General features: G+C 40.3%; 1 protein-coding gene, 1 long non-coding RNA gene and 1 pseudogene across 2 annotated transcripts; 2 read left to right on the forward strand and 1 right to left on the reverse strand.

Moving 5' to 3' along the window:
* Nucleotides 1-46200: 46200 nt before the first annotated feature.
* LOC129734901 (guanine nucleotide-binding protein G(q) subunit alpha-like) lies at nucleotides 46201-181215 on the reverse strand. The gene is made up of 7 exons (XM_055700271.1): nucleotides 179672-181215; nucleotides 145788-145972; nucleotides 100248-100402; nucleotides 75406-75534; nucleotides 74308-74437; nucleotides 57345-57498; nucleotides 46201-50991 (listed from the first exon to the last, which is right to left on the reverse strand). The coding sequence occupies exons 1-7, from the start codon at nucleotides 180078-180080 to the stop codon at nucleotides 50801-50803; spliced, it is 1353 nt and encodes a 450-aa protein (XP_055556246.1). The 5' UTR covers nucleotides 180081-181215; the 3' UTR covers nucleotides 46201-50800.
* Nucleotides 63904-87578, forward strand: LOC129734902 (uncharacterized). The gene is made up of 4 exons (XR_008730433.1): nucleotides 63904-64471; nucleotides 76245-76335; nucleotides 78882-79030; nucleotides 81583-87578. It is a non-coding gene; the product is annotated as an uncharacterized LOC129734902 (long non-coding RNA).
* Nucleotides 181216-217057: 35842 nt separating the features above from the next.
* On the forward strand, nucleotides 217058-243484 carry LOC129734960 (uncharacterized; annotated as a pseudogene).
* Nucleotides 243485-274136: the final 30652 nt, after the last annotated feature.

Raw genomic sequence — 274136 nt, forward strand, 5'->3', positions numbered from 1 at the left:
TGCCCTCAGTGAGGAATGTTGCTTCTATGCTGACCATACTGGGGTAGTAAGAGATTCGTTAGCGAAGCTGAGAGTAGGATTAGAGAAAAGAAAAAGAGAACGGGAGGCTCAATCCTCCTGGTATGAATCTTGGTTTAATCAGTCACCCTGGCTGACTACTTTAATTTAGATGGGGGCCATCTATGTGTCCATCCCAGCTAGGAGCTGACGGGTTGCATCCTCTGGGTCCCCATATTATATTTAAAAATCTATCTTTAATGGCTACTTTCCAGTTTGAAGCTATGGTTTCACATCCCCAATATGCACAGTAATATAAAGCCTACATAACATGTCCCACTCCAATTACTTGGTAATTTTCGATATGCATAATGACCACAAATCCAATAGTGACCTTTTAATCTTAGAGTACTTTAAAGAGCCAAGAATGCTTCCCTCCCTTCTGGTCTGCTTCAAAGCATGGAGCTGAAGTCAGAGTTTCTCTGTCTTCCCACTTGCAGCTGGTTTACTTCTTGTCTGTCCTCACATAGCTAGGAATGGATTTTATAGACTTCAGTCCAGTTAACTGATTCTTTAAACAAATCTTTCAGCTATTTAAATCCTGCCACTCTCCACTGCTTCGTTGCCAGGTCTTTGCAGATTGGCCACCCTATTTGCCATACTCATCTTATCTAGGTAGGCCTCCTCAAATGCAAGGAAGTCAAGCACCTAGCCCAGAAAATAATTCATTTTTAATACACACATGTGCGCGCACACACATATACATCCATGTGTCTACTTGCGTCTCTTTTTATGTGACTGTATCCAGAAAGAAACTAACCATCATATTAGGTCAGATAAAAAGCAGTATTAGTGGAAACGGGTACAGTGACTCACAGTGACTCACACCGACAATTCGTACAAATAACATAGAAGTTTCCCACATTCTGAATTTACTTGGAAGAATACTATTGCAAATAACCCTGTACTGTTAACATTATCATCTGCTGCAGAATTTTCAGAATTCTTTCAGTAGAAGCGATGATCAGTAATAATTTTGTTAGAAATGCTGCATGGCGTGTAACTCCTTGCTTGCCAAAAAAATCTGTACGGTTTGATGGCATAAATTAGCGAGTTGTGTTTCTGGGTGAAGTTTCACTAATGGATATTAGGCCTATGGAATTAGTAATTTTCCTCTCTCCCTTCCCAATCCATGACTACTTATTCTTACCCTTGCTTTGACTTCGGTTCATTTTTTTTTGTTCAATGAATCAGAGTCTGTATCTGGCTGAAAAAAATAACCATTTTTTCTGGGTTATTCTTCAACCAGGTTGATACTCTATGCCACAGCATAAACGTTTTATGCCAACACAGCAAAGTCAGGGACAGGAGGGCAAGGGCAGGCTGAGTAGCTCTAGCTACTGTCAACAAACATCTACCAATTCTTCCAGAATTTTGATCTGATGTACAACGTAAGACAAAGATGCCCATTTATATATCTGTTGTTTTTCTGTTCTCATAATTTGGATTACCATCTATAGCGATCCTGACTAGAAGACCATTGTACATCAAGGAATTAGTGATGCACGTAACAGAACCTGAGTAGGCCCAGGCCTGTGCTGTGATGCACACATAGCATGGCCTTCAGACCTGCGTTACGCTGCACAAATCCCTTGGCCACAGGATAAACTCAGCCAGTTCATTGTAACAGAGGAGCTTGCAGCCAGCTCCCGCTGGGTACCGGCGATTACGCTACCTGCGCGGTCTCGCCTTTATCTAGAACTGCAACAAGAAGTTCTCGTGAGAATATTGCTTCTGTTTGACTGTAGAAATGATAACCGGAGCGGTTTCCTTGTTATAAAATCCTATAATACCTTGCATGACCGAGAGGGGAGAATGTCTTCTATGGGTGGGATCTGCCCAGCATGCTGTGTATGGAGGATCAGAGGCCCATTCGATGCTCCACTACCCAGGGTTCCCAGCATCTAAAGGGACATATGATTATCTGTGCTGTTCTCTTCTTATAGCGATAGCTCTAATAAATAGCATTGTGAATGATGCCTTACAGAGTCTGAGTGCCTTTCTTACTGGGATCGTAACAGACCAGCATCTGCTGGTGCAAAATACCCTCTTAATAAGAGGAGGGGAAACATGGATTTAGGAAAGTTCGATATGCAGTGAAAGTTCAAAACTTTAGGAAAGTTCAAAACTGCAATGTGCAGTTCTCCACATAGTGCCGATGCAGAGAACAAGAGTTTCACATAAGTGTTGTGGCCTGCCTATACAGTGAAGCTTTTGGGATCTAGAACCTTATGTAAGTTATGTTAGTGCTGTAAAATGTACATATGAAGAGTTCTATTATTATTGTTATCCTCATCCTTTTAATTGCTGCTGCTCTTGCCAATATTCAGCTATCCTAATAAAGAGTAGATACCGGATTTACATCTTCTAGTGGTGGTAAAACACGTATTTGTATGTATACTCTATACGTAATAAACTATTTTTTTGTGTATTTTAAAAGAAAATGTCAAAACTACACTTTCATAAAAATGTACAAATACTTTTTGAATGGCAACCAATAAAGTATCATTTATTTTAATAATGTATACTTCATAGTTTATTTTCTACATTTTTAATCAATTTACCTAGGAAATCTTATACACAAATTCAGAAACAATTAAAATTCCCAGTCTTGCATTTGGGTTAAGAAACCTCAATAAACTTTTGCTCCTGTCGAAATCAGTAAGGAAACTAGCATAGTCAGAACTCCACATACAGTTTGTAAAGCTACTTTATAAACTGTACCTAGGAAAACATGGTATAAACAGAAGGGGGGGGGGGGAAGTCAACAAAAATAGAACAAAAATAGACACCTTATTACAAAGTAGAAAAGAGAACAACTGAATTATTAAATTGTGGCTCTTGACCTCAGGTATGGCTTGGGACAATGGAAAGCGCTTACGTAGCATACTTGCGCTGCTTGCACAGCTGCATGGACCAACTCACACAAAGAAACCTGTGATCAACCGTGTATAACTATTTGTGGACCTCTTTGAGACACGTCCAGCTTTGCATGTAAAGGACATATGTCTATGTCAACCTGGTACTATGTCAACCTGGTAATCATATGATTCAACAGAGGAGGCACAATCCCACAAACAAGGCGCCCCAATGTTAACTCGGGGTACCTCTTGTTGGCTGGTCCGGGGGTGCTGCCCAGCGAAGGAGACGTGCTTACATCCTGACAGAGAACATGAGAGGTCAACAATTTCCCCAACTGTTGCTCATCAGTGGGTAAGATCAATCATTGACGGTGGTGTACCTTGCCTACATGGCAAGTGAGCTTTCCCTTTTTCCCTTGCGCTCACGCTTAGATTGCTTGCGTTCTGCTCTGTTGACGCAGAAGGCTCGGACACAACTTATATGACCAATGTGATCAAGTTAGTGCCACTTTATTAAGGGATACACAGCAATTTATACTCTACAGGTGCTATTAATAGACCCACACCAATTTCTACCCCCAGCTAAAAATACACACTCTACGCAGGCTTTGGTATGGAAAAGGTGATAGGTTAAAACGACTCGTTCACACGCTTCCACCTCCCCTAGGATTGGTCCTGGTGTGGTGCCCACACGCTGCTCCCCCCTTGTGCAGGCATCCTGTTTTTTCTCATCTTTCTGTCCAACTCTCTTATCTCTCTGTGAATACACAGTCTCTTTGTCTCCCTTGGCCTTGCATATGTCCTTCACAACACCTGCAGCTTGTTACAGCTGCGGCCTGCCTGGCCTGCTATTACAACAAAGTTACTTGGTCTGGATTGCTCATAATATGTCCGTTGTCTTCCAGCCACTCCACACTGCTCAGGCTTAATTATGTTGAATGTCAACTTATATTATTATAATAAAGTTGATCAGACTTGGTCCTTAGACCGTTGCCATTTTATCGTCCGATATCCAAAGAACCGTTGTCATGTGCCATAAATTTGTCTCATGAATTAAATCAAAAAGATGTAAGCTTGACTGACAAATAATTGACTGGTACCCCAACAATAAGCAGCCAGCAAAAAGAATCCTTGCATAATTTGTCAGTGAACTAGGCTGGTGTTTACTTCCCCCTCCAAGTCTTGAATTTTTGGAATTGTTTAAAATCAAAAATTCTACCTTGAACATATTAAACATTTGCCTCTGTTTCAGAAGTGGATTTTGTTATTAGCACCAGCAAATTTTAAAAAGTTGAGTTTTAATTGCCGCCTTGCCTTCTGGCTTCTGAGTTTCATGATGGTATATGACCGACAGCTTTCATGTGTTCATGCACAAGAGATCCTCATTCTCAGCCCTCATTCATACAGTTACAGCAGGGCATATATGCCCAGAAGAACTGTCATTTCCATCAGTGTGAGTGCATCACAGGACCAGAGAGAAGGTTATGGGTCTGTTAATAACTTACACAATACCGTACGGTTTGTCACCCGTGTGATAGCTTATGGAAATGGAAGAAAACAAAACTGGGAAATATTTCTTTGGGAAGCAGAACCGCTGTCTAATGCGATGCTTCAGCTGGAACATGGGTCCTGGTGCAATGGACTGGCAATAGCTTACGGCCCCTCACGGCTGCGACTATGCAAGCAATTTTTCCTGCAGTCACTCAAGAGGAACATTGGCCTGAAGCAGTTCTGCTGAGGTCCTTGTATTCCACTATGGTTAGTTTAGGGAAGTTGTTCAGATTTAAATATGTTGCTTTGTGTAAAACACTCACTTTAGCTTCACTATAAATTGTTTGTGTAGCAACTTGAGTGGGACAAAAGAGAAGAAGAAACAGTAAAAAAACCCCAACAAAACAAAACAAAAACCACAAACCACACACACACAAGGAAAAAACTGAACAGCAAAAAATTCATAGGAATTAGCTCAGGTGGCAGTAAGAAAAGTGTTGTTTTTTAAACCAGTAATGGAAGTGGTACAGGATCCATAGGTATTGTTGGAAAGGGGAAAATATCCTCCCCCCATACGAGTAGAACAGAGAACGAGGAAGAAAGCTTACAAAGGACTATTGCGGCGAATGAAGAGACGGGACGCAGCTTGATGCAAGCAAATGTCAATTTATTGCACAGAAGCACGAGGTTATATACACTTTCAGAAGCTGCGCGTTTGAAACAGATTGGTTCTTGAAGCTAAGCCTTGCATCCTAGGCAATCCCCGATTGGTGGTTAACTACCAGCAATTAACCACAAGGTGTTACCTTTCCTTGGCGCCATCCGTCCCCCACTCCCCTGTGCTCTGTAAACACGTCTCATCATGTTAATTGTTGTCTAGACAAGCTCGAGCACCTTCCCCTCAGCTAACTGATTGCCACGCATGGTCCTAGTTTCCAGCCCGCTCCTGCAGACTATGGCAGGTGCAGGCAGTCCACACAGACACGGCTGAGTTGTAGGTTGTACTTAGAAAACACAGCTCTATTACATTGCTGCTACTTTTCTTTCTCACTTCAGGGGTTAGTATAGAGAAAGGAAGAATTTACTATAAAAATCTGGGTTTTTGAAAAGCAGGTCGTATGCTACAAAGCTGATTTAGTGCTGGTTTGCAGGTTTTAATGTGCTTCTCTGTCTGATCCTGCCTTGAAAGAGCTTTAGTGTTGTGTTCAGATTTGTGTATTATCTCAGATCCATCTTTGGCTTGTTTTTCAACACTGTTGATGGCTTGTTTTGTTTTGTTATTGCAAGGGGAAGGCTATAGTCTTTGGCTACAGGCCTTGGAGGGTGGGTTTTTTTTTTCTTTTCCCCTCTTTCCCTTTCATTTTGCACAGGACAGCAACTCCATGTTAGTTTTATAGAAGCTCAGGTCTGACCCGAACACCCAATATGGAAAAAAAAAAAATAAAAATCGAAGTGATATGAGCCCAATCCATGTTTATTTCCTGCAAAAAGAGGTATATAGTCACAGCTCTTTAATTACACTGATGGTAACTTCAGCTCCTTTGACTATTTCTATCAGCCACGTATATCTCCCTTGAAATAGCACAGTAGCATGTAAATGAGCATTGTGCATAGGTATATCAGAGAGAGCATGCACGAGCGCAGAATATAGAATATGATATATTAAGTATGCACAAAAAATAAATATCAATATTATTAAGAATATTTTCTTTAAATGGCTACATGCTGTTATAGTTGAATTTAAACAAATAGAGTCCGAAATGGATTCACTAAATATTTATTAAGGTAGGAAAGCAAAAGCAGCGCTGGGCGGCCAGGGAGTCGCAGCTCCACCAAGGGCTCGCAAATTCAAGCAAGCTGAGGAGCTCCTTTTATCTTCCCCAAGGTCGCTTCTGACACCTTCAGTACGCCCCTCTGCTGCTTCTGTTATCGTGGCTTCTTGTCAGACAGGACGTTCCCATGTTTGGTGCAGCAAGATAACATTGTGGACATGTCTCTTCTTGTTAAATAGGAAGTTCTTAAGACCACCACAATGGGTTCCTTCCTCTTGCTTAACTTGTTTGATCAGCAAATTACCCTTAGTTACTTATTACAATTCCCCCCTTCTTTTATTTCTAAGTGATTTGCTGATCAAACCTAGACAATACCTCACAAGCTGCATCTAATTCAGGATTTTTGTTCAGTATAATTTTCATTTTCAGTTCTGATTGCTTCATCACCATTAGTTGCACTTTTCATCGACCTAAGGTCCAATTGAAGGGTTGATGTTCATTTTCTAAAGTTGTGGTAATCAATACCATTAATAGGATAGTAGCTTTCATTTCCCCACTGTTCAGTACCTCTCTGCTTTCCTCGTCTACTGTTTTGCAGAGAGCAACGGGATATCAATATCTTCTCGGCAGCAGCAGGTAGTCTTCAGGGGAATTTTGCTGTTATCCTGTCAATAATTTCCAAGGTCTAAAGAGTTAGTTATCTCTCAAATATATTTCCACCTGTTTGCTTGTTGTGCCCGTTTCCAGGCGGATCTTATAGTACGCTGTCTTAAAACTCTGTACCAGTCTGTTTCATATACTTCCCAAAGTTCAGGTACTGACAGTTCCCATCCACAAAATAATTTACGAATTTCCACTTGATCCTCTGGTCCCCTGGTACGTATCAAATCATTGTGACATTTCATACAGTAAGGTTGTCTCTTAAATGAAACACAGGACCAATCCCTATCACAATTTAGACATTGGCAAACAACCTAACATAAATGTCCGGAAGTAGGGTGTTTTAAGCAGGGTATTCCCCGGAGATCTCCTATTCTGGGTGATTCGGGTATCTCCGTCTCTGTGTTGTTTTGCGGTCAGCCAGCAATGGTGAGACAGATAGCGATGTCCCAATAACGTCCTTCACACCGCCCCGTGGCTCAACATTGCTGCTCCGTGGGTGGCATAGATAGAGATAGAGAAAAGATTCTGCCAACTATACAAACGAGGTTAACAATCTTTATCTAAGCATTAAACCCATTTACCATTATCAATAAACAATAACAGGCAATAACTACAAATGACTAACAATAACTATAAATCCCTAACAAACGTTAGCTAACAATTCAAAACTCAAACATGTCATAAGCTAATTTCAAAACATTATCATAACAGGATTACATAACAAAACAAAATAAAACATTTCTTAGCATATATAAGGTTTGTTTGTGGGGGTTAAGAATCAAGAGCCAAGAGGTGGGCATTTAAAAGGGTAAATTTTCATGCCTCTTTAAGGCTGGGTCCAAATCGTGGCTGCGCATGCGTTTTCATTGTGCAGTTTTGGTCAGGGCATTAGCCTGAATCTTGACCAGGAGGGTCACGGACCAATTTGTTTGTCTCGCCACAAACAATCCTTATCATTTTGGAAAAGATGGGAGCAGGAGACGACACACTCTGTATGGTTTTGCTGTTCAGCCTTGGTCTCATCGTGACTACAGTAACCATCAGTATGTGCTTTTGTGAGTGTTTTTGGTCACGCCGGTACAGAAGAGTGCGATCTCTTCCTCGCAGTCCGCCCCAAGTAGTGGAACCCATGGGATACCAAAGCAGAGTGCGAGAGACTGTTATATAAACAAAAGAAACCTGTTGATCTCCAGCAAAGTTACCATGTGACTTGTCATTGGTTTCTGTTCATCTTAGTTACTTCGTGAAGAAAAATACCAAGGACCAGGCACGGACTATCAGGGAGGGAACAGATGGAGTTACCACCCCGACATTATTCAGGACTGTGCTGGACTCACGAGTGAAGAAGCCTGTTTTCCATGTTACATGAGACTTTTCTGGACTGTTATTCTGTTATTCAACTTCCAATTCATGTTTGTTAATAAATTGTTATTTGTTGTTTACTGGTTGTCAAATGATTCATTGAATTTACTTTGCGTCCAACACACGGTTTTCAAAATAAATCAAAAGGGTTGGGTAATACTTATATTAATAACCTACAAAAACCAAAACCTAAAACAATACTTATACCTATACGTTTCACTTAGGTAATAATAAAATTCAATATTATTTAAATGAACTGTAAACACTATAGTTTCTTAACACATTCCCCCCCTTTTTTTTTTTTTCCATTTGTCACTATCATGGCTAGACTATAGGGATTTCTCATGTGCGGTCTTTCCAGATTTTTCCAACACATTCCGTGGGACTTTAAAATTGCGCATGTGCATGTTCAAAGGAATACACGGATCATTCGTGTGATAAAAGATGGCTGCTGAGTGTCCAGATGAAGTCCCAGACCCACTTCCCGAGCATACCACTCTGGTAAGTCTGTTAATAGTAACATTTATGGCACTATGGCCAAATGACAGGTCCTTGCTTTCAATGTATGATGTTTTCTCACCATCAGACCGCCATGTCACCTGCCAGGGAGGAAGGGTCTGGAGTGAACATTTCCCCCTCTGAACATCCCGTAAGGTGAGTGTTTTTTTAAACGTCTAACCTGTATGGTTCATTATAAAGGGGAATCAAAAACCTTTTTTTTTGTTGTTGTTGTTTAGGCAGAGGGTGCGTTTTTCTACTGTCACACGTCAAGAACTTATGGCGGAGGTGGAAAAATATAAAAGACGTTACCACATCCTCGTCTATGCGTTCCTGGCAGTTGTTTTCTTTGCTATTCTATTTTTATTTTTACTCAGCCTACATTGCTATATGAATTGTTAATAGTCAATTGTTCCCAGATTCTTGTTTGCTATTAAATTGTTATTGTGTTAACTATAAAATCTGTATAGTCAACTTTACATTTCGGCGTACCACTCAAATTTGTTTAACGCCATCGGGTGAAACCATAGTAGCAAATTGCATGTTAGTTATAACGTGTTGAATTAATCTTATAAAACATGGAACAGCACATGGCAAAAACAATAAGGTGGCTAATCCACATAACAAATAAAATAGGATTCGTTTTACCCAGGAGCTCCCGAGAAGCCAGGAAAACAAGTCAATATTCCAGTCTTTCCAAGTTCGGATGGGAACATGGGCTAACTTCCCTATCTCTGATGTGATTTGTTTAACTACCTCACCATTGCCATCAATTTTCAAACAACAACTGGAAACATTTAATTTACCACAAACACCTCCTTCTTCGGCTAGCAGGTAATCGAGAGCCATCCTGTGTTGATAAATTGCATTTCACATTTGAGTTGCTTGGTCTGCCAGTAAGTCAAGAGCTTTAGCTGTTTGGTTAGTAATAATTTCCAAGACAGCCTGTAGCCGAATGATACGATTCAGATTGTAGATAGATTCTTGAGCACCGCTAATGAGTTCATTGGGATTCCAAGTTGCAGGTCCATAATACTGTATAATACGTTGGGGTGTCCAATCATTTCCCCCAGGATTGGCTACTTCCCTTGTCATAGAAGTATCAATGGACCGTCAATGTCGATTTAGGTCATCATATACCTTAACTCCCAAATTGTTTTCCTTTTGGTCTGGTAATAAAAAAAAAAAAAGAAGGGGTGTATAAAGCCTACATAACATGTCCCACTCCAATTACTTGGTAATTTTCGATATGCATAATGACCACAAATCCAATAGTGACCTTTTAAAGCCCAAATTCCATTTGCAAATGGTCCTTTCCCTTTCTGTCTTAGGTTGGAATTACAAAGAGTCTCAAAATAGGTGGTGTTTTTCAAACCCAAAGGGTGTTTAATGTGACTGTTTGATTTTAGTGATTAGGGAAATTGCAATAACTTTTCCCTGGATTCGAACTGGGGCAGAGATAAAATGGTTTTATTGCTCTTTCTCGTCGACCGGGTGGGACTATTTCATAAAAGACTAAATTTTCCAATTTAACTTGGAATTCTGGGGGTCCGACTGTCACGTTATACCGAACTTCTATTGAATCTTCCCATCGACCTAAGGTTCAATTGAAGGGTTGATGTTCATTTTCTAAAATTGTGGTAATTAATATTATTATCAGGATAACAGCCTTCATTTCCCCACTGTTAGTACCTCTCTGCCTTTCCTCGTCTACTCTTTTGCAGAGAGCAACGGGATATCAATATCTTCTCGGCAGCAGCAGGTCGTCTTCAGGGGAATTTTGCTGTTATCCTGTCAATAATTTCAAGGTTTAAAGATTTAGTTATCTCTCAAATATATTTCCACCTGTTTGGTTGTTGTGCCCATTTCCAGGGGAATTTTATAGTACACTGTCCTAAAACTCTATACCAGTCTGTTTCATATACTTCCCAAAGTTCAGGTACTGACAGTTCCCATCCACAAAATAATTTACAAATTTCTGCTTGAGCCCGTTGTTCCCTGGTAGGTGTCAGATTATTGTGACATTTCATACAATAAGGTTGTCTCTTAATTGAAACACAAGACCACTTTTTATCACAATTTAAACATTGGCAAACAACCCAGCATAAGTGTCCGGCAGTAGGGTGTTTTAAATAGGGTATTCCACAGATGTCTCCTATACCGGGTGATTAGGGTATATCTGTCTCTGTCTCACAGCAAAAGGGAAAAATCTGAGGAGTTCCTGTCAGTTTGTATAATCCAGCTCCCCCCCATTTGGTCAGGTATTTGTTCTTCACTCCAGGGTGCAAAATATACCTTTCGTAGGGTAATTCCAGGTGGTATTTGGAACCATTGATATAAACTATTTCTTACTTCCCTTCTGGAGTGGTTCATTTACCGGCCTCGTTTTTCCTTATCTTCATTCGGAGGTCCCCTGGTTCCGACGTCACAGTCCACGTCTCTGGGAAGATAGGTCCCTTAATTCTGCTGGCGTGAGTCCATCCTATTTCCGCTGTCCGTACAGCTGTATCTGTGGTAAGTAAAACAACAAAGGGTCCTTCCCAACGGGGTGTTAGGGAGGTTTCTTTCCAGGTTTTGATTAATACCTGGTCTCCAGGCTGAATTTGGTATATGGAAATGTCCAAGGGAGGTCTTTGTACTACCAAACCCTTCTTTCTTAATTCCTGTCTCCTTTTTGTAAGTTCCAAAATATATTCTGTTAAAATTTTATCCTCGACCTTCGGGTGCTCCAAAGTCATAAGGCATCCCATACAACATTTCAAAGGGGGATATACCAGTATCTGTCCTAGGTTGAGTCCTAATGTAGAGCAAGGCCAGCGGTAGACATTTCACCCAGTTCATTTTTGTTTCCACCATAAGTTTGGTTAGGTGTTTCTTTATTTCCCCATTCATTCTTTCTACTTTCCCGGAACTTTGTGGGTGCCAGGGAGTATGGTATTCCCATTTTGTACCGAGCAATTCAGTTGTCTCTTTAATTATTTTGAATGTAAAATGTGGGCCTCAGTCCGAATCAATTACCGTAATATTTCCATACCTCGGAATGATTTCTTCTAAGAGAATTTTAATAACTGTCTTTGCAGTAGCCCTTACCACTGGAAAGGCTTCTACAAAGTGCGTGAGGTGATCAACCAAGACTAATAAATACTGATATCTCCCCACCTTTGGCAATTCAGTAAAATCCACTTGTATTTTCTCGAAGGGTCTTTTAGCCAATTCACGACCCCCTTGAACATTTTCCCTAAGTTGTCGTTTATTCACTTTGTGACAGGTTAAACATCCCTCTAAAATCCTTTTAGCTAGACCGTATATTCCGACACAGGCATAATTTGTTTCAAACTGATCCACTAAAGCCTGAGTTCCCCAATGGGTTTTGTGATGTAATTTATTTAGTATTCCCCTAGCTAGTCCCTTTGGAAGAATTTCCCTGCCGTCTGGTAACATCCATTTATCACCACCTCTTTTCGCTCCAATTTGTTTCAGTTTATCTAATTCTTGGAGAGTGAAAGCCTTATCTAATCTTATCCTTTCAGGTTCCTCTCTCAAGGTCTGAACCGTTAATAATGCAGCCCGTTTTGCCTCTGCGTCAGCTAGATTGTTTCCTCTTACAGTATGGGTTAGTCCCTTCTGATGTCCTTTTACATGGACTATGGCTATCTTTAGTGGACCTCTTAATGCCTTTAAAACCTCCAGGATTAGTTTTTCATGGACTAATCCTTTCCCCTGGGTGTTAATTAAGCCTCTCTCTTCCCAAATTTTTCCAAAAGTATGTGACTGTTTGATTTTACTCCATTAATCCAAAGATTACATTTCCATGCCCCTATTTGACTGATATAGATGCATTTAATGGTGACTGTTTGGCCAACTATACCACTTATGGCACAAGTTACAAAATTAGCTTCCCCCAATTTCACGATCCCTGTGAGATTGGTTCTAGACCAAAAGCTATCAAATTGGTTTTTATGCCCAGTTTCATTGACCCGTGCCCACCTTGATTGTCAAGGGATGAGATTTTCGTCATTGGTGTTATAATACAAACACCATAACATGTCCCCTTTGACAGAATGGGAGGAGGAACGATCATAAGTTGAACAATTAATGGGTCGACACCCAGGGATGATACAGTGATCCCCATATTTAAATGTCCAATTGCATATACTGTGACCCACAAAAGCTCTATTGCTATCATTACGATTAAGACAATACTCTCCTTTTCCCAGAAACTGGATTTTCCATGGTTCCATTTCTTCATTCCAATATAGCGAATTATTGCTGTGGATAACTGGCTAGCTGAAAAGGGTCACATAGACATAGTCCAGCTGGCTGGACAAAAATGCACATCGCTCTCAGCTTATCTGAAGTAAAGCAAAATACACTGTCCTTGGCTGTTCTTGTTACACAATAACAGGAAGATCGCGGTGGGAAAAGAATGTTGCAGGTGGGAACAGATAACTACAGAAGAGAAACTAGGGGCGGGCGTGGTATTTAGGCAACTAACCAATAATGAGCTTAACTTTTGTAATATGTATGAGCTAATTGTAACAAGGCATAAAAGGTGACTGTAAGAGACAATAAACGAAGTCTGCTGATCACTCATATTGAGTGACTGTGTCTTCCCTCCGTCGTGACATATTGCCAATCGTGTATCACTTAGATCACTTACAAGCCATCTTGGGAATATCGGTTTTGACATCCATGGCCAGTCCCTGAATCCTAAAGGACTCCCAAATACCCAACAGTTTGTCAAATTAAAAGCATTGGCCACTTGTTCGCCTAACGTTATAAATCCATTTTGCCACCTCTGTTTGAGGAGGGGGGTACAGGAGTTTCCTTTAGTATTAAGGGCGGCGATAACGGTCAACCAAAACACTGTCTGCGATAGTATGTCACACATCCTATAAATATTAGCAAAGCAATCACCACAAAAATTAATTAAGCCTCTCTCTTCCCAAATTTTTCCAAAAGTATGTACCACCCCAAAGGCATACTTTGAATCTGTATAAATAGTTCCAATTTTATTTTTTTAAGAGTTTTAATGCTCTCAACATAGCATATAACTCACACGCTTGTGCGGACCAAGCTTTACTTAATGGTCCTGATTCTTTTATCTTAAAAGTATACCCATCCACAATAGCATATCCTGATTTTCGTTGTCCTTCAACCACTCGTGAGGAGCCGTCCACAAAGAATTTTTCTCCTTTGTCTAATTCATCTTCTTCTAAGTCCTCCCTTATTTTAGTCTGCAAATTTATTAGTTGGAGGCACTCATGTGTCAAATCTTCTTTAGGTTCTCCGTATAAAAATTGGGCAGGATTCTGAATAGAAGTGGTTTCCATTTCTAGCCTAGGGGAGTTAATTAAAATTCCCTCATATTTTAGTAATCGACTGTCTGTAAGCCACTTATCAGCCCGTTGTTGTAATACTCCTCGAATGTTATGGGGGGTGTATACTTTTAGTTCACCTCCCAGGGTGACTTTTCCCACTTCTTCTACCATTAATGGAGTGGCCACTATTGCTTGCAAGCAGGTGGGCCACCTGCGGCTTACAGGATCCAGTATTTTAGAATAATATCCTACAGGCTTTCTCTGTCCTGCCCATCCTTGGGTCAGAACCCCATAAGCTGTCCCGTTATCCACATTGATAAAAAGTTGAAAGGGTTTACGGATATCGGGTAAACTGAGTACGGGTGCTTCTACCAGATCTCTTTTTATATTTTCCCAACAATTCTCATCTTCAAGGGATCTTTTTACCAACCCGTCTTTAGTTAATTTTGCGTACAAGAATTTTACTTTACTGCTGTGATTTTCTATCCACTGTCGACAATACCCTAATAATCCCAATAACTGTATTATCTGTCTTTTATTAGTGGGCGCTGTTAGAGACAAAATTCCTTTTACTCTTTCGGGATCTAATTTCTTGTGTCCCTTTGTGAGCCAATGTCCCAAATATTTTACCTCTTCCTCAGTAAACTGTAATTTGGATTTAGAAACCTTTAATCCCTTGAGGCCTAAAAAGTTCAATAATTTAATAGTCTTTTCTTGAGTTTTTCCAGCGATCAATAAATCATCCACGTATTGTATTAGAATTAGTCCCTGACTTAATTCTTAAGATTCCAGTAACTGTTCCAGTGCAGGAGCGGGCTGGAAACTAGGACCATGCATGGCAATCAGTTAGCTGAGGGGAATGTGCTCGAGCTTGTCTAGACAACAATTAACATGATGAGACGTGTTTACAGAGCACAGGGGAGTGGGGGACGGATGGCGCCAAGGAAAGGTAACACCTTGCGGTTAATTGCTGGTAGTTAACCACCAATCGGGGATTGCCTAGGATGCAAGGCTTAGCTTCAAGAACCAATCTGTTTCAAACGCGCAGCTTCTGAAAGTGTATAAAACCTCGTGCTTCTGTACAATAAATTGACATTTGCTTGCATCAAGCTGCGTCCCGTCTCTTCATTCGCTGCAAATTGGTGACCCCGACGTGATCCGTTTAAGGATCTAACGTGAAGGGCTCTCGAATGGCCTATCTGAGCGACACGCAGCGAATCCCACAGAACTTTGAATGATCTGCTGAAAGGAAGCAGGAGCCGGCCAGAAATCCCTCCGGAGTTGAGAGGTGAGCTGTGGGAAATCCGTAATGGGGAATCAGGCTTCGTCCCCAGAAAGAGACGTATATGGACTCATGAAGGGTCTTCTAGTCAGATCAGGGAGTCCGTGCCTCAGTCTCCTCAAATGGTGACCCCTATGGTGGTGTTCCGAAGCCTTGGAAGAATAAGGACGGAACTGGTCGATAAAAAAGACAGCTCGTGGAAGAGGGCTGCGTTCCGGAGGAGACGGCTTGGCTGAACGATCGTCTTGCTGTCTGGACCAGGCGAACAACCTAAACCCCGAGGATAACACCTGTATTCATCGAGACAGGTGAGCAGCCAAGAAACCTTAGAGACTTTGAAAGAATGAAAGTGTGTACAGACAGCAGCCAATTGTATGATGCTGCCGCGGAGGGGAACTCCGTGTCGGGAATGCATTTAGCACCTTGGTGGCAAATTCTGACTACTCTTTGCCAAGTGTGGACTAATTCTACTAACGGTGCTAAACCAGAGGAAGCTGTAAATTCCACCGACAGCGCGACTCTTCTCAAGACACCGTCAGTGATGGCGATTCTGTCCACACCTCCTCTGCCCCCAAAGCTTCTGTCACTGACTGCAGCGACCCTCACAACACAGGACCAAGCACGGGAACAGGACAACTCGGACAATGATTTTATTGACACTGATAAACCTTTTGATCCAGGTCCTATAGATCTAGAAAAGGAGCTAGACCTTTCCCCCATCCCCTTGTCTCTCCTGATGCATTGATTGTATTTTTTGGGAGGGTGAAAGGAAATCTGAGGGATTGGTGACAGGAATGCAAGTGGGAAACACTTCAGTGATGGGTTTTGGGAGTCGCTAGGGCATGTTCAGTATTTTGTCAGACAAATCAACCTGCAGAGTGGCAGCCTGTGCAATACGAGGCTGTTACAGAGTTAAGCAAAGCAGTGCGGGAAGGGAGGATTCATAATCCATTTGCTATGTCCCTTCTTGAAGTGATGGCAGAGCCTTATACACTCACACTGCATGACTGGAAGTTATTGCTTTGTATGGTACTAACTGATACAGTATATGATGTGGTTATCTGATTTTTGTGAGCTATGTGTAGTGGCCTCGACTGAAAACCTTAATCAGGGAATTGCTGTTAACTATGAGCAGTTGGCTGGAGCAATTAACTGTGCCGATTCTGTGACTCGGGCAAGGTATCCCACGGACAACTATTTGCAAATGAAGGAGATGGCTGTTTAGGCAGTCAGGATGCGGGAGTCTCGCCACAGTCTTGCAGGGTCCTAGAGAGTCACTAACTTTAATACTAACTTGATTGATTGGCTTCAGAATATTTTGCAACAAGTCGAACATCAGGAAGCTCAAGGGTTGCTTTTAAAACAACTAGCTGTGATAATGCCAATGAAAATTGTAAACGGGCAACTTTCACAATCGCAACCCCAACATGTGTCAAATGATTGTAACGCAGAACTCACAGCAGACTGTAATTCTCAGGCTGAGTTCTGGAATGCAGCATAACACATTTTTCCTTCTCTAATCTCTTCTGTAAGAATAGTACATGCTTTTAACTTGCTTAGTAAATTAGGCTGCTAGCTTGCTAAACAAAGTAATACTACAAATACTGTTCTTTTTTTTCTGGCTTATTAACAGATGTTGATTCTGTCCATCATATGTTGCTACAGAACCGAGTTGCTATTGATTTTTATTATTAGCACAGGGACACAAGCGTGAAGGCTTTGATAGGATGTGTTACGTGAATCTGAGTGACCACTGTGAATTAATTTACAAAAGTATACAAAACTCAAAAGCCTTAAAACAAAGATCTGCAACAGAGCCAGGGGCGGGATGCCTTTGGTCTCTTCTCACGGCTGGGAAACTTTGGGCCATGACTCAAAAGTATTACAGGATTTATTATAACTATCTTTAACCACCTTATTGATGTTTGCCTTATGTCTCCCATGCCTTTTTTTCCCTGTATTCAGTGTTTAGTTGATTGTAAAATAAAGCAGGTCATGGTCACCCAGCTACACACCCCCTTTGCCTTGTCGCAATTAACAAGCAAAAAAGGGGAGGATAGAGAATGTCTGAAGAGAGATACAGGAGAGGAAGCTGGAGAATTATTTGACCTAACAAGAGATGAGAGAACAGCTAGGTATTGTGAAGGAGACTAGGAAAGATAAACATGGTTATCTAGTGTTTAATAGGTGTCTGCATACTTGTAGTGATATATAGCTATGTAACTGCATGAATGATTTCTGCCCTGAGCCTGGTGGAGCATACAGCTGCGGTTTGTGTCCGGGCTCAGAGATGTAAATAGGGGCTTCTCTGTTATGGTAAAAGTGTTTCTCTTTGCATAAAAAAGAGAGGGAATGAAGGGAATGACCCCAGAGGTATGTTCAGAGAAGGCATGCGATGTTTTGAACTTTTTGACTGAACCAGTTCTTGTTTGGTGTGCCCTTCCACCTATGTATAATGTTAATCCAAAAGAAGCTGATATTGTTTACACTTTGAATGTCGATAATTGTCTTTCTGTAGATGCTAATGTAGTAGGAGGCTATGATGGGAACGTGTCGCAGCGGTCCTTCTCTTATCCAGAGTAACAGCAGGGAAAGCATTAAAGAGTTAAATCACCTTGTTTGGTAGGCAGTTAAGCATGTGAGTCAAAATTGCCACTGCTTTTTGTTGTTGGCTCAAGGACATGGCTGTGAGGATTTGGATGGTATGTGCTGCGTGGATTTTAGGCGCCTCACTGCAGCAACATGTTATCAAAATCTGAGAAAATTTCAGCCTTTTTGGCATCCATTCACTCAATCGGCAGTATTGTTTGTTTGCTGTTACCTTGGTTGCCGTCATGTTTGCAAGGGCCCTGCAGAACATGGCAAGCCTGGTACTAGCTGTTCAAAAACAAAAAGGGGAAATTGTAAAATTGTACGGAACAGAGACAGTGGGTTATTTTGACACTGATAATATGTCTCAGTTGGTTTTTTATTTGTTCTATTACTTATACCTTGTTTTTACTCGTTCGGTTTCAAAGGTTCTTTTTGTGCAACAGGAAGGGGGAGATGCAGGAGCGGGCTGGAAACTAGGACCATGCGTGGCAATCAGTTAGCTGAGGGGAATGTGCTCGAGCTTGTCTAGACAACAATTAACATGATGAGACGTGTTTACAGAGCACAGGGGAGTGGGGGACGGATGGCGCCAAGGAAAGGTAACACCTTGCGGTTAATTGCTGGTAGTTAACCACCAATCGGGGATTGCCTAGGATGCAAGGCTTAGCTTCAAGAACCAATCTGTTTCAAACGCGCAGCTTCTGAAAGTGTATAAAAACTCGTGCTTCTGTACAATAAATTGACATTTGCTTGCATCAGTCTGCGTCCCGTCTCTTCATTCGCCGCATTCCACATTCCAGAGCTTGTCCAAACTAGTTCGGAGACTCTGTGAATCCCTGGGGCAAAACGGTCCACCGTAATTGTTGTTTTCTATGGGTTTTTGGGGTTCTCCCACTCGAAAGCAAAATAGTCCCTACATTTTTCTTCTAAGGGACAAGCCCCAAAAGCATCTTTTAGATCTAGAACACTATACCATTTATAATCTGGACTTAACTGATTAAGTATAGTGTGCGGGTTAGCCACCACAGGGAACCGGGTAATGGTTCGTTCATTTACAGCTCTCAGATCTTGTACTAAATGATAAGACCCATCCGGCTTCTTTACAGGCAATATGGGAGTATTGTGGGGGACATACAGGGTTCCAAAAGCCCTTGGGCTAAAAGTCTCTCAATTACTGGCTGCAATCCTTCTCTCCCTTCTCTAGAGATGGGATACTGTTTTATCCTAATTGGCTGGTCTGGGTCTTTTATGGAGACCGTGATCGGTTTGATATTTAATTTTCCCACCGACCCTGGTCTATACCAAGTTTCTGGATTAATCTTGGCTTCATCTTCCATGGTTAATAAGCGTAATCTTACTTTTAATTTTGCTTGACCTACTTCCAAATTAATTCCTAATTCCACCATCAGGTCTCGTCCCAGAAGGTTATACTCAGCTTCTGGGACCAATAAAAATGTTCCCACTCCATATTTATTTGGAGCTTCTATTGTTACATTCCTTATTAGGGGCACTTTGAAAGGTTCTCCCTTAGCACCGATTACTTGAAGTTTATCTTTTGATTCAACACATCCAGCTGGTAACTTTTGGACTGTTGATCTTTCAGCGCCCGAATCCATGAGGAACTCAAACACTTCATGCTGAGGACCCAACTTCAGTTTTATCAAGGGCTCGGTAACCTTAGGTGTCCCCAGCAAATAGAGCCCCTGACCCCCTTAAAAACTTTCTCATCCATCATCCTTTTCTAGACAATTTCTCTGCAGATGTACCCTCTTGCAACAATAAAAACGCTCTGTCCTGTGAGACAACTCTCTTTCCTTTAGGGTCTTCTGGGCCCTTCCGGGGTTTTTCTCCTCTCCTGCCCTGACTTTGTCCTTCCCTTACAGCTGCCACCAAGATTCTGGCCTGTTTCTTCTGACTCTCTTCTTCCCTTCTCACATACACTTTTTGGGCTTCTCGTAGTAATTCATGTAATCCTTTTTCCTGCCAATCTTCTACTTTCTTTAACTTTTTCCTTATATCTATCCAAGATTTAGCCACAAATTGAGTTTTCAGCAGGGCTTGACCCACTTGACTGTCGGGGTCTAGTCTTTCTCAACCTTTCCAGCCATTCGGTAGGGGTTTCATCCTTTTTCTGTTGTTCATTAAAGGCTTTATTAATATTTTGCCCTCTGGGTACAGAATCCCTGATTCCCTGAATTATCATATCCCAGAGATCAACCATGTTATTTCTATGTGCGGGGTTTTGATTGTCCCAATTGGGCCATTGTAAGGGCCCTTTTACATCTCCGGCGGGACCATGCTGATGCCTCTGATCCCAATGCCTCATGCCTGCCATTCTGATCATTCCTCGTTCTTCGTTTGTGAAGAAGATCTTTAAAATAGATCCCATCTCGTCCCAAGTATAAATGTTAGGCCCGAGGAATTGATCAAAACGTTCTGCTACCCCTAATGCGTTCTCTAACAAGTGTCCCATTTCTTTCTTAAATTCCCTCACATCCCTGGATCTGAGGGGGTACAGATACATATCCAACTCTGGGTTGTGGTCCCCCCATAGCAGTGTCCCTTAATGGATATAATAGATTTTCCTCCCTCCTTTCTCTAGTTTGACTTCTAGACATTCTTCGATTAGGAGGGGCCTCTTCCTCAGATTGGGGGGGTGCTGTTGGAAGAAGATCATGCTCAGGACCTTGTGGTAGCGGAGGAGGGGGAATATAGGGTGGGGGAGACGCTGGAGGTTCGTCTACATCCCGCCTTTTCTTTCTATCCTTTTTCTTTTATTTTAATGGGAACAAATTAGCGGTCTGGGCTGTGCCCAGGATCCATAAAAAGGCATACTTGCTCTCCTCCTTATTAAATGGTCATTTGTTGTTAACATATATGTTTAGTTGTTGACATATCCAATCCTCAAAAGATCCATAAATTGGCCAATATAAATCTTTTCTTATTTGTTTTTCTCCCCATGCTTCCATACAATAATGGACCATTTTCTCCTTGGACTTCCCCTTTTGAGAAGGGGAAGTACCCCAATATTGGATCATTAGGCCTAACAGGCTATCCTGGGGTATATCGGGGAGCCCACACCCACCCCATATCTCCTGCATGGAACCAGAAGCCTTACTCTTCTTCTGGCCCATCTTCCAAGAGTGCCTTCTTTCACTCAAAATTCACTCGCTTCCCTCCGTTCATTCCGTTCATGGCCCACACCCTCACGGACAATGGAAACTGCACTATTAGGAGGTCCACACTCACTTCGCCTGGTGGACTACTAAGCCCAGTGGACGTCTCACTCACTCGCACTCCGGGTACCCAATCCCCGACCGAACGGAACCGCAATATATTCACTCACTCCCGAGTCTTCGTCCGGCTCTTCGTGCACAAAAATTATGGGGAACTGCAGTATCTCCTTTCTCTTTCTTTTTGCTTTCCTATCTCAGTTCGGAAAATCCAGGTGAGCTAAGTCGGAATCTCCTCTGGGACCATCCGAAGATGGGGCGCCCTCCCAGAGTTGAATTCAGAGTCGGCTGTCTGGATCCGAGTCACGTCACCAAATTTGTTATAGTTGAATTTAAACAAATAGAGTCCAAAATGGATTCACTAAATATTTATTAAGGTAGGAAAGCAAAAGCAGCGCTGGGCGGCCGGGGAGTCGCAGCTCCACCAACGGCGTGCAAATTCAAGCAAGCTGAGCAGCTCTTTTTATCTTCACCGAGGTCGCTTCTGACATCTTCAGTACGCCCCTCTGCTGCTTCTGTTATCATGGTTTCTTGTCAAACAGGACGTTTCCATGTTTGGTGTAGCAAGATAACATTGTGGACATGTCTCTTCTTGTTAAACAGGAAGTTCTTAAAACCACCACAAGGGGTTCCTTCCTCTTGCTTAACTTGGTTGATCAGCAAATTACCCTTAGTTACTTATTACACATGCCTTCTTAAGGTTAGCTCATAATGCTTTTTTGCTTGTCATGTTATTTTGCTTGTCTGTAATGACATCATCTGAGGACGTCTCACATAAATAAAGCTGGATTAGGTCTGATTAACACATGGATATGGTATTTCTGGTACATATGTAGCTCACGCAAAGAAAGGTGGCATTTTCCCTTCTCACTTAACCAATTAAGTGAATATATTTCCCAGCAGGATATTAGAAACCATTGCACTATTGAAACTATGTCTTTTTATGCAAGGAATTGACCATCTGTGATATTAAAGATTCTGCAAGACATTTTGCCAAAACAGAGTATTAAACCTTGTGTATTTATCAGAGTACACTGTGAAGAATAGTCTCCTATTTACCTGAAAGTTTTATGGTGACATGCTGAATTAAACTCTATAACTCAGGATAGGTTATAAAGCAGGTATTTTTAATTCACCGGCGGGCATCAGGGTGGATAATTCCAAAAGCACCTGCTGCCCTGACTGCTTTGTGCACATGTGATTTAAAGTATACATTCATACATATTCAATAGATGCCCGAGAATATGTTGGGTTAGGATAATTAGTCTACTGAGAAGTCATTAACATAAGTTTCCCCCCATTTGCGCTTGCGCGCTGTCTCCTGGTTGCGGTCTCGGGGGTCGTTGAGGATGAAGGCTTAGTAGTCTCCCTCACTCTGAACTTTTCACCTTCACTCTTCGCGCAGACTCAGTCGTGTCTTGAGTTTCTTCCAAACCATAAAACAGGACAGATCCAGTTTTCCTATCTCAAGGCACAGATGTTCACATACCGGTGTCTTCTTATTGACACACAGAGCATCCCAGGTCCACCTTATCAGTACAAAGGGCCCCAGGACCGGGCCTAATCTGCAAAGTCATATTGTGAAGCTCCTCTTTGTACATACAATGAGAGTTTTAATTATTCTAAGCTTTCCATATCCTATTAATCTAGTTATTTCTAAGCTTTCTATCTATGGTGCATCGTAGTAATATGAATTATTTAGGGGATATTGTACAGAGGGAAGTCAATTATGATGGTGTAGGAGGGGTGACCCCAGCCAGCAGCCTACCCTGCTGCCAAACCAAAACCCTGCCTTTCACTCACTCCCCTCTCCTGTGGGGTGGGGAAGAAAAAAGAAGGCAGGCAAAAAGACTGGTGGATTGAGATAATGACAGTTGTGAAGCTAAAGCTGCATGCACAGGCAAAGCAAAAAGAATTCATCCTCTGCTTCCTATTGGCAGGCAGATGTTTAACCACTTCCTGGAAATCAGGGCCTCAGCACCATAATGGTTGTTTGGGAAGACAAACACCATAGCCACGAACGTTGTCCCCTCCTTCTCCTTTCTCTTAGCTTTTATTGCTGAGCATGATGTCATATGGTATGGAATATCCCTCTGGTCAGTTTGGGTCAGCTGTCCCAGCTATGTCCCCTCCCAACTTCTCGTCCACACCCCAGCCTACCGGCAGGGGAGGAGAAGACAGACAGCCTTGATGCTGTGTAAACACTGTTCAGCAATAGCCAAAACATCAGTGTGTTATCAACACTGTTTTAGGCACAAACGCAAAGCACAGCACCATATGGGCTGCAACAAATGTTGTTTAACCCAGAATGGTCTCTTAAAAGAATAGAGTTACAAATACAAGTCAATGTTTCTGATGCTAAGCCATCCTGTTCCCCCTTCTTACGAACCTCTTATGAGGGATGGACAACTTGGTTAAGAAAAAGGGGAAATATTTATCGAAACAGAATAGTGAGAGATGTAACTGGAATGTTGGGAACGGGACTCGGAGTATTAAATTCCATAGACTCAGAGGTGATAATGAATAAACTAGCCGCCACCACGGCCGATCTATCAAAACTACAACAACCACTAAAATCTTCATTATTGGCATTAGGGGCACACCAATGGTTGATATCGAAGGTACTCCCCAGGTGGGAACAAATAAACATGGAAGATCATCAACTCATCACTAAGGCATTAGGCAGTTTACAGGATGACGTCGCCCCGGCTCTAAGTTGCATCCAAGCCCAAATGTGGATGCAATCAATAGCTGCATCCATAATAAGAGAAGGAGAGGAAGGCATATTTCCTACGGAAATTCGAAAGATGGTTTGGGACAATGCTACGGAGGTAGAAAGAAAACTCCAATCATGGTGGAATATGGTGAACTTTACCTACGACCCCAACACACACACCATCACAGCTTTTGTGTTAACCATACGTAATGCAGTAATAATTACCATACACCCCATTGTAGCCCTTGGAATTAACCATAATGGGGTGCTCCTATACCCTTTTGAACATAGAACATGGGCCAGAAAGACAGGCGACAAGTGGCAAACAGTAGATTTAGAATCTTGTATTATGCGAGAACAGCAGGGCTTCCTCTGTGAAAGCAATACTATAATGGCTCGGGATACTTGTTTAGATACAGATCAGAAAATATGTCATTTCGAGGCCCGACCAAATGCAAACTTGAAAACAGTAATTATATATGCAGGGAAGGGATGTGCGTGTTTGAGAACTAAGTGTAACACAATAACCATGGATGGGGAGGTAAAGGAGACTGCACAGTATTCAAATTATTGTATTTGTAATTTTACTACTATCACAGGATGCGATTTTAGTTACTCAGCCGCAGTAGTGTCTCATCAATTCTTAAAATCCAACTTTACCCTATCACAGATAATAATTCCTACCCCCATAGGACTATAATATAAGCAGTATAAAAGAACTATTAAAACATGCAGATTTACAACGTATACTGGAAGAAACCAAAGAAAAGGGACATGAAACTCTTCTTATGATCCATCATGATGTAGAGGGGATCAAGAAAGTTTTTAAAAGGTAGAACAGGATGGAAACCATAATTGGTGGGATACTCTCTTTGGCTGGTCACCTTCTGCAACAGGAATTCTTAACACTCTGGTACACCCCATTGTGATCTTATTGATCAGTTTAGGAATTTCCTTAATACTAACCATTGTGTTATATTTGTGGGTTTGGAGAATGTTTAAAAGGGTAACACTTATGTATGATGCTTTATATCATTCGGGAAGGCTGCTTAAGTAAAAGAATTTACTTAATAGAAAAGGGGGGATTGATATGGAGAAATAGTGTGAAATGGGGACAATGGACATCGATTGTGATTGTATGTGTCTGCTCAGGAATGTGGGTATGGTGACTAGTCATGGGTGCGGTGTCTGGTCACATAGGCACACAGCTCTGAGGAGACAACTACAGTTTTGAGGAGACGCCTGCCCCTCCTCCTCTAACAAAGGGGAGACACCTGCCCTTCTTTCTCTAACAAAGGGACTATTTAAAAGAGAATGAGAAAAAGATAAGAGACATTCCAATGCTATCTAGAGGGAGGGAGTGCTAAGTCTCCTTGCTGGAAAAGATTGGATGGTCACAAGGACATGAATCACCTGAAGAAGATCGGATGGTCACAAGAACATGAATCACCTACAAACCTGCAAGACCACCACATTCCAGGCAAAGGACTGATAAGCTAATTAACATACGAAGCGGGGTTTAGGTAATGAATATGTATAGGCGTTAATTGAATATTCATTTGTTTTATTGTATAAATGTGAGATGGTTCGTCACTTCGGGCATGCACGCTTGTGGAGGAGCGATCCCCCGTGCATCTGCGCGCAATAAACATACCTACTTTATAACTTTCGAGTTATAGAGTCTAATTCCGTACGTCACTACTAAAAATAATTGTAATGGAAAGGGAGATAACAAAGAGTGTGAGAGAAAGAAAACTCAAGGGGGGGGGGGGGAAACCCAAACAAAAACCAGGTGATGCACAATACAATTGCTCACCACTTGCTGACCAATGCCCAGCCAGTCTCGGAGCAGCAATCTCACCCCCCTGGCTAACTCCCCCAAGTTTATATACCAAGAATGACATAGAATATCCCTTCGGCCAGTTCGAGTCAACTGTCCTGGCAGTGTCCTCTCACAACTTCTTGTGCCCCTCCAGCCTTCTCAGTATCAGGGCGTGAGAAGCTGAAAAGTTATTGATTTAGTATAAACACTACTTAGCAACAACTAGAAACGGCAGTGTGTTATCAAGTTATTCTCATACTAAATCCAAAACACAGCACTGTACCAGCTACTAGTGATGCAATAACTATTTACCTTAAAGAAAAATATAAATATCTATAATGAAGAACAAGAGGTCAAAAGAATTTAAAACAAAGGATGTTAATCAACCCCTAGGAACAGTCAACAAGGCATGGCCTTAGGAGAAAGAACAGGATGACACCACAAATAAGTCGAGCTAGGAAATAACAAGATAAGCTTAAGGAGATATTAACCAAATGGTTAATAAGGCCAAACAGAAAACTACGTGTGAACTACCCTAATTAACATATTAAAAGACCCACCCTCGGGCAGAGAAAGCTCCCTACTAACAAAGCCCCTTCCCCTTAGAACACGGCCAGTGAAAAGAGAAAATACGGCACCATTACGTGGAGACCAGGCTCACAAGAACCAACGAGAATAAGGGCAACTAAACGTAATTGTAAAATAATTGATAACAGTTGCTCGAAGCGTATAAAATGTTTTACCATGAGTTAAGAGGTGTGCTAGCGTTGTGGCTTTACTACCTAGCACCCATCTCTGCGTAGACGTGCGTGCAATAGGTAAATATCTCGATTCTGTGTGTGGATCGGCTCTTGCACACCGGGTGCGTGTGTGTGAAGAACCCAGATTTGGGATAACACTAGGAAGAAAATTACCTCTGTCCCAGCTGAAGCCAGGACACTGCGATAGAGGCCCCCTATTGACCATGCTGGAGATTACTGCCCTGCTGTGGGAAAGATCAAAGCACAGTGGTAAACTACGCCTGCATGAATCCTTGAAGTACAGGCGAAAACAGCAGGTTCGGCGATCCTATAGCAAGGACCGAGCTCCGCGGTGCCTGCGTCCCTGCTTGTGTGCCTCTGCCCGGGTGCTGCTTTGGGGATCCTCTGGCTGGTGAGGTAATGAAAATAAATTTACTCTTTACATTTCATCCGTGCTTCTGTGGTTGCTCCTGCGTCCTGCCTGTGCTGGCTTATGCAATTACACAAGGTGGCAGTCTCTCACATCCATCCCTTAAAAAAAAAAAAAAAAAAAAAAGGGGAGGGGGAGAAAAAAAAGTTCATTTTTACCTTGGATCCACTTTACTAGCAGACCTAGCACAGCTGTAGCAATACAGCTCGGGGGTTATGCTTATGATGGGGAGGAACCTGGAAAGGGTTAGAAAGACTGGGGTGGGAGACAATGGTAGCAGGACTAAGGGGAGAACGAGAGGCAGTATGCAGAGATATAGGAAAGAAAAGACAGATTGAATGTCTTGCTTACGTGTTGTTGGAAACATCCAAAGACATCTTAGAATGCTTTGACAATACAGGAGAAGCAACTCTATCCTAATTTTAATTGGAATTTATGCCTATTACAGTTTTGTTAATTACTTCCTGGAGCTGGATTTGGACCTGCTGCCTATAGGGTAAAGATTTCTACCTTTTGCAGTCCCAAGAACTACAAAAAGCTAGATTTTCAAATGTTCAATTTTCCCAGTTTAAGGGCAGATTTTTCAAAAGAGACCAGCTCCCAATCAGACACCAAAATGAGCACCATGTTTCAAGCATTCAGGAATTCAGCAGCTACCACTGCTCTCTTCTTTTGTAACAGCTGCTGTCAGAACTCAGCATCCATCAAATGCCATGGTAACATTTCTAGATACAGTGAACTAGTGTCAGAAAATCAGTCCTTCTGCTCTGAGAAGCTTTTATCTTCTAGCTTTCCCTCTGCCTCTCTTTCACTGGGCTGATGACCCTACTATTTTTACTGTCCGCTGTGCTAATAGGGTAAATAAGTATCCTAATTTTTTCAAGCAGTTTGGAGCTCTCTGAATGCAAACCTGTAACATCTATGAATCAGCTGATGCATGTACAGAACAGTCAAATTGATATAAGAATTGTGCGCGTTCATGTTCTCATCCTGTATTTAAATGAACCAGCTGAATGAACACATCGGGGAGAAATCCAGGTTTGACTATCTAGCTTTCTTGTCACCCCATTAGACACCCCTCATATATATGTATATCAAGCAAGAGTAAAGCAAATATGTATTTTACAAGTTATTACAGAATTTCAACTAGTGAAGTAAGTATACTCTTGTGAACTTGTGCATGCACCTATAAATTAATTATCGTGTGAGGGCTCCATCACGCGTAACAGTTATTTTGGAAGACAAACACCATCGCTCCAAATGTCCCCTCTTTCCTTCTTCCCTCAGCTTCATATTGCTGAGCATGTTGTCATATGGTATGGAATATCCCTTTGGTCAGTTGGGGTCAGCTGTTCCAACTCTGTCCAGTTTCAATAGTTTGTGCACCTCCAACCTACTTACTGGTGGGGTGGCATGAGGAGCAGAAAAGGCCTTGACTCTGTGTAAGCACTGCTCAGCAATGAGAACATCCCTGTATTATCAACAGTGTTTTCGGCACAAATCTAAAACATAGCCCCATACAGGCTACTATGAAGAAAATTAACTCTACCCCAGCCCAAACCAGCACAATCAAGAAGCGGATGCAACAGATTCTGTGAGAAACACCATTGTCACAAAAGGTGCATATAGTCTGTTAAGCTGCTTTTGTAAAAGACAGCGTGTATATTCTTTAGTTCTGTTATCTGTTTTTGGAATACTTGTGTGCTTTAAGGTGTTCTGAAATCATTTAAGGTATGTTTTGCAGGGGGAAATGTATATGTGCAAATATTTGCTATCTAATTGGAACTACTTTATATATTCACAGATATGTGAGGTGGAAGAACATTTAAACAGAAAAATGCAGTGTGGTCTTTTTTGAAGGATATATTTTAAATATTTTTCTTCCTTATACTCTTTTTTTTTTTTTCTCCTAAATCTTTTCTGCTCACATTTTTATGTATTGCCTGCTATGCTAGCACAGGCACCTCCTGAATCAGCATCAGATTTGCCAGAACATATGCAGGAAACCAGATAGAAGGGCATGCTTCAACGTACCAAGTATAACCACTTCAGGAACAATTTGGTGACATCAGTTGATCCTATTTGCAATTTTTCCATGAACAGCAAGGTCACATCAGTTGCTATGACTTCAACAGCACCTTCACTCCTGGCCTTGCCAGAGGTTGTCCATGAGGACCAAGAAGGTGGGCCTGCCATGCTGTGTACCCTCATCCATAGAAGTGTCCCACTTGAAACTCTTTAACACAGGCAGCCTTTTGGGTATCAAAAACCTCCCCTCTGCAGTAAAGGAGCTTGCTGTCTCCAAGTTGCAGGAAAACTTGGGTGCTTCTAGTTCAGCAGCAGGGGCTTCAGAAAAGACATGTAACCTTGTCTCTGCCACTTAGTGTTCTCAGCAGGATGTGAGCAAAATGAGCAGGGGGGAAAAAAATGGTCAGAGGAAATGCACCTGGGAGGTGAAGACTGGAATCAAAGTAGCAACTCTGTCAATAAACTCGCTTGAGGATGGCTGTGCTTGAGTGAGAAGATCCTGAGACCATGAGGCATGGTGTACATTAGGAAGGTTGGTCTGATTTCCTGAATTCTCTGTTTTTACATCATGGCAGTCAGGCAAAGTCCCCAGTGACTGGAAAAAAGGAAACATCACACCCATTTTTAAAAATGGTAAAAAGGAGGAGCCTGGGAACTACCACTCAGTCAGCCTCACTTCTGTGCCTGGTAAGATCATGGAACAGATCTTCCTGGAAGATATGTCAAAACATATGTAAGACAGGGAGATGATTAGAGAGAGCCAACACAGCTTCACCAAGGGCAAATTGTGCCTGACTAATAGTGACCTCCTATGATGGAGTGACTGCATCAGTGGACAAGGGAAGAGCAACTGATGCCATCTACTTGGACTTCTGTAAGGCCTTTGATATGGTCCCCCACAACATCCTTCTCTCTAAATTGGAAAGATATGGGTGTTGTGGTTTAACCCCGGCTGGCAACCAAGCACCACACAGCTGCTTGCTCACTCCCTCCACAGTGGGATGGGGGAGAGTTTCAGAAGAGTAAAAATGAGAAAACTCACAGGTTGAGATAAAGACGGTTTAATAGGGAAAGCAAAAGCCATGCACGCAAGCAAAGCAAACCAAGGAATTTGCTGCTTCCCATTTGCAGGCAGGTGTTTGGCCATCTCCAGGAAAGCAGGGCTCCATCACATGTAACAGTTACTCAGGAAGACAAACACCATACTGCTGAATGTCCCCCCACTCCTTCTTCTTCCCCCAGTTTATATACTCAGCATGATGTCATATAGCATGGAATAACTCTTTGGTCAGTTGGGGTCAACTGTTCTGGCTATGTCCCCTCCTGAGATCTTGCCCACCCCCAGCCTACTGGTGAGGAGGGAGGAATGTTGGTGCGACAGCCTTGATGCTGTGTGAGCACTGCTCAGCAGTAGCCAAGACACTGGTACATTATCACCACCTTTCTAGCTACCAGTTCAAGCACAGCAATGTGAGGGCTGCTATGGGGCTCAGCCAGACCCAATACACTCACTGCCTTACATGGAAATTCCTTCTCTCTGTATGTACTTAGGAATAGAATTGCATAATTCTGTAAGTCACATCAAGGAGCAGTTTATTCACAAGGCAACTAGAGAGACTGTAAATTCCTGACAGAGAAGACATTGCAAATATCCTGCGTAGTTATTTTAAGATAAAACATAAGAAATCAGTATCACCAAAATATATGTCACAAAGTAGACCGAGGTATTGAATAAATTGCAGTATTCAGCATATATCAGAGACTTGCCTCAAGGCTCAGTAATTGCTACAGTCTGCTATGTAAGAAGGATGGAAATGAAACAGGTAGGCCAGATGGGTAAGACAAGCTCCATTCCTACAAAGAAATTACACTCTTGCATAAAACCAGGGCTCTGCGGAAGATCTGTGTATATCACAGAAAGAAAGAACCAAGTAACCCTTCCATGTATATAATTACAGTTGTGATAATACATATGTCCTGCTTTTGGCTGGGATAGAGTTAATTTTCTTCTCAGTAGCTGGTACATTGCTGCATTTTGGATTTAGTATGAGAATACTATTGATAACACATTAATGTTTTTAGTTGCTGCTAAGTAACATTTATAGTAAGTCAAGGACTTTCTGTTTCTTAGGCTCTGCCAACAAGAAGGCTGGAGTGGCACAAGAAATTGGGAGGGGACACAGCCAGGACATCTGACCCAAACTAGTGAAAGGGATATTCTGTACTGTAGAACATCATGCTGAATATATATACTGGGGAGAGTTGGCTGGAGCCTGTGGATCACTGCTCAAGGACTGGGCACACATAAGTCAGTGGGGTGGTGAGCAACTGTGTTGTGCATCACTTGGGTTTTTTCCCTTTTGGATTTCTTTTCTTCCTCTCCTTCTCATTGCAATTGTTGTTATAATTATTATTTATTATTATTTTATTTTAATTATTAAAATGTTATCTCAGTGCAAGAGTTTTACCTTTTCCCTGATTCTCCTCCCCATCCCACTGGGGGGGGGAGTGAGTGAGCAGCTGTGTGGTACTTGGTTGCCAGATGGGGTTAAACTACGACAGTCCTTTTTGGCATCCAACATAGGGCATGAAGGGCTGAGATATCTACAGATCTGACTAGAGTGTGTTAAAACAAAATTGTTATAAGTATTCATTGCATTGGTTTAATAATCACTGCCCACAATGTTTGCTCTTAAATTTGCAGCCCATGATCTCAGTGTTGCGTTATATATTTTACTTTATGTATTTTACTTGCAGTATGTGTTCCCTGTTGCGCTGTTTATTGCTCGTGGGGCCTGGGCTGAAGTTAGCATCGTGTTGTACTATATAGTGCTGGCTTCTGATATAATGGACTCGCTGGTCATGAAACTAATCTGGTCTGTCTACTCATACTGTCGCCTCTGTACTTCGGGTGCTCTCTAGCGGGAAATACTAGCAATTGTACCATCCGCTTTTCCTTTTCGGAGAGCAAACCTATGGGTGGGGCCTACACCTTCCCCTTCTCCCCCGGGCTAATTACAGAAATATTTAAGACTTTTGAAAATTTTTTAATAACCTTGGGATGTTGGAAACAGCATAGCGTTGGCCCTGATTCTATTTCTAGGAATGCTGAATGAGGGTTTGATGTTTTGGATATGTTTGAGATTTAAGCAATTAGATGTGGCTACTCCAGTTCCTGTGACAAGCACTGCGGCTATTACAGCCCCCAATACAAGTGATGCAGAGGACCAATCCATGTCGGTACTGGTCACTCTTATACAGAAGGAATGGACATGGAAAAGAGCTCGTTAGTAAAGGATGACAAAGCAGGGCCATCACAGGAACAGGAGGAAGAGGCAGAACAAGAGGTAACCACTCGATCTCTGTCCCTGAATGAGCTGTGGGATATGCAAAAAGATTTTAGCCGTCATCCAGGTGAGTACATTGACAGCTGGCTGCTTCAGTGCTGGGATAATGGGGCTAACAGTGTAGAATTAGAGGGTAGGGAAGCCAAGCACCAGGGATCACTTTCTAGAGAAGAGGGCGTTGATGAGGCAATTGGAAGAGGGACACAAGTCCTCAGCCTCTGGAGACGACTCCTGTCAAGTGTGAAGGAAAGGTATCCCTTCAAGGAATAAGTTATATGTCACCCAGATAAGTGGACCACCATGGGGAGAGGTATCCAGTACCCGAGGGAATTAGCCGTGAAAGAAATGATTTATTATGACTAAGACAATGTGCAGATATCCCAATGAAGTCCAATGCACACAATCCATGTGGTGGAAATTTGTGGAGTGCACCATCATCGTATGCCAACTCATTGGCAGTAATGAGCTGGAGAGATGAAGCACCACCAACAGTGAAGTGGCTTGCCAACTCCAGGAATATGAAGATAACATCTCTACCACCTTCATCTTGGCTGTGAAGAAATTAGTCCAGTGAATTAATGAGTATAGATCCTACTCCTCACCTGTATGGACCCACATCTCAGCTATTAACAGAAAGTGTCCTTTTGCTTAAGAGAGAGAATATAGGAGGTACACACCATGGGGCACCCTGTGGTTTTACTTGTGGGACTGTGGATAACTGGCTAGCTGAAAAGGGTCACATAGACATAGTCCAGCTGGCTGGACAAAAATGCACATCGCTCTCAGCTTATCTGAAGTAAAGCAAAATACACTGTCTTTGGCTGTTCTTGTTACTAATAACAGGAAGATCGTGGTGGGAAAAGAATGTTGCAGGTGGGAACAGAAAACTACAGAAGAGAAACTAGGGGCGGGCTTGGTATTTAGGCAACTAACCAATAATGAGCTTAACTTTTGTAATATGTATGAGCTAATTATAACAAGGCATAAAAGGTGACTGTAAGACAGAATAAACAAAGTCTGCTGATCACTCATATTGAGTGACTGTGTCTTCCCTCTGTCGCGACAAATGGCGCCCGAACAGGGACCCTAGAGAGGGCTGAACCTGCGAGCCACGGTTCGACGGAGATTCGGGTACCGGTCCTGAAAGCAGCGCGGGAGGCGGAAGGGCACAGTCCCCGCGCCCGGGAGCACCTACAGAGGGTCCCGCCGGCCACGCGTCGCCGAAGTCTCGCAAAGGCTGCAACAGCGCTGACGACGGTACGGAGAGACAAGCGACGTACGATTCGCTCATATGCTTTTTAGAAAAGCGGAGCGTTCGGGACATAGACTGTAAAAAGGCATTACCCGGGTTATTAGCGTATGGGGTAGCATCCGGGTCCCCCGCGGCAGCGGCGAGCGGCGGCGCAGCCCGGCAGGCCCCGTCCCGGCCGCGGTTTCTCTCCGAGGCGGCACCCCCCCCCTCCGATCGGCGCCATGGCGATGCAAGCGGCCAAGCGAGCTGACATCCGGCTGCCCCCAGAGGTCAGTCGGGTCCTTTATATTCGGAACCTGCCGTATGAAATCACAGCGGAGGAAATGTAGGATATCTTTGGGAAATACGGACCTAGTCGACAAATCAGAGTTGGAAACACTCCTGAAACAAGAGGAACAGCTTAAGCTTCTCAAGGAAAAATACGGAATTGATTACAAACCCACCAAAAAAAGTGCTTCAGATGTCCCCTACAAGAAATGGGTTTCTGCCTTGACCTAGCAAACATCTCTGTGCTTAAAGAGAAGCCTTTTTGCCTTGATGGAGATAATTTATTCTGCATTCTATATTTATGCTGTATTCTGAATGTGGAAATTGGTTGGGACTAGGAGGCTGGCTTAAAGGCATTTTGCAAACGGGATTATTATTTATGATCATTATTGTAATAATAGTTTTTTGATCAAAACCAGCCAAAATTATTTGTAAGCATTAGGCATATCTGAAGAGAATGCCTTTATTTGAATCAGCAGTTAAGGTGTAGTTTAGTCTGAGGCTGTGGTTTTATCTGCTTCTGGTGAATTTTTGAAGTGATGAAATCAGAGATACAAGGTATACTAAGAGTTATGAGGTAATAAGGTAATAATCTAAGTAAGGCTGCTGTCTTTTATATCTACAAGTGCAATATGCTTTTATGTAGCAGAGAGAAACTTTGACAATACTGTTGCTTGAGCGAGATGTGCATGTGACAACTTGGGAAAAGGGATATCACAACTGGAGTGCAACAGTGTTTCTACGTCTGGCAGAGTGAAATCTTTCAAGACCTGAGTTTAGACAGTCTAAAATAAATTGTTAGCATTCAGAAAACCCATCTTAGGCCTCTTTTGCTTACATAGTGTTATGGAAGTCAACTGCTATTGTAGAGAATTAATGATTTTTTAATACATATTAACGAATACTACTATTTTAACTTGAGGCAGTTGAGTGAGAAATACTCACGTGTAGCATTTGAGGGAATGTCAGCATAAATCGCACTTACAGTAAGACTGCATTTTTAATTACTGTACTCGTTAAGATTCGATGATGCCATAAGGCTAAGGCCTTTTATCACAGATCGGTTCTGAACTAAAAGGTGTGTGCACATGTAGATATGCACATTTGTGTTATTTTCCTTAATTGGCTACAAAATAATATAATTAGGTTGGGGACTAGATCTTGGGAATTTGTCTATTATACTTCTGTTTGTTAAGGAACGTGCATAACACACAGCACCCATGTAGGCTTGGCTTGTGGCACAGTTGTCAAATTTAGCATAGACATTCAGACAGATAAGCAACGTACTCTTCTTGTGTGTATCACCTACAAGCCATTATGGCTTAGTGTGTAAATCTGTATGTAACTATTGAAAAATCCCCTTATGAATGTATATAGCTTAGAACTAATTTTTTCCCTTTGTTAATTCTTTGATATCAATGAGGAATTCTTCAGAAACTGTATGGACTGGTTGGTTGCATAAGGGCAGTTGTTATTTGGACAGAAAATTGTTAATGGTCAGGGATTTTCCACTAAAATATTTGCAAATATTCCTAGTCAAACATCAGTTTGGTTTCTTTTGGGGTTTTGAGCTTGCATTAGTCCATGTTCAGAACTGTAAAATTACCTTTGAATTTTTTAAACTTTTTATATCACTGGAACAGAAAGAGCATCTAAATTAAAGCGTCAAGCTAACTTTATTTTTCAAGTATTTCAGGAATTATACTTCTGAACTGAGATTTTATAAGTTGGCTGTGTATTTTCCTGTGTTAAAACGCTGTTATTGAAAATGGTCAACCAAGCCTATGTCGCCCAAAATAAAAACGGGGGAATTGTGGATAACTGGCTAGCTGAAAAGGGTCACATAGACATAGTCCAGCTGGCTGGACAAAAATGCACATCGCTCTCAGCTTATCTGAAGTAAAGCAAAATACACTGTCCTTGGCTGTCCTTGTTACACAGTAACAGGAAGATCGTGGTGGGAAAAGAATGTTGCAGGTGGGAACAGAAAACTACAGAAGAGAAACTAGGGGCGGGCTTGGTATTTAGGCAACTAACCAATAATGAGCTTAACTTTTGTAATATGTATGAGCTAATTATAACAAGGCATAAAAGGTGACTGTAAGGGACAATAAACGAAGTCTGCTGATCACTCATATTGAGTGACTGTGTCTTCCCTCCGTCGCGACATGGGACCACGGAGAGGACATGAGGAGGTAGGATGGAAAAATGACCTTGACCTTAGAGGCGTGGGTACGTGAATTGCAAGGAAAAATAATCACAATTAAGGGTTCTTTCAGGAAGGTTGCTGCTTCAGTCTCCAGTGGGCAGTTTCCCAGACAGGGTGATAGGGCTGATTTTACTCCCAATCCTGTGGAAAGGAATTCTAATCCATTCTGGCAAGACATAGGTAGGCAGAACTGCTCCACGCGACATCCTCTCTGCACCACTTGCTGCCCTGGTGGAGAATCCTATGACCAGAATTAGAGGGACCCTGCCTCCAGCACGGTGGAGGACAGGGATAACTGGGTTTTCTGAACTGTGTGGATCCAATGGCTAGCACATCGGACCCACAGGAATATAAAGCTCTAACAGATACTGGTACACAGTGTATCCTAATGCCATCAAGTTATGAAGGGGAAGAACCAATCAATGTTTCTGGAGTGACAGGGGGATCCCAACAGCTAACTGTATTGAGCCTGAAATAAGCCTGACTGGGAATGAGTGGCAGAAACATCCCATTGTGACTGGCCCAGAAGCTCCATGTATCCTTGGCATAGACTATCTTAGGAAAGGGTATTTCAAGGATCCAAAAGGGTATCAGTGGGCTTTCAGTATAGCTGCCCTGGAAACAGAGGAAATTAAGCAGCTGTCTACCTTGCCTGGTCTTTCAGAAGACCTATTAGTGGTGAGGTTACTGAAAGTTGAGGAACAGCAGGTGCTGATCGCTACTACCACGGTGCACCGGTGGCAATACACCACCAACCAAGACTCCCTGATTCCCATCCAGGAGCTGATTTGCCAACTAGAGAACCAAGGAGTGATCAGCAGGCCCCACTCACCCTTTAATAGCCCCATATGTCCAGAACAAAAGTCTAATGGAGAGTGGAGACTAACAGTGGACTATCGTGGCCTGAATGAAGTCACGGCACCATTGAGTGCTGCCTTACCAGACATGCTAGAACTTCAATATGAACTGGAATCCAAGGCAGCCAAGTGGTATGCCACTGCTGATGTTGCAAATGCTTTTTTCTCAATCCCTTTGGCTGTGGAGTGCAGGCCACGGTTTGCCTTCACTTGGAGAGGTGTCCAATACACCTGGAATTGACTGTCCCAGAGGTGGAAACACAGCCCTGCCATCTGCCATGGACTGATCCAGGCCACACTAGAACAGGATGGAGCTCCAGAACATCTGCAATACATTGATGACATCATCATATGGGGCGATACAGTAGAAGAAGTTTTTGAGAAAGGAGAGAAAATCATCCAAATTCTCCTGAAAGCCGGTTTTGCGATAAATCATAGTAAAGTTAAGGGACCCACACAGGAGATCCAGTTTTTGGGAATAAAATGGCAAGATGGACTTCATGAAATCCCAATGGATGTGATCAACAAAATAGCAGCGATGTCTCCACCAACTAATAAGAAAGAGACTCAGGCTTTCTTAGGTGTCATCTGTTTTTGGAGAATGCGCATTCCAAATTACAGTATGATTGTAAATCCTCTCTATCATGTGACCCAAAAGAAGAATGATTTTAAATGGGGTTCTGAGCAACTACAAGCCTTTGAACAAATTAAACGAGAGATAGATCAAGCAGTAGGTCTTGGGCCAGTTCGGACTGGGCAAGATGTAAAGAATGTGCTCTACACCACAGCCAGGGAGAATGGCCCTACCTGGATCCTCCGGCAGAAAGCACCAGGGGAAACTTGAGGACGACCTTTGGGTTTTTGGAGTCGGGGATATAGAGGATCAGAGGCCCGCTATACTCCAACTGAAAAAGAGATATTGGCAGCTTATGAGGGAGTTCAAGCCGCTTTGGAAGTGATTGGTACTGAAGCGCAGCTCCTATTGGTGCCCCAGTTACCAGTGCTGGGCTGGGTATTTAAAGGGAGGATTTCTTCTACACATCACGCAACTGATGCTACATGGTGTAAGTGGATTGCGCTGATTACACAATGAGCTCGGATAGGAAATCCCAATCGCCAAGGAATTTTGGAAATTATTATGGATTGGCCAGAAGGTGAAGATTTTGGGATTTCATCAGAGGAAGAGGTGACACGTGCTGAAGAAGCCCCTTTGTATAGTGAACTGCCAGAACATGAGAAGCAATATGCCTTGTTTACTGATGGGTCCTGTCGTATTGTAGGAAAGCATCGGAGGTGGAAGGCAGCTGTATGGAGTCCCCTACGACAAGTTGCAGAAACTGCTGAAGGAGAAGGTGAATCAAACCAGTTTACAGAAGTGAAAGCTATCCAGCTGGCTTTAGATGTTGCTGAACGAGAAAAGTGGCCAATACTTTACCTCTGTACTGACTCATGGATGGTGGGAAATGCTCTGTGGGGGTGGTTACAGCAGTGGAATCAGAGCAAATGGCAACACAGAGGTAAACCCATCTGGGCTGCTGCATTATGGCAAGATATTGCTGCTTGGCTGGAGAACTCAGTTGTAAAAGTATGTCACGTAGATGCTCATGTACCCAAGAGTCGGGCCACTGAAGAACATTTAAACAACCAGCAGGTAGATCAAGCAGCCAAGATTGAAGTGGCTCAAGTAGATTTGGATTGGCAACATAAAGGTGAATTATTTATAGCTTGGTGGGCTCATGACACTTCAGGTCATCAAGGATGAGATGCAACATATAGATGGGCCCGAGATCGAGGGGTGGACTTGACCATGGACACTATTGCACAGGTAATCCATGAATGTGAAACATGCGCTGCAATTAAGCAAACCAAGCGGTTAAAGCCTCTGTGGCATGGAGGCCGATGGTTGAAATATTAATATGGGGAGGCTTGGCAAATTGACTATATCACACTCCCACAGACCTGCCAAGGCAAGTGCCATGTGCTTCCAATGGTGGAAGCAACCACTGGAAGGCTGGAAACATACCCTGTGCCCCACGCAACTGCTCAGAACACTCTCCTGGGCCTTGAAAGAAAGGTCTTGTGGCGACATGGCACCCCAGAAAGAATAGAATCAGACATTTCAGCTCATTTCAGAAACAGTCTCATAGACACTTGGGCCAAAGGACAAGGTATTGAGTGGGTATATCACATTCCTTATCATGCACCGGCCTCTGGGAAAACTGAACGATGTAGCGGACTGTTAAAGACTACACTGAAAGCAATGAGTGGTGGAACTTTCAAACATTGGGATAAACATTTAGCAAAGGCTACCTGGTTGGTTAATACCAGAGGATCTGCTACCTGAGCTGGTCCTGCCCAAAGTTTTTGCGTGCTGTAGAGGGGGATAAAGGTCCTGTAGTGGAGCTTAAAACTATGCTTGGGAAAACAGTCTGGGTCATTCCTACCTCAGGCAAAGGCAAACCCATTTGTGGGATCGTTTTTGCTCAAGGGCCTGGGAGCACTTGGTGGGTAATTCAGGAAGATGAGGAAATTCAATGTGTGCCTCAAAGACATTTGATTTTGGGTGAAAATAGCTGATGAATTAAATTCTGTGATTTTAATTGTTATTCAACACTATATTGTCACTACTCTGGCGGCTTCCTGCCTGTCCTGGTTTTGGTCAGCATAGAGTTAATTTTCTTCTCATTAGCTGCTACAATATTATGTTTTGGGTCTAGTATAAGAATAATGTTGATAACACACTGCTGTTTCTAGTTGTTGCTAGGTAATGTTTATACTAAGTCAAAGACTTTTCAGTTTCTCAGGCCCTGCCAACTAGAAGGCTGGAGAGGCACAAGAAATTGAGAGTGGAATCTGCCAGGACAGCTGACCCAAACTAGCCAAAGAGATACTTCACACCATAGAATGTCATGCTTGGTATATAAACTAGGGGGCTTGGCCAGGGGCGGCTGATCACTGCTCAGGGACTGGCTGGGCATCAGTCAATGGGTGGTGAGCAATTGTATTGTGCATCACTTTACTTGGTTTTTTCCCTTGGGTTTTATTCCTCTCACTCACTCTCTACTTCATTGTAATTATTATTGTCGTTGTTGTTGGAATTATTACTTTCATTTAATATCAGTTATTAAACTGTTCTTATTTCAAACCATGGGTTTTACCTTTTTCTGATTCTCCTCCCCATCACACTGGGGGGGGTGTTGTGGTGTAAGGGGAGTGAGTGAGCGGCTGCATGGTACTTAGTTGTTGGCTGGGGTTAAATCACGACAGGTTGAGATAAAAAAGTTTAATAATAATAATAATTAAAAAAATAAAATTGTAAGGAAAAAAAACCAAGCCAACCAACAAAGAGAGAAGAAAATAAAACACAAGAAAAACAAGTGATTCAAAGACAAACAATTGCTCACCATTACATTATATGGTATGGAATATCCCTTTGGCCAGTTGGGGTCAGCTGTCCCGGTTGTGTCCCATCCCAACTTCTTGTGCATCCCCTGCCTATTGACTAGCAGGGCAGTCCGAGGAACAGAAAAGGCCTTGACACTTTAAGCTCTGCTCAGTAATAACTAAACATCATTGTGTTATCAGCACTCTTTTCAGCACAAATCCAAAACATAGCCCTGTGCAAGCTACTATGAATTAAATTAACTCTGTCACAGTCAAAACCAGTATGAAATGAACTCTTTGGTCAACTAGAGAGAGGAAAGAATTATAACTATAGACTTTGCACTTAATTTAAGCCTGCATTGGGTCTGGCATCGGTCTGGTCTGTTGTCTTTTGTAGAGAAGCTCTTGCAGAGAAGCTCATTTTGGGTAGGTAGCGAGTTACTTTTTATACCTTTTTGGTGTAGATGAATAAGTAGGTGTAGGACATCAGTTCCTGAAATAGTTGTTGCTGACTCCTGTTTTCCTGGAAGGTCAGTTTGTTATGAGTTTCTTTGCCTTGCTCCCATCAGGGTTTCTTTGTTCTGCTAACTACTCCCCATCGAGGAGGTTTTGACTGAGTTTATCAGTGATGTCTTGGGACTTGGATGCAGGCTGAGATATTTTTTGTCAGTATGTTTACTGGGTGGTCTTTGTGGCAGCTCCCATCAAGGAGTAAAGAATAATTATCTGAGGTGCAGGCTGTTGTTTGGAAAAAACAAAATAGAAGTGGTGTACTGAAGAAAGGAAACCGACACTGAAGCCATAAGAGAGGAGCAGGACTGGGTGTAGTGTGAGTTAGTTTCTCCTTTCTGAGGCCCTCGATCCCTACTGTGCATGTGTGATAACAGTGCCTCACACCCCCCATCTCAAAGGGAACAAAGCCCAAATGATAAAAAATGATAAGGGGGAGCACACATCCAGTTTTGTCTAAACTGATAAAAAAGGCTTGCTTAGCTGAAGTTATCCATATGAAAAGCCTATGTGACTGCAAGGGTATAAAATCTCAACTCAAGGAGTGCTTGATGGAGCTCCCCATCAGCCAGCCTGAGAATCCCTATCAACTTCATGCTGCACTTTCCCTCTGAGCAGGTTGTATGTCTATTTAATTTATTTTGCCTTGCAGCTTACTATAATGTTTTAATCAGTTCTATAGTCTATTTTTTTACCTTTCTGTGTGTTGCTCATTATAATATCAAGGGTGATCAACATATGATCACTGCCTCCATTATATTAATAGGGATATGACTTGCAGAAACAAACTTCACAACCTATGGAAGATTATAAAGCAGGTATGTTTATTGCAGCGCTGGGTGCAAGGGGGATTGTTCCTGTTAACTTGCACACTTAGCTCAACTCGCAGTGCACTTTTATACAGTGAAATTGGTTAGTTCCACCTAAAGTCTACGTCTCTTAACTAATTATTGGTTAGTTTATTTCCCGCTTCGATTTAAAGGTAACCGCTCCTTTTTAATTCACTACACATGCTCCCCCAGTGGAGGATCTGCCTCCTTCGAGGGGGGCCATTTGAGTAGGCAGTCGCGGATCTCCCACTTCCACTATTACCTTTACCCTACTTTTGATCAGATTTCTAGTGTCCATGAGTCTTATCTCTTCAATAGTTTCTTTTCACAGTTAGCACGTCTTTGTCAGAAGGCTCCTTATCTGTTGGGGAGAAGGGTTCGCCCGAGTCAAGAAAACACTCAATATGAGTTATGCATCTTGCTCAACTTTATTAGTTTCTAACACTACTTATATAGAACCGATACACATGCACATTCGTAAAGCAGAAATATAATTGGTTAGTAGTCTCTAAGTGCGCGCGGTTCTCACACCCCTAATTATCATGACTAAAATAAGCATTCTATCCATGTAGCTAATTGTGCTGCTGTGCTTCAGCCTTGTAGTTTGTTACTCCCTATTTTCCCATGCTGCTCCCTATCTTTCTTGGCCCTGCACCTGCTTTCCCAGCAGCTGTAGCTTGTTACAGCCACGGCCTGTTGGCACAACATAATTACTTGGTCTCAGGATTCGAGAATAGCCCAAGGCTACCTTTCTTGTTAACTTCAGCACAGCAACTTCAGTACAATTCTGATTACAGGCCTATTCTAATACCAGGCCTGGATTGTGCAGATCTTCAGAGATTCTAAGGCCACGCTTCTGCAGCCATTCTTCTACACTTGGGTCATAGGGACCCATGTATCTGTGGTGCCAGCAACTGGAGTGAGTGTGGGTCTGGGTGCCAGCAGTTGGACTGGGACCATAGGCCAGAAGGCTCATGTGCCTGGGTGCTGATGACTGGAAACATTGGAGTGCACGAAACCAAGTGCCAGCCACTGTATGGGGACCAGGGATCAGAGGCCCATGTGTTTGTGGTGCCAGCAACTGGGGCAAGTTTGGGTGTGTGAGTGAGTGTGTGAGTGCTAGTGAAGATCAAGCTGGACTAGCCGGTAAGTAGTTGAAGTGGCCTGGGAGCTGAGGGGATGGTTTCTCTAAGGGTGAGACCATGGGAGGAGCTGGCTCCTGGAGGGACCAGAGTCATCCCAGCCAGCTGCTGAAGACACCATAGGGTCTGGGGGTCTCTAGGGGCAAGACCCACATATGTGTGTCTCTAAAGATGAGATCATGGAGGAGTTAGCTACTGGGGACCCGGGAGTCCCATCCAGCTCTGCCTGTGTGTGTCTCTGTGATGGGTTAGTTTTGTCTAGCAGCCAAACTCCCATCCAGCTGCTTACCCCCCACCCCAAGTGAGATGGGGGGGGGGATTAGGAAGAATGGGGAAAAGAAACCTCGGGGGTCAAGATACACACAGGGAGATCAGCTATCAATTACCGTCACGGACAAAACAGACTTGACTTGGGAAAATTTAATTTACTGCCAATTAAAATAAATATTTTCAGGTAGTGAGGAAAACAAAACCCACCGCCTTTAAAACAATATCTTACCTCCCCCTTTCCCAGAATCAACTTCATTCCTTCACTCCAGACTCCTCTCCTTCCCCCTTTGTTAGCACCTGTAGGAGACCAACTGGAAAAACAATCTAACACCAAGGAAAGCTCAGAAGGCTGCAAACAACAGCAGGAGATGAAACTCATTAAGGGAAAAGGGGGTGGAGATACCCTGAGTGAAAGATATAGAAAAATAATCAGAGGAAAATGGGAGAAGGAAGATGACAGAAGACTAAGCAAGAAGCTCTGGTATTCTTCAACTGTACTACACTTCATCATTTGTTCAGTTTTAGAAGACCAATTTGCCCTTAATTAAGAAGGATCAGAAAGTATTCCACACAGTACATACATAGAGCAGTACTGTAAAATATTTTCCTTACATGCAGGAAGCAATTAATCAGTGTGATAGACAAGTGTGAAGGGAGAAGGAAGGAGTGTTTTGGCCAAGGAGATAGTAAAACTTGAATGTCACGCATAGTGACAAGAACTCATTTTTTTTCCTGTGAGACGAATGAAAGCCCAATTCTTATACTTTTCTATTCCTAAAACCAAGCATGACTTTTTGGCTTCAGTCTGTATACAGTTGATTTTAGTCCATATTTACACAAACTTGTTATTCTTACAGGGGAGCAGAAAAGATGTTTTCTTGTCCTACCATTTTCTTTAAAGGCTTTTTTTTTCTGAATAAAAATTAAATCAAGACCTTTTAAAGTGAAAAGGGCAATTCTCCCAAGCCAGAATACCTAGTAGCCCATGAAGTTCTTAAAATGAGGGGCTTAGATAATATTCACTCTTTGTGGAAATTTCAGGATTAGGTTTTAAGGTCTTATTCCTTGTTTTCTAATTTATAAGCCTTTCTTTTGGCCACACACTTCTGCCTCTTCCCTTTAGTCAGGCTGGCACTTATCTGAACCACTGATTAGCCAAACTGGCTCAGAAAATGGAAAATTAGACTACTAAACTAGCCAAGGAAGAAGAGCGGAAATGAGTGGGGTTGCTTTCACCCAGTTTACTGGTTTACCAAGTACCAAAGGTGGACACAAGGGAGGAGGGTAATACTCAGGAACTGAGGAGGAATTAGAGGGTGGTTCATTTTGGAAGCAATGAGCTATGAAATTGGGTCAACTGCTTTGTGAAACTTCACTGTCATTGATACCAGAAGTGTTCATGAGGAGCAGGCAACTGCATATTTTGTGGCAGATGAAGCTTTCTTTGTTTACTCTGAAACTCCTAAGTGTTTGGAACAGTACAGTACAAAATGGTTTGTCGATGAGGTCATATGATCATAGTATGTGATGTAAGTTTATGTCACAACTATGCAAAATTTATCACATACAGTTTCTACATCTATTTCACATATCTAAATATCACAACTTGCACTTGTATTGTTGTTATTCTCTGGTGGTTTGACTTTGGCTGAACACCAGGTGCCCACCAAAGCAGCTCTCACTACTCTCCTCAACTGGACAGGGGAGAGAAAATATAATGAAAAGCTTGTAGGTTGATGTAAGGACAGGGAGATCACTCAGCAATTACCATCACAGGCAAAACAGACTTAACTTGGGGAAAGTAGTTTAATTTATTACCAATCAAATCAGAGTAGGATAATGAGAAATAAACCCAGGTCTTTGGAACACCTTCCCCCTCCCACCCCTCCCTTTTTCCCAGGCTTAACTTCACTCCTGATTTCTTTACCTCCTCCCCCCTGAGTGATGCAGGGGGACTGGAAATGAGTGTTGCAGTCAGTTCATTGCACGTTGTCTCTGCCACTCCTTCCTCCTCAGGGGGAGAACTCCTCACACTCTTCTGCTCCAGCATGAGGTCCCTCCTAGGGGAGACAGTTCTCCATGAACTTCTCTGACGTCCTTCCAACAGGGTGCAGTCCTTCAGGAACAGACTGCTCCAGCGTGGGTCCCCCACAGGCTCCCAAGTCCTGCCAGAAAACCTGCTCCAGCATGGACTCCTCTCTCCATGGCTCCACAGGTCCTGCCAGGAGCCTGCTCCAGCATGGGCTTCCCACAAGTTCAGAGCCTCCTTTGGACATCCACCTGCTCTGGCATGGGGTCCTCCACTGGCTGCAAGTGGACAGCTTCCCTCACCATGGTCTTCACCATGGGCTGCAGGGGAATCTCTGCTCTGGCTCCTGGAGCACTTCCTCCTCCTCCTTCTGCACTGACCTTAGTGTCTGCAGATTTTTTCTCGCATATTCTCACTCCTCTGTCTGTCTGCAATTTGTTGCACAGGTATTTTCTTTCCCCCTTCTTAAATATGTTATCACAGAGGCACTACCACTGTTGATGATTGGCTTGGCCTTGGCCAGCGGTTGGTCCATCTTGGAGCCGGCTAGCATTGGCTCCATTGGACATGGGGGAAGCTTCTACCAGCTTCTCACAGAAGCCACCCCTGTAGCCGCCCTGCTACCAAAACCTTGCCACGCAAACCCAATACATAGTCTCACTGAGACATAGAGGTGAAAAATAAATCCTTCCTCACTGATCCCTCTCCTTTACATTCTGCAACAGGAAAGAAAAATAAATAGCAATTCACTGAAGTCCTTAGGCAAATTATTTGCATTTCAATAATCTTAATTAAACTGTTGTAATGACATAGTAGAGAACAAAGTAATTTTTGCAAGTGGCCGAAATTCTGTTCTTCAGTGGTAAAGATCCGAGATCCAATGATTGTATGAAGTATGAGACAGAATCCCAAAAAGCAACATGTAGGCATCTTTCTGTTATTCTTATCGTCACTTAGGTAAACAAAAAGATCAAAGAAACAGTCTGCTTTTCCAGTACTACTGCAATCATGCAAAACACTTAAGAAATTCACTAAACAGCCTACAAATTCTGAAAGTTTTCTGTTAATAAAGACATAATTATTTCTTTTCCCCCATACTTCTGAGTTTATGTTCTACACAAGCCAAAAAATCTTTAGTAATAATGTAAAATAACTGTATTCACTGTACTGAACTTTAAATGTTTTGAACTTTCTGGCTATAATAAAGATATTCAGGAAATGTTAATATATGGACAATGAGGACAGAGCATGTATAATTTAAAAAGTAATCACTGGAATAATACATCTATACAATATTTATCATAAGAAACATTTTGGGAGAACTAGAAGCTCAAATATATTTCAGAAAAGTTAAATGTCAAGGAATGAAGATACTATAGTACAAATTTATGGCCAAAAATACTGATTTTTTAACCCAGCAAGTTTTTTGAGGAGCATTATTTATGCATTAGCTTTTTCAACAAAAAAGCACAACCTATTTTTTTCCCCCAAACAATAGACAATACATGCATTTAAATAACACTTTAAGAATAGCAAATATGATCTTTATTTTTTTAAACACTGCAAATTAAAAAATGTATCTGACCCCCCCCCCCCCCAATATATCGGTCAAGTAAGGATTTCCTGCAGCATGATAAATAAGGAATCCAGCAATAGACTTCAGCTTAGACCATCTTTTGAGAGAAAAAAAACCCAACCAGCCACAAAAACAGCTTTAGAATAAGATTGATCTGGTTGAATTCTCTTGCATTTTTGATACTATCTTCAACATCAGCTTTGCCCAAACAATTCTCCTATTCTTTTTTTCCTGCAGCATGGCTACTCTGAAAAAGCTTGAGTGAAAGTTACAGTAAAATCCCTCTAACTAGATAATGACCCTCAATGGATTACTGATTACATGGAAATGCTTGTTATGATTGATACACTCAAAATATTATGGGAAAAAACCAGAAATAAAAAAAAAAGAGATATCAGTGGTTCTTATCAAACCAAAACACATTGTTTTTCAAGATCTCTACTAAACTAACAAATTGGACAGGGACATATGACCTTAGTTGTTTATGTCCAAAGAGGGACTGTATCTACAAAAGTGTGGATATCTAAAATAGACATTAAATATCTACAACAAGCCATTTTAATTTCATAACTTGTGACAGTCTCTCCAAAACGTATTCACTTTATTGGTTTCTTAATTAGAGGTAGGTAATTTGAAGGCCTTATTAAAATACTGTGCACACTTCATTAGTTTACTAATGTAATTCAGGATAACCATGCACAGAGCTCCAAGAACAGCAGCACATATAATAAATTATTTGGGCTTTTTTTTTCCCATGTGGTTTAACATGTCTTTGTTTTCTCCTATTATTTCATTATTTTGCGAAGACTGCATAAGAAGGAGCACTAGGTTGAGTAATCTGAAAGTCTTTTTCATCTTACAACCAAAAGCTTGCAGTCCAGCAATGTCTTCATATGCAGTCCTTTTACCCCCTTTTAAAGTTTTTGCAAATCATGCCGTCAGTTCTGACTGACAACCAGCATAAAGTCTGTTCTCCACTTTCAAACTAAAAAAAGTGTTTCACAATCATGTGGCATTATGATTAAAAATTACAGTTCATACACATTGAAAAGCAAAAATCTGAATTATAAAAAGTAAGCTGCCCTTATAGCTTCATCAAGCTATATATGTCAGGACAGTGCCAGTTAGTGAAAAAAGCTAGTTTAAGGTTTCTGTAAAACACATATTACAGCTTTCTTGTACTAGTTAACACCTAGAATACACAGGTTCCCAATGTTTTCCTTCCCTCCTCTCCCATTTATGACATTCAATGAAATCACATAATTTTGGCAAAGTTAAAAGGGTTTCTGTCTTGTTTTTGCCTTCAGCTTCATGTTAGAGGGACATACTTCTGGACTCAAGTACTATAATGCATAGTGGAAATCACCAATTAAAACAGCAACAGCAATGGAATATATTGCAAGTGGGAACAGCTATGTAATTTAAAAAGGAAATGTTTTTGTAAACACTGTCACACTGCAATGCTGTGTTAGGTGACTCATGTAAGGCTTGCATTAGCATGCTGAATATATATTTTTTCAGAATATGCTCAAATGATCCAAACATTGACACAGGTTCAACTCAAAATATACCAGAAGCACACACTCTTGAATTTTGCAATCACAATATATCTATAAAGCATGAGTAAACTTTTGTTTTGTTTTTATACAAAATTTAAAACCCCATTCCTCCCCCCAATATCCCATAACAAACCAAACCAAACCCCAAACCTTCGTTAGACACCGCTGGCTTTTTTTTTTCTTTTTTTTTTCTTTTTTTTTTTTTTGCTACAGTTCTATTTATATCACTAAATCCAAGGTGGTCAATGTATTCCCAGGTTAAAAGAAGGAATATTATCATGCACTAGCAACTTTTTTGTTGTTAGATCTAAGGTTTCTGTAATTTCTGAAATAATATAACTGATCTGATGTTCTGTATTTTTTCATGATATTTTTAGGGAAATAGCATATACCCATTAGTACTTATGTTCAATAGTTTGAAATGTCTCTAAATTCACTGTTCTAATAAAGTTAAAATTATCTGAAGTTGAATCTGCCAAATACAAATTCATATTTAAGAGCTTATGTTCCAATCCTAGATATAATGGCATAAATTCTTCCAACAAAAATGGTTTCTACATCTGTATAAAACCCTGACAAGATTTAAGCATTACTTTGTGAATGTCCTCTGCGTGTCTCTGATTTACTCAGGAATGTACAAATGATTTTATACAGCATGATGCTAGTACCACTCTGTACTATAATAAGCTTTTTTTGCTTTTTAAATAAAAACAAAAAAATCCCTAGTCAGAAATAAACTGACAAAATTTACATTCTTCTCTTAAAAAAGTAAATAAAATAACATTATTTAAAATGTGAATTAGCTGTAAGACATTGAATACAATTACATAGATATATATCAAAACAGCACATTCAATTTGCCAAAAATTAATGATTGCAAAGCCAGTGTGGGTGCTGCCATATATATATAGACATGTATGTACAATGATTATAGCATTCATAATTGCACTATACCTACAGTCAGTTTTCAATTATAAGGTGTTTTATGAGGGAACAAAAAATAGCAACTGTTCTTATTATTGTTGTTTTGGAGTTGGGAGGGTTAAGGATAAAACCATCTCATTAGTATTTATTGTTAACTTTGTTAGTCAACTAATAAGTCATTCTTTTCCCACCTCTCCTCTGCTGCTGAGGCACAATTTCTGTGCTAAGTGCAGTCTAGTGCTACTTGGCATTGTAGATAATCAATCCAATTACATTTGACCTCTGAGCTCTCTGTAGCTTGCTAGCAATCATGCACCTAGTCAAAAAAACACCTTTCAACCTAAGCTGCTCATCAATGTGTGCTACATTTTTGTTATTAAAAATTTGCATGTTTAAATGTCAAGAGTGATTTTCTCATTGTTTTATTTACATTAATAAATCTTTCTAAAGAACATCAAGAGAGGCTATTTTGTATGAAGCCTATCAAATGTCTGTGAATCAGTTAAGAGGCAACCTTATCAAGAAAGGTTCCTGAATGTGATCATTCATCAATAATTTCATGCTGTACAAAGGTGCTTTGATATTATTATAGAAAACATTGTATGCAATGTCATGCCATCTCTGACATAAGGAGACAGTTAAACTGTCTTCTATACATGTATACCTAGTAGCATATTCACTCACATTGTTGGTTTTGGCATTAAAAATTTGAACATTTTCTAACAAAGGGAACATATGAGCTGAAATTATGGTGGTTTATCATTTGGCAGTTGGCTCAGTCAGGTCAGTTCCCAATCTGGTATTTCAATCTGTATCTTATGTTTCAAAAGTACTGGTTTTATAAAAAGCCAGATTTGGCAAGATTTTACATAGCAAAAATATTTTTTCTACTGTGGAAAAGCACACTTTAAAAAAGCTCTAACTTAAGAAAAAATGCATGAAACTGGATAAAAAAAGCTTCCAGGCTGTTTCAGGCTGTAGCCACTGGGGAAAATGTAGTGTCCATGACATTTCTGTTTGGCATTTGTGAATAAAGAAAAGAGAAAATAATGGCACATGGCAATTAAAAAGAGATTCTGTGATATTCCATGAACATCCCAGGTTTGTGTCTTTAATTATTTCATTACTGCCTACTATGCATCTATCTGAACTGTGAAAGTATGGTTAAACTCTAAATATATACTATATTGCAATCCCAATATTCTAGCCTCAAAAGTAAAGACAGAATGAAAACACTCATGTAAAGAATTTAAAACTCACACTATCAATACTTTTGATCCTTCAGAGAAAGTACATTCTGTAAAATTTGAATGACTGATAACTTCAGTTCTGATGATAGCATTTTTCCTGACCAAATCGCTCAGAAAATATTTTACCAAGGAATGCAACTGGGAAAATGGCCACTGTACCTTTAAAAACATAAGGAGGGGAGGAAGGAGGGAGAGAGAAAGGGTCAGGGAAAGAGGAAACCAGTTTGATTTTGCTTCAGTAGCAAAAAACTGTTATCCGTTGTGAGTGTACGACTGAGAATTTAAAACACATTGAGTCACAAGGTTTTGCCTAAAAAATAAGGAAATGTACTGTGAATACATCTTTTGTTTTTCCTCCATACAGTTTAAATAAAATCATAATATTAAATAAAAACTCTGTGGACATTCAACAGAGTCCAGGCTGGCAATAAATTAGTATTATGCAATTTGTTTTCACAGATAATACAGTCCCTCTTGTGTATCTTCAATCACCCAGAGATGGTCTTGGAGGGCCTCCTAAGCACAGTTAGACCAGGTTGTACTCCTTCAGATTTAACTGTAGGATTGTGTCCTTGACAGCAGCAAAGACGAAGCGTATATTCTCTGTGTCTGTAGCACATGTGAAGTGGGAGTAGATAATTTTGTCACTGTCTGGATTCAGGTCTACAAACATTTTCAAGATGAACTCTCGTGCTGCTTGTGCATCCCGTTGTGGTCCTGATAATTAAGAAGGAAAAAGTCAGTTTTTCCTAAAGTCAATTAAATATTTGAGCTTCTTTAAGAGGGGAACCTTAGAAGCAGAAAACAGAAGAAAGACTCAGTCTGTGATCCTCGTATAAGAGAAGGGGAAATTTTTAATAATAAATACTACCATACACTGTCTTTTCCCAGTAGGAATCATTAAAAAATAAAAATGGAAGGAAATTCCAGAAGTTGATCATGTAGAAGCTTTTCTTTTCCTGCTGACTATCCTCTTTCTTCCATAAGACGTTTAAAATGGAGAAGTGAAATTGATAACCTATAACCACACAAAATGAACAACAGAAGAAATAGTTGCTTTATACTAATAAATATTTTTAAAAATAATAGAATTGGCCCATTTTCAGTCTGTATCTACTATATTTAAAGTATACTTAAGTACAGAATCACAGAAAGGTCAGGGTTGGAAGGGACCTCTGCAGATCATCTAGTTCAATCCCCCTGCTAAAGCAGGTTCGCCTAGAGCAGGTTGCACAGAGTTGCATCCAGGTGGGTTTTTAATGTCTCCAGAGAAGGAGACTCCACAACCTCTCTGGGCAGCCTGTTCCAGTGGTCTGTCACCCTCAAGGTAAAGAAGTTCTTCCTTGTATTCAGATGGAACTTCCTGTGTTGCAGTTTGTGCCCATTGCCCCTTGTCCTGTTGCTGGGCACCACTAAAAGGAGTGTGGCCCCATCCTCTTGACACTCACCCTGAAGATATTTGTAGACATTGATAAGATCCCCTCTCAGTCTTCTCCAGGCTAAACAGGCCCATCTCTCTCAGCCTTGCCTCATAAGGGAGATGCTCCAGTCCCCTCATCATCTTGGTAGCCCTCTGCTAGGCCCTGTCCAGTAGTTCCCTGTCTCTCTTGAACTGGGGAGCCCAGAACTGGGCACAGAACTCCAGATGCTGCCTCACCAGGGCAGAGTAGAGGGGGAGGATAACCTCCTTTGTCCTACTGGCCACGCTCCTCCTAATGTACCCCAGGATCCCATTGGCCTTCTTGGCCACGAGGGCACACTGCTGGCTCATGGTCAACTTGCCTGTCCACCAGAACTCCCAGGTCTTTCTCCACAGAGCTGCCTTCCAGCAGGTCAGCCCCAGCCTGTACTGGTGCAGGGGGTTGTTCCTCCCTAGGTGCAGGACCTTATATTTGCCTTTATTGAACTTCACTAGGTTCCTCTCTGCCCAACTCTCTAGTCTGTCCAGGTCTCACTGAATGGCAGCACAGCCTTCTGGTGTATTAGCTACTCCTCCCAGTTTTGTATCATCCGCAAACTTGCTGAGGGTACATCCTATCCCTTCATCTAGGTCACTGATTAATAAGTACGTTCTTTTAAAATGTAGCAAAATCAAGTTACATCCTAGACTGACACTGTCTCCAATAGAATTTAATTTACTTTAGTGATAATAAAATATAAATGCTTGCTAGCTGAAGCTGTTAAATTGCAAAAAGTTAATGTTCTAACAAATCATTTATCTAAATTATATATTTAAATTTCTAATTTATAATATATGTATAGTCCTATTAAGTCTAAATTAAGTTTGTAATTTTCAGAACACCACAAAGGCTATATATAAATGTTTTGCTTTACACAAGACAGAAGGCAAAATAATGATTTCCAGTTTAGAACAGTGAGGATTTGTTCATGTTTACAGCCAAAAAAGCAGCAAAGAAGCAGAAACATGAGCCACAAGCTATTATTTTCCTATACTGCTATTCTGTACCAATGCAGTTTTCATAGGCCATTATTCCCATGCCCTCCTTTTTCTTCAATGTGGGTTTCTACAGAACATGTATGTTTGCTGTGCCTCCTCCTCCTATCTCCTCGTTAGTCCTGGTCTTGTTACATGAAAATATAAATACCAGTGATCAGCTGTTAAATAGTTCTGTCCTTCAGTGGTTATGAAATCTGTACTTAGGGGGTTAGTGTGTGCCCACATAACTTTCAGTAACTGCACAATAAAACTTAGTTTTAATACTTAAATACAATTGCAAACATTTCTAATTTGGATAACTGCAAAAATTAGATAGCAAAGGAAGCACAGAAGAGAAATCATATGCTTTCTGATATCTATTGGTTGCAAAACCTTGTGGAAGGAGAACATGATTCTGCAACAATATCTTGGTGTATGCACATGAATATATATGTGTATATATGTATAGACACATACACAAACTACACATTTGCTGAGATGTACAGAAGAACATGTAAACAGATAAGTTCTCTGAGGTAGGACAGAGAGGACTGTTCAAAAATTTTAAAAAAGTTTCTCAACAGATTCTATCCTTTAGCTTCAGCACACATTTTATAGAAACCGCAGCAACAATAAATTTCACTACAATTCTTTTTTACTCTTAATGAGTTTAAATATTTTTAAAGGAGACTCCAAGACTTTCAAAGACAATGATTTCTTCAAAATAAGCCATTTATTGTTTTAATCAACTTCCTAGAATTTTGTTAGTTTTACAATAGGTAGACACAGGCAGGGTTGTCCCTCTCAAAATCTACTGCACTATTCAAAGCCTGTATACAAATTTTGCTTACCTAAAATGTCTGCTGATTAATATGTAATTTAAAATTTTTTTTGACTGGAGTTCAAGCACAGAAAAGTGAGGTTAAAAAGAAACTTTGCCACATCAGGAATTTAGAAAAACGGGAATGAGCCTATGTTAGATTTACAATGCTAAGTGGTTATGATCTAAATAATCTTGGAAAATAATTATAATACAAATAAATAGGTTTCTTGTCCATTGCTCCCTATTTAGCAGTCTTCAAAGGATCTCTCAATATGTTAGTCAAGTCCTATATAAAAAATACTACAATCTGGCTTGGCTACATTAGCTTAGTGAGTGTAATAATTTTTCTTTGAAGACTCTGGAGGGGAGTGTGCTCCTGTGGATAGACATTTTTCTCTTCTTTCCTTCCCAAGTGTATTGGGTCTGGCTGAGCCCCATAACAGCCCTCATAGTGCTGTGGTTTGTATTGGTAGCTAGAAAGGTGGTGGTGATACACCAGTGTTTTGGCTACTACTGAGCAGTGATCGTGCAGCAATCAAGGCTGTCTCTCCAGCATTCCCCCCTCCTCACCAGTAGGCTGGAGGTGGGCAAGATCTTGGGAGGGGACAGAACCAGGACAGCTGACCCAAACAGACCAAAAGGATATTCCATACCATATGATGTCTGCTCAGATATAAAAGCTAGGAGAAAGGAGGAGGAAGGGGAGGCATTCGTTATTTACAAAGTTTGTCTTCTGGAGCAACTGCTACATGCACTGAAGCCCTGCTTCCTGGGAAGTGGCTGAACATCGCCTGCTGATGAGAAGTAGAGAATAACAACTTTTGTTTTCCTTTGCTTCTGCGTGCATGACTTTTGCTATTGCTTCATTAAACTGCCTTTATCTTGACCCACAAGTTTTTAGTCCAGTCTGTGAGTCAGTCTTTTTGTATTAGCTGTGAATGCATACCTTCATGTGATACTCTGACCCTTGACCATGTCTCAGTCTCTCATCCAATGTTGTTATGACATACTGTGCAGTACAACTGCTTAGTTTAATCAGTCCAATTTGCCATCCTGGTTAGCATTTCTCATTCCTGTGACACTTTCTCCATTGTGTTACCACACAGGAAACTTCATGGGAGAAGTGATCCAGCTGAAAAATACCTAATTCTGATGAGTTCTCCAAATCTGTCCATCTTCAACATCTCCAAACAGGGTGCTGGAACAGCAGAGGGGACCACACAGTGATCCATGCAAGCCAGAGACTGTGTAATCCACCTCATCTTTCCACCAGAAGAAATCAAATCAAACCATAACCTTGTCTAAGGGGTTAAGTCCAGCAAGATCTGCGGAATTAAGAGTCAGATGCTTAAAGACTTTCAAGTCTGGCCTACTCATTATGGCCCTACTGGTCCACAACCTTCTTTTGTTTCCCTTACACATAGCAAAGGAGAAGAGAGGGTTTCTCTGAGCTGACTGATTGTAAACATACTAACCTTCTATGATGAAATGACTGGCTTAGTAGATGAGGGGAGAGCAGTGGATATCATCTACCTAGATTTCCCATAAGATCTTCATAGGCAAGCTGCTGAAGTATGCGCTGGATGAGCAAACAGTGAGGGGGATTGAAAACTGGCTGAATGGCTCAGATCAGAGGGTGGTGATCAGTGGCACAAAGTCTAGTTGGAGGTCAGTAAATAGTGGCATACCCCAGGGTCAGTATTGGGTCCAGTCCTGTTCAACATCTTCATTAATGATCTGGATGAGGGAGCAGAGTGTACCATTGGCAAGTTTGCTGATGACACAAAACTGGGAGGAGTGGCTGATATGCTGGAGGCACCTCAACAGGCTGGAAAAATGAGCCGACAGGAACCTCATGCAGTTCAGCAAGGGGAAGTACCAAGTCCTGCACCTGAGGAAGAACAAGCCTAGGCACCAATATATGCTGGGGGCCACCAGGATGGAAAGTAGCTTTGCAGAAGAGGACCTGAGGGTCCTGGTGGACACCAAGTTGAACATAAGCCAGCAATGTGCTCTTGTTGCAAAGGCTAATGGTATCCTGGGCTGAATTAGGAAGAGTGGTCCCAGCAGGTCAAGGGAGGTGATCCTTACCCTCTCTTCAGCGCTGGTGAGGCCACACCTGGAGTCTTGTCTCCATCTCTGGGCTCCCCAGTACAAGAGAGACATGGATATACTGGAGACAGTCCAGCAAAGGGCCAAAAAGAAGATTGAGGGACTGGAGGAAAGGCTGAGAAATTTGGCACTGTTTAGCCTAGAGAAGAGAAGGCTCAAGCAGGGTTCTCATCAATGTGTAGAAATACCTGGAGGAAAGGTATAAAGAAGATGGGCCAGGATCTTGTCGATGGTGCCCAGTGACAGGACAAGAGGCAATGTGAACAAGCTGAAGCACAGGACATCTGAACATCAGGAAACCCTTTTTTACTGTGAGGGTGACTGAACACTGGAACAGGTTGCCCAGAGAGGTTGTGTAGTCTCCCTCCTTGGAGATATTAAAAAACCATCTGGACATGGTCCTGGGCAATAGGCACGAGGTGACCTTGTTTAAGCAGGGAGGTTGGGCCAGATGATCTCCAGAGGTCCCTTCTAACCTCAACTATTTGGTGTGAATTTTGTCTGTTTTTTTCTGGACAAGCATTTAACACAGGTGTATTTCCACTTGAGTGATGATAACAGAAGGGCCCATAGAACCTTCCCACCTGCAGGATGTCATCTAGGGCACCTGTCACACTTGTAACTTGAAAGGACAAGAAACATTTTCTATTCAACTGACAGTTCTCTTCTGTATAGTACTATCAAGCTAAGCTTATACTGACTCATAAATAAGTATGGTCTGATCCTGCAGGCTGTTCACTGTGAACATGACCTTTCCTCTCAAACAGGAAAAACCTTTAACTTTTTCCTTTTATCACTCTCCAGTTTTGCAAATGAGAGATTTAATCTTTGTTTGTAGCTTTTGAATCTGCTTTTCACTCTCTGGTGAGACAAAAGAGATGTTATTGTATGAATTTGGGTTTTTTTCTCTGCTACCAAAGCCTCCACTCAGTTACCTTAGAATACCTAACTTTTCACCTCAGGAGAACTTTCTGAAAGTACAGCTTGCTTAGAAAAAGCTGTGTGTTCCACGTAATGTTTTCTGGGAGAAGCACATTAAACTTCACATAAGTAACATAAAATTAAAATAAAGGAAACAAAAAAGAAATGGTATAATGAAAGGGAGGGAGGAGTGACACTGGTATCTCTGACAGCCACAGAGAATTTATGACACTTCTGTTCAGATATCCAGCCTTAAACAAAAAACCAACAAAACCAAACAAAAACAAACCAAAAAATAAAAAAGAGTATGTGAGACACTGTATAAAAATGAGAAATGTATTTTTATGTAATTTCAGCTTTATACTTCAATTCAAACCCTCGCCACAACTTATGAACAAGGACAGAATAAGGCCCATTGATAATATGATGTTATTAATCTAGAATAAATAATTTCACATGAAAGGTATTGCCATCCTATCCAGAATTAATGGAGGTATAAACCAAAATCCTAGTAATCAAGAAATCCCGCAAGACAAATATGGTGTATTAAAAGCTGCTGGTTTTAATAATTTTTTAAAAAACATGACCAGCAAGTCATTCAATTACAAACTAACCATTTGGTGTACTAAGTACAATTTGTAAAGAAGTAAACGGGTGTAATGAAGAATGGGTGGTAATCTTTGTCCTAAGAACCTCTAAGCAAAATACGGGCAAGGCTATTACCTTTTGTCATTACCACAGTATAAATGGCGCATGAGCTCATGGCAATATACTTACCATCATACTCTGGGAAATAATCAACTAAATGGGAGTACATAATTTTCTCCTCTAAGAGATCTTTTTTATTCAAGAACAGAATGACTGAAGAATTCTGGAACCATGGATATGTGATAATTGTCCTAAAGAGTGCTTTGCTTTCTTCCATTCGATTCTGGAACACAAAGATAAATTTATGCAGTCGTGAAAATAAATTTTAACATATTTTTTAAAAATATGCATTTCATGCATATTCCATTTTATTTGATAAACAGATCCATTTAATGTTTTCCACCTTCTTAATGAAATGTAAGATTTAACTGATTCATTTACAGTTCATAGGTAAGTGGTAAATTAAATGTGCAGGCAGTTTCCTTTTGCAAACTCAATGAAAAAAACATAATTATTCTTTAAAACACAGGTCATGGACATGATAGCTGTAAAAAGGTACTATTGTAAATACTGATAATGCACAGTTATGATCAGCCAACAAATTCATGGGTACTGAAATGCATGTGGTTAAAGGCAGAGACAAGTGTACAATAAGACATAATAATTACATTTTAAGAACAAACCTTATTTATTTTATATGACTTTCCTGAACTTTAAATGCAAGTAATCCTTAATTTTTTGAAAGAGATCAGCTTTAAAATAGTTCAAGGTAAATTTGGAATTCACTCATTGATAACCTGAGAATATTTCCCCAAATCAAAGGTTTATGACATAAAATCTTACAAATGGTAAATTTATTTCTAACGTCATCGCGTTAGCCTTTACTTAAGCTTTGCTTAATTGCTCCTGAAAAGTATTTTGCATTATAGTGGAAATGTAAGTGAAGCATACAGTTGCATTTGTAAGGGCTTTCTGACACTAAACTTCTGTTGTGTTTTGATACATTTCTAAAGAACCATTAGGCTGACATGATGCAGTTAATACAGAGTTGGAACAAACTGAGTTCGGTGCAAGGAATTAACTCTACTCCTTTCTTTATTTGGAAAACTCTAAGGCAGGCCTGATTAGCTATGGAAGCTTTTTTTTAAGAGCTGACACCTGAAAACAACAGTTTCACCACCAAACAGGCCTCCAGAGAACAAAATCAAGGAAGTGAATCCTGCAGATTCTGCTGTTGCTGAGCTATAGAATCACAGAAGAAGTTGTAAAAGACACTTAAGATCGAGTCCAACCATAAACTTAACACTGCCAATTCCACCACTAAACCATGTCCCTAAGCATCGCAGCTACAGCTACACGTCTTTTAAATACCTCCAAGGATGGTGACTCAACCACTTCCCTGGGCAGCCTGTTCCAATGCTTGACCACCCTTTCAGTGAAGAATTTTTTCCTAAAATGAAATCTAAACCTCCCCTGGTGCAACTTGAGGCCATTTCCTCTTGTCCTGTCACTTGTTATCTGGGATAAGAGACCTACCCCCACCTGCCTACAGCCTCCTTTCAGGAAGTTGTAGAGAGCAATAAGATCCCCCCTGAGTCTACTCTTCTCCAGACTAAACAACTCCAGTTCCCTCAGCCACTCCTCATAAGACTTCTTCTCTAGACCCTCCACCAGCTTCATTTTCCTTCTCTGGACACGCTCCAGCACCTCTACATCCCTCTTGAAGTGAGGGTCCCAAAACTGAACACAGTATTTGAAGTGCAGCCTCACCAGTGCCGAGTATAGGGGGACAATCACTTCCCTTGTCCTGCTGGTCACACTGTTTCTGATATGAGCCAGGATGCTATTGGCCTTCTTGGCCACCTGGGCACACTGCTGGCTCATGTTCAGCCAGCTGTTGACCAACACCCTCAGGTCCTTTTCCTCTAGGCAGCTTTCCAGCCACTCTTCCCCAAGCCTGTAGCATTGTGTGGGGTTGTTATGACCCAAGTGCAGAACCTGGCACTTCTCGTTCAACCTCATACAACTGGCCTCAGCCCATCGATCCATCCTGTCCAGATCCCTCTGCAGAGCCTTCCTGCCCTCAAGCAGATCAACACTCTCGCCCAACTTGGTGTCATCTGCAAACTTCCTGAGGGTGCACTCAATCCCCTCGTCCAGATCATTGATAAAGATATGAAAAAGAACTGGCCCCAATACTGAGCCCTGGGGAACACCACTTGTGACCTGCTGCCAACTGGATTTAATTCCATTCACCACCACTCTTTGGGCCCAGTCATCCAGCCAGCTTTTAACCCAGTGTAGAGTACACCTGTGCAAGCCATGAGCAGCCAGTTTCTCCAGGAGAATGCTGTGGGAGATGGTGTCAAAGGTTTTACTAAGGTCCAGGTAGACAACATCCACAGCCTTTACTTCATCCACTAGGTGGGTCATCTTGTAGAAGGTGATCAGGTTCTTCAAGCAGGACCTGTCTTTTCTAAACCCATGCAGGCTGAGCCTAATCCCCCAGTTGTCCTGCATGTGCCGCACGATGGCGCTCAGGATGTTCTGTTCCATAACCTTCCCTAGCACTGAGGTCAGGCTGACAAGCCTGTAGTTTCCCATATCCTCCTTCTGTCCCTTCTTGTAGATGGGTGTCACATTGGCTAACCTCCAGTCTTCTGGGACCTCTCCAGATTGCCAGGACTGTTGATAAATGATGGAGACCACCTTGGTGTGCTCTTCTGCTAGCTCCCTCAGTACCCTTGGGAACCCAGATACCCTTCTATGAACCTAGATTTTACAACTATACTCTGCTGTCTCTAGTCCACTAGATTACTAGCTCTCCTGGAAATCTGGAACTAATTTTTGTATTTATTGCCCTGAGAACACAAAATTTTATATATTTAGAAGAGCTACCTGTGATCCGTGTTTGAATGCAGTTTTTCCTGGTATATGGAATAATAATATACTTTATGTAGAAAAAATCTACTGTTTAATCAGGCCATGAAAGCAATGCAAGAGGAGCAGCAGAACACTGAAAGTTTTTGAGTCACATCTCTTACACAGATGACAGGCACAAGTATCAAAGAAGGATTAGATTCTATCATAGTATCACATTGATGCTATCCATAAGAGAGAAGTAGGGCATTTATACACACTCTCTCACTTTGGTGCTGAAATTTTAATACTGTTTCACAGTTCGAAGGTTAGTTGTATTTTGCAGAGTGTGAAAAAATGTCCATTGACTGATTAACAAAGTATCCAAGTTCAATTATTATATTCCTTAATGAACTTGTCACATCACAGTGAGGAATAAGAATGATATTTATTGTAAATTTCTTAATTTAGGGTGACAAATAATACATTTAAAACATTTGCATATTTCTGTCACACATTCTGACAAAAATACACTTTGCTTTATGTGCAATAAATAGATTCATTCTTGCTTTCTGGGACTGGAAGAGAAGGGAGAAGGATGGGAATAAAGCAGTGTTCTGGTATGATAAAAAAATCTATATAGAATAATAGAATGGTTTGGGTTGAAGGGACCTTTAAATGTCATCTAGTCCAACTCCCTTGCAATGAGCAGGGACATCTTCAACTAGATCAGGTTTCTCAGAGCCCCACCCAACCTGGCCTTGAATGTTTCCAAGGGGTGGGGCATCTACCACCTTTCTGGGCAACCTGTTCCAATGTTTCACCACCCTCATCATAAAAAAATTTCTTCTTTATATCCAATCTAAACCTACCCTCTTTCAATTTAAAATTGTTGGCCCTTGTCCTGTCACTACAGGCCCTGGTAAAAAGTCTCTCCCATCTTTCTTATAAGCCCCCTTTATATATTGAAAGGCCACAATAAGGCCTCCCTGGAGCCTTCTTTTCTCCAGGCTGAACAACACCAACTCTCTCAGCCTTTCTTCATAGGAGACATGTTCCATCCCTCTTTTTGTTCCATCCCTCATTTTTGTGGCCCTCCTCTGGACTTGCTCCAACATGTCCGTGTCCTTGTGCTGGGGACTCCAGAGCTGGACACAGGACTCCAGGTGGGGTCTCACAAGAGCAGAGGGCCAGAATCACTTCCCTCAACCTGCTGGCCACGCTTCTTTTAATGCAGCCCAGGATATGATTGGCTTTCTGGGCTGCAAGGACACATTGCTTGTTCATGTCCAGTTTTTCATTCACCAGTTCCCCCCAAATCCCTCTCCACAGGGCTGCTCTCAATCCATTAATCCCCCAGCCTGTACTGATACTGGGGATTGCCCCAACCCAGGTGCAGGCCCTTACACTTGGCCTTGTTGAACTTCATGAGGTTCACATGGGACTACTTCTCAAGCTTGTCCAGGTCCCTCGGAATGGCATCAGGCATGTCAACTGCACCACTCAGCTTGGTGTCATCTGCAAACTTGCTGAGGGTGCACTCAATCCCACTGTCTACATCATTGATGAAGATATTAAACAGTATTGGTCCCAATATGGACTCCTGAGGCGTCTGTCTCCATCTGGACATTGAGCCATTGACCACTACTCTATGGATGCAACCATCCAGCCAATTCCTTATCCACCAAATTGTCCATCCATCAATTCCATCTCTCTCCAATTTAGAGACAAGGATGTTGTGGGGGACTGTGTCAAAGGCCTTACAGAAGTCCAGACAGATGACATCCATAGCTCTTCCCTTGTCCACTTTTGTACTCACTCCATCATAGAAGGCCACTAGGTTGGTCAGGCAAGACTTGCCCTTGGTGAAGCCATGCTGGCTGCCTCAAATCACCTCCCTGTCCTCCATGTGCCTTAACATAGCTTCTAGGAGAATCTGTTCCATGATCTTCCTGGGCACAGAGGTGAGACTGACAGATTTGTAGTTCACAGGGTCCTCCTTTCTACCCTTTTTAAGAATTAGCGCAATTATTTTTTTATTATTTTTGCATTTTTATTGTTTACAAAAGCTTGTGTCGAGAGCTGATTCTCAGTAGATCACAGCAAGGGTGCAGCTCTGCTACGTACAAAACCCTGACCCAGAATCAGGTCATCTACGAATGATTTAGCACTGGGTGCCCCACAATCATATGGTACCTGATGGGGAAGAGGCAGTGCTGCATTTGTCCACCCCTCCAGTCTTGACCACAAGCAGTGCTTTGCACCAGGCTGTCGTGAGCCCACCGAGGTGCCGGTGGCACTGTGGTATTGCTATGTTTAGGTGGGATTCTGACTTAGAGGTGTTCAGTCATAAGCCTGCAGATGGTAGCCTCATGCCAGTGGCTCCTCAGCCAAGTGCATGCACCAGGGGTCTGAGTCTGTGGTTCCTCTCACACTGAATGGGATTACTATTGCAACAACACATCATCAGTGGGGTAAAACTAACCTGTCTCACAATAGTCTAATAGACAGGATACAGCTTACTGAAAGCCAAAACTAAGCACCAGATGGGTGCTTAGCTCCAAGATGGGCTGGATCCACCCAAGAGCTAGAGGAACACAGGCCTAAGGCTGTTGGAATGTGCCACAAGTTTTTGTATGTATGACTTGAAAAAATGCTTTGAATTACAGTTATAAACATATTTCAAACTGAAAACGAAAAAGTTTCAAAAGTTTTTCACTGATGTTAATAAGGAACATAAATAAATAGTTTAGCGGTGAGGTGGAAGAACCATCTTCAAGACAAAGAGGAGTTTTAGAACTTTTACTTCCACATTTGCCTCCAAAATGTTTTGTTTTGAAAGAGAAAACTTGAAAACTCAAGACAGCTTTATGAGTAAGTTCTTTTTCATAAGAGTTGTAAAAAATTCATGGAATAATCACTTCAGTCATTTCAAAGTGGTATGAAAGCCCAAGACAGAAGGGAAATGTTCATTCCATATGTTCCATTCAGTTTGTAAAATGTGAACACTTTTAGCTGATAACAACAAAGGACAAGACTGTATACTCTGAAAGCCCAGGAAGATATTCTTCCATCTTCTAAAGAAGATGGCCAAGTTATAAATAATTTAACACACTAACATCCAAGCAAAATTGTGAAAGTGAGGTTTCTCTTCAATTTCCTTCTAAAAAGACTATTTCAATGTATTTTTATTTACATTTAACAGAAACCAAAATGTTCACAAAAACTAGGAGCCTATTTATAGCACACATTACAGTCTTAAATTCATCTCTGTCTACCTCATTAAGCAGGATGCATTTTATGCTGAAAGCATTTTGCACTACTGTTTTTCCTTGTTTCATTCATGTTCCACTCTGTGTTCCATACTTGGGGTCTAGTTGAAAACACAATACTGGTAGTGTGATTCTGTTAGATCAATACACTGAGAAAAATAATTAAATTCACATCTGGCACCCTACCTTCTGACACCCTGCCCCTTGACCAAAATTGGCAGCACAGGCAGGGTGCTGCCCACATTATTCCTGTAAGGTATGATTCTCTCAAATCGCACTACCATTGGTGGAGCCAAGGGGTGGTACAATACTTACCTCCATTCAAAAGGCATTTGCACGATTCATTGTTGCTGCAAGATGACCTGGACACCAGATGCCCTGCCCCTGGCCCTTCCCTGTGAGCCTTGCAGTGCCTCACCTTCAGTCCCTACTTCCTCTAAGGTGCTGCCTGAGAACTGGTGGGTGGGTGTCCACCACCAGACAGAGATATGCCTCCTAGTTCTGTTTCCTGGCACACATTTTTGCATACCCTACGTCCTAGGCTTGATTATGAATGATGTACCACTTATCTATAGGATGATGTACTTATGTTTATCCAAAAGTTGGGAAACGTCCAAGGACCCTTATTGCTAACACGACGGATGCACTAATTGCTAAGTCCTTGGATTTGTCATCTTTAAAAAGCCATCTGGTCCTAAGTTCCTGTTGTTTATACAACGTGGCAAAGACAAGGACTTAAATCATGGTCACTAGTTTAGCGAGATATGTAAATGAGTTCCTGGAATTGTAATGAATATGTAAATGATTTCCCAGAAAGTTAATGAATATGTATGAGTTGCTTGTATAAAGAGGGGACTGAAAAATCCCCTCGGTGTGCATGACTTTGGTGGAGCGATCCCCCATGCACCCAGCGCTGCGGAATAAAGATAACCTCCGCTTGCTTCTATATTGGTGGCTGATTCTTCAAATCAATTTGGCACCCCAGATGGGAGCTCCTCTGCTCGGCTGCGGGACCCATTGAGAGCGGGGACTCCCTAGGGTACCCCCGGGATTTTCCCGGAGGGGCTCCTCGTCTCATCTGGATCACCATGGGAGCAGACAAGGACTCCATCTTGTGGAGCAAAGGTACTATCTTTATTCAAATATTATATTAATTGTAAATATTATATTACTATTATATTTAGAACAGTACTGTTTTGTTCTGGATATTTCCAGTTCTGGGACCGGTCCGTCTGTAAAGCTGTCCGTAAATCATAAGATTTCTGTGTGCTTATGCAGGGTGACATATGCCAGGTATCTAGCACCGCAGGTATACATCTGATTCTGATCTGGTAATTTGTGTTTTAGTCTGAAGACTAAAACGTTGGATAATTCGGAGTCAATCCATATACATAAGATTGATATTCGATTCTGTTTTGGTATTTGTTTTGATATTAAAGTAATATCGGAAATTCATGTTTTAGTTTGAAGACTAAAACGTTGATGATTTGGAGTCAATCCTTGTATATAGGATTGATAATTATAGGATTAATAATAATTGTTGTGCTTATTTTATGTTTTAAATGTAAGAACATTTCTGTATTGGGTGTGATATGAATGTGGGTATGCGAGTATTGTATTGAACATCCGAGGGGTTAGTGTAAACCTCTGTACATCTTAAGGTGCTTGTGGTGTAAAGAATTATTATATATACGGTGGGGGCAAGAAATTGAATGCCCTAACTGTAAGGCTTGGACATCCTGGGATAAGAGAGAGAGCTGTAAGTGAAATTAGAGTGGTCTGTGGTTGGGAAAGCAATTAAGATATTATGGGGGGAAAACAGAGTGGTGGAATAGTAAGAAAGAGTCCACTGGGATGTGTTCTAAGTCACTGGAAGGAAATAGGAGGGCAACCTGGAGGAAGTGTGAATAAGAGAACTTTGATTAAGTGTTGTAACCAGTGGTGGCCCCTGTATAAATTGGGGGATGGAGAAGAATGGCCCTTAAATGGGACACTGAATTATAACGTTTTGCTACAATTAATGTTATTTTTAAGGTGGGAGGAAAAATGGGATGAAGTAATATGTGCAGATATGTTTGTGTGTCAGGAGTAGTGTGGGATTAACACCACCTGATCCTTTGATTATGGGTCTAGAAAAGGATAGGAAAAATCTGAGACCTAAACTAGAAAGATGTTCTTGTTGAAATTTTTATGTAAAAAAAAAAAAAAAAGGAGCAAAAAAAGGAGCTCAGGTTATGGTTCCTTCTGTGGAACAACCAGAATGAAACACGTTGTAAGATATAAAAACTTGCACTAATGTATGTAAAACCTGAGGCGGGGGGGGTGTGTGTGTGTGTGGAGAATCAAAGACCCTGTGAAAGTGTTAAAGTATTGGGGTGAGTTTGTACAAACCCCCGTACCCCCTCGAAGGTGCGACTGAATCATGCTGGGATGCATGGCAGGATGTTTTCTGTTTGCCTGCGAAGGCCTGATATGTAATAACAGACTTAAAGCAACAAGTAGCAGATTTGCATTCAGGGTAAGAAAGAGTTAAAACAGAAGTGCTGCTGCAGAGGCAGGTTTGTGTAACCTGCAGAGCAGGAAGAGCATCTCCTGCCCCGAACCCTTCTGCTGGTGAGGAGGAGGGGGTTGCTGTTGCTGACAATTGAGCAGAAGGACCTGACAATGTCACCCCCGATTGCTGCAGCATTTGCAGCACAACAGGACCGTAACGGCCCCTTTAGGGCAGGCAGCGGGTCTGAGGAGAGTAAAGGTGAATCTCTGATGGGGAAATGTAGAGGTTTGAAAGTTGGTTGTGAAAGACTTATCAGGATGATCTAATAGGACTCAGGGGTCCTCAACTTTTTAACCAGGGGGCCGGCGCGGATGCAGTGGCAGGCAGTCATCTGCGGCTGCTTGGTTTCCCCCCCCAACCCCCGGCGGGGGGGTTCTGTAAATACCGGGGGCCAGATTGAGGACCCTGGGGGATCGTATCCAGCCCGCGGGCCGTAGTTTGAGGACCCCTGCACTAGATAAAGGTTCGAGTTGGTAATCGTGATGTAGAAAAGTTGATAGAAGGAACAGGGAACGTTGATAGAAAAGAGCTGGGACGTGCTAAACTGGCAGAGGCGGGAGGAATGTCAGGCAGAAGTGAAAAGTGAATCCCTCTCCTATGGGACCGGATCACTGTGCATATTGTAGGGAAAGTGGACACTGAAAGCGAGATTGCCCTAAACTAAAGAACCAGCAAGGGGTTCTGGTGAACTAGGGACTAGGAAAAATGAGGTGGAAATTTTAGTGAATACAAAACCAACTTATTTGGTGTTAAACTTCAGTGAAAAGAATTTGTTACAGTTGTGGGAGCTGCTGGCCACCAGGAAAACATCCTGAAACCTTTAAAGTACTAACTAAGAGAACAAATAAGAATGCCAAATTCACCAAAATCTTTGTTGGGATGAGATTTATTAGAATATCTAGACGTTTAAAGAAGGGGAAATGAAAATAAAAGTTAAAAATAATCAATTAATTGAAATCTTGAGTTTATCTTTAATTCAATAGAAAAGTGGAAAAGAGGATCTCCCTGAAGTAAAAGAAATCTTTAACCAGGTATATCTGGAAATAAATTCCAGGAAAGGTGAAAAATGCGTTACCTGTTACAGTAAAAATGATAAGCAGGAGGCCTGTGAGCTCAGGTAAAACAATATCCCTTGGTCAGCAAGGCTGTGGGGATATTGGCAGAAAAACTGAAATAAAATACACTCTGTAGTAGTTCTACTAATGTAAATCTGTGTGTTTTGCCATGACAGTGACTTGTTATGGGATGTGCAGATGAAACTGCATTGACAACGAAGTACAAGGAATAAGGTTGGTCAGGTGCCTCCTACCATAGTCAAGGGCAAGACTGGGTTGGCCTCTGTGTTTGCCACCAAGAAGAATCTTGAGCTCTGCTGTTGGCTGCAACCCAGTAGGCGTTGAGCGGTGGGAACATGTGCCATGCCAGGCCTTGATGTGAGGAACGGCCCCCGCTGTTATAAGAGGGTCATCCAGGAAGGAAGAACATAAGATGGCCCATTGAGGCACTGATTTGGAAATTGGAAACCACCTGGCCGACCATGAGGCCAGATGAGTAGCAGAGGAGGTGGGAAAGAAGGAATTATCCTTAATACCAGATGGTAAAATCCAAACTGTAAGTACAGATCAGGAGCCAAACTATTCTAAAGAAGACCTAAAGCTAATTCAGGACATGAATGGTAAAATTAAATGAGTGGGCTTATTTGGCGGATGGCCGTATAGCGGTACCATCCAATTTAATATGGACCACAGCCCTAATAGAACATAATAAGACTCATTGGGGAGCTGATACTTTATATAAAAGTCTAAATCAGAAATTGATAGGGTGAAACTTATATACTGTAATAAAACAGGTGACTCAGCAATGTGAAATGTGTTTACACAATAATCCCAATACAGCAAATAAAATAAAACTAGGGAACATTAGCAGAGGAAATTAGCCAGGACAACAGTGGCAAGTTGATTTTTCCTAACTCCCAAGAAAAGGGGGGTACCAATATTTATTAGTTATGGCTGATACGTTTTCAGATTGGCCAGAAGCCTTTCCTTGTCAAACAAATAAAGCAAGAGAGGTAACGAAGGGATTGTTAAATGAGATTATCCCCAGTTTTGGGCTTCCGGCAACAATCTCTTCCAATAAGAGGCTCACACTTTTGTGCTATAATAATACAGCAAGTGAGTACAGTATTAGGAATAGATTGACAATTACACACTCCTTATAGGCCTCAAGCAAGTGGGCAAGTTGAAAAAATGAACCATTTAATTAAACAACAGATAGCGAAAATAGGACAAGAGACAAATCTAACTTGGCCACAATCTCTTCCCTTGGCATTATTAAGAATACGAACTAAACCGAGAACAAAGGAAAATATGAGCCCTTTTGAAATATTATACGGGAGACCGTACCAGTTACAATTTGCTGGAGAAGATTTAAGGCAGTTAGGAGAGGGATATTTGTGTGAATATGTGAAAGCCCTCCAGGGACAATTAAAAATTATAAATAAACAAGTATTGGGAACGAGGCCCAGAGGGTTAGATCAACCAATCCACTCCTTTAAACCTGGTGACTATGTGTATATAAAGACTTTTTCAGGGAAACCTTTGGAAGAAAAGTGGGAAGGACCCTATCAGGTGCTGCTGACAACCTTCACTGCCGTCAAGATAATAGAACAACCAGCCTGGATTCACTACTTGCCATAAAGAAGGCTCCTAAGAAATCATGGGCCGTCACCCCGGCAGGACCCATGAAACTACGGTTCTTTAGATCGTAATTATAATAAGGGGATCCTCTACAGAAGTGGAATGGACCCTACTGATTATTGTTAGCCACACCTTTACTACAATGGACTGTCAAAAGGATCGGGGATATTTGTATAAAGTTATTCTGATCTTGATTGTAACAGTTGTCAGTATTTTAGAAACTGAAGCATGGGTAAACAATACCTGTCTTAAATATTGCAAATGGTTGCTAATGCTACGAAAGCCAAGGAATGCTGGAGATGTACCTCTCTTCCTAAAGGAGGCCTGGTAACATCCCTGTATGGGGTGGCCTCTCAAAACTGGAATTATCTCGATGACAAATGGCCTACCTGGCCAGACTTTTGGAAAAAGCCAGACAATCGTGGGGGATATTGCCTATTTGATGATAAAACATATGAGTTGGGTCCTAGAGTTGATTTACAAATATTAAACCTAACCGCCACAGTATTTATGAAAAGTGATAATAACTGTCATTGGAAAGCTCGAAACAAGACAGGGGGAGCATTTCCTGGAAACCCAGGGCAAAATACTTGTTCCCAATCTGATGGATGGAATAATTACTGGATAAATAAAACTACCATCTACGTGGGAAATTGGAATGTAGATCAAATTAGAAATATAACAGTAATAGATTTTTGTAATAGTACCCAATTACAAGGTTATAACCCATCAGGACAAGATGCTAATTGGACATATGGTTGGTATAAAGCAGGGAGATTTTGGGGGCAAATTTAACTGCAACACATGGGCCTTGTAAACTTCCTCAAGGGTATTGGTGGTTATGTGGGGATGGATTTAACAGAAAACAACTTCCCCCAGGATGGTCAGGTATGTGCACCATAGGATATTTAACCACTCAAGATCAAATTTATAACCAGACGTCTCCATCTCCAGGGATCTATCGTAATGTCTGAAGACGTGTTAAGAGGAATGAAAACCCCATTGCTATAAGACATACTGCATTCCACAGTTTTGTTAGGTGGTTTATTCTGTGTTTAGGAGTTACTGAATTAGAGAAGACAGTGGTAAACGTCTGCAGAAATAGAACAAATGTTTAATTTAACAACAGACACGATAAGCAGGTTGAACCAGGAAGTGAAATCTTTAAGTAAGGTGGTAATCCAAAATAGAATGGCCCTTGACTTAATTACCCTAAAAGAAGGGGGGGTATGCATAATAATAAATCGGAGTTTTTGTGTATACGTAGATCAAAGTAATCAAATTGAAACAGACATCCATAAGATATGGAACAAGGTTCAAATCTTGCATGAAATTACTAAAGACAATTTATCGTGGAGTTTTTAAGCTATATGGGACAAATGGACTTTGTGGTTACCTAATTTGGAATGGATAAAGCATGCTTTTGTTATAATATTTATTGTAATAGTTTTAGGAATACTAATATGTGTATTACTTCAATGTTTTATTTGGTGCTGTCGAAGAATGATCATAAGGCATAATGATTTTTTGTAGTTGCAAAAAAATTTTCAAAAGTTACTAGAAAAGGGGGGAATGAATGATGAATGATGTACCACTTATCTATAGGATGACGTACTTATGTTTATCCAAAAGTTGGGAAACGTCCAAGGACCCTTATTGCTAACACGACGGATGCACTAATTGCTAAGTCCTTGGATTTGTCATCTTTAAAAAGCCATCTGGTCCTAAGTTCCTGTTGTTTATACAACGTGGCAAAGACAAGGACTTAAATCATGGTCACTAGTTTAGCGAGATATGTAAATGAGTTCCTGGAATTGTAATGAATATGTAAATGATTTCCCAGAAAGTTAATGAATAGGTATGAGTTGCTTGTATAAAGAGGGGACTGAAAAATCCCCTCGGTGTGCATGACTTTGGTGGAGCGATCCCCCATGCACCCAGCGCTGCCGAATAAAGATAACCTCCGCTCACTCTAATATTGGTGACTGATTCTTCAAATCAATTAGAAGTTGTCATGAATAACTGGCTCTCAGTCACCTTTGTTGTGGACACCAGGGCCCAAATCTCATTGTTGGATCCACAGACTGACCCTTTGGGAGGTCCTAGAAGTGATTTTGTATTTCAGGAAGTTATAAAGTCCATGATGAGCCCAGAGCCACTGACTCAGCCCAAGTACTGGACCACCCTGGATTAATGGACTGATCTGTGTACTGGTTTTGGCTGGGATAGAGTTAATTTTCTTCATAGCAGCTCATATGGTGCTATGTTTTGAATTTGTGACCAAAGCAGTGTTAATAACATAGGGATGTTTTAGTTATTGCTGAACAGTGCTTGTACAGCATCAAAGCCTATTCTGCTTCCCATGATGCCCCACCACTGAGTAGGCTGAGGTGCACAAGAAGATGGAGGAAGGAGGAGGGGAGCGGGACATTTGACATCATGACATTTGTCTTCCCAAGTAACTGTTAACAGGTGATGAAGCTCTGCTTCCCTGGAAATGGCTAAACATCTGCCCAACTATGGGAAATAGTGAATGAATTCCTTATTTTGCTTTGCTTGTATGCACAGCTTTTGCTTTACCTATTAAACTGTCTTTATCTCAACCATAACAATCTGGAAAAATCCTGCTGCTATATTGCTGTTTATTGTAGTTGTTTTACTTGTACTACTGTCAGTTATTCTGAGCAAACCCCTCTTTTGAATATGCTCTGGATACTATTCTTAGGGACAGTCCACCAGGACCTTGCTGGTTGGGATACTAACTTGTTAATTCTCACATCTCAGGTGCTGGTGAATGTCAGAAAGGGAACTGATTGTTGGATTTGTACACAACATCCTGCATCTGGGCACCAAGGGGTTCTCGTGGTAGGAATGTTGGTATTGGTGGAATTGTGGGGCTGTGCACCTAAAACTTTTGTCAGATATTACCCTATTAAGGCTAATCTCTCAACCACTGACTACCTACTGCCATCTTGGTAAATGGAACAGAATTCTATGCCCTCCAGAGCTTTACGGGCTATGATACATCTCATGATCAACTATAAACCATGCAGCAGGGTCCATCCTACACCATGCAAACCTACCATGCCAATACTGACAATTGCCTGAAAGATACCATGTGCTGCTGTGACCTTAGCACAATACAGTAGGTGCCCCTGGCCTATATTGGCTGTGCAGCAGGTGTGCCATGAAAACCTTCCCATGGAACAAGAGGGGACCTGCACACCCAGACTAATAGTGCCTGGGATGCATGCTGAAGAAAACCTCTATGTGACCCAAATCCCCAATTAATTACGCTGATGCCCTGCAACATCAATGTGGTATTAACCGTTTGGTAGAACAGGGATCCAGAATTCATCAGTTTTCCCAGATCCTCCCTCCTTGGCTGGGGGTCTCCAAGCTGGAGAAAGCAATCATCAATCTCTCTGCTACCCTGCAAAATATAGAAAACCTAACAACTGATGTCATCCAAGCACCGCAGCAAGAATTTGCTCAAGTATCACAGACTACCATTCAAAACCACTAGCTTGTACTTGCTGACAATACAAGGTGGCATTTGCGCATTAGTAAATACTACCTGCTGTGTCTATGTCAATCAAAATCTATGCATTTAGACTGACCTTAAGAAAACACAAGAACAACTAAAGCCCATCAGGTGGCAACCAAAAATATCGATTGGGGAACTGGCAAATTGTGGTTATGGCTTACCTCTTGGTTCCCAGATCTCAGGGTAGTTGTCAAAAGATTTTGGCTGTACTTTTTGTAATTATCTTGTTTATTGTTATTATTTATGTTTTGTTTCATATCAGTGGATGGGGTTGTAGATTGTGTTGTAAAGCATTTTCCCAGTCATGGTCAAGCCACTCCTTGACCCAGGTTGGGGCCACTAGGTATAAGTGGATGCTGGTTGTAATCTCTTTTGCAGCCTCTCTTGTAGCAATTGAGAAGATGCCATAGTAATCACCTCGCAGATGCCTGTGCAACTGATACTTGATAGAGGTGATTCTATGGTACCCATCTCATGATGCTTTTGACCTCTGACTGTGTAACTTATACCCTACAGGTGTTGGAACACCAACCTCACCTAGCTTATTATATAACTAACAACCTGCCAAAATAACACCCTAGCCTATAACTCCCTGTCAAGTGATGATTTGAGAGAATCAAGGGGTGGAAGTGACACCCTGCCTCCTGACACCCTGCCCCTTGACCAATATTGGCAGCTTAGACAGACTGCCAACACCCTGCCCCTGACCTACATTGTTACAACTCCACATTCAGAAGGCATTTGCATGATTGGCTGCTTCTTCCAGATGACCCATACACCAAATGTCCGTGGCAGTCCACCAGAGCCATGGCATTGCTTATGATCCTGTATTCACTATCAGTGATTGGGTGAGTTGTTATATGGAGAATTGTTGCTTAACTTTCTTACTTCCTCAATAAAGCTTAGTTTTATAATGTGTTGTCAGACTCCATTATTGTTTGGACCACGACATCAAATATATATTTTACAAAACAAAATAAAAACATTGCAATACCTGCCAAGTTAAAAGAATACAAAAATAAATTACAAGATGTATTCACTATATAAGCAACTGAAAATTTCTTCTTTGCAACAGCTGTACTTTTTAAGGAGATGGCTGATGATATAAATAATGTAATGAGATTTCTTTCTTTTATGGGAAAAGTATAAATTTAAAAGCATTCAGAGCTCCCAGTCTTTCTTAAAAAAATTAATACTGGAGAAAGTTGAGAATACAATCATGATTGCCCAGGGACATCTGTTTTACCTTGCTATGTCAACCCTTCTCTTAAACAATGAAATCAGCATATATACACAGTCATGAAGAACATTAAAATGTTTTCTTTTTGTCATCTAAGTTTTGTAGATGAATGTTAAAAACTTGCATAGAACAATGCTGGTGAGTAACTCATGTAAGTTTGATGAATAACAGGAATAATCTTTATGAAAGGAAAAAATCAAAATATTAAATTCCCTCCCTACTTTGTAAAACTGTATACAAAACTGCATTTTGCCTGCTTAGTTCATACATCACCGCCTTTCTTCTTTTATTCTTTGAAATAGCAATACAAGTAGAAAATATAAGCCAATATAAATCCTATACTTTAAGTCAACGGACTGAAATTTACTACTTTAGGGTCTGTTCTAGCAAAGAGCCTATGAATTTTGTTTTAATTCCCACTGTCTATTTTTATGGCTCAGCTACACAACACTAACTCTGCAAATAGCTACAATAGGAACATTTCTCTACAGTCAACTATTCTACTTTTAACACAAAATAGGTTCCACTGACCCTCCATAGAAGAGATCAGTTTGTTTCATATTATTTGAGGATTAGCCTCAGTCCCTGTAGAGCTTCTCATTTCATTACATGAAGTTGCATACAACTGCTGGTAGACATTTAGAAAACAGCCAGGACTGGACAAACCAGTCTGCTTTGAAAATGTCCTAAAAGAACTAGCAACTTTGAGCTTTGCTGTTTAGCATGAAGTATTCAATCTATCATTATACTTTATTGGTCCAACAAATTTAATATCCAAATAATTATGTAAAGATACACACATTTCTACTGAAGATGTCTACAAACTTGTGCTTTAATCAAATTTTAAATATTTAAAACTTAAAATTAATTTTAGTAAAATTATTTTTTCTTAAAAACTTGTGAGTTATGCTGATGCTTGCTTACCTCATTGTCTGACTCCACAAGCACTTGATCATATTCACTAAGAGCTACTAGGAACATGATAGATGTGACATTTTCAAAGCAATGTATCCATTTTCTTCTTTCCGATCGTTGTCCTCCTACATCCACCATTCTGCAAAATTAACAATGATCACATCAACGCCACAAATACCTTAGCAGATAAACATACAATCATATATGGAACACTGAATTCAAGATTTTAGTTGAAAACACAATTTTGTTTGTTTTTCTTAAAAATTTTACCATTCATACTGAAGACTAATGGAATGCATTGTAAGTAAAGAGGTTATTGTATTTGCTTTTTAGTCTGATGTGCTTTCTGAATTTGAATTATTACGGATCTCAAAGCCCTCAAATTTCTGATACTCAAAACTCTCATAATGCTGAGCCACAATTCTAGAATGTATGCCCTGTATATTCAGCAGAAACATACGTCCACAGAATGAAGTTGGCAGTCTGCCTTTCTCCCAAGAAATTACCAGTCAAAATTCCAAACTTGTCAAGGCTGCCTAATTTTAAGAGTATAAAAAGAATACAATCTGTATTTACTAGAGTTAATAGTCAAAATAAAACTAAAATTTGCTGCCAGTGTACTCCCAATTCACTATGGGTCTCAATGTAACTAGACACTCGGGTGTCTAACTTGAAATTGTAATTGCATAGTTATTCTTTAAGCAATTTTATTTGCACTCAAAATGAGCTGTGGGGAAAATTATTTGTAGGAGTAATATTAATCTTACAAAATGTCACTTCTCTTTAACAATCAAGTACAGAAGTGGTACCTTTACTTTTCATAATTTATTATTCATAATAAAACTGATATACTCATTTTAATGAAAAATTACTTCCAGGTTTTCTACCAATAACTGCCTTCAGAAAAACACAAGTCAGCCTGTCTCTCATCCTCTCGACATATTTAACAACAGCTGTTAATCATATATCGACAAAAACATGAAAATAAAATGAACAAGCTCAAATTTTAAAAACACTGAATAATTTGTACTTTTAACCAATATCCTATAGATGGTATTACTAATGTAAAAGGAAACAAAGTGAATGGGTGTTAAACATTTTTTCTACCTGAAAATGACGCTTTGTAAGTCAAATGGATATTCAATAATCCCTGTTGTTGGGACTCGAACTCTAAGCACATCTTGCTGAGTTGGCAGATAGGCTGAATCTGCTATGCGGTCCAAATCATTAAGGTAACTATAGATGGGGAGAAACAGGAATGCAAGAGAATGATACAATAATCCCACTGAGGAAAACAGAAAGGAAGACTTGGGAAAAGAAATGGGGTGTGGGATAGGAAGAACTGCAACAGAAATAAGAGCAATATCAACATTAAAGAGGGAAGGAAATATAAAGGAGCGCACCATTCTCCCTTCCTAGCATTTTCATAGCTTCAAGTAAATTCTACAGAAAGATAGCATGATTACTATGATTTTCATATAAATTTGCTTGTCTTTCACATGTTGAATCACCAACAATTAAAATTTTTCAGTTATTTAGTTCTGGTTAATTTAAAGATAAATAATATGATAAAATGTGTAAGAAATATAAGACTATAATTTTATCTGAAATTATAACGTATTTCTTGATAATTATTCTGCAATGTCTACAAAGGATAGAGAAATATGAATCTCCAAGTGATCGTGACCTATCTCCTTAAATTGTGGGGCTCAGAACTGTACACAATACTCAAGGTGAGGTCACATCTTTGATACACTTTTGATAAAGGGATTATTATAGCTTTGGTTTATCATACTGTGCTGGTTTCAGCTGGGATGGAGCTCACTTTCTTCTTAGTAGCTGGTGCAGTGCTGTGTTTTGGCTCTGATGTGAGAACAATGTTGATAGCACACTGATGGTTTTAGTTGTTGCTGGGTGATGTTTATACTAAGTCAAGGACTTTTCAGTTTCTCGGGCCTTGCCAGCCAGAGTCCTGGAGGGGCACAAGAGACTGGGAGGGGACACAGCCAGGACAGGTGACCTGAACCAGCCAAAGAGGTATTCCATACCATGGGACGTCATGCTTGGTATATAAACTTGGGGGGTTAGCTGGGGTAGGGGGGATCATTGCTCAGGACTGGCTGGGCATCAGTCAGCGGATAGTGAGCAGTTGTACTGTGCATCGTTTGTTTCCCTTCTCCCATTCCCTTTGGATTTTATCCTTTGTCCTACCTTTCCATTATAACGGTTGTTGTTGTTATAATTATTATTATTTTGTTGTTGTTGCTGTTATTGTTGTTGTTCTTACCTTTTTATTCTGTTTCAATTATTAAATTGTTCTTATCTCAACCCTCGAGTTTTACATTCCTTTCTGATTCTCCTCCCCACCCCTCCGGGTTGGGGGGGAGTGAGCAAGTGGCTGCGTGGTGCTTGGTTGCCAGCTGAGGTTAAACCAGGACACATAGTTTATAAGTCTTTATTGTTGCAGTGAATAATATTCAAGGCTTCTTCATATCAAAAGGGTTGGATGAACAAGTTGAGTGGATCAAATGGTGGTGTAAATGTTTCTCCTTGAGTTCATTAAGAGAGTGTGAATGTCTCTCTTGAGTTAGCCAGACCAGCATGGGAGGAGTGTATACCTGGCTCAGCCCAATATAGAGTATAAGAACTGAACAACTAGCAAAAGAATTTTGAGGAGAGCAACAGGCTTGAACTGGTTTCAATCCACATATTCCTTCCTGGCACCTGAGGATGCCCAGTATCATGACAGCAAGCATATTACAGAGAACAGTAATGGGAATCACATTGGTATTGAGTCTGGCACAAGTAGAAACTTTAAATAAAAACATCAAAACATCAAATACCTTTTCCAAATGAAACTGTGCAGGCCAAATCCCCACTCCAGCTGCTTCTCACTGCACCTTTTTCCAAAAGTCACAGTCTATCTCTAGCAACTAGCTCTTGTGCTTGTGCAATGTCTCCATAACCTATTGCTGTGAAATTGATTTGGAATAGCAAAGAAAGACTCAAAGAAAGACTATGGCAATTGTTCAAATTTAAGCCAGCTTGACTGATACAGACTGGAGTGTGGGAAGTCCGTAACCTCCAGCAGGAAAGCAGGATGGTTACCTCTTCCACTGGTTTATCTGCAACCAGAAAAGGACTTCTAAAGACATTTAATTTATAAGACACACAATGAAATGATAGGGCTACATGAAACATCTTGAGTCTCTGAATTCAGACTGCTCTGGATGAAGAGTGAAAGTGAATACTATCAGAAAATAAAGATTTTTATTTATTTATTTGTGCAATTAGTTATTAAAGACCCAATTCACCATGGCTTTTAAGCACTCATCTGCTGCAATTCTAATCAAACTATTGACAAATATATTGCTTATGTGGGCAAACAAATCATATACAAATACAAAAATTTTAAGCACATAACAGGCATGTATGAGGGATTTTAGGATAAGGGTTTAACTAAAAAAAACCCCACCCGAATAAAATTGCAAGCACTTAGAAGCTTCACTACATACATGCATGCACAAATTCTGCAATCAGATTTTGCGGCACAACTGCCTCTTGCAAAAAAACCATGAAACTTGCCAGAAATGTGAACTTTCAAGTGTTGCCAACAATTGCCAAAAACAGATGTTTTCTTAGTTTATTAACTTCAAAATTTAAAATCACCCTGATGATACAAATATTGGAAATATCCTGGCCATTGTCTTAAGGTGGAGTCCAAAACCAGATAATCACAATTATTACTGGGAAGTCAGTTATACAGTTAGCAGCAACTGCAAAAAAATTAGGGCAGAACTACATGGCACTATGATTTTATTTTTACCACCTGCTAAGAAATGTCTTATTTTGATGAGACATACTGTAGTTATACAGTACTTATTCAGCTAAGCATTATACAAAAGAACAAAAAAATGTAAATTGCATAAAATTACTTAAAAAAAATCCCAGTAACATCGGTCTGAGTAAAATTATACTACAGACCAAGTTTTAAAAGTTAGTTATAGCTATAAGTACTTTACATTTGTAAAAATGAATTTGAATGGCTGCTGAGGTAATTTTTGTGGGGTTGCTATAGCAACAGGTAGACAGTAATGTATGTGTAACAATCTGCTGACAGTAGCCCTCTCTTAATATTAGAAAAAAACTGCTAAAGTATCATACTTCTGATCTGCACACTGATCAGAAATAGAAGAAAGCCTTTTGTTTCCTAATCACTGTTGAAAAAGAAGTACTTACTTTTAATGAATTATATATTCCCTGAGACAAGGGCCAAAACTGCAGCCAGCCTTCAAGGAAGTTACCAGGCTATGAAGGTGCTAATAATACCCTTGAAAGAGAGTTGCAAAGGTACTGTTTTCCATATTACAAAATGAACAGAAAAAAATGTGATAATAGGAATAGACTAATTACCTCTGTATTTTCCCATGTTTTTCTCATATAGAAATCAGGCAAAGAAGTGACAAGACTCCTAAACTTAATAAACAAACAACAGTAGTTTTAACCAATAACCCTCTTCAAGAAGTTAAATATAACCCCATTCACCATAACTTTGTAACTCAACATTCAGCTTCGTTTCACAGAATTATGCCACCTAATGAAGACAGACCATCAAAACTTATCTGAACTTACTTTCAATAAATGAAGTTTTGAAACATTTTCAACATGAACATGGTGCAGGCACTTTAATCAAACACCCATCTCCAACCATGAATTTTTCAGTATCACTGAGGTAAGATTTCTGTTGCAAATAGTCACATGATATATTAGCATTTTCTCAGGAATAATTTCATCAGATGAACTACTGACCAGTCAGCCTCACCTCTGTGCCCAGTAAGATCATGGAACAGATCCTCCTGGAAGACATGCCCAAAAACATGGAAGACAGGGAGGTGATTAGAGAGAGCCAAAATGGCTTCACAAAGGGCAAATCATGCCTCACTAATATGGTGGCCACCTATGATGGAGTGACTGCATCAGTGGACAAGGGAAGAGCAACTGATATAATCTACCTTGACTTCTTTAAGGCCTTCAGACATGGTCCCCCACAACATCTTTGTCTCTAAACTGGAGAGAAATGGGTTTGATGGATGGACTGCTAGATGGATAAGGAATTGGCTGGATGCCCAGGTCCAAAGAGATGCAGTCAATGGCTCAATGTTCAAATGGAAATCAGTAACAAGTGGTCTTTCAGGGATCCATATTGGGACTGGTGCTGTTCAATATCTTTATTAATGACATAGTGGGATTGAATACACCCTCAGCAAGTTTGCAGATGACACCAAGCTGAGTGGTGCAGTCGATTTGCTAGAGAGAAGGGGTGCCATTGAGGGACCTTGAAAGGCTGGAGAAGTGGGCTCATGTGATCCCCATGAAGTTCAACAAGGACAAGTGCAAGGTCCTGCACCTGGGTCAGGGCAATCCCCAGTATCAGTACAGGCTGGGGGATTAATGGATTGAGAGCAGCCCTGTGGAGAGGGATTTGGGGGGAACTGGTAAATGAAAAACTGGACATGAACCAGCAACGTGTGCTTGCAGCCCAGAAAGCCAATCATATCCTGGGCTGCATAAAAAGAAGCGTGGCCAGCAGGTTGAGGGAAGTGATTCTCCCCCTCTACTCCACTCTCGTGAGACCCCACCTGGAGTCCTGTGTCCAGCTCTGGGGCCCCCAACATAAGAAAGACATGGACCTGTTGGAGCCCGTCCAGAGGAGGGCCACAAAAAAGCTCAGAGGGCTGGAACACCTCTCCTATGAAGAAAGGCTGAGAGAGTTGAGCTTGTTCAGCCTGGAGAAGGCTCTGGGGAGACTTTATTGTGGCCTTTCAATATTTAAAGGTGGCTTATGAAAAAGACTTTTAAACAAGACTTATAGAGACAGGACAAGGGATAATGGTTTTATACTAAAAGAAGGTAGGTCCAGATTAGATATAACATAATTTTTTTTATGATGAGGGAGGTGAAACATTGGAACAGGCTTCCCAGAGAAGTTGTGGATGCCTTCTCCCTGGAAGTGTTCAAGGTCAGGTTGGATGGGGCTCTGATCAACCTGATCTAGTGAAAGATGTCCCTCCCCACAGCAGGGGCAGTGGAACTAGATGATCTTTAAAGGTCCCTTCCAACCCAAACCATTCTATGATTAGTATTCATTAGCATATTAATAAACCCCATGTTTAGAAGGAATCCTACTGCAAGATCTTATGAACATGGGAGAAATTCCTGGGGGATATACTGCTTCTGAAACACACTGTTGAGGAGATGGAATGTGACTGGCACCACCACTAGAAACCCTCCAAAAGAAATCTCTAAACAAAAATAAATATGTTGAGATAGAGGTGATTTTTCACACTAATAAAAGGGTCAATCTAAGAATAGTAAAGATAACTTGTTACAACACAGCAAAGAATTAGACTTTTTCTTAAACTATATGAGGTGAATAGGAGTACAGGGGAAGACGGTAGGGACAAAACCCAAAAAACTTATAAAGTTTACTGTTTAACAGAAAGTTCGTTCAGGAGATGACAGGGAGGTCAGTAGGTTGAGGAGTATCAGCGAGTCTGAGAAGGAGACTGACTACTGGAACTGCACGCTACCTTCTCTGGTACAGACCTGTCAGGCAGATAGGACACATGATACAGAGGATTCCCTATCCTCCCTCCACTCATCAGAATGCAGTGACTTAAGGGGTGGGGGGGATGAGAACAAGTTCCTGCATGGCGCAGCAGGCGCATCTCCTCCATGACTACCTCACCTTCCCAGGTGTCCTTGTACAATAGGTATGAGGTTCTGCAAGCAGAACCAAACAATGATGAGGATGATAGTCCATCCAGGTTGGAGGTGTTGCCAAGGTTAAGTTGGCCTATGCCCCTCATCAAAACCACTTCCATAAAGAAAAAAAAGATGGGTTATTGTCACATGAGACTCTCTTCTGCAGGGAACAGAAGGTCCAATATGCTGACTGGACCCACTTAGGGAAGTGTTGCTGCCCTGGGGCCAGGGTTAAAGAGGCTACAAGAAAACTTCCTACCCTGGTCAAGCCCTCAGATTATTATCCATTATTGCTTTTTCATGTAGGCAGCAACAAAGTTGCAACAAGAAGTCTGAGGGCAATCAAGACAGACTTCAGGGCCTTTGGACAACTGGTTGAGGGATCAGGAACACAAGTAGGGTTCTCCTCCATCATTCCAGTTGCAGGGAACGATGGGGAAGAAACAGAAAGAGCCAGCTGAACAATACCTGGCTCCATAACCACTGTCACCAACAGAATTTTGTTGTTTTTTGTCACAGGTCAGTCCACACGACATCAGGCCTGCTGTCAACACCTTTCTCAAAGGGGGGAAAGGATCTTTGCTCAGGAGTTACAAGGGCTAATTGAAAGAGCTTTAAACTAGACCTGAAGGGGGAAGGGGATAAACCCAAGCCTGCTAGAGATAAGCCTGGGGGTGGCACATCGAGGACTGAGGGATGGTGTGCTAGAGAGGTCCTTCACGGTCTGCTCGACAATGTGCTGAATACACTGGAGCACATTTGAAATGTCCCTGTACTAATGCATGCAGCAACTTAGCCATCTCAGTGGAGGCAGGGGATGGAGATCCATGCGGCAGCAAAGATGCAAGGGTTGTCGATGAGTTAGAAACCATGGAAGCACCTGGGAACGGTCACATAGGAATTAGGGCTTCTCCCCCAAAAAGGTGGTGGGATCAACAGACCAACTGAAGAGCATCTACACCAACAGGAGGAGTTGGAAGTCATTGTGCAGCAGGAAAACTCTGATGTAATTGCAATCACAGAAACCTGGTGGGATGACTCACACAACTGCAGTGCTGCAATGGATGGCTATAAATTCTTCAGAAGGGATAGGCTAGGAAGGAGAGGTGGTGGGATACCCCTGTATGTTAGGGAGTGTTTTGAATGTCCAGAGTTAATGATGGTGATGATAGGGTTGAGAGTTTATGGGTAAGAATCAGGGGAAAGGCCAACAAGGCAGATATCATGGTGGGAGTCTGTTATAGACCACTCAACCAGGAGGAAGAGACAAACAAAATATTCTATAAGCAGCTGGGAGAAGTCTCACAATCGCTAGCCCTTGTTCTCATGGGGCACTTCAACTTACCAGATGACTGCTGGAAATACAATATAGCAGACAGGAAACAGTCTAAGATGTTCCTGGAGTGTGTGCAAGATAATTTCCTGACACAGCTGGTGAGGGAGCCAGCTAGGGAAGGGGCCTCACTGGACCTGTTATTTGCAAACAGAGAAGGACTTGTGGGTGATGAGATGGTTGGAGGCTGTCTTGGGCACAGTGATCACAAAATGATAGAGGTTTCAAATCTTGGAGAAGTAAGGATGGGAGGTCAGAAGAACTTCCACCTTGGACTTCTGGAGGGCAGACTTAGACCTGTTTAGGGGCCTGGTTGACAGAGTCCCTTGGGAGGCAGTCCTGAAGGGCAAAGAACTCCAGGAAGGCTGGGCATTCTTCAAGAAGGAAATCTTAAAGGCGTAGGAGCAGGCTGTCCCCATGTGCCAAAGGAGGAGACAGCAGGGAAGAAGACCAGCCTGGCTGAACAGAGATCTTTGGCTGGAACTCAGGGGAAAAAAGTGAGTTTATGACCTTTGGAAGAAGGGGCAGGCAACTCAGGAGGACTACAAGGATTTTGTGAGGTTATGTAGGGAGAAAATTAGTAGGGCCAAAGGCCAACTAGAACTTAATCTGGCTACTGCAGTAAAAGAAAATTAAAAAAGTTTCTATAAATACATAGCCTGCTGAGCTGGAAGACAGAGATGGGTAGCAGAATGAAACCACCATAATCTGAAGGGAAATGGTTAGTGACCTACTACACCACTTAGACACACACAAGTCTATGGGGCTGGATAGGATCCACCCAAGGGTACTGAGGGAGCTGGCAGAAGTGCTCACCAAGCTTCTTTCAATCATTTATCAGCAGTCCTGGCTAACCAGGGAGGTCCCAGTTGACTGGATCTTAGCAAATTTAAAACCCTTCTGTCCTAGTTTCAGCTGGGATAGGGTTAATTTTATTCTTAGTAGCTGGTGCAGTGCTGTGTTTTGGCTCTGATGTGAGAACAATGTTGATAGGACACTGATGTTTTCAGTTGTTGCTGGGTGATGTTTATACTAAGTCAAGGACTTTTCAGTTTCTTGGGCCCTGCCAGCCAGAGGGCTGGAGGGGCATGGGAAATCGGGAGGGGACACAGACAGGACATGTGACATGAACTAGCCAAAGAGGTATTCCATACCATATGACATCATGCTGAGTATATAAGCTGGGGGAAGAAGGAAGGGGGGGACATCTGGCGTTATGGCATTTGTTTGTCTTCCCGAGTAACCGTTACGCCTGATGGAGCCCTGCTTTCCTGGGGATGGCTGAACACCTGCCTGCCCATGGGAAGTGCTGAATGAATTCCTTGCTTTGCTTTGCTTGCATGGCTTTTGCTTTACCTATTAAATTGTTCTTATCTCAACCCTTGAGTTTTACATTCCTTTCTGATTCTCCTTCCCATCCCTCTGGGTGAGGGGGAGTGAGCTAGTGGCTGCGTGGTGCTTGGTTGCCAGCTGGGGTTAAACCACAACACCATCTACAAGAAGGGACAGAAGGAGGACCTGGGGAATGACAGGCATCTCTGTCTGAGTTGGGGAAGGTTATGAAACAGATCATCTTGAGTGCCATCACATGGCATATACAGGACAACCAGGAGATCAGGCCCAGTTAGCATGGGTATAGGAAAGGCAGGTCCTGCTTGACTAATCTGATCTCCTTCTATGAGAAGGTGACCCGCCTAGCAGATGAAGTAAAGGCTGTGGATGTTGTCTACCTGGACCTTAGTAAAACCTTTGACACCATCTCCCACAGCATTCTCCTGGAGAAACTGGCTGCTCATGGCTTGCACAGGTGTACTCTACACTGGGTTAAAAGCTGGCTGGATGACTGGGCCCAAAGAGTGGTGGTGAATGGAATTAAATCCAGTTGGCAGCAGGTCACAAGTGGTGTTCCCCAGGGCTCAGTATTGGGGCCAGTTCTTTTTCATATCTTTATCAATGATCTGGACGAGGGGATTGAGTGCACCCTCAGGAAGTTTGCAGATGACACCAAGTTGGGCGAGAGTGTTGATCTGCTTGAGGGCAGGAAGGCTCTGCAGAGGGATCTGGACAGGATGGATCGATGGGCTGAGGCCAGTTGAAGGGTCTGGAGCACAAGTCTTATGAGGAGTGTCTGAGGGAACCAGGATTGTTTAGCGTGGAGAAAAGGAGGCTCAGGGGAGACCTTATTGCTCTCTACAACTACCTGAAAGGAGGCTGTAGCAAGGTGGGTGTCAATCTCTTCTCCCAGGTAGCAGGTGATAGGACAAGAGTAAACGGCCTCAAGTTGCATCGGGGAGGTTTAGAATGGATATTTGGAAAAAATTTCTTCACCAAAGGGGTTGTTAAGCATTGGAATAGGCTGCCCGGGGAAGTCACCATCCCTGGAGGTATTTAAAAGACATGTAGCTGCGGTGCTTTGGGACATAATATAGTGGTGGATTTGGCAATGTTAGGTTTACTGTTAGATTCAATAATATTAAGGTTATTTTACAACCTAAATGATTCTATCATTCTATAATCACAGTTAAAAGGGTGAGGCCTACCAGCAACATTTCATGAGCAAGTGGATTCAGTGTGTTCAACCACATGTGAAGACAGACACAGCATGACTGACTTTTTAAGATATGATAATAATAGTAAACATTTACATCTTTTCAACCCTAAAGCTGTTAGTTTTATGTGATGGTGTGCTTCCCCCCCCCCCCCCTTATTTTCATAAAAATGCTCAGGTGATAACCATCGGTCACGGTCATGGTAGTTGGATGGGTTTTGCTGTGATGGCTGCATCCACTCAAAGTGGATTCCGGGGACACAGATAATGACATGATAGCCAAGGGCTAATTTGAACAATACACCCACCTAACCACAGTGCTGGTCACAGTCAGACTCAAGCAAAGTGTGAAAGAAACTAACTTCTGTAGTCGGTATGCAAATATGACTGAGTCAATTATCTTGCTCCGTAAATAGTGGACAGCCCAGGGCCCATTAAACTCTCCTGCACCACAGCAGGCTACATGCCAGGATCTCCCCTTGAGTAGGAATGCCTCTCAAGGTTACTTTTCGAGGTTTAGAGATTCCTTGCCGCAACAGATTCTGGGTGATTAGTAGCATGCTAAACTTTGAAATCGTAGCTAAGTGGTATAAAGGATTGATTGTATATATATAATACTTCAGATATAAACTGTTGACCAAATTTGAGACTAAGTCTGGATCTACCTGCACCTAAACTCCTCTCTGAGAAGTTGAGAACACATGGGGGTTCTTTCTGAACCTCATGACTCAACGGGAGGGTCTCCCTGACAGCTCTGTCTGACCCTGTCCTCTATGCAGTAAATAATCAAATATACCTTGCCATCAAATCTTGTTAAACCACTGTTGCATTTATTATCAAATTTTGTTAAATCACTGTTTTATACCAATAAACATATGGCTACTTGTCTTTTACAAGTGAAGTGCATCACTCCATCCATGACAGTTTAATGCAAAAATGTATTTTCCTGAAAGATAGTTTGTAGGTATGACCCTCTACAAAATGGTCTGTCTTATACACATACACTGACAGTTCAAGTTAAAATAAAACTAAATAGTCTTATTAAGTAGACTTAGTCATAAGCTTTGGTTAATTAAATTCATTATATTTATGTCCTTTGGGGTCTGTTTCTTCTGAAATTGGGTGGAGCTACCCTTACCGGGTGGTCGTTGGGGTTTGGTGGGAGAGTTCTGTTAGTTTTCTTTTTGCAAAAAATTGAACTGGCTGATGAGACTACCCAAAACAAGCAGTAATTTTGACCATGTGGTAGAAAACAATAAGCTCTGAAAGGGAAGGGGCTTTTTATGCACTTTTAAAAAATACATACAACTTTAATGTCTCCCAACTCCACATAAGCAAAATGTTAAAGTAGTTGTAGCAGAATTTTTTCCTACATCAGAGTTGCCAGACTAACTGAGACAAACATCCTCTTTGGTAACACACAGTACAGTAAATGGAATCAATTTCCAGTGTAGTAACACAAGCTGTGAGCAAAGCTAAACGTAAAGAAGTATTGGTCACATTTTCAAAATCTCTGTGGAGGTTTGTGTCTCTCAGCTTCTTTACCACTGGCAGAAAGTTGAGGCATGTTTACCAGTTTCCAGAACTATCTAATCTTAGTCTAAACTAAAGAGTGTAAATCTAAGATTAGTGGGAAGTTGAGTAGTAGGTGAAGAAAGCTGCACAACGTTCTTTTTATTCTTATCCCATCCAAATCTTACCTAACTGTCCCTCTCAGTTTAGAATTCCTATATGGCTATGATATGGAGAAATAGTGTGAAATGGGGACAATGGACACCGACTGTGATTGTATATGTCTGCTCAAGGAATGTGGGTATGGTGACTAGTCATGGGTGCGGTGTCTGGTCACATAGGCACACAGCCTTGAGGAGACGACTACAGTTTTGAGGAGACGCCTGCCCTTCTTCCTCTAACAAAGGGGCTATTTAAAAAAGAATGAGAAAAGGATGAGAGACATTCCAATGCTATCAAGAGGGAGGGAGTGCTAAGTCTCCTTGCTGGAGAAGATCGGATGGTCACAAGGACATGAATCACCTACAGACCTGCAAGACCACCACATTCCAGGCAAAGGACTGATAAGCTAATCAACATACGAAGCGGGTTTAGGTAACAAATATGTATAGGCGTTAATTGAATATTCATTTGTTCATTGTATAAATGTGAGATGGTTCGTCACTTCGGGCATGCACGCTTGTGGAGGAGCGATCCCCCGTGCATCTGCGCGCAATAAACATACCTACTTTATAACTTTCGAGTTATAGAGTCTAATTCCGCACATCAGCTAAAACCCAAAAATTAACAGAAGGCTACAAAATTGAAGTCAGCTGTAGAGGGATTTTTAAAGGACCGAGGACATATGTTACCATTGTCCGGGTTGGACAACCCAGGCCTGTTAGTTGAAGCTGCAGAGCAACTTTAAATTGTCCTGGGAACAAGCAGTGTGAGAAAGAAAACAAGCTCTGCACAAACAAGAAGCCAGGTGCAGAGCAAGTCCTGGGAACCGCGAAATCAGCACACTCTCATCGGCACACTGATCAGGCGCCTGCAGCATGCTCACCGATCAGCGACACGGACGCCCGCGTGGGCAGAGACTTTTATCCAATCACCTGTGTGTAAAGTCTTGTGAGCGGTTGGTTTAAGTTATAAATATGACCTGTGATATGGAGAAATAATGTGAAATGGGGATAATGGACATGGATTGTGATTGTATGTGTCTGCTTAAGGAATGTGGGTATGGTGACTAGTCATGGGTGCGGTGACAACCACAGTTTTGAGGAGACGACTGCCCCTATTCCTCTAACAAAGGGGAGACGCCTGCCCTTCTTCCTCTAACAAAGGGACTATTTAAAAGAGAATAAGAAAAGATGAGAGACATTCAAATGCTATCTAGAGGGAGGGAGTGCTAAGTCTCCTTGCTGGAAAAGATTGGGTGGTCACAATCACCTGAAGAAGATCGGGTGGTCACAAGAACATGAATCACCTACAAACCTGCAAGACCACCACATTCCAGGAAACGGACTGATAAGCTAATTAACATACGAAGCGGGGTTTAGGTAACGAATATGTATAGGCGTTAATTGAATATTCATTTGTTTTATTGTATAAATGTGAGATGGTTCGTCACTTCGGGCATGCACGCTTGTGGAGGAGCGATCCCCCGTGCATCTGCGCGCAATAAACATACCTACTTTATAACTTTCGAGTTATAGAGTCTAATTCCGCACGTCAGTTTGGCGAGCCAGGCAGGAGGATTTCTGCTCGGCTGAGGGACCAGCTGCGGAGCGGACGCTCCTAGGCGCGCCCCGGGAGATTTCCTCGGAGGAGCCTCCTCTTCTCAGCTGTTCACCCGGGAGCAGAAGAGAAACCCCTGGATCCGCGGATAAAACGGTATGTTTAGTAACGGGGCGGCTGGTGAGACGCACGGAGACGTCCGGCGCGCAGCGTAGTCCCCAGGAGGAAAGGTACCTTGGGAGGGGGTTTGCTGACCAAGGGGTGGCCGCTAGCGATCTTGAGGGCAGATCGAGCAAACCCGAGGTTACTGCCATTCCTAAAAGCCCGGAGGCCTCGTGACGGAAAGCGGGGGGCGGGATGGAATAAGGCGGGATCTCACAGGAACAAGAGGGACCTCACAGCAAAAGTAAAAGGGAAACTTTTGCGTAGGAAAAAGAGGAAGCTAAAAACTTCCTTTAGGTTGTCTTAAGAATTGGGGAATTCCTGGAATGTAACAACTGAAATAGCGCTCTGTGTCTTGTTTGTTCTATGTGTTGTCTTGTTATATGTTCAAAACTCGGAGTTATGAAATGTATGTTGAAAAAATATTAACATTCTGGTAATTTGTGGCAAATAGCGGAAAACTTAACACTCTGCTTAAGACCAGGAAAAATTGGTTTTTGTTTGTTGTTTGTTTTTTGGCAATTGTTCATTGAAATGCATACTTTGTGAACTGTTAGTGCTCCTAAGAGTTTGTACATAAGTGCACGGTACCGTATAACATACTGCTTGTGTGACTGCGGGCTGCCCGGAGAGTGTGAATGGTGTGATTGAGATGCGCATTTTGATTTTCCGTGTATAGCTTAATTATTTTGACTGAGTGTGAGTGCAAGAGTGCTTGAGACAGGCGTTTGAGTGCAAAACGAGTAAGAAGCTCTATCCGCGTTTCCAACCTTGGGTGGCTAAGGCGGCCGGAGAAAAACAAAGTAATTAAAATTGCAAAATGGGAAATGGAAGGAATAAGCCCTGTGAAAAATCGCCTTTGGGTTGTATATTAAAACATTGGAGTGATATCGTAGGACATGGTGGTACCGAAAATAGAAGGAAATTGGTTAAATATTGTAATCAGTGGTGGCCTTTGTATAAATTGGAGAGCGATGCGAAATGGCCTCAGGAGGGAGGAACGTTAGATTATAACACTCTCCTGCAATTAATGTTGTTTCTGAGGACAGAGGGAAAATGGGATGAAGTATTATATGCAGACATGTTCTTTGTCCTCCAGGACAAACCTGAGTGGCAAAAGGACTGTGGATTAGTACCCCCTCGGGATCCTATGGTACTAGCACTAGAAAGAGTGCGGGATTAACATCACCTGATCTTTGATTGTGGCTCTAGAAAAGGATGTTCTTGTTGAAATTTTTGTGTTAAAAAGCTCAGGTTGCGGTTCCTTCTGTGGAGCAACCAGAATGAAACACGTTGTAAGATATAAAAACTTGTACTAATGTATGTAAAACCTGAGGCGTGTGAGCAACCAGAATGAAACACGTTGTAAGATATAAAAACTTGTACTGATGTATGTAAAACCTGAGGCATGCGTGTGTGTGTGAAGAATCAAAGACCCTGTGAAAGTGTTGAAGTATTGGGGTGAGTTTGTACAAACCCCTGTACCCCCTCGAAGGTGCGACTGAATCATGCTGGGATGCATGGCAGGATGTTTTCTGTTTGCCTGCAACGGCATGATACGTAATAACAACAGACTTAAAGCAACAAGTAGCAGATTTGCATTCAGGGTAAGAAAGAGTTAAAACAGAAGTGCTGCTGCAGAGGCAGGCTTGTGTAACCTGCAGAGCAGGAAGAGCATCTCCTGCCCCGAACCCTTCTGCTGGTGAGGAGGAGGGGGTTGCTGTTGCTGACAATTGAGCAGAAGGACCTGACAATGTCACCCCAATTGCTGCAGCATTTGCAGTACAACAGGACCGGTAACGGCCCCTTTAGGGCAGGGAATGGGTATGAGGTGGAATTTTAGTGAATACAAAACCAACTTACTTGTTAAACTTCAGTAAAAAAAAAAAAAAAAAAAAATTAAAATAAAAAAAATTGTTACAGTTGTGGGAGCTGCTGGCCACCAGGAAAACATCCTGAAACCTTTAAAGTACAAACTAAAAAAAAAAAAAACAAATAAGAATGCCAAATTCACTAAAATCTTTGTTGGGATGAGATTTATTAGAACATCTAGACGTTTAAAGAAGGGGAAATGAAATTAAAAGTTAAATATGATCAAGTAATTGAAATATTGAGCTTATCTTTAATTCAACAGAAAAGAGGACCTCCCTGAAGTAAAAGAAATTTTTAACCAGGTGTATCTGAAAATAAATTCCAGGAAAGGTGAAAAATGCTTTACCTGTTACAGTAAAATGATAAGGGGGAGGCTTGCTTAGTTCAGATAAAAACAATATCCCTTGGTCAGCAAGGCTGTGGGGATATTGGCAGAAAAACTGAAATAAAATACACTCTGTAGTAGTTCTACTAATGTAAATCTGTGTGTTTTGCCATGACAGTGACTTGTTATGGGATGTGCAGATGAAACTGCATTGACAATGAAGTACAAGGAATAAGGTTGGTCAGGTGCCTCCTACCATAGTCAAGGGCAAGACTGGGTTGGCCTCTGTGTTTGCCACCAAGAAGAATCTTGAGCTCCGCTGTTGGCTGCAACCCAGCAGGCGTTGAGCGGTGGGAACAAATGCCATGCCAGACCTTGATGTGAGGCATGGCCCACTCTGAGGCACTGATTTGGAAATTGGAAACCGCCTGGCCGACCATGAGGCCAGACGAGTAACAGAGGAGGTAGGAAAAGAGGAATTATCCTTAATACCAGATGATAAAATCCAAACTGTAAGTACAGATCGAGAGCCAAACTATTCTAAAGAAAACTTAAAGGTAATTCAGGACATGAATTATAAAATAAAATTAAGTAAGTGGACTTATTTAAGGGATGGTTGTATAGTGGTACCATCCAATTTAATATGGACCACAGCCCTATTATTAATAAGACGCATTGGGGAGCTGATACTTTATATAAAAGTCTAAATCAGAAATTGAAAGGGTGAAACTTGTATACTGTAATAAAACAGGTGACTCAGCAATGTGAAATGTGTTTACGCAATAATCCCAATACAGCAAATAAAATAAAACTAGGGAACATTAGCAGAGGGAATGTTCTAGGGCAACATTGGCAGATCGATTTCTCAGAACTTCCTAGAAAAGGGGGGTATCGATATTTGTTGGTACTAGCAGATACCTTTTCAGGTTGGCCAGAAGCCTTCCCATGCAGAACTGCTTAAGCCCGGGAAGTGACCAAAATACTACTCCAAGAGATAATACCTAGGTTTGGAGTCCGAGTGGTAATGTCCTCGGATAGAGGACCACATTTTGTGTCCAGAATAGTGCAACAGATTAGCCACCATCTAGGAATAGATTGGCAATTACATACCCCATACAGACCACAATCGAGTGGCCAGGTGGAAAAGATGAATCATCTAATCAAACAACAGATTGTCAAGTTAGGCCAAGAAACAAATCTAACTTGGCCCCAGTCTTTGCCATTAGCTCTTACACAAATTCGAACTAGACCGAGAGCAAAAGAGGGGCTTAGCCCATTCGAAATTTTATATGGACGACCCTATGGGGTACAAAGGGGGATGTCTTCACAGATTGGTGAAGAAACAATGACTTCCTATATGGTGGCACTAAACAAACAATTAATAAGAATTGAGAAGCATGTGATGGGAACACGCAGTAGGGGTCTGGATGGACCTGTTCACGATATACGACCAGGGGACTATGTATACGTTAAGTGTTTTGCAGATAAAACCCTGGAACCACAGTGGACCGGACCTTTTCAAGTCCCACTCACCACCTACACTGCAGTCAAGGTTGAGGGACAGAATTCTTGGATTCACCATACCCGGATTAAGAAAGCCCCTGCAACTTCGTGGAAAGTAACCCCAGATAAAAAAGAACTGAAACTCAAATTTACTCGGACAAATGGGAACAATGTGGGTGGCAAGTAAGTGAACCTGAGCGGTTGCGGATCCACCATATGGGAAGGGCACCACAACAAACAATATAGAACAAGAGTCGGGGACTGAGCCAGTGGCCAGTCTTGCCCAACTTGTTATCAGTAAGCCCCAACTCAAACAAAGATATTTTGATCAAAACAGATTTTATATGTATATATGAGGAACGTTTAGATTCTTAAAATGATCAATAGTGGGTTTAAACCATTTGTGTTTTTTTGTACCCTCTCTCTTGCCTACAACCAAGAGCCTGATAATTGGCCTTGGAATCATGCTCAGAAAAAACACACTGGAATAATGGGAAAGGTGGACTCAAAGACGAAACTAGCTATGGTGGTTTTTTCTGAAAATGAGGTGTACCAAAGGAATCAATGGGATCGGGAGGATGTACACAAAGTCGACCGATTATGGGGAAAATTAGGAGATAAGATAAAAGTAGGGTGTCAAACATATAATGAAAAGGATAACACCAAGATTTTGGGAGACACCCTGATTAATGTCAGAAAGGTAGATAGGGAATTTACCCTTCTAAATACAACCGTGTGCTTTAATTCACGGGAATGTTGGCACAATTTTACCTTAACCGAGCCCATCTTTATAACATGCCTAGGAAAGGAATCCCCAAGAACAGCTCTGACTTATAAGATCAAAATAACAATCCTGCTAACCACTGTTCCTACCACCACCACAGTTACAACAACCCCATTAACACTTGATCTTAAATTAACTAAACCAGATCCAAAGATTTATACAATTGGACCATATGTAATCAGAAATACAGGTCAGCAACAAATGTTGTTTAACCCAGAATGGTCTCTCAAAAGAATAGAGTTACAAATACAAGTCAATGTTTCTGATGTTAAGCCATCCTGTTCCCCCTTCTTACGAACCTCTTATGAGGGATGGACAACTTGGTTAAGAAAAAGGGGAAATATTTATCGAAACAGAATAGTGAGAGATGTAACTGGAATGTTGGGAACGGGACTCGGAGTATTAAATTCCATAGACTCAGAGGTGATAATGAATAAACTAGCCGCCACCACGGCCGATCTATCAAAACTACAACAACCACTAAAATCTTCATTATTGGCATTAGGGGCACACCAATGGTTGATATCGAAGGTACTCCCCAGGTGGGAACAAATAAACATGGAAGATCATCAACTCATCACTAAGGCATTAGGCAGTTTACAGGATGACGTCGCCCCGGCTCTAAGTTGCATCCAAGCCCAAATGTGGATGCAATCAATAGCTGCATCCATAATAAGAGAAGGAGAGGAAGGCATATTTCCTACGGAAATTCGAAAGATGGTTTGGGACAGTGCTACGGAGGTAGAAAGAAAACTCCAGTCATGGTGGAATATGGTGAACTTTACCTACGACCCCAACACACACACCATCACAGCTTTTGTGTTAACCATACGTAATGCAGTAATAATTACCGTACACCCCATTGTAGCCCTTGGAATTAACCATAATGGGGTGCTCCTATACCCTTTTGAACATAGAACATGGGCCAGAAAGACAGGCGACAAGTGGCAAACAGTAGATTTAGAATCTTGTATTATGCGAGAGCAGCAGGGCTTCCTCTGTGAAAGCAATACTATAATGGCTCAGGATACTTGTTTAGATACAGATCAGAAAATATGTCATTTCGAGGCCCGACCAAATGCAAACTTGAAAACAGTAATTATATATGCAGGGAAGGGATGTGCGTGTTTGAGAACTAAGTGTAACACAATAACCATGGATGGGGAGGTAAAGGAGACTGCACAGTATTCAAATTATTGTATTTGTAATTTTACTACTATCACAGGATGCGATTTTAGTTACTCAGCCCCAGTAGTGTCTCATCAATTCTTAAAATCCAGTTTTACCCTATCACAGATAATAATTCCTACCCCCATAGGACTAAATATAAGCAGTATAAAAGAACTATTAAAACATGCAGATTTACAACGTATACTGGAAGAAACCAAAGAAAAGGGACATGAAACTCTTCTTATGATCCATCATGATGTAGAGGGGATCAAGAAAGTTTTAAAAAAGGTAGAACAGGATGGAAACCATAATTGGTGGGATACTCTCTTTGGCTGGTCACCCTCTGCAACAGGAATTCTTAACACTCTGGTACACCCCATTGTGATCTTATTGATCAGTTTAGGAATTTCCTTAATACTAACCATTGTGTTATATTTGTGGGTTTGGAGAATGTTTAAAAGAGTAACACTTATGTATGATGCTTTATATCATTCGGGAAGGCTGCTTAAGTAAAAGAATTTACTTAATTTAATAGAAAAGGGGGGATTGATATGGAGAAATAATGTGAAATGGGGATAATGGACATGGATTGTGATTGTATGTGTCTGCTCAGGGAATGTGGGTATGGTGACTAGTCATGGGTGCGGTGACAACTACAGTTTTGAGGAGACGCCTGCCCCTCTTCCTCTAACAAAGGGGAGACACCTGCCCTTCTTCCTCTAACAAAGGGGCTATTTAAAAGAGAATAAGAAAAGATGAGAGACATTCAAATGCTATCTAGAGGGAGGGAGTGCTAAGTCTCCTTGCTGGAAAAGATTGGGTGGTCACAATCACCTGAAGAAGATCGGGTGGTCACAAGGACATGAATCACCTACAAACCTGCAAGACCACCACATTCCAGGAAACGGACTGATAAGCTAATTAACATACGAAGCGGGGTTTAGGCAACAAATATGTATAGGCGTTAATTGAATATTCATTTGTTCATTGTATAAATGTGAGATGGTTCGTCACTCGGGCATGCACGCTTGTGGAGGAGCGATCCCCCGTGCATCTGCGCGCAATAAACATACCTACTTTATAACTTTCGAGTTATAGAGTCTAATTCCGCACGTCACCTGTTTGTTTAATAAAGTGAGCACGGCATGTAGCCATATTGGTGTGATTGTCGTGACTTGGCCGACTCTCCACAGCGGACCCTCTTCGGTCATCAAACCCAAAAACACCTGTGCAAATTTTTCAGAACTTCTAAATGGGAAATGGGGTTAAAGAATAATACAGATATTAAAAGCATATTCAGTACTGCACCAAAAAAACCATCCTGAAAGAAATGCATGCTGTGTACTGCTTAATGTAATCTCACTTCTCTTTCTGAATTTCCCTAGTTCAATTGCTTAATCTTCATTTTTTTCTATAGGAAGCACCACTACACGGCAAATTCCATGTCTTTCTTCAGACCTTCCTTTTATATTTAATATGTCTATTGCATGATAGGGTAAGCACACTTCTACCACTATTACTTTATCTTAAGCTTCAGCCTGTTTCACGTGGTAAAGACCTGACATTTTTATTTGCTGGTTTATCTTATTGTAAACTGTGCACAAATTAGGTCATATAAACTGTGAATATATAAAATCAGGATCTGCTATTCTGCAGCACAAGTTACACAAAAATATAGCTTTAGAACCTTCAAGTACATTTTTAAAAAGGGAAGAAAAAGAACGAACAATATAAAAATGTTTATTAAATGATGATGTGCCTGTGTATATTATTATAAATCACGAGTATATGAGAATTTGGTTCTCGTATCAGACAAATAACTTTTTACAGACAGTTGTTCATAATTTACTATCCCAGTGATGTTACCAGCATAACAAATCTCTTCTTTTTATAGAGACCTTCAACAAAATTACACCTACATGGGATGCCCAAAGAATTCCCTATAGTTTTATGAAACAAAAGAATTTATGTTCTGATCACCAGAGGCAATAGCAAATAATAGATAAAAGTGCTGTAGTAATAACTTAGGTGCATATACTGATCTTTCTCTTTGATGGTCATTATTCACATTTTATTTAGGACACAATCAACTCCATTGAAATGCATCTACTTCTGAAGTGGAACATGGAAGCAAAATGTTACTTTTAAAGGACAAATATGAGGAAATTAATTGTTCAGTAGAAACTACAGGGAACTTCAAACTCTGGTAGAATACTATTATACAAAAATTACTAGCTCACCAAAGCACTACAATTAATACAATATTTTTTGAAAAGGTGACACATGAATTTTAATGAGAAGACATAATCAGGATTGATCTCTTTCATTTCCTGTTAACAATCAGTGATATGCTGAAAATGTCCTGGGAGTCACACCCTGGAGCTCTGCATCACTTGTTATTACAAAGGAAAGTATTGGAAACTGCATTTATGAATTAACTGCCCAGCTAACTCAGCTCACACTATCACAGATATATGCAGACTGTATTATTATACAATAGCAATTTAGTTTTATTTGACTTCCTTTTTAAAGTTGTTGGCAAATGCAGAAACAAAAGCCTCAAGGATTATCTGTATGTATGACTAAAATCAATGCATTAAATCCTGACTGGCATAGATAAAGCAGGGTAGGGACTTGGGGGAGAATTATATTTAATTATTTGAAGTGTTATAAAACAATCAGGGAAGAGAAGCTAAACAAGTATCCTCAGTACTTGTGTAACAACCAGAAAACCCTTGGTTGGAGATAGACAATGACATAATTCTTCCATCTAATGGGGCTAGTGAAGGCAAAGTTTTTTAGCAAGGTTATGAGAAGTTTTCCGGTTACATTCTAGATGCTTCCTATGGTGATGAGTCTCCACAAACTATAGCTATAGTCCAAATTCTGCAAGTTGTAACACAAACATGAAATGTTACTTTTAACAACTGTCTCTTCTTGGCAAGACTGTTGCCTCTCTTCCCTTTAGACTTTGAAAAAACATTATATAATCAGACTGTTGACTGGTAACTTGTTTCTGTTGGAGTTAAGGTCTGTAGAGTATATATAGAGAAAGTTGTCATCTCACACAGCTATTATCTCAGGCTATCCATACTGTGGTGTTGGTTTACATCTGTCACACTGTGAATGGTATCTTTGAAGCCATAAAGGGAAGTGGTTTAGTGGTAAATAAGTTGGCAAGTCACCCAGTAATGTATATGGGAAGTGAATAATGTCTATTTATATGATGTGCTCTTGACTTTACTGCAGATATAAGTCTAGAAGTTACTTAAAACCCAATATGAATATCCAACCACTGGTGCATCCAATGGTAAGGGGAGAGAATGGAATGTGTTTGCTGAGCTGCCAAGAGGTTCAAAACAACTCCCACCTTTCAGGAAATTTATTTTCTTAGACATTCCTCTCACCTCTTCTGGTAAATACACATCTATCTGACATATTCTTCCAGTGTACTAGCAGTGAATATAAAACTTCCAAAGTGTTGCTAAGGATGACAAAGCAGGTCAAAAGATGACAGAAAGTGGAAGTATAGAAACTTACAAGATATATTAGAAGCTAGCAACAGAATTTAGAAACAACAAAACCAGAAAATACAGAGAAAGATATTTAGAAAGTGTACTAACGGTAAGGAAAAAAAAAGCAACACAGGGAACAGATTAAAAATACTACTACTGTAAAAAAGCTGGGGGAAAACACCAAAATGCCAAGAAGACTAAAGGAGAGACATGCAAGGGATGAAGAAAGAAGCAGCATGAGATTGACACATATGCTTCAAAACATATATACAAGAGATTTAGTGAACAACAAACTATTGTGTTGGTTTTACATATCAAGCCAGATGAAATTACTCTAGTCTCAGCAAGTCAGTGAGCACTGGATGCTTACTTCCTTTTAAGTGCTTTTTGAATCCCAGTAGTAAATTTCAAGCATTATGTTTTCCTGCTTTGTGACATAAGGACTTAAAGCTAGAAAATTGTGTTTAGATGTTTTATCCCTAAACGTGGATTGTATTTTTGAAACAATGTTTTATGGTTTCTGCTAATTGCTTTTCTTGGACTTATATATGTAAAGAAACTCTACTTACAAGCATAAATATATGAGGCTCATATAAAGACTCATATATAGTGATTTATAATTATAATGTTTTATTAATTGTTCTAAAAGAATTTTTGCATAACTCCACAAAATGAGCTATAATCTATTATAATTAAAATCTACAAATCTGCAATAAATCATGTTGTTAAATGGTGACATATGTTGAACATTAAAAATAACCAATCAACTAGGACATTTACCTTTTGGAAGAAAATGTATGAAAATTTTGTTTCCATAGCTTGTTAATGAGCTATACTATTTTAATACTACTGAAAAGATATACTGTGGTGATGATTTCATTAGAACTAGGTCAAAAGTAAGATATTTAGTACAATTTGATCTGAAGTAGTATCAGATGCTTATTTCCTATTTTGGAGACTTACTAGTTTTATTGTATCCCTCTAAAAAAACCATTAAAATATATACATTTATTTCAGTTTTGAGATCAGTATTATATCTATCGTGGAATCAAAGTTAGGACCTACAAATATATTCAAAGTATAAGAAAAGCTGTTTCACTTTCTACTTAATGTTTGCTGTTCATTTCAAAATAAAAACAATCAGAAAGTATAGTCAACCTAATTTGTCTCTAATTTTTTTTTACCACTTATGTATCCTAAAGATTATCACTTATATGTAATTTCCTATGATTGTTATCTTTCTTACCACTGAAAAATAAACCACAAAATTGTATTTTTGGGTCCACTGAGAATCCATACAATACAAGAGAGATTTTACTGTACTTTGCATGACTGTGCACCAAAATATGCAAATACAAATAATAAAAGTGATAGATTGGGAAGGTAACCAGCTCTCCAGGACAACAGATTGCATAGGACAACAGGAACCCTGTATGTGGGGCTGATAAAGCAAAAGCAGAATATGGTGTGGTAATAACAGAGCATCGGAGAAAATCTGAGCAGACCTAATCCATGCTGTAGTAGCTCTCTAGCTGCCTAAATTGCATCAGCAAGATATTTTTAAGTTCGTCTTGACTCAATCATGTATAAAGGATTGTGCTAGATAAGGACCCTCAGACTACTGTGCAGATAAATCTCACCCCAGACTTCTGTTATGTGTATGGCCATGTTCCATTGACTTTAATGGGACCTTCATGGTGCTTTTCAGTTTCTTCTGTGCTTTCCTCAATGTGAGGCTTCCTTTCATGCCAACATGACATGGAGACTAGAATGATAAAATCAGATTAATTTTCATAGCTAAAAGTTCCAGTGGAGACCATGGAAGTTTTTGCCACAGCTTTAATAATCAAGTATGCTAATTGTTTTTCTAGTGGGCAATACCAAAAGGTCATCCTCTTCTACCATCATCCTTTTTTTTTAACAGATGAAAAATTTTACCAGAGCTATATAGTATATTATTCAGAGCAAGTGAATTTCTTGGAGTCAACATTTAGACAGTCTTCAGGGTGCAGTGTTAAATTCCACACTGCTATTTTATCAGAATCCTGCCACAAGAGAGTACATGAGTACCATTCAAGACCAAATTTAGTCACATATGTATTTTCATTGTTGTCGATCTATAACAGGATTTAACTTAAAATGCTTTTTTTCCCACCTTTTACAAATTGAAGCCTGTTTTCAGTTATGTGTTTGCCTTCTTGGCAGCCATATTCTTTCAAGATTAGGTCTTGTTTGTACAAAAGAAAGGAAGTTGAACAAAACACAAGAACACTTGCTTGGTACTATTTACCTCATCATCAGGACCACAAAAAAGAAAGGGAAAAAGGAGGAAAAAAGGGAAAAAGATAAAGAAAAGGGAAAGGGAAAAAAAAGGGAAAACAGATATTCTAGGGCATTATAATTTTTATGAATTGCATGGAGGTCTACCCTTGATTGCACTTCCCTAGTAATAAACTTAATGTAAGATTTCAAATTATCATAGGCTTATATTTTGGGAAACAGACACACACACAATACTAAACTAGATACACTACCTTCCTTACAGTAGCCTTTACATTAATGTTATTAAGTCTATATTTGTGCTGAATATGCATGCAGACACAGATACTTGTACACACACACACACAAAATTGTACATGTATGTACACAAAAATATAGTATAAAAAAATAAAAAGTAAGAATTACTTTGTTAGAAAGAACAGAAAATAAGATACAGTTGTTTGTAACCACTATATACTTACTACTTAGTTGAATCCGATAACTGATATTCTCGTCGTCTATCATAACATTCCTGGATTCCAGGGTCATTCCATAAACTTCTTATTGCATCTACATAGGGGGTCTCAAAAGTTGACACCTTCTCTACATCAACTTCTCGAACTAACTGTGCATGAGCCTAATTTGAAACAAAGAAAACAATAAAATTTACTTTGTTTTCTATGTTTACAAATAGTTCATATACAGTGAATATGAACAAGAATAATTTTTCAGACTGGCCATCTCACCAATGTGAGGTTATGAATGAATGATAATAAGGTGTATTCGAACTAAGAAAAATAGTAAGGATGACATGAGAGAAGGTGAATTAATTAATGTGTATATGAGCCCTTATTCTAGCATAATCTTATCCTAATCCAGTATTATTTAGCTGAAATGGATAAAATTTTCACATTAAAATTTACATTTAATTAAGCTAAATTTTAAGAAAGTTTTCATTTTTCAGGTACAATTTTAGGGCATATAATATACTTGCTTTTTAAATGATAACCAGTTAAGCAACTTGGCAGAGTTAGACTGATGGGAGCAGAAAGAATGGGGAGGAGGGAGGAAATTTGTCTTTTAAAGAGATTAATTTTTATGTACATACACTAAGAGAGAAAAAGAAATGAAAACTTAGTCAAGCAAAAAACCTAAAGGATTCTATTCTCAAATCTAGTCTGCATTTCAGCAGACTAGACACATTTCAGCAAGGACACAAACTCCTTTGCATTTTAAATTAGGTAAATGCATACAGAAAGGACTGGTTTTGTTCTTTTTAAAGTAATTTATCCTGTTTACACACATATAACCTGTCACTCTCCTTTTTAGACAGTCCAGGAGAATGCTACTACTCATTACTTCAGAAAATGTCATACCTGCAACTATTGTTTACTCATGTGGAAATCAAGAACTCCAAGTTCAATGTGAAAAATATTTGTCTTCAATATATGGAGAACATATGCTCTCTATTATAAGAACCCAAGTCTCCAAGTTCTAACAAAGTATATTTTCTTCTGGAACATCACATCCACCCATCCCAAAACTGGACAAATCATGAAGGGTCTCTACTGTCTCATAACAAAATAAAAAAAATAAATGGTATCCTAATAAGCACAAGCCAATACTGTTGTGAAAAAGGAAGATTATTTTTTTCCATAAAAGATTTTGTGGGTTTTTTTTCTCAAACTCAGTTATGTGTTCAATTGGTTTTGTATTCTTCCAAAAGAATGATGCCCCAAGTATTTGCTCACTACTTCTAACAAGCTGATACAGCAACATATTCAGATATTATTTTTTTATTATTATTGATCTCTGAAATTATGGCCAGCTGATAACAAAATGCTAACAGAGGTGACTCATTATTCAAAAGTTGCTCTTAAGCTTTCATCAGAAATTCATCATAACTGAGATATTTCTCTAACAGTTCTCTAAACATTCCCTAACAGATGCTCAATTATTCTACATCAGTAGTACAGATACTCATAAAAGGTAATTTATTCAGTTATCCATTTAGACGTATAATTACTACAAAATAGTCCAAGATTTTAAATTGGTTTACTTTCCAGTTCTGTATGTCCTACCCTACAACTAATATGACTTTGCACTACGTGGCAAAACTTCTGAAATAAACTGACATATGCCAATGAGTTGTATCTGTCAGAAATCTAATTCAGCCTTTTAAAAATACATATTATTTCCCCAGTGAACACTGTTTCTGGTTCCCTGGGATTTGCTTGGGTAGACTCATGACTACTTGCACCCTACTGACTTACAGCTCTTAATAACAATGCTTCTTTTTTTAAAAAAATAATGTAATAACCCTTTACACAGATTTCAAGTCTTTATGCTATGTCTTCTTGTTCCCCAGAGGTACTATACTTTCCTGTAGATTAAAATTTTTCTTTCTTTCTCTGAGTCTTTGTCAGTCAGTATCTTTTACTGGCTTCTAATTTCTGGTCAGAGAGACAGAGAACTAAATATAGGATCTCATCTACTGGCTTAATTCTTTTCTCATTTGCTCTGGTAAATGTAAAAATTAATTCTACTGAAACCTAATGAGATGCAGAAACATAAATTTAATGCAGAAAAAGACTCAGTCATGCATGACGTGGTGTCACTACTGCTAATTACTAATTTTAGTTTCCTTCCACTAATATAATATCAATTCTGGAACATTACTTTTGATGTTAGCACTCAAATCGCTTGCAAGAAAAATCCGAGGATTCATCATTCATCTAGCTTCTGCAGTATAAATTTTATCCAGTACTTCTTAGCCTTCATTGATACTTTTTGCTGTACTGCAAAACAGACATTACTTGAAAAAAAATAGTAAAGCTGCTGACCCTTAGAAAATTGCACTTTTTGAGATTTCTTTCTTTTGGAACACCAATAATTGCTATCAAAACAGTGAAACAAACAAACAAAAAAGATAAAACTGAAGGATTCTGCAAGTACCACCAAATTCAAACTGGTAATTAAGATGTAATTACTAGTTAAGCTGTAATGTTCTACAAAAAAAATCTAGATGGTCTAACTGACTTTTCAGTCCAATACACTCTTGACATCAGCAGTCAAAAGAACATTTTCCATGTCCTTCTGAGGATATAAGAATACCTGTAACAATTTGCACACTATTTGCCACAGATCTTATAAAAACATTCATTCAATTATCTTTAGCAAATCATATCAATCTTTGATTTTTAAGAGTTTCTTCCTTGATTTCTACAAGTACAAAAAAATTATCCCAGACAAAGAAAACTGGAATTTCCTGGAATATCATTAGATTCTGAAACCAGGAAATCTCTGAGTGTTAGAGGATACCAAAATAGTTATCTTCTTTTCTCCTTCTTCATCATTCCCCTCAGAAAATTATTGACAGTGTTAAAAACTAATTCTGAGCTTGAAGAACATTATATTTTTATACTGGTCTTTCTGGCAATACTCTTTTCCACATAATTGCTATTAAAACAAGTATATATTTTTAATCTCTAGGGTCCATAGTGCCAATTTTATACCTATTATCTACTAATTTTTTAAAAGCACTGATGTTCCTCAGTGACTAGGTGGGCCAGCAAATGGATCTGTTCCCATATTCTCTCCATACATGCACCAACCTTTTGAAATCTTATAACAGTGGTTACAGTCAATGCTGGAGCAAGCTTGGAAAAAAGTTCAAATTTTTATATTCCTTTCGATGTTTTCTCTGTAATTTTTTCAAACTAGCTTTCTAACCTACCAGAAAGATTTATGAGGGAGACATACGCAAATGCAGTCTATTTAAAAAAAAAATCCTCTTCTGATCCACAGAAGAAAACTTGAGATGCAGTAGGCAAGGTTGTTTCGTATCAGTGGTCTGTGTGGACTAGCCAATTTTTAAAGATGCCCGTTTAAAGAAGCTCTCTCATGTGGAAAAATATATCTTAGCAAATATTTTCCATTTTGTATAAGGTTGTAGTGCTTGGCCTGTCAGTAACTAAATCATGAAGCACAGTGATATTAAGTAGGTCTGGATGGTATAATTCACGTAGACTGCATAATTGACAGCAATAGCATGAGATCAGATCCAAGCAGTTTGGGAGCTGAATAGAAGTCAGTACAAAAAGCCATCATCATGACCATGATCTTTTCTCTCTTGTCTTGAGAGGACTAAAACCCCAAAGTGATTAATTTCTTGAGAATGTAGCTCTTGCTTATAGGAGAGACATTTATGCTAGTCAACAAAAGTCATGAGTCATTTACAGTTTCCGTGGTACATACAAATACCTTGCCTTACTGAGTTGTATAGGAAGATATGCAGCTTTGGAGGAAATCTTAATCTATCCTTTGCCCTTCTCTTTTTCCTTGGACCTACTAAATCAAGAGCAAATGAAAATCTAGTGTTTCCTGCAAACCTGCACATAATTGAAACAGGTGTCACATTCAGGGAGAGTAATAGTAGACTATATTTCACTGTCTTGAACAAGGAACAGATGGGGGATGTGTTCCTTAATGTATCAGAAATCATAAATCTCTGAAGATCAGTCCAAGGTAGGGAAGTACTTTTACATAGCAGTCTGAGAGAATTTGGAAGAGGACTGTAGAGAGGTAATTACTTCCTTTGAGCAACCCTGAAGCACAGAATGGATTAGACTAAACAGAAAGAGATTTCATGGTGTGGTACACTGTGGTAAAATTTTATTAAATTGATTACTTCTTATGAAAAAGCCTTTGTCTTTAATTAGGGATCACTTAACTTGGACAGGGAGCTCAGGGACAACTTTAATGAGCAGGTGGTCTTTGTCTTGAGCCCCCCGAACAAGCAAGATATGAGCAGGACCATCCAGACAATAAATATTGTGTGCAGCTATGTCACAATAGTAACTCCACCATGCTTGGGCATCTGGCCAACGTCCCTGGCATGTGTGAACCTTATGAATCATGAGATAGTGCACACTTGCACTTAGCCTAAACTTAACAGTTTGCATACACTAGGTGTGTAAACTATTTTTGTTTTTCACTGAGTATAAAGGCGGGCAAGCTGTGGGACTGGGCCAGAAGCCTCACCTACAGGTGGACGAACCACATAGGATTTTTCCCAGTTACAGAGAGGCTCCTGGAGCTGGATGCAATGGGGCTTCCCAGCCGAAGTGTGGGCCTGGATGATGTTAAGGTGGGAATTGGTGATGTATCTTTTCTTAGTCTCTGTAATGCTTTGCAGTAATGATTTGATGCTTTGCTCCTATTGCTCTTTTATTATATTGTGCATAATAACTAGTACTGTTTCCTTTTATCATATTGCATTTTATTTTTCCTTTATTATAGTGTAATATAATAAACTGCATTTATTCTTATAATTGATTTGGAGTTCATTTTTTCTTGGTATCCAGTCAATTAGCAAAACAGATACACTGAAGAACTGTATATAAATTAATAAAATGCATTGTGAATTGCTGGAAGGAACCTTGGTACAATGCTAATCATCCTGCAGTTATTAAAAAAGGTCAATAGGGTATCAAAAATGCCTAAATAAGAATTTGTCATCCTTTCCTATTTTAGATTCTAACTTTTGAGTAGGAAAAACAGCATATGCTCTTTGAAAAATAATTCCACAGAAACATAACAGAATCTAAACATTTGAGTTTGCAATAATGTTTTTGTTGCTACTGTTCATTGTCTGTAAAATGTTTAGAATAATGAGTCCTAACCCATGACTCATGGGCACTACAGTAAAACAATAAATAAGGTTTTAAACAAAATATCTTGTGACTTAAGTTTGAAAATGACTCAGTTCAAAATGTATCATTAAACTCTACCTGTAATACTTTTATATAAGAAAACACTGGAATAATGGAAGAAAAAAAGTAATATCTACACCTATTTATTTTTTTATTTTTAATAGGACTTAGAGAAAGCTTACATAGTAGCTGAATAAATCAGAAATTTATTTCTACACTGAAATCAGTGCCCTTAATTTTCCTAATTTCTTATTTACTTTTAAGTTGCATCAGACCAAAGACAGTAAACACCATGCCACACTGCAGGGCAAAAAAGGGTGTGACTTTTGTCACTTACTCTCCAGGTTTCATATTTCCCATATATAAACTTCAGGTTGCCTGACTATCAATTAAGCTGTTGCCTAACAAATAAAAACCATAAATTTATCAAAATGCTCATTACTGTTATTTTGATAGAATATCTAATTGTAAAGGCCTGAATTATTGCTTTTGTCTCTATTCACCCCTTCCCTCCCAAAAATTCATATCCATATTTCCACTAATTGAAACAACTTCTTCAACAAATGCTATTGGTAATTAACCTCTATAGAAAAAAAACAGGTTTGTAAAACAAAACGGGAAAAAAGAGAACTGAAGCATCCATAAGCAATATACTCTCTACTAAGAGGACAAACCGGCAGATGAAGTTAAATGAACTAATCTTTCCATGATCTTAGATAGCAGAGACTTTAACAGTTGAAGTTATCTCTTTTTCTCAAAAGGTGGCTAGAGTTTGGATGTGCATCCTAATTCTGTTGTTTGTGGTAAGTCTAAGCAGAGCAATTTACAAAAAAAACTCAGAAAAGAAAACAGATAACTCCATATTCAGTATGATAAAAATCTTCCTGAATTGACAACTCTACAGAGCAAATATTGACATTTAGATTTTTGTATTACATATTATTTTTTACCAAAAGATCTCAAAACCCTTTACAAAGGTCATAAATACCACTAGGAAGTGCAGTTATATAAAATTATCACAACACACAGCTCAATCATTTTCACTGATGAAAGCATAAACCTATTAGTGTCCAAATAAAAGCAATTATTATTGCATCTCAGTTGATTAATTACAGGAATAAAAGGAATGTCGTTTAGCATTAAGATAAACAAACTGATGAAAAGGCACAAAAAGGTATTTCTCAAACACAAGACAAAACTATTTTCTAGTGACTACTAGATCCATTATCATAAAATGTCAACAGTACCGGTATATACATAACTCATAATAAACTTGGTTTCAGTCTTGTAGAAGAAAATTGCTGTCAGCTTAAAATGGTAAAAACTGGCTTATAAATATTTCTGTTACTGAAACAGTACAAAACCTGATCTACCTACATTACTAGTCATAGAAATACTAAATGACATACTATACCAGGCTACTCTAATACCCACACATAAACACACACACACACGTTGCTATAAAACCCTGAATACAAAAATACACTTTGTCTAAACAATCACTTCAGTTTAAGGAAATTTATCTGTGCATATATGAATAAAGTTTCCCTTTGAGTAACAAGTTTCACAGATAGGATACAATGTATGTTATAGCTTACTTGCCGCTTGTGGAAACAAGTTTGTCTCTGACAGAGAATACTCTGTTCTTTGAAGCTGAAACATAGCTTTCTATAGCTAAAATAATTAAGTTCCAGTTTCCTAATGTATAAGTTGTCTTTAATAGGGTTTGAAGGAAAAATAAAAATTTCTTTTGTTGCAAGACTGAGGAAACTCTCCCATAAAACTTATGACACTCCTTTTTATCTTTCTGTCAGTACTTGTTTATATTTCCTTTTCTTTGTTTTTCAGGACAGCATCCTGTTTTTCACTGTTCAAATAAAGTTTTTCATTTTGCTATAGTGTACTATTTAAGTGTACTATTTAAAGAGAACTGTTTTAGAACAATATGGGTCCAGGATGGGAAAGGGCAATTCTGAGATAGAATTATACATTCTCTACATTCCGTCTAACCAAAACACCATAAAATTCTACATATTCCAACAGATACACCAGAGAGCTGTGTTTCCATCCAGGGGGATCTTGACAGGCTGGAGAAATGGGCAGGCAGGAACCTCATGAAGTTCAACAAGGCGAAATGCCAAGTCCTCCATCTGGGGAGGAATAACCCCATGCACCAATATATGTTAGGGACTGACAGTCTGGAAAGCATAGAAGGCCCTGGGGGTCCTGGTGGACAGCAAGCTGACCAGGAGACAGCAATGCACCCTTGCAACAAAGGTGGCCGACAGCTTCCTGGGCTGCATTAGGAAGAGCGTTGCCAGCAGGTGGAAGGGGATGGTCCTTCCTCTCTACTCAGCATTGGTAAGGCTGCATTGAAGAATACTGTGCCCATTTCCAAGCTCCCCAGTACAAGAAATATATGGACTTACTGGAGCGAGTCCAGCACAGGGCCACAAAGATGATTAAGGGACTGGAGCATCTTACATATGGGAAGAGGGTGAGAGAACTGGGATTGTTCAGCCCGGAGAAGGGAAGGCTTAGGGGGAATCTTACTAATGTGCATAAATACCTGATGGGAGGGAACAAAGAAAAGGGAGCCAGAATCCTTCTCAGTAGTGCCCACTGACAGGACAAGAGGACACATGAAAAGGACACATGAAGTTCCTTTTGAACACAAGAAAACACTTTACTCATTATTTATGTCATATTAAGAGGCTAGATATTCTGCCCTACAATAGCTCAAGACAGTCTGCATATTTAAACATGCTATTCTATTACTGTCACTTCAGCTGACGCCTTAAAAATCCCCATACATTCAATGATGTTCTAACTGTGAACAAAGAAAGGAATAGCTTTCACTTCTTTGATTATGAAATTCAGTATAGTCCATTTATATACATTAAGTGCTTGATTAGGACCTTACTGAATTAATTCAACAAGTTTAGTTTGTTTTCTTTCCATGGTTTGCCTAGTTTTACTTTGAAGAAATTAGAGCAACAAGTAAATTTCAGGCCCTGTAAGTAAAGGGCAATCCAGATTGCTAAATTCCAAAGTTCTTTTTACTATGTATTTTAAAACATGGGTCTTGTTTTGACTTGTTTTCAAAATGTTACTTTTACCACCAAATTTTCATAGGTTTTTACCAGAATCTTTTACCAGATGCAGGGGTGTCAAAATTATGGGATTCATGTTCTGGTTCAGATAAATCCTTAAGATTTCCAAGGAAGTAGTAGAAGATCTCAGTGAAGAAACCCCTACTGAACTTCTGAAGGAGTTTGAAATTAATTGCAGCATCTAGTTTCTAACATTACTAATTTAAACAATCTGAACATAAAACTTAAATCAAATTCTTCTCCTGGACATAGTCACTAGCAACAATCTTACAAGCCTCATGAAGTCCTCACAATTAGTAACTGACAAACCCAAGTGGTAAAATCTTTTTCAAGTGATAAAATCTATTTAAAATTTAACACAAATCTGCAATGACAGAAACAGACTTAAAAACATTTCAGGTTTGAATCAACATAAGAAAGAATGTACAACAAAATCTACCCCCACAACAGTTACTGTAGATAACATAAATAATCCAATTTACTGCTCTGTCTATAGAAAGATAGTATTATCAATAAACATTTTCATAAACATATCAAAGCATGCATATACAATCAGATTTTCAGAAAAAATATGAGTATCCTGGATATTTTTAATTTTATTTTTTTTAAGATCTGCTCTTAATCTAACATCTTCAAACAAATTTTGTTCAGTACTTAAACAAATAATTATGATTTGGACACATAAGCAACCATACCATTGTTTCTTGAGCTATCTAAACCAGTTAGTATATACATGACAAAAATGAGCACTGGTGGACTGCTTCTTAGTGTTACTCCAGTTGAAACTCCAGATAAATGTCACTAAAACTACTGTATCAAGCTTATATGGAGCAGAATAGAGTATACAAAGGCAGAGCTGGAGCTAGAAATATCAAAGAGCTCTCTCTATATTCAGCTGGTGTAACCTGGGGCAAACTTGGAACTGCTTTAAACAACAGTGAGCAGAGAATGATGCAGCCCCAGAGTCAGTAATGACTTTTTCATTCCAATGTGCTTCCTTATCATGCATATTGTTCAGTAGCATGTGCCTGACAAGCTGGTCACCAGGAAACAGGTATCAAAGGGTATATTGGACCACAGTATATAACATGGAAACAAACGATCCAAAAACGTCCCCTTCCCAATCCTTCCTAAAGCGCATCTTTCATCTGATTTTCCCACAGAAAAAAAAAGGATCTGGAACCCAATAGGGGTTAATAATAAACTGAATTGCCAATCTCTCTACATCTCTACAGTGACTTCATAAGAAGGTAGGATAAATTATTGTTGGGGTTTTTTTAATTAAAAATAATCCTTCTTCTATTTTACATGCATCATGGGTTTTAAGAGCTTTATAGCAAGCTTCATGTCCTAGCACCTGGTTCTGAAGAATGGTGTTCAATATTATGTAAATAATGGCAATTTTTTTCTGCAATATTATTTTTATATAGTGATATAGTTGGTATTATTGAAGATAATGTTATGCAAAACATGGACACACTCAAATTTTCATTCCATTTTCAAGTGAAATAAGTGGCTGTACTTGACAAACCTCGAAGAATCCACTTGCTTCAGTCAACCATTGCAATACAATAGTGAGTGCATTTAAAAAAAGGTATGTGAATTCTTACCTAAGAAGCATACAAATGCACAGAACTCCTGAGCCTCACTCCTGTACAAAGCCTGCATGCATCTTGCAGAAGAGGTGTTTTTAAGGATCAGAGGAATAACAGCTTTGCTTGGCTTCATGGATTTAAATAGCTAGAACTGAAAAAATCTGTATGCCTCTTTATAGAATAGAAGTTATGGTCAGTTGATTCAGGCAGTTTAGAAATTCAGCAATTCCATTCAATTGCCTAAATAAAGGAACTGCAGAAATTTCACTGTCTTTAAAATCTAGAGAAAAGTCTAAGATGTATACAGGACAGACAGAGAGAAACAAATAGCAGATTCTTTTAAAAAAATCTTATGCCATCATATCTCTGTTTTAATTTAGAGGAGGAAGTATTGCATTAAAAATAATCTTGTACTTATAAATTATATTTATGAAATTTAAAACTGAAATAAGTCAAAAGCATCGCAAAGAGAAGCATTTATTCTCTGTACTTTTAAGCCATATTTTATTGTATTTTCAAAGAAAGAGAGTGCCCTCTGCTGACTAGCACATAGCAAAGAAAGCAATAATTTCAAACTGGTATTTCTAGAAATATCAGGATTGGGAGGGTCCCTTTGAAAATAATGAATGATTTCAGTGGGAATTTTCCTCTGAAAACATTGCATCAAACTTAAATGGTTGCATTTGTGTGTTTTCTAACCAAGATGATTGTCTTTCTAAACAATCACCTAATTTTTTGGAAATAAAACTCTGAAAATTAGCTTCAGACTTATCCTAGGCATGTAAAGTGACATAGAATCTGATTGCCTACTTCTTTTGAGTGCTTTCCCTAACCCCTTTATGCAAGCATTTGTCTAGAGCAAAAAACTGGCAGGGCTGAATAAATGGTAAAATTTAATCTCAGATGAAAAGCTGTTGTCTTGAACAGGGTAACGGAAGAATGAATTTAGTCTTTTTAAAGATAACCACCCAACATTATTTTCTCCAGAGAAACCACAGACATATTACATATAGCATAGTGATGAGTAAATATTTGAAATGTGCCTTGAGGGAGATTAAAGTTTTATGTCATGTTTGACATTAAAAAGTGGTAGCTTTATAAATTACTCACAGTCTTTTTATTGCTAGAAACATACCTTTATTTCTGCTCTGTCAAATCAGATGCCAAGCAGAGCTTATTTAAAGGACAGCAAAGCACTGCTGACTTGTCTTTCATGACTTCAGGCAACTACCAGTCTCCTGAAAGATGGTGCCAACTTCCATCATTAGGAAGGAGGAAGAAAGCCAAATAAAAACACATCTTTCGTATTTGCAAAAAAAATTTAGTCTTGTTTATATAACACCTTGAAAGCTTCTTCTTGTGTTGCCTGGTGTGTGCAAAACTGATCCGTACTCTGACTTAACCAAATTAACATGTGTTTTAAAGTGATTAATTCTGTTTACTAACTAATCAGTATTGACAGGGAAAGGCCAAGGTAGGTTATTTAACAACCATTTGGGAAGGTTTATTTATCTGCCAAAGCTTAAACAGAGTACCTCCTCAAGATGTTAGCCAAAACTGGGCATGGACCCTATAAAATGGACCATTAGTCATGAAAACAGGTTTTGGAGGTTTTTTTGTTTGTTTGTTTGTATTGTGTTTCTAGTAAGCCCTTGCTTTCAGTGAGTGTTAAATATATGTGAAGGAAAGCAAAACTGAGCTTTTTGGAATTAATTTAGATTAAATTAAATCTGGAAGAAGCTTTTTGGAACTGAATAAAAAGGGTAGAAAAGCGACAACATAGTCTATTGAGAAAAACTATGTATTCTCATTATTTGTATAGCAAGATGCCTATACTAAATTGCTTAATCGTTCTGTGAAATATACTCTGGAGATTCTCCAGGGTGCAACAAGGAGCTGAAGATCTTGGGAAAAAGTCAACAGCAAAATACTGATATATTCCATCAAATCTCCTGGAGTTGAGGTCCTACTTAGCCACAAATGTTCTGAATCTATCCCTGTAATAATTCTTTCACAAATGCCCAGAGCGGTTTCCCAGAAAATCTAGGAGACAAATTAATCAAGTTAATTTAGGGAAAGTGTTGTTGCGGAAAAGACAGGCTGTTTGTTAAATTCTACTATCCAGAAAGAAGTGTATTAATAGGACCTATCTACTCTGTTCATAGGTGCTATCAGAGAGACAACTACTTAAGAAATCATCATGCAGCAACCACATACACGCACAAGCACTTTGAACTGGAATTACAGTTTTAATGCAAATTAAGATTGAACTAGATAGCAAAATAGCTGCAAATCAAAACAGAAGATAGAATTAATTCACCTTAAGGAACAAGAGAGGATTATATTGAAAAAGCCAACAGACCACTATTGACCTGACCCAGTACTAACCAATATATTATTATTAAGATTTCTATTTTCTTCAGTAAGCTTTAAACTCCCCCTCAATAAGAAAATTATCATAATTCCTTTTTGGACCTGGCAAATAAGTATTTTCATTCAGAAAAAGAGGTCAGAAAGTCTTTTGCTCTTTGTAGGTCACCCTCTGTGCAATTTAAGCAGCAAAAAGGCAGAAACATTTTCAGCATCTGCTCCTGAGAGGCAGTGCAAAGCTCCAGTATAATGGGGGGGGGGGGGGGAGGAGGACAAGGACGAGGACGGGAGGATGAGGACAAAATACTACACATGAAAAATAAAAACCTCTGGATAAGAATAGAATGTCTATGCACCATTTCTGTGGCTGCTGCTCTGCACAAGCTCTCAGCCTCCTGCACTACACTGTCACAGGTATTGCAGTATTGTGAGGGTCACAAATACTGTTTCGACTCTGATAAGTGGGCTCTGTGCGTGATATTTACAAGACCCATTAGTGAAGAAGAAAGTACCAAATGTTTTTAAAATGTGGACTCTTGAGGAGGAAACAAAAAATTAATTAGAGATCATAGAATCACAGAATAATTTGGGTTGGAAGGGACCTTTAAAGGTCAACTAGTCCAACTCCCCCTGCAATGAGCAGGGACATATTCAACTAGATCAGGTTGCTCAGAGCCCAGTTCAATCATATTTTGATTCCATAAAGACCAAAGGATTAATAAGCAGTTTCATCAAATTGAGGTGAGCATACATTTCTGGTCAGCCTCTCAATGTTATCAGAGATGTCATCGTTTGCTTTTCTCCTATATAACCTACTACTATATTCACAGGAGTCCATGAATTCTGTCCATCAGTCCTGATACATTGTAAACATCCTAAGTCCCTATAACTTCATTGCTATGACTGTGAGCAAAGCTTTGATTTACAAAAAAAATAATCACAGTGGTTGACTGATACTAAACTAACCTTTAAACCCACCAAAACTTTTTTCACCTCTATGACTAACAGTATCTTGGGTCTGGCACTAATACTTCTATGTCAATAAATAAATAAATAAATAATGAATGAGCACTCTAGAAATTACTATCCCTACATGAACCAGATAAATTAGATAAATTCTGTAAGGGTCTTACAAGGATCTGGACGTCGTGTTTTTCTCCTTGCCTTGATATCAGATCATAATAGAAATTCAACTACCATATGTATTTGATGAATGATGATAACCAGTTCAAAAGCCTGTGTAGCCTAATTACAACATTTTGTATGCTGAAAAGTGCCCTGCAGTCTTCTGTAAGGATTAATTCATATCAAATCTACTTTTATTAATATAACAGAAAATACTGCTACTCAGTACATTCTGTTGTATGTGTTATAAAAATGTGATGGCAACAAGGAGGAAGAGATGGGAAAGGAAATTACTTCTTTAAAGAGGACATCCTGTGGGCAGTGCCGTCTCTTACTGTCCTTACAGTTATAAAAGGAAGGGTGTATATCTTAAAACCAAGGGAAGTATTAAAATCATTCCTAAAACACTAATTTAGAAGCATATTTGAAATGATGCTGCTATATTGGTCTCCCAACTTTTATTCAGAGTTCAATGAGTCAGGTAAATTATTAAAAGTAACTGAAAAACACAGCTCTAATAATATTGGCTATACTTAGAATTTTTAAAATTATTTTTCCATAGTAAAGGCACTACCATATTGGCTGTTTCCATGTAGAACCCTCTCAAAAACTCATTACAGATAAGTCAGTTTTCAGTATTAAATGTTCAAGTGATGTTCTTGGTACCAAAACAGGAACTTGAATGCTAAACTTTAAAGGTTGCTAGGAGTTCATGCCCCTGGAAAAAACCAGAGGTTGATAGCATTAGTAGCCCTTTTGTCTTCACCAAGAGGCCTTCCCCAGATTAATTCTGGTCCTCATTTTCAACATGATGAGTAAATAAAGATTCTAGAACAAGCAACAAACAACAAATACTCTGGGGAAAAAGAAATTACTTATCTAAACATTGGTGGCAGCTTGCCAAGAACTTTTGAGCCATACACAAATCATAGAATCATTTAGGTCGGAAAAGACCCTTAAGATCATAGAGTCCAACCATAAACTTAACACTGCCAAGTCCACCACTAAACCATGTCCCTAAGCACCACATCTACATACGTCTTTTAAATACCTCCAGGGATGGTGACTCAACCACTTCCCTGGGCAGCCTGTTCCAATGCTTGATAATCCTTTCAGTGATGAAATTTTTCCTAATATCCATTCTAAACCTCCCCTGGTGCAACTTGAGGCTGTTTCCTCTTTTCCTATCACTGCTACTTGGGAGAAGAGACTGACACGCACCTCACTATAACCTCCTTTCAGGTAGTTGTAGAGAGCATTAAGGTCTCCTCCCCTCAGCCTCCTTTTCTCCAGGCTAAACAACCCCAGTTCCCTCAGCCACTCCTCATAAGACTTCTTCTCTATACCCTTCACCAGCTTCGCTGCTCTTCTTTGGACACCCTCCAGCACCTCAATGTCTTTCTTGTAGTGAGGAGCCCAAAACTGAACATGGTATTCGAGATGCGGCCTCACCAGTGCAGAGAGACAATCAAACAGAGCAGAAGACAGCTGCGCCAAGAAATGTTTCTAAACTGTTGGTGCAAATGAAGACATGGAGCTATATTAGGAAACATCAAATAAAGGAAATTGTGTAGAAGAGAACCTAACATACTTATCAATTATATCATGTCTCAAAATGTGCACTAGAATATCCCCAAAAGGAGCAAACAGGGCAGCTTGTGGCTTGAAGCAGGACCTAGAAAATAACTGCATTTATTGACTTATAGGAAATATGGACATTTATAGTCTAAAGAGGATTTAAAAAAATAGAAATAAAAATCAGTGATTGGGAAAACAGAAGCAAGCAAAAAAACCTTCAAGATTAAAATTGCTTTCCCTGATATCATGTAATGTGGATGAAAGGGCATTCTCCATCTTATAACTAGAATCTCTCATTAGAACAAAAAATCATGTCTCTAATTAACAGCTGAAATCTGATCATGCATTCAGAATAGTGCTCTTTGTCTATATCACAATTAGCTTGGAGACTAATGTCTAAATATACTGCTCAGCTAGTGAAAGGAATAGTAGGTCAAAAAAAACTATCATGAAAACATATCTAATTGTGTTTATGACATGGTAGGCTGCTGGAAGACAGACTTCTGGTTACTTTGAAGCCAGACAGAAATATTTTGAAGCCAGCAGAACTATTAAATAGACAAACTATCAAAACTGAAAGCTGTCAAGAAAATAAACTCATTCATGTGCATTTCAACACTGAATCCCTATCAAAATAATTTGTATTTTTCACCCACACCATGCACCTGTTTCCTACACACACAGTTTTCTGTTACCCATTACTTCTTTATTTTCATCTCACATTAAGCAATACTCATCCAGACATACAGGAATAACTGTATATGAACAGCTCTGATTAACAAACTGCAATTTTTTAGTTTTGCTTACTGAAGGCCTTGTAGATGGGTTGATAAATTTGCCCTCCTTTCAGAAAAACAAATAAAAACTTCATTTGCTACTGCACTGCAAAATTCTTAGCACTTTCTTGTGAAACAGTTCAAGAACCAGACATTTAACCCTTTATTTCTTTTCAAGCTGCTAAACTGTTAGGATTCTTTTAGACTGCTTGGAAGCCAGCTAGCTTTTATGGTCTTGAATATAGGTTTATCACCAAAAAAATTTACTTATTTGGAAATTACCAACTTCTTTTCTATACATAAGAAACATTTAAATTGAGTTTATTCTTTGGCAGTACTAGAGTTTTTACTGACTCACAGGCTTTGATAAATTCCAAAGCCACATGCATTTATCATGCAGTTCTTAACAAACAGGGTTTAAAAAAAATTGCTTTTTCTCTGGCACATTAAACAGGCTGTTTTATATCACATATATATAGCTCAAGTAAGTGCTATGCTTGCTGCAATTATGCTCACTGACTTATTTTGATATAGAATTAAGTTATTGCTTATAGAGAGTATTTTATTTTTTATATTGATATTTGCATTTCTGTGACCCCTTTTGTGAATAGTGAGAAATATGGTACCACACCATAAATCTATTTTAAGAATAAATTAAGTACTCCCTATATTTTTCTTACACTTTTAAAAAATCTTCCTGTATTACAAGGCATTCTAGGTGCCACTCACTATCAAATTCAATTGCTTCTCCACACAAACACTTGGGAAAAATAATTGGAATTAACTTTTAAAAGGTTTATTAAACCACATTACATCATTGCATAGACATACTCATTCAGTAAACAGTCCTTCATTCAGATCAGCCTTTGGAAACCAAGTCTACTCTTGAAAGGTTTTATTATTATAATAAAGAGCTAATCTTCGAGCTCTGCCCTAGTTTGAACCTTTATATAGAGACATTTGAAATGTTAATACAGGAAACATGCTAATGAAGATTTTTAGTTATCCTTTTCTCAATTACTTGGTCGAGGAACGAGAGATTGGAAGTCTTCTGTGTGATTTTTGGTCTCTTGAGAATAGGATGGACTAATGCAATTTTCAGGGTCCTAGATTTGCTTCTCTAGAGAAGCATATTACAATAAATGTTCAGGAGTTTGTAGCTAAATTAGGTCATTTAGATTTAACACTCACTGAACTATATATTCACTCAAGTTATATTCACCTCAAAGAATCAAGCAGATGGGAGGCTGCAGGTGGAAAGCCTGCAAGCAGTTCTGGCCAACATCACAAAGCATCCCAAATCCTGTTTCACTATAAAAAATGATGGGAGGAGGAGGCAACCTGAAATGGTTGGTGTATTGTGTGTCCCTGCTGCAACTTCCATTACAGCAGTCCTTGCCCACCCACTTACAAAAGAGAAAGATGCAAGAAAGACTGTATGGAACATTAATGAGTCAAACCCTAAGACAGAAACTTTTGTAATGTCCATTTCCTTTCTTCAGCTTTGTTTACTTTTTTCCCCCCTCATGTTAGAGGAAAATATCTGCTAGAAATGTAACATATAAATGGTAATAGAAGAAACTAACTTTTTTTTAAGGAATATAATTAGGCTTATGTTGTAAAACATTTTACAGTATTTATTTTAGTACAATCTTAACAAAAATTTACTAAAGCAGTAAATTATCTCACTAATAGTAATCTGTAATTGTTGAATGCAGGGCCAGTTGATATGAATCAGTGTGGATTCACTGAAACCAATGTTGATTTGTCAAGATTTCTCAACCTTCACCAGTGTCTCATTCAAAACCTTTCCTTATATCATCAAAATAAGCATTAACTTTTGATAAATATTACTCCAGCCCAGTAAACAGCAGATGTATGAATGGTATGAATTCAAAATCTCTTCTCTCAAATGGATTATGAGTATTCAGTATCATTCTGGAAGGATGAAATAACTATCATATATCTGAAGCTAAAGGCTGAAGAGGGATCATTAAATATCAAGTAAATATTTCTGTTAAGGTGGCTATAGTCTGATATTGATTCATCTAAATCCCACTTGGTTTGGAATGTAGGTCTTCACAGTTAAAATTTACATTTTATATTTGATTTTGCATTTAGATGTTTAAACAGTATATACTACAATTCACAGAAAATAAATTCAAAAGAAGAGGATTCTGATTAACTTTATCAAATATTTTAAATCTGAGTAAGATGTAAAGTTATACTGGAAAACAAATTTTTAGCCTGGTCTTTGATAAAATACTAAAAAAATAATAATTAAAAACCCATGTATTCTTTAAACATGATTCCAACAAAATATTATGTCACAGAAAGATATGAAATATTTTTAAAGATGCACTAGGAAGGAGATCTTTCTAGGAAAAAACTTAAATTTTTAGAAAAGACTGAAAAATATGAAGAAGTTACTTCCTTCTCACAACACAGTAGGGTTTATAAATAAGAAGGGCTCAGAAATAAGTCAACAGAGATCTAACGCTATATGCAGATGCAGAAGAAAATCATATTGCTAGAAAAAAATCCTTGGAAATAAACATGTTATTTCCATATTATAATATGGAAATGATAATTATTATAAATATATAGTGATTATAATGCATTTAACTGTACAGCAGTGAGGACTGGATTCAGCCTCCAGCATATTCAAATTGTAAAGGCTGAACACTATTTCAAAACAACATAAATTCATTCAAAGTTGTACTGATTTTGGCTGGGATAGTTAATTTTCTTCACAGTAGCTAGTATGGGGCTATGTTTAAGATTTGTGATGAAAACAGTGTTGATAATACAGGGATGTTTTTGTTATTGCTGAGCAGTGCTTACACAGAGTCAAGGCCTTTTCTGCTTCTCAACCTACCCCACCAGTGAGGAGGCTGGGGGTGCACAGGAAATTGGGAGGGGACACAGCTGGGACATCTGACCCCAACTGACCAAAGGGATATTCCATATAATATGACATCATGCTCAGCAATAAAACTGGGGGGTGGAGGTTGGCAAGGGCTGCTGTTGCTCCAGGACTGACTGGGCATCAGTCCATAAGTGGCTGGCAATCATTTTCTTTTGCATCACTTGTCTTTCTTGGGTTTTATTTTCCTCTTTCTTTGTCAGTCTGGGGTTTTTTTTTACATTTTTTAAAAAAATTATTATACTGGTTTATCTCAACCCACAAGTTTTCTGACTTTTACCCTTCCAATTACACCCCACACCCCCACACCCCATTCCACTAGGAAGAAGTGAGCAAGCAGCTATGTGGTGCTTAGTTGGCAGCTGGGGCTAAATCAAAACACAAAACTAGAATATTATGATTATATATAAATGGATATACAAAGTGTGTGTGTATATATAATATAATGATAATATACGGGTTTATATACATATTTATACTTTATATAAACCACAACACTAAAGTACAGTACTATAATTATAATATGATTAATAAAGTCACTGGCAAAGGACATGTATGGTGCTCTAAAATAGTTATATCTAAGCTTCAATCAGTTTTTGCTTTCATTAACAGTTGAATTTTAATAAATTGATCTATTACTCTTAATGTGTATTTTAAGTAACTGCACTAAGGGAACAGGAAAGAACAGTGTATACAGGGAGTTTTCGTCATTGCAGTCTGTTTTAATTACTACAGAGACTTAAAGACTACTTAAAGACTAAAGGCCTGTCAGCCTGACCTTGGTGCCAGGGAAGGTTATGAAACAGATCATCTTGAGTGCCATCACATGGCATATACAGGACAACCAGGAGATCAGGCCCAGTTAGCATGGGTATAGGAAAGGCAGGTCCTGCTTGACTAATCTGATCTCCTTCTATGAGAAGGTGACCCGCCTAGCAGATGAAGTAAAGGCTGTGGATGTTGTCTACCTGGACCTTAGTAAAACCTTTGACACCATCTCCCACAGCATTCTCCTGGAGAAACTGGCTGCTCATGGCTTGCACAGGTGTACTCTACACTGGGTTAAAAGCTGGCTGGATGACTGGGCCCAAAGAGTGGTGGTGAATGGAATTAAATCCAGTTGGCAGCAGGTCACAAGTGGTGTTCCCCAGGGCTCAGTATTGGGGCCAGTTCTTTTTCATATCTTTATCAATGATCTGGACGAGGGGATTGAGTGCACCCTCAGGAAGTTTGCAGATGACACCAAGTTGGGCGAGAGTGTTGATCTGCTTGAGGGCAGGAAGGCTCTGCAGAGGGATCTGGACAGGATGGATCGATGGGCTGAGGCCAGTTGTATGAGGTTGAACGAGAAGTGCCAGGTTCTGCACTTGGGTCATAACAACCCCACGCAATGCTACAGGCTTGGGGAAGAGTGGCTGGAAAGCTGCCTAGAGGAAAAGGACCTGAGGGTGTTGGTCAACAGCTGGCTGAACATGAGCCAGCAGTGTGCCCAGGTGGCCAAGAAGGCCAATAGCATCCTGGCTCATATCAGAAACAGTGTGACCAGCAGGACAAGGGAAGTGATTGTCCCCCTATACTCGGCACTGGTGAGGCTGCACTTCAAATACTGTGTTCAGTTTTGGGACCCTCACTTCAAGAGGGATGTAGAGGTGCTGGAGCGTGTCCAGAGAAGGAAAATTAAGCTGGTGGAGGGTCTAGAGAAGAAGTCTTATGAGGAGTGGCTGAGGGAACTGGAGTTGTTTAGTCTGGAGAAGAGTAGACTCAGGGGGGATCTTATTGCTCTCTACAACTTCCTGAAAGGAGGCTGTAGGCAGGTGGGGGTAGGTCTCTTATCCCAGATAACAAGTGACAGGACAAGAGGAAATGGCCTCAAGTTGCACCAGGGGAGGTTTAGATCAGATATTAGGAAAAAATTCTTTACAGAAAGGGTGGTCAAGCATTGGAACAGGCTGCCCAGGGAGGTGGTGGAATCACCATCCCTGGAGGTATTTAAAAAACACGTAGATGCGTTGCTTAGGAACATGGTTTAGTGATGGACTTGGCAGTCCTGGGTTAACAGTTGGACTCTATGATCTTAAGGGTCTTTTCCAACCTAAATGATTCCATGATTTTATTAATTACTTTTTTTTCTCCCCTCAAATAAAATGCAGATGTCAAAAGGGTAAGAACTCCCTGAGCTACACATAATTTTCTGTTTTAATGGAAACCAAACTTGAAGTAATTTGGAATTACAGTACAATCACTAGAATAACTATGCATTACAAAACAGATTATCCAACGCATTTGGAGAAATCTAAAATACAGCCAGAAATAAATAAATGGGAAGGTGATTCATTACTTCAGAAGGGTAAACTGCAAGTGGAAAAATAAAAAAATTACCGAACCACATTTTCAAACCACTACAACTTCTTTATATATGGTAAGCAAGGACACATTTTCTCAGAGGGAAACTAAAGGAAAGCACATCAGTTTGGACTTCCTTATATATTTCTTTTCATACTTATCAGTTTAGATGACCAGTAGTTTTGCAGTCCTACATAACCGATCTACATACTTTAAGTAACTTTTATATAGGAGAAGCAAGTAAAATGAGAAGTGTAGACAACATAAGAAAAGTGTTTCTGCTGTCCTAGACTGTATACAATATTATGGAGAAATTCCATTAAAAAGTCCCATTCAAGAAGCTAAAGTTCTCTGCTTCCCTGCAACCCAGCAAGAAAAGTGCTCCCAAATAAACCACCTTCTGGTTCCCAGCTTGATAATCAGCAAGATTATCAGAAGAGAAGAACAATTTTCAGAGAACAAGTAACAAGTGTTTTGAGTTTGGATGTTCATTCATGCATGTCAAGCATGGACCTTATGTCAGTAATCCTTAAGAGTGATGACACAACAGATTTGGCAGAAGGCTTATCTTTCAAGGAAAGTGAAAGCAAGGAAAGAAGATGGCTTGAAAAGAGATGCTTGAGATTCTGGAGTGTAAATAGGTGCCTGTTTGGGCTTACATTATATATATCAGGTACATTTCCATTTGAATTCTTTTGAGATTCATCTGCAGTTAATGAAGGTTGTGTCATGTCCCTCCCCTGCAATGTATTTGCAAATAATCCAAAATAGATTTGCTAGACAGGGTAAGGGAAGAAATCAGGAAGGGTGCAGAAGGGAATTAAAAAAAAAAAAAAAGAACCAGACAAAGATAGACAGTAATTTCAGTATAAATAAGACTGAAAAACTTTTCACTAGCTTCCCCAAAACACATGAAAAGTCACACAAAATTTGCTCCCCCCAAATGTATTCTGACAGATGATTTTTTGGAAGCTTATGAAATTTTCAGAAGAAATTATCTAATTATATCTACATTTCTCTTCTTGTAAACATTCAGTAAACAGTCACTGCAGTTTACAGTTTGTGACTTTTGCTCTCCCATGTTAAAAAAATTACTCAGGCTACTTTATGCAATTAGAATATAAGACTTCTTTTGAAAAATAGGTAAAATAATGAACCAAAATTTCTTAGGCCTTCTTCCTCCTACCTGCTGAGAAAAACAAGCCAAGCCAAGCAACCCATTTCAAATCCTTCAGTCACCTCCTGCCTGAAAGAGTTAGGATAATCCAATCAGAAACACAAAAGCCCTCAAATTTCAGGCATAAAATTAAAATTCATTAGATAAGATTGGGAATATGTCTTTTTCTGAAATAGTTTCCACATAAATTATTATTCCCATGAAGTTAACTGTGTAGAGGATCCAATGCTGACATTATATTGTCCAAAAAGCCCCACAGAGGACTTTCTGAACTACATAGAGGCCCACTGGGAAGACTCAGATGGACAAATCGATATCACATGGGAATCAAAAGAAGGGAAAGGGAAACCAAAAGTAAAGCATGACTGTGAAACATAACCTTCAAGAAGGCAGGCAAGCAGGAAGACATTTGTAGCAGTGCTGTGAGTTAACACCAGAAGGCAGCTAATTACCACACAGCTGCTCACTCACTCCCCCACGGCAGGATGGGAAAGAGAATCAGAAGGGTACAAGTGAGAAAACTTTTGGGTTGAGATAAAGACAGTTCAATAAGTAAAAGAGGAAAAAAAGACAAAACAAAATAAAACAAACCAAAAGGAAAACAAGTGATGCAAAAAACAATCACCACCACCTGATGCACAGCCAGTCCCTGAGCAACGGCACCCCCTGGCAAACTTTCCCCTCCAGTTTTATTGCTGAGGATGACGTTATATGGTATGGAATATGCCTTTGGTCAATTTGGGTCAGCTGCCCTGAATCCCCTCCCATCCTCTTGTCCATCCCCAGCTTATCTGCTGGGAGGGGCAGAATGAAAAACAGAGAAGGCCTTGATGCTGTGCAAGCATTGTTCAGCAATAGCTAAAATGCTCATGTGTTATCAACACTATTTTGGTCACAAATCCAAAACACAGCACCATACTGGCTGCTATGAAGAAAATTAACTCTATCCCAGTCAAAACCAATATAAGCAGGAAGATAAGCAGGACTCTTTTGGGAATTACCAGATGACAGTCTAAAATTGGTCTCATGATCTATGATGATTGCAATAGCAAATTTCTTCTTTAAAAAGTCAACATAAAATCCCATACAGCATTTTAAAAATATGAATTGTTCCAATATTTACAAACTACCTAAAAGGAAAAATCTTTAGGATATAACTGATTTTTTCCAAACACTAGAGAACTTTGGAGTTCAAAGCTATTATTTCACTTGTTAAAAAACATATTTTAAAAGAACCATAAAAAAATATATTCTGGAAATAATTAAAATTATAATGAAAAATGATACAATGGTACCACTGCCCCAGGTAACAGTAACTAACACAAAGCTATCTTTATCTCATTCAGACTCTGAAATTTAACAAATTAATTGAGCCAAGTTAAGTTTGTTACTGTACTCTAACACATTAACATTACATCAAAGTAATCTGATCTTAAAACAAATCACTTCAAAAGGACCATCCAACCACAAAAAAGAAGGCTACATGTCTTCACCAGCCAGTTGCCAAAACAGCAGATAAACCCATTTACCCAAATCCATGAAGTTGCAGAAGTAAAAGTATCACTGATCCACTGCAAATTTTAATATAAAGAAGTAATTAGAAATAAAAGTACTCAAGAATGTGTTTGGCACAATTATAAAAGCATGTTAAGCACAATGTCTCCATTTTATAAGTACTTATCACAGGTGTAGCTACAGAAACTTGCAGGGAAAAGGGTGTACATTTAAAACTGTTCTAGTGATGTCAACTTCTTCAAATTATAAGGGGAAAAAAAGAAAAAGAAAAAATAATCCATCATGTAACAACAAAAATAGTACACTGTGTTTCTCTATTCAGGGCTTTTCTTTTAAGTACTTAAAAGCTTAACTACAGCTCAGCAAAATGAGGGTGAGGTGGGCGGGTACATGAGTGTACACAGAAGTCACTGAAATAGGACAGGATTCACTGGCGCAAATATTGCTACTTTTTGTTTCCTGCATTACATTGCTTGGCTGAAAGAAATTGTTGAAACTGGAAGTGCTTGTTGTTCCTTTACTACTGGATTTAGATTTGCCAGAAAAAAAAGGACTTTTTTGGTTTTCTCCAAGCAGTGACCATTTAACATTTTATTTCAATTCATCTTCATTGTATTTGATCCAAATAATAGTTCCCTGTTTTCAGGTTCATGAAGAAAATCATAGGGCTTTGCACTTGGAAATATATAGCTATTAGTATGGAATAACTGAAATTATTTTAGTTCAAAATAAGTGAAAAATCAGAGAATGCTTCATACATCAGGGGGAAGGTGTCTTATCAATATGTATAAAAACCTAAAGGGACAAATGAGGGAGACAGACTCTTCTCAGTAGTGCCCACTGACAGAACAATAGGCAATGGTCACAAATTAAAACACAAGAAATTCATGTGAACACAAGAAAATATTTTCTTACTGTGAAGGTGACTGGTACAGGTTGCCCAGAGAGGTTGTGGAGTCTCCATCTGTGGAGATATTAAAAACCCAACTGGACTCAGTCCTGGGCATCTGCTCTTAGCTGCCCCTGCTTGAGCAGGGAGGGGAACTAGATGATCTCAATGGATACCTTTCAACCTAAACAATTCTGTGATCCACAGAATATCAGTCCTCTAGGGTATGTTGCATTGTACCACAATTTGAGAATTTGGAAAAAAAAGTTGCTATGCATTTTAGTGCTTATCACAGTTGCTATCTTCAATAAACAATATTTTAGTCTTTCTGTACAGTAACAATTTAAGCAAATCTCCAAACTAGTCAAATAAGAAAGTTGAAAGAATTTTTTCTACCGTTCTAGTTATTTTTTGCTAATCCCACTGAAGGCAGACAATAAACCTACAGTGTTAAACATAATATATAGCACAAATATAAAACTATTTAGTATATTATGTTTAAGTAACTGTTAAACACAACATTAAAAAAATGCAACAGTGTTAAAATTCTAAATTAAATTGTCTGAAATGTCACATTTTTCCAAATTTAAGTTTTCTGAAACATCAGTGGAAAAAGCAATAAAAATAGGGATAAATTCCTCATTAGGATGAAATTCCTTTTAGAGGAGCAGAAGGGTTAGATAAAATCCAAGGTGGGGGGGAAGCCTGAAGCAATTCCTATTTGTCCTTTGGTAACCCAGCAAATGAAATGAGTCAGAGGAACCTAGTAGAACAGTTTGGAATCAACCAATTCTGGAGGCAAGTGCAGAATTATGCTCTCAATAAAAGCTTTTACTGTGGAAGGATTTCTTCTAACAGCATAAGATAAATGCCCTGATTCCTAAACTATGTACAGGCTAACTGTTCTTGCTTTGAAGTCTCTGAAGACATATGAAGATGTCTGATTTCAACAAATGAACAAAAAAAAGAAGAGCAATGCTTGCTAGGTCATAAAAGATCTTGCAGGAGAACTAGGAGACCCTATATAAATGTTGAAACAAAAAACTTCAAGGAAAGGCGAGAACTATATTCCTTATTTGATATTTCCTTTATTTTTTATTATCCTTTTGAGAATACTAGTAGGAATAAATAACAATTGAAGTCTACAAGTGACATAAATATCTGTGACAAATATTGATGATCAGAGTGTAATCATCATTTAGATCTATTTATAAAAGGAAACATTTTTAATACAAAAGTCTTACTAAATTAGCTAAGATAAAACTAGGGTCCTATACTGGATCACATGCTGCTGTAACACAAATCATAATCTTATTATTTTTGCAGCCTTTATTCCTCTAGTAATCCTTTCTATTTTTCATGTATTTTCCATTGTTCCAAGTATTTCCTTTTTTATTTGCACCCTCTGCTACTGTATCCTTCCAAGTTGCTGCCCGAATTTGTTAAACAGTTTGTGTTAGTCCCCAAATTACCTGTAAATACTCCAGCTTCCAAAAGGTGTGTGCAGCTTGGTAACATGGAAAAATAGAAGCGTGCCCAGTGAAAACATCTGTAACTGATACATGCCTATGGTGATATATAATTGTATTAAACCAGTATACTTATTATAAGAACTTACCTTTGATTTATCACTAAACTTTAAGGAAAAAAAATAGGAAGTATAAAAAACATATCTACCTACATGTTCAAGATTGTTGTCTAGAACATGTTTTCCAACTCTTCATATATTTGAACCTTAAAAATGAGGGGCTTCCAGCACATTCTTGAGATTACTCCAATCTCCCGAAACACAAACTAATCTTAAAAACCCAAAACAAACAAAACCTCAACCTCCTCCCCATCTACCCTTCCAGAAAAGTACAGAATACGCTGAGGTTTTAATGATTTAATATGTTTCATGTAACTACTAAGTCTGAGTTATCTGAAGGCAATTCTGAATATATTGCAAATTAATGAAACATGGTTCAATATGTCTATGTTTTAAAACTACTGAGTGCTTATTCATGTTTTGTACCACAGTAAGGCCAAGGTACAGGAAACAAGAAACTTCCTTTCCTCTTAGAGCAGCATACCCATAGGCTTGGAATTTTGGCAAACCAAGAGATGCTGACAGAGCTCCTGGCTCCAGAGAGGACATTATTAAGTGGGACAGAGCACTAGATGATTATTTGTAAAACAATTTAGCAAAACAGTGGAAGGATAGTATCAACTATGTTTTTCAAGGAGTTTTTCCTCAGACTACTTCCTGTGCATGCCATCTAGTAAGCATACTTCCATATGATTAAACACCACAAGACTAACAATAAAGTAAAATGGAAATATTAGAGCAAGTGTTGGTAAGCCATATATTTTCCTTGACCTATATACATAGTTTGAATCAATTTGCAATATGTTATTTGAATAAAAGTAAAGGCCACATGCAAATGTTTTACTTCTTGCTTTCTCATGGTATTCCTTTTATTTTTGGCACTATGGAGAATCACAGATGAATTTCAATTTTGCTTTATAAGTATATAGATTCTGCTATTTACCTGAAAATCAGTATGAGGATAAGATTAACCTTACTACCCACACACATACTGAACAACAATCAAATAATCAGCAATTATGATGAATAAATTACTCTGTGTATTTCTACTCCACTGGGGGGGGGAACAACACTACATAGGGATATAACTATACAAAGTTTCATTATTGTATAAGTCCCCAAAATCCTACAAGACTTCTAATTACACCCTTCAATCTCTTAACGCCCCTTTTTTTAGTTCATGTTAAAAAGTAAGAAATTAAAAAATTGTCCTGATTGTTTAGGCCGTAATTTATAATTAACTAATTATTTTTCCTTCTTATTTCTAGTACATCTATTCATAACTCCTTAAATACTACAAATTATGCATGCTATATCTAAAGATATTGATATGTAACATCATATACATTAATGTAGCTTTTAAAAAAAAAACAACAAACTTGAACCCGAATTAGGTTCTATGTTTATTTTCATTGTTGCTTTTCTTATATAACACACAGAGCTGAAGGCATTTTCTATGATTTTAACTGATATCATCCGAGATGTTGATTTTTTTTATTACAATAGTGAAACATTTACAAACAAAAACATAAAATTATTTTAACACAGATAATTTAGGATTGTCATAGTTTTATCCAGTTTGTTCCAAAATTCCTTTAACCACAAATATTGAAAGCATTCATGTTCATGAATTCTTATGTGAATAATCTGGTATCAGTTTGAACAAGTGCTCATCAACTTGACTAAGATGACAGACAATGGACTCATCATCTATTAACATTGAGTCGTGAATGTCCTTGGGGAGAAAAAAAAATTATGGGCCAAATATAGTTCAATTTATACTAAAAAGCTTAAAGATTTCTTCAAATTTTTTTTGTTTTTACCTGAGGCTTCCACTAGAAGCATGCTTGGAGGGATGTATGTCAAGAGGGACTCTGCCTGCTGAGTGAATACATGGCAAGAGACCTCACATTTTTAGTTACAATTTCAACTACGTTTCATCTTTATTCTTTTGTTGAGGCAAATTGTAGGAAAGCCTTTAACCATCCCCTTCTAATTTGAAATGCAGGTACTGGGAGTCCAGGATGAGTGGCTAAGTACTTCTTAACTGCAAAGAATAACCCACAACAGATAATCTTCATAAAAATCAGAGACAAAGGGGCTCCTATCCACTCTTCATCATCTTTGAAAGGTCATGGAGGACAGGAGAGGTGCCTGAGGACTGAAGGAAAGCCAATGTCACTTCAGTCTTCAAAAAGGGCAAGAAGGAGGACCCAGGAAAATACAGGCCAGTCAGCCTCACTTCCATCCCTGGAAAGGTGATGGAACAGCTCATCCTGGAGGTCATCTCTAAGGATGGGGAGGAAAAGAAGGTTATCAGGAATAGTCAGCATGGATTCACCAAGGGGAAATCATGCCTGACCAACCTGATAGCTTTCTATGATGGGATGACTAGCTGGGTAGACGAGGGGAGAGCAGTGGATGTTGTCTACCTTGACCTCAGCAAGGCTTTTGGCGCTGTCTCCCATAACATCCTCATAGGTAAGCTCAGGAAGTGCAGGTTAGAGGAGTGGACAGTGAGGTGGATTGAGAACTGCCTGAATGGCAGAGCTCAGAGGGTTATCAGCAATGCAGAGTCTAGCTGGAGGCCTGTAGCTAGCTTGTGCTGGGTCCAGTCTTGTTCAACTTATTAATCAATGACCTGGATGAAGGGATAGGATGTACCCTCAGCAAGTTTGCGGATGATACAAAACTGGGAGGAGTAGCTAATACACCAGAAGGCTGTGCTGCCATTCAGTGAGACCTGGACAGACTAGAGAGTTGGGCAGAGAGGAACCTAGTGAAGTTCAATAAAGGCAAATATAAGGTCCTGCACCTAGGGAGGAACAACCCCCTGCACCAGTACAGGCTGGGGCTGACCTGCTGGAAGGCAGCTCTGTGGAGAAAGACCTGGGAGTTCTGGTGGACAGGCAAGTTGACCATGAGCCAGCAGTGTGCCCTCGTGGCCAAGAAGGCCAATGGGATCCTGGGGTACATTAGGAGGAGCGTGGCCAGTAGGACAAAGGAGGTTATCCTCCCCCTCTACTCTGCCCTGGTGAGGCAGCATCTGGAGTTCTGTGCCCAGTTCTGGGCTCCCCAGTTCAAGAGAGACAGGGAACTACTGGACAGGGCCTAGCAGAGGGCTACCAAGATGATGAGGGGACTGGAGCATCTCCCTTATGAGGCAAGGCTGAGAGAGATGGGCCTGTTTAGCCTGGAGAAGACTGAGAGGGGATCTTATCAATGTCTACAAATATCTTCAGGGTGAGTGTCAAGAGGATGGGGCCACACTCCTTTTAGTGGTGCCCAGCAACAGGACAAGGGGCAATGGGCACAAACTGCAACACAGGAAGTTCCATCTGAATACAAGGAAGAACTTCTTTACCTTGAGGGTGACAGACCACTGGAACAGGCTGCCCAGAGAGGTTGTGGAGTCTCCTTCTCTGGAGACATTAAAAACCCACCTGGATGCAACTCTGTGCAACCTGCTCTAGGCGAACCTGCTTTAGCAGGGGGATTGAACTAGATGATCTGCAGAGGTCCCTTCCAACCCTGACCTTTCTGTGATTCTATGTGAAAAAGAACTTTGGGGCAAACTATACTTTTTTATTAACTGCATGGAACTCACACAGCAGCTGAATCACAGACAGCTAGGCCAGGGTGGTAGTGGGGTGTTGGCTTAAAAACAAACCACAAAAAACACCAACCAAGTAACCGCAAATTAAATATGTAAAAATTGGGTGATTGAGCTGAGTGTTTTCCTGGCAAGAATTAGCTTGCTGTGCTTGCCCCATAGACCCCACCCTGTCAGTACATCCAACTGAAGAGACCTACCTATGCACTAAAGATTACATTTGTGTGAGTGTACTATCTGTATGGAAGTCACATGCACTATCAATACATATTTTGCACCAACAGCAAAAGCACAAATGGGGTAAAGGGAAATACTGGTTAGCTGAGTCAATCTCTTTCTACCCATGTTAGGCAGATGGTGCAATTACAAAAGAGGAATGTTCTCAGTATGTTCATTGTACTTCTCAGTGCGTACATTGTACACCTATCAGGCACAAAACTATTTCTGCTTAACAGCTTTCAACTAAAAGAGCTGGAAGATGATGAAAAGGAGGTTTTTTTATTTCTAACAGTTACATCTGATTTCTATTCAGTTGCAAAATTTGTTTTCATATAATTGAAACAAGTGATAGTGGAAAGTTAAAAAGGAAGTGCGTTAAAAAGAGGAGGGAGAAATGTAAGACAGGAAAAAAAGGAAAATGATAAGGGAAAGCATTAACATTTATTTATTACAAATTGACTATGCACACTCCTGCAATTTCCAGAATTAGGACTCATTTATGAGAATTCAGCCAGCTCCTGTAATATGCAGAGCATGTATTTCTGCACAGTGGCACAAGGCACTGAGCCACAAATACATGATTACAGCATTCACTTCTACAATCATACAGGTTTTGCAGCAACCCCAAACTAGTATGATTAACACTTTGCTACAATAAAGTTATAAAGAGAACAAACAACCTTGTTTTACACAGAGGTGAAAAGAGAGGGATAAAAGAGACTATTATAATATTCAAATTTATTTGTTTAAAGTTTTATAGTTTCAAAGGAAATATTAATGCAAATTTAAATGCTGTAGGATCCAATCCAAGATCTATATTTAGGTTCTTAGCTGCCAATAAGTACATCCATTTCAATAGCTAGCATATGTTGCACTAAGTATTTAAAGCAAGTGAAAGAAATTAAGGCATTATAGGATATTGAGATTGAATTACCCAAATTTAATAAGCATATTCAACATTTCTGGCAAAATTTACTTTCTTGTGTCAGCATAAGTTGCTTACAGAGACAGGGATCAAAGATAAAGGACCCTACAGTCCACCACACATTATTTACACAAAAACGACCTAGTTCCAAAGAGGATTTTTTTACCTCATGGCAATCCAAGGCAGCATGTGCTGGGCATGCTACTGCTGCTTTCCATTCATGACTCTGCACTGTAAATCAAATGTTGGGTTATTCTGGGATTGCTCACTGTGAGAATGTAAGTAGGGCAAGGGATGCAGAGGCTGGGGCAGTGGATAGTGCCACAGTTCAGCATTACACTCAGGAGGAGTGGGAGAAGAGGTCTACATTCAAATAGTCTTTGGATAACAGCTTCAAACACTTTTCCAGTACTACTCTTCATTTAACGGTCTATTATATAATTATTTCAGTCTTACCCATTGGTCTCTAACACCATTGTGCTGCTGAATAGCAAGATGCTGTAAAAGCATGAAATATAGCACAGGCTAACATTCAAAATGGCAAGATTCCATCAAAACAGAAGAAACATTTTAAAGTGCTCAAACCTTTCCCTTATTCTATAATTGGTTATGCTGAGGAAAAAATTATATACAGTGCAGAAAAAAATGCTTTGCTCAGTTACTGATTTTGTATATTCTATATATAAATTATATTTATAAACTATAACAGTGCTGGCACCAGTAACATATCATAACAGAGAAGACTTATTCTTGTTACTCATTATGTTCATCTGCATAATTAGGAGATGGAGATAAATACGGATGTCTGAATTTTGGGTGTGGTATGGTTTGGGTTAAGCACATTTTATTCAGCCTATCAAAGTATCTATAAACTCCATTTTCCAAGACAAAATTAATTCATGGTAAAAGCATGCATTACATTTTTGCTCTTCATAAAGAAAAGATACCGTTGCTTATTTACAAATAGCTTATAGAAGGGATGTTTTGTATTTTGTACAATACCATCAACTGTAAAGCCTAAAATTATGACACTGTTTTCTGTTTGGTTCCACAGTCACTTGGCATACTTATTTTAAGAAACATTATATTACAATTCTCCAAAACTCTGCAGCTAGTATAACTCTCTCTCCACAGAATAAGTGTTTGAAAATACTGCTAAACCAGAAAGACTGTACTTCACAGCCACCTTAGCTTCATATAGCTGGACAAAATGAGGTTATGTCAAAGAATGACCCCCATGTGATTAATTTCGTGATCTGCTGGAGAGAATTTCCTGAGAAACTTACCAAGTTTCAAAAAGACTAAGTACTTGAAAGGAATATGGGAACCAGGAAAAAAGCAGCAGTATAACAGTTCTTGTTTATTTTCCTCCTCTTATCCTCTTCAGCAAAATACAGTTATACCAGATCAGATATGGAAAATACCCAAGGTGAAAGACCCCACCAACACACCCACCCCTCCAAACCATCACACACACACAAAACCCTAACATGATCAAAGAGATCTAATTGTCAAATCCAGAACAGACAAAAAAAGGGTGTTTAGTGAAAAAACTTAATTTAAGGAATAATGACTTAATGAGACCATCTGAACACTGGAGAAACAGTACTGAATACACTTTTTCAGGCATTAACCCGGACCTTAAAAGTAGGTTCCACAATTCAACTTGCATCTCAACTATATCACTACCTTTATACTGTCAGATCCCCTCCAAAGCATATTTATGTACATTTCCTCTCATTGGGATAGCTTAATATGAGAAATCTAATTTTCATTCCTTACCCAAGGGGAAAGAAATCATACAATCCAGTTCTCGTGTAGTTCAACCAAGTAACGTAGGACATGATTAAAACACATTAGAATGTGGAACGACCACAATTTGATTACATTTTATGTTGAAAAGGCTTGGTATCTGTATCAGTACACCCAAATGGTTGTAACATCTGCTTGGGATGTGTTCATAAAAGGCTGCTTTCTACCGTCTATCCTATCTAGTAGACAACAGAAATTAAAAAAGACCTACTGGATCACATAAATTCATTCCAGTGCCATTTAAGAAAGTTTTCTTAGAGCCAATCTCAATGAAGAATATTAAAAATATTGTTGCAGTTTTCTTATTTGTCAGATGGGTAAAACATCACACACACTGCTGATTCATATGGTATCCAAGAACAGTACACAGGAAGCTCTACAGGAAGACCACAAAAGATGACAAGCATCCAAAAAGTGACAGATAGGGTTCTTTGAAACTTCCTGAAGGTAGTTAAGAAACTACCTGAACCCTCTTTGTTCTCCATTGCAGAGATCCCATTGTGTAAGACACTCCTTTGCAACCCCTGAAAAGATCTGTCCATTCATGTATTCCTCAAATTTCCTCATGCATATCCTTAAACACCTTTCCCCATGACCAAATTTGAAACAGAGAAGTAGCTCCAATTTTATTGTAGAAAAATCCATTTTATACTGTCTGCCACAGTACATACTTTTACTACATGTACTAGTCAAATGTTCTTCATATCTTTTAGTGATATCTCAGTCCCATACCATTGGCACCTGCATTACCACAGAACCAGTTAACGTTTTCACTACAGAAAAGGGTTTAAAAAAACACAAGCTAGTTATGAAATGGCAGGTAGCTGAAAAAAATATTTTTAAAAAAGAATAAATGTTGAAGTAATTTTCTTCCCCAAATTGTTACTGCACATCTAAATTAAACGTTCCACAAACTACTTTCGAAAAATGTCAAATTTCATACTTCCCTATGTTCTTTTAATATTAGTTTGCAGACTGACTGCAAGAGAATTTATAAAATTGTATTGGGTTTGTGTGGCAAGGTTTTGGTAGCAGGGGGGCTACAGGGATGGCTTCTGTGAAAAGCTGCTAGAAGCTTCCCCCATGTCAAATTGAGCCACTGCCAGCCAGCTCCAAGATGGACCCACCACTGATCAAAGCTGACCCAATCAGTGATGGTGGTAGTGCCTCTGTGATAACATATTAAAGAAGGGGGGGAAAAACCTGCTGCACAACAGCAGCTGGAAGAGAGGAATGAGAATAAGTGAGAGCAATAACTCTGCAGACACTAAGGTCAGTAAAGAAAGATAGAGAGGAGGTGCTCCAGGCCCTGGAGCAGAGATTCCCCTGCAGCCCATAGAGAAGACTATGGTGAGGGAAGCTGTCCACCTGCAGCCCATAGAGGTTAATGGTGGAGCAGATATCCACCTGCAGCCTGTGGAGGACGGGATGCCAGAGCAGGTGGATGCACCCAAAGGAGGCTGTGACCCTGTGGGAAGCCCACACTGGAGCAGGCTCCTGGCACAACCTGTGGACTTGCAGAGAGAGAAGAGCCCAAGCTGAAACAGTTTACTGGCAGGACTTGTGATCCTGTGGGGGACCCATGCTGGAGCAGTTCCTGAAGAACTGCAGCCTGGGGGAAGAACTCATGTTGGAGAAGTTCGTGGAGGACTGCCTCCCGTGGGAGGAGCCCCACTCTGGAATGGGGAAGAGTGTGAGGAGGAAGGAGCAGCGGAGACATACTATGAACTGACCGTAACACCCATTCCTTGTCCCCCTGTGCACTCGGGGAGGGAGGTAGAGAAAATCAGGAGTAAAGTTGAGCCCTGGAAGAAGGGAGGGGTGGGGGGAAGGTGTTTTTAAGTTTTGGGTTTAACTCTGATTTGACTGGAAATAAATTAATTTCCCCAAATCAAGTCTGTTTTGATCGTGACTAATTGCTGAGTGGTCTCCCTGTCTTTATCTTGACCCACAAGCCCTTCATTTTCTCTCCGCTATCCAGTTGAGGAGGGGGAGTGACAGAGTTGCTTTGGTGGGCACCTGACATCCAGCCAGGGTCAACCCACCACAAATATCCAGTAAATTTTTGCGCTGTTTTGAGTAGCTTTATTTTTTAAGTTTTAAATTTTCAAAGGCCAAGGCAGAAATAAAAAGTTCCAGGCTGACAGAAAAAAATAGACAAAAGGCAGAAAAAGAACCAAAGGAAACCCAGAAAGTTCTGGTTTTATGAGGAAAAAAGTCATTGAAAAGCCTTACTACAAAATATTTCAGCTTTCAGAAGTTCCTTTTCAATGCAGATTTTGAATGAAATAAGCTTTAAAAAAATGCATAGGGTCATCAATGAGAACAAGAAAAAGTCTATAAAATGTTTCTTAAAAATAAAAATATTTAATCTCAGAAAACACACAATTTTATCTGATTACATGTTTTTGTGAGTTAAGTAAAAAAACCCTCACCTTTCAAGAGCTTAAAATTACACAAGAATCTTCCTATGTGGTTATGACATGCGCCTTTAAGAAGCAAGTTTAGCTTTCAGAGGCTGATACAATTAATTATCCTGGCCTTAGTTTTATTACCAAATGATATATCAACATATGACATTATGCCTTAGATGCAGAAATGGAGGGTGTTGGTTTTTTTTAATGGAATATCATCATGATTCCTACTCTTAATAAAAATCATAACAGTAAAGAAAACTCTTATAAACCAAATGATTCACATCTTTTCAGTTTCTGAGAAAGTGGATCGATAACTGATACTACTTTTGCATCTATACCCAGTTCAAAAGAAACACTGGAATACACTGCAGAAAAGTTATGTTATGTCAGAACACCTGTTAAAATGCTTAAATGAGGCAGAAATCCTGTTTCTCTACCAACTACAAGTTGCTAGTGTAGTCTGAGTGAACCCTGCAGGCGTAAAAGCTATGTCCGTTTTGTACTCAGCAGATTCCTGTTTTAAATAATGCTTGAAGGAGCTTTGAATAATTGGTGCTACCACATTTCTCCAATGTCAAGCACCTAGTTGAGGAGAACCAGCAGTAAAGAATAAACTATTAGACTACCTCAAAAGTAATCATAATTGAATAAATGCACTAATAGAAATGTGCACACAAAAAATGTATTACAATTTAGTTCTAAACTAGTGTGGCCCTATAAATGGTACAATTAGAAAAAACAAGTTTGCAATCAGACTTTCCAAGGTCGAGATGGTGCTTTTCTTCTAAACATGCACAGCAAAACCTCTGTAGATTACAAATAGATATAGACTAGGTATGAAAAATATGACCAAACAAAATCCAATGTCAATAATTTTGATATCGCTGGTTTTCTTTTTTGGATAAACAGAAATAAAACCATCAAAATAGCCATGAAGTGGTGCAATTGGCACCACAAAGACTGCTATGGGATTCACCAGGGTTACACAACTGGTGTGTTAATACCTCTTACTCCATGGCACGTTCCCATTCTCCCTCCACCCAGTATATGGCTGTACCAGAGTCCAGAATGGAAGCAAGTGTGCCCAAGTTTTTTTTTATGTTCCAGTGACAGTTACTTTTTTGCACAACCTGTACAACTGGCAGCACTTGGTTCTCTGGTCAAAAAAAATAGCTGGATAAGGACTGGAGGCAACACGCAAAGAACATCTGCACACTCCAAGAGCGCTCATTTATCTGCTTGCATAGCCAACAATACATACTGAGAGCATATGCTCTCAAAACAAGGCTCATAGCTTATTAAAGAAAAAAAATCTAAAAATAGAGGGACATCTTCAAACAAACTACTTGGCACATAATTTACTTTTTGAAAATTTTCAAGAAAAACTCCAAATTTGTAAAACATGTACATGCAATCTATTGTTACACTGTATACAAATTATCTAACAAGGTTAACTAAAAAAACAAGCCAAATTTTAACTGCCCTATTGGTCACATGAAGAAAAATGGAAAGTCATCAACCTGAAACAAACTGAATTAGCATGAAAAAACTCTTAATCTTAACAGCTTTTTCATAGTATTACTTGCCCCAGCCAAGGCATGCATTTCATGAACTCTGATGCACAATACAGACCAAGAGCTGAGAAACCGAGAGCCACATGAGAATTAGAGAAGTGTAAGAAGGGATTCAAAGCAACTCTGTTACCCTTCCAATCCAAAACCAAATTCTGTTTTGTCAAACTCAAGACTGTTCACAGAAGTCACTTGCTCATAACATATAATTTTCTACCTATCCAATAGCTTAGGTCCACCATAATATCAAATAATCTACAGAAGCCAGTCAAAATGTTAATACTTTTTTTGCCAAAACTGAGGCATGCAACAGAGGTTTTGTGCTTTGATTCTGGAAAAGCACATTGTCAAAAGGAAATGAAAAAACCCCACCAATAATGTCATACTTAAAGATTTTTCTTTGCCAACCTCCCTTTCCAGAAATAAAACACTGGACCTTTCTCTCATGCCTCACCTTTATGTAGTCACTTACAGTTAGACTTTTTATTCACTTTACTGTAAGAATAGAGGTACATGGGTCCATATTCTGAAAACAGGTAGGCATATGATCAGAATCGTATAGTGTGAATATGTAATCAACTCTAATGTTTAGACTTTAGATCTACATTAATCACAGAGAAAAAAAAATGCAATAAAAAAAAGTAGACAAAGTAATTATGTGAATACCTCTATCAAGCAATACATCCCACTATAAATACAATAATAATGATAATATGGATTGATGTTGGGTGAACTTACTTTAGAATAGGATTAAAGAATATAACCATTATAACGTTTGTTAACCACTGTAAGACATCCTGGACCGCCACGTATTAATCATCAACCTTCTGTGACCACTCTGTTATCCATGGTTGAACATCCTCCCATCTGTCGACCTTCTAGGTTAAAACGTTAGTAAAACACTCTAACAGGAAAAGACAGATAAGAATAGAAGGAGCAAGCGGAAAAGCCAATGGTCAACAAGGACATAAATTACTTCAGACTAATAAGAGCACTGCAGGTGTGCAAGACTATCACGTATCAGGCAAGAGGTGAAAAGTACACCATGAGGAAGGCCTACGGCCTTCCTCCCAGACACCACTGCCCACGTCTCAGAGACCCCTGCCCACAATTCTTGAAGGATTTTGCGCAAGCGTGAAGGACTGATAAGCTAATTAACATACGAAGCGAGAATAGGCAGGATTAGGTAATGAATATGTGTAGACGTTAATTGAATATTCATTATTTCATTGTATAAATATAAAATGATTAGTTACTTTAGACATGCACATTTGGTGAAAGGATCCCCCGTACATCCAGCGCTGCCAATAAAGGATACTTAGTCACTAAGAAATTTTGACTTCGTTCTTTAAATCAGGATATAAAACACAATTAAATAAGTTGGTTAATTTTAACTTTTTAAAAACCTCACAAGTCATTTGCTTAACAATTAGCCAATTTTCTACACCAAAGCTGAACTGTATATTAGAAGGAAACTTTCTTGCATTTCAGACATTACAACTTTTACCGCATAGGAAGTGCAAACTGAAAAAGAGAGACTGACAAAATCTTCAGAAAAAATGGCCCATTTTAGCTGATGGTTTCTTAATTCATGGCAGTAAATCTTCAAGCAAAACTTTTGAGATAGTAGAAACGAACAATGAAGGCATTAGACTGAAGAGTATTTAGCAATTTCACATAACATAAATGGAACATAACTGGATCAGTCAGTTTCCAAAAAAAATGTTTACTGGGGGAAGGAAACATTTTTTTAAAGTTTCAGAGGAATTTAAAAAAAATATTTCAATCTGAAATTTATTCAGAATTAAATGCTGAATTATCTAAACACATAACCTGTACAAATGAATGAACTAATTAGAAAGTTAAATATTTTAGTCTAAGAAAAAATTAATTTTTATTTGCATATTAAATATTATATATAATATAAATACTCATGTAGTTATATAACTACTGTTAATAAAGGAAAAAGTAAGAATTGTTCCAATACTCTGACATCTTACTCATTACCTTAAAATAAACTCCAGATCTCTATTACATAGAAAAGTTGCCCTGAGAGTATTTCACGTTTTTGTCAGAATGCATGCTCACATGTTTCTTCTCAGATACACAATAAGAAAAATAACACAATAAGAAAAATAATGTGACAAACATATCTGAAGTAAAAGAGAAAGAATACTTATAAAAAAGAAGTAACAATGACAAAAAAAAAAAAGCTAGAAACATCTTCCTATAGTTATTGTCCTTTAACCCCTGCAGGAACAATTGCAAAATCTAGAAGAATATGTAAGCAAGCATTTTCACCACCCATTCTCTACTAGCAGTAAAATGGTGGAATTGGAAAGGTAAAACATGGACATCACACCCCACACATATGCTTTTGGATATGACTTATCACTCCCCATTAGTAAAGGGTAGTTAATCACTTAAAAAATTATGCTTTTTTTAAAAAAAGTGCTTCTCTTAAAATGAAATATAAAAGAAGGAATGAAGAAATTTTAATGCACTGCTAAATGAGTAGCTAACATTGAGTTTTCAAATTTATGTTTACAGTATCCTATATTTGGCATATATATTCCATAATCAAAGTCCTGCTCTTTTCAAAATTAAATGTTAGCACATGCATGAACTTAAATGTGATTAATTAATTGAATTTTGGGGGCTTGCAGCTGTTCTAAAATGTGAACATTCAAGTAAGTTTGCAGAACTGAAGGCTTAGATCGTCTCCTCATTTCATATAGGTGAAATTACCTATAATTTTACTGGGAAGGTGAAAAATGTTTGCTTGTATATTTCTATGTTTAGTTTTAAGAAAGATATTCTCAGCTGAGTGACCTTGCTAACCTAACTTTACCTATGATACACAATCATTTTTCCTACACTTGGAAAAAAATAAATCTAAAAGTCACTTCTCTTGGGATAAAATATGAAATAGTAAAGCAGATAATAAGAGATGGAAAGAAGTAATTTACAAATTTACTGGAGCAATATGGACAAATGCAAGAAATCTCTGCTCTAACCAAAAGGTAAACAAATGAGGGAAGTAAGCAACATGGTAGGAGGTGGCCAGGATATAAGTTACTACACTGATAAAAAGATTTTTAAGAAAAGGTTTGCTTCAAATATAATGGAAAATGAAAACGGTAGAAAATAGGACAATATGGTAAGGTAACAGGTAAATACATAAAAACTTCATAAGGTAAAAAGTTTAAAAGATCAAATGTAAAAAGACTAGAGAGGGGCCAGTTAGGCACAACAGGAGTAAATGACTGACAGAGGGAGACAGTTAAAAAAAAAAGAGAAAAGCAGTTGGGGAGAGACTGAGACCTATTTAGGATTATGGAAGTCCTTGTGGAAGTTCATTCTTTATGAAGCACTGAGGAAGAAATTGTTCATGGCTTTATTGAAGCCCCTAAAGCTCTTTGATGAACATAGTGGAAAATTACTTTGAGGGGGAATTAGAGAAAACTGGAACCTAATAGAAGCGTAGTATTACAGAAAGCTTTTTAAAGGGTAAAATACAGTTATCGCTTTCAGGATGGTTGGCATGCACGGAATCTACATCACCACAGTTCCCTAAGCAACACACCCTGCCAGCTCAGCACATGCTGATAGGAGTGACAGAGGGTGGAGCAGAGTGGAGACACTGCGGCCATGCTCTGTTGTGCTCCCTGCAGGAATGGGAACTCATGGCACCACACAGCTGATAAACTGCATACCAGTTGTCACATGAAGAATCCATGAGATGTCTGTGGCTGAGCCAACCATTGTGGTGAAATGACTCTCCTCAGCTGAAATAATCTCATTGTAATACTAATGCACACCTCCATCTTAAAGTTACCCGCCTCCAGGGTACTACTACACCTCACTGGGCACACAACACCAGTTAGTAACAACAATATGTATGACTGGAGTCACTCAAGCTCCACCCAAATGTGATGGAAATGGACTGGTCCTGGACTGAAATAAGTCCAGGGCAGGGGGAATTGTTGTCTAAACTCCCAGATTACCCAACTCTGATTCAGTGTTCACAAAGCTAGGTCAATCTGACCCACTCTCTGAAGTAGTTATGAATGAAGGGACTTCTAATCAAGGGAGTCAGCCTTGGGGAGCATGAGAAACACAGAACAGACAGTGAAAAGAACACCGTTATCTAAGTTACGCAGAGAGAAGCCTTCAAGTGAGGAAAGTTCTGGCTATGAGAGGAAACAGGATGATAAGGTGTTGCAGTCCACTGACATCAACAGAAAATTAGTTGAAAACAGGACAAAGGTAATAGTGGTAGTAGGAGATCACAACCTCCAACTCAAATAGCCCCCCTCGAAAGAGGGCAAAACCCCGCTTGAGGAGCATGCGTAGCTAGCAGAGAACTTCAGTAGTGCTATCTGAGGATGCGTACTAATTTGCATTAGAAGCGAGAGGCTTGTAACCAGTCCTGTGTATGATGAATGAATATGCAATGTACTATGAAGTATAAAAAGCGGACAGATGAGGGGAGAAGTTAGGGAAGAGTCCATTGTAATTTCTGGGATCAGTCAATGGGCTGAGCCTGTCTTCTTCCCCATAGGGACGCCTATTGGGTAAGAACTTTGACTTATGTGTGCTAAATAACTAACTCATTCTAGCTGTTGTTAGTGATTATAGTTTGGTTGTATATCATTTCAAGCTTGTTTTTGCAGGCAGTCTCTATCACTGGCAATCATGAATCTTAACTTGTCACGATTTTATATTAATAAAGGGTGTTATTCTGTAAACTGTTAGTCCTTTGTGGGTGCTAGTAGTCGCTGGCAGTGGATAACATATTTGAATAACGTGGGAAAACCCACTGAGGGGTCCCCCTTATGCTGTTGGAGTGTTTCCCTGAACAAGTCAGTCAAATCGCCCTCCGATCCAGTGGGTCTGTTCAGTGAAGGGTCCCTATAATGGGACGCTGACAGACTGGTTGGGCACAAGGGTCTCAGCTTTCCTGGGGCGCTGATAGACAGAACAAACACCCGGGGCTGATGGAATCTCCTCCCCCCCCCCCGCCTTTCACATGACAAACATCCTCATGGGAGGAAATGTAAAGCTATTGGGGAGCCATTTTTACCTCATGTCAAACAAGGCTCCAGAAAAAAAAAAAGTAATCTTTAATTTCTTTATCTAAATAGATGTTAATTGATTATGATACCTGAAATCTTACTACACTCTCTTCGATGTTGGCTGGCTCTTAGGTAGTCTTCTTGCCAAAAAAAAAATTGCATCAGGAACTTCACAGTATTAGAAGCATTTAACTGTCTGCAAAAGTTCTATTTACTGGGTAATTTTTTCTTTATTTTTGTGTGCCTGGAGGAAGATATCTGAGAGTATTAGAATATGTTGAATACTAACTAACATGACTAGTATAACTCCCTTTTCCCTGCAACCTGCTTTTAAACTCTATGCTTCAGGTTTGAGACACTGAAGAATACTGTTTGCACAGATGGCACAGTTCAGTTTTCTCCATCTGCTTGAAGGGCCACTTAATTATATGCATTCCAGACCAATAAGCTATTCATTAGAAGCATTTCATTTCAACATCCAAAGAATATAATTCTTTTTTAAAAAGGCCAGAAATCCCACACATTCTGCATCATCTGAGAGTCAATGAACCTCACACACAGCTTGCACACTGCTGCTTTGGATTCAGTCCTTCATACTCTGGCATATCAGGTGGGGTATATGAGGGAGGTCCTTTTCTCCAACCTACGTTTGTTCAACGTGAAAGTTCACTGAAGAGATTCAAAACATTTAAGACTCCAAATTGTTTACTTGAGATGAGAATGTATGTAATTTGACTCCATACCTGATCCTGATGTCTTACTTTTGTCTGTGTTTGTTACAGTAGATTCATCTGACTTACGAGAGAGGAAGAAGCTATCAGCAAAGTAAAGTTGGCCTTGAAAATAAGGTCAGTAAGTTTTTGGACTTTAAAAGCATTTCCCCATACCTGCTTATTTTAATTTTTAAACATACCCTAATAGGAAATAGGCTTAAATAAAGAAACAACTTCACCAATAGAGCCACTCTGAAACTTACAGCAAACTTCTTGGTCTACAATAACACATGATTTTATGTTTTCAGTCTCTATATTTTCTTGTAACCTGTTCTGTTACTATCTTATTTACATTAGATATCTTGTTATAAATATTTAAGAAATCTCACATGAAATTATGGGCATGGATTCACGTAAGATTTCCTGCCTGCTAACCACTACTAAGTGACACCTTCCTGACAGTCTGTAAGAGGCAATTCTGTTCTGGAAATTTCATTGAAAGAGAAAAATAAGGGGTAAAAGTGGTAGTAGTTCTTTAGTACAGTAGTAGAGGTTTTTTTTAGTAAAACTTCTGTAACAACAGGAGAGAAAAAATAAAAAGCCATCCTTCAGCAATATTAGACATGAAAAAAGCCAGAAAAGAAGAAATGGGGGACTACATTACCTGGAGCAATGGCTTCTAAGCCACTATGGACAACACTGGGAATGTCAGAAGTTTAATTTTTTTAAGTTAAAGGTTTTCTTAATTCAATATTTGAAAGGACTGACAGGAACATAGATACACAGGTCAGATTTCTAAAAAGACAGCTTTTTAAAAGATTTTAAAATATATACATCTATAGCTTATATTTTTTAAAATTTGACTTGAATGTCAGTAGTTGCATGTGAGTTACTATTGTATATTCACAAAAATGTTGCAGACAGGCAATTTTGAGAATTGCTCAAGTCCATTTCTGCAAAAAAACAGAACAAAGCAAAACAACCACCTAAGCCTTTTCTGTATTTTATAAACTGCTTCTCCAAAGTTCAAGATGCATATAAAAACTTCACAACTTTGGTTAAAAAATAATGGAGAAACAGTAACGGTTACTCAAAAGTAATCTAAAACCCAATCCATAAGCCACCATTTCCTATGTCACATCCCTAAGAGAAGAGATAACCCTCACCCATTATCTTAAACCTCAGTAGAGCTGATATTCTGGAGTTGAAAAGAGAAAAAAATGTGATGAAAAGTATGAGGAAAGAAGTATGATACAATGCCCTATCATCAGTTCTGAGACATTACAATGTAAACACTAATATTTACATTTCTCAATTGACTTTCAGTATTCTGATAATAAATCTGTCAAAGAGCCTAGATTATTATAATGGAGGACAATGCATTTCACACTCTGCCTCTTTAATTATATCGGTGACTATGAAGCCAACACAATGCTGGAGGAACTAACTTCCTTAACTTAAAACATGCCTCCATTGATGATATTAAAATAATCCAGCCTAGATGTAATTTTTTACACTGTACAAAGATCCCAACTGCCTACTTAGTTGAACTTTTTAAATTTGATAAAAGGGTCACATCACTGTTTTCTTTAGGTTCAGACACATAAACATCAGCTTGAGTTGTAGTTTTCTAAGCTATTGTGCAAAACAAGTACCATGCTAAAAATATGCTGTTACTCAAACTTTGAGATATTCTCTCCAGACTGAATTTCCTGATATGAGATTCAAATTAATAGGAAGTAGCCTTCCTGTGTGTTTTTTAGTTTGCAAGGCTAATGAGTTTGCTTTCAACGAAGAGAAAAAAAAAGGGGGGGGAAGACAAGTTTGCATTTTTTTAATTCCCCTGTATTAAAAAATCCCAGAGTTTTTAAAGGAATTGCACCTAGAACCTGACAACTTGGCACATTTTACTTTACTCTGCACGTAGCCCTATTAGAACTGATGAGAATGCTTGTGAAGTAGTTGAGTACGTAAGAGTTGTTCACTTTCACTCAAGTTACTTTTATAGAGAGAAAGTGAACAGCTCTAATTAGAAAGGTCTGGCCACATGTATACAGCTATGCAACATTAATTTACTTCAACTATATAAAAACATTCTATATAAATTAAAACCTCAATTTGAACAATAATTGTAACAAATATATACTTTCTAGTATAATACAAGGAAATAATTTACTGATTTATGATTGGGACTTTCATATACTACAGCAAAGTGACAGTCAGTACCAATTCTGACAAAAAATGTGCGCTTCACAATCAATCAACTAACTTTTTAAGTCAGCTTGTTAGGAAATTCAGTGTTTTATGTACAACAAAAACATGAAGCTGAAATACACATGCAAATTTCCTTTTTAATATTAGTTATACCATTTATACATTTGATTTCAACTTCTGAATGGAAAAAAATGGTCAGGCTAATCAAAGATATACCTTACAAAATGCTTTAAATGTATTTTTTCTTTCTAAATTTCAATGATATCATCACTTTCAAAAGAATTTGCTTATTTTAAGGCTTTGTATCAAAAGTTTTATTTCGTAATATACTCACACAGAAGCAGATATCCCCACCTATTTTTCTAATAATTTTATTTTTTCCCCACATAATATTAACGGAAAACCTGAAGTAGTACTGGTACAAACAAGAAAAATGTCTTAACTGTGCTATGGCCAGAACAAGGGCTGGGAGGAAAGGAAAAAAGCTAAAGTCACAGGCACACACCAGCCTGCCCTTTACCCTCTTGCTATGACAACCCCCCCCCCAGACATCTTGTTAAGTACAGCACCTGTGTTGTCAGAGCAGTGCAAAGGGCAGAGAACTAGAGGCAAGACTGGAAGAAGCACTTTTCTTCTAAACTTTAAGTAAAATATAATTTGTAAGTGATATACACTTTTTAGAGACCTTCAGTACATTTCCTAAAGATAAAAGAGGAAAAGTTTCAGCTATGGAAATAAACAAAAATCTCACCTTATTATGTTCATACTTGTATGGGATTTTGAGGGTATCCATGGCTCTGATCATGGCCTGCATTGCTGTAAATATATTCTGGTACACCAATTTTGTAAAGCCCCTTTTGTCTTCATCAGAATAACCTGATCCATGAATGATTCTCATCTGTTTGATAAATGTGCTTTTGCCACTCTCTCCTGTGCCTGCAAGACAAATAAGAATACTTTCAGCCACTCGACATAAACATGACTTTTATGCACAAAGCAGACAGCTTGTTCAGTGCAGGGCAGAACACTGTCAAGTGGTTATGGTGCTTGCTACAAGGACCAGTTCAATATCAAAACAGCAGTAACACAGTAACAACTGAAGCAACACTGAATTAAAACTTTTATTTTGAAGACAACATAGAAGTAGAAAAAAAGATAGCAATGAATAACTAAACTAATAACTAAAACTAAATATACACTCCAAAATATCTAGAATATACCACTGTATTTAAAATTATAAGCATAAATTTCCATCCCTGAAGATATAGTTCTCAACAATAACTATAGGGAATCACTATGAGGTGTTCTATTACAAAAATACATAGAGTAAGAAAAAAAATTATCTCACTTGGCCAACGTTCAGGACGTTATGGTAAGCAGCAATATACAACCAATACATAAATTTGTTAGAAAGGCAAATAATATAACAATTACAGTTCTGCAAACTTCAACCTCAGAAACATATAAAATCACCTTTAATTAAAATTTGGCTCAAATTAGTTAACAAAGAGTCATTACTTCCTTTAAATTTCTTTGCATCTTTGTACTTTACACAAAGCACAAATAATAACTTATAAATTAACATTCTGAATGTTTAACAATTGGTTACAATCTGCTTGTTGAGAATTTCACACAATATATCACACAGCATTTTTTTGTTTGGCCCAATTCAGTCTCTCTATGATTAGGAGAGCTTATCTAAGCTACAAATCATATGAGTAATTTATAAGGAGGAATCAAAATTTAGAACAAACAGTTGCATGTCCATATGAATGCTGTATGTTAACCTTGCTACTTAGCCCCCTAAGAAATGCAATGCATTTACCTGCATGCAGCGCTTCTTAGCCTTTCAGCTGGATTTTATTTTGATCATTTTTATAAAGCCTTCATGCCTCATTCATGCACTAATATTTAGCTTCCAGGACAAAGCAAGCCTTATACTTTACATGCTTTAGATGTCTCAGAGTAGTGTATTTCACAATCAGTGCAATATAAGGTTAAAGCATGATGTTGTGCTGGCAACCCTTAAGTACTTCTGAGGTAGTACACTGCAAAATCTAACCTGGAAGTCTATAAAAGCTTTTGTCTTTACTGTGTGTGACTGTTCACTCAACTCCTGCTTAGATTTTTGGCTAACACAGCTCATGCTAAGGCCTGATGTATGCTGGAAGCAGCGCTGTTAGGTCAAAGCCAGAGCACCAGGTAGGCAGGACAGGTGGCCAGAAAGCGCTAAAGGGCTATTATACAGCCATCATCACAGACAAATTGCTGTCTCAGCAGCCATCATCTTTTGCCTGGCAGTCTCATCAGAATCTGCTAACTTATGGAAATGGTATAGACAAAACCTCCATGCTAGAAGGTATAAAATATTAGCTTACCCAAAAAGCTTTTGAAGTGTATCCAACAGCAGCTGTACTGCTGAGGCTCTCATGCTTCCTGGTACGATTTGTGGTTCTTTAATTGGATTACACTGTACTAAGTCTTTGTCAGCCTAAGACTAATAATAAACTATATTTGGAGATCTAAAGGTATGCTAAAATATGCAAAGATTATGATTCACTGGTGCTGAATTAAAACTATTTTTACTCCTATCTTCAGCTTTTCTGGAAGTCTGTAAGGGAACAGCCACACATACACACACACACATCAAAAAAGTATACTACTACACATACATATATAAAAACGTCATTTCTCTCTTCTTATGTGCTTCCTCAAGTCTGTTCCTTCTTAGATCTATGCTCAGTAAACCATCCTGTTTCTTCCCACAAACTAATCTTGTGGTTAAGCCAGCAGCAACAGCAGAGAGAACATTTCTAGTCCTCCTTAACTGCATGGAGTGTCACATGTCCTGTACTTGGGTCATAACAACCCCATGCAATGCTATAGGCTTGGGATGGTGGTCTCTTCTCCCAAGTAACAAGTGATAGGACAAAAAGAAATGACCTCAAGCTGTGCCAGGGGAGATTTAGACTGGATATTTAGAAAAATTTACTCACTGAAAGGGTTGTCAAGCATTGGAACAGGCTGCCCAGGGAAGTGATTGAGTCACCATCCCTGGAGGTGTTTAAAAGACTTATTTAGATGTGGTGCTTAGGGACATGGTTTAGTGGTGGACTTGGCAGTGTTAGGTTTACCGTTGAACTCAATGATCTTAAGGGTCTTTTCCAACCTAAATGATTCTATGACACTATGTACAGTGGAAAAGTGTGAAAAGTAGTCCTGGTGAAAAAGGAGATCATGGAAAATTTCTAGCACAGAATGCACTAAAATAGAATAAAATAATATGAATTATAGATCTAGTAAAATTTATGGGATTGCACAGAAATTATTAGGAAGTGAATATGGTCATTTTCAGCACAATATACAGGAACTTATGAAATCTTTACATTAATAGCTTCTCTGTTATAATCTGTTACCGACAAGAAATGCACACAGAAAGTTTCAAGTATTTTTTTTTAATTATCAAATCAAATATTTCTGTAAAAAAATAAATCCTCTTTAGGTGAAAAGAAAGCTGTTTAGTAGTGGCAGAACACCAAATACATGCATGTGTCTAGGAATTTGCTCAGATACTTCCCCCACAACTAGAATAACTGGGAATAAAACAAGCAACATTATTAACTACAACAAAACAAGAAGTTGGGAATAATGAATCTCCAAGGTTAGCTAAGCAAAGCTGCAATGGTTACAGCATTATTCCTGGTAGGGAGTGGGTTTTAAAACTGTTACAGCACTGAAGTCAAACCTTGATTTCACTATTTTTATATATTTTTGATCTTTTAAAGTCCCATGATTAGTATTATGAGAAGATCAAAGCACTGACTGATATCACACTCATAGCAGAGCCAGGAAGGTAGTCAAGTTGCTTAAATGCAGCAGTAACCCCTTATACACAAACATCATGCACAATTTATTGCATTGCTACTATTTTTCTGGGCACACAACCTGCAAAAATGAAACTACAAAATGGTAAAACAGAATAGGCTTTGAATCATAGAATATCCTGAGTTGGAAAGGACCTATGAGGATCATAAGAGTCCAACTCCTAACTCCACTCCTCCTGCTCTAAGAGCATTGTCCAAATGCTTCTTGAACACCAGCAGGCTTGGGACCATGACCACTTCCCTGAGGAGCTTGTTCCAGTGCCTGATCGCCCTCTCAGTGAAGAGCTATTCCCTAATATCCAATCTGAACTTCCCCTGATGCAGCTTTAAGCCATTCCCTCATGTTCTGTCACCAGACACCACAAAGAGATCAGCAGCTCCCTCTCTGCTGCCCCCCTTGAGGAAGTTTTAGACAGCAATGAGGTCACCCCTCAGTCTCCTCTAAGCTGAGCAAACCTAGGTTATCCTCAGCCACTCCTCACAAGTCATGCCCTTGAGGCCTTTCATCATCTTTGTTGACCTCCTTTGGACACATTCTAATAGTTTGATGTCCTAGTACTATGGAGCCCAAAACTGCACACAGTACTCAAGGTGAGGCCACGCCAATTCTGAGTATAGTGGGACAATCACTTATTTCAACAGGTTAGCTATACTGTGCTTAATGCACTCCAGGACACGGTTGGACCTTTTGGCCACCAGGGCACATTGTTGACATATTGAGCTTACCATCAACCAAAACCCCCAGATCCCTTTCTGCAGGGCTACACTCCAGCCTCTTGTTCCACCAGTCTATATGTACATCCAGGATTACACCAACCCAGGTGCAGAATCTGGTGTTTGTTTTTGTTAAATTTCACACGGTGATTGCCCAGCACTCTAATCTATCAAGATCTCTCTGTAAGGCCTCTCTACCCTCAAGGGGATCAATGGCTCTTCCTAATTTGTCCTGTCATCTCCCACAAGCCCCACTAACATTTTTCTCCACTGAATGAAATTTTAGTCATTACAACTGGAAAAGGTGAGTCTGGATCTCTTGATGTTTTCTAGTATTATACATAATTATCATGTACCAAAGCATATCTAGGGAAAAAAAAAACCCACAACAAAACACATTTACCACACAAATACAACTTTATACTTTGTACATTCTGCTTTCATGAATTATAGATAAAATATTTGGTGCTCGATTTTCTAACTGATATTTAAAATAAGTAGTATAATATCTGGAAAGTATACTTAATATATATTTGTATATAATAGAAATGCAGATTAAACTGCAGTATGTTATTTAATTTGTTAATTTTTAATAATATGTAAAAAACTGAAGTGCAAAAACATAAAAGTACACTTTCCAAAGCGGGGTGGGTGGCAATATTTAACATATTTTACATTTGTAAGGTCTGTTTTGACAGCCTAACATTAATTTTTGACCTCTCACTTGTATTAAGGGCCTCCATCCAGGAAATCAAAGGATATTGCAGAGCATTTTGTTTCTTAGAATGTATAAATGGTTTCAAAATGAATAGCTTTATCATACCAAAGCCAGCATAAACATATATTTACTGAAAACAGAAGTTATAGGAATAGTTATACTTCTGTTATAGTGCAATATTTATGTCAAGCAGCATGTTTTATATTATTAAATATCACTATCTTAAATGAGAGACTAAGAACAGCAAGTGCTTCTTTAAGCTTTGATGGGGTTTTTCCCTCCAAAATGGTTGGCCACTTTTTCCAGAAGAGATATTCACTCAAATTCTAGGCTTTAGCCTAGATATCATGGAGCATTCCTTCTGAAAAGAATTACTTTTCCTTATAATAACCAAACAGAGCTAGAATCATAGAATGGTTTGGGTTGCAGAGATATTCCAAATATTCAAAGATTATCTAGTCCAACCCCTCTGCCATGGGCAGAGACACCCTCCACTAGACCAGGTTGCTCAAAGCCCAATCCAACCTGACCTTGAAGACTTCCAGGGAGAGGGCATCCACAACTTCTCTGGGCAACCTGCTCCACAGTCTTATCACTCTAATAATAAATAACTTCTTCCTAATATCTAAATTTACCCTCTTTCTATTTAAAACCATTACCCCTTGTCCTATCACTACAGGCACTGGCAAAAAGCCTCTCTCCAGCTTTCTTATAAGCCCCCTTTAAGTATTGAAAGGCCACAATAAGGTCTCCCCAAAGCCTTCTCCAGGTTGAACAATCCTGATTCTCTCAGCCTTTCTTCATAGGAGAGGTGTTCCAGCCCTCTGAGCTTTTTTGTGGCCCTCCTCTGGACCTGCTCCAACAAGTCCATGTCTTTCTTGTGCTGGGGACCCCAGAAATGGATATAGTACTCCAGGTAGGGTCTCATAAGAGCAGAGTAGAGGGGGAGAATCACCTCCCTTGACCTGCTGGCAACCAGTACTTTGCTTTAGAACATTTTTATATGTTGTTTAGTAGTGCAAAAGAAAACATTATCATATGGGTTTAGATGGTACAAAACATAAATGCAGGTCAGGCTGGTTCTTCTAACATGATGGGTTAAGAATGTTTTTCCCATGCAGCTATTTGAGATCTCATTGTGCTATATAATTCTGGGGAAGATACTAAAACTATCCCCTATGACTTCTGCTTCTGCTTTTTGGTTGTTTGTGCTTCAGAACACTCCACATCCTTTGTGCTAGTAAGATAACAACATGATAGCTGTTTATGAATAGATAATTAGACAGAGTCAACTTACTAGTATTATTATCAACTTATGTTAGAAACATAAAGCTACTATATATCAAGTATCAGTATTCAGATGCTTGTCTTATAGTTTCCATTATCCATAACTTCCATTTGCTCAGTGTCACCACACTCAGTCAGCACTACACCCAAAAAAACAAGAAGGATGCTTTCAAGGCTCAAACATACCACTTGTACTAAAACAATAAAGTAATTCTTACTTCAATCAAACCACAAACACAAAAAAATACAAGTCCAGGGTCTTGCAACCAAAGCCTTTCACCAACTTGAATCCTCATGGATAACATGAATTTTAAAGTAATATACCTTACAATATTTATTGTGCATTGTATATCCTTATTGGTTTCCAAAGAGAATACATCTTGAGAGTACCATAAACATAATACTATCTTAACAGTGTAAATTAAATATTAAGTCTTACAGTTAATATTTTCTCACATTTAACCCTTTTTCCTTGTACCAGTGTAAAGAACTTCTTCACAGTCCTCTTTCTTATTAAGAACACTGAGCAAACAGTAACTATCTAGACCTATACCTACCTAGTTTCAAGGCCACACAAAGATGTTTTTTAAAAGAGCATTCATCTCGCTCCCATATACTGTCATCCTAGCTCAGGGGTCCTCAAACTTTTTAACCAGGGGGCCGGCGTGGATGCAGTGGCAGGCAGTCATCTGCGGCTGCTTGGTTTCCCCCCCCAACCCCCGGCGGGGGGAGGGGGGGGGGGGGGGCGGGGGGGTCTGTAAATACCAGGGGCCGGATTGAGGACCCTGGGGGGCCGTATCCAGCCCGCAGGCCGTAGTTTGAGGACCCCTGTTAAGCTACTCAAAACACAGTACTGTACTAGCTACTAAGAAGAAAATTAACTCCATGCCAGACGAAACCAGGACAGTCATTAAATAAATTCATGTTTTAATCATGTTCCTTGTATAATTTAATATCAATATGCTTATGTGCATACTTTCACGTGTGTACACAGACACACACAGAGTGATGAAGACTTTATAGATACAAATATACCACTAGTACTCTGCAAGTTTAAGAAATCAGGTCAAGGGCAATATTATCAAAGAACAAGTTTATAATTAAAATAATAATTAGATTCTACACACACACAAAAAGATCCCTGCTTTTTAGTATTAAAAAAAAAAAAAAAAAAGAGAGAAAGCAAATTGGATAGCTAAGTTCTGAGAGGACATCCTTGCTAGCCTTATGCACTATACCATATAAATATTTTGATGCTAACTACACAATTAATGAAACACAATGTCATTTTCAGATGCAGTATTTGCTCATGAAAATAAATGAAAATTACTTTTTTTAAAATTAATTAACTTTGGGGGAAGGGAAGGACAGAAGCTTTTATTGGGTCACTAAGAACATGAGATTAGAAGATACCAGGGACAAACAGCCAGATTTTACCAGCCAAAGCATCTGGTCACTTCATTTTGCATTTGCATTTGTAACAGCACAATGTATTAACACGCCATATCATTTAAAGCATTGCTTTCCTATGGCTGAAAAGAACAGTGAAATATTCCATTTCTTCTGCAGAATTATTAGCAGCAGCAGAACAAAGCATTATAAGCATTATTATGCAGACAGCATTCACCTGTAGTGCCCATTCAGACTAGTTTGAATTCAGCTCCATTCTATCCACCTGCTCAGCTGAGCTAATTCAGTAGGTAAAAGGAAAATGGTTTCCGGCCTTTTCAGACAAATCAAAACTAATGGTTCTATTACCCCCAACATTCTCTTCAAGACAACCTGCTGCTTCTCTTTATAATTACCTAACAGCCTGTTATATGCTGAAAGTACATATTTATTTAGATTTGTTTATGTAACCCCATATATACCAAATCAGCAACTTTTCCAAAAGTTTTAATAAATTTTGCAATGTTTTTATAGGATTTATATATATACACCCAAAAAAAAAATCAACAAAAATGGTTAGATTAATAAATAACTGCTCCCTATTAAAAAGGCATTAAAAATCATAAGATTATCTCAATCAGAACACAATGGAAATTATAGATAAGCAGTGTTCCTTGTTGCCTTTCAGCAACAGCATCTACTCACTGATACTTTTACAGTATAAGAAGTCTTAATAAATGCAAGAATTAGAAGCGTGCTGAGTTACAACTACTGTTTTATTCAAACATCATTAGCTCTAGCAAATAAGCTATACAACTTTGGTACAGCTTTATGTACCTTACAAAAAGCCATCTCCTTTCTCTCCCAAAGTTCTGCTCTCTCAAAATGTTATGTGGCTTTTTGTTTAATAAAAGTCCACAAACTGTTCACAGGCATAAAAGTTATTGACATTATAAATCCTTCTTTACCTCTGCATCTGAGGGAAAATTCTAATTTCACTGCCTGTGGTGCTTTGACTTGGCTGAATGCCAGGTGCCCACCAAAGTCACACTGTCATTCACCTCCTCAACTGGATGAGGGAAATAAAATATAAGAAAAAACTTGTGAGTTGAGATAAGGACAGGGAGATCACTCACCAATTACTGCCACGGCCAAAACAGACTCAGTTCAAGGAAATTAGTTTAATTTATTACCATTCAAATCAGAGTAGGGTAATGAGAAAATAAAACCAAAACTTAAAAACATCTTTGCCCCACCCCTCCCTTCTTCCTGGGCTCAACCTCACTCCCAAATTTTCTACCTCCTCCACCACAGCAGTGCAGGGGGACAGGGAATGGCAGGGGGACAGGGAATGGGGGTTGTGATCACTTCATCACACATTGTCTCTGCTGCTCCTTCCTCCTCACACTCTTCCCCTGTTCCAGAGTGGGGTCCCTGCCACAGGAGACAGTTCTCCATTAACTCCTCCAACAGGAATCCTTCCCACAGGCTGCTCTTCTTCAGAAACTGCTCCAGTGTGGGTCCCTTCCAAGGGTGCAGTCCTTCAGGAACAGACTGATCCAGCATGGGTCCCCCACAGGCTCACAAGTCCTGCTAGTAAACCTGTTTAAGCCTGGGTTCCTCTCTCTCTGCAAGTCCACAAGTCCTGCCAGGAGCCTGCTCCAGTGTGGGCTTCCCACAGGATTACAGCCTCTTTCAGGCATATCCACCTGCCCTGGCATGGAGTCCTCCACAGGCTGCAGGTGGATATCTGCTTCACCATGAACCTCCATGGGCTGCAGGGGGACAGCCTGCCTCACCATGGACTTTACCACAGGCTGCAGGGGAATCTCTGCTCTGGTGCCCGGAGCACCTCCTCCCCTTCCTAGTGAACTCTTTGGTGTCTGCAGAGTTGTTGCTCTTATATAGTCTCACTTCTCTCTTCTGGCTGCAATTTTGTTGCACAGGGTTTTTTTTCCCCTTCTTAAATATGTTATCACAGAGGCGCTACCACCATCACTGATTGGCTCGGCCTTGGCCAGCCATGGGTCCATCGCACATAGGGGAAGCCTCTAGCAGCTTCTCACAGAAACCTCCCCTATAGCTCCCCCACCCCCGCTATCAAAACCTTGCCACACAAACCCACTACACTGGCTAATTAAGGCCTTTATAAGCCTTTTATAAGCATTTAAATATTTCTACTTTTCACTAGTTATACTGGCTTCTGGTTTTACAGAACTGACTCAAATGCATTTCTATTTCTATATTTTTATTTCTTATGGAACAAGATACTTAAGAATATGGTTAGGTAAGGAATCAGTCCCTATTCTGATATTCTGACAAAGATTCATAATGCAACTTCAGCTCACAAGAAGCGGGGGAGGACTTGTAGATTAATTTTTTTTTACTTTTTTTTTACCTTTTTTTTTCAAAGGAAACTTACTTCCTGGAAATAAACATTTATTTTATACGTCATTCCTTTGCACAACAGTCAAATGAAAAGTGTTCAAGTCCAAATTTTTAGCTTACTTTTTCAGCTATTAAAATGTTATCCACGCAAGTCAACCATCTTCATAAATTTTTTATATAACTTCAGTTAAACCAAAAAAACAAGCAACCAGGCACACAATCAGCTGTCAACACACAACAGTTGTCAACTGGCTTATTTAAAATTACACCAGGCCTGTAAATCCTTCTTCAGCAACTGTAAGAAGGCACATGTGCATGAACTTGTGGAGGAAACATAACTGATCTTAAATTCTTTTAAGTAAAAAATAGAAAAACTTTTTGATAAATTGTAGTCTCTAAATTAGATAAAATGGATTTAGAGGCTACAGTTTAAGTGGGATTGGAACATATGAAAGCATCTTGTGAAAAACAAACTCTGGGAAATAAAACAGAAGAATGTTTTCTTTGTTCTCAGGCTTGCACTGGACACATAGACAGAAACTACAGATAATAGCTTGTAATGACTAAAAAAATAGCCTAGCCCTTTTAGATGTATAAAAAAGTAACAACACTGTTGCCCTAAAGGCCTTCAATCTTTTATAATAAAAGTCCCTTTGAAAATTATTATTTTTCAACACAAGGAAATATATTAATATAAACACAACTCCTTCCACTAACTTCATGATTTCTGATTAACAGACATGACTTTGGATATCATTTTGCAGAATTCACCATTTAGAGATCTCCATTCACCACCGAAGAAAGAAGCGTCACCTCCACTGACTGTGCATGCCATTCAGACACAGCTCCTTCATACAAACCCATACCCAGCTGTTCAGTCTCCTCCAAAGATCTTTGAACCATGTAAGTGAACAGAAGAGCTTCAGACCATTTTCAATAATAATAATAATAAACCACTTCATATTCTCCCATTACCAATTTTACTGATTTCAGTAGTACAGTACAGTTGCACTTCTTCAATAAATTAAGTTACAGAACAGCTTGGAAAAATAAATTAAGGAAAGCGATAATGACCTCAGGAAAGCTTAATCATAGAAATCTTATTAAGGATTTTATTCTTACATCCTTACTCTTTAAGTAGTCCCAACAGATTACTGCAAATCTATGGCTTTATTGATGTGAATAAGGGTAGAAAACATAGAGATAGAGAATATATTGCAAGAGGGTTTTATCATTGCAGAGGCATTCTTTAAAAATAAAGAATAAAAAGCATTAGATGCTTTAGAAAAAATTCTCTATCACTTAGTAACCCAAGTATCTAAATAGCTTTTTTAAATGGGAAGGAAGAGTCCAAGAACCAAGTTACCATGGTGTGAATAGTTACCACATATCAGCTGCTCCACATTTTTTTTTTGGCATGTGTAGCTTAGTTATGTACAAATACCAAGCTTTATAAATTAATTTATTAGCCCTCTTTCATTTCACTAAATTCTACTGGACTCAGTTGTTAATAAGATTAAACATGTTTAAATGCTGTCCTGAAAAGTGACTTCATCTTTGTTATAGCATACTAACAAATGAAGTAACATTTATTTAGAGTTCACACTAATTTTCTAGGAACCACTATATTTTTTAAACTAAACTGTCAAGTGAAAAGAGCAGAACACTTAATTTTTCCACTAATTCCCTATATTTAGTCTAATGCATCTCTACTGTTACAAGATTATTATTAAACTGCTCTAATGCTTTTTAATTTCTATTTGAGAAAGTTATTTGCAAGATATCACAAAATTATATGAACAGGTCCTGATCCTATTTGTTTCCAATTCAGTGGTGAAACTTCCATTTACCTGAATGAGAACAGATTTGAGGCCAGTGTGGTTAAGCCAGCTATATGTGACTTAGCACTTCTCAGATTGGTTCCTGTGCTGGGTTGACCTTGGCTGGCCACCATGTGCCCACCAAGCTGCTCTATCACTCCCCTTCCTCAACTGGACAGGGGGAGAAAATACAATAGAAAAGCTCATGGGTTGAAATAAGGACAGGGAGATTAAATTCATCACGCAATCTTCACAAACTTCACTTACATCAACAAAAAGAATTCCCCGGACCCAAGTCAAAATAACATAATCAGAACATTGACAAGGGTGTACAATTCACACATGCTTTACCCCTCATTCCTTCACAATTATGAGAAAAAAATTCCCACAGCTGTTCCACTCTCTAGCAATGTTCAGTCTGTGTTTTGCCTGTTACCTCTCCCAATTACTACCCTTATCTCTTAATTCCTGATAGCCCCACTTTGGGCAACAGAAATGCCTGTGGTTGATTGGCCTTGGCTGGCCATCAGGTGCCCATCAAGCTGCTCTATTGCTCCCCTCCATCAACAGAACAGGGGAAGAAAATACAACAAAAAACTCATGGGTCGCGATAAGGACACTTACTGGCATGGGCAAAAGAGACTCAACTTGGGGAAATTAATTTATTGCCAATTAATTGTAACATAGTAGGATAGTGAGAAATAAGAATAAAACTAAAAAACACTTTACTCCCACCCCTCCCTTCTTCCTGCGAGTTCCTGCCAGGAACCTGCTTCAGCGTAGGCTCTCCATGGACCGCAGCTTCCTTCAGCACATATCCACCTGCTCTGATGTGGGGTCCTCCACAGACTGCAGGTGGATATCTGCTCCACTGTTGTCCTCCACGGGCTGCAGTGGGACAGCCTCCCTCACCATGGTCTTCACCACGGGCTGCCAGGGAATCTCTGCTCCAGCAACTGGAGCACCTCCTCCCCCTCCTTCTGCACTGACTGGTGTCTGCATGATAGTTTCTCACACATTTTCACTCCTCTCAGCTGCTGTTGCATAGCATTTTTTACCCTTTCTTAAATGTTATCACAGAGGCACTACCAACTTTACTGATTGTCTCAGCTTTGTCCAGCAGTGAGTCTATCTTGGCGTTGGTTGAAACTGGTGAATTCTCACAGAAGCCACTCCTGCAGCCTCCAGCCCTTGCCATGTAAACCCAATACAGGGAAATAGATGTTATAGAATAATGTCTTGGCTTTTGCTAGGAAGGATTGCTAACATAAAAAGATGCATCTATTCATATTTACCATTATAAATTTTACTGGCAATCTTAGTTAGAAACCAATGCATGATGCAAATATGCTATGATTTGTTTACTTGAAATTATCATATTTCTAAATAATTCAGGTGATAATTATTAATTTTCTTTAAAGCCATAAGAGAAACATTGTCTGAGATTCTCTTGGTCCATGAAGTTGGAGAATGACTGACAAGAAAGTTCATGTTTTATATTTGTCCTGTGAATTCAGCTAGCTAATTTCCTAGGTCCAAATCCAGTCTTGTCTCAGTTTTCACCCATTTTGTTTTGTTTTCTTCATCTCACTTAATAAACAACAATTTTCCTTATTATTTTTTAAAAATACATGATCTATAGCAATGTTCTATAGCCTACCTAAGGATGCAAGCCTTTTGCTGTCAGTAACACAGAAGACCACAATTAGGGGAGTATTTGACTCTTATAACATTAGAGTGCAATAGTCCACTCCCTTACAAACTCAGCTGAGTAAGATTTCTTTTTCCCCCTTCTAATTAGTTTAGGATATTTTCTGAGACACACTTCTCCATTGCTCTAAGTCTATTCTATCATCTATCTGACCAAAAGCTTCCCATCTCTTTATTAACTTAAGCTGTTCTTTTCCACTTTTATCAGTGACCAAGAACCTGTGAAAAGGACTTCTGAGAAATGTAATTGTAAATTGCAAATCAAGTTAAAGACATCTGGCCCAGTTTAAGTGTAGGAAAAATTCAGAAGTCAGGGTCATTTTGATAGACTTAGAACTGACACATGGGAAAGCCAACTTCAAACCTCTAATTCTAAGAATACTGTTGTGCATCTACACATAGCGCCTAGGTCAAAGTTAATTTAAGGGCTGTGTGAATATACCTGCACATGCAAAGAGAAGCAGGAGGGGAGTTGTCTTTTGTTTCTTCCTGACAAAAAGACAGCCTGAAAGTTTTGTTTGTAGTTTTCCCAGCTTGTTTTCTTATTTTTAAAAACACCAGAAATAGTAATTCTCATCATCTCCTACTTCACTGATGCTTCCCTTGAATTCAGTGATGTGAATTGACAGAAGTTATAACCATTACCTGAAAGGAAGTCATATCAAACAAAAAAAGACTGGTAATTTAGATGTCAACAAAGACAAATAACTGAATAGTTTTTACATTGCCTAATCAAAGAATAAATCTTCCCTAATCAATTAATAACAAAAAATAACTCTCTACAGTCTAACGTGGAAAGCAAGGCAATGGACAAGTGAAACACTGTCAGTGGCTTAGACAATTTAAAATGTAGAAATACCATAAAGAGTACAAAACATTCAAAGTGTTTTCACCTAACAGACTAATGATTTTTACATTATTACTGACACTGATATAAATAAAAAAGAATACTCAGCTCATGTTCGAGAGGATCAGACGTAATTAACAGATGTTTCTAAACCTAAATCAATCTATTTAAAGGATTAATATTTTATTATTACCCAGCACTATCAGGGAAGGAAAGTTCCTGAAGTGAAATGCCAGTTCTAGCACTTTTGTGCATAGTATTCAATCACTAGGACCAAGTTTTTATTCTGTGTACATAAAATACTATTTAGAGATGCCTAGCAAACATAAGCCTTTTGCCACTTGAGCTGCGGCTTAGCAGCTCTGAAAATCATAGAATCATAAAATTGTTTAGGTTGGAAAAGACCTTTAAGATCATCAAGTCCAACTGTGAATTAATGCTTGGCTTTCTCTGTCTGTAGGCATGGCAAAACTCCCACTTGAAATCACTGCCCAGAGTATCCCTCTGGACCTGTTAGGTTCAGGAGCACACTTCTGAAGTGAACCTCCTGATTGTCCCTGCTTACCATGCATATGCTATTCATTAGCATCTAAGAATCCCCAAGTGAGGTACTGGATTCCTTTAGAATGAAATTAAGAAGGCAAATGGAAACGACGTACATCCTGAAAGATGTATTCCAAGACCACACAATACATTCAAGCCACAAACAGGCATTTAGTCCCTGAGATCAGAGTAGACCTGGTCTGAAGGAAAAAATAACTCCAACTCCTGGAACATGGGGAATCAGGATCTCAACATGTACTGTTTTGCCCTACAGACCCACTCTCTCCTGTCCACACTACTTGCTAATATAGACATAGCCTTTGCCTCCATTCCCCCACCTACAATCACTGGGACAGTAATTACCTACTTACCTGCCTCACCAAGGTGACAGACTAATTAGCTAGTGAATGTACAACACACCAAACATGTAAAGTGCAAACTAACTATTCCCTTTTATTAAAAATACTATTGAACTGCTACCATCCAAAAAGAAAGCAGAGTGAAAGCAAGAATTAATTTGGAATATCTTCAATTACTCTACTGTTAAACTTTATTCCAGTTTATTAAACTCTGATCATATTTATTTCATAAAAGTTGATAAAATTATGATACACCCACACAAAGTGCATTTGTTGATTTTAGTTAGGATACTGCTTTGTAAAGTAGAAGTCTGCCCTTATTACAGTAAAAGTTTTTCATAAGCCTGAGAAGGATATTTAATACTTATCAACCAAGAAAAAAAAGGCAGGCAAAAATTAACCGAATCTTTTTCAATGTAATTGCTACAAAACCAGAACCAACAATATTTTGTTAATCTATTCTATTTATTAATTCTTCCCTAATTTGACCAAAGATTATGTAAGGTATGTGAGGATATTAATTTAAAAACCCAGCATTTTCAAGAGTATCTTTAAGATATCTATTTAGCATTATATTAAGGCTTCCGAAGTTCCTTAACCAATCAGATTTCACAATACAGCAATAGTTTGTTATGAATTTGATGATCCAAACTCTCAGATCCTGCATGTGAGGCAGAAGACGATAGAGCAATACATGTACTATTAAAAAAAGTCACTCATTAGGTATGTGATGAGAACACATTTTCTACCTGGAAACTAGGGCTCTAAACTGAGGCTTTGACTTACACTCCAGATGTGCATCCTGCTGTTCTTTTTGAGAATGTCTTGATTTTAGCTGGGACAGAGTTAATTTTCTTCTTAGTAGCTGGTGCAGTGCTGTGTTTTGGCTCTGATGTGAGAACAATGTTGATAGGACACTGATGGTTTTAGTTGTTGCTGGGTGATGTTTATACTAAGTCAAGGACTTTTCAGTTTCTTGGGCTCTGCCAGCCAGAGGGCTGGAGGGGCATGGGAAATTGGGAGGGGACACAGCCAGGACAGGTGACATGAACTAGCCAAAGAGGTATTCCATACCATATGGTGTCATGCTGGGTATATAAACTGGGGGAGGAAGGAGGAAGGGGGGGACATCTGGCATTATGACGTTTGTCTTCCTGAGTAACCGTTACGCCTGATGGAGCCCTGCTTTCCTGGGGATGGCTGAACGCCTGCCTGCCCATGGGAAGTGCTGAATGAATTCCTTGCTTTGTTTTGCTTCTGTGCATAGCTTTTGCTTTATCTATTAAAATGTCTTTATGTCAACCCACGAGTTTTCTCACTTTTACTCTTCCAGGCCTCTCCCCCATCCCACTGTGGTGGGAGTGAGTGAGTGGCTTTGTGGTGCGTAGTCGCCAGCTGGGGTTAAACGAGACAGTGAATTTCACTGTCCTTAGCGGGGCCTTTTTCAGCTACTGTAAGACATGTTCAGTCTGAATTTCCCTTCACAGCAACAAGAAAAGAAAGAATGGTTTGGGATTTAGGCCCAACTCCACAAATGGAAAGTCTCAATGTATCTGTTCTGCTGTTCTGTATTTCTACTGTGCAAAATCCATACTGCCTCTGTTTTTTACATTTAAGTTCTCCAGATGGTTAGGATTTTGCTTCTGACATCCTAAAGTATCCTATTGTTGGCAAGACAAAGGAGTTTAATTCCACATTCTTAAGCATCAGAGTCCATAAACTAAAACATCTTTTTGCCTCCCAGAGGGGCTCATCTGACAGTTTATCTACCAAAGCAAGCTTATCATACAATGTGAGGGCAATTTCTCTGCTTCAAAATACAGACAAAGGAGGCAATAACCTCTTCTACATAAAACAGCTTAGTCTTTAGCAGAGTCATGCTGGATGTGGAAAAGTTTTAATTCATTTGCCTAATACAATTCAAACTCCCATCTTCAATCTTTCAAGAAAGCAAACTCGCTAGCAGTCTACACTATAGTATATCTTCCTTCCATATATTGAAAAGTAGGAAGCATCATCAGATTAAAGGCACAAAAACTACCATGTTCTCAATGTCAGTCAAAACTCAGAGTCCAGGCTTCTGATTCTGCCTTGACCTTGCAGGTCTCTATTATTTATGCATGTGCCTACTCACTAATCCTATTCTGCCTAGGCTTCTAAATCAGGTCAATGGGCAAATAATTCAGGTACTGAAGTGCTCCCTGATGGAGGACCCCATTCTCTCTGGGAATCCTGGAATGTCTTGAAATAGATTCTTCATCTACACAATGTGACATGATGAAGATAAATGAACGCATTCAGGTGTGCAAATCTGCCAATAGCTGCAGTGTAAGGAGCCAGTAACTAAAGATAGATGTATCGGAAATAAGCCCCTTGAATTTCAGCAGTTTTATACAGACATTTAGAGGATACAGTGACAGGAGCTTTCATAAACACATTCAAAAATATTAGTCAAAATTATTTCCAAACACCAGTATGACTGCATAGTCTAGAACATCTCATAATATGTTTTTTTCAGAACAAATGTCTACTGGTGCCATCAAAAATATTAATACCTCTCAGCAATCAGTACAAATGGGTAAAGAGTTTTATGCCAGTTTAGAGAGCTGAAATGAAGGGTCTGCTAAGTACCAGAGCCAGCACTGGGGGCAGTGGACTGTGTGCTGACACTAGGATTACTTCTTCCAGCTGTAGCAAGATCAGACCCATCCTCTTGTGGAAGATAGCTTTGGTCGTACAACTGACATATGCAAACAGTGTATACATGTAATGTAAGGGTAAATTTGCTGATTAACTAGGTTCTTTTCAACACAGACACACAATGCTACAGGTGAAATAAAAGCATTTTTGTCACCTGCATTTTTTAAAACTGCTGTAAATTTTCTTTTCCCCCCCTCACATTTGAATAGCTATATTTGTTATATTTTGTTTTCTGGTTCCTTTCATTTTCTGAACTGCTGCAACTTATTTCAAACACAATTTTTTGTCTAATTCTTTATGAACATTTCTAAGTTTTAGAAATATTTACAAGTAATATTTGCTGGATTACTCTGCTGTTACTCATGCAAACTAGTTTACAGAAGTCTCTATATTTATATTTTTTGTTGCATCTTTCAATGAAGTCCTATAAACAGTAATTTTTTAATGGAATTATAACAAGATGATGTTCCAAATATATTTAAATGTAAAGCTTAGTTCAGACATTTAGTGAAGCCTGGGTAACATGAAAATCTTACTACTCTTTGGCAAGCATTTCTAGTGCAACAAATTATTAAAAGCTACCACACTTTGGTACCTTGGTCTCTTTTCAATCTCAGCCTATAAATTGGATGATAAGATAGATGGGGAACAGTATCATCTACAAGAGTAATATCTCCTTCCTCCTCTCCTCCCCCAACTTGAATATTTAGTGTCAGTACGATACTTTTCCAAACAGAAAAGTTATTATATGCAAATACTGATTCAGAGTCCTCAGCTGAAGGCAAACTACTGATCATTTAGAAATAGAATCACCCAGTTGATAAAAGAATTATTTACTTTAAAAAAGAAAAATCTTAAGGAGATATTTAATCTCTCTGTCACGAACCTTACCCTCCTTACATACATACATAAACCAAAGAGCTCCTTTGCCTTTGGATTCACCGGTACATCAAATAGGAGATTTGGTTTACCTCAAAAGTTGGAAAGATGAACCACTAAAAGAAAAATGGAAGGGACCACATACCGTTTTACTGACTACCCACACAGCAGTGAAATTAGGAGGAGTCAACTCCTGGATACATTATACCCAAGTGAAGAAAGCACCTATAACAAAATAGTGGACCACTGAACAAAACAGAGACTGTAAATTAAAATTTACTAAGGTTTGATTAACTGTATAAAGGATTCTGGAAAACCATATCCTGACTTAGATTGTACTTAAGGATTAATTTTGTATTGTTGCATGCTAGTAATAAGAACAGTAGTAGTAACAGTGCACCCAGAAAAATATTAATATCCTTGTAACGAGAAATGGTACTAGAAATTTCTATCCTTTGCTTAGTTATGGTGATAGAACAATGTAGGAACCCTGAGAGGAAGCCATTAAAGGATCATTGGGAGGAAAATATGCATTTTTAAACTAATACAGAAAACAATACAAACAGTAAACAGAACCAATTGCAGGATCTGTACACACTTCCCAGAAGCCTCGGAAAGAGGAATACCTTTCTAATGTATCTTAGGGAGAATTATGGACAAATATGTCCTTTAATATAAGTTGAGGAATAGAAGAACAGGAATGGGAAACAACTACCCCTGATCTCCTAGAAAAATGATTGCACTTGTTTCCAAAGATGCAATCTGCTGAAAGGAACAGGTAAATTATATCAAAATAGACTGACATGCTGTAAGCATCTAAGGGGTGGGGGTGGGGGGTGAGTGTACCAAAGCAATAGAATATCTAACATGAGATACAGAAGGATGGCACTTCTACTGGCTTTGCTGAAATGTGGAAATGGCTGACCTCTTAGGTATCAGATTTAAGTTCATGGACAAAGAGATACACATTGTTATTGTAAGAGTTGTAATATTTTTAACTATATATGTATTAATTCAATGTACATGGAGATTATGTTTGACCTTGGGTGGACCAATTAATGAAAAGATGAGACTAATAGAAGGGAAAAATATCAATTATTCCTTTATAGTCTCAAAAGGGGGGATATGATATAAGAATTATTTACTTTAAAAAAGAAAAAGAGAAAGAAAGAAAGAAATATGTAAATAACTACACTGAAAAGCAGGAAAGAATCTGAAAAACAGAGGATACTAGTTAATTCTTACAGTTAACAAAACATGGCCTTGGAAGAAGGAACAGACAGCATAAATATGTCAAGCTGGGGCACAAGATAAACTGGTTAATGAGACTAAACAGAAAATTACTGGAACTACATGTGTACTATCCTAATTAGCATACTAGAAGATCCACCCTCGAGCAAAGAAAGCCCCCTACTAACAAAGCCCCTTCCCCACAGAACATGCCCCGTGTAAAAAAAGAACACCGTACCTTTAAATGGAGACAAGACTTTTAAGAACCAATGAGAATTAAGTGTGACTAAACATAATTGTAAACAGTTGTTCAAAGTGTATAAAAAGTTCTGCTATGTGTTGAGGTGTGCTATCTGTGTGGATTTACCACCTAGCACCCTTCTCTGCACAGACAAGCAATAAACAAACATCTCTACTCTGTGTGTGGATTGGCTCTTGCATGCACTGGGTGAAGAACCCAGATTTGGGATAACACAGAAGGAGCCAAGGCATAGTAATTAAGTGGTTCAAAGACAAATAGCAGTGTTGGTCTGACTCCCTGATAATTTGCAAAATCATATGCACTATAAAGCAAATGGGGGGGGGAACTACAAAAAAACCCCACAACCCAACCAACCACCACAGAAAAAAAAATCCAATATCCAAAACCTAGATCAGCCTGAATCAGTGTTTTGTTTGAGAAATGATGATGAGTGTGAATTCATTAAACTGATCCAGGAACAAAGCCTAATGTCTTTTCCAGCATTTTTCTGAAGAACTGTAATTACAATGAGATTGCTGAGAGGAGAATAAGACCCACGATATTTATCATTACAGAAATACTGTTAGCTTAAGAAAAGAAGAAACACTTCTAGGTGACATTTCTATCACAATGTAGAATTGCAATAGTCTGCATTATTAGAAAAGCAATCTACCTTGCTTGCTGACAGACTTAAAAGACTGCCAAATCCAGAACAAGATTATTGTGAAAGCATGAAATGCTTGAATTTGCAATATCAATTGGTCAGGGAGGCCCTCCACTTTGAAAGAATAATTTTCCCCTCTGTTCTGAGAGAAAATGCAAAGGGAAACAACTATTTCCTGTCTGGTTTTAAGTAGCCTTCCTATAGATTTAATCTCTTCAGTTAATGTAGGGGAATTCCTGGCAGAACAAGGGCATACTGTACCCTTGCAGGAGTTGGACAACCCTGGCCTGCAGATTGCATAGTTACTTTGAAAATCTTGTACTGTCCTTGAATAGGCAAATAAAGAATAATGAGCATTGTACAAGAGCAAAGACGGATGCCAAGCAAGATATGAAAACCACTAAGCTAGCACATCCTTATTAGGCGCTTGCAACATGAATACGTAATTAACAACCAATCAACAACTAACCTGAATACATAATTGTAGTCTAATCAACAAGTAACCTGAAGACATGATTGCAATCAACTAACCAATGATTGTTACCGTGTGAACACTGTATTAGAAGTATAAATATGACTAAATTGCTGAATAAAGTAGGACAACATGTAGCCACATTGGTGTGAGTGTTGTTACTCAGCTGACTCTCCGATTGGGACCCTCTTCAAGTTAAACTATCCAAATTTTAAAAGAGTGACAAAGATTCTGACCCATGATCTCCAGAATGAGGATTCATTAGTAAGGCAATTGAATAAAAAAGGAGAATGGCAGGAAGGTAAACCTTCCTTTACAACTGCAAACCTAAACTTAATTTCTAGACTTCCTCATTACAGTCCTCTCAATGAAGGAAACCTGGGATATTCTAGAGTACTTCAGCATAGAAGATATATTAAAAAACTAAGAGGATCAGTATACTTGGCTGGTAGAAAAATGCACACCTAAACCTTCAAGGTTTTCTCCATTTCTTCTGTTCAATAACATGGAAGTTATTTTTGGTTTGTTTTTTTTTTAAAACCATTTATTCTGTTGAGAAAAAGAGACTGAAAGACAAATCTTTATAGCAAACAAAGGCCTTAGTACATTTAAAGCAGGCTACTGGGAAAGGACAGAAAAAAGATAATCCAGTATTCAAATAGATTTTTCCCTATCATGTATGGATTTTCAGAGAGAAAGAAAATAGTATAGCATCAAAAAGCCAACTCTAATAATAGCCATTATTGGAATCAACTAAGGAGAGCCTGGGAAATTACTTGTCATCATTTTCTTTTTCAGCTCAAAATGTTCCACAGATTGAGGGCTCAGAAGACCACTACAAATAAAAACAAAACACAGGGATATAAAAGGAAAAATCAGAAATCTGCCTGCCCTTTTTAGAAAATAATGGCAAAGAGCCAAGCATGACTACTTGAAGACTAAAAGAGATCTATTTGTTAAGGCCTAAATCTCTTTAAGGATTTCGCTGCCTAGTAAGAACACTAAGCAGCAGTTTTACATTAAAAAAGGAACCTGCAGATAGATCTTGGCCTTTGCAAAGTCTCCTGACTTTGTAGCACACATGTTAGCAAGAGTGCTGGGAGGAAAAGAGAAGAGGGTATTTTTATCTTGTGTTACTTAAAGGTTTTGTTTTGTGAGGAAAGGGAATTTGCTGGCAGTAGACAGAGACCTCCTGAGCACTGGTCAGAAGAGCTGAAGTTATTTATCATGATCAAGCGTTATTTATCAGGATGTGTTGGTACTGCCCTGGGCTTATGCATACAATATCATTAAGTGTGGGAGAGGAGGATAGAGAATGTCTGAAGAGATATATGTGAGGAGGATGGAGAATGTCTGATCTGGCAAGAGATGAGAGAACAACTGGGTATTGCGTACTTCACATATGGCATTAGGGGCATTGCCAAACTGTGTGTACCTGAGTTGGAAGGTCTCAATCCTGCTGTGACTACTCTATTTGTAATTATTTGCCAAACCCCTTGCACAATGATACTGACCACACTGGGGATACTAACACCAGGTCAGTCCTGAAGGCTCCTTGGCTTACAGTCAACTACTTGAAGCTACATTCTGCTTCAGTCCTGTAGATGTTCAGGGATCAGTTGAAACATAGCCTTAGGATACCCAATAGAGCCCATAATCCAGAGTAAAAAAATATTCTGCTGTATACCCCAAATGATAGACTACCAGCACAGAGGCTTCTACTCCCTGAGAAGTGTGCTGGCCTACTACCGCTGGAAGCCCTCCAAACTGCAGAACTAAGGGTTTCACTGATTTTCCTCAAGTAGCCTGTCATAGTGACACAGGAGTGTCTGCAAAGTATTTTTTTTTTTTTTAAATCTCCGAGCACATGAGCAACTGATAAGTGACGGGCAGCATATTAAGATTCCAGCCATGCTAATTAAAGGTCTGGGTAAACTGGCAACATAGTTCATACACATCTGTAAGCTGATGCTGCAGCACACACACTGTGGACTCACTAACCCCAAAATCCCTGCCCACCAAGCAGAATGAGTCAGGGGTTTAAATGTTCTACTAGACAAGGAAACTAATTTCCAGGGGGTACAGGAGCTCAGGCTGCATGTATCAGTACTAGAGAGCAGGAGTCAAATCCCAACTATGCTTCAGCTGTGTTCATCCGCATCTGAAAATTATGCGCAATCTGCTGGTCACCACAGGCACACAGGACAATGTAGTCCCACAGGCCCCAAATCCTCATCTTGGTAAAATTAAGTCTGGCCACAACCAAAAGCTATACTGTGATCAGAGAGAGAAGGTATAGTGTAAGCATCCCAGACTGTTCCACTTGCAGTTAAGTCCTAGAACATTTAATTCCTTCAGAACAAGAACCATGCAGCTGTTTAAGGACACACTTGGACTCTTCACAGAAAATGCAGAAGGCATTATAACAGTCCTCCAAAGTCATTGTTTCTCAAAGTGTAACATGACACTTTTTTCATATTTCACATTAGTGCTAAATAACATTCACTAAGCACTGCCCCTTGCAGAAAGGCATTGGTGTATAGTTGTATAGTGCTCATGAGGTAGATGAGCCATGAGCACAGTGCATATAGTACATAACATAAGTCTGCAGGTATCCCAAGGGGTAGGATGCATACAGCTGGGATAGCTATTCCACTGAAGTGCACTGTATTTGGATGCAAGTCTCTGACAATAGATCAAGGGACTTGTTTATTTTTTAACACAGACAATGACAGCAAAATTGAACATATGTGAACATAATCTGTGAGCATCCACAGATGATACTTCAGTTTTGCTACGAAGCCAATAATCTTGATTCTTCCAAATCATAAATATCTAAACATCCTACATTTATTAGCTTGACACCCAATTTAAACAACAATCCCGTTCCACAACAGGAGAAAAAAAACACTACAACACCTAGAGGTGAACTGCTGGACAGGTAAAAAATATATGATAGAGGGTTTTAGTTTGGGGAACAGTCACTGGATGTATGTTGAAGATGGAGTTGAAGAGTTTGGATAGTTCTCATTGTTAAAAGGAACAACATTCAGAAAGACAGACTGGTCATAGAGGCCAGAGTATCATTTCACTACTGAAAGGGAAGAATGAGAGGGAAAACAATAGTGCACTTATTTATCAGGGGGGAAAATCAAAATAAGATTAAAATTAAATGAGAAAATTCAACTGTTTGTACAAAAATGCTAGACGTGTAAGTGATAAACCCCAAAACTTGCTAATATACAGATTAAATTTGAACAGGGAGGTATAACTGAAGTAAAGATTTACATGAGTGAAAGTTCAGTGATTAACATTTCTGTGCTTCAAAATTGGCTTCTAGCCAGTGATCTTTACGGTTTTCAGTTTAGATTCTAATAGATTTAAAAAATTGACACAAAAGCTGGAGCCATGACAAATGACCAAGTCACAAATGATTTGACAGACAACTAAGTGGGGCTCTTTAAACAATTAACTTTAATGAAAAGAGAAGGAGGTAATATTCTCCCAGGGCCACATAACTGATGCTAAAAGTCTCAATCAAATGACCTTGGAATTTCTGTATTTCAGAAATTATAATTTTCTAACACAGAAAAACACCATACAAAATACAGCTTAGCATATTAAGAAAAAGAACTTGTGGCAGAACTGAAGTAAAAACTTTTAGAGGATGTGATCATGACTTGATTACATTTGCTACGTGCAAGCAAAAGAAGTCCAAAACCAGTAGTACAATACTTCATGTTTCATGAGAGATATTTGAACAAAAGCTGACAGAATTAGGAGTGAGAACAACTGCATTTAAATTTAAAATAGGAACAACTGAGAGTCATTTCAGAACATTTCATTAACTAGCTAGACAGCCTCAATTCCACAAAACAAGAAAACCTGAAAAACAGTAAAAGCAGTCTGGATAAGAGGGGAAGTAAAAAGAGAACGTTGAAATAGATAAACCAAAACCTTGGGAAGTATTAAAAATTGTTAAAGGAAAAAAAAAGTCAAATGAAGAACTCCAGGGTTCCAGAGATTTTTGGGTGGGTTGTTTTTTAAACTTCACATTTTCATACAAAAAAAATATTTAAAACCACATCAGTCCTTCACTAAATGGATATGGCTCTTCATATTAACACAGAAAATCCATACATAGTTAATAAATATTTCTGTTTTGTTTTTAGGGAAACACAACGAAACAGTTTCCACTACAGCAGTTACTGAAGATGTTATAGAGCAGTTACTAACATTGTTACACAGGGTCAAGACATCTCTTATCAGAGTTTCAGAAGAACTGACTGAGAAGCCCTCCTGCCTTATAAGTCTTGAAATATCACCCCAAAAAAAAACAAAACCAAGGTTGGGAATAGGATGAGGGAGAGATTGCATACCAAGAGTTATGCAGTTACAACACTTCTAATGGTTTGGTTTATAAATGCAGCAGTTTTGAGGAGCTGGACTTCTGCTAAGCAACTGATTTGGTGTCATGGAACAAACAAACATAGCACACAGAGTTGTTTAAGCAGTAAATATCAAATTACATATGAGAAAGTCCTCAGCTCTGTTTCTAATAGGATCCTGGCGATACCCCCATCCTGATAAGAAACTTAAGTATCTAATCCACAAGACAGAAGAAAATTTTAAAATTATTACTGACAATACCTGTAGGTGACACAAAAGCTGTAAACTGGTAAAATAAGAAGAGGATATGATGATGTGAAGTAATTGGAATAACCTGTAAACCAGGAACAGGCAGAAGCTGTGCTTCTGAATACAGCTAAACGTAAGGTTAACTATACAGGAAAGGAGAAAGCAGGTTGCAAACGATGAACCCACCCTGAAAAGCAATTATTTTGAAGAATACTTTAGTCATGGTAGAGTAGTCATCTAATCCTCAGGCATTCGTATTCACTCTCTCCCCTCCCCCTCAGAACCTGCTGAAGATACATAAGCCATTCCTTTGGTTTTGGCACTGTGATGGGTTGACCCTGGCCAGCAGCTAAGGCCCCACCCAGTCACTTGGTTGCTCCCCCCCACAGCAGGATGAGGAAAAGAATCAGAAGAGCAAAAGTTGAAAACTTGTGGATCAAGAAAAAACAGTTTAATAGGTGAAGCAAAAGCCACCACACGGGCAAGGAAAGCAAAATGATGACTTAATCCACTACTTCCCATCACCAGGCAGACACCTAGCCACTTCCTGGAAAACAGGGCCTCAGCATGCACAATAGTTATTTGGGAAGACAGATGCCATAACCACGAACATTTCCCCCCTTCCTCCTTCTTTCTCAGAGCTTTTATTGCTGAGCATGACATCATATGTTATGGAATTGCTGCCCTGTCTGTGTCCTTCCAAACTTCCTACTCATACACACTTATTCACTTGGGGGGGTGTGTGTGAAGAGGGCGCAGAGTGGGAGGAAAAAAAGATTTAAAAAGATAAAATCTTGACACTGTGAAAGCAATAACCAAAAAATCGGCGATATTCATCTCGAATTATTAATAAAATTGAATGTATTGTTAGCAGTTAGACTTTATGACAAGTAGAGCGAATGACTTGTTAAGGGTTAATTCCGGTATACAAGCACTTTGCTGTCCCGCTAAGCCCTTTGTTAAGCGCCTGCAAATCCTTTTGTTCAGAAAAGGAACTTCACTGAGGAAGCACCTCCACAAAACAGATGAGCTGATAGGAAGCTCAACACAAGCAATAAACTCAGCAAAACTAGGGGAAAGGTAATGGGGGAGATCGCAACCACCGACTCAAGAAACCAACTGACTCAAAAAGAAGTGGAGATTGAGCATGCGGACTAATTAATACAGGAAGCAAGAGAATTGCTTAAGAAATAGGAAACTGAGTACTAAGTAATGAAAGAGTTGTGTAACTTGTAACCAATGAAGGCTGATGTCTTTGTTGAAACGTATAAATAGTGTAAAGTTTTGACAATCGGAGAGCTAGGCATTTGAGTTACCACCTAGCTCCCTACTTTGCACAAACTGGAATAAAGAAATAAGGAATACCTCTACTCGGTGTGTGAATTGCTGCTGTGCACCGGGTAACAACATCAACACTGCTTTAGTCACAAATCGAAAACACAGCACCATATAGGCTGGTATGAGGAAAGTTAAGTCCATCCCAGCTAGACCCAGTACAAGCATTTAATCTTTGTTACTAGTATTGCCCTGGTCTATTTGATGAAGTGGCACACATTGTGCTCAGTAAATCCAGTATCAGAGTAAAAAAAAAAAAAAAAAAAAAAGTCCCATATTAGGTCTTCAGTTTCCTAAGCCTGATAAGTTCCTAAAAGTACAAGGAATGATGACATCTTTCACAACTTCTATGCATTTGAGGTTTTCTGGCTTTTAAATTAGCATTTACTGCTACAGAAACCTGTCTGACTTTCTGGCTGACACCCATTTACCCAGAAACACAGGTTGAAATAGTTTCACGCATTCTTATCCAACATTCTCTAACATAAGCAAGATAATTAATGTTCAGATTAAAGACTTAAGAGTTTAAATACTCTCAGAAGTATAAATTGGGAGAGGAGTGGCTGGAGAGCAGCCCTGCAGAAAGGGATCTGGGGGTGCTGGTCAACAGCAGGCTCAATAGGAGTCAGCAGTGCCCTGGCAGCCAAGAGGGCAAACTGCACCCTGGGGGGCATTAAGCACAGCATAACCAGCTGGTCTAAAGAGGTGATTATCCTGCTTATTCAGCATTGGTGCAGCCTCACCTTGAGTACTGTGTACAGTTCTGGGCCCCATAATTTAAGAAGGACGTTAAGGTCCTTGAACACATCAAAAACAGGGCAACAAAACTGGTGAAAGGGCTGGAGGGCACATCCAATGAGTAGTGGCTAAGGACTTTGGGTTTGTCTAGTTTGGAGAGAAGAGGGCTGAGGGGTCATTGCTCTCTCCACTTCCCCTCCTCAGGAAGCTGTAGAGGGAGGTGCTGAGCTCTTCTCCCTGGTATTCAGTGACAGGACACATGGGAATGGTTCAAAGCTGCTTCAGGGGAGGTTGACTTGATACTAGGAAGCATTTCTTTACTGAGAGGGTGGTCAAACACTGGAACAGGCTGCCTAGAGAGGTGGTCTATGCCCCATGCCTGTCAGTGTTTAAGAGGCATTTGGACAATGCTTTAACTTTTGGTCAGTCCTGAAGTGGTCAGGCAGTTGGACCATTGTAGTTGGATCATTGTAGGTCCCTTCAACTAAACTATTCTATTCTTAAATTTAGCTTGAAAAAAATATAAACAAACAAAAAACCCCACATCTATGTTTCTGAAACTTCCCCAGTAGCTTTTAAAACTTCCCAAACTGTAGTATCACTTAGACTCGTGCCCTTCAGTATTTCTTTGCACAGCATTAACACAATACTTAAAGCCTGCTGCATGGTTACTTCTTTGATCTTAAGAATACCGTATATATGACTTCATAGTATTTCCTATATTCAAGTCCTTCCTCAGCTTTGATATTGCTTTCTTGCTCTTGACTCTTGCTAGTCAGACTTTTTAAATAAGTAGAACAAATAAAAGGTGAATGTTGAAAAACTTCCCATAATTTTATTAGCAAGCTGTTAATAGTCTTGTTCAAGTATGAGAATACATCTTTCCTGAGTGTTATTCCATTCAGCAGAGTGAGAGAGAAACACATACCTTATAATGCTATTTTCACTCCTTTCTGGGATTAATTTTGCAGAGATTGTCATATTACTTCAAAAGAAATGCTGTCCCTTATGAAATTGTCATTGCCTTTATACACCAACAAAAATAATTTGAAGTAGCTAAAACCACAGAATTATTTAACATTAGAATATATACCCAAAAGCCCCTTCTCAAGAGATTCCTCTGTTCAGCATATGTTTCCCTCCTATATGAATTCAATATTGTTTTTAATGGGAAGTACAAATTTGGAGTCCCTTGGCCTTTTAACATATAAGCAAAATTAAGTTAGTCAGAATTCTTTGACTATTGAGGTTCTAAGCTAATTTCCATTAACTAGAGTAGATCACTTCTAAAGAAGGAAAATCAAAACAAAAAAAAAACCCAACCCACAAGAAAATCCTTTATAAGGGCTGAATATAAAATATTCCTTTATCACACATTAAAAAAAAAAATAATATGCTCTTTTCCAGGAAATGTGAAATCATGGTATCACATCAATATCAAATGACAATTCATGTTTTCCTCAAAACCAGTTATTTTTGTATATGGTTGTATATGTCTATAAATAGAATAATTAGTGTTTGTCATCCAGAATCAAATTAGATAACCTTAGAAACAGCTTCTCCAAAGTAAGAGATACTTACCAATCTAGTTTCAACACACAACATCAAGATATATATTAAGTATTTGTTTGTTTTCTAATCGTAAATACATACTGTTATAACTACTTTAAATTATTTTCAAGTGTTCAGTGTGAGTATAAGTATGGATCAATACAAGATAATAAGAAAAGGTTGCAATGCTCTTTCAAAATAATTGTGTTTTCTGATTTAATGAAAAGCAAAGAAAATAGCTAATTAGAATATACTGTCCAATATCAGAATTTTTTAATTGTGTGCATAAAACTGAAACTCACAGCATAATTTTACCTACTTATATAAGTAGACTGCATAGGTATTTCAGATTACAGGAAGAAGATTCATTGTTGGCTTGATGGGCCCACTTCAAGTTTTTTTTAAGTCTAAGTCTTTGCTAATTCACTGAGTTCTGCACACGAATCTCATTCAGCTAACACATGTATAAAAATAAAATAAAAAATATATATATATATCCTGTACGTTCAGAGAACAAAAAAATAGTCTTCCAGTTAAGACTAGTTGCAATTTCAAACGTTTTACCTCCCACCTGTTTCCTTTGGTAACATATAGAGAATGAAAGGATACTCATATTTGATACCTTGCTTCACTGACTCATCTGCTATTTCAAACAAAAAGAACACCTTTGCCATAAGAGCCATGTTTTGCACCTTACAATACCTGCAAGCATGATACAAAATAGCAAACACACTGTCAAGCCCTCCAATACTTAATTTTGCCAAAGCTTATAGATATAGACATAGCTAGCAAGATATTGATAATTATTTTCTTAGATACTCAAGATACTTTCCTGATGAGAAAATAATGCATAAGTATATACAGTGTACAGGCATAGTATGTCCAGTAGTGAAAGTTTATGGCTACAATATAACATTTAGGCCCAAACATTGCTTTCTGAGACCAGGCAAAACTTCCACTGATGACAGTAAAAATGATATATATAGAAAGCTAGAGCACATGGCTATTACTACTTAAAAATAAATACGTGCATACATGCTTAAAACACAGCCATGCAGAATACTGTACATTGTTTGGTACATACCAATATAAAACACTAAAACCACCTCTTTTTTGTACTACAACAATAAATGTTTTGACAACAGCAAAAGCAGATGGATATTAACAACTTTATGCTCTAGAGAACAATCAAATTGTTCAGTAGTAATGAAATCCAGAAGAACTTGAAAAATACAGGAGATTAAAACCAAATTCAGTGGAAGAATTAATTTGTTCCAAAGTACCTTAAACATTACAGCTAAGTTGTGCTAGCTGAACTATTACTATGTCTTTGTAATACATTTCAGTGCATATGTTAGAATTCTCACTTTTTAGAATTACAATTAAAAAAAAAGACACTTTGCTAAATTTTTAGAATAGATTGGAACAGGACAATGATGTTCAATGTAGTACCTAAAAGTGGTATTTTAATGTTTAATCATGGAGAGGTTGTATTTTTTAACTAATAATTTTAAATAATCCTACCATGCAAACAAAAGTTTTCCAGAAATTATTTTCAACATTTTAAACTCTTTGATCCCGTGAAAAGTAAAAAGATATCATTATTAATACACTATGCTGTGTATACCCTTCTTGTGTATCACACAGTAACAGTAACCTACACAGTTAGGAGGGAAATATTTCACTTTGCAAGGAAGCACTATAATTTCTACAAGTTAAGGAGGGGGAAAAAAATCCTCTTTTCTGACCCATATTTGCTACATATGTGCATTTGTATGTATGTCTAATTTTTAAACAAGAAAAAAATGTGGCATAGATATGTTCATTTTTTCCTTTTGTATTAATACCTTTTACTTTGCAACATCTTCAGAGCATGCACGGTCAATTAACACAGCTCAGCTTGTGTTCTCTATGATCAAAAGGATTTTGTCCCATGTTCAAAAGCCTCTAACCCACTTAGGCTTCTATGTCCAACAACACTTTTCAAAGTGGGACTGAGAAGTTGGCACTTTTGAAAAAAGTTTGCCTAACATTTACATAAAATAAAGTTAATACTGCTACTTTAAGTTTTGAAGGACAATGATATGTAGTGGGACAGTAGAGGTGAAGTCAAAAAAAATGGATGACTTTAAGCAATTTCAGACATTTATATTCCCAGTCTCACTATTTTAGTTATTATTTTCCTATTTTTAAATTGGTTTTGTCCATCTCAAACATATGAATGACCCAAACAAATAACACAAACTTAAGAAATTAACAAATGACTATGCTGGGGAAGCAGTGAGAGTGACTGAAAAAAGTACTGTCAGATACCCGAGAAACCCGCTAATTAAAACAAATTTTTAGAAAGTTTTGGTGTGGGGGCTCTTTTTTTTTTTTTTTTTTTTTTAATAAATTGAAACTTGAATCTGTCCAACCCTGTGATTTCAGCAGTGGTTCACTACTATACTGCATTTTACAAGATGAGATCATTAACTGTTAAACAACTGCACATGCACAAACACTTTCAATCAAATATATGATTGAGGCTGACAAAGTACAATACAAAAACTGTATACACAATAACAGTTTCTATACTGGTTTCTACTCAAATACAGATATGCTATTAAATATGAAGCAGAAGATTTACCTCTCAGTTTCTCATACATCATGCTTAAATCTTCAGAAACATGGTTTATACTGATATTGATATATGCAGAAAACATTCATATATGCAATCAGTGAGTTTTCTCCAAAACTTTCTAAGTGATGGCTTCTTATCTATTTGCTCTGAAAACCCCTTATTTCATTTGGCCTAAAGTAACGCCACAATTAGGCCCTAATCTACCATTACCTGTCCATACACTTAATATTACCAGTGGGTGGATCTTATAAAACAATATAAGTTCTGCACTACTGATTGTAGAACCAAATCTCTGAATTCCTTCTCTGGGTGGTATATGTTGGCATCATTCAATAGGTTTCATGCATTAACGGTTGGACTCAATGATCTTAAAGGCCTTTTCCAACCTAAAAGATTCTGATTCTTTAAAACTTGGGACAAATCTCTATTATTACTGCAGGATATTACTGCAGAAAACCAGGAAATGCAGAAACGATTTGGACCTGAATAACCTGAATAATAAATGTCAACTGCCTCTCCTGTAGCAAACGTATGTAGTTAAGTAATAATACTAAAATATCCATAAAATTAAACAAATGCAACCTATTTTATCTTGGGTTTAGATCTTGAAATAGCTACAGCACACACTTCCATCAACAAAAAATTAGGCCAAAATGAGACAGAACATTATTACTAGTAGCATTGTATCTGTCTCCACCCCTCCTTTTTCCACATCAGTTAAGGATCCTAATACCTTTCTCCATATACAGAAGACCAACTGTATTATTTAAAGTAGGAAATAACACATTCATAAGCAAGCATTAAAATAAATTCTGACTTCCTTTCAACTCTCCTTACCTTATTGAAAAAGCAGTTTATTCCCCCAATATAAATCATTACTTTCATGTACATTACCCAAGACAAAAGTCTGCCATAAGTGCCCCACATCCACTTGGAACATTCCCATTCATCCACATACCAAACACTGGTGCAGACATATTTCAAGGCCTGGTAGTCTAAGGTAGAAGCAGTATTACCACAAGAACTACATAATGTAGTAGAGCACATCAGATATAGACGAATGTATTTTAATTCAAAAGGCTTATTTTAGAACGAGCCAAATTCCTATTAAACAAGCATTGCCTTTGCACACTTGTGGCTTCAAAATAACCTCTGTTTTAATTAAATACAAATAATACAATAGATTTTATTTCCTGAACAATGGGTGGATTCCAAAGGTATTAAAGATCCTGTTATCCTCCAGCATACTTAAAGTTACTTCTCAGCTTCATGGATGCATCTGGGTCTTTATGGTTTCTTTCTCCTTTTGCTTTAAAAATCAGTCTACAATCTGGGCATAAGCCCCTTATCCCAGCTTGACTCATTAAATAAAAATCACAATTAAAAAAATGCAAACGGTGACCCAACAACTTTTCCAAGGCTCACAGAACAATGCAGATATTAAAGCCTGTCACTGCCAATCTGCAAAGCAACTCCCCCTGCGTGTTTTTTCATTAATCTGCTTCCTTACCATCACTCTCCTACACCCATCATCGCCAATGCTCCCCCAAAATCCCCACTCACCAATCATCCTTTCCCTCTCCATTTTGGAAGACCGGGTTTCCTACCATATCAACCCACCCATAGGAACCACAGTTATTTATCCAGCTACAAGCGCCTCGGCGAAGCCTGCACACGGACGCGCACACACACACAACGCTGCGGCGGAGAAACGACGAACGGGTCACCGCCGCCATCGCCACGGCCGCCTCGCGGCGAAGGTGGCGAGCGCCCGGGAGAAACCGAACCGACCGCGCCGTGTAATGCACCGGTGGAGCCAGCCGGAGGGAGCCCGGGGCGGCGATCTCTGGGTTGCACCCCCAGTGGCACTTAAAGGCGTGTGTGTCAACGGCGGCCCGCACTCACCCAGCAGCAGCAGCTTCAGTTCCCGACGGGCGTCCCGTTTGTCCCGGCGCAGCTGCCGCTCGATCTCGTCGTTGATCCGCCGGGCTTCCTTGGCTTCCTCGCTCAGGCAGCACGCCATGATGGACTCCAAAGTCATTCTTCCTAACTGATTCAGACACAACCCCCACCCTAAAAACGCGTGCACACACACACCCCACCACAGCACCAGCCCCGGGGGACACAAACACTCTCTGTCCGGGAGCCCCCACTCGGGCACTGCAGGGCTAGCGCAGGGAGCTGCCTCAATACCACACACAGGCAAAGAGAGGGGGGGCCCTGGCAGCACAGATCCCCCGTTCCCTGCCTCTAATAGTCGCCGCTTCCAACTCCTCCTTTCCTCTAAATTATGCACCAAGCAACATGAAATCATCCACCGCGGTAGCAGCAGTGCTATCTAGGCGAGCCAAGCTGCTCTGCACAAACACCCCTCTCCCTCTTTCCCTCACCACTACTTCTGCCACCGCCTCCTCCTCCTGCAACAAACGCGGTCCCCGAGTGTCCCTCGCAAACTACACTCCCACCGCCCTCCGAAGTAACCACCCTCCACGGAAATGCTAAATGCCGTTAATCCCTCCCCCCCTCACACACACTTCCCAGTCGCTCCCTCTGTCCTAAAGCGAGAGTTCGGCTGCTCGGAAAGTGGGCAAGTCCGCCGCCGCCCAGCAATCTCAGCATCCGCCTGACGGAAGAACTTCCTTACGGTGGATCTTTCTTCTAGGCGCGGTCATTTACCCCCTCTCGCGGGGAGAGCTGCTGTCGAAGAGCTGTCGCGGCTCCTTCCTGCCCTGACAGTAAGAAAGAGATAAGGAGGCGAGTAGAAAGGGCGCCACCAGAGAGTAAAAGAAGGCAGGCATAGACTGGGGCATGCACACCGTGAGCCCAGTTCTCCGGGCTTCTCAATGGCTTGGCTCCGCGGGCGTGGTGAGGCAGAAATATGGCGGACTGCCTCTCCTGCGCCGCTGCGCGCCGGCAATAAGCGGCTGGTAGAGCGAGGAACTCCCGGGATGCCGCTCTTGACTAAGCCCGGCGCTCGAAGACCGCCTCTGCCAGGCTCGCAACCATCGGGGAGGGTATGAGAGGGGAGTGGACGGTCTCTCACACCGAACGGCCGCGAGGAACACAGCTTTTTCTTATTTGTCCTGTAGGGCATATATATATGTAACATCCTGCACGTTTTATTTGCTTTTGCTACTTTTGGTTTTAGTCTATAATGCACATTTTTATTATATCCTTGCATTCTCTTCCTAGAAGAGACGTCTTCTTTCATAGGGAAAGGGGAAATGTAATAATTTACTTGAGGAGAGAAGTATCTTCTCCACCTTCAGCTGGAAATTAAGTTGTGGGAGATAAAATTATACTAGACACTAGTAACTTTTTATGCCGGTAATCCTGAAAATGGTATTTGAATAGTGCTGACATATACAGAAGAAATAAAATACATTTGCAACAAATAAAAACATTAGGATAGTTCCCTTGCTTATAAGAAGCTATAATTTCAAGGGATTGATATATTGCATTTTATATTCTGTTGTTGTGACCTTTATTCAACCAATGCTTTTAATTATCCTTTTTCACAACCCTAGACCAGCTTGCCTTCAATTCCAGTACTGGAAAGCCTGTCTTTACATAGCCTTTAGTAGCCTCCAGGGTGATAGCACACAGTTTGATAGACATATTAAGTTCTAGGTTTTGTGGATTTGTAAAATATTTCAAAATTCCCACACCTGCCCTACCTTTGTCCACCTCCATATTAAATTAGCTATCTGGGAATGTTGCAAAATCTTCCAGGAAAGTCATAGTAGTCTATTAAGTAGGTAGAGGGGTGCATCACTCTCCATCTTCTAGTTTCATGTGTGATGTCCTCTCTGGCACCTGTTGTCATCTGTTTTGAAAATTGCATGCTCTTTCTTACAACTGTTCATATATGCTTACAATATTAATTATGTACAGTCCACCATAAGGTGTCAGACTAAGAGGAAATTAAGAAATTAAAATGTAATAATCAATAGAATAATATAGTTCTCTTTTTAGAGCATGAAAGTCTTTTGTTACTTTAAAAATGCTTGATTTTTGTTTAGATCTATATTTTATTTTTATGTATAAAAGCATTTAAGAAAATTTGGAATATTTTTATAAATGTTTATTACAGTAAATGAATATGTGAATTTTATTCTAAATTCTGTATTCCTATTTATCAAACAAAAATGATATTTCAGTAAAAGCATCTTCTTTATTTACTGGTGTGGATTTTAAAATTCATATGTATGTAGGTATATGTGTGTATTTATCTGTCTATCTTGTGGTCCCAGATTAATGTGTTAATATTAAATTCAGTGATAAAGATTTCTATACATTGAATTACAGATATGATAAATGTAAAAATGCAAATAAGTAACCAAAGGGGAAAAGATTTTTCTTCATTAAATAAATTCTCAACATATCAGAATTTCCTCCTAAAAGTTGTGACCCAAAAAGATGAAAATGGGTGTGTGGTGCAAGTTACAAGAAGTATTCAATAGATGTACAACTGCTCTGTGCCTGAAACATTGCTGCACTGAGTTCAAGTCCACAGCAAACAGCATCTGGCATAAAGTCTAAAGAAAGGATATGAATGGGTCAATGAATTTGTGACATATGGATCAACTGATCAAAATCCCTCCCCAAATTGAGGGCACAACAGTCCTATGAAAAAACTACATACCTCAAATAATATTGTAACCTTCCCCAGTAGATGAAGTCTGACTCTGCTTTCTTAACCAACTCTTTTACATGCTCAGTGTAGAAGGCATGAACACTGTGTGTACCTGAAATGTGAGACTCATTTAATTTTGCATTTTTAGTGAGAAAAGATACCCCAGGGGCCATAAATTTAATCTGTATGTGCCACTCCCATTGACATCGCTGGATTCAAAATCACTACTTAATAAATATCTTCAGATTTTTAATGGATGTAGTCCTGAATCAGGCATCAGCTGATAGCCATTACACACCGTTTTATTTGCTTTGTGACTTAGGGAAGACCCTCATAATGGACAATTATGTGATAACCTATGAGGATATTTTTTTTTCAGCCCTCATCTCCATAATTTTTGGTTTCTGTTTTGAAATATGAAACATCCTTTATAAATATTTTATCCTAATAAGAACCGTTGGTAAATGACATATGCAATTATTACCCATACAGATAATTATTACCCATAGATATTATCCATACTGTTACCTAATCCTGTACAGATACTTCCTGATAAACTTTCCTTGTAACATTAATAATTTTATATTCCTCTATTCAAGTAGTCATGTATTATAGCAAACCCATTGTCTGTGAGATGTTTTAATGTTTCTCACTGTCACAGGAAATTAAGAGTGAGATTGTCAGAGGGAGCAAAGCATGATATTAAACATGCTGCATCTTCAGTATTCTTGTTCACGAGCCAAGATTGGGGAACCACCACTCTATCACCTTTATATCTTTGCACTAATCAAGCTCAGTCTTTCATTTCTTCCATATACCTAAAGATATTTATTGTTTGAGATATGTTTTCTGTGATGTTTTGAAAGATTGCAACTAGCATCTGAACTTGGTACTCACATGACAGTAAACCAGCAGACTATATATAACAACACTTGATTTTTATTGTTAGTCAGCATCCAATCTTAAGCAATGGAATATCTTACAAGTCCTTTTTGACTGCCATTGTACATTAGAAAGATGTTTTCATAGTGCTATGCACAATTATATCTCAGTCTTGAGTGCTTACAGTTAATTTAGAGGCCATCAATATGTCTGAATAGAGCAAATTACCCTTCCAGTATGCTTTCCTAAATAGTTCTTTTTTAGAACAAATTGTATCTGCTGGTTGTCTACTGTTAAATGAATAACATTCAGTATTTGCAATTCCTTTCAACCAAAATAATCAGTTTGTTCCAGTATGTGTTGTTTATGAGTTCTCCAGTGATATTTATTTAGAAGTAATAGCTATCTGCCAAGGTCCTATGGTATAGACTAATGACTAAGAAAGGGTTAAAAAATATTTGTTAATTTGTTGACAATACAACACAGAAATGAAAAGAAAATACACACAAGAGAAACTATCAGAAGGGGATTGCTTGCAAGGCAAGTATATAGCCTCACTCTTATGTTGTGCATAAAGCTGGATTCAGTACACCACAGATGTATCCTACATATCTTTCTGACTAAATAGAACATTTGAAAGGAGAGTTTGTGTGTATGTGTATGTATGTATGTGTGTGTAAAACTAATGGGAGATTTTATTTCTTGAAGCATGTTTAAATCCTGTTACAGCTTCCCTCACTTGTAAACACTAAGACATTTTGAGAGCATTTAGGCAGAACCTGCCGGGTGTTATTGATGTGCCTCCCTCGTAGCGACACCCGTGCCCCTGGGCGCCCCCCTGAGAAATAAGGGAAGCCAGCCTCCACTGAGGGACTGCCCTGAGGAGCCGCCACGCCCCTGCGGCGCAGCTGCGGCGCCACCTGCCGGCTGGAAGGCATACCACCACCCTGCGCATCCCGGCTCCCCCGCCCATCCGCATTAACCCCAGTGAGCCCGCGCTACACCAGCCGAGAGAGACAGAACGGTGCTCAGCGTATTCACGGCGATCCTACCCTTTTCCTGTTCCTTCTTTGAAACGGGGATAGTAACTTATCTCTCCGTCCCTCACACAAGGACCCTTATGATGTTATTATCATTGCTTTTCAGTTCAAGTCCCGAGTGCGGTGAGGGTTAAATCCCCTTGGGGAATAGCACCTTGTGTGCTGTTCGTCTCGCATCATGCTGTATCTGTCCTGGGCACCCAACAGGGGGCGCACTGACATATTGGCTTACTGCGACATACTAGTCACTAGAAACTGTACCTTGTAGCCAAGAGAAAATCCTCTGTAAAATGTCTTCTTATGGCCTGGTATTTCTCTTCTGGTGTCTTTACTGAAGAGAGGTAGTTTGAGGTGAGGGCAGTATAAAGTCTTGTCCACAGCTCGATTTTCCTCTGGCTCGAGTGTAGAGAGGCTGATGAGAAGGGAAGGTGCCATGGCAACTGCAGGGCCAAGAGAGACATGGAGGCCTGGTGCCAGGCTCTGTGTGTGATATGGCTCCTGTGGGCGACCAGCTCATGAAAATTAGTGAAGTAACGAATTATGGAATTCACGTTAGACTAGTCTGTACAAAGGGGGTTGAGTTCTTGTTTGATTTGATAGTTGGAGGTTTTTTAACCTAATGAGCTCATGAATTAAAGTTTAATTTGCAGAGTAATCTGTCATAAATTTGAGAGATCCAAATGGACTGTGACAGGGTGAGATGGCTGCCATAAGCAGTGGGCTCTGTGGGTGATATGGCTTCTGTGCACAGAAGGGTTCTGGTGCTCACAGTGCAGCCAAGTGGGACAGAAGAAACAGAGGGAGATCTTTCCCTCTGTCACCCTTTGTTGTGCCCTTCGCTGCCCTGCACCATCTCATCCTCTTCCTCTTTTGCCAGCTATGGATCTCAGGAATTACATTGGAACTGGAGTTGAATTGGCTTCCCAAAGGTTCAGGTGAAACTTAGAACCAGTGCAAGGGAAATGGCTGGTAGGTATGAGGACATGAAACCACCCTTTCTGTGGCAATGAGCCACTGCATCAGCTGCATCAGCCAACTGTTCCCATATAGTCCACCTAGTTCTGGTGGAAAAGGATCTTAAGTTCCAGCAATGAAAAAACACTTGACATAGCCATATGACACATATTTCACCATTACATCAGCAGAGTGCAAGTTGATGCCACAGTAGTTCAGCAGCTCATAAAAGGGAGATAGTTAAGTGTTCAATATTAGCATCTGCCACTTCTTTGTTGACTTTTTTCCTGTTGTTTATCTACTGCCTTTATCGTGAAATGAATGCCAAGCAACCTAAATTATAAATCTGTATTTTGGAAGCCTAGAAATACTACCACTTCTATCAAGATTCCTTCTATGTTTATTTATCACGTTCTTCAGCATTCAAGTACATTTGTTCTTTCAACTTCTTGAACTAGCACTACTTTTTAAAAGGCAGCTTTTATTCTTTATAGGGTTTTAATTTTTGTGCAACTCAAACTCTCGGGCATATGATTGTGCATTCTTATTAACCTATAGACACTTTTCATACTGACTAATTTATTTGCAGCCATCTCATGCTTTTCTGGGTTATAAATGTTAACATTAGATGCTTGGGTTATGTATCTAAGACCTCAAACATTCTTTTCCTACTGTAGCTTTTACTCTTCTGCAGTCTATTATTTGGTATATGTAGCCTAATTCTGATTTCATTCCAGTTTTAAAGCACTGTAAATACATCATCTTCAATGGAATTACATTGGTTTTCCTCATTGTACATAGTAGTATCAGACCCTGGGTTCTTTTTTAAGATTTTTAATGTATACAACGTAACTGTGTAAATCCTCCACTTAATAAAGTGAATATTTGATCTTACATCCTCAGAAATGTTCTAGCCATTAGAATAATTTGGTAGGACATCATTTCCACCTTATTTCTTTTTGTGTCACAAGATGGGGAGAAAACAGTTATTCAGTATGCAGATAGAGGCTGTTCTTTTAGTATATAATTGGAAAGTATTATTCATAATTCCTTCCATCATCCAAAGAGTGTATCAAATGAGGTTATATTTTTGCAATCCAAAATATGTCACTAGAATAACTATGGATATCTATTTCATTGACCATAATTTTATAATGGAAGACTAGTTCAAAATCAAAGCATGCCACAACACTTTTCACAACCTCATACCAAAGGTTAGTATGGAAGATGAAAAATTATCATCTTACATTATATGATTTCCTAAGTTAAAATACCTGAGCAATGCCTAATCAAAACACAGGTATGTAGTAGGTATATGAGATTTGAGCTTTTTAAAAAATATATTTGTATTTCAATGCAAGCAAAGTGTTCCAGATGGGCTCAAATACTTATAGCGCAGAATGCATTATATGTAACTATAAAAATAAAGTGATCACCACTACAGCAACGCTGGAAGTCAAATTATTTCTATATTGTTCTGCCCAAATAATTCTGTAGCTGAGTAAATCATAACTGGATACGCCTGGTGTGATTCCAGCAGATATTAACACAGTCATTACAGTTTTAGCTATCATTCAACACCACAAATAAAAGAGATAACTAAGAGTTTGCCATCAGCAAAAGATTTAAATGGACAATGTTCTCTCACATTTAAATTTGTATTTTCATTTGGTCATTTTAAAGAGAAACACTGTCCTGATTAGCAAACATTAAAACAAAAGAACATACATTTTAAAAGATCAGTATAAAAAGTAATTCGTATATGAATGCAAACTGACAGTTCACAGGTAGGAAACTATGCAAATATCTCTTTCCACAGAATTTCCATACACATAGCATTAGAGTATGTAAAATCATGACTCAGTATGATATTTTTCCAGTAAATATCAACACAAAATATTTACTGTTCTTAGTGTAATAAGACTTCTTACAATTTTTTCAACAATATATAATTCAAACCCAAATTTACTGCAAGTATTTGGAAGTTTCAGTAGTGAATCTTGTACTGTGTATATGCTTTGCAACCTGTATTAATAGGAGCATCAAATATCTTTTGCACATTACTAACAAATCTCCTAATGGAAAGTAAAAGGAAATGTCTGTCATTACTGAGTGATAAGTGACATGAGGATAAAAATTGTGGCCTGGTCAAATGCATTTTGGGATGAGCAATTGAATGCTTTTTACAGCTATGTATAATTTTATAAAATGATAACAGAAGTCTATCAGGAAACTGATTCCAGTCTTTATTACTTTAAACTGAGTGCAGAGAAGGACCTTAAGATGACTAATCAATGCCTTTGTCTAAATGGAAATATAATAACGATGAAAATATCTTTCTATCTTCATGTGTAAATCTATTAAAAAAGCATGTTATACTAAGAATAAATGGTCCTCCATAAGTCTTATATAAGGCCATCAGAAATACTTGAGAAAAATACAATTCCTACAAGTGCATTTAAAATAGGGGAGAAAACGTAGAGGGCAATAGCACATAATTGGCTTCCATTTGGTACTTGTGCAGGAAGTGAGGCAGTTGGATACTGAAGTAAAAACGTGGGTCGTATTGTAAACCTCTGCTTATATTAGAGATAGCCAGTTAGTATGTTGCCTAAAGCAGTATGGGATGATTTCTGAACCTGAACACAGGTAGAAATTGAAAAATTATCATACCCAAGATGCACAGCTAACTATAGTATTACAGTGATTACTGTCAATTAACCAATTTCCCCTGGCATTGAATATAGATCATGTTCTCTTAAGGAAAAGAATAATGATTGCTGAATCTATAATAATACTTGAAAGAATTATGGAAATTCATTAATGGTGAAACATGACTGGTTTCATTTGAAGAGACTGAGAGAAAAGAAACTTTTCAACACTTACAAAATGATGCTTTCAACATATACAGAGTACTGTATAGAGTGCTAAGTTGGTTTAAATGCACATTTGAATAAAACTTATTTATTACACTGGTGTGGGTATAACAATGAAGCAGGCACTCAGGGTGCTGTATTTCCACTTCCTAATCTATTTATATTTTCAACTGTGAACTTGCATTACCATATATAGGATCTAATGAAAAATACTCTGAAATCTTGTTTCTATTTTGGTGCTCATATATCTAAAGAGACTGCAAAGAGTGAGTTTTTAACTCCAAATGAAATAATGTTTAATGGAATTACAGCTTCTCTTTGAAAAGACTGGGAAATCAGAAAAAAACTGTGGCTAAATTTCAGGTTGGGTCCTAAGAAATTTCTAGCTATACTTTTGTCACCAAAATCAGGAATAAGAACGCTCTTTAACACCAATGTAGCATTAAGAAGCAGGCATTCTTTATTGCAGCACTGGATGCACAGGGGATCACTCCACCTAATGTGCATGCCGTATGTTTCATTCAAACAAAATTATATAGTCCACACTTATGATTATGCATTATATTTCTTGGAAAAATACATATTAATTCAACAGGCTGTACTATGTTAATTAAGCATCGTACATGCTCCTTAAAGGTATCTCTGAGTCTTCTAAGGGATCGCAAACAACAGTCGACCCTATAGTTACAGCTGATGGATCACTGAACCTTAATTTATTTCCCTTATATGGAAAGCCCAAGAAGAGTCCAAGTTTGTTTCATTTGTTACTTATACAATGGTCTTCTCAGTGATCATACGTTTTAAATGACTCTTACATAACCAGGGGCAGTTAGCAATATCTCTGTAGTGATTACACTGAAGCAAACAATATAGTTGCAAAGCTAAAACAAAATATATAAGAAATAGAGTTACAAAGCTAAACCAGACTAAACTACATGTTAACAGGTGGTACTATATGTGGCAGCATAGCATGAAAAGCTTTACCACCAAGAAGGTCAGATACTTGTACATTGGGAGTGATTTTTTCCCAGTATGAGTATAGTTGAGAAATTGGATAATAATCTGTGATTAAGAACTTACCTGTGGAGATATAGGTGGAGTCAAAACTCCCTTATAGAAAGACCCACTGGATTTCATTCTTTTGCTAGGTGGTTTATTCCTTGTGAAAGGGTTAAGGCCCTGAAACCAAGGAAGATCTTGTAAGTACCTTAGATACTTAGTTGAACAAAAGAGGCTCCAGGTGGCTGTAAGATAAGGGGGCACCCTAATAATCTCATGGTAGACAATCTTGAGAATGGATACACAGGACCATAAAGATAATAAATTGCATCAATAGCCTCAAAGGATATGGTCTACTGATCCCAGAACTGAGTTTGCACAGAAGTAAAGGTCAATCAGCAGGCACAGTGACGAAGACTGCAAGCCTTCATCTGAAGACCCTGATGACCACCCAAAGACCATCAGGGAAGATGACTGCGCATGCGGACCGTACATTTGCATATGTTAATGAGCTCCAGGAAATATCATGTATACATAAATGAGCTGTTGGAAATCTTGTGAGTATGTATTATTTTATGGTATATAGTCTCTAAAAGTTTGCCAGATTGTGGGAGTGTTTATGGTGGAGCTATCCCCAGTGCTGCAATAAAGAATGCCTTGCTTAATAACAGTCCGCTGTTATTGAGTTTTATTATATTGGACTCCTTACCCACCTGCACCTAACTTCCCACTTTGGCAAGGTTAGAAAGCAAGGGGATATGGATGCTGCTGATCTTTGTATCAGTTTTGGTGACCCAGATGTGACCATCTCTGCTCGGCTGTAGGACCCGTTGAGAACAAGATTCCCTTGGGTACCCCCAGGCATTTTTCTGGAAGGACTCCTTGCCTTAGTTGGATCACTGCAGGAACAGACAAGGACCATTGTCGCAGCACTCTCCAGACTAGCAGGCTGCAACAAGGTCTTTCACCATCTCATACCAGCATACTCTTCATACACTCCCTCTGCTGCCTTTTCTTCATCTTGCCTTATCTAGGACATGTGTGTTCTCTCTCTTGCTTCTTCCTTGGTTTCTCTCTCTTCATTGGCTCTCAATCACTTAACCAGCCACACCTGCACCTTATATACATCAGCCAACCCACCGCCTCTGAAGCCAACCCACAGTTGTATATTATCAATGCTAATTAACCCAGCTTCATTCCACTACAGACCATCTGATGAAGGTATTCTTTTATTTGTTTGTTTGGGACCAGTTAATTTGGGACCTTTCTGTAATTTACAAGACAAGATCTTCCATTGGACAGCGTATACCAGGTTGCTAGCACCTTACTGGTATATGCTTGTGTATACTTTGGTATACATTTGGGTATACTTTGGTATGCATTTGGAATTTTGGTAATTTTGGCTTTGGACATGTTTTTAGTATTTGGTTTTGATTTGTATAATTTTGTGATTTGAGAATTGATTATTTTGGTGATATATGGAATTGTAATTGGAGTATTGTTGGTTTTAATTGTGATTATTTGCGGTTGTGTAAGAGCTATCCCTACTACTTTTTGTATAGAGGTTATTTTGTGTGTATTATTATGGGTGGTCAGCAGAGTGGAGGAGTTATAAAGAAAAGTCCGTTAGGATATATATTAGCTCATTGGAAAGATATTAGGAGTCCACCTAGCGGAAGTGTAAATAAGAAAACTTTGATAAAGTATCGTAATCAGTGGTGACCTTTATAGAAGTTGGATGATGGAGAAAAATGGCCTTTTAACAGAACTCTGAATTAGAATATTTGGTTACAAATTATGTTGTTTCTGAGACTAGAAGGTAAATGGGATCAAGTGGTTTATGCAGATATGTTCTTTACTCTGCAAAATCACCTGGAGTGGCAAAAAGAATGTGGAATTAATTTAGCACCCCAGGACCCTGTGGTCCTGGCGATAGAAAAAGAGAAAAATAAGAATGGGAAGTTAAAAAGATGTTGCTCAGCTTGTAGCATTGGTCAAAGATGTTTAAAGGTTAATTTATGCAATGTTGGATGTGGTGTTTAGTGAGTTAGAGAAGTGGATGGTTGTGAGAATGGCCAGAAACCTGATACAGGGAATGGATTGCATATGGAATAAGGAATGCTGTCCCAAAACCAGTGAATTGGTCCAAATTGTATGAAATTAAACAAGATAGAAAGGAATCCTCTACTGATTTTCTGAGTCTATTAAAATAAGGGATGGAGAAATATACTCTTTTGGATCTTACCTCCCAGGAGGGAGAGAGTCAGCTGATATTCCTGGTTTTGGGACAATTGGTAGATGACATCAGAAGAAAGTTACAGAAAGTGTAAGGAGTAGATATGAAAGATTTAGAAAAATTGCTGGAGGTTGCATGGCAAGTGTACTGGAATATAGTCAGAAAGAGAGAACAATGAGCAAAACAATTGCTAATGCTACAGTAGCTGCTTTACGCACCACAGGAAACCAGGTACTCTCTCAAAACCCATCAAGAAATAACACTAATGGAGGAAGAGTGGCCACGAGAGGTGGCATAAATGCTCCACCAAAAGGAAATCAAACACATTTGATAGATCAGTGTGCTTATTGTAAGAAAATGGGGCACTGGAAAAAGGATTGCCTGCACTTGGGCAAGTTGGTGATGGTTACTGATGTGGAAGCTGATTGATAGGAACCAGGGGAATCTTCTCTAGTGGAGCCCTTGGTAAAAATTCAGCTAGGGAAGGAAGGGAAACCTGTAGAATTTCTAGTAGATATGGGTTCCACATTTTCAGTACTAAATCAGACCTTATTGCCTGTAAGTCAACAAAATGTTAATATCATAGGAGCAACTGGACAAGTTGAGAAAGCCTTTTTTTTTTTTTTTTTTGAAACCACTAAAATTCAAAATCAGGAAGAGTGTAGGGATTCATAAGTTTCTCTACCTGCCTGAGGCTCCTAGACCACTTTTAGGAAGGGATTTGCTAGAGCAACTGAATGCTGAAATAAAGTTTAAAGATGGGGAAATTGAATTTAAAATACCAGAAAAGAACCACATTGAAATTTTAATTTTGACTTTTACTGAATCCCAAATCAGGGAAGAAGAAATTATACAAGAAATAAAAGACCAAGTATACCCAGGAGTATGGGCCTCAGGAATACCTGGAAAAGCTAAAAATGCAGAATGGGTTGTTATTAAACTTAAAGAAGGGGCACAATCTGTTAGGGTAAAGCAATATCCCTTGAAATTGGAGGACAGGCAAGGAGTGAAAGGTATTGTAGAAGAATTTAGAAGATATGGACTATTGATTGAGTGCCCTTCAGAATATAACACTCCTGCCTATCAAAAAGCCCAATATTAAAACTTATCGATTAGCACAGGATTTGCGGGCAATAAATCCGATAGTTGACGATTTGTATCTGGTAGTGGCAAACCCATATACTCTGCTGACTAGTTTAAAGGAAACCTATGAATGGTTTACTGTATTAGACCTAAAGGATGCGTTCTTTTGCTTCACGTTGGCTCCTGAAAGCTGCAATTTGCCTTTGAATAGGAAAACCCTGATACAGGATGGAAAACCCAACTAACCTGGACAGTGTTACCTCGAAGATTTAAGAATAACCCCACCATTTCTGGAAATCAATTAGCCAAGGAATTAGAGACCTGGGTGAGGCCTCCGGGAAATGAGCTCCTTTTGCAATATGTGGATGATATTTTGATAGCCACAGAGAAGAACGGAGAGTGTAAAGAATGGACTGTGGCTTTGTTGAATTTTCTTGGACTAAGTGGTTACTGAGTCTCATTACAGAAAGCCTAGATCTTGAAGAAAGAAGTAATATACCTGGGATTCATGATTGCATAGAAATTATTGAGACTGTATGCAAACAGACCAGACTTGAAGGAGGAGCCGCTGGAAGAAGCCAACCACACATGGTATACTGATGGGAGCAGTTTTGTAAAGAATGGAGTCTGAATGGCAGGATACTCTGTGACCACCACAGACCAGTTGGTGGAAGCAAAGTCACTTCCTAAGGGCACATCTGCACAACAAGTTGAAATAATTGCTCTAGTAAGAGTGTTGGAGCTTGCCAAAGGACTGAGAGTGAATATTTGGACAGATTCAAAGTATGCCTTTGGTGTAGTCCATGCCCATGGAGTGATTTGGAAAAAAACAAGGACTCATACCTTTCCATTGAGTAGTTAAAAAACATGCTGATATAATTTTACGACTTTTAGATGCTATACAGCTTCCGTCAGCAGTGGTGATTATGCACTGCAAAGGACGTCATAAAGGTAACATGTACAGGGAAGTGGGAAATAAATTGGCTGATCACGAGGCAAGACAATCTGTGGAACGAGGTGAGGTATTAAGTTTGATTCCTAAAAAGTCTTTGCCCCTACCCGAGACAATTGAATATGATGAAAAGGATCAGAAGTTAGTTACTGATCCAGGGGCTGAGCAAAATGGCTTACTCCAAGACCCAAGTGTTGCCTAAACTCCTGAATTATGGATCTCTGATTTAGTTAAACAAGAATGCGCACAAAGCTTAGGTCAAGCTGACCCACCCTCTCAAGTCATTAAATGACTCATCATCTCAATTCCTCTAAACTGATGAATGAAAGGACTTCTAATCAAGGAAGTGAATCTTGGGGAAACAAAGAACAGTAGTGCTATCTGAGGATGTGCACTAATTTGCATTAGAAGCGAGAAACTTGTAACCAATCCTGTGTGTTAAGGGAAACACTAATTTTATTCTACGTTTTGAGAATTCAGATACCTGATTGCAGTAGTAGAGAAGCTCACAAGTAGTTCTGGGAGTGTAAGTAATGTTTGGAATAATCCATTGTATTTGTTGGTGTTGGGTCAGGGAGTGTCCAAGGCTTTCAGCAATCTGCAGACCCTGTATGTTACAAAATTAAGTTTTAAGAGGAAAACTTTACAGCAGTTAGTGTTTGAACATTGGGCTGGGGGTGTATGGAATACAAATGTACCCTCCCATTCATTAAGCTGGACTTAACGCAGGTAGAGAACATCACAAGACTTTAATGTTATACTTACCACATCAAAGATATAGGCTGGGGGTGCACAAGAAGTTAGGAGAGGACACAGCTGGGACAGCCGACCCCAACTGACCAAAGCAATATTCCATACCGTATGATGTCATGCTCAGCAGTAAAACTGAGGGTGGTGGAGGTTGGCCAGACATACCATTGCTTGGGGACTGGCTGGGCATTGGTTGGTTGGTGGTGAGCCAATTGTGATTTTTTTATATTGCATCACTTGTTTTTCTTAATGGTTTTTTTTCTTCTCTTTGTTATTTTCTTTTTCTTTAATTATTAAATGCTCTTTATCTCAACCCATGAGTTTTCACACTCTACCATTCTGATTCCCTCCCCATCCCGCTGGGTTCAGGAGTGAGTGAGCAGCTGTGTGGTGCTTAGCTGCCTACCAGGGTTAAGCCATGACAGTCCTTTTTGGCACCCAACGTGGGACACACAGGATTTGAGATAATGACAGATTTAACTGGAGTTTGCTGGGCTGAATTTATAGCTGTTATAGCTGTCTAGCTATTAACTGGCAGGCTCCTGTGCTTGCCATGAGGCTTGCTTCCCTTACTGTATATTGGAGTCTAGTGCTCATTAGTGACTGCTATTTACTTTTGCTGTTTGCTGTACTGCTTATCATCTTACTCTACTGTGCCTGGGAATATTTTGATAACAGCAATGGTGATGTGCCTGGGCTGGCAGATGGCCAGGGATTTGCTAGTCTTCATATACTGCTGTACTGGGCAGACTGGAACTCCAGCATGAACTTGAGTTGAAGGATCTGTGACCTGTGGACAAGTCCATGCCAGAGAAGGTACACCTCGAGGCATCTGTGGCCATGGATAAGTCCATGCCACAGCAGGTACACCTTGAAGTGTCAGTGGCTGTGCATAAGGCTATGCCAGAACACCTTGAAGCATCTGTGGCCATGACACATCAGGTATGCCCCTGAAGGGACTCTGTGGCTGTGGGTAAGGCCACACTGGAGCAGGTACACCCTAAAGGGATTGTGGCTGATGGATAAGGCAATGCCATAGCAGGTACACCTCAAAGCAACTGCAGCTATGGATAAGCCCAGGCCACAGCAGGTGTACCCCTGGAGAGACTGTGGTCCATGAATAAGTCCACGCTGGAGCAGATACACCCCTGAGGGACTGTGGACTTTGGATAAGTCCATGCTGGAGCAGGGGAAAGGGCAGGAGTTCGTTGCAATGTTAAACCCTATGGCCTGGTCCAAAGAGACCAGGAGTGGAAATTGTAATGGGTATACCTTTAAAATGTTGTAACCCATGATTCAAGGTGCATGTTATATAAAGCATTATAGCAGAAACACCTTGCCACAAGTCAGGCTAGAGGCAAGGGGAAATGTTCATTGCAATGTTAAACCCTATAACTTTGTCTAAAGGGACTGGGGTGGAGATTACAATGGATATGCCTTTAAATTGTTGTAACCCATGATTTGAGTTGCATGTTACAGGAAGTACTATAGCAGGAACAACCCAAACCAATGGAGGACATGCCTCAAAAGAAGCAGTGCAAGTACAGCAGTGACCTGACCTGAGCTGGCTTCAGTGTGCAACATTCCAACACAACACACCATCTCTCCTGTCCCGAGTGATCCCCACAACAGATAGAGCCCAATGTCATGGACTAAATTAACTCAATGGACAATTTATCAGCCCATAGACTAAGGGAATGATACCTGTGTATATATATCAAAAAATGGGAAGGGTGGTGGTGGTTAATGATGTATTTGGTATAGTGTGAGACCCGATCATGATATAAATGGTATGGAATAAGGGGTGGAGATTGTACTGGTTTTGGCTGAGATAAAGTTAATTTTATTCATAGTAGCTAGTATGGGGGTATGTTTTTTAATTGTGCTGAAAAGTGTTGATAACAGGGATGTTTTAGTTATTTTTTAATGGTGTTTACACAGCATCAAAGCCTTTTCTGCTTCTCATACTGCCTCACCGGTGAGTAGGCTGGGGGTGCACAAGAAATTGGGAGGGGACACAGATGGGACAGCTGACCCCAACTGGGCATTGGTCATTTGGTTGTGAGCAACTGATTGTTTTTATTGTATCACTTGTTTTTCTCAGTTTGGGTTTTCTTTTCCTTCTTGTTGTTATTTTCCTTTTCTCTCTTTTAATTTATTAAACTGTCTTTATCTCATTCCATGAATTTTTGCACTTTTACCCTTCCAATTCTCTCCCCATCCTGCTGGGTGAGGGAACAAGTGAGCGGCTATGTGGTGCCGAGCTGCTTACTGGGGTTAAACCACAACAGATATGAAAAAAAAATAGGAGAATTCCAGCCATTTGATCAAAAAATTGACTATAGCCAACTATGCAAATCTGTCAAAGGCTGTGAGTATACCAGATGTAACAAAAACTTGGAACTGGAACTGCAACAGTTGCCTCTTAGAGAGATGTAATATGTTTAACAAAAGTGAGAATATATTAGTGTACAAATAAATGAAATCATGCTTAGAACCTAGAGAAGCAGCAGCTCAGTTTTATATGTATTTGTCACAGATGGGGATGTGCCTGTTTTGTGAGACATGTTTGTATTCTCCCTCATGTGAAAGATTCCGTGGAAACATTGAGAGATAGAGAAAGTAAGTTCAGTCTTGCTGAACTTGTCAAAATCACATAACTTTCCCTTGCTCTGATTCATCAAGGCTTATGAGAAGGTTCTTACAGCATCTCTACCATTTGTTCAGGGCATATAATTTATACTTGTGACTGAAACTACTGTTTATGTACACATAAGAACATCAGGATACACATTTAGCAAAGGCTACCTGGTTGGTTAATACCAGAGGATCTGCTACCCGAGCTGGTCCTGCCCAGCCAAAGCTTTTGGGTACTGTAGAGGGGGATAAAGTTCCTGTAGTGCACCTTAAAACTATGCTTAGGAAAACAGTCTGGGTCATTCCTGCCTCAGGCAAAGGCAAACCCATTCGTGGGATTGTTTGTACTCAAGGGCCTGGGAGCACTTGGTGGGTAATACAGGAAGATGGGGAAGTTTGATGTGTGCCTCAAGGGGATTTGATTTTGGGTGAAAACAGCCAATAAATTGAGTGATGTTAATTGTTACATAATATTGTATATTGTCTTTGGTGATGATGGTAGAATTTGAACCCACACCCCCGGAGAGACTGGATGTCTTGTGGCACCCATCTCTACTAATTCAGATTTGAAGATTTGAACCTTATTTCTTTTCAACTGCCACACCAACAAAGACCGACTGGTGAAACCCAGATCAGCACAGCTGTAATAGGATTAGAACTGGCTTCAACATGGAACAATCCAACACCTTGTACCATCCTCCTTGCCCAGAAAGACTATTATAATAGATGGAGCCCAACATCATGGACTAAATGAACTCAATGGATTTTTAGAGGGATGGTCCATAGACTAAGGGAATGATATCCATGTATGTTGACGCAGAAGGTTTGGACACAACTTGTACAACCAATGTGATCAAGTTAGTGCCACTTTATTAAAGGATACACAGCAATTTACACACTAGCACAAAGCACACACATTGCTTCTAGTTTGCTAATAGGCTAAAGCTGCTTGTCTATTCACTCTCCTGCAGTCTATGATTGGTCACGGCGTGGTATCCATGCTCCTCGCCTACATTCTGTTTTGACATTCTATTTTCTTATTTTTCAGTCCAACTCCTTTATCTCTTTCCCACGTACAGTTCCTTAATAGTCCAACTTTCTTATCTCTCTGCCAGTACACAGTTTCTTTGTCTCTCTTGGCCTTGCATATGCCCTTCACAACAGCTGCAGCTTGTTACAGCTTTGGACTGCTATTACAACAGTTACTTGGTCTGGATTGCTCATATTATATCCATTGTCTTCACAGCCACTCTACATGTGTAATTATAAAAAGGACAGGAGAGGCAATGATGATGTATTGGAAAATGTAGCATGACGTAAATGCTATGGAATAAGGGCTGGATACTGTCATGGTTTTGGCTGGGATGGAGTTAATTTTCTTCTTAGTACTGTTATAAACGATAACAATTAAAACAATTTTAATTTGGGTTCAATCAATTTGGGTTGAGAAACAATAAGCAAAACCAGTGCTGGGTGCACGGAGAACTCAACTAGCTCCACCACACACACCTGAGTCTTAAAAGCAGCGTCTTTTATACCAACGTCTTGACCAATCTCTTCTCACCGGATGTTCGTCCTGCTCTTTCCCCACTGGGCCGTTAGGGTACACCTTCTCCTCCTATTGGCTCTCCTTTGGCGCGCTTTTTCAAATCTCAAGGTCTTTGTCTCCTTTGGCGGGCCTTTCCTGGCTGGTTTCGCTTTCCTTATCTCCTTTGGCGGGCTTTTTCAAGCAGTGATTGCCTCAGGGGAAGGGGAAGCCATCACATTGTCTTAAAGGAGAACCACACGCGCCCACTCACCACAACTGCGATACAGGTCCCAGATTTACACAGGGTACAAGTATACTTATCACAGTACATTCTATTTTTGGCATGAATCATGACTGCGTTTATCACAGTAGCTAGTATAGTGCTGTGTTTTGGCTATGATGTGAGAACAATGTTGCTATCTGCACTGATGGTTTTAGTTGTTGCTGGGTAAGGTTTATACTAAATTAAGGACTTTTCGAGTTTTTTGGCCTTGCCAGCCAGAGGGCTGGAGCAGCACAAGAGACTGGGAAGGGACACAGCCAGGTCAGCTGACCTGAACCAGCCAAAGAGGTATTCCATACCATGGGACGTCATGCTTGGTATATAAACTTGGGGGGTTAGCTGGGGCTTGGGGTTCATTGCTCAGGACTGGCTGGGCATCGGTCAGCAGGTGGTGAGCAGTTGTACTGTGCATCGCTTGTTTTCCTTTCTCCCTTTTCCTTTGGGCTTTATCCTTTTCCTCACCTTTCCATTATAATTGTTGTTGTTATTGTTATTGTTGTTGTTCTTACCTTTTAATTCTGTTTCAATTATTAAATTGTTCTTATCTCAACCCTCTCGAGTTTTACATTCCTTTCTGATTCTCCTCCCCACCCCGAGGGGTGGGGGAAAGTGAGCAAGTGGCTCTGTGGTGCTTGATTGCCAGCTGGGGTTAAAGTACGACAGTGGGGGTCTCAGTTTCATTTGGAGCACGTGAGGGTCTCAGCCACCATCCACTGGGTTGGAAACAGTGTTCATCTCAAAAAACAGTTACTGAGACGGACAAGCACGAGTGAGGTGATTGAGGGGACTCAGTGCCAGTGTCTGGAGTGCCACCATGAGTCACAGGCCCATGTGCCTGGTGCCAGCTGTTGATGAGGGACTGAGTGTCTGTATCTTCCCCAAACTTGGTGTGCATGTGTGTGTGTGTGTAATTCACTAACCAGCTTTAAGCTGGCCTAGCTGGTGAGTAGGATGGCCTGGGTCTGGGTGGGGGTATCAGGTGGTCGGAGGGTCTGTGGTGGTAGTCAGGGGGGACCTGCAAGTGTAGACTACTTGTGAGAAGAGTGTGTGTGTATGTGTATGTTTGCTAGTGAGCATCATGCTGGACTAGCCAGCAAATAGATTTGTGAAGCAGATAAGATGGCAGAGATATTGGATGGGGGGAGTGTGTGTGTGGGGTGTGTGTGTCATGCTGGTTTTTGAGGAATCCATGAAAGTGCATGTGCTTCTGAATCTAGAGTGTTGTGTGTGTGCTTTCACTAGTAAACTTCTGTCTCTACCAGCCAAAGACAAGGAAGGGGACTTGTCTGTGTTTATGTTTTATGTGAATCCTATATGTAGGTGCTATTGAAGGCAGCACCTTGCTTGTGGCAGTCTGTGTAGCTGGCTGTGTCAGTTTCCTCTCTGTATGTCTCTGGGATATGTGCTTAGCTTTGCTACTGGTTGAACCTCAAATAGGAAAGTAGCAGCCATGTCTCAGTCTGGGCAGAGGCCCCCAGGCCTGGGCTCCAATGGCTGGACAGGAAGAAGTCCTGAGCCCAAAACAGCAGGAGGTGGTAGCCACTCCTAACATCATCCCTTTAGAGGCTTGATGTGACAGTGTACTATTTCTGCAAAGCCTTCATCTAGGATTTTATAAAAACAATTTTTCACATGGAAATGAGAGTCAGTTGTTAAAATCTAGACATAATTAGGCACCTGCTGAACATTAATACCTTTTTACTAGGTGATTTAGTCTAGTGGTAACTTGGAGCATGGCTAGAAGAATAAGGTAAGCTCAGCTGTGGGTTGATAACATGCTGACTGCTCCACGGTCCACACTTTTACCCGCAATGTATGACTGGAATCACATTTATGCTCACACGGATCTTCAGTGCAATCATTCACCTGGGAGGAGGCACTGGATTGATGTGAGAAAATATAGTGGAAAAACCTAAAACTCTGCGGTAGGCAGGAGCTGCATAGATAACAGAAACATCAACACGAAAGCAAGATCCTCACTGTCTGCGAGAGAAGGGCTGGAGCTCTGGAGCTTGGCCTGCTCAGCACTTCAAGAAGGGACAGTTAGTACCAATGTAGATGAGCACAAGAATGTAAATAAGGAGCCTTCTGACAAGGACGTGCTAACTGCTAAAAGAAAACAAACTGCTGAAGAGATACGACTCAAGGACACTAGAGTAAAATAATTGTAGTAGTGGGAGATCGAGACCTCCTACTCAAATGCCCCCCCCCCCCCCCCCCCCCCCCCGAAGAGGGTGGATCACCTGCTCTGGGAGCATGCATAGTGAATTTAAAATGAACTGAACCTTTAAATTGAAGCGAGAACGCAACTAACCAGTAATTAATTAGTAGGTGTAGACTTTGGGCCGAACTAACCAACTTCACTGTATATTTATACGTATTATGAGTAAAATTAAGTGTGCAAGTGAGGAGGAGTGATCCTCCTTGCACCCAGTGCTGCAATAAACATACCTGCTTTATATCTCTCCTCGAGCTGTAGAGTTCAATTCCGCAGGTCAGGATGAGAAAACAGTGAACTAGGTAAAACTGCATTTGGGTAAATTGCTCTGTTTTGGGAAACGGAAACAAACTTAGCAGGCTGTGCTCAGGGGTGATGAGGCCCTGGTGAATTTAAGGTCAAATGTAATCAGGATGATAGTGATACTCTCAGTCTGTCTTCTAAGGGCCAAGATATAATGCACCCCAAAGGGGCAAGAGCTGTCTCTGCCAAAAGTTCTGTTGGCTTAGGTATCTGCCATAAGTCTAAGGACCATTCCAGAAAAGCAGCAGAAACTGGATGCCTGTGTGTAACAGAGCACTTGGACCATCTCCATTACCAGCATCTGCAGTAAGGTGCAAAGAATTCATTGCATTTGACAGAACTAAGGGAAATGGGGATTTTAGAGTCTAACATTAGCATATATACAATATCAACATTTTCTATAGTTGGGCTTTAAAGCAGACACCTAATCATTTATACATGCAGTTACCTAATATTGGCACACAGTAACAGTGCATATAAAAGCAAACATAGATATACAACTCATTAGTTCCTGAGTAAATTTTGGAAATGTAGGCCCTAGAATTACTTCCTTGAGGGAGAAAGATGGTTTAACAAGTTACTTGAGAAGTCTGTAGGATACAGCAAAGTAAAACATAAATTTGCAAATGTCTAACAAAGAGCAGATATGAAGGAATTTACAAATGTTATAATAAACTGAGAAGGAAAACAAGTGCCCATGGCTTTAGACAGTTAACCTGCTTTTATACTGATTCTGAGAGTACAGGGGAGGATTTAGAAAGAATTGAAGTTTTTAAGGATTCAATGGGATCTGTCAGTCACAGCTCCCATTCAGATTTCTGTTGCCCATTTCTTATCAATGCTTAAACAGGCACTTTTAAACCAAAATACAGCTTCTAGAATTTCAAAAGCAGCCAAAAGATTCCTTCCTTCAGACAAAGGAATTTTAAAAAGCAGCCACAAGTTATGCGCAGCACTGTGATATGAGATTGCCTAAAGACCATGGAGACCACTACCCTTTTAAAGCTATGGCACCATACAGGATTCTTTCAGATGAGAGAGAGAGGGCTATTTGGATGGGATTCTGCTCTAATTTAACATTAAAGGCATTTAAGATGTATCAGGTCTTAAAATGTGTGAGGTATTTCTCAAACACAAAAGCTGAAGAAATCCTGCTTTAAAAAAATGTTATGTGGAAGGTGGAAGAAAGGGATACAAACACCACACAAAAAGATCAATCTGATGGCTGATACAAATTAATTTGATCATAATTTTATGAGTTAAAACTCCTTACTGTTCTCCATCCTACCTATAACCATTCAGCACTCCGTATCTTGTTCTATGTTGTCTTGTATTTTGCTTTTAGTTTGAACTCACTCACTCCCCTTATAGATATCAAACTGTTTCCTTCCCCTCTTATAAATGAACAGAACAGTAGGATGCTAAAAATAAATAAATAAATAGATAGATAGATAGATAGATAGATAGATAATTTAGTCACCTAGTTTCTCCTCAGCAACAAAGAAATGGCCATTTAGTGGATATTTTTCTGAGTAGCTTTGCAGACCAGCTTAAGGGCATGCCCACGAGAAAAATATGGCCAAAAAGCTGTGAGAAAGGTGTAGGGAATAACAAAATAAGAAAGTCAAGAAGATAAGTGAAGGTAAATGAGATCAGATTTAGGCTTTGTTTGTTAAGAGATGATAATTTAATAGTGCAGCGTGTAGCTGTTAGCAGCATTACATTAAGGTCTTATTTACCCTCTTGCAACTTACTTAAACTGCATGCATGTTCATTATTGTAATTCTCATCTGCAGGTTTTTAAATCCTTTAAAGTGTGCTTTCTTTAAAGGGAAGTGTTTTGTAATGCATTTTGTTAAGTTAGAAAAATAACAGCTACAGCTGTTATTATACAGTTATATATTACTTCAATAGAGACAACTATTTATAGCAGCCAAGACTCTGCCCATCATACTTAACTGTATTGGAGTTTTGATGATACCAGAAGTCAAATAAGCTTTGTTCTCATGGTCAGTTACTGCATAGTAAATGGAGATCCAAAATGGCCAAGTTTTTGCCATTACCATTTTTAGTTACATAGCAAACAGAATCTATATTTGTACAGTTCTCTGGCTTCAAATGATAATTTATGTAACATATTCTCACACTAAATTAAACAGTAACCTAAAAGTCTAATCTTTGTTTATTATAAGATCCTTTTCACATCTATTCATAAGGCACGTACTCATTTAAATGTCCCTCTATTCTCTATCAGAGTATAGAGGAGACTAAACGCAAATGAAAATCTATTCCTAAATACACAAAGAGATGAAATAACTGGGTAATGTACTGAAATAATTTCCTCAATGTTGCAGAAGATATGTGCATATAAATCTGTTGTGGTTTAATCCCAGACAGCAACTAAGCACCACACAGCTGTTTTTTTGTTTGCTCACTCCCCTCACCCATGTGGAATAGAGAGAATCAGAAGACCAAAAGTGAGAAAACTCATGGGTTGAGATCAAGACAGTTTAACAAGTAAAGCAAAAGCTGTGCATGCAAGCAAAATAAAACAAGGAATTCATTCACTACTCCCCATCAGTAGGCAGGTGTTCAGCCATGTCCAGGAAAGCAGGGCTCCATTGTTACTGAAATCAGGAATATAAAACTCCTTAACACCAATGTAGCATTAAGAAGCAGGCATTCTTTATTGTGGTGCTGGATGCATGGGGGATTGCTCCACCTAACATGCATGGCTTCCTTCCCTCAGGTAGCTTTTTTAATGTAGTACATGTATACATATTGAACACATCTCCCAGAAAAGACATACATATTCACGGGATTACTCAAAAATAATTATAATATTTGCCTGTGGATAACTGGCTAGCTGAAAAAGGTCTCATAGACATAGTCCAGCTGGCTGGACAAAAATGCACATCGCTCTCAGCTTATCTGAAGTAAAGCAAAATACACTGTCCTTGGCTGTTCTTGTTACTAATAACAGGAAGATCGTGGTGGGAAAAGAATGTTGCAGGTGGGAACAGAAAACTACAGAAGAGAAACTAGGGGCGGGCTTGGTATTTAGGCAACTAACCAATAATGAGCTTAACTTTTGTAATATGTATGAGCTAATTATAACAAGGCATAAAAGGTGACTGTAAGACAGAATAAACGAAGTCTGCTGATCACTCATATTGAGTGACTGTGTCTTCCCTCTGTCGCGACAAATGGCGCCCGAACAGGGACCCTAGAGAGGGCTGAACCTGCGAGCCACGGTTCGACGGAGATTCGGGTACCGGTCCTGAAAGCAGCGCGGGAGGCGGAAGGGCACAGTCCCCGCGCCCGGGAGCACCTACAGAGGGTCCCGCCGGCCACGCGTCGCCGAAGTCTCGCAAAGGCTGCAACAGCGCTGACGACGGTACGGAGAGACAAGCGACGTACGATTCGCTCATATGCTTTTTAGAAAAGCGGAGCGTTCGGGACATAGACTGTAAAAAGGCATTACCCGGGTTATTAGCGTATGGGGTAGCATCCGGGTCCCCCGCGGCAGCGGCGAGCGGCGGCGCAGCCCGGCAGGCCCCGTCCCGGCCGCGGTTTCTCTCCGAGGCGGCACCCCCCCCCTCCGATCGGCGCCATGGCGATGCAAGCGGCCAAGCGAGCTGACATCCGGCTGCCCCCAGAGGTCAGTCGGGTCCTTTATATTCGGAACCTGCCGTATGAAATCACAGCGGAGGAAATGTAGGATATCTTTGGGAAATACGGACCTAGTCGACAAATCAGAGTTGGAAACACTCCTGAAACAAGAGGAACAGCTTAAGCTTCTCAAGGAAAAATACGGAATTGATTACAAACCCACCAACCCCCCCCCCCAAAAAAAAAAAAAAAGTGCTTCAGATGTCCCCTACAAGAAATGGGTTTCTGCCTTGACCTAGCAAACATCTCTGTGCTTAAAGAGAAGCCTTTTTGCCTTGATGGAGATAATTTATTCTGCATTCTATATTTATGCTGTATTCTGAATGTGGAAATTGGTTGGGACTAGGAGGCTGGCTTAAAGGCATTTTGCAAACGGGATTATTATTTATGATCATTATTGTAATAATAGTTTTTTGATCAAAACCAGCCAAAATTATTTGTAAGCATTAGGCATATCTGAAGAGAATGCCTTTATTTGAATCAGCAGTTAAGGTGTAGTTTAGTCTGAGGCTGTGGTTTTATCTGCTTCTGGTGAATTTTTGAAGTGATGAAATCAGAGATACAAGGTATACTAAGAGTTATGAGGTAATAAGGTAATAATCTAAGTAAGGCTGCTGTCTTTTATATCTACAAGTGCAATATGCTTTTATGTAGCAGAGAGAAACTTTAACAATAATGTTGCTTGAGCGAGATGTGCATGTGACAACTTGGGAAAAGGGATATCACAACTGGAGTGCAACAGTGTTTCTACGTCTGGCAGAGTGAAATCTTTCAAGACCTGAGTTTAGACAGTCTAAAATAAATTGTTAGTATTCAGAAAACCCATCTTAAGCCTCTTTTGCTTACATAGTGTTATGGAAGTCAACTGCTTTTGTAGAGAATTAATGATTTTTTAATACATATTAACGAATACTACTATTTTAACTTGAGGCAGTTGAGTGAGAAATACTCACGTGTAGCATTTGAGGGAATGTCAGCATAAATCGCACTTACAGTAAGACTGCATTTTTAATTACTGTACTCGTTAAGATTCGATGATGCCATAAGGCTAAGGCCTTTTATCACAGATCGGTTCTGAACTAAAAGGTGTGTGCACATGTAGATATGCACATTTGTGTTATTTTCCTTAATTGGCTACAAAATAATATAATTAGGTTGGGGACTAGATCTTGGGAATTTGTCTATTATACTTCTGTTTGTTAAGGAACGTGCATAACACACAGCACCCATGTAGGCTTGGCTTGTGGCACAGTTGTCAAATTTAGCATAGACATTCAGACAGATAAGCAACGTACTCTTCTTGTGTGTATCACCTACAAGCCATTATGGCTTAGTGTGTAAATCTGTATGTAACTATTGAAAAATCCCCTTATGAATGTATATAGCTTAGAACTAATTTTTCCCCTTTGTTAATTCTTTGATATCAATGAGGAATTCTTCAGAAACTGTATGGACTGGTTGGTTGCATAAGGGCAGTTGTTATTTGGACAGAAAATTGTTAATGGTCAGGGATTTTCCACTAAAATATTTGCAAATATTCCTAGTCAAACATCAGTTTGGTTTCTTTTGGGGTTTTGAGCTTGCATTAGTCCATGTTCAGAACTTTGAAATTACCTTTGAATTTTTTAAACTTTTTATATCACTGGAACAGAAAGAGCATCTAAATTAAAGCTTCAAGCTAACTTTATTTTTCAAGTATTTCAGGAATTATACTTCTGAACTGAGATTTTATAAGTTGGCTGTGTATTTTGCTGTGTTAAAACGCTGTTATTGAAAATGGTCAACCAAGCCTGTGTCGCCCAAAATAAAAACGGGGGAATTGTGGATAACTGACTAGCTGAAAAGGGTCACATAGACATAGTCCAGCTGGCTGGACAAAAATGCACATCGCTCTCAGCTTATCTGAAGTAAAGCAAAATACACTGTCTTTGGCTGTCCTTGTTACACAGTAACAGGAAGATTTTGGTGGGAAAAGAATGTTGCAGGTGGGAACAGAAAACTACAGAAGAGAAACTAGGGGCGGGCTTGGTATTTAGGCAACTAACCAATAATGAGCTTAACTTTTGTAATATGTATGAGCTAATTATAACAAGGCATAAAAGGTGACTGTAAGGGACAATAAACGAAGTCTGCTGATCACTCATATTGAGCGACTGTGTCTTCCCTCCGTCGCAACATTTGCCCTTCCCCTCACGCATGCTCAGGTGTCCAGAGCTGGGTGTGTGTGTCATGGTTTAACCCCAGCCGGCAACCCAGCATCACGCAGCCGCTTGCTCACTCCCCCTCACCCAGAGGGATGGGAAGGAGAATCAGAAAGGAATGTAAAACTCAAGGGTTGAGATAAGAACAATTTAATAGGTAAAGCAAAAGCCATGCAAGCAAAGCAAAGCAAGGAATTCATTCAGCACTTCCCATGGGCAGGCAGGTGTTCAGCCATCCCCAGGAAAGCAGGGCTCCATCAGGCGTAACGGTTACTTGGGAAGACAAATGTCATCGCTCCAAATGTCCCCCCCTTTGTCCTTCTTCTTCCCCCAGTTTATATACTCAGCATGATGTCATATTGTATGGAATACCTCTTTGGTGAGTTCGGGTCAGCTGTCCTGGCTGTGTCCCATCCCAATTTCTTGTGCCCCTCCAGCCCTCTTCGCTGGCAGGGCCTGAGAAACTGAAAAGTCCTTGACTTAGTATAAACATCACCCAGCAACAACTAAAACCATCAGTGTGCTATCAACATTGTTCTCACATCAGAGCCAAAACACAGCACTGTACTAACTACTATTGACATACGGAATTAGACTCTATAACTCAAAAGTTATAAAGTAGGTATGTTTATTGCGCGCAGATGCACGGGGGATCGCTCCTCCACAAGCGTGCATGCCCGAAGTGACGAACCATCTCACATTTATACAATGAACAAATGAATATTCAATTAACGCCTATACATATTCGTTACCTAAACCCGCTTACTCTCGCTTCCTATGTTAATTAGCTTATCAGTCCTTTGCCTGGGATGTGGTGGTCTTGCAGGTTTGTAGGTGATTCATGTCCTTGTGACCATCCGATCTTCTCCAGCAAGGAGACTTAGCACTCCCTCCCTCTAGATAGCATTGGAATGTCTCTCATCCTTTTCTCATTCTTTTTTAAATAGCCCCTTTGTTAGAGGAAGAAGGGCAGGTGTCTCCCCTTTGTTAGAGGAAGAAGGGCAGGCGTCTCCTCAAGGCTGTGTGCCTATGTGACCAGACACCGCACCCATGACTAGTCACCATACCCACATTCCTGAGCAGACACATACAATCACAGTCGGTGTCCATTGTCCCCATTTCACACTATTTCTCCATATCAATCCCCCCGTTTCTGTTAAATTAAGTAAATTCTTTTACTTAAGCAGTCTTCCCGAATGATATAAAGCATCATACATAAGTGTTACCCTTTTCTTTGGTTTCTTCCAGTATACGTTGTAAATCTGCATGTTTTAATAGTTCTTTTATACTGCTTATATTTAGTCCTATGGGGTAGGAGTTATCATCTGTGATAGGGTAAAGTTGGATTTTAAGAATTGATGAGACACTACTGCGGCTGAGTAACTAAAATCGCATCCTGTGATAGTAGTAAAATTACAAATACAATAATTTGAATACTGTGCAGTCTCTTTTACCTCCCCATCCATGGTTATTGTGTTACACTTAGTTCTCAAACACGCACATCCCTTCCCTGCATATATAATTACTGTTTTCAAGTTTGCATTTGGTCGGGCCTCGAAATGACATATTTTCTGATCTGTATCTAAACAAGTATCCTGAGCCATTATAGTATTGCTTTCACAGAGGAAGCCCTGCTGTTCTCGCATAATACAAGATTCTAAATCTACTGTTTGCCACTTGTCGCCTGTCTTTCTGGCCCATGTTCTATGTTCAAAAGGGTATAGGAGCACCCCATTATGGTTAATTCCAAGGGCTACAATGGGGTGTATGGTAATTATTACTGCATTACGTATGGTTAACACAAAAGCTGTGATGGTGTGTGTGTTGGGGTCGTAGGTAAAGTTCACCATATTCCACCATGACTGGAGTTTTCTTTCTACCTCCGTAGCACTGTCCCAAACCATCTTTCGAATTTCCGTAGGAAATATGCCTTCCTCTCCTTCTCTTATTATGGATGCAGCTATTGATTGCATCCACATTTGGGCTTGGATGCAACTTAGAGCCGGGGCGACGTCATCCTGTAAACCGCCTAATGCCTTAGTGATGAGTTGATGATCTTCCATGTTTATTTGTTCCCACCTGGGGAGTACCTTCGATATCAACCATTGGTGTGCCCCTAATGCCAATAATGAAGATTTTAGTGGTTGTTGTAGTTTTGATAGATCGGCCGTGGTGGCGGCTAGTTTATTCATTATCACCTCTGAGTCTATGGAATTTAATACTCCGAGTCCCGTTCCCAACATTCCAGTTACATCTCTCACTATTCTGTTTCGATAAATATTTCCCCTTTTTCTTAACCAAGTTGTCCATCCCTCATAAGAGGTTCGTAAGAAGGGGGAACAGGATGGCTTAACATCAGAAACATTGACTTGTATTTGTAACTCTATTCTTTTAAGAGACCATTCTGGGTTAAACAACATTTGTTGCTGACCTGTATTTCTGATTACATATGGTCCAATTGTATAAATCTTTGGATCTGGTTTAGTTAATTTAAGATCAAGCGTTAATGGGGTTGTTGTAACTGTGGTGGTGGTAGGAACAGTGGTTAGCATGATTGTTATTTTGATCTTATAAGTCAGAGCTGTTCTTGGGGATTCCTTTCCTAGGCATGTTATAAAGATGGGCTCGGTTAAGGTAAAATTGTGCCAACATTCCCGTGAATTAAAGCACATGGTTGTATTTAGAAGGGTAAATTCCTTATCTACCTTTCTGACATTAATCAGGGTGTCTCCCGAAATCTTGGTGTTATCCTTTTCATTATATGTTTGACACCCTACTTTTATCCTATCTCCTAATTTTCCCCATAATCGGTCGACTTTGTGTACATCCTCCCGATCCCATTGATTCCTTTGGTACACCTCATTTTCAGAAAAAACCACCATAGCTAGTTTCGTCTTTGAGTCCACCTTTCCCATTATTCCAGTGTGTTTTTTCTGGGCATGATTCCAAGGCCAGTTATCAGGCTCTTGGTTGTAGGCAAGAGAGAGGGTACAAAAAAACACAAATGGTTTAAACCCACTATTGATCATTTTAAGAATCTAAACGTTCCTCATATATACATATAAAATCTGTTTTGATCAAAATATCTTTGTTTGAGTTGGGGCTTACTAATAACAAGTTGGGCGAGCCTGGCCACTGGCTCAGTCCCCGACTCTTGTTCTATATTGTTTGTTGTGGTGCCCTTCCCATATGGTGGATCCGCAACCGCTCAGGTTCACTTACTTGCCACCCACATTGTTCCCATTTGTCCGAGTAAATTTGAGTTTCAGTTCTTTTTTATCTGGGGTTACTTTCCACGAAGTTGCAGGGGCTTTCTTAATCCGGGTATGGTGAATCCAAGAATTCTGTCCCTCAACCTTGACTGCAGTGTAGGTGGTGAGTGGGACTTGAAAAGGTCCGGTCCACTGTGGTTCCAGGGTTTTATCTGCAAAACACTTAACGTATACATAGTCCCCTGGTCGTATATCGTGAACAGGTCCATCCAGACCCCTACTGCGTGTTCCCATCACATGCTTCTCAATTCTTATTAATTGTTTGTTTAGTGCCACCATATAGGAAGTCATTGTTTCTTCACCAATCTGTGAAGACATCCCCTTTTGTACCCCATAGGGTCGTCCATATAAAATTTCGAATGGGCTAAGCCCCTCTTTTGCTCTCGGTCTAGTTCGAATTCGTGTAAGAGCTAATGGCAAAGACTGGGGCCAAGTTAGATTTGTTTCTTGGCCTAACTTGACAATCTGTTGTTTGATTAGATGATTCATCTTTTCCACCTGGCCACTCGATTGTGGTCTGTATGGGGTGTGTAATTGCCAATCTATTCCTAGATGGTGGCTGATCTGTTGCACTATTCTGGACACAAAATGTGGTCCTCTATCCGAGGACATTACCGCTGGGACTCCAAACCTAGGTATTATCTCTTGGAGTAGTATTTTGGTCACTTCCCGGGCTTTAGCAGTTCTGCACGGGAAGGCTTCTGGCCAACCTGAAAAGGTATCTGTTAGTACCAATAAATATCGATACCCCCCTTTTCTAGGAAGTTCCGAGAAATCGATCTGCCAATGTTGCCCTGGAACATTTCCTCTGCTAATGTTCCCTAGTTTTATTTTATTTGCTGTATTGGGATTATTGTGTAAACACATTTCACATTGCTGAGTCACCTGTTTTATTACAGTATACAAGTTTCACCCTATCAATTTCTGATTTAGACTTTTATATAAAGTATCAGCTCCCCAATGCGTCTTATTAATAATAGGGCTGTGGTCCATATTAAATTGGATGGTACCACTATACGACCATCCCTTAAATAAGTCCACTTATTTATTTTTATTTAATCATTCATGTCCTGAATTACCCTTAGGTCTTCTTTAGAATAGTTTGGCTCCTGATCTGTACTTACAGTTTGGATTTTATCGTCTGGTATTAAGGATAATTCCTCCTTTCCTACCTCCTCTGTTACTCGTCTGGCCTCATGGTCGGCCAGGCGGTTTCCAATTTCCAAATCAGTGCCTCAGAGTGGGCCATTCCTCACATCAAGGTCTGGCATGGCACATGTTCCCACCGCTCAACACCTACTGGGTTGCAGCCAACAGCGGAGCTCAAGATTCTTCTTGGTGGCAAACACAGAGGCCAACCCAGTCTTGCCCTTGACTATGGTAGGAGGCACCTGACCAACCTTATTCCTTGTACTTCGTTGTCAATGCAGAGTTTCATCTGCACATCCCATAACAAGTCACTGTCATGGCAAAACACACAGATTTACATTAGTAGATCTACTACAGAGTGTATTTTATTTCACTTTTTCTGCCAATATCCCCACAGCCTTGCTGACCAAGGGATATTGTTTTTATCTGAACTGAGCAAGCCTCCCCCTTATCATTTTACTGTAACAGGTAAAGCATTTTTCACCTTTCCTGGAATTTATTTTCAGGTACACCTGGTTAAAAATTTCTTTTACTTCAGGGAGGTCCTCTTTTCCTCTTTTCTGTTGAATTAAAGATAATATCAATATTTCAATTACTTGATCATTTTTAACTTTTAGTTTCATTTCTCCTTCTTTAAAGTCTAGATGTTCTAATAAATCTCATCCCAACAAAGATTTTGGTGAATTTGGCATTCTTATTTGTTCTCTTAGTTTGTACTTTAAAGGTTTCAGGATGTTTTCCTGGTGGCCAGAAGCTCCCACACCTGTAACGTTTTTTTTTTGGTTTTTTTTTTTTTTTTTACTGAAGTTTAACAAATAAGTTGGTTTTGTATTCACTAAAATTCCACCTCATACCCATTCCCTGCCCTAAAAGGGGCCGTTACCGGTCCTGTTGTACTGCAAATGCTGCAGCAATTGGGGTGACATTGTCAGGTCCTTCTGCTCAATTGTCAGCAACAGCAACCCCCTCCTCCTCACCAGCAGAAGGGTTCGGGGCAGGAGATGCTCTTCCTGCTCTGCAGGTTACACAAACCTGCCTCTGCAGCAGCACTTCTGTTTTAACTCTTTCTGACCCTGAATGCAAATCTGCTACTTGTTGCTTTAAGTCTGTGTTATTACATATCAGGCCTTCGCAGGCAAACAGCAAACACCCTGCCATGCGTCCAGCATGACTCAGTCGCACCTTCGAGGGGGTACGGGGGTTTGTACAAACTCACCCCAACACTTTCACAAGGTCTTTGATTCTCCACACACACACACGCCTCAGGTTTTACATACATCAGTACAAGTTTTTAGATCTTACAACGTGTTTCATTCTGGTTGCTCCACAGAAGGAACCGCAACCTGAGCTTTTTAACACAAAAATTTCAACAAGAACATCTTTCTAGTTTAGGTCTCAGTTTTTTCCTATCCTTTTCTAGAGCCACAATCAAAGATCAGGTGATGTTAATCCCGCACTCTTTCTAGTGCTAGTACCATAGGATCCCGAGGGGGTACTAATCCACAGTCCTTTTTCCACTCAGGTTTGTCCTGGAGGGCGAAGAACATGTCTGCATACGATACTTCGTCCCATTTTCCTTCTCTTCTCAGACACAACATTAATTGCAGGAGAGTGTTATAATCTAACGTTCCTCCCTCCTGAGGCCATTTCGCATCACTCCCCAATTTATACAAAGGCCACCACTGATTACAATATTTAACCAATTTCCTTCTATTTTCGGTGCCACCCTGTCCTACGATATCTCTCCAATGTTTTAATATACAACCCAAGGGCGATTTTTCACAGGGCTTACTCCTTCCATTTCCCATTTCGCAATTTTAATTACTTTGTTTTTCTCCGGCCGCCTTAGCCACCCAAGGTCGGAAACGCGGATAGAGCTTCTTATTCGTTTTGCACTCAAACGCCTGTCTCAAGCACTCTTGCACTCACACTCAGTCAAAATAATTAAGCTATACACGGAAAATCAAAATGCGCATCTCAGTCACACCATTCACACTCTCCGGGCAGCCCGCAGTCACACAAGCAGTATGTTATACGGTACCGTGCACTTACGTACAACTTTTAGGAGCACTAACAGTTCACAAAGTATGCATTTCAATGAACAATTGCCAAAAAAACCCAAACAACAAACAAAAAACCAAATTTTTCCTGGTCTTAAGCAGAGTGTTAAGTTTTCCGCTATTTGCCACGAATTACCAGAATAGTAATATTTTTCAACATACATTTCATAACTCCGAGTTTTGAACATGTAACAAGACAACACATAGAACAAACAAGACACAGAGCGCTATTTCAGTTGTTACATTCCAGGAATTCCCCAATTCTTAAGACAACCTAAAGGAAGTTTTTAGCTTCCTCTTTTTCCTACGCAAAAGTTTCCCTTTTACTTTTGCCGTGAGGTCCCTCTTGTTCCTGTGAGATCCCGCCTTATTCCGTCCCGCCCCCCGCTTTCCGTCACGAGGCCTCCGGGCTTTTAGGAATGGCAGTAACCTCGGGTTTGCTCGATCTGCCCTCAAGATCGCTAGCGGCCACCCCTTGGTCAGCAAACCCCCTCCCAAGGTACCTTTCCTCCTGGGGACTACGCTGCGCGCCGGACGTCTCCGTGCGTCTCACCAGCCGCCCCGTTACTAAACATACCGTTTTATCCGTGGATCCAGGGGTTTCTCTTCTGCTCCCGGGTGAACAGCTGAGAAGAGGAGGCTCCTCCGAGGAAATCTCCCGGGGCGCGCCTAGGAGCGTCCGCTCCGCAGCTGGTCCCTCAGCCGAGCAGAAATCCTCCTGCCTGGCTCGCCAAACTGACGTGCGGAATTAGACTCTATAACTCGAAAGTTATAAAGTAGGTATGTTTATTGCGCGCAGATGCACGGGGGATCGCTCCTCCACAAGCGTGCATGCCCGAAGTGACGAACCATCTCACATTTATACAATGAACAAATGAATATTCAATTAACGCCTATACATATTCGTTACCTAAACCCGCTTACTCTCGCTTCCTATGTTAATTAGCTTATCAGTCCTTTGCCTGGGATGTGGTGGTCTTGCAGGTCTGTAGGTGATTCATGTCCTTGTGACCATTCGATCTTCTCCAGCAAGGAGACTTAGCACTCCCTCCCTCTAGATAACATTGGAATGTCTCTCATCCTTTTCTCATCCTTTTTATAAATAGCCCCTTTGTCAGAGGAAGAAGGGCAGGTGTCTCCTCAGAGCTGTGTGCCTATGTGACCAGACACCGCACCCATGACCAGTCACCATACCCACATTCCTTGAGCAGACACATACAATCACGATCGATGTCCATTGTCCCCATTTCACACTATTTCTCCATATCATCCGCATATTAATATTTCAGCCATTGTTCTCCATACCAGAGAGGAATTAACCACTTGGCTTGCTTAGTTGCAATGCATGTTTCACATTCATGGATTACCTGTGCAATAGTGTCCATGGTCAAGTCCACCCCTTGATCTCGGGCCCATCTATATGTTGCATCTCTTCCTTCATGGCCTGAGGTGTCATGGGCCCACTGAGCTATGAATAATTCACCTTTATGTTGCCAATCCAAACCTACTTGAGCCACTTCAGTCTTAGCAGCCTGATCCACCTGCTGGTTGTTTAGGTGTTCTTCAGTAGCCCAGCTCTTGGGTACATGAGCATCTACATGACATACCTTCACAACCAGGTTCTCCACCTGGGCAGCAATATCTTGCCACGATGTAGCAGCCCAGATGGGTTTACCTCTGCATTGCCAATTATTCTGCTTCCATTACTGCAACCACCCCCACAGGGCATTTGCCACCATCCATGAGTCAGTATAGAAGTAAAATATCATCTTTCTCATTCAGTAATGTCCAAAGCCACCTGGATAGCTTTCACCTCTGCAAGGTGACTTGATTCACCTTGTCCTTCAGCAATTTCTGCATTTTGTCATGTAGAACTACATAAAGCAGCTTTCCACATTTGATGTTTTCCCACAGTACAACAGGATCCATCTGTAAACAGGGCATATTGCTTTTCATTTTCTGGTAATTTATTATACAGTGGGGCCTCTTCAGCATGAGTCACCTCCTCTGGTGACATTCAGAAATCTTTACCTTCTGGTCAGTCCATCATTACTTCAAAGTTTCCTAGGAAGTTGGAGTTTCCCATTAGAGCCTATTGTGTTATCAGCACAGCCCACTTACTCCATGTATCACCAGATGCATGATGTGTAGAGGGGACCCTCCCTTTGAACATCCAACTCAGCATAAGCAATGAAGGTGTCAAAAGGAGGTGTGGTTCAATACCACCTACTTCTGAAGCAGCTTGAATTCCTTCATATGCTTCTATTATTTCTTTTTCAGTTGGAGTGGAACAGGCTTTAGAACCCCTATATTCCCAGCTTCAAAACCCTAGAGGTTGACCTTGAGTCTCCCCTTGTGCTTTCTGCCAGAGGCTGCAGGTGGGGCCATTATCCCTGGCTGCAGTTTAAGGCATGTTTTTCACATCTTGTCCTGTCCGGACTGGCCTAAGTGCTATTGCTTGAACTATCTCCCATTTACTTTGTTCAAAGGCTTGCTGCTGCTCAAAGCCCCATTGAAAGTAATTTTTCTTACTGGTCACTCAATAGAAAGGGCTTGCAATCATACTATAACCTGGAATATGTATTCTCTTCTCCTTGCCTGTCTATTTCTACATGTATGTGAACATTTATTAGAATACCATTCTTCTTTAAAGGGCTTCCTTCATGCTTATCATATAGATTATAATTAATAGCTGAGAGACACCAATAGCAGTGTCTGTCCTCATAGACCAATAGGAATAAAGACAAGGGTGGAAAATCAATAAAGTTGTTAGGTCAAGGGCAGTTGGTAGTGCAGAGGCAATAAATGCCTCTTGGCTGTATATACTCTGAATAGCTGAAAAAAGAGAGAGATTTTGAAAAATATAATATCTACTCGTGAAAATGCTGAGCCTTTCTGACTGAGGAAGTTACTATACAGTACATATTTTTGCAATCAGACTTCTGTTAGTACGTTTAAACCATGAAGTGTTTTTGCTGCTGATTTGCCTATTATTGGAGGAAAATGATCTGTAAAGCTCTCTTGAGGAGCTAAGCACTTTGCATACATTATGGCAATGTGAGACATAAAGTGGTAAGAAAGAAATTTAGTAAAGTTGCTACAAGGCAGCTTATTCTCCACATCACAGGAAGGACGTCATAATCTTCTAAACTAAAGGGAAACAAGTCTGTAAATGCACACACACAAAATTCAGGATTTGGAGAATCAGTTTGGAAAATGCTCCCATCTGGACACCTCCCCCCCCCCCCCCCCCAACTTTTAAAATTACTAATATGAAACATTCAGCTGTGTTATTAGACAGTGTTGCCAAGCAGGGAGTACAAGTAGTATAGGAACAACTTTAATCCAAGATAAGAAGACACAAATCTTCAATACAAACTACCAGTGGAGGATGGCTTCTGACACTTCAGAGCTGTGATTGTGTCTTACTTGCCATTCCTTTCTAAATGAAGTGAATGTGTTTATCAAGCACATGGAAACACTTTGAGCCCACTTACAGACCACTGGTGTAGGTCCCCAAAATAGATATTTATTGACTTGCATGCCTCTAGCCACTCATTATGGAGTTATACATTGGGAGCATCTGTGTTCCAAATATTCCTATAATCGGGAGCAGCGACTTGGAGGACCCTATCAGAAATATGTGAGTCTAATAAATTCCCTGAGGCATTGCAGACTTAATCTATGTTTAATTTTAAATTGTCTACAAAGTGCTATGAAAGTCAATTTGTGTAGGCATGTTTGGATCAGGGTCAAAGTGCTTAGTGCTTTGACTTCCATGGTCAGGATATCACTACTGTTTAAAACAGACTGGGAAACCAAGGTTTCCCTAACAGAAAAATTAAGTGCTTTTTCTAAGGCATCAAGTCAGGCATAAAGCAAATAATTATGGCCTAATTGCTGTCTCTTTTTCCTGATCAACATTAAGAATATTGAAAAGAAATAATGAAAGCTTCAAATTGCTAACTAGCCATTGGGTGAACAAATTTCAGTACTGTTCATATTAAATATGGGGCTTGTGCTAAAAGCCACCTCATGACTATTTGCTGACCTGTTCTAAAGTAGTGACAAGCACTCTGCTTTGGACTAGGGAACAGCAACTGCAGCAATGGAAAAGAAACACACACTCACTGGGGTAATAAAAATTTTCAGGGAAAACTATTTATGCATCAGGATTGTGGCAGCTATGAAAAAAAAGAGATGTGACATGCCAGAAAGACGGGAAACTTGTATAAATACTGCTCATAAACAAATCAAGAATTAAAGAGTGAGCAGTAGTATAGACATAACTGTTATCAAAGATAAAAAGTGAGAGATGCCCCACCCCCAGCTTTTGGCAGAAGTACTGCCTCCCTGCATGAAGCCTTAGGGGCATTTGCCCCAGAAGTCTTTCCCCTCTTCTGGTCACATGGTCTGTTGTGATTGGCACCTCTTCCAGTTTATCTGGAAGTACATCAAACCAGGATGTCCCTTCCCCTACATACACAGGAGACCAACGTTTTCTTTCAGACGCCATTTTATGGCAGGGGAGCTATCATTTTAAAGCAGGGAACTGCCATTTGGTTGAAGATAATAACTGTGGAAAACATAGGCATGATTCGTGTCAAAATAGAATATGGTGTGATAAGTGTAATTGTTGTGCCCTGGATGAATCTAAAATAATTTGTGACCCCTATAACCTATATCACAATTGTGATGAATGTTTGAATCAAATTTGTTATAAACTATAACAATTAAAACAATTTTATTTTGGGTTCAATCAATTTAGGTTGAGAAACAATAAGCAAAAACAGCGCTGGGTGCATGGAGAACTCAACTAGCTCCACCACACACACATCTGAGTCCTAAAAGCAGCGTCTTTTATACCAGCATCTTGACCAATCTCTTCTCGCCAGATGTTCGTCCTGCTCTTTCCCCACTGGGCCGTTAGGGTACACCTTCTCCTCCTATTGGGTCTTCTTTGGAGTGCTTTTTTGAATCTCAGGGTCTTTGTCTCCTTTGGCAGGCTTTCCCTGGTGTGCTTTCTTTGTCTCCTTTGGCGGGTTTTTCTAAGCAGCGATTGCCTCAGGGAAAGAGGGAGCTTTTATATTGTCTCAAAGGAGAAGCACATGCGCCTATTCATTACAATTGTGATACATGTTATAATGGTCACAAACTATTTTAGATTTACATAGGGTACAACAATTACACTTATCACACTATATTCTATTTTGACATGAATCATGTTATAAATTGAGACCACAATGGATCATAATCCAATTAAAATTTTTATTAATTACAGCAAGTAGAATACGAGCAAAGACAGCGCTGGACGACAGGGGAGTCTGCGCTCCGCCAACTGCCGTCCTGAGCAGTTCAAACAGTCCCTTTTTATACTTTTTTTACTTTCGTGTTCATGAAGTAGTGGAGGTGTTGACCCTTCATTCATATGCACAAGCGGCATCCTGGACACCTGGCGGTTATCTTATCTTTCACAAGCGGCATCCTGGACACCTGGCGGTTATCTTATCTTTTGTTGCCTAATCTTTACATTGGGCTTAACATAAATCTTAATAAACAATACTCTAGTCCATAGTTTCTTACAATCATGACTGTGTTTATCACAAATTGAGAATATGTAAGAATAAAATACAGGTGAGTGCGCTTCTCGCTTGAAACAATGTAACCACTTCTGAGAAACCCCCCTAGAACTGATGCAACTGCTGCTTAGAAAAGCCTGCCGAAAGATGAAACCATGAGACTTTCAAAAGATCCAATAAGAGAAAAGCACGCCAAGAGACAAAGACCTCGAGACTTCTAAAAGACCCAATAGGAGGAGGAGGCGTACCCCAGCAACTCAAATGACCCAATGGAAGAACAACAGGACGATTATCTGGCGAAAAGAGATTGGTCAAGTGTCGAGGAATTTTTAAAAGATTGAGGACATATGTTACCATTGTCCGGGTTGGACAACCCAGGCCTGTTAGTTGAAGCTGCAGAGCAACTTTAAATTGTCCTGGGAACAAGCAGTGTGAGAAAGAAAACAAGCTCTGCACAAACAAGAAGCCAGGTGCAGAGCAAGTCCTGGGAACCGCGAAATCAGCACACTCTCATCGGCACACTGATCAGGCGCCTGCAGCATGCTCACCGATCAGCGACACGGACGCCCGCGTGGGCAGAGACTTTTATCCAATCACCTGTGTGTAAAGTCTTGTGAGCGGTTGGTTTAAGTTATAAATATGACCTGTTTGTTTAATAAAGTGAGCACGGCATGTAGCCATATTGGTGTGATTGTCGTGACTTGGCCGACTCTCCACAGGGGACCCTCTTCGGTTAAGATGCTGGTATAAAAGACACTGCTTCTAGAACTCGGTGTGTGTGTGGTGGACCTAAGGGAGGCTCTCTGCATACCCAGCGCTGCTTTGCTTATTGCTTCTCAGCCTAAATTGATTGAACCTAAATAAAATTGTATGATTTTTATAAAATTGGATTCTGGTTGTTTATAACATAACCCATGTGTTTTCATACTGCTCTCTGGTTGATGGCAATTTGTTGACACTGTCATACCCAAGTATTCTCAGGTAGCCCTGTGATTGGCTGGCAGGACTAGCCACTCCTACCAGTGTACCCAGAAAAGGAAGCCCCCACTGACTACTTATAGGGAGGCTGCCATTTTTGATGGTGTCATTCCCCATGTGTTTTCATACTGCTTTGTGGTTGGCTGATGTCTATTTTTGACACTATCTTACCTATATGTTCTTAGAACTCCTTATGATTGGCTGCCTACTTCCTTTGTACCAGGAAGTGCTCAGAAATAAAAATATATACATTTATATATTTTCCTGACCTGTTCTGTCTGGCCATAACCTGTAAGTCAACACGAGACGTCTTGGTTGCAGGATGGAGAAGGAAAGACTTCTCCTTAAGAGGGATTAATTCCCTGTACAGGGATCCACTCCCTCTACCTGGTATGTACAGCATTCCTGGAATTAAGGATGCTTGTAGTCCTCCGGAGGGAAGTGGGCTGTGTCCCTGGTGTGATTGAATGTGGGGACCCCTCTCGTCTTGTCTTGTTTTGACTAAGTCTTTTGTGTTTGCATGTTATGAATTGGAGCTGCGATTGTATTTGGTTTTTGTGTTGTTTCGTTTGTTATTGGAAAGGGTATTGTGGATCTAGAACATTTTTGTTACCTAAATTGTGTGAAACACCTGTTATTGTTTCTTTGCCCGAGTTGCTCGAGAAAACTCATTGCTGAGGGCAGTGTGCCAAATGATTTGGTTCTTGAAGTCTTAGTAACTACATTGTTAGAAGATTTATGGGAGGTGATGTTGAAAAGTTAACTGTAAGCATACCACACTGTGTAAGACCAAGAATAAGAATGATTCTTTTGTAATTGCCCTCTTTATGTTAGATGTAAATGTAATAGATGAGATAAATATATTTTGGGACCAAGGGGAAACCAGGAAATAAGATTAGATAGAACCTTGAATTTGTGGTGTATTTGGTGTGGGTTTAACCAGAGATTAGAAGAAACTCAGTGGAGTAGATTCTATTGCTGTTTGACTCATGCATATGTGTTTTTATATAGATAGATGTGTGATTAATGGATTTTTCTGTTTTAAATCAGGAATTGGTGCCTAAAAGTGATAAATTTGTTCTTGTCACAGGAACCACTGGCCAATCAGAGAAAGCATACCTTTTGAAAACTCTTAAATATAAAATTGGAAACCAAATGGAGCTTATAAATTGTTTCAGAATTTAAGAGCAGTAAATGGAATAGCTAAAACCATACACCCAGTAGTTGCAAATTCATACACTCTTTTGACAAAATTAAGGGACAGTTCTGTCACCAAAATTGGGAATCAAACCTCTTAACACCAATGTAGCATTAAGAAGCAGGCACTCCTTTATTGCAGCACTGGGTGCTTGGTGGCATCTCCACAAATCAAGCACACCTGTGTAGATTTTACAGTTACATTTACACACAAAATTACAAGGTCGTACACTCCCAGTTACAATGATTGGTTAGTAATTTGCATATAATTGTAATATTTGCTGTGTCATCCTTTTCTGTTACTACACTTGCGTGGGGGAAGGGTCGTCTTGACCTGTGGGCGTGATTTTTAGTATTATAATGAAGGGAGTTCACCTCAGGACACTTTAAAAGTAAGTTTTGTTGCCAAGCTGGAAGGCTGGATATCTGCCTTGCCAAGCTGTCCAATAACTCATCCTATACACAATAGAACCCAGGTGCTCTGGTTATGGTCTAGAGAGCAAAGACTAAGGTTATTATGGTCTATAACATAGGGACTTCAAGTAACAGTCTCGGATAACAAGCAGCACAGCAATTCATACGTCATTGGTTAATAAGTGCTAACATAATTCTATCATGAAGGTTAACTCCTTAGAATCAAAATGTTCTTATAACTGTTACATAAACACAAAATATAGATTCAGTAAAATCTTAAGATAATCTGAAACAGTTTGATTTGGTTTACAGCGTTAGATTTGAAGGATGCATTTTCCGCCTTCCCTTAGCACAGGAGAGCAAAAAGATACTCATCTTTGAATGGGAATCAGTTTCCAGTGGAAGAAAGATGCAGTTAGCCTGGACAGTGTTACCTCAAGGGTTTAAAAACAGCTCCACTTTATTCGGCAATCAGTTAGCTAAAGAATTAGGGCTATGGCAGCAGCTACTGGGAGATGGTGTTCTACAATATGTAGATGATCTGCTAATAGCAACTGAAACAAAGGAAGAATGTGTCCAGTGGACAATCTCTCTTTTTAAACTTTCTGGGTTTAAGCGGCTATCAAGTCTCTCAACAGAAGGTGCAGCTGGTGCAAGAGAAAGTGATGTACCTGGGTTATGAAGTTTCTTGTGGACAACATTCTTTGGGAACAGCGAGGATAGAAGCCGTCTGCCAGATGCCCAGACCACAGACGGTGAGAGAACTGCGAGCCTTTCTGGGCATGACAGCTGTTGTTATTGAGTTATAGCGGTCAGGAAATAACGCAACACGAACAAAATAGCAAGCATCAAAAAACTCACCTTTATTTGAATCTCCAGGTTTATATACCCTTCCCCCAGCTTCTCCAATTGGTTATCCTTACATCTAGCATGCTCAGCAACAACTATTGATTGGCTAAGATGTGTGGGTTTCATGTTCTCAGCCAGAAGCTGACATGTCACCCCGCATCCAGCTCTAGCCTTGCTTCATATCCTGTTTTCTCTCTCTTCCTTCTTGTCTTTGAGTTCACTTGGTCAAGATTGTGGCTCGCTCTCTTTAAAGACACAGCTCTATCTCATCATTGAAGCCTGAGCCACCAGCAGCCCAGTCTAATCCCTCATATCCCTCATTTCCCCCTTTTTGTTTTTCAACCAAAAAGGCCGTGTTTATCATCTGTTGTAGGGCCGTTTGCAAACAAGGCAGGCAAGGCCCAGGAAACCAAAAAGTCCTTGATTTAGTATAAACATCACCCAACAACAGCTAAAACCATCAGTGTCCTATCAACATTGCTTTCACATCAGAGCCAAAACACAGCACTGTACTAGCTACTAAGAAGAAAACTAACTCTATCCCAGATGAAACCAGGGCAGTATCCACCCCTTATTCCATACCATTTAATTCATGCCACACTTCCCAATACCACCTCATTAAACACCATCATCCTTTGATATATTATGCAGATATCATTCCCCTGGTCTATGCACCACCCCTGTAAAAATGTCTATCAAATGTCCACAAAATGTCCATTGAGTTCATTTAGTCCATGAACACGATCTCTTATGGTGGTCACTCAGGAGAAGAGAGGTTGTGTGTTCTATGGGATTATCGGGCAACAAAGCCAGCTCATGTCGGGTCACTGTTGTGCTTGCACTGCTTCTTGTAAGCCTTGTCCTCCAGTGGTTCAGGTGGTTCCTGCTATAGTCATTCCTATAACATGAAACTCAAATCATGGGTTACAACAATTTAAAGGTATATCCATTACAATCTCCAACCCTGGTCCCTTCGGACCACCCTGTAGGGTTTAACATTGCAGTGTTTTTCTGTCTGGTGGCCAGGAAATATGAATATTCACCACAATCTTTTTCTTTTTCTTTCTTTTTACTTAAACAATACTTACTCCCCTTGCCCCTGCTCTGGCTTGGACTTATCCACAGACTGCAGTCCCTTAGGGTTGTACCTGCTCCAAGTGGAGTCTCAGCTACAAGCCACAGTCTCTCCAGGGGCCATGACCATAGACCTGCACCAGTGTGGCCTTACCCACAGCCACAGTCCCTTCAGAAGTAAATCAGCTCCAGCATGGCCTTATCCCTGGCCACAATCCCTCCAGGGCTGTACCTGTTCTACCATGGGCTTATCCATGGCCACATCTTTGAGGTGCTCCAGCATGACCTCATGCACAGCCACTGATGCTTCAAGGTGTACCTCCTGCAGCATGGACTAATCCATAGCTGTTGCGACGGAGGGAAGACACAGTCACTCAATATGAGTGATCAGCAGACTTCGTTTATTGTCTCTTACAGTCACCTTTTATGCCTTCTTATAATTAGCTCATACGTATTACAAAAGTTAAGCTCATTATTGGTTAGTTGCCTAAATACCAAGCCCGCCCCTAGTTTCTCTTCTGTAGTTTTCTGTTCCCACCTGCAACATTCTTTTCCCACCGCGATCTTCCTGTTATTAGTAACAAGGACAGCCAAAGACAGTGTATTTTGCTTTACTTCAGATAAGCTGAGAGCGATGTGCATTTTTGTCCAGCCAGCTGGACTATGTCTATGTGACCCTTTTCAGCTAGCCAGTTATCCACAGTTCCCCCGTTTTTATTTTGGGTGACATAGGCTTGGTTGACCATTTTCAATAACAGCGTTTTAACACAGGAAAATACACAGCCAACTTATAAAATCTCAGTTCAGAAGTATAATTCCTGAAATACTTGAAAAATAAAGTTAGCTTGACGCTTTAATTTAGATGCTCTTTCTGTTCCAGTGATATAAAAAGTTTAAAAACTTCAAAGGTAATTTTACAGTTCTGAACATGGACTAATGCAAGCTCAAAACCCCAAAAGAAACCAAACTGATGTTTGACTAGGAATATTTGCAAATATTTTAGTGGAAAATCCCTGACCATTAACAATTTTCCGTCCAAATAACAACTACCCTTATGCAACCAACCAGTCCATACAGTTTCTGAAGAATTCCTCATTGATATCAAAGAATTAACAAAGGGAAAAAATTAGTTCTAAGCTATATACATTCATAAGGGGATTTTTCAATAGTTACATACAGATTTACACACTAAGCCATAATGGCTTGTAGGTGATACACACAAGAAGAGTACGTTGCTTATCTGTCTGAATGTCTATGCTAAATTTGACAACTGTGCCACAAGCCAAGCCTACATGGGTGCTGTGTGTTATGCACGTTCCTTAACAAACAGAAGTATAATAGACAAATTCCCAAGATCTAGTCCCCAACCTAATTATATTATTTTGTAGCCAATTAAGGAAAATAACACAAATGTGCATATCTACATGTGCACACACCTTTTAGTTCAGAACCGATCTGTGATAAAAGGCCTTAGCCTTATGGCATCATCGAATCTTAACGAGTACAGTAATTAAAAATGCAGTCTTACTGTAAGTGCGATTTATGCTGACATTCCCTCAAATGCTACACGTGAGTATTTCTCACTCAACTGCCTCAAGTTAAAATAGTAGTATTCGTTAATATGTATTAAAAAATCATTAATTCTCTACAAAAGCAGTTGACTTCCATAACACTATGTAAGCAAAAGAGGCTTAAGATGGGTTTTCTGAATACTAACAATTTATTTTAGACTGTCTAAACTCAGGTCTTGAAAGATTTCACTCTGCCAGACGTAGAAACACTGTTGCACTCCAGTTGTGATATCCCTTTTCCCAAGTTGTCACATGCACATCTCGCTCAAGCAACATTATTGTTAAAGTTTCTCTCTGCTACATAAAAGCATATTGCACTTGTAGATATAAAAGACAGCAGCCTTACTTAGATTATTACCTTATTACCTCATAACTCTTAGTATACCTTGTATCTCTGATTTCATCACTTCAAAAATTCACCAGAAGCAGATAAAACCACAGCCTCAGACTAAACTACACCTTAACTGCTGATTCAAATAAAGGCATTCTCTTCAGATATGCCTAATGCTTACAAATAATTTTGGCTGGTTTTGATCAAAAAACTATTATTACAATAATGATCATAAATAATAATCCCGTTTGCAAAATGCCTTTAAGCCAGCCTCCTAGTCCCAACCAATTTCCACATTCAGAATACAGCATAAATATAGAATGCAGAATAAATTATCTCCATCAAGGCAAAAAGGCTTCTCTTTAAGCACAGAGATGTTTGCTAGGTCAAGGCAGAAACCCATTTCTTGTAGGGGACATCTGAAGCACTTTTTTTTTTTTTTGGGGGGGGGGGTTGGTGGGTTTGTAATCAATTCCGTATTTTTCCTTGAGAAGCTTAAGCTGTTCCTCTTGTTTCAGGAGTGTTTCCAACTCTGATTTGTCGACTAGGTCCGTATTTCCCAAAGATATCCTACATTTCCTCCGCTGTGATTTCATACGGCAGGTTCCGAATATAAAGGACCCGACTGACCTCTGGGGGCAGCCGGATGTCAGCTCGCTTGGCCGCTTGCATCGCCATGGCGCCGATCGGAGGGGGGGGGTGCCGCCTCGGAGAGAAACCGCGGCCGGGACGGGGCCTGCCGGGCTGCGCCGCCGCTCGCCGCTGCCGCGGGGGACCCGGATGCTACCCCATACGCTAATAACCCGGGTAATGCCTTTTTACAGTCTATGTCCCGAACGCTCCGCTTTTCTAAAAAGCATATGAGCGAATCGTACGTCGCTTGTCTCTCCGTACCGTCGTCAGCGCTGTTGCAGCCTTTGCGAGACTTCGGCGACGCGTGGCCGGCGGGACCCTCTGTAGGTGCTCCCGGGCGCGGGGACTGTGCCCTTCCGCCTCCTGCGCTGCTTTCAGGACCGGTACCCGAATCTCCGTCGAACCGTGGCTCGCAGGTTCAGCCCTCTCTAGGGTCCCTGTTCGGGCGCCATTTGTCGCGACAGAGGGAAGACACAGTCACTCAATATGAGTGATCAGCAGACTTCGTTTATTGTCCCTTACAGTCACCTTTTATGCCTTCTTATAATTAGCTCATACATATTACAAAAGTTAAGCTCATTATTGGTTAGTTGCCTAAATACCAAGCCCGCCCCTAGTTTCTCTTCTGTAGTTTTCTGTTCCCACCTGCAACATTCTTTTCCCACCACGATCTTCCTGTTATTAGTAACAAGAACAGCCAAGGACAGTGTATTTTGCTTTACTTCAGATAAGCTGAGAGCGATGTGCATTTTTGTCCAGCCAGCTGGACTATGTCTATGTGACCCTTTTCAGCTAGCCAGTTATCCACACACAGCCACAGATGCTTTGAGGTGTACCTTCTCCAGCATGGACTTGTCCTTGGGCCACAATCCCTTCAGAGGCATACCTGCTGCAGCACAGACATATCCATGGGCACAAACACTCCATGATATACCTGCTCAGGCATGGGCTTATTCATGGCCACAGGGGCTTTGGGATGTCCTGCTCCCACGTGGACTCATCCACAGGTCACAGTCCCTTTGACTGGAGTTCACACTGGAGTTCCAGCCTGTCCAGTACAGCAGCACAGAAACAGCAGCAATGCCCTGGCCACCTGCCAGCCCAGGCACATCACCACTGCTGTTATCAGAATGTTCCTGGGCACAGCACAGTAAGATGATAAGCAGTACAGCAAGCAGCGAAAGCAAGAAGCAGCCATTAACGAGCACTAGACTCTAATATTCAGTAAGGCAAGCAAGCCCCATGGCAAGCACAGAAATCTGCCCCTAATAGCTAAACAGCAATAACAGCTATGAATTTGATCTAGCACATTCCAATCAAATCTGTTGTTTTCTCAAACCTTTCGAGCCCCACGTTTGGCACCAAAGAGGACTGTCATGGTTTAACCCCAGCTGGCAACCAAGCACCATGCAGCCAGTTGCTCACTCCCCCTCACCCAGAGGGATGGGGAGGAGAATCAGAAAAGAATGTAAAACTCAAGGTTTAAGGTAAGAACACTTTAATAGGTAAAGCAGAAGCCACGCATGCAAGCAAAGCAAAGCAAGGAATTCATTCAGCACTTCCCATGGGCAGGCAGGTGCTCAGCCATCCCCAGGAAAGCAGGGCTCCATCAGGCGTAACGGTTACTTGGGAAGACAAACGTCATAATGCCAGATGTCCCCTTCCTTCTTCCCCCAGTTTATATACTCAGCATGATGTCATATGGTATGGAATACCTCTTTGGCTAGCTTGGGTCACCTGTCCTGGCTGTGTCCCATCCCAGTGTCCTGTTCCCCCTCCAGCCCTCTGGCTGGCAGGGCCCAAGAAACTGAAAGGTCCTTGACTTAGTATAAACATCACCCAGCAACAACTAAAACCATCAGCGTGTTATCAGCATTGCTCTCACATCATAGCCAAAACATAGCACTTTACTAGCTACTAATTTGAAAATTATTTCTATCCCAGCTGAAACCAGGACAAGTAAGCCCCATGATGTCATGCTATGTATATAAACTGGGGGAAGAAGGACAAAGGTGGGGACATTTGGCATTATGGCGTTTGTCTTCCCAAGTAACCCTTACGCGTGATGGAGCCCTGCTTTCCTGGGGATGGCCAGTGGTCCAATGTAGTCAATTTGTCAGGCCTCACCATATAGAAAACCCAGCCACCACCTTCTATTCCAGGGAGATTTTACTCATGTAGCTCACTTGATTGCAGCATGTTTCACATTCGTGGATGACCTGTGTGATGGCCTCCATGGTCAGGTCCACCCCTTGATCACGAGCCCATCTGTATGTTGCATCTCTCCCTAGATGTCCTGATGTTTCATGGGCTACAAATAGCTCACACTCACACTCTCAATCCAGGTCCATCTGAGCTACTTCAATTCTGGAGGGCTAGTCTACCTGCTTCTTGTTCTGATATTCTTTTGTGGCACAGCTCTTGGGCACTTGAGCACACCTTTACAGCAAAATGCTTTTTTTCCTGGTTAATGATGTCTTGCCACAATGCAGCAGCCCAGAGGGGTTTACCCCTGTGCTGCCATTTGATCTTCTTCCACTGCTGTAGCCACCCCCATAGGGCATCAACCATCATCCAGGAGTCAGTATAGAGTACTGGACACTTTTCTTGTTCTGCAGTCTCTAGGGCTAGTTGGATGGCTTTCACTTCGGCAAACTGACTTGACTGTCCTGGTTTCGGCTGGGATGGAGTTAACTTTCTTCTTAGTAGCTAGTACAGTGCTGTGTTTTGGCTCTGATGTGAGAACAATGTTGATAACGCACTGATGTCTTTAGTTGTTGCTGGGTGATGTTTATACTAAGTCAAGGACTTTTTGGCTTCTCAGGCCTTGCCAGCCAGAGGGCTGGAGGGGCACAAGAAATTTGGAGCAGACAAAGCCAGGTCAGCTGACTTGAACCAGCCAAAGAGGTATTCCATACCATGGGACGTCATGCTTGGTATATAAACATGGGGGATGGGGGTGGGATGTGTTAGCTGGGGCCTGGGGATCCTTGCCCCAGGGACTGGCTGGGTATCGTTCAGCGGGTGATGAGCAGTTGTACTGTTCATCACTTGTTTTTTTCCTTTTCCCTTTTCCTTTGGATTTTATCCTTTCCCCCACCTTTCCATTATAACTACTGTTGGTTTTGTTGTTGTTATTGTTGCTGTTCTTATTGTTATTTCCTTTTTATTCTGTTTCAATTATTAAATTGTTCTTATCTCAACCCTCGAGTTTTACATTCCTTTCTGATTCTCCTCCACACCCCTCCGGGTTGGGGGGGAAGTGAGCAAGTGGCTGCGTGGTGCTTGGTTGCTGGCTGGGGTTAAACCACAACACTTGACTCACCCTCTCCTTCAGTGGCTTCAATGACTTGTTGTGTGGGACTCCACACAGCAGCTTTCCACTTCTGATGGTTTCCTACCACATGACAGGATCCATCAGTAAACAGACCATGGTGCCTTCCATCTTTGTGTAACTCATTATATGGTGCTGCTGCTTGGGCACAGGTCATCTCCTTGGGCAATGCTCCAAGATGTCTGCCTTCTGGCCAGTTCATGATCTCTTCCAGGATTCCTAGGTGGTTGAGTTACCCCATTTGAGCCCGTTGCATGATCAATGCTACCCATTTACTCTGCGTAGCGTAGGTTTCATGATGCGTAGAGAGGAACCTTCCTTTGAACATCCAAGTACAGCACAGGCAATCCTGGTGGCAAGAGGAGCTGGGCTTCTGTACCAACAACTTCTGAAGCAGCTTGAACCCCCTCATATGCTGCTACTATCTCTTATTCAGTCAGGGTATAGTAGGATTCTGATCCTTACACCCTGGCTCCAGAACCCTAGAGGTTGAACTTGGGTTTCTCCAGGTGTTTTCTCCCAGAGGCTCCAGGTGAGGCCATGCTCTTCACCTGCATTGTAGAGCACATTATGCACAGCTCTTACTGTCTGGACAGGCCCAAGAGCTACTGCATGAGCTATTTCCTTTATGATACACTCAAAGGCTTTTTGTTGCTCTGGGTCCCACTCACGATAGTTCTTCTTTCAGGTCACTCAACAGAAAGGGCTCACAAGTTGACTGCAACCCGGCATATGCATTCTCCAGAAACCCATGATGCCTGGGAAAGCTTGTTTTTCTTGTTAGCTGGTGGGGACATGGCTGTAATCTTACTGATCACATCCATAGGGTTATGATGATGTCCATCTTTCCATGAATTAGATCTCCCATGCAGATCCTTTGAGCTTGCTTTTTTTAATGACAAAACAAGCTTTCAGAAGGATCTGGATTATTCTTTTCTCTTTCTCAAACATTTCCCCTGCTGCATTGCCCCACATGATGATGTTGTCAGTTGTAGGAAGCGGAGACAGTGGATTGTTTTGACATTGATAATGTGCAGCTTTGGCCTTGCTTTGACTATGTGCAGCTGTGATCCTGCAGCAAAGAGGTAAATAACTTTGAGGGAGTATGAGAAGAAACCCGGATGAGACAGAAACAAAGGAGGAATGTGATCTCACCTCTAGAAAATAAGGATACAGTGTGAACAGCAGAGAGTAGCCTATAGTGAACAGCGGCTGGGTGCGTGGACAGTAGAGTTTGACCAATAATAAAGCTTTTAGCAGCGCGTGTACAGAGTATAAACTTATAAAAGCTGTAACTAACTAACAATAAAAGTCTTTGGTTTACCATCCTGGCAAAGTCCATGCCTCGTACGCCATAGTCAATATATTGCAGATGTTCAGGGGCTTTGCTCCGTTCCAGTACAGTCTGGATCAGTCCATGGCAAATGGTAGGGCTGTGCTTCCACCCCTGGGGTAGTCAATTCCAGGTATATTGGACATCCCTCTACATGAAAGCAAACTGTGGCTTGCATTCTAATGCCAAAGGAATTGGAAAAAAAAAAAAAAAAAGCATTGGCAGTATCATTTGTTGCATACCACTTGGTAGCCTTTGACTCCAATTAACACTGGAGTTCTAACATGTCCTGGATGGCAGCACTCAACAGCATCATGACTTTGTTCAGGCCACAGTAGTCCACTGTTAGCCTCCACCCTCCATCAGACTTTCACGCTAGCCATATGGGACTATTAAAGGATGAGGGACTCTTGCTGATCGCTCCTTGCCTCTCAAGTTGATAAATCAACTCATGGATGGGAACCAGGGAATCTCAGTTGGTGTGCTATTGCCCTTGGTGCACCATCATGATAGCAATCAACACCTGCTGTTCTTCAACACACCACAAACCCACCACAGAGGGATCCTCTGAGACATCAGGCAGATATTTAATCTTCTCTGCGTCCATGGCAGCTAAACAAAAGGCTCACATTGATACCCTTTTGGGTCCTTAAAGTCCCTTCCTCTTAAATAGTCTTTGCTGAGGATACATGGGGCCTCTGGGCCTGTCACAGTAGGATGCTTCTACCACTTGTTCCCTTTTAGGTTCAACTCAGTCTCCAACCCAGACAACTGTTGGGATGCCCTTGTTGTTCCAGAAATCCAGATGGGTTCTGCCTCCTTGTACCTGATGGTATTAGGGTACACTGTGCACTGGTGTTTACCAGAGCCTTATATTCCCATGGATCTGATGTGCCAGGCCATCAAATCCACACAGTCCAGTAAACCCATTCATCTGTTTTCTCTGCCTGGCCAGAGGTGGGGACCCTTTATTCTGGGTTGGAGTATTTGCTACCTGACTCCTGCAGTGTCAAGACCATAAGTCCCTTCACCAAAATCAAGAGGAGAGGCATTCTTAGACCTTCTTTTACATCTGGGGGATTGCTGGCTGCCTCCCACCATCTTGACAGCACCTGGAGTGGCAGCCTTCTTGGATGGCATCTTCTTAGCAGCTGTTTTCCCCCTCAGTTCACGTATACAGGCTTATAGCTTATATGTAGAGTCTCCAACCCATTTCCTTGTGTCCTCTCCCTGGTCACACAGGAAGAACCACAGGGTGCCACGCAGCAAGTGCCCGGGGTTCCCTTTCCTTCCAGGCAGGTGGAAAATGACTCCATTAGGTGCTTCTGGTAGCTGAAACACTAGCTTGTGGAGAAAAGAAGGAAGAGATTCTCTTTGAAACACCAGAGCTGGCAAGACAGTTTCTTCACAGTTGGTATCTTGAGGTCTGGCTAGTCCATCATCGCCAGGATGTTGGCATATGACACCAGTGCATTTCAGACAAAACTCTTCCACATGGCCCATGTATACCAGACATCATCTGGATCTTTGGAGACCTGGTTCTTGTCCGATGCTGCGATGGAGAGACGGGACGCTGCTTGATGCAAGCAAATGTCGATTTATTGTACGCAATCACGAGTTTATATGTTTTCAGAAGCTGCGCGCTTTAAACAGATTGGTTCTTTAAGCTAAGCATTGCAGGCTAGGCAATCCCTAATTGGTGGTTAACTACAAACAAAGGACACTTAAAGTAAGTGTTTACAGTCATCAATTAACAGCAAGGTGTTACCTCTCCTTGGCCCCATCCATTCCTCACTCCCCTATCCTCTCTCAGCATGACTCATCCTGTTAATTGTTATCTATTCACACTCCTTGTCCTCCCAGGGTTTGGTGCCCTACAAGTTCTAACACGTCTCCATTCATCAGGCTAACAGTGCTTGGACTCTTGTCCTTGAGGCCTTGCCCTACAGTTCGAGTCGCTGTAGACAACCTCCACCACTGCTAATTCTCTCACATATTGGACACCTTCCTCAGCTGTGATCCACTTCCCTTAGTAATTTAAAAAATCTTCCCTGATGGGATATCTCGCCTTCACATAGAACAGGAGATGCCTAGAGAAGCCGTGGATTGTCACCTCTTTTCCGATTTCTTTCTCAGTTCCCTGGTCCCTAGCTAGGGATGCCACCTGCTGGGCTTTCTTACCTTCCAGTTCCTGACAGTTGCCTTCACTATCCCAGCATCAGAGAAACCAGGCAGCAATCCACTCACCTGGCTGGTGGCTGTAATTGTTCTGCATATCTCAAAGTTCACCCAGGGTTAGAGACCAGGTGGTTTCCACCTCTTGGGTGATTTCGGTCACTTCGTCCTGTTTCCTTGCTGAAGGACCAGCTTCTTGATTAGACCCTTCCTCCTCCCTTACTAATCAATGATATGGACCCCTTGACCTCCACTTCCCCTGTTTCTTTTTGACTACCGGGGTGATTAGTGTAGTTGGGGTTTGAGTCCCCATCTCAGCCATGGTGGTGTTAGATGTAGAAGCCCTCCTTACCCTGCTAACTCTGATGGTACTGGACAGAGGCTCAATAGGCATAGGCCAAGCCCTAAAATAGTATTAGGAGCTGCTGATATCCACCCACTCAAATCCTCCCACACACCCTGCCACCCAGGGATTGACTGCCTCAGGGCACGTTTCTCTGTCACCTCACCAAGTTGTTTACTGTTATGCCAGGAACAAACCAGATTCCACACACTCAACAACAAGCCAGTGATGTTAGCTAATGGGATCAAGCAGCTTACATAAGAATGTACAAGAACCTTGGGAGGCCATGCAGCAAAGCTAGCCATGTCAATCCCAGAGGAGATGAGGAAAGAGTTTTTTCTTTCCACAAAATAGCTCACACAGTACAGGAACGGCAATGCCAGGGCCATATGCCAATCCAAGATGCATGGCTATTTGTTGTAGCACAGGCAAGCTATCAGGCTGCAACAAGACTTTACCATTGGTCAGATTCTACTATCTGTGCTGTATCTCCTTCCTCCAGAGGTCAGACCACACTGCTGCTCCTCTATCCAACCCCCTCTCCCACAATCCTCAGGGCTATTTAACCACTTAGTGGGAACGAGCTACAGCTGCACATCATCCATGTCAATCAACCCACTTCCTCTGCGGTAAGACCACAGCTGCATGTTATCAATGCTAATCAACCCACTGCCTTCATTCCTCTACAATTCCCCCTTTTTGTTTTTAACCAAAAAGGCTGTGTCTATCATCTATTGTAGGGCTCTTGGCAGGATATGTGGAAAGGCTGTTCAGGTTGAGTTAAGAAGGAACAAAGCTACATCTGATTCAGCCTCCGCATCAGGGTCACCCAGATATTCTGACGCCCCTCTCAAGGGTTCTGTGGAACAGCCAGTATCTGATGTCCTCTTGTCAATTCTAGGATCTAAAACAGGCTTAACACACCTAGCTGGAAGCCACCGTGGCCCTGCATCTGTGGAGACATAAGCATACCCTCATCCCCAGGTAATTAAATTCCACGGGCCTGTCCATTTTCCCGTTTGTAGATCTCTCATTAAAACCTTTGCTCAGATAGGAGGATCTCCTCCCCGCAAAGACAAGAAACGTGAGATAATCACAGGACATTCTTTCCCAGCCAGCACAGTCAAATAATTCAACGTATACACAGCTTTCCATAGACAAGCATGTGGAGTCTCAGAACCCATTCCCCCTTTCTGTTTTTCAAGAAGTAGCTTTAAAGTATGATGAACACGTTCCACAATGGCTTGGCCAGTTGGGGAACGCAGGATGCCAGTAACATGTTCTGCCCCCCCAAGAGGCAAGGAACTTGGCCATGCGTGCAGATGAATATGCTGGTCCATTGTCTGTCTTGAGATGCTTCGGAACCCCCAGAGCAGCCCAAGCCTGTCGAAGATGTGAAATGGCATCCAGAGCCTTCTCCCCAGTATGGGCCGACGCCCACACAACTTTTGAGAAGGTATCAACGGAGACATGAACATACTGTAAACAACCGAAAGAAGGCACATGTGTGACATCAGTTTGCCACAGATCCAAGGACTGATATCCATGTGGATTGACCCCTCGTGGAAACATTAGTCTGGGACCCAATTGCTGACACCCTGGACAAGCAGCGATAATGGATTTTGCATCCACAAAAGATATTTTAAATTGACGGAGCAGTGCCCGAGCCCCCTGATGAAAAAATTGATGAGACATGAGGGCCTGTCGTATCAGATCCGGCACTGGAGGAGTCCAAGCGGGAGCTGCAAGAGCATCAGCACGGGCATTTCCTTCACAGATGAATCCTGGCAATCCAGTGTGACTGCAGACATGCAGGATGTAGCATCTATGTGTACGTTGACTCGCTATTACCCATAATGTTTTTAATAAAAAAAATAGTTGTTCTGAATTTACCTTGTTAAGCAGTGCACAGTCAATGAGTCGTGCAACATCCGCAACATAAGCAGAGTCTGTAACAATGTTTACAGCACATCAAGAAAACATTTTAAAGGCAACAGTGACAGCACTAAGTTCAACCAATTGAGGTGATCCCCGTGTCAAGTGTATCAACTCTTGCCATTGCTTTCCATCATACCAAGTGACCACTGCCTTTCCCGATTTCCCAGAACCATCTGTAAAGACCGTAGGGCCTTGCACTGGGCTATCTGCTAACAGCGGCTTTTGAAGTATCTGTATGTCCGAATAAGTTTGTAATAATTTATGACTGAGAAGATGACAGGATATTTGTCCCTTGAATCCTTCCGGAGCCAACTGAAATGGTAAACTGTTTGCCAAACACCAGCTTACATAGTCACGTTCAATGGGAATTATCAGGTAATTGGGATCTTGGCCCGTGAGCTGAACGCACCGCGTACGTCCTTTGGTGATGATTTTTGATACTAGCTCAATCTGAGTGCTCACTGTCCTCCATGGTTGTACAGATAAAAATAACCACTCTAAGACATGTAGCGGATCTTGCCAGCACTCATTCCATTGGCCCAACAATCCCGTGGGATGATAGTTAGCAATGACAATATATAAACTTATCGGAGTTTCTAAGTCTACACGGTGTACCCTTTTTTATTGCAGACCATCGGCCACCCTCTCTAGGGCTAAGCTGGCTTCCTTAGCTAGTGATCGGGGAGACATTAAATCAGTGTCAGCCTTCAAGAGATCAAAGAGTGGTTTCAATTGGTCTGTTGTAAGGCCCAAGTATGGCCTCACCCAATTTATGGTCCCTAATAATTTTTGCAAATCATTTAGGGTTCTGACGTTTACTGGGAGCTGGATAGACTGTGGCTCAAGCGTTTGATCTAGCACTTTAACTCCCAAGTATTTCCACGGGGCTTGCTGTTGAGTCTTTTCTGGTGCTATACATAGCCCAAAGGTGGCCAACGACTGCTGCAATACTGGATACACTTGCTGAAGTTCAGCCTTATTTGCAGCTGATACAAGAACATCATCCATATAATGATAACAATATACTTGTGGAAATTGTTTCCATACAGGTGACAAAGCCTTTGCTACATACCATTGACATATAGCAGGACTGTTTTTCATACCCTGCAGCAACACCGTCCATTGGTATCGCTTACAAGGAGTCATGTTGTTTCTGCTAGGAACTGAAAAAGCAAACATTTACCAGCTTCATGTAAAGGAATACTGAAAAAACAATCTTTTTAAATCGATTATCAAAATGTCCCAGTTTCACGGGATCATCGTTGGGGAAGGCATGCCCGATTGCAGGGCTCCCATTCCCTCCATTACATCATTTACTTTCCTTAAATCTTGTAACAAATGCCATTTGCCTGATTTCTTTTTTATCACAAACACAGGGGCATTCCAAGGACTATAGGAAGGTTCTAGGTGTCCTTGTGCTAATTGTTCTTTGACTAATTTTTGGAGGGCTACACGTTTTTTCCCTCAGGAAGAGGCCACTGTTCCACCCAAACAGGGGTATCTGTCTTCCAAGTCAAAGGCAGAGTAAGTCTTTGTACACACTCCATCACAGTGGTCCCTATTAAAAATCCTTCTGGGTACCAATAATAACTCCCCACTGTCCCAAAACATCCCACCCCCACAAATTCATAGGGACATCAAGCACATAGGGACAGATTGTTGCTGTCTGGCCCTCGGGGCTTCAAACTTGCACCATATACCAACTTTGGACGCTGCATCACACCACCCACTCCTGCCAATATGGAACCTGCTGAACAGACAGGCCAAGAGCAAGGCCAGATGTGCGCAGACATAATAGTTACATCTGCTCCCATGTCAATCATTCCAGTCACCTGTATTGCAGGAGGAGTCCCTTTGGCAAAGGTGATTTTACAGGTTAGAGTTGGTTGAGCATTTTGTATGCTCTGAGTCCAGAGAATTTGTGATGTTCCTGTCAAACTGAACCCTTCTTTGCCCTGGACTTTGTCATGGGCATAATTAACTTGCACGCAGAAATGAATTAATTGTGCAATCCAGCTACCTTCAGCAATTGACACGGGGAGGGGGGGTGGGGGGGTCCACACCCTTGCTTGAATCTGACCCATATAATCAGCATCAATGACTCCTGGCAAGACAAACAAACCTTGTAATGTTACACTAGAACATCCAAGCAACAGCGCACTCATTTTATTGCCGATGGGTCCCACAGCACTCAGTGGGACCTTATGTACTTTATCATCCTCTATTGTGATGGCAGCTGCTGTGGTAACATCCAATCTGGCACTCCCTGAAGTTCAGGCTGCGAGTTGGCTGCATAAGCCTGGAATGGTTGTGGAGGATTCATTTCTATCATCACCACGGCTCCTCTCCCCATTCCCCTGCTTTCTGTTGCCACCTACAAGTAACTGTCCTTGAGTGTTAAATTTAGATCTACAGTATTTTGCAAAATGCCCTGGTTTGTTACACCAATGGCATACCAAACCAGAGCCATCAGCCCTTCCCTGCCTCCATCTCTTTGGACAGTCCTTCTTTAGGTGACCTTCTTGCCCACATGTGTAACAACAGTGAATGACCCTGACTGCAACAGCAAAGGTCTTTGCCAGACGCTCTGTTTGGAAGGCAGCAGTTCCCACCTTCCCACATACATCCATTCATTCTATTAAAGTGGGATTACGATTCACAATGCCTGCAACCACCTTTCTACAAGGTGATGAAGTTATGAAGTGGAGTCTGTGGCTGGGTAAAACCTAAAAAAATGAAAAATGTCTACAGATATTGGTGTTTTTTAAACTCAGTCTAATTTTTTTTTTTAGAGCATTTCATCATTTCTGCTGGGAGTAGGTGCAAAGCTCCAGCCACTAGAAAGGTACACAGTCAAATGTACAAACTAATTCCTAAGGTCCATGTTGTTATACCCTGTAAATTGCTATTTGAAATTAATTTTTTTTTTCCCAAAGGTTGACAGATAAATTTCTCTCTACTTTTACAGATTGTTCTGGCAAATAGACAGTAACCAAAAGCATAAAGCATAATTCAGTTATGAAACATTGTATTTTTGTCCAGTAAAAAAATTGTAGGCTTCTCCATCTATGATTTGCTACAGGTGAAATACACTCACCAACTCAAAGGAATTGATTTAGCACTGAAAAGAACTAGAGAAAATCCTGGAGAACAAGAGCTTGGCAGGAGCTGTGGAAAAAGCATTTAAGAGTAAATGCTCAGTCCTAAGGGGAACAGTGAACAGTTTAACAGACTTAGTATGCCAGGCAGATGGCAGCACTTTTTTCATCCCCTGCAAGCCCAAACAGCAGCCAGTTGCTCTCTTTAATAAGGTCTACACTCCTTGCATAAACTAAGCCAAACTGAACTTAATTAACTGAGGAATGGATTGTTTCTACATAAAGTGACAGTGTGGAATATTTTGATACAGAAGAGTAAAGGAGATGTGGGAACAATATGCATTTTTATTTATATATGCATTCCCCACAGTACCCCTGAGGTTGCAGGGCATGTCTCATTGCTAGGGGAGGGCTGAACATGCCTTACAATGAGAATTCATTACCACTTGGACAGAAGCAAGAGCTGAAATGACATTTGGCACTCCCTTTTGAAGGGGGAGTTGTCACCTCAAGGGGTCAGAGATGACTAAAGACAAATTTTGAAGATAGCTTAGAACAGACTCAGAGATGTTCAGGTTTTGGTTGGAGCCTTGTTCTGAAGTACATAGCATGGCAGACAAGTTTCAGAGAATGCACCCCCTTTCAAGACTGATACATATTAAGGAAGCATCTTTGTGAAACCTAAAATAACAATGCCCATGATGGAAGCAAAGGGGAATGCAAGTTCCCAAAAAAACAGTCTGGGTAGTTCCAGAAATGCATTGGTTTGGATTATGCAATAATTACATAAGTATGGTGAGACACTCCAACCATTAGTAAAAGACATAGATACAATTGGTTTATTTTATTGGTTTTTATCTAGCTGGACTATATCAATCATTGATCTTTTCTTAATTAAATTTTGTACTTCTCAGCATTTGGTTCCAGATCTGAAACTTGTCAGGGTTCAAGGCTATTAAGACCCAGGAGTATGGTTTCAGTCCGTTAGGTTCACAGCTACAAGTCAGAAACTTGACTGTTGACAAACACTATTAATAAGTAAATAAAAAGGTATATTTCAAGCCAGGACTCTTTCAGGCTTGTGTCAAGCAGCGATTTAACTACATTTCTCTTTTCTTCTTTGTAGAACCAAGGTGCTAATCTTGAAGTCTTCACCCAGAATTGCGAGAGACTAACTATGGAGCCTGAAATAGAAAAGGAAAGCAACTTCATGATTTATGAGAGTGCAGGAACCATCCATCCAGCTTCAGAAGTGCTCTGTACTGAAAAGACATTACAAAGAATGCAAATTTACAGACCTGTTCTCAACACCATGCTTCTTGTGATAAGAAAGTAAATTGTCACCAACAAGTCTTCAGTGAGCAAAGAATTAATATTATTAGTAATGGCAACAAATCAAAGAATTACATTTAACCTTTTCCATTATGGGATACAGACTGTTCCTGATAAACAAGAATGTTTATGTGCTGTTCTCTTTTCTGCAAAGCTATGGTCTTCCTCCCTTGGCTCATCACAAATGTGTAGTTTTGACTCACACAGTAGCAATGACACATATTCTCTGCAGTCTGTCATGTGATTAATCTCTGTCTGAAGCTAATCCCAAGCCAGTCTTGAAATCTGGAGAACCTGGGTGCAGAGAAGATGCTGATATATCTGCAGTGCATGACAAGCTGTGGAAGCTTCTTCATGAAGAAGAGTCAGATTATCAAATCCCATTTGAAAACCAGGGCATCACAAGTTTAGATGTTAGGCCAACAGATAACAAAGTCACAGAACTGGACTTTGTACAGGAGACTGGTTCTGATCACCCTTTGGCAATAAATTTGCTATCAGAGGAACCTATTGTGCAACCAGCTAGTAGACAAAGAACAGAGAAAAAAAGAGAGTGCAGTGTTTCTAATATCTTACTTAAAACAGATGAAGCATGTAACCATGCATCCATAGGAAACATTTGTCTTGCACAAGTGGTAGAAACTGATAGTATATGTCTAGATTCTAGCACTGGAAATAAAATGGAAACACCATCCATTTGTGTTTCAGCAAATAGTATCATACATACAGATGAGTGCTTGGAGCAGAAGCCAAATCAAACTTTAACTGACAGTAATGGATCCATTCAAATGACTGTCGCTTGGGAAGGAAAGCTTACCATTAATAATGCTTCCCAAATTTGTGATGCAGATTCTCTTCAAAGATTAAAAAATGCTCAGTGTTAATTTAGCATGTGAAAAAGAAAACCCAGCTTACATGTCAGATAAGTTGCATGGGACAATTGCTTCATACTGAGCACAATACATCCTTGATAAACGAGTCTAACGGGTAAAGGGTGTCATTTTAGAGGCTGTTATCCAGCAAGAAAAGCATTGGCTTATTTCCCTGAAAAGACAGGCATTTTCACCAGTGAAAATACTGGTCAGTTTACACATGGAGAACACTCTTCCGTTAACACCATACATAAAAATTCTGAAAATAATTTACAAGAAAGAGGAGATCACTCAGACTTGGATGTGCAAAATGACACTAATTCTGACAGCTATCATCTTTCAAAAAAATAAGGACTGTCAAGTTTTTCAAGTTTTTTCTGATGCACAGAAATATGATTATGTAATGCAATTGCCCACTTTTAATTAAGACTCCTGAAACCATAACACAAAAAAAATCTACCCCAAAATACAGACCAGCTGACAGAAATAGAAAAACAAGAAGTGGCATTCACTCCCTCCCCTGGGGATCCATTTTTTAAGATATTTTTATGTAGAAGTGCCCAGATACAAACCTTGTCAAACAGGAGAAAACCAGAGAGAGATTTGCATGGGTGATGAACAAAGGGCTGGAACTTCCTGTGACTCAGGAGTTAGTCATGTTTCAGAGAGTCAGGCTGCACTTTCCCCTCATAATACATCAGAACAAGGTGAAGGTGCTGTCAACAAAAAATACAAGTCTGATGAAGGGTTAAAAACTGATTCTTCAAAAAAAAAAAAAGTCAGGCATATGCATCTGTAAGTGTAACATCAGTTAGTCCCCCACTGCCTAGAAAGACTCAAAATGAGTATCACAGCATAGCAAATTAAGATTATAGAGATACCAGTGATCAGTTTGGATATCCAACAAGGGACTGTAAAAGAAACATTACCATTCTTCACACCTGTAAGCCAGTCAGAGAGCCATCTTACCAGTATATCATCAATGGGGTGTCTTGGCACAGGAAGTCAGGTAAAAACCAAATCCACACAAACTGTTGTCAAAGTAGATGAAAATTTGAGTAGGCTGGAAACTTTCTGCAAAGCATTGAAGGATCAGCTCCATAGGGTGCCTGAAGAAAATGAGGAAGCAGTCTTGTGTGAAAATAAAAGATTCTAAGAGCTATTGGATATAACCCAGATGAAGCTCCTTTGCACAGTTTAGCTAGCTCTAAGGCTCAGAGACAGTTTATGAATATTAGCACTAAGCAGTCCTGTCCTGACTTGATCTCTTCCAGCAAGTTAACTGAGGTTGATAATTCAATTAAGTCTACGGAGTATGATAAAGAAGTCATGACATCAGAGAGTAGTAACTGGTTTAGTTAATTTGCCACCAGATGATTCAGGGAACAACCAGTATTTTCAAGAACCACCATCATGCAGCAGAACTCAGCCATTCTCCTTAGTGTCAACCCCATATGATCTGTTCCCAGTCAATAAGGAAAGGCTAAGAAATCAGGAAGGGTCAAAATCCTACCAGACATCACCAGCTGTTGCTGAGACTGAGCCCATCAAATATAAACAAGACAAAGCAAGGAGTGGGCCTTCATCTGCTGGAGCCAAGAAGAAATTGCCACCAGCAACGCTGTCAAGAAAAGCCTCGACTGGAGGAGAGAGGAAATGTCAGCAAGGATCCTAGCTGTGTTGAGAAGTCTTTGAAGAGTGAGACAGGCATGATTCATAAAGAAGATAGAAAAGAGCAAAGGAAAATAATTTTGAAGGATAACAAAGGTAAGACAAAACTGATTTTCATTTCTGTCCTTTCCCATCATTCTGGCTACACTATAAAATTCAAATTTGTTAAACACACTGCAAGCCTACTTTGGTCTAAATTGTGTCAGCTGAAGGCATCCTGCCCTCACCAATTTTAATTTCTAGTTCTGTGAACTTAGTAACTACTGCTGTGCCCATGCCACAGAGCTGAACCCTCCAACATCCTTTTCCTAGCTGGCAAATATTAAATTTATGAATTTTAACCTGTTTGAAATAGTTACTTCTTCATTGGTCTTTTCAATTAACTTTTCAGGGATGTATAGCATAATGGAACCAGGTGAGCTTGTAACTGAGTAGAGTTAACTGGAGCCTCCCCCATCAATTGTGGAATCCCTGCCCCAAGATGTGGATCATCCTGGGGGTATTCCAAATTCATCAATGATTGCTCATTTGCCAAGCACCTCCAATTTGACTCAAACATTAACATTTGCATAGGGGTCAGTATAATTTGTGCAATTGAACAGCAATCGTGAGCAGTAAGTTCTGCTGTGAAAGTACTACGTAACAATGACTGAGCATAGGGTGAGCCTATTCCATACTGTATACAGGTTGATCTTAACTCTTATCACTCCCCAGTTGAAAGCTTCCCACTCTGGGGGAGCATTACCATCCTTTCAAAGCACTGGGGAGGCTAACACCCTGCCCCCCATGGCAGTTGCAGCATCGATATCCCTTTCCATGAGCGCTTGCTCCCGCATCTTTTTCCAGATTTTAGCAGGATCTGGTCCCAATGTTGTAATTTGGACTGGTTGTTGAACATGACCCGAGGTCTCCTCCGATAAACCTATCGCAGATAGGAAATGGGATGATGAGTAGATCTCCCTGTCGCCCCAAAAGGAACAAACTCTGCCCGCTTGACCTGGCGCCGCTCTGCTCCTCCTGCCGGCCTTGACTGCATGAATCAGGTGACAGCAGAGAATCCAATGGCACCAAAGGTACCTTACTGGGCACCATCTCTGCAACCGGGGGATGTGGCCATTTCAACTGCAGCCTTTGTCTCCTTGTCCACTTCTGATTGTTCTAGTAAATCAAAGACCAATCTCCATGTTGTCAATGACATTGTAGCAATTTTGTCCCCTCTTGTGGCAGCCCCAAAAAGTAACAGTCCAGCGCTTTGCCATATCTGAATGCTTGAGACATTTTTCACTGACTGGCAAATTATTCCTTCTATACCACCCCTAGCAGAGTTCTTATTGCCATCTCATCATACTTTATGCCTTTATTTTCAAATATTTCCATTAGCATTGTTAATATAGGGTTTATTTCTCTGTCCACATCTGATTGTTCTAGCAAATCTATGATCAATCTCCATGCTGTAAACAAAGCTTTGGCAATTTTGTCTCCCCTCAAGGCAGCCTCAAAAAGTAACTTTCCAACACTTTGCCATATCTGAATGCTGAAAACCTTTTTCACTGTAACTGGCAAATCATACTTTTTACACCACACTAGCAGAATTCTTATTGCCATTTTGTCATATTTACACCTCTTTTTTCAAATATATCCATAAGCATTGCAAATATAGAATTTGTCTCCCTATCAACTTCTAATTGTTCTAGTAAGTTCAAGACTAATCTCTATGTTGTTAGCAACATTGTTGCTATTTTATCGCCCCTCAAGGCAGCCTCAAAAAGAAATTTTCCAGCATTTCACCATGTCCAAACACTGGAAACATTTTTTTAGCATAATTGGCACATCATTTACTTTGCACCCTCCTAGCAAAGCTTTTACTGCATTCTTGTTATACTTTACACATCTTTTTCAAATATGTCTCTAAGCATTGTTAAAGTGGAATTTATTCTTCCATAGCCATATCAATTAGTCCCCATCTACATCAGGTACCAAAAATTGCAATTTGAGTTAAGATGGACAACAAATACTGCAATACACCCATATCAATTAGTTGCAATGGCTCACCTCTCACATTGTCTGTTATGGGTTGCAGGTTCTCCTGCTTGTCTCAGCTATGTTGGGCACCAGTTGTTGCAGCCAGAGTCCAACTCAGCCAGCCTCACACAGGGCACCAATTGTTGTAGCACAGGCAAGCTATCAGGCTGCAACAAGGCTTTACCATTGGTCAGATTCTACTATCTGTACAGTAGCACCTTCCTTCAGAGTTCAGACCACAGTACTGGAAACAATGCTATACCCAACCCAACAATCCTCAGGGCTATTTAACCACTTAGCAGGAACCAGCTACAGCTGCACATCATCCATGTCAATCAACCCACTGCCTCTGAGGCAAGGCCACAGCTGCATGTTATCAATGCTAATCAACCCACTGCCTTCATTCCTCTACAGCTATTGCTTTTATCAAAATGTTCCAAGGCACAGAAAAACAGATAAGCAGCAGAGACAACAGCAAAAGCCAAAAGCAGATGCTTACCAGCCCTAGACTCTAATATACAGTAAAGCAAGCAAGCTCCATTTCTAGCACAGAAGCATGCCAATTAACAACTATAACAACTATAGCATGCTCAGATCAAAACTATTGTTATCTCAAGGCCCATGCTGGGTGCCAAATATGGACTGTGGTAGGCTAAACAGCCAAACGCCCACCCAGCTGTTTGCTCTTTACCCTCTCCCATGAGATGGGGAGAAAATAGAAGGAAGGTAAGAATTCTCATGGATCGAGATAATGACAGTTTAATAGGGAAAGCAAGTCATGCATGCAAGCAAAGCAAAAAAGATTAATTCCTTCACTACTTCCCATCCGCAGACAGATACTTAGCCACTTCCTGGAAAGCAAGGCCTCAGTACGCATAATGTTTTCTTGGGAAGACAAATGCCATAACCACCAGTGTCCCCACTTCCTCCTCCTTTCTCTTAGCTTTTATTGCTGAGCACAACGTCATTATGGTATGGAATATCCCTTTGTTATTTTGGACCAGCTGTCTCAGCTATGTCCCCTCCCAAGATCTTGCCCAGCCCCAGCCAACTGGCCTTTGGGGATAGGGTGTATCACATGCTGGTCCAAGACTGGAGCGAGGTTCTGCTTGTATTCTCGGGAACAGAATTAAGACTCAAAACAGAGTCAAGAGCCAAGGAACTTTATTTGCCTGACAACAGGTTTGCAAATGCAAAGGAGAGAGTGAGAGATAAAGAGAGAAAGGAAGGAAAGAAAGAAGGAAAGAATGAAAGAGTTCACAGCAATAGCTACCACCCTGGAGCTGTGGTGTCCCAATAGTCTGATTCGTTTCCAAGTCCAGTGGGGGAATGTTCCATCCAATGTTGGTTGGTTCTCTTCTTTTATAGGGTTGTCACGAGCTGTTCTGCTTAACCACACCTTCCACCCGGCAGTGGTGTTCATGCTCAATACCGTCAGGTGGTCCTCAGAGGTCTCCAGACCCCTCGATCCCCCCAACCCCACGTCTGGATGCATGCACAGGGGGTTGGTTAAGTTTCTCAGGATTAGCTCCTCCCCCCCCCCATTGCTCCGTGGTGTCAGTTGGTGGGTTTCCTGCCTTAACAATGTTGAGATAAACATTTCCTGTGGTGATGGTGTTGGCTTCCTGCCACAGATAAACATTTGGTGTGAGTTCCCTGCTGTAGCAATGTTGAGTCAAACATCTGCTGTGGTGATGGTGGTTCTCACCGACAGTCTCTTACAGGGGGGTGGCGTTTGGAGAGAGTCATGATGGTATGGGAGCACTGCTCACCAGTAGCCAAAACACTGGTGCGTTATCAACACCCTTGTAGCTACCAATACAAAGCACAGCACTATGAAGGCTGCTATGGGTGAATTAATTCCATCCCAGCCAGACCCAATACAACAGCATGCAAAATCCTAAATGTTGCTTTAATTTAAATCAGGCACACTGAAGCCAAGAGGTAAAAGGCCACTGAGTTACAGAGATTTAGAAGGCCTGAGGGTAAATATAATCATCTTTGGAAATCTGAGGAACAGAACAGTGCCAAGGAAATGCTGGACTACAGCTCTCTTCTCCTCAAATATTTATTTGTGTTTCCAGTTACTGATCTTTCATGCTATTTCCTTCAGCAGACACATGAGACACTTCAAGCAGCTCTATCAATATAGAAACAGAAAAAGAGAGGAGAATACTGGGATTTAGCTAGAGCATATAAACACAGGATAAAGAAAAAGGTCAACTAGCCAGAGCATTCATTCAATGCAGCAATTTAATTGTGGGCTCACCACCATGAAAGATTGATAGAACAATTACCACCAGTGTGTATTACAGGCTTTGATTCAGTGATGTACCACAATGCAAGGGAAAGCAATAACGCTCTGTGAGCATTCATCAAAAGTTGATGATGGATGCACACAAAAAATTCCAAACATTCAGCATATTTCAAGAATATTAACACTCGTTACGTTTTCACAGCAAGTGAATTTAAACAGAACATACAAGGCTATTTGTTTAGTTTTAGAACAATAAGAAAACACTAAAGAGGTAATGTTTTATGCTATCAAGAAATTCCTCTGAAGAATATCCGTCTTTTACTTAGAGCCCTCTTTTCAAACTGAGCACCACAGTAAAACTGTTATCCTTCCACTTTGAACAGTGATTAAAATGGACTGTATGGCACTGAGCCAAGCTGAATGTGAATGCTTTCCTGCAGTGGCACTTTCTTAGTTTCCCATTTCCTAACAGGGGTTATAAAAGTCTTGTCAGTACCAGCAACAGTGATTAGAAGGTAAAAATGCACATACAAAACTGTCGTGGTTTAACTCTGGCCAGCAACCAAGCACCATGCAGCCGCTTGCTCACTCCCCCTCACCCAGAGGGATGGGGAGGAGAATCGGAAAGGAATGTAAAACTCAAGGGTTGAGATAAGAACAGTTTAATAGGTAAAGCAAAGGCCATGCAAGCAAAGCAAAGCAAGGAATTCATTCAGCACTTCCCATGGGCAGGCAGGTGTTCAGCCATCCCCAGGAAAGCAGGGCTCCATCAGGCGTAACGGTTACTCGGGAAGACAAACACCATAATGCCAGATGTCCCTCCCCTTCGTCCTTCTTCCCCCAGTTTATATACTCAGCATGATGTCATATAGTATGGAATACCTCTTTGGTGAGTTCGGGTCAGCTGCCCTGGCTGTGTCCCCTCCCAATTTCTTGTGCCCCTCCAGCCCTCTTCACTGGCAGGGCCTGAGAAACTGAAAAGTCCTTGACTTAGTATAAACATCACCCAGCAACAACTAAAACCATCAGTGTCCTATCAACATTGTTCTCACATCAGAGCCAAAACACAGCACTGCACCAGCTACTAAGAAGAAAATTAAATCTATCCCAGCTTGTTGCATTAAAGGGGAATGGAATAATTTAGCAGGAAATAACTGCCCCTCCCTGCCTTCCGACTCTCACTGAGGTGGGAGGTTGGGTGCGGCTAGGGTTAAATTCTAGGTGATGTCCAATTTACCACTATCAGTCCAGTCGCGTCTAATATGTATATTAAGCTACCACAGTTCTGGATACACTGATAGCAGTCTGCACTGCCAGTCCAGTTGTGCTCATGAACTAGCACGGCCACACTCTAGGGTATGGTTGCGTTCAATGAGAAACTGCGACAACCAGCTACTTAACAGTGCAGTTTTATTAGCAACAGATATACAGGTTCTTTGGATTGCCAGTGATAGAGACTGTCTGCAAAAAGGCACGTGCAAGTAAAATATTATAAAGTCTAAAATGTGTGGAAAAGTTACAACAATACAGCCTGGCTACAAGCATTAAAAAGTAACTCTCTAGAGAGATTTCTAAGTTTCCCAAAGAAGCACTTAATTTAAGTCTCACCCAAGGTGTCCCAAGGGGGGGAGAAGAAAGGCTCAGTCTGTCGGCCGGTCCCAGGAGTCTGTCTCCGTGGTGTCTTCCCCATTTGTCCCCTCATTCATTTACTTTTTATACTTCTCTTACTCACACGTGGAGGTTGAGTGACTCTAATCATACATTCCTTTATTATGATTGGGGTAAAATTCTCTCACTTTCATTTAAAGAAACAGTTCATTTTAAATTTACTGCTCATGCTCCCCCAGCGGGGGATTCACTCTCTTTGGGGGGGCCATTTGAGTAGGAGGTCTCGATCTCCCACTACCACAATTATTTTATCCTAGCATCCTTGACTTTTATCTCTTCAGCAGTTTGTTTTCTTTTAGCAGTTAGCATGTACTTGTTAGAAAGCTTATCTTTTCTTTGAAGCGCTAAAGGAGCCTAGTTCCTGGCCCTCTCTCGCAGATAATGACCCTCTTGCTTGGTCTTCGCCACAGTTGTTGACCCAGCAATGGGCATCTTCTCATATATTTTACAGCCGCTATGCAGCTTATCAGCTGTATGGTACCATCACCTTCCAAATCCTGCAGGGAGTACAGCAGAGCCTGGCCGTGGTGTCTCCACTCTGCTCCACCCTCCGCTACTCCTCTAGGATAGCAGTTTGTATGATATTAGGGAACTGTGGTGATGTAGATTCTGTGCATGCCGACTGTTTGAAAGTGGCAATTGTATTTTTCCCTAAAGGGTTGATATAATATTAGATCTGTAATTCCCCCCTCCAAGCAATTTCAAAACACAGCTGAAACCAGGACAAAACCCCACCCCACCCCTTAATTTCTATATTGAAGGATTCAAAGTAATAATGACTAAGTTTGAAGCTTTAACTTCTCTAGGAATAGCTAAGTGGATTTGCATTTCATGTTATAGGTCCTAACAACTTTCTCCTGGCATTTATGTTCCCTGTCTAATTCTTTATTTTGACCAGAAGGATATAACCTAGCACTAATTAGCCTTTATGTTGCTTTAAAGCCATACAGATCATTTCTCAAAACAGCCTCATGAGAAATCCTATTTAGTATCCTTCAACAGACATGCAAATCAGTTACTTTGTCCCAATGCCCCACATTTTCAGTCCTGGTTACGTCTAACATAGGTCATATTCATGGCAAAGGTATTAGTTTAAGTTTTCACATTTCTGTTCCCTTTCACTCTATATGTTTAGATCCTTCAGGGAAAACACTTTCATTTTCTTCTGCCTTTTTGTCTCTAAAGTATTCTGAAGTTGTTATGCTGCAGATATGACCTAGAAAATGGTAAGAAAATAATGTCTGTTTTTAGTGAATATTTCTAGGACTGAGGTAATGACCTCTTTCCACATTTTCTGACTTGTTCCTCTCTCCCCTTTTAATCCTATTTTTTTCCTGACTTGATCAGTACAAAAGTAAGCAAATGTCAAAACTTCAAGAAGCTCATATGATTACAGGCACCCTTAATTTGAAAAGAAACATTCACTCAATTTGCAGAATGCTTCAATCAGTAGAAACATGATCACATTTATCCCAGGCATTAACAGAGATTGGCAATTTGCTCATCTCTTCCCTTGTCAGATCTTGTACATCTTGTAAAGACCCAATATATTTTAGGCTTTTCCTGTACCTTACATGACTTAGGAAGCCAAAGCTACTGCTAAGCATCCAATGAAATAGATTATCAGATCAGTCCATTAACTGGGCAGGTGGATAAAACATGGGTGGGTGATAAAAAGAAAAATGGTTGGGGAGGTATATATGGATGCATGTGTCTAATTTGTGAGACTTTACTCAGTCCCAGGTTACGGAAGTTTATCAGTGCATTTCTTCCCTTCAGTAGCTCACACGACCATGACTTTTCAATGCAGAACTCACAATAGCTAGGCACACATTGCTTAAAGCAAGGCTTGACTATCTCCGCACATGCCAACTTCGACTTTGATGTCAGCAGAGAACTTTTCCTGATGAGTGAGTGGGGACTTTACACAGAACACTGCCAGAGTGTCTAGCTGGAATTTAAGAGGCTGAATTTAAAATCACAATGCTGTTCACTGATGTGGTGGTTTGACCCTGGCTGAATGCCAGGTGCCCACCAAAGCCACTCTATCACTCCCCCTCCTCAACTGGACAAGGGAGAGAAAATATGACGAAAGGCTCGTGGGTCAAGATAAGGACAGGGAGATCACTCAGCAATTACTGTCATGGGCAAAACAGACTCAACTTAGGGGAATTAGTTTAATTTATTACCATTCAAATCAGAGTAGGGTGATGAAAGCTAAACTCAAGACTTAAAAACACCTTTCCCCTACCCCTCCCTTCTTCCTGGGCCTGATTTCTCTACCCCCTCCCTCCAAGTGATGCAGGGGGACAGGGAGTGGGAGCTACAGTCAGTTCATCACACATTGTCTCTGCTGCTCCTTCCTCCTCACACTCTTCCCCTGCTCCAGCGTGGAGTCTCTCCCATGGGAGACAGATCTCCATGAACTTCTCCAATGTGAGTCATTTCCATGGGCTGCAGTTCTTCACAAACTTCTTGTCCTGGTTTTGGCTGGGATAGAGTTAATTTCTCTAGTCTTCCTTTTATCACTGATGTACCTATAGAAGCTTTTCTTATTGGAACCATAGTCAGACTGTTGAGGGAATTACACCATGTGCCAGGAATTATGCCACAGTCAACAGGGCTTGGCCCTAGGTTCCTGCTTGAAGAAGATGAGTTGCCAATTCGCTGAGTAAATAAGTTGTTTATTTATCTGACATGCAGAGCAGCTTGAGCTGGGTGCTTCCAAAGAGAGACCCTGAACAAAGAAACCCCTGGGCAGTTATATTATACCTTTACAATCTAAATTTCCCACCCCTCACACAACAGTTCTTACTAGTATTAATATTAGGGTCTGGGGTCTTCCTGTTCTTCATTGGGTCCCTTCATTGTCTCTAGGCGGGCTGTTTCTTCTCTTATCTCTAAGGTTACTGCATCAGCTGACAATGGTAGTGGCCTTCCTTGCTTCCTTATCTTCCAATTTGAACCAGCTCTGGGGCCTCCTTTTACTTAACTAGGTAAGTTCAGAATATCTAGGTGAAAATTCACAGCTTGTAGCCTAAGGCTTCAGCAGATTTAGCTACTAATGCTAAGCAAGTTACGCTGAGCAAGTTATGCTAAGCAAGTTCTATATAAGTAGTATACCAAATCGCACGACGGTCCCCCCTTTTGTTTTTATAAGCATACCTGTCTTATAAAGGGTCATCAAGGAGGGTACATCTACACCCTTGCATGCTCCTAAGTATTATATTTCTTAAACAAGTCTGAACACATTGAAAAAAGCAACAGAACAATAAGAACATAACAAATACAGGAAGTAAAATCTTAATAATAGTGGCTAATAGGCTTGATAACCAAGAATTAATTCCCCAGTGGCTGAACAGTGTTTCCCATTAATGTTTTGAGGGACCTGGGTGTAGATGGGAAACTAACAATTGAATAGTTAGCATCTGTTATCGCTTTGCCCATGTTATTGACATAGAAACAGCGAGATTGACTAATAGCTACACAAACACCTCCTTGACTGGCTAAGAATAAATCTAAATACATTTGGGTTTGAAACACCATTTTAGATGTTCCGCTATTGTTTGTATGGAGGCAAAAGCCAGATTAGAGTTAGCTAGTGTACTATTAATAAAAAGTGTTAATCAATGAAAGAAGCCCAGGGAGTATATGGTTCCTGAGGTTGGCCTATTAGGGTCGCTACCCATTCTGGCACAATTATTTTAGTTCTTGATAAATGTAAATATATACAAAGTATTACTAAAAAGGATCTAAGGAGTATTAAGAGTATCAATATCACAAGCTCCCACATTGTGGGAAAATCACCTTGAGGGGGGGAACTAGAGAAAAATTGGGTCCTAATAGAAGCGTAGTATTACAGAAAGCTTTTTAGGGTAAAATACAGCTATTGCCTTTTGAACGGTTGGCATGCATGGAATCTACATCACCACAGTTCCCTAAGCCACACAACCTGCTATCCTAGAGTAGCAGTGGAGGGTGGAGCGGAGTGTATTGTTTGTAACTTTTCCATGCGTTTTGTGCTTTATAACTTTTTATTTGCACATGCCTTTTTGCAGACAGTCACTATCACTGGCAATCCAAAAATATGTATATCTATTGCACAAATAAAACTGCACTGTTAAGTAGCTGGTTGTCGCAGTTTCTCATTGAACGCAACCATACCCTAGAGTGTGGCCGTGCTAGTTCATGAGCACAACTGGACTGGCAGTGCAGACTGCTATCAGTGTATCCAGAACTGTGGTAGCTTAATATACATATTAGACACGACTGGACTGATAGTGGTAAATTGGACATCACTTAGAATTTAAACCTAGCCACACCTAACCTCCCACCTCGGTGAGGAGAGTTGGAAGGTGGGGGTGGGTGGGCGGTATTTTCTGCTAAATTACTCCACCCCCTTTAACGCAACACACATATAATCAATATAAAGGCTATATGACTAGACCTAAACAGGCTGAGCATTACAGATGTGTGTAATTCATCTGGATGTTTTTCCCAAATTATCAATACCCTGTATTGTTGCAAAGCTCATATAACTGTTAGTGGCTGGTGTAGTATGCATGCACAGCACCAGTTTATGTGTCCAGAGGCGCTTTCCCTAGTTATACTTCCTTGACTTCAACTCTGTGAACAATGTTCCCAATGACCTTTAAAACAATTATTAGTACACCTTCTAGGATGACATGGGCCACAATTGTTTCAGGATAACTGAAGCCAACCATGCTGATAAAACCTGAGTTGTTCTCCTCTTGGGGAATTGCTTGGATATACAGCAGCTCTATATGGATGATGAATACACCAAACAGGACACTGTCCTCTTTTAACAGTATCTAATAGTCCACTTGGCCACGCTGCAGGAGCCGAGTCTCTGGTCCAGGTACTTTCCTCTAGAAAGGAAACAAAACCAACATGGTTCTGGAATTCCTTCTTCCTTAGGGAATTACAATGGTCCTGGCTTTAATCTCCACAGCAGGTTTGGTGGGGTTCTGCATGGCTGGCTGTTATTCATTTAACCAATGTTCCTTTAGGAATTTGTTTAATGTATGAGTGATGAATCCAATTCTCTTTCCCAGTAACTTTTACAGCAAAATAAAAAGTTAATAGCACAGTATATGGACCCTCCCATTTATGGTCCAACTTCATTTTGCAAGAGTGGACTTTTATCATTACTGTATCCCCAAACTGGGTATCATGTATCTGTGTTCCTGCTGGTACTGGTTGAAACCATTTGGCTTGTGCCATATTTTCTGGTAGATGTTTTTGTATTCCCAATCCAAGTCTCATTCATCTCCATCTAAGAGATTGGTCCTAGTGGGGCAAAGGTCCCAGGTACAGCTAAATGCCTGCCAAACACTTTCTGCTGGTCACAACCCTAGAGGTTGGTGAGGGGTATTACTAATATACCATAGCACTATTCCTAAAACTTCAGGTCATTTCAAACCCAGTTGACTACAAGTTTGAGCAATTTTATTTTTAAGAGTCCTATTCATTCTTTCCACTTGTCCTGAGGACTGCGAATGATATGGAACAGGTAGCTGTCGCTGTATTCCTAAACTTTTATAAATGTTGTTTAGTATTTCCGCTGAAAAATGAGAACCCCTATCGGATTCTATGGTTTCAGGTATTTCATATCTGGGAATGATTTCCCGCAAGAGTGCTTTGACCACTCCCACAGTATCAGCTTTCCTGGTGGGAAAAGCTTCTACCCATCCTGAGAGTTGATCCACAGTCACCAGCAGGTGCTTAAGTCTGCTCACAGGAGGCATGTCAGCCTAATCAATTTACAGGTTTGGGAATGGGAACCATGCCCACGGTCATCCTCCAGCCTTCTGCTTGGATTTTGAGTTGGAAAACGTCCAACATGTGGGACAAGAACTCACAATCCTTTTTACTGCCATATGTATTCCTGGAGCTGCCCACATTATCTCATTCTGGTTAACAATTGCTACCACCCCTCCATGTGTTTTATCATGAAACCCCCTAGCCAAAGTCATTACATATTTTCTTGGTGAAATGGATTTTCCTCCAATAGTCCAAATTCCAGTTTCATCTTTCACAGCCTCCCAACTTCCCCATCAAGCCCATTCTTCCTGAGTGACCTCTGCATATATTTGGGCTGCATTATTGATATCTGGCCAATCACTAGTAGAGGGAGTTGTTATAGCAGTACACTTGTATATAGGTTGGCAGGCAGCAGCTTTTACTGCTTTATCTGCCAATTCATTATTCTTTTCAGTTTCACTGGATCCTTTGATATGAGCTGGACAGTGTACTACAGCAATTTCCCTTGGAAGATTGATAGCTTCCAACAGCATCAAGATTTCAGACTGTCCTGGTTTTGCCTGGGATGGAGCTCACTTTCTTCTTAGTAGCTGGTGCAGTGCTGTGTTTTGGCTCTGATGTGAGAACAATGTTGATAGCACACTGATGGTTTTAGTTGTTGCTGGGTGATGTTTATACTAAGTCAAGGACTTTTCAGTTTCTCAGGCCCTGCCAGCGAAGAGGGCTGGGGGGGCACAAGAAATTGGGATGGGACACAGCCAGGACAGGTGACATGAACTAGCCAAAGAGGTATTCCATACCATATGACATCATGCTGAGTATATAAACTGGGGGAAGAAGGATGAAGGGGGGGACATCTGGCATTATGACGTTTGTCTTCCCAAGTAACCGTTACGCCTGATGGAGCCCTGCTTTCCTGGGGATGGCTGAACACCTGCCTGCCCATGGGAAGTGCTGAATGAATTCCTTGCTTTGCTTTGCTTGCATGGCTTTTGCTTTACCTATTAAATTGTTCTTATCTCAACCCTTGAGTTTTACATTCCTTTCTGATTCTCCTTCCCATCCCTCTGGGTGAGGGGGAGCGAGCAAGCGGCTGCGTGGTGCTTGGTTGCCGGCCAGAGTTAAACCATGACACAGACCCATTAGAAATATTTTTTTTCCCGCTGAGGTAAGGAATCCTTATTCTTTCCATAGCATACCCATTGCATGACACACTTCAAAGGTATATTTAGAATCAGTATAAATAGTTATCTGTTGATTACATCCCCACCAGGCTGCTCTTGCTAAAGCAGTTAATTTAGCCTCTTGGGCACTCACTAAGGGTCACAGAGGTTTTAAGTACCTCTAAGTTTCTCACCACTGCATAGCCCGTGTGTCATTTTCCATTCATGTAATACAAAGACCCATCGGTGGAAAGGGTTAGATCAGCATTCTCCAGAGGTTGATGTCACAGATCTTCCCGTAGGTGGCTGGAGTGGAACACTACCATAGCACAATCATGATGTGGCTCACCATTGGAGGGAACAGGTAGTAAATTTGCAGGATTCAAAACATTACATCTTTTTAAAGTAATATTTTCTGCATTTTAAACTGTTAATCCATAGCAACGTGCTCTTTGTGGGGACAATGCTTGTGTAGCATGTTGTTTAAGAATCAGTTCTACTTTGTGCGGGACATACACGGTTGTTGGGTGACCGAGAACTAATGGTTTGCTCTTTTTCGTGATAGTTGCTGTTGCTGCTATTGCTTTAGCACAGGAATTATTCCCCACCACTACAGGATCCAGATGAGTAATAAACCACAGGGTGGCGATGTGGATCTAGCTTTTGAGTAAGGACTCCACTAGCTAGTCCTTTGTTCTCATGCACAAATAGTTCAAAGGGCTTGGAGTAATCCGGCAATCCCAATGCCGGAGCAGAAGCTAAAGCTCCTTTTATAGTTTGGAAAGTCTTTTCTCTCTCTGGACATCAACTTCCTCTGCCTTGGTAGCATCTGTCCATAGCTGGCTTAACTCCTCTAGCCCCAGTATCGAGGGTCTGCAGTATCCTATTGTGCCTAAAAATCCTCACAGTTGTTTTCTTTGTTACCGGTTGAGGTATTTCTACAATAGCCTGGACCCATTCTAGGTCTACTAATCTCTGTCCTTCTTTTAATATGAATTCTAAATATTTTACTTCCTGCTGACACAACTGAAGCTTAGAAAGAGATGCATGGTGACCTTTTTTTTCTGCTAAAGCCGTACATAGACAAATAGTATCTTTCAAGCAATCTTTGTATGTCTTGCTGGCAAGTAACAAATCATCTACATATTGTACACATATAGAACCTCCAGGTAATATAATATCTTTTAAATTTTCTCCTTGCCAACCCAGCACATGATCCTTAAAATAGTTGCAGGTGTCAGAGGCAGCTTGGTCCACAAACACACTTGCTGCCAATTCATTATTAAAATTCTGGAGAATCATTCCCTCATACTTCAACAAAGCCTGTTGCAATCTTCCCCAGTAGTCACTGGGGTGTTCCCCTGGCCTCTGTCTACATTCCTGTACTTTTAGTTCAATTTACTCTTATCTCCTGGCAAGCTCTAATCACATTTATCAGATTTCTAACCACTATTCAGCAATTATCTCTATCTGTTTGATTATTATAATCCCAATTAGGATCAGCCTAAGGCCAGGCAGTGTGATTTCCCCTGGCTGTAGGGATAATTCCACATTCTTTTCAATTATCTTTCTGTCTGGACCTGGATGGAACAACTCTCTCAATAACAGGTTAACATCAGTCCAGGATGGATTATATCCCAAATATATATTGGAAAATAATAATGCACATAGACCTGCATCTTCCTTTAACCTGGGCATTTGATTTCCCCACATAACCAAATCCCTGGGGTTCCAGGGGTGATGGGTGTATACATGTAACACTGGAGGTGGGGGAGGAACAGTTCACATGCACACACCCATCTCTCCACCACTGGCTGCATTGCAAGAGGATTAGGGATAACGTTAGAAAACACAGAGTAAGGCCCAGCAGAAGCAGTGAGGACAGCAGAGGCAATTTGGGGGGGGAACCAACAAGCAATACAAAGGGAGGAGTATAGGGTGGTGCAGTTACCCACAGCTGCTGCAGCTGAAGTTCTTCCTCAAGGTTTTCGTACTCGTTTTTGATCATCCTCTTTATGGTGGTCATAAGCCAAATTATTCCATACATATCAATAATCCATTTGCTGAAATTTTTTTTCACCTTCCAAAATTTTCCAGAGGGTAGCTAATTTCTTTAATTCAAAGGATCCTTCGCGGGGCCATACCCCTGCTCCTCTAAGTGCTGGCCAGTCTTCCTTACATAACATTACAAGTGAGTTGATTAATCTGAAGAAGGATGCGCATACTAACTTGTAAAACTCAAGGTCCTTTGTGTGGGCCCAAAGGATAACATCAACAGGAGGCCTCACACATCAAGTAGAATATGAGTTAGAACAGAGTCAAAATTGCTGACCCCCTGCAGTGCTTGAGAAGGGATAATACTTAACAGGGTCAATACAAGGAAAGTCTAACACTAAATCTTTTGAAAATGAAATATCATAATGGACTCAAGAAACAAAGAGTATGCTTTAAACTCTTTGCAAAACATGGTCAAGTTCCAAGCCTCTGTGTCTATGCACAGTCACTAAAATCTATAGAATCACAGAATGGTTTTGGTTGGAAGGGACCTTTAAAGGTCATCTAGTTCCAAGCCCCCTGCTGTGGGCAGGGACATTTTCCACTAGATCAGGTTGCTCAAAGTTCCATGCAACCTGACCTTGAACACTTCCAGGAATGGGGCATCCACAACTTCTCTGGGCAACCTATTCCAGTGCCTCACCACCCTAACCATAAGAAGTTTCTTCCTTATATCCAATCTAAACCTACCCTCTTTCAGTTTAAAGCCGTCGCCCCTTGTTCTGTCACTACAGGCCCTCTGTTCATCTTCGTAGATGATCTTCATAGCTTCCAGGAGGATCTATCTGTTCCATGATCTTACTGGACACAGAGGTGAGGCTGACTGGTCAGGAGTTCCCAGGGTCCTCCTTTCCACTCTTTTTAAGAATGGGTGTGATGTTTCCCTTTTTCCAATCACCAGGGACTTTGCCTGACTGCCATGACTTTTCAAATATGATGGAGAGCGGCTTAGTGACTACATCTGCCAGTTCCCTCAGGACCCTGGGATGCATCTCATTGGGTTCCATGGACTTGTGTATGTCCAGGTTCCTCAGGTGGTCTTGAAGCTGATCTTTTCCTATGATGGGAGGCACTTCATTCCCCTAGTCCCTGCCTTGAGATTCAGGGACTTGAGAAATGTGGGAAGAACAATTGCCAGTGAAGCCTGAGGCAAAAAAAATTGTTGAGTACCTCTTCTTTCTCCTTGTGAGTTGTCACCAGATCCCCTGTCTCATTTTTCAGGGGGGGTGGTGGTGGTGGTGGTAGTGGTGTTTCTTTTGTTGTCCTTTTATGACTAACTTACTAGTAGAAGCCCTTATTATTCTTCACGTCCCTTGCTAAATTTAGCTCCAGCTGTGCCTTAGCTTTCCTAATCCTGTTAGGGATTCCTGAGCAGTATCCCTATATTCTTCCCAGGATGGATGTCCCTGCTTCCAATGCCTATGCATTTCCCTCTTGTGTTTCAGTTTGACCAGGAGGCCCTTACTCAGCCATGCTGGTCTCCTGCCTTCCTTGCCTGATTTCTTGCACGTGGAAAATGAGAGTTCTTGTGCTCTGAGAAAAATGTCCTTAAAGAATTGCCAGCTCTTATCTGCTCCTTTATCACTGAAGGCAGGTCCCCAGGAGGTCCCATCCACCAGTCCCTTAAACAACTGAAAGTTCACTTTCCTAATGTTTAGGGTCTAGACTATATTTTTCATCTGGCCTGTATCCCTCAAGATCATGAATACCACTGGGGCATGATCACTGCAGCCCAGGGTACCACCAGTCTTGACCTCTCCAATAAGTTCCTCTGCATTGGTGAGCAACAGGTACAGTAATGCATCTCCTCTGGTTGGGCTTAGAAATCACCTAGCTTAGCAAGTTATCCTCAATGCACTCCAAGAGTCTCCTGGACTGCTTACAACTTGCTGTGCCTCTTTTCCAGCAGATGTCAGAGTGGTTGAAGTCTCTCAGCAGGATCAGGGCCTGGGAGTGTGATGCTTCATGTAGTTTGAAGTAAGAATGCTTCATCAACATCCTCCCCTTGATCAGATGGCCTGTAGTAAATACCAACCGCAAAGTTTCCTTTGTTGGCTTGGTGTCTAATTTTCACCCATAAGCTCTTCACCTGTACACTGCTGTTTTTCAGGCAGCTCTGTGCAATCAATCATTTTTTTTACGTAGAGGGCAACCCCCACCCCTCCTTCCTTTCCTGTCTCTCCTGAACAGTCTATAGCCGTTGATTGCAGTCCTCCAGTCATGCTATTCATCCCACCAAGTTTCAGTGATAGCAAGAAGATCATAGCTTTCTAGCTGCACAGTGGTTTCCAGCTCCTCTTGTTTCTTACCCATGCTGCATGCATTGCAATAGAGACACTTCATTTGGACTGTCTCATCTTTTTGGAGGAACTTTTTTGGAGGGTTGGGGGGCATTCCTCACTCACTACTCTGGTAGGTGCACTCATCTACCCTGTTGCTTGTGAATACACAAGTGTCACAGCTTTGGACACCCCACCCCCCCACCCCCACACCCCCAAGTTCATCAGTTTAAAATGCAATTCACCGAGTCAGCCAATCTGCCAGCAGAGTCTCCTTCCTCTTCTAGATAGGTAGATCCCAGCCCTCCCCAAAAATCTGTATTTATTTAAGAATGTCCTGTGATCATAGAAGCTAAAGCCCTGGGTGACGACACCAGCCGCAAAGCCAGGTGTTGATCTGCATGATGGGTCAACATCTGCCCACACACCTATCTCTAACTTTCAAGATAGAGGAGAAGATCACTTGGGCCCCTGTCCCCTTCACTTGTGCCCCCAGCGCTCTGAAGTCCTGCTTGACCTTGCCTAAATTATGCTTGGCTGTGTCATTGGTGTCCACATGGAAAAGAAGTAGGGGATAGTAGTCTGTGCTTTTTACCAGTTGTGGCTGTGTCTCTGTGACATCCTGGATCTTGGTTCTTGACAATCAGCAAACTTCCCTTGAGTGTATATCAGCCTGGCAGATCAGTGCCTCGGTGCTTCTCAGTAGAGTCACCCACTGCTAGCACTCGCTGCTTCCTTTTGCAGCTTTTTGCAGCTTAGATGCTTGTATTTGTGGCTTACACCAATTTACTCATAGTGAATAGGTCTGGAATGAAAAGCATACTTGAAGTTCAGGTTAAATGCCTGTTAGTCTAAGTAATGAGAGAAAATAGGCAATATTAATCAATTTTTAACAAAGCAGGACACAGAAACTAGATGGTTATTTTCTGTTTTATAGGTTGTTCTTTATGTTGCGATGCATTTTTTCTTTATATTGCCCAAATGGTGTTTTAACTTAAAATTTTCTTTAAAATCTTTAGATCCAAAGTATTCTGAAACATCCCTTACTTTAATGCAAATTAATGGATTCACTGTGAATTCTAATTACATATTAAAAGAAAAACAGAGAAAGAAAACATTAACTTCTAGAATTAGTGGCATGGTCAAAATGTGTTAAAACTTTCTGTCTTCTGTGTAAAAGTCACAGAATGCTAATAGAAGGTTAATAGTTGCTTTTGCTGCCCCTTCCTCCACACTGGGAAAGAAGTATATTCTCAGTCAGTTTCTTAGGTTGATTTTTAAAGAAGTTGAAATAAATGAGTGGTCTGACTGATTCAGAAGCTATAAAAGATTACTAAGTACATCATGGATTACAAAGTTTTAAACATGTTTTTGAGGGAAGAAATAATTATGCCAACCAGCAGGAATCAGACGTTGAGAAGAATGTGTGGAAAAGTTATACCAGATCTCCTCTCTCCAACACAGTTTTAATTAAGTGAAATAATTAAATATCTAAAGCTCAATTAGCCTATAATAGCAATTTGAAAAATTCTGTGTTCTGTTTTCTTGAGCTTTTTGAAGAACAAGAAATTGGATATGCTGATGTTTTCCAGCCAACTAAAGGATGAAAATAAAAATGTCTCCATAGAAACAAAGCTTCTTTCTAGATGGTTTCTCAAGATATGCCTGAACTAGAAGCAGATGTCTGATTTGAGAACCTTCAGTGTAAATGAATGACTTATCAGCAGGTATTGGAAATAATGTGGAAGTCCTATTAAAGGGCCCTGGGTTCCTGTCACTCAGGAAGCCCCTGCCAAAAAAGGGTTGGTTGTCCAAATAAAATAGAATAAATTCTCATTAGGCTTTAGCTTTTCTCAGGAAATTATTTTCTCTGCATGTTCTTTCTCCTGTGAATCTGAACATAAGTTGTTTCTTCTGTTCATCTATTCTGCTGGCTCTCACTTTCTCCACCTCTTTTTGGATTAACACTTGATATGTGCTGCTACTTTAAGAGTTGTGACATTTGTGATTTTTAACCCCCCAACCCTCTTTCCCCCACCTCCTGTGATAAAATAACAACCAGAAAAGAAATCTAACAAGGCATTGCATGCCTGTTGAGAGAGAACAACCTTGATTTAAGGAGAGAACAGAAAATATGTGACAGGGGAAGTGGATCAGCAAAGTTATAGACGGCTAATTTCTCCAGTTTGTGTGAATTTATAGATTATGTTGTAGCCCTTGACAGTATAACACCAAGTGTTGCTAAAAAGAAAAAGATTTTTCTTTTAGAGGGACCACAACTTTGAAAGAGTTTCGATAAATGTGTCAGCTTTGATTACTGATGATACACTTCTAGGATTCAAAATCAGATTATAGGGGGTTTTTTTGGTGTTCGGTGTGTCGTTGTAGTCATCTCCGTGTCCCCCCGTCCCCCCCCATCTGACTAAGAAGTATGTACATTTTGGTTTTTCTTTCCTTTTGAAATTATTGAGAAAATTTATCTGCAGTTAATAATGTGTTGTTCTAATTTAACATTTGTGCTGCATTTGCACTTTCTAGCATCAATTTTGGACCCAGACACCATTGCACTAAGCACTGTGCAAATGCAAGGCTAGAATTTGTTTACTTACAGCCAACAGATGAAAAACTTTATCACAGACCTTTCAGAAGCAGACAGGACATGTTTTCCAATGTTTCTAGATTGAAAGTCAAGACCATATTCCCCGCTGCTCATCTCTGCTTTTTTTCAGTGTCTAAGATGTACATAGTGATGCTTTTAATAATACTCAAATGGATAAATGTGAATAAACACAAAACAAGGCTTCTGAAAAGCCTCAGTATTACTATGCAGCGTTGTTGTGGGTTAACTAAGCACCACAGCTTGCTCACTTCTCCCCCCACCCCAAGTGGAACAGGGGAAAAGGAAAGGAAGAGTAAAAGCAAGAAAACTTGGCGATTAAGATAAAACAGCAAAAAAATTGTTTAGTAAGTGAAGGCTAAGTGGATAAAGAGAGAATAAAAAAAAACCCCAACAAGTGATGCAAAGGTAATCACCCACCACCTCCTGTAGGTAGACTGATGCCCAGACAGTTCCTGATCAGAAGATGGCTAACCCCCCCCTAAAATCCCCTCTTTTCCCTTAATTGCCAAGCATGACATAATACGCTATGGAATATTGTAGGGGACTAAAATAAGTTGACCTTGTAGAGGAACAAGGCTGAATTGGCAGAGCTGTTAGTGTACAGATAAGCGGCCAAATTTGGCAGTGAAACCCCAAGAGTGTGAACAGCTCGTAATAAGTAACTGCTTTGCTACACATAGACAAATTCCCAGGTGCTTGCTGCACGTAGCCACATTCCAGGGCAGAACTTGGGTAGATAAGCATTTGTATATAACTAGCATTTATGTATGCAATAAACGATCTCACTTCTTCACTGACTTGGTGTCCTGGTTTAACCCCAGCCGGCAACCAAGTACCACACAGCCACTTGCTCACTCCCCCCCACCCGGAGGGGTGGGGAGGAGAATCAGAAAGGAATGTAAAACTTGAGGGTTGAGATAAGAACAATTTAATAATTTAAACAGAATAAAGAGGTAAGAACAACAACAATAACAATAATAACAATTAAAACAGAAAGGTGGGGGAAAAGGGTAAAATCCAAAGGAAAAGGGAAAAGGAAAAAAACAAGTGATGCACAGTACAACTGCTCACCACTCTCTGACCGATGCCCAGCCAGCCCCCAAGCAACGATCCCCCCAGCTAACCCTCCAAGTTTTATATACCAAGCATGACGTCCCATGGTATGGAATACCTCTTTGGCTGGTTCAGGTCAGCTGACCTGGCTGTGTCCCTTCCCAGTCTCACATTCTTTACATCTTGCCCAGTCTGAACAGGCCCAAGACCTGCTGCTTGAGCTATCTCTTCTTTAATTTGTTCAAAGGCTTGTTGTTGCTCCGGACCCCATTTAAAATCATTCTTCTTTTGGGTCACATGATAAAGAGGGCTTACAATCAGACTGTAATTTGGAAAGTACATTTTCCAAAAACTGATGACACCTAAGAAAGCCTGAGTTTCTTTTTTATTAGTTGGTGGAGACATCGCTGCTGTTTTGTTGATCACATCCACTGGGATTTCACGACGTCCATCTTGCCATTTTATTCCCCAAAACTGGATCTCCTGTGTGGGTCCCTTGACTTTACGCTGTTTTATGGCAAAACCAGCTTTCAGAAGGATTTGGACTATTTTCTCCCTTTTCTTGAAAACTTCTTCTGCTGTATCACCCCATATGATGATGTCATCAATGTATTGCAGATTTTTTGGAGCTCCACCCTGTTCTAGTGCAGCCTGGATCAGCAGATGGTAGGGCTGTGTTTCCACCCCTGGGGCAGTTGATTCCAGATGTATTGGACGCCCCTCCAAGTTGAAAAAAACCTGTGGCCTGCACTCCGCAGCCAAAGGGATTGAGAAAAAAGCATTTGCACTATCAATAGTGGCATACCACTTGGCTGCCTTTGATTCCAGTTCATATTGAAGTTCTAGCATGTCTGGTAAGGCAGCACTCAATGGTGCCGTGACTTCATTCAGGCCACGATAGTCCACTGTTAGTCTCCACTCTCCATTAGATTTTCACATTGGCCATATGGGGCTATTAAAGGGTGAGTGGGGCCTGCTGATCACTCCTTGGTTCTCTAGTTGGTGAATCAGCTCCTGGATGGGAATCAAGGAGTCTTGGTTTGTGTGGTGTAGGGAATGGAGGCAGTGAGTTGTTTTGACATTGATAATATGCAGCTGTGGCCTTGCTTTGACGATGTGCAGCTGTGATCCTGCAGCAAAGAGGTAAATAACTTTGAGGGAGTATGAGAAGAAACCCAGGTGAGACAGAAACAAAGGAGGAATGTGATCTCACCTCTAGAAAATAAGGATACAGTGTGAACAGCAGAGAGTAGCCTATAGTGAACAGCGGCTGGGTGCGTGGACAGTAGAGTTTGACCAATAATAAAGCTTTTAGCAGCGCGTGTACAGAGTATAAACTTATAAAAGCTGTAACTAACTAACAATAAAAGTCTGCTTCACCATCCTTGCAATGTCTGTGCCTCGTACGCCACAAATGGCGCCCCACAGTGGGGTTTTTTAAGGAGGGAGGCTCACAGAGCCCGAACCGGTGGCATAGCCCGACTGAACCAGGAGCCACGGAAAATTTTGTGCACCCATCACCTTAAAAAACAGATGAATAGTTGGGAACGATGGGCGGGAAGTTATCCCGAGATCAACAGCGCAGCCTGGATGTATTGCGACGGCTGCTTGCAACTCAGCAATGAGCTGTGGCGGGTCCGCAGCTAGTGACTCTGTTAGAATGGATCCGTGACAAAGTGCTGGACTTTCCACCTGATGGCACTTTGCAAATTTCTGCCTGGCAAGCGGTCGGCAGACGATTGTATGATGCTGCCGCGGAGGGGGACTCCGCGGTGGGGAATACATTTAGCAACCTTGTGGCAAATTCTAGCTACTCTTCTTCAAGTTTCGACTAATTCTACTAATGGTGCTAAACCAGGTGAGGCTGTAAATTCCAACAACAGCGTGAGCACTGAACCAGGGGAGGCTGTAAATTCCACTGACAGCACGGCTCTTCTCAACACACCGTCAACGATGGCAACTCCGTCTGAACCTCCTCTGCCCCCAAAGCTCCTGTCACCGATTGCAGCGACCCTCACAACACAGGACCAAGTGTGGGAACAGTACAACTGTTAAGTTCAGACTGGGCAAGATGTGAAGAACATGCTCTATAGTAATTATTCCATTATACTAATGGAATTGTAGAAAGGACCAATGGTCTCTTAAAACGACTTTTGAAACCTCACGAGGGAAATTGGGATGTCCGCTTGTGGGAAGCTGTTAAAGGTGTAAATGATAGATGAGGGGTAAACGGATGCCCCAAAATAACCGCTTTTTGCCCAACGGCTCCTTCCTTGATTCCCTCATTAAAGGGACCAAATGATTTAAAGAACCCAGCTCACTTCCCAGGGCAACCCGTTCTGGTGGCACTTCCTACTGTGGGAAACATACCACTGGTACTGAAAGCCCCACTGAATGCATGTGCTTGGGTGGCCTCTGATGCCCTGGGAAAGGAACATAAGATAAATACCCATCATTTTAACTCTTTTTGCCTCAGGGAGGCAAACTCTGTTGTTTTATTTTTGCAGGAGAACTCCGAGGGACACTGAGAACATGAACTATAAATAGATGAAAATTCAAAGCCCTAAATTTTAAAATTACTAATAGTAAAATTGGACTGGTACTACTTTTTTGTATTTTCCCACTTACGCATAACCAAAAGGGTGCTGAATGGCCTTGGTCTAAAGTTACTGTTGGGTATACTGGTTTTACTGGGCAGTATCCAAAGAATCACTTTCCAAATTTGGCCACTGTAGTACTGCATGATGATAAGCCCTATTCCCCACTTGAATGGGAGTGGGATAGGAAAGACTGGATCAGAACCTTGACTGGAATAATTGGAGAAAAGATTACGGTAGGATGTAGAAAAGTGGAAGGACTTCTCTATGAAAAGGCCTCTTTAATTACCATCTCTGGGAATCTTTTGGATCCAAATTTAACAACCAGAATTCACCCCAGTATTTCAGCAAAACTTTGTCATACTGCTGAGTGGGAATGTGATAAGCAAGAATACCTTATTATGTGCTGTCGCCAAAAGCACGTCGGCAATTATACCACCCTGGACCCAAGTACCAACAACGTTGAGATCTCTAAATCTTGTAAAAATGACAAGACTGACTGTTGGTATAACTTCACCTTGACGAGGCCTGTCTATGTGGTGTGTAATTGGCGAAGCAATCCGGCAAACCAATCAGATCTATTGAGTCTGACCTTCAAATTCAAAATAAATGCTGTAACTAAAACCCCAGTGATGCTTGTTGCAATAGTCACACACCATGGCATGGACACCACCCTCACACTAAATGATAAAAATAAAGTTTTACCCCCTTTTATGGTGGCTCAGGGTGACAACATCTCCATACGATGCAGATTAATTACTGAGTCCCTTATTGTGCCAACAAACAGCTATGGAGTTGAACCCCATGGTTCTATTTTGTCATGTAAAAACCAAAGCCAAGACTGTTGGCTGAATCCGTTCTCTATCTCCCTTGGCCTTGCACCTGTCTTCCCTAACAGCTGCAGCTTGTTACAGCCACGGGTGGGTAGTACAACAAAGTTACTTGGTCTCAGGATTCAAGAATAGATCAAGGCCACTTTCTTGTTAACTTCAGCACAACAACTTCAGCACAATTCTAATTCCAGGCCTATTCTAATTCCAGGCCTGGATTGTGCAGATCTTTAGGGATTCTGTGGCCACTCTTCTGCAGCCATTCTTCTACAAGGTAATAGCTAAATTGAAGAAACCTGGAAAAGCTGCGATCTGCAGCTCTACACCGAACTCTGGACTCCGCTTTTCACCTTCCAGGTTCCACCCGCCTCCGACCTCCAGCTCCCTAATCGGACAACTTCCCTTTGGGTCCGATGCACAGAGACTTCCGCATTTAAGCGAACAGCATTTAAGCTGAACCGCATTTAATCGAATAAATGGGTCCCTGTTCGGGTGCCAGATGAAGAGGGTCCCCCGTGGAGAGTCGGCCAAGTCACGACAATCACACCTATATGGCTACATGCCGTGCTCACTTTATTAAACAAACAGGTCATATTTATAACTTAAACCAACCGCTCACAAGACTTTACACACAGGTGATTGGATAAAAGTCTCTGCCCACGCGGGCGTCCGTGTCGCTGATCGGTGAGCATGCTGCAGGCGCCTGATCAGTGTGCCGATGAGAGTGTGCTGATTTCGCGGTTCCCAGGACTTGCTCTGCACCTGGCTTCTTGTTTGTGCAGAGCTTGTTTTCCTTCTCCCACTGCTTGTTCCCAGAACTATTTAAAACTGCTCTGCAGCTTCAACTAACAGGCCTGGGTTGTCCAACCCGGACAATGGTAACATATGTCCTCGGTCCTTTAAAAATCCCTCTACACTTCACCTTCTCTAATAATCGAGGCAGCCACTGATTGTATCCATAACGTGCCCGGATACAACTAAGAGCCAAAGAAAGGTTATTTTGGATTATACCAAGTGCATCTACAATCAATTCGTGATCTTCCACATTCACCTTTTCCCATTTTGGTAGCACATCTGCTAACTGCCACTGGTTAGTTCCCAGAGCCAATAGGGAAGATTGCAAAGGTCGTTGCAATCCTGCCAGATCATTAGCTGTAGTTGCCAATTTGTTCATTAATATCTCTGAGTCAATGCCATTCAGAACCCCCAATCCTGTTCCCAAAACACCAGTTAGGTCTCTCCAAGTCCATTTCCCAGAAGGTGTCCGTTTCTGCAGCCAGGTTATCCATCCCTCGTAAGAGGGTTTTAGGAAAGGAGAGCAGGCTGGCTGAATATCTGAAACATTAACTTGCATCAACAACTCAACTCGTTTAAGAGACCATTCTGGATTAAACAACATTTGTTGCTGACCTGTATTTCTGATTATGTATGGTCCAATTTCAAAAAATTTTGGATTGGGTAGAGCCATTGGTTGAGTGGTAGGTGTAATGACTTCCATCCTGAGTTCACCCCAGTATTTTGTGCTTTTTATACCACGCATAATCTTATAGGGGTACTGCACTGCAGTCAAATTCAGCCAACAGTCTTGGCTTTGGTTTTTACATGACAAAATAGAACCATGGGGTTCAACTCCATAGCTGTTTGTTGGCACAATAAGGGACTCAGTAATTAATCTGCATCGTATGGAGATGTTGTCACCCTGAGCCACCATAAAAGGGGGTAAAACTTTATTTTTATCATTTAGTGTGAGGGTGGTGTCCATGCCATGGTGTGTGACTATTGCAACAAGCATCACTGGGGTTTTAGTTACAGCATTTATTTTGAATTTGAAGGTCAGACTCAATAGATCTGATTGGTTTGCCGGATTGCTTCGCCAATTACACACCACATAGACAGGCCTCGTCAAGGTGAAGTTATACCAACAGTCAGTCTTGTCATTTTTACAAGATTTAGAGATCTCAACGTTGTTGGTACTTGGGTCCAGGGTGGTATAATTGCCGACGTGCTTTTGGCGACAGCACATAATAAGGTATTCTTGCTTATCACATTCCCACTCAGCAGTATGACAAAGTTTTGCTGAAATACTGGGGTGAATTCTGGTTGTTAAATTTGGATCCAAAAGATTCCCAGAGATGGTAATTAAAGAGGCCTTTTCATAGAGAAGTCCTTCCACTTTTCTACATCCTACCGTAATCTTTTCTCCAATTATTCCAGTCAAGGTTCTGATCCAGTCTTTCCTATCCCACTCCCATTCAAGTGGGGAATAGGGCTTATCATCATGCAGTACTACAGTGGCCAAATTTGGAAAGTGATTCTTTGGATACTGCCCGGTAAAACCAGTATACCCAACAGTAACTTTAGACCAAGGCCATTCAGCACCCTTTTGGTTATGCGTAAGTGGGAAAATACAAAAAAGTAGTACCAGTCCAATTTTACTATTAGTAATTTTAAAATTTAGGGCTTTGAATTTTCATCTATTTATAGTTCATGTTCTCAGTGTCCCTCGGAGTTCTCCTGCAAAAATAAAACAACAGAGTTTGCCTCCCTGAGGCAAAAAGAGTTAAAATGATGGGTATTTATCTTATGTTCCTTTCCCAGGGCATCAGAGGCCACCCAAGCACATGCATTCAGTGGGGCTTTCAGTACCAGTGGTATGTTTCCCACAGTAGGAAGTGCCACCAGAACGGGTTGCCCTGGGAAGTGAGCTGGGTTCTTTAAATCATTTGGTCCCTTTAATGAGGGAATCAAGGAAGGAGCCGTTGGGCAAAAAGCGGTTATTTTGGGGCATCCGTTTACCCCTCATCTATCATTTACACCTTTAACAGCTTCCCACAAGCGGACATCCCAATTTCCCTCGTGAGGTTTCAAAAGTCGTTTTAAGAGACCATTGGTCCTTTCTACAATTCCATTAGTATAATGGAATAATTACTATAGAGCATGTTCTTCACATCTTGCCCAGTCTGAACTTAACAGTTGTACTGTTCCCACACTTGGTCCTGTGTTGTGAGGGTCGCTGCAATCGGTGACAGGAGCTTTGGGGGCAGAGGAGGTTCAGACGGAGTTGCCATCGTTGACGGTGTGTTGAGAAGAGCCGTGCTGTCAGTGGAATTTACAGCCTCCCCTGGTTCAGTGCTCACGCTGTTGTTGGAATTTACAGCCTCACCTGGTTTAGCACCATTAGTAGAATTAGTCGAAACTTGAAGAAGAGTAGCTAGAATTTGCCACAAGGTTGCTAAATGTATTCCCCACCGCGGAGTCCCCCTCCGCGGCAGCATCATACAATCGTCTGCCGACCGCTTGCCAGGCAGAAATTTGCAAAGTGCCATCAGGTGGAAAGTCCAGCACTTTGTCACGGATCCATTCTAACAGAGTCACTAGCTGCGGACCCGCCACAGCTCATTGCTGAGTTGCAAGCAGCCGTCGCAATACATCCAGGCTGCGCTGTTGATCTCGGGATAACTTCCCGCCCATCGTTCCCAACTATTCATCTGTTTTTTAAGGTGATGGGTGCACAAAATTTTCCGTGGCTCCTGGTTCAGTCGGGCTATGCCACCGGTTCGGGCTCTGTGAGCCTCCCTCCTTAAAAAACCCCACTGTGGGGCGCCATTTGTGGCGTACGAGGCACAGACATTGCAAGGATGGTGAAGCAGACTTTTATTGTTAGTTAGTTACAGCTTTTATAAGTTTATACTCTGTACACGCGCTGCTAAAAGCTTTATTATTGGTCAAACTCTACTGTCCACGCACCCAGCCGCTGTTCACTATAGGCTACTCTCTGCTGTTCACACTGTATCCTTATTTTCTAGAGGTGAGATCACATTCCTCCTTTGTTTCTGTCTCACCTGGGTTTCTTCTCATACTCCCTCAAAGTTATTTACCTCTTTGCTGCAGGATCACAGCTGCACATCGTCAAAGCAAGGCCACAGCTGCATATTATCAATGTCAAAACAACTCACTGCCTCCATTCCCTACACCACACAAACCAAGACTCCTTGATTCCCATCCAGGAGCTGATTCACCAACTAGAGAACCAAGGAGTGATCAGCAGGCCCCACTCACCCTTTAATAGCCCCATATGGCCAATGTGAAAATCTAATGGAGAGTGGAGACTAACAGTGGACTATCGTGGCCTGAATGAAGTCACGGCACCATTGAGTGCTGCCTTACCAGACATGCTAGAACTTCAATATGAACTGGAATCAAAGGCAGCCAAGTGGTATGCCACTATTGATAGTGCAAATGCTTTTTTCTCAATCCCTTTGGCTGCGGAGTGCAGGCCACAGGTTTTTTTCAACTTGGAGGGGCGTCCAATACATCTGGAATCAACTGCCCCAGGGGTGGAAACACAGCCCTACCATCTGCTGATCCAGGCTGCACTAGAACAGGGTGGAGCTCCAAAAAATCTGCAATACATTGATGACATCATCATATGGGGTGATACAGCAGAAGAAGTTTTCAAGAAAAGGGAGAAAATAGTCCAAATCCTTCTGAAAGCTGGTTTTGCCATAAAACAGCGTAAAGTCAAGGGACCCACACAGGAGATCCAGTTTTGGGGAATAAAATGGCAAGATGGACGTCGTGAAATCCCAGTGGATGTGATCAACAAAACAGCAGCGATGTCTCCACCAACTAATAAAAAAGAAACTCAGGCTTTCTTAGGTGTCATCAGTTTTTGGAAAATGTACTTTCCAAATTACAGTCTGATTGTAAGCCCTCTTTATCATGTGACCCAAAAGAAGAATGATTTTAAATGGGGTCCGGAGCAACAACAAGCCTTTGAACAAATTAAAGAAGAGATAGCTCAAGCAGCAGGTCTTGGGCCTGTTCAGACTGGGCAAGATGTAAAGAATGTGAGACTGGGAAGGGACACAGCCAGGTCAGCTGACCTGAACCAGCCAAAGAGGTATTCCATACCATGGGACGTCATGCTTGGTATATAAAACTTGGAGGGTTAGCTGGGGGGATCGTTGCTTGGGGGCTGGCTGGGCATCGGTCAGAGAGTGGTGAGCAGTTGTACTGTGCATCACTTGTTTTTTTCCTTTTCCCTTTTCCTTTGGATTTTACCCTTTTCCCCCACCTTTCTGTTTTAATTGTTATTATTGTTATTGTTGTTGTTCTTACCTCTTTATTCTGTTTAAATTATTAAATTGTTCTTATCTCAACCCTCAAGTTTTACATTCCTTTCTGATTCTCCTCCCCACCCCTCCGGGTGGGGGGGAGTGAGCAAGTGGCTGTGTGGTACTTGGTTGCCGGCTGGGGTTAAACCAGGACACCAAGTCAGTGAAGAAGTGAGATCGTTTATTGCATACATAAATGCTAGTTATATACAAATGCTTATCTACCCAAGTTCTGCCCTGGAATGTGGCTACGTGCAGCAAGCACCTGGGAATTTGTCTATGTGTAGCAAAGCAGTTACTTATTACGAGCTGTTCACACTCTTGGGGTTTCACTGCCAAATTTGGCCGCTTATCTGTACACTAACAGCTCTGCCAATTCAGCCTTGTTCCTCTACAAGGTCAACTTATTTTAGTCCCCTACAATATTCCATAGCGTATTATGTCATGCTTGGCAATTAAGGGAAAAGAGGGGATTTTAGGGGGGGGTTAGCCATCTTCTGATCAGGAACTGTCTGGGCATCAGTCTACCTACAGGAGGTGGTGGGTGATTACCTTTGCATCACTTGTTGGGGTTTTTTTTTATTCTCTCTTTATCCACTTAGCCTTCACTTACTAAACAATTTTTTTGCTGTTTTATCTTAATCGCCAAGTTTTCTTGCTTTTACTCTTCCTTTCCTTTTCCCCTGTTCCACTTGGGGTGGGGGGAGAAGTGAGCAAGCTGTGGTGCTTAGTTAACCCACAACAACGCTGCATAGTAATACTGAGGCTTTTCAGAAGCCTTGTTTTGTGTTTATTCACATTTATCCATTTGAGTATTATTAAAAGCATCACTATGTACATCTTAGACACTGAAAAAAAGCAGAGATGAGCAGCGGGGAATATGGTCTTGACTTTCAATCTAGAAACATTGGAAAACATGTCCTGTCTGCTTCTGAAAGGTCTGTGATAAGTTTTTCATCTGTTGGCTGTAAGTAAACAAATTCTAGCCTTGCATTTGCACAGTGCTTAGTGCAATGGTGTCTGGGTCCAAAATTGATGCTAGAAAGTGCAAATGCAGCACAAATGTTAAATTAGAACAACACATTATTAACTGCAGATAAATTTTCTCAATAATTTCAAAAGGAAAGAAAAACCAAAATGTACATACTTCTTAGTCAGATGGGGGGGGACGGGGGGGACACGGAGATGACTACAACGACACACCGAACACCAAAAAAACCCCCTATAATCTGATTTTGAATCCTAGAAGTGTATCATCAGTAATCAAAGCTGACACATTTATCGAAACTCTTTCAAAGTTGTGGTCCCTCTAAAAGAAAAATCTTTTTCTTTTTAGCAACACTTGGTGTTATACTGTCAAGGGCTACAACATAATCTATAAATTCACACAAACTGGAGAAATTAGCCGTCTATAACTTTGCTGATCCACTTCCCCTGTCACATATTTTCTGTTCTCTCCTTAAATCAAGGTTGTTCTCTCTCAACAGGCATGCAATGCCTTGTTAGATTTCTTTTCTGGTTGTTATTTTATCACAGGAGGTGGGGGAAAGAGGGTTGGGGGGTTAAAAATCACAAATGTCACAACTCTTAAAGTAGCAGCACATATCAAGTGTTAATCCAAAAAGAGGTGGAGAAAGTGAGAGCCAGCAGAATAGATGAACAGAAGAAACAACTTATGTTCAGATTCACAGGAGAAAGAACATGCAGAGAAAATAATTTCCTGAGAAAAGCTAAAGCCTAATGAGAATTTATTCTATTTTATTTGGACAACCAACCCTTTTTTGGCAGGGGCTTCCTGAGTGACAGGAACCCAGGGCCCTTTAATAGGACTTCCACATTATTTCCAATACCTGCTGATAAGTCATTCATTTACACTGAAGGTTCTCAAATCAGACATCTGCTTCTAGTTCAGGCATATCTTGAGAAACCATCTAGAAAGAAGCTTTGTTTCTATGGAGACATTTTTATTTTCATCCTTTAGTTGGCTGGAAAACATCAGCATATCCAATTTCTTGTTCTTCAAAAAGCTCAAGAAAACAGAACACAGAATTTTTCAAATTGCTATTATAGGCTAATTGAGCTTTAGATATTTAATTATTTCACTTAATTAAAACTGTGTTGGAGAGAGGAGATCTGGTATAACTTTTCCACACATTCTTCTCAACGTCTGATTCCTGCTGGTTGGCATAATTATTTCTTCCCTCAAAAACATGTTTAAAACTTTGTAATCCATGATGTACTTAGTAATCTTTTATAGCTTCTGAATCAGTCAGACCACTCATTTATTTCAACTTCTTTAAAAATCAACCTAAGAAACTGACTGAGAATATACTTCTTTCCCAGTGTGGAGGAAGGGGCAGCAAAAGCAACTATTAACCTTCTATTAGCATTCTGTGACTTTTACACAGAAGACAGAAAGTTTTAACACATTTTGACCATGCCACTAATTCTAGAAGTTAATGTTTTCTTTCT

The sequence above is a fragment of the Falco cherrug genome, assembly GCF_023634085.1.
Source record: "Falco cherrug isolate bFalChe1 chromosome W unlocalized genomic scaffold, bFalChe1.pri SUPER_W_unloc_1, whole genome shotgun sequence".
Classification (NCBI taxonomy): Eukaryota; Metazoa; Chordata; class Aves; order Falconiformes; family Falconidae; genus Falco; species Falco cherrug.

Excerpts from the sequence above, each read along its gene's own strand:
- LOC129734901 (XM_055700271.1), bottom strand. The coding sequence starts at position 180,080 with ATGATTTCATGTTGCTTGGTGCATAATTTAGAGGAAAGGAGGAGTTGG. Across the intron at positions 74,438-75,405 it reads TTACAAAGCGTCATTTTCAG|AATGGTGGATGTAGGAGGAC; the intron begins GTAGAAAAAATG and ends TTAATTTTGCAG. Across the intron at positions 50,992-57,344 it reads TTATTTCCCAGAGTATGATG|GACCACAACGGGATGCACAA; the intron begins GTAAGTATATTG and ends CTTAATTATCAG.